Source organism: Panulirus ornatus, chromosome 31 (genome assembly GCF_036320965.1).
Source record: "Panulirus ornatus isolate Po-2019 chromosome 31, ASM3632096v1, whole genome shotgun sequence".
Lineage (NCBI taxonomy): Eukaryota > Metazoa > Arthropoda > Malacostraca > Decapoda > Palinuridae > Panulirus > Panulirus ornatus.
In genome coordinates, this window is record NC_092254.1 from 12,710,108 (window position 1) to 12,987,500 (window position 277,393).

Below are 277,393 nucleotides of genomic sequence, written 5' to 3' on the forward strand. Positions count from 1 at the left end.
CAAATCCTTTTTAGCTCTCAGTCACTCCTTTAAAGCCTGGTATACTTGGGGCACACCTTCCAAGATACTCATGAGGAGAATTCAGATTTATAAACTTGAGCTTCATAGGCATGCTCTCTAACCATTTGGCTACCACAATACTAAGTAATTATCTTTCAACAGAATGGTCCATAATAACACTTTACCAACAACAAATCTCCAAAGACTTGTACAGATATACTTTTCCATCTTTCCTATAACCTTTCTCATTCCTTTTTATTCCATCAAATTATCAATACTATCTGTCTAGCATGGGCTAACGTGGTTAAAAGCAGACCAATTTCTAAGTCCAAGATGTATGCAGGTCATGTGGCTAGCAATATCACTAAGTGCCTTTGGTTCCCGTCTCACATACAATGCACCGTTATACAGTTTTGTGAACTAAGAGTGCTACTGATCTAAGCACCTGCAAGGCTTGAACCCACAACCTTGAGTTTGGTCGTATATGTTCTGATCATTCAGCCATTGAAACGCCTTCCTGCCATTATAATTATCAGTGTTTTTAATTTGTGTTCCTACAGCCACTGAACATACTTCTTAAAGATCACTGAGAAAAAGTTTTTTTCCCATTGAGAAGGTTATCATAACACCTTATACATCTGTAAGGTGTTTTTGGGTCAAATATCCAATTTAATTTTCCACTATCATTGTCACTATTTCTCTAAGAAGCCTGTATATTACTCCTCCAGCTCCCTATTCTCCTATACACAGTTTCCATACACTGAAAAATACCCATATATCATCAAACACCCATTCAGATAATTGTTACCATATTTACGAGCACATTTCACTAAGTTACATCTTAAAAAAGAGTTGGGGCTACCATCTGAACATTACAAAATCTACTCAGGAGAAAAAGAAAAGCTGCATTAAAAAACATTTGTAACAAAGGTTATGAGGTGTTCAATCCATTTCAAACTATCTAATTCCTCTATAGTTAATAAGGTTGCCTCATTTTAGAACTGCAGGATTCTGTGTGCAACAACCTACCAAAGAGTACATGTGATAAGATTTAGCCTAAATGGCAGGGCTAGTGTGAAATGCTTACCACATCTTGCATGATGTACAAAACGAATCTTCTCATAATTATGCATTACATAATTATCGATTCCTAGTTCATTTGGAACTGATTTCCACCACGTTGTTTTCTTTTAAATGATTCTGTAGTTGTTCCATATATATTTCTTAACTTCTCCTGGCAGTACACTGAATAATGGGTCTAGCTTCTTGGTTGGGCTGTCAAATATTTTTATCTGACTTACCTTTGGATGTTCCATGGTTATCTTGAAAACTTGACAACTCCCAATTGACTTGACCCTCAACCCTACTGTACCTAATAACCTTGCTCTTATTCAGAGTAAATCTTAACTTTCTTCTTTCACACACTTTACCAAACTCAGTCACCAGCTTCTGCAGTTTCTCACATGAATCAGCCACCAGCGCTGTATCATCAGCGAACAACAACTGACTCACTTCCCAAGCTCTCTCATCCCCAACAGACTTCATACTTGCCCCTCTTTCCAAAACTCTTGCATTCACCTCCCTAACAACCCCATCCATAAACAAATTAAACAACCATGGAGACATCACACACCCCTGCCGCAAACCTATATTCACTGAGAACCAATCACTTTCCTCTCTTCCTACACGTACACATGCCTTACATCCTCGATAAAATCTTTTCACTGCTTCTAACACCTTGCCTCCCACACCATATATTCTTAATACCTTCCACAGAGCATCTCTATCAACTCTATCATATGCCTTCTCCAGATCCATAAATGCTACATACAAATCCATTTGCTTTTCTAAGTATTTCTCACATACATTCTTCAAAGCAAACACCTGATCCACACATCCTCTACCACTTCTGAAACCACACTGCTCTTCCCCAATCTGATGCTCTGTACATGCCTTCACCCTCTCAATCAATACCCTCCCATATAATTTACCAGGAATACTCAACAAACTTATACCTCTGTAATTTGAGCACTCACTCTTATCCCCTTTGCCTTTGTACAATGGCACTATGCACGCATTCCGCCAATTCTCAGGCACCTCACCGTGAGTCATACATACATTAAATAACCTTACCAACCAGTCAACAATACAGTCACCCCCTTTTTTAATAAATTCCACTGCAATACCATCCAAACCTGCTGCCTTGCCGGCTTTCATCTTCCGCAAAGCTTTTACTACCTCTTCTCTGTTTACCAAATCGTTTTCCCTAACCCTCTCACTTTGCACACCACCTCGACCAAAACACCCTATATCTGCCACTCTATCATCAAACACATTCAACAAACCTTCAAAATACTCACTTCATCTCCTTCTCACATCACCACTACTTGTTATCACCTCCCCATTTGCGCCCTTCACTGAAGTTCCCATTTGCTCCCTTGTCTTACGCACTTTATTTACCTCCTTCCAGAACATCTTTTTATTCTCCCTAAAATTTAATGATACTCTCTCACCCCAACTCTCATTTGCCCTTTTTTTCACCTCTTGCACCTTTCTCTTGACCTCCTGTCTCTTTCTTTTATACGTCTCCCACTCAACTGCATTTTTTCCCTGCAAAAATCGTCCAAATGCCTCTCTCTTCTCTTTCACTAATACTCTTACTTCTTCATCCCACCAATCACTACCCTTTCTAATCAACCCACCTCCCACTCTTCTCATGCCACAAGCATCTTTTGCGCAATCCATCACTGATTCCCTAAATACATCCCATTCCTCCCCCACTCCCCTTACTTCCATTGTTCTCACCTTTTTCCATTCTGTACTCAGTCTCTCCTGGTACTTCCTCACACAAGTCTCCATCCCAAGCTCACTTACTCTCACCACCCTCTTCACCCCAACATTCACTCTTTTTTTCTGAAAACCCATACAAATCTTCACCTTAGCCTCCACAAGATAATGATCAGACATCCCTCCAGTTGCACCTCTCAGCACATTAACATCCAAAAGTCTCTCTTTCGCGCGCCTGTCAATTAACACGTAATCCAATAACGCTCTCTGGCCATATATATATATATATCTTTCTTTCTTTCTTTTAAACTATTCGCCATTTCCCGCATTAGCGAGGTAGCGTTAAGAACAGAGGACTGGGCCTTTGTGGGATATCCTCACCTGGCCCCCCTCTGTTCCTCCTTTTGGAAAATTAGAAAAAAAAAATGAGAGGGGAGGATTTCCAGCCCCCCACTCCCTCCCCTTTTAGTCGCCTTCTACGACACGCAGGGAATACGTGGGAAGTATTCTTTCTCCCCTATCCCCAGGGGGCAAGTATGAAGTCTGTTGGGGATGAAAGAGCTTGGGAAGTGAGTCAGTTGTTGTTCGCTGATGATACAGCGCTGGTGGCTGATTCATGTGAGAAACTGCAGAAGCTGGTGACTGAGTTTGGTAAAGTGTGTGGAAGAAGAAAGTTAAGAGTAAATGTGAATAAGAGCAAGGTTATTAGGTACAGTAGGGTTGAGGGTCAAGTCAATTGGGAGGTGAGTTTGAATGGAGAAAAACTGGAGGAAGTGAAGTGTTTTAGATATCTGGGAGTGGATCTGTCAGCGGATGGAACCATGGAAGCGGAAGTGGATCATAGGGTGGGGGAGGGGGCGAAAATTTTGGGAGCCTTGAAAAATGTGTGGAAGTCGAGAACATTATCTCGGAAAGCAAAAATGGGTATGTTTGAAGGAGTAGTGGTTCCAACAATGTTGTATGGTTGCGAGGCGTGGGCTATGGATAGAGTTGTGCGCAGGAGGATGGATGTGCTGGAAATGAGATGTTTGAGGACAATGTGTGGTGTGAGGTGGTTTGATCGAGTAAGTAACGTAAGGGTAAGAGAGATGTGTGGAAATAAAAAGAGCGTGGTTGAGAGAGCAGAAGAGGGTGTTTTGAAATGGTTTGGGCACATGGAGAGAATGAGTGAGGAAAGATTGACCAAGAGGATATATGTGTCGGAGGTGGAGGGAACGAGGAGAAGAGGGAGACCAAATTGGAGGTGGAAAGATGGAGTGAAAAGGATTTTGTGTGATCGGGGCCTGAACATGCAGGAGGGTGAAAGGAGGGCAAAGAATAGAGTGAATTGGAGCGATGTGGTATACAGGGGTTGACGTGCTGTCAGTGGATTGAATCAAGGCATGTGAAGCGTCTGGGGTAAACCATGGAAAGCTGTGTAGGTATGTATATTTGCGTGTGTGGACGTGTGTATGTACATGTGTATGGGGGGGGGGGGTTGGGCCATTTCTTTCGTCTGTTTCCTTGCGCTACCTCGCAAACGCGGGAGACAGCGACAAAGTATAAAAAAAAAAAAAAAAAAATATATATATATATATATATATATATATATATATATATATATATCTCAAACATTCAAAAATGGGTTTCCATCTCTTGTAGACAAAGGACTCAGAATCATACCACCCATTACTTACCTGTATGGCACTAACTTACCAATTTCCTCTTTGAAATCACGTAAGAAATGTGAGAAGGACTTGGGAGTCAACATCAGCCCTAACCCATTAATAGAGTTCCATATTAGAATTGTTAGAGAGACAAACTGTATTCTGGATAATATCAGAATAGCCTTCAAGTATTGGGATAAGGAATATCTAACAAGTTACTCACATCCTACATAAGGCCAAAACTAGAATACACATCTTATGTTTGGTCACTGCACTTAAAGAAAAACAGAGCTGATAGAGAAGACATTAAGGAGCACAAGGATGATAACAGACTTAAAAGATCTAAGTGACAGGGATGGCTAGAGGCTTTAAATCCTTGTTTCTCTTCGTATTTCTCACACACACATTCTTCAAAGCAAACATATAATACATACATCCTCATCCATTACTGAAGTAGCACTGTTTCTCCTCAATCTGAAGATCTGCATTCTCAGTCACCACTCCTGTACAATTTACAAGGTACACTTACCAATATTACACCTTCGTAATCTAAGACAAAGGAAGACAGTAAAAGAAGGAATTGGACCATTATGAAATGAACATGATACACTGACTGCTGACAACAAGGAAATGGCTACCATACTAAATCATTCTTTTAACTCTGTATTCACAATTGAAGAAATATCTTGAATACTGCAACCAATGAAAATGTTTCAAGGACCTGACAAAGAAGATTTGAATGTCTGAGAAATAAAGAGCTGTGAAGTACTTAAATACCTGGGCCAATTCAATCCTAACAAATCCAACGGTCCAGATAACTTAGCTCCAAGATTTTTAGAGGAGGTCTGGAGACAGCTGATATACCCCATAACAAAAATATTTAACAAATCTCTGGAAACTAGCAAATGTTACTCTATATATAAAAGAGACAAAACGTTTGCCTTGAACTACTGCCCAATTAGCCTTACGTCATTGTTAGGCAGAATGATGGGAAAAAAATAATGAGATAAAATTGTCACATTTTTAAAACACATATATATCGGACAACCAACACAGTTACCGCTGAAGAAGATCCTGCCCGATGATTTTGCTGGAATTCTTTAATGTGATTTATGTGATTTATCAGAACTGGGTCATAAAATTACCTTCTGATGAAGTATATTTAGCTTTCTAAAAGTCTTTCGATAAAGTACCTCACAAGACTTTTACATAAACTCAAAGCATAAGGAATTGGTGAAGAACTCTGTACATGGGTCAAAGACTGGCTTACTGTAAGAAAGCAGTGTGTAGTGTCAAACAGCGAAGCCTCATACTGGCTAGGCGTAAGGAGTGGTGTGCCACTGGGGTCGGTCCTAGACCAAATTCTTTTCATAATATACATTAATGACCTAGAACTCATCTCATATCTAAGATCTCCAAATTTGCTGATGATACTAAACTAGGAGGTAGAGCTGTGAATAGGCGGGACTACAAAATGATTCAAAGAGATCTTAACTTTACTAGCAGAGTAGTCAGACTGATGGCAAATAAAGTTTAATGTTGACAAGTGTAAAGTTATGCACTTTGGAAACAAGATTATACATGACTACAAACTATTCATAAACTCTCTAACTAAAGTAAGTGAAGAAAAGGACCTTGGAGTTATTAGCAACAACCTGAAATACACTAAACAATGAAAATTAGAGCTAGTACAAAGATGCACAACAAAACTGATCCCATCCCTTAGAAATCTGGCATACGAAGGGAGGCTAAATCAAATGGATCTCTGCACATAAAAAATGTAAACTTTGTGGTGACTTAATCCAAGTGTTCAAAATTTTGAACAATTCGATAAAGTAAACCATGAGCATCTTTTTGAAACATAAGAAAATACAGTTACTAGGAAAAATGGAATAAAACTCAAAAGCTAAAAGATGTTGTACGGATATGGGAAAAAGCTTCTTTTCATATAGGTGTGTTGAGCACTGGAATAATATATGGTTAGGTGTAATGAATGCTGAAACTACATATACCTTCAAAAGTCATTTAAAAAAATATTTTATAAATTCAGGTATACTCTGAGAAGAATGCCAGAAATAACGTATAAATGACAGCAGTAACAGAGACACTAGAAAGATAATGTGCAGCAGCAGGGAGTCAGTGATAGATTAAAGAACTACAGAGCGGAATTTCTACTCTAATGCATGTTCAAGCCCTAATTACTCAATGTATGTTCAAGCCCTAATTTCCCAATGAATGTCAATCCATCCTTCTAACTTCTTGATTTTCCCATTTTCCTTGTTCCCTCTACTTCTGACGTGTATGCCCTCCTAGTCTTCCTTTCATCATACTCCCCTTATCATCACACCTCTCTCTTAACCTATTGTTTCGTATTTAATCAACCCTCTTCACACCACATGATGTCCTCAAATATTTCATTTTCAAAACATTCATTCTTTTCTGTACATTGTTTCTAGGGACCATGCTTCACACCCATGTAACACAATTAGGACTACTATGCCATCAAACACCCCCACCTTTACCCTTAAAGATAGTGAGGGACCTCCTTACACACACTCCTCAATGTGCCCAGGACCTTTAGCCCCTTCTCCTACATTATGGTTCATTTCAGCTTTCATCATCCTTTTTGCTGCCACATCACTCCTAAGCATCTAAAAAAGTCTACTTCCTCCACATTCTTTCCATACAAACCCATACTCCATCTAATAACTCGACTCTTTCTACTGCTAAACCTAATAAACCTTACTTTTATTCACAATTACTAAACTTTTTCCTTTCACTCTCCCTAACCTCATAACCCAGCTTCTCACTCAAATCTGTCATCAAGGTTGTGTCATCAGCATATAAGTGTATCACCTCCTAGGTCCCTAACCCCTGACAGATTGCCAATCTGCCCCTCTGTTCAAGACAATTGCACTCACCCCTTCCCTAAGTATATTAAACAGTCATGGTGATATTGCTCTTTCTGTGGACCCAACTTCACTTAGACACATGCTTTACTGTGTTGGTTTAAAACTCCCCACTGCTTCAAGAAGCTTTCCTCCCACAAAGCATCTCCATCATCCTTATATGCTTTCCAAGTATAAATCCTTCTGTTTCTCTGATAATTTCTCCCATCAAGTCTTCAAAGTAAACACCTGGTCCAAAAATCCTGTACACATCCTGAAACCATACATACACCATACCATGTACACTCAACAATCTTATACCTCTGTAATTTGAACATTCTCTTTTGTAACCCATACAATGGCATTATAAAAGCATTCCACCTATCTTGAGAAATTCAACTGCAATGCCATCTACCAAACCTGCCTTGCCACACTTCATTTAGGCCCAGCTCTCATCACCTTTCTCTTTTTTCACCAAACCACTTACCATAACTCTTTCACTTCACATCCCTTCCAAAACAAGCATCCCACATCTGCCATCCTATTGTCTAACAATTTCAAGAGAATAAACTGTGTGTCGTAGAGGTAGACTAAAAGGGGAGGGAGCGGGGGGCTGGAAATCCTCCCCTCTCGTTTTTTTTTTTTTTTAATATTCCAAAAGAAGGAACAGAGAAGGGGGCCAGGTGAGGATATTCCCTCAAAGGCCCAGTCCTCTGTTCTTAACGCTACCTCACTAACACAGGAAATGGCAAAAAGCATGAAAGAAAGAAAGAAAAGAATACTCCCAGTCAAAGAAAGCCTTACTTGGACTTCAGCCATGAAATATAATGACTAGTTTTGCAACTTCAAAAGATAAGCAACACCCTATTCAGTTCCAGCCCCTTGACAATAGCTATCAAATATCACGTAATGTGAGCCAATGTGGCCATCTCTTTCTGGTGATACCTCGCCAGCATGGGAAATGGTGAACGAGCATGAAAAAATTACCATGTAAATCTACTCTAATGCAAGAGAGTTTACTCTGTTTGGTTTCAGAAGCTGTATGATAATAGGGAATGTTAAAAGATGGGGCCCAAGAAGAATAGAACATCACATTGTAATGTTCAAACAGGTACTTGGACCCATGCACTTAATATACCATGCATCATTCCATGCTTTTTACTAGTAATGGTGCCATGGATTCAACCATAACAAACAGAAAGTTTGGACTACTTCCCACAAACAGACTAAAGGAAAAAACAGGCTAACTCATTTTGACATCTTGCAATGTGCCATTTACTCTTCTTGCATAAAAAAGTGTGATCAGACAATGCTAAGCTCCAATACTGAGTAACAATTCAAGATATGTAAATGCTCTGTCCAGTTGCTGTTAGACGATGAGAGGGATGACAGCTTTACAAATTAAGCCTGGTGTTCTTGTCTACAAAGGATAAGTAGCCTACAACAAAGGTAAGTCTAAAGCATGTGTCTCACTAGTTCATTGTCAAGATATGAAGAATACTGATGTGAGAAGCTTAAAGAAATATCTAAAACAAACTGATTTTATTGCATGAAATAATCGAAATCCACAAAAAATACAAAATCTTTACAATATTGTTTCAGTCTGTGGCAAGACGTACAAAAGATAACCGATTCTGCAACTATATTCACATTCAATATGCCTTGTTTGGCTATGAAAATTCAGAATAAGTGTATAATCTTGTTTTACAAATGTTTATATACTTACTTTAATTTTAAATATTCACTTCAGATTGCTTTCAATTTTACTGCATACTCTAATGAAATACAAACAGTGATAGAAATCCATATTTTCAATAATAACCTTCCTTTATAATACAAAAAGTAAGTGCTAAGCACACACTATTTTTTGTCAGGATTAGCCCCCATCTGAGTGGGATCTTGTGAAGGATAATGAATTATACCATGAGTGAGGGGAGGTGGAGGACCAACACCAGGAATTGGTGGTGGTTGTGGAAAGTAAGTTGGGGGACGAACACCCGGAGGAGGACGCAAAGGTGCACGTAAATGAGGGGGGAAAAAGGGGGGAGGCTGCAGAGGTGGTAAATGACCTGGAGGGGCTGGAGGGACACCAGGAGGAGGACGAGGACCTAGAGGTGTACCTAGAGGAGGCGGTCCTCCTGGGAGACTACCTGGAGGTGGTGCGGGGGGTCTGGGAGGGGCTTGACCTGGAGGCATAGGAGGACGTATAGTTGGAGCACCAGCAGCTGGGGGTGCCTGACCAGGTGGTAATGGTATGCTTGCAGCTGTTGAAGGCAAATTAAAGAAGTTGTTCTGTAGTTCTTCTGGAGGTGGAGGAAGTGCAGGGAGGCCAGGTACAGGTTCTAATGGCTGTGGGGCAGTGTCATCACCTTCCAACTCCTCAATACCTCCAACACCAATTCCTCCCTGTCTAGCTTGTGATCGACCCCACTTGATGTTAAGGCGTCTACCCTGTATAATGAGCTTATTAAAGGTACGCTCAGCTGCTAGCTCTGCAGCTGAACGAGCAGTAAACTGTACAAATGCATACTGCTGTTTGGCAACAACATTAACACTACGCAATTCACCATATTGGTAAAAATGATCTCGTAATTCTTTTTCACCAATCCTATCACCCAAATTGCCAACATATAGTGTGGTAATAGATTTATCTTCTGGGGGCTCCAACCTTGGCATTGCTGCTGCCCTTTTCAGAAGTTTGTCAGCAACAGGATCATTAACACCATAGTAACGATCTTTGATATTCTGATCAGCTAGGGGATCATCAGGATCAGTAGGCTTTTCATGACGATAGGGACATTCTTCTCCTCTCTTGCATTCACCCTTAACCCAAAATGAACAAATATGTGGTCTGTTACGCTTGTAATATGGAGTTGTACGAGCTAAACGGAGAAGCATTTCTGAGTGAGTTTTGGTTTTCCCTAGTATGCCTCCAGCAGTGCTACCATCTGTGGTGGCAGCCATCTGCCTTTCCATGTTTTGGATGTAATACTCTTTGTTGACATCACTCTTTGGCATATCATCTGTCAAGCTGAGGGCAGAGTCTCGCACCTGGAAAAAATAAATCTATTTATGCACCCATCACATACTGGTAATGGAAAAACTCAGCATGAACCATCAATCTGTATCAGTTCAATGGCTTGTAGAAAGAAATTAAATGAATTTAGTGTAAGTGGAAACTCAATGCATACAAACTGAGGAACTAAAAAATAAGATATTGTAAAACTGCATTAGAAATCAATGTTCTCGACTTCCACACATTCTTCAATGCTCCCAGAACTTTCGCCCCATCCCCCACCCTATGATTCACTTCTGCTTACATGGTTCCATCTGCTGCCAAATCCATTCCCAGATATCTAAAACACTTCACTTCCTCCAGTTTTTCACCATTCAAACTTACCTCCCAATTGACTTGTCCCTCAACCCTACTGTACCTAATAACCTTGCTCTTATTCACATTTACTCTCAGCTTTCTTCTTTCACACACTTTACCAAACTCAGTCACCAGCTTCCGCAGTTTCTCACCCGAATCAGCCACCAGCGCTGTACCATCAGCGAACAATAACTGACTCTCTTCCGAAGCTCTCTCATCCACAACAGTCAGCATACTTGCCCCTCTTTCCAAAACTCTTGCATTCACCTCCCTAACAAAACCATCCATAAACAAATTAAACAACCATGGAGACATCACGCACTCCTGCTGCAAACCAACATTCACTGAGAACCAATCACTTTCCTCTCTTCCTACATGTACATATGCCTCACATCCTCGATAAAAACTTTTCACTGCTTCTAAGAACTTGCCTCCCACACCATATATTCTTACTACCTTCCACAGAGCATCTCTATCAACTCTATCATATGCCTTCTCCAGATCCATAAATGCTACATACAAATCCATTTGCTTTTCTAAGTATTTCTCACATACATTCTTCAAAGCAAACACCTGATCCACACATCCTCTACCACTTCAGAAACCACATTGCTCTTCCCCAATCTGATGCTCTGTACATGCCTTCATCCTCTCAATCAGTACCCTCTCATATAATTTACCAGGAATACTCAACAAACTTATACCTCTGTAATTTGAGTACTCACTTTTATCCCCTTTGCCTTTGTGCAATGGCACTATGTAAGCATTCTGCCAATCCTCAGGCACCTCACCATGAGTCATACATAAACTGAATATCTTTACCAACCAGTCAACAATACAGTCACCCCTTTTTTAATGAATTCCACTGCAATACCATCCAAACCCGCTGCCTTGCTGGCTTTCATCTTCCGCAAAACTTTTAATACCTCTTCTCTGTTTACCAAATCATTCTCCCTAACCCTCTCACTTTGTACACCACCTCAACCAAAACATCCTATATCTGCCACTCTATCATCAAACACATTCAGCAAACCTTCAAAATACTCACTCCATCTCCTTCTCACATCACCACTACTTGTTATACTTTGACGCTGTCTCCCGCATTAGCAAGGTAGTGCAAGGAAAAACACAAAAGAATGGCCCAACCCACCCACATACACATGTATATACATGAATGCCCACACACGCACATATACATACCTATACATTTCAACATATACATACCTATACATTTCAACATATACATACACATACATACACAGACATATACATATATACACATGTACATATTCATACAAGCTGCCTTCATCCATTCCTGACGCCACCCCTTCACACATGAAATATACACACATGTACATATTCATACTTGCTTGCCTTTGATCCATTCCCAGCGCCACTCCACCCCACAGGAAATAGCATTGCTGCCCCCCACTTCAGATAGGTAGCGCTAGGAAAACAGACAAAAAGGCCACATTTGTTCACACCCAGTCTCTAACTGTCATGCATAATGCACCAATACCACAGCTCCTCTCCACATCCAGGCCCCGTTGACCTTTCCCCACCCTCCTCTGTACAACCCTATCTAGAGCTCAAGCCTTGCAACCACATAATATTGTTGGAACTACTTTACCCTCAAACATACCCATTTTTGCTCTCTCAGATAATGTTCTCTCCTTTCACACACTCTTCATCACTCCCAGAACCTTCATCTTCTCTCCCACCCTGTGACTCACTTCCACTTCCATGGTTATATTCGCTGTCAAGTCCACACCAAGACATCTAAAACACTTCACTTTCTCCAATTTTCTCCATTCAAACTAACATCCCAATGAACTTGTCCCTCAACCCTGCTGAATCTAATAACCTTGCTCTTATTCACATTTACACTCAACTTTATCCTTTCACACACTTTTCCAAACTCAGTCACCAACCTCTGCAGTTTCTCACCCAAATCAGCCACCAGTGCTGTAACATCAGTGAACAACAACTGACTCACTTCCCAGGCCCTCTCATCCACAACAGACTGCATATGCATCCCCCTCTCCAAACTTCTTGCATTTACCTTCCTAACCATCCCATCCATAAACAAATTGAACAACCAAGGAGACATCACACACCCATGCTGCAAACTAACCTTCACTGGAAACCAGTTACTCTCCTCTCTTCCTACTCTTACACATGCATTACATCTTTGATAAAAACTTTTCACTGCTTCTAACAGCTTACCTCCCACACCATATACTCCAAGACCTTCCACAAAGCACCTCTATCAACCCCATTATATGCCTTCTTAAGATCCATAAATGCTACATACAAATCCATCTGTTTTTCTAAATATTTCTCACACATTCTTCACAGCAAACACCTGATCCATACATCCTCTACCACTTCTGAAACCACACTGCTCTTCCACAATCTGATGTTCTGTACATGCCTTCACACTTCCAATCAATTCCTTCCCATACAATTTTCCAAGAATACTCAACAAACTTGTGCCTATGTTGTTTGAACACTCCACTTTATCCCCTTTGCCTTTGTACAATGGCACTATACATGCATTCCACCAATCCTCAGGCACTTCACCATGATCCATACATACTCTGAACATCCTTACCAAGCAATCAACAACACAGTCACCCCATTCTTAATAGATTCAACCGCAATACCATCCAAACCTGCCGCCTTGCCAGGTTTCATTTTCCGCAAGACTTTCATCATATCTTCTCTCTTAACCAAACCATTCTCCCTGACCCTCTCACTTCGTACACCTCCCTGACCAAAACACCCTACATCTGCCATTCTATCACCAAACACATTCAACAATCCTTCAAACTACTCACTCCATCTCCTTCTTACTCCATCACTACCTGTCATAACTTTCCCCCTTTACCAATGTTCCCATTTGTTCGCGTGTCTTTCATGCATTATTTACCTCTTTCCAAAACATCTTTATATTCTCCCTAAAGTTCAATGAGACTCTCTCACCCCAACTCTCATTTGCCCTCTTTTTCAACCCTTGCACCTTCCTCTTGACCTCCAGCTGCTTTCTCTTATACATCTCCCGGTCATTTGCACTCCTTCCTTGTAAGTATCGTCCAAATGCCTCTTTCTTCTTTCTCTAACAACTTTACTTCTTCATTCCATCACTCATTACCTTTTCTTATCTGCCCACCTCCCATCCCATTCCTCACCCACTCCCTTCATGTCGTTTGCTCTCAACTTTTGCCATTCTAACTCAATCTCCTTGGGTACTTCCTCACACAAGTCTCCTTTCCAAGGTCACTTACTCTCACAACTCTCTTCTCCCAACAATCTCTCTTCCTTTTTGAAAACCTCTACAAATCTTCACCTTCACCTGCACAAGATAGAGATCAGACATCCCTCTAGCTACCCTTTCAGCACATTAACATCCAAAAGTCTCTCTTTTCTTCTTATCGTTGTTACATCCACACACATTCAGACACCCAATCTGAGCCTTTGAGGTTAATGAGCACTCCTCACTTGACTCCTTCTTCAGTTTCTCCTTTTAGAAATTGAAATACAAGGAAGGGAGGGTTTCCTGCCCCCTTTAGTTGCTTTCTATGACATATACTATTCATTTACTTATCAATTCAAAAATAATTCCACAGGTACAATTTCTTTTTGTGTTTCTGCATGTTATTAGTTCCCTATCCATTCTCCACCATGTTGCCACATTTGTTTTCTTCACTTTTTTGCACTATTCCTACCTTCCAAGAAATTTTCTTATTTTTTGCAAAGTTTACTGACATTCTCTCACCCCTCACCACATGTGCCCTCTTTTTCAGCTCTCATAACTTTTTCTTCATTTCTTGCCACTTTCTCTTACACTATTTCTAAACACTCAATCTCCTTACCTGCAGATCCCACCCATCCAACTCTTTTTTCTCTTTCATTAGCAAATTTGCCTTTTCATTCCATAATTCATTTTCGTTTCTCATAAGTCCACACCTCACCTGCACATGTAAGCACTGCTTCCCTGAATACATTTCACTTCTATTATTTCATTTATGCACACTCTAAGTAATTCTTCACTCTATCTCTTGGTATCTCTAGATTTTCTATTTTACTAAAACCATTAAAAACTTTCACACCTGCTTCCACCATGAAATGATCAGACATTACACCTACTGCCCCTCTCAGCAAGTCTACATCCAACAAATACCTTCAATTCTGTAGAAGGTGTGGCAGCAATAAAAACCAAATTATAACAGGATATGTGGGGAAGATTACCATTTACTTTGGAGGGATAAAAAACAGCTGATTAACTTTTTGAAGCTTAGCACTTAAACCATATCTTAAAGTTCTTGTGTGCATATTGCTAGTAGGCTTTACTAAATCTAATGCTGTAAGTGATGTCATTTAACATATTCTTGCACAGCCAAAGCTTTACACTTTTGCTAACCAGGGATTAATACTATCAAGTTTTTTAGTAAAACTCCAAATCTACTTTAGTAGATGCAAAGATGAAAGCAAAGGCAACAAAATAATCAGGCCACACGTCTTGCTCCTCTGTAGTAAACTGTCTGCTTTGTTTCACAACTTTTAATGACAATTTGCCTTGGAGATGAAAACACTTTGCACAAGTCCCACTCACGTATGTATGGTCTAGTCTACAAAGAAATGATGCATTTAATTCCCCCATAATGTCTTGTTATACTCAGCAAAGATATAACTTCTGCTACAAACATCAGTCATATGCAAACTCAACAAGGTGTACAATACATCTAATAACTAGGCTTGCGAAGTAAGAAATGATAGCATATGCATCAACAGAAGCAAGGGCATCAGTGGCATCATAATTAGGGAGAAGGGATAAATGCTTACTCTAAATGAAATGGCAGTATTCTACAAAACAAAAAAGGTTCAAAAAGTCTCCTATTATGAAGGTGGTAGTCACTTCTGTTTAAAGTTTATAATTCTGTCCTCTTCAAGTGTATAAATGAAGCTTAGAATACAAAGTCCTTTCAAAAAGCCAAAGCTTTACAGGTTTGTTGAGCAGAAATTAAAATGAATTTTTTGTGAAAGTCCAAAACCACTGCAGTGGATGCTAAGATGAAAGCTTGCATCACTAATCCTTAGCAATATGTCCCTCTGTCTCAAATGTCTGATAAAAAATCAAACTCTAATAACCAAGCTAAGTGACTTACCTGTGTTGGGAGACCATATTCAAGATCTAACAAACAAGTCTGACAAACGTTTTTTATCTTGGCACATGTCTGGCATACCTCTGTTTTCTTGAATCTCATTCTTGCACCAGGGCACCTGTAAGCAGTGAGTATAAATATTATATAAAATGAGTAACATTTATCAATGTTCCATCATTCTGAAATATCAAGTACAAATAGTGGTGGTGGGGCTCAAGTAACAACACTGACATCCTAACAATGCCACACCAAAAGCACATCACACATAGCATTTGTAAGAATTAAAGTGTCTGCACTACACCAAAAAGTGCATACCAAATGGAACACTGGATGTCTTGTGACTACTCAAAATTTTCAATTCACTGAAGAATGGGAAAGAATAACTCAAAAGTTGTGAGAGGCTGATAATAGTGTTCATAGGACTGTATTGAATTTTGATCCCCATGATATTTTCACTTGATTTATGACAATGTGAAACGATAAACATACAGCACTACTACAAAAGAAGCCCATTTTTTCCTAAACAAATGACCTTAATTAACCAATATCTCAGCTATACCACAGGAATATAGGATTATCCTGACCAGTTAATCTTTATACTCTAAAATCAAGTAAATATCAGTAGCATAATACAGTTGTCTTAATACCATTATCTAATTGTACTGAAGGTTTCCTGTACTTTAACAATAATAAACTGAAGTGTTATATAGTAGAATATATTAGATGCTGATGACTACAATATAATAAGTGTACATCTGAATTATTCAGATGAATAGGATTCAAACAGACTCATGAGGTATGTAAATACATAAAAATAGAGTATAGCAGGATAAGAAAGGACGAACAAATAACTTTGAAAACAATATTGTAGACAAGCCATGTGAAAATCCAACACTTTTCCTTTGATTCAACACAAATCACTTGTCATTATGGAGCAGTAAATCAAGCTAAGGGATTCAGAAGGAAACTGTGCGAATGAGGTCACTATCCATTTGTTCCCAATAATCCCTTACTAACACAAAAGCATTTGTATACATGCTCTCCCCTACTTACGACCTATGCAACTTATGACCATCTGTACTTTCAACCAAGAGAAAAAAAGAAGATAAAATATGAACTAAAGAATCTTAAATAAAAGGTAAAAAGAAACTACAGAATCATACAATAAAGCTGGTTAATAAAAAAAAAAGAGATAATCATGACAGAAATTGAGCAGGATAAAAGAATGCTGTACATGTATACAAATTTTACATACCATGATGACATATGTTAGACTTATGTCCACTTTGAGATCCGACCAATTGGTCAGAATGGAACTCAGACGTATGTCGGGAGGGGGTGTATATAAAAAAATCTGAATACAAATGAATAAGAATTGTTTGTAAATAAACAATGCTTGTCTAAATCTGGAAGGCTAATGCAATATGTAGTTACCATGGCATACTGATGCTCTAGCTGAGAAGTGACCAAAAATTTATTTTTATTTTTTCCTCTTTACTTTTCACCTTATTTTGATATGCCTTCCTTCCCTTTATGGTTGAAAAAGATCTAGAGACTGGAAGAAATATATAGGTCTATCCTTTGACTTCTAATAACAGGAAAGGTAAAGAAAAAAAATCACTTTACTATGAGTCTCTCACTAAACTGTAAAACCTGTGCTGTACACTATATTGGAACCTTTATCAATATCTGACATAGTTCCATAAGAATACTAATACACACAGACAGCTAACTGTTACTTAAGAAGCCCACAAGAGGCATAAAGTAACTAATCAAAATCCCTATTTCCATACTTACCATCTAAAGACTGTGAAGGGTCTTGTGCAAATCTTACATTCCTTCCCATATCGATCGCGCATCATCCGGACATATGGGTTATCTCCGAGACAAGTCTGACACAAAATTGGGAAGTCCTGCAAGAAAGATCTTGAATTACTGATAATATGACAAAGAAGTGAAGTAGAGCATGTTATACTTTTTTCATACATAATCGTCATTTCCTGCATCAGAAAGGTAGCATTAAGAACAGAGGATTGAGCCTAAGATGGAAAATCCTCACTTGGCCCCCTTCTCTGTTAATTCTTTTGGAAAAATAAAAACTGGAGGAGAGGATTTTAAGCCTCCCGCTCCCTCCTTCTTTTAGTTGCCTCTTACGACATGCAAGGAATACATGGGAAGCATTCTTTCTCTCCTATCTCCAGGGATATGTTTAATCTATTCAAATCTATATCTAACCAGATAAGGAATCAGAAACCAAGGTACACAACCTCTTGCAGATTTCTAGTGAAGTCTAAAAAGTACCCCAAAACATCAAGTGGGTATGAAGCATGATGCACTTTTAATGAACATTTCCAAGGGTGGATAAAAAAAAAGACTATTTCTAAATCTCATCATTTCATTCTCAGCAAAAAAAAAGAAAAAAAACAAAAAAAACAGAGTTCATGAGTATCTAAACCATGATTATCTAAACCCTACAAGACTGTCATCAAAGGAAAGCAACAAAGATGGTATCACAATTAAGAAAACTGAGTTACAGGGAAAGAAGAGAGGCTATAAGTTTTCCTACCTCAGAAAGAAGTTTGAGGGGTGGCTAGCTCTCAGCCTTTAAGTTTTTCAAACAGACCTATGACACAGACAGTAAAGAGTTCTTTGAATGATATTGGCTTGAAGCAACCAGACGACTTAATCAGAAATCAAGTAAGAAACTTGTTATAAAAGATATATGGAACTATCTTTAAAGTAAACCATAGAAAGTTCTGTGGGGCCTGGGTGTGGAAAGGGAACTGTGGTTTCAGTGCATTATTACATGACAGCTAGAGACTGAGTGTGAACGAATGGGGCCTTTGTTGTCTTTTCCTAGCGCTACCTCGCACACATGAGGGGGGAGGGTGTTGTTATTCCATGTGTGGCGGGGTGGCGATGGGAATGAATAAAGGCAGGCAGTATGAATTATGTACATGGGTATATATGTATATGTTTGTGTGGGTATATATATATGTATGCATTGAGATGTATAGGTATGTATATTTGCAGGTGTGGACATGTATGTATATACATGTGTATGGGGGTGGGTTGGGCCATTCTTTCGTCTGTTTCCTTGTGCTACCTCGCTAATGCGGGAGACAGCGACAAAGCAAAATAATATAATATATCTTTAAAGTGTTAGAATAATGGATGAAAGGAATAAAATGACTGATGACATGGTTAATGCAAACAGCATACAGAAATCTAAAAGTTGTATGACAGAGATTGTTCAAAAGATGAAGCTTCTTGAGTGCAAAACTCCCTCCTTGTACAGTAGAAATAAATAATTACAATGGGTAATTACAAGAAAATTTTGTCTGAAATGTTAAGTTATTGACTAATCTCCTCCCAGAGTCCAAGGCAATGAGGACAAGAAACTAAACTATCAGAAAAGTATTACAATAGATTATTATAAAAGGTCTCACACTTATGAAAGTTTTGTGAGGGAGAGGAAACCAGTCTTTCCAAAAGACAGAAGTTTATCTCAAATAGGGCCAATTATTAATAACCAGACCCAGAAATAGGCATTTATGAAGGGCAATCTCAAAAGGCAATGTTGCTAGCCTTGTTCTTTTCACGATAAGGGTAAGAATAAAATTCTGTAACCAATGCTTAGGGCATTTCTGACACACAAGATTCTTCAAGGAAGACGTTTTTCAGACAGATTGGTACTGAACTGAGTAAAGAGAGTCCTATGCAAAAAGGTCAAAAGTTTGGCATACACCAAACCTCCACCTGTAGGTTTGGGAAAATCCTTACGTGTAAACTGGATCCAGGACTTGAGGTCAAAGTCCTACAATAAAAAAAAAAAAAAAAGGCTGAGGTCCAGAAATAGTTGAGGCATAAGGCACATGGCATAGATGGAGGAGTCTCCAGCTCACGGTGTTCGTCCCATTTGGAGGCTACCACCATTACTAAACCCCAAAAACTAGACAGAATGAGAACCTTTCCCAGAAGAATAATCAGGGGGAAAAAAATATATTCATTTCCAAAAATTCCAAACCAAGGAAATAGCATCTGTTTCAACAACTTCTACAACTGAAACTGGAAACTTGGTAGTCCATATCAATGCACTAATTCTGGCAGTAAAAAGATCCATTTGAGGTGCCATTCTAAAGTTAAGAAACCAACTGAAAACCTCCCTCTCTATTGATATCTCTTGAAATCATGCCAGACCTCAATAAGGTATCTCCCCATACAAAGCATAACCTTTGGAATAAAAGTAAAAAAACGCAAAGAAATGATGGTAATTAAAAAAAAAAAATAAGAGTAAATAACTATACCTGACTGTAATAATGTATCAAAATTGTATTCTGAAGTAAACACACTCAATCATGCCTCATATAAAGCAATATCTAGGGAAAACAGATGGACATTTAAGTAGTTATGCAGTTCATACTTATAAGTAACCACCTGTATGTCTGACTACAAACCAAACATGGTTTTTGGAGCTTCTTTATAAGTATGGGTGTTTGCAGTTCCAACATTTGTAAGTCGGGGACTCCCTGTATACTTTATTAAAAATGACAGTTGGGAAAAGGCATCAGAGATATAGAGAGATGGAAAATTTGCATCAAAATACAATTTGTGTTGAAATATGAGGACAAGGACTTCGTGAATATATTCATTCCACTTATCAGACCAAAACAGGATCATGCCTCATAATTCTGTTCAGTGCACCTAAAGAGCGCACAGATCTGATTTTGACGGTACAGAGAAGAGTAACTAAGATGATACATGAATTAAGAGAAATGAGTTACAACGATAAGTTGAGGGGTATAAAGCTGTCCACCACGGAGGAGAAGAGGGGATGGGGCCCCTGATAATTGTCTTCAAGTTTGAAGCTGAATGATATTGGCTGGGGACAATCATTCAAGAGATGCAGTACCAAAGTAACCATAGGACATAACAAAAAGATTGTTCAAAAGGATGTTAAATAGTACTGGTTTAGTGTTACGGTAGAGGATGGTTGGAATAACCTTAACAAAGAGGCAGCAAATGCTAGTGGTTTACGTAGGCTTCAAAGTCCACTAGATACCACAAGAAGTTCAGGAGTTGGGGCCCAAAAAGTGTAAAACTCTCTTCCAGTACTGTACAGACATAATTACAGCCAAAAGGTCTATGAATCAAAGAACAACAAGCAGCCTTTATGCCAGTCACAGAATAATAGCTCTGCCTAAAGGCTATGCTCAGGTGATAAATTAGCCACAATGTCAAATCCTAGATCTCTGAATGCAGTTTTCTAAAGTTTATCTTCCATTAGGTATTAAACACAGTGTTCCATCCTCAACATCTAGCACTTACTTGGCATGACATTCATCATCCACCTATCTACCTAAATTTTGGAGTTTGCCCATGTCTCCCTAAAAGCTGATGTAATCATCATCATTCTCTACTTCCCTTATGATCTCAGCATTGTCCACAAACATGTTTACATACAATTGCAATCCATCAGGCAAGTCACTTATATAAACCACGAATAGTAGCGGGCCCAAGGCCAAGCCTTGTGGCAAAATACTTGTAACTCGAGCCCACTTTGAGGATGCATCTCTTACCTGTGTTTTGCTCCATTGCAATATGAAATAGAGCTCTAAATTGCATATCATAAGTGACCTCTAAGGCAGCTACAGAGCACACTTTGATTTAATATAGGAGTTTCTGTGTTGAGTGAAATGCTAGCAATTAATGTGATGAATGATAACATGTTCAAAGGGTTAATCTTCACATTACTCGGTAGTAGATACTAACGGAAAAGCTTATGTACAATACCTACTAAACCATATCTTTTTCCCATTTCTTTCCAGGAAATGTAACTACTGTAGCTAGGCTGCAAGATATTTAGACTAGGAAATGGTATTCAAAATATTTTGAAAGTTAGTTTACTGAAGGTTTTATATATTACTCCTTTTATAAATCCATCTTAACAACAAACACCACTGTATATACTACACAGTAAATGTATATGCAAGTATGGGGCATCAGTAGTAGGTGGGGTATGAGATGATATAAGATGGTTAGAAATGTCAGTTCCTTGGTGCACTGAGGCTATATCATTTGCTCTTCATGTTTTATTATTCTCATGTGATGTTCAATCATTTCATGACACCTTTTTACTCAACTTGTAAAAAACCCATTTTTCAGAGACCAGACAGCATGGTGCTACATCAAGTTAGAGACTGCTATACGTATTCATGAAATACACACTGAAAAACAATGCGCTCTCGATAGAAACATAAATTTCATCAGTTGTGCGTTTACTACAGTATGACAGGTATATATCAATAACTACTGCAATTGTCTTGAATTTCTATAGTATTTGGAGGTAATTATCTTTTCTTATTCTTCCTACTAAATAACAGCTATACACATCAAGCAAAATGTGGGGTAGGTTACACTAAAATTAGGTGAAACCTTTCCAGAAATTGATGGAATATATGGCACCTGATCAAAGTTCCCCAAGCAACTGACATATGTGTTATTTTAAATGTTATGTGAAACATAAGTGAATATTTTGGTCTCTTTTACTACCAGTTGCTGGAAGGTTTGAGCAGACAAGTTCTAAAGAATATTCTTCATGTGATGAGGAGTTATACACAAAGTTACTGAAATATGAAGTATATTTTGCCTGCTTGTGGGGGGTCAGGTCAGGTTTTCTTATGTCCTGTTGAGTCATTAAAGTGTTCCACCTTACTTTACTGCTGTCAAACCTTACATTTTCCTGATCTCCATCACCCTCCCCACTAACAATACTTATATGTTGTTGTAGTATAAGAAATACGTAAAACTACCTCCTTCAAGTCATATTCTGCTCTTACTACAGTATAGTAACATGGCAAAACATGAAAAAAAATTAACATTTCACGGGCTAAATCCCAATCTCTTTCACAGTCAATAATCACTAAGCTTTTAAATAAGAAATAATTTAAGGAGTCACACGTTCCCCCCTGACGCTGTGTACGCTGCTTCTACCCGGTAATCTCAAAGAAATAATTCGAGAAACGTTTAATGGTTAACCTCTACCTACAGGATTAATGGCATACACATATATGTTCCTACACATTACATGGAATGATCAAAAATGAATAAAGTAACCAAGTTTTCCTTGAAAATTGCAGAATTACAAACAGGGTTAGGCCGAGGCCTCGAATGCCACCCTCCTCCCATTTACCATCTAACCCCTAAGGCTCAAAGCTACCGTGATACACACCCTCTCTACATTTATTCAAGTGATCTGAGGGTACTCCTGGGCCTTACCGAATCCTCCCAGTTCTGTCTGTTGTAGGTGTTGGTGGACTTGGACATAGCCATGTTTACTGGTTTGTGTACATACGATGTTCAGCTGTTCGTCCATGGCGCACGTGCAGCAGGCCACTCATCCTCATCTCAGCGGTAATTTCCCTCTTTGTACACCTCCCACCTCGACCATTTCACCCGCGAGACCCTCCCCCAGTGCTCTCTAAGGCTGGAGGAATGGAGGGGATGGCACACCGACGCCCGTGAATTAAGGGAGGAGTTTGAATTTGGCGCTGTTTGACGCTGGGGGGACGGCAGCCAATGAGGAGTGTGTGTTGGTGTGGTGTATCTTGCGGGCTTGTATTATGGCCGCCAAAACGAAGCTGCCGCCACCCGTTTGCTGAGCCAAGCTCACTGTCAACCTCAACCACCAGTTAAAAAGGTAGAATGGCGTGTGTTCCTAGGTTTCCTGTCGTATCCCAGGGCGGCGTGAGGGTGGGAAATAAGTTTCCCTCCCGGAGAACTGACCAGTGGCGGGAGTCCATTCAAGGTTGAGGTGCCAGGCGAACCTCGAGCTGGGCTTTTGTTTAAGTCTTGACCGTGGTGGACCCTGTGGGATTGGTGTCCCAGGGTGGGATTCACCCAGGGTAATGCCTCACATTCATTGTATGAAGTTGATGAGTCCCCTCCGGCCGGACACGGGGTATTACGGAGGATGACACCTGTGAAATAAACTTGGAGCATTTAAGTGCTGCCAGCAAAGATTTTAAATTGCTGCATTGTCCAGTTCCTATCATAGTGTGTGAGTCAATATTTTTTTACCCATTTTAGTGTTGTTTATTGTAGTCTATAAAGGTTGAGGGAACCCTGTCAGTGTGGCCAAGGGACACCAGTTAGTGTGACTAGTGACTTCACCTGGAATTCTGGGAAGTTTATTTTGAACTTAAAAAGTCTAAATATAATGTATGTGATGAATTACGGTTGATTACTGGGTCTTATTTGTAGATTACCTCTTGGTAGTTGGGAGGATCTTGAAAAATGGAAATTAGTTTCAGGTACAAGGAGAAGGAAGAGTAATTTAGGGGCATAACTCTTTGATAATTTAGATAGGAGACAATGGTGTGTGTGTTTGTGCAATGTGTTACCACAGTTGGGATATGATTTTACTGTTTTCTAATCATGTGACAGTTCTAAAGTGGGGAAGGGTGTGGGGACCAGGGAAAATGTGGGGCTAAGTAATGGAAAACAATGAAAAGTGGTATAAGAATGATAAGTGGTATACTTTCAAACTTGGAGCGCATGAAAACTAAAGGAATGTCACAAATTTTTCTCTGCGTTAATAGTATACTATGTGGAGAAAACAGGATATATCATAAGATTAGCAAAGAGTGATTTGGTTCATTTGGAGGCAAGGTTTCCAAAATGCCAAATAAAGAATGTATAGAATGTATAAAACTGATGATAATGACAATTAATGGAAGTAGTGTGAAAACAGCTGTGAGCTGCCTGAAAAAGGATTGAAGAAGACTAATGTTTTATTTAAATCTGCTTTATTTTTCGTTTATGATTACCAGTTATTTGTAGATGTGACTAGTATTCTCCCACCATACTGGAGAAAATATCACATGCCACTGTTGCCCACACATTGATATCACCGTAATTGATGCATATTAGTTTTAGATTGTGAAAGCTACTCAAGCATTGTTGCCTATATTTTTTGATACAATGAATATTTGTATCTTTAAGAATGTTAGGTATTAATGTGTTTGATTATACATGTAAAATAATGGTTTGTTTTGAAAGATTAGGTAGAATTGCATAGAAAACATGTGTGTATGTAATAAAATTAGTAAAGATAGCGTAGATAAACTCTTGAAATGGAATACAAGGTACAGAGTGTGCTCAGGTATAATGTGTAGCTTTATAAATATGTGAAATGACACACTGAAGAAAAGCAAATATTCAACAGTGGATGCCCACCAATTTCAGTGCTGTCCTTTCTGAACCTCTGCACTCAAATATAGAAGAAATTATATTGCTTTAAAGGATATTTCCTTACTTATGGATGATTTATGCATGTTTTCTGAAGAGAAAGCTGTTTCCCAGTTTTTTGTTCATATTGTGCACTCAGGGGAGAGTCCATTATGGATGAAAGGAGATGACAAAGGAATAAAGATAAAGTGAAAGAATAGGACACAGGAAAGTGGGTGGAAGACATGGAAGAGACAAATCTCAGTATGTATGTTTCATAGAAAAGAAAATTAGACGAGATGGTATATGACAATAGACCATCATTTACGATTTTATGGAAATGGAGGACATGTGAGTTACTGCTAAAGGATAAAAGCATTCAAAGGAGATATTGAACAACTTTTGGTGGTTTTGGAGCTGATTGGGAAGACTTTGACATAAAATGTTGTGGTGCCCAGGATACAAAGAGGGTTGAGCTCCAGAATGTAAGTTGCAACAACCATGTTTAAAAGACAAAGGCAGGATTATAGGGCAATTGTTATTTGACAGAGATAAAGCAGAAAGTACAAAGGAGCTACATTATAAAAAGAAAAGAAAGGAACGAGAAAGGATATTGTGAGAAAGGAAAGACATTGTTCTTATTGAGATTGATAGTAGTGTTAATATCATTAACTGGCAAAGCCATATGATATACACAGACACAAGGGTAGGTGCTGTTGAAAATGCCACTGTTCTTTATCAGCAAATGATATGAACATGACTGATTTGGATAGGGAGCTATAGTTTCGGTGCATTACACATGACAGCTAGAGACTGAATGTGTTTTTTTTTTTTTTTTTTTTTTTTTTTTTTTACTGGCACTACCTCGCTGAAGCAAGGGGTAGCGATGCTGTTTCCTTTGGGGTGGGGTAGCACCAGGGATGGATGAAGGCAAGCAAGTATGAAGATGTACATGTGTGTATGTATATATGTGTATATATGACAGCTAGAGACTGTGAACAAATGTGTTCTTTGTTGTCTTCTCCTAGCACTACCTAACGCATGCTTTTGGGAAGGGGATGCCATATCATGTGTGGCTGGGTGGCGACTGGAATGGATGAAAGCAGCAAGTGTGAATGTGTACATGTTTATATATGTACATGTCTGTGTATGTATATGTATGTATACATTGAAGTGTATATGTGCGTGTGTGGGCGTTTATGTATATACATGTGTATATGGGTGGGTTGGGCCATTCTTTCATCTGTTTCTTTACACTACCTCGCTAACGAGTGAGACCAACTAAGTATAGTAAATTGATAAATAGATATATTTATATATATATATATATATATATGTATGTATGTTGGAAAGGATAATGATTTTACCCGTGATCAAGTATATTCGTATGAGTCTACAGGGAAAATGAAACATGATAAATTCCCAAGTGCATTTTCATGTAATAATCACATCATCAGGGGAGATCCAAAAAGAAATATGTCAGTTGATATACAATGAAGAGACGTAGCTAGGACGCCATTTGGGAAACAGGTGATTGTCCAAGACCACTTGTTTACCAAATGGCGTCCTAGCTACATCTCTTCGTTGTATATCAACTGACATATATTTCTTTCTTGTATTTCCCCGATGATGTGATTATCACATGAAAGTGCACTTGGGAATTTATCGGGTTTCATTTTCCCCATGGACTCATAGGAATGTATGTATGTATGTACTTGTGCATATGTTGATATGTATATGTATGTAAAGGTGTGTGTATGCATGTCTTTTCCTAGCGCTACCTCATGGGGAGGGGGTTGCTATTTCATATGTGACAAGGTGGCAACGGGAATGGATTAGGGCATCAAGTATGAATATGTACATGTGTTTATGTCTGTGAATGTATATGTATGTATACGTTGAAATGTATAGGTATGTATGTTTGCTTGTGTGGGCGTGTATGTATATACATGTGTATGTGAGTAGGTTGGGCCATTCTTTCGTCTCTTTCCTTGCGCTGCCTTGCTAATGCAGGAAACAGTGACAAAGTATGATAGATGAATAAATATATATATATCCTTGGGGATAGGGGAGAAAGAATACTTCCCACGCATTCCCTGCGTGTTGTAGAAGGCAACTGAAGGGGATGGGAGTGGGGGCTAGAAACCCTCCCCTCCTTGTATTTTAACTTTCTAAAAGGGGAAACAGGAGTCATGTGGGGAGTGCTCATCCTCTTCGAAGGCTCAGATTGGGGTATCTAGATATGTGTGGATGTAACCAAGATAAGAAAAAAGGAGAGATAGGTAGTATATTTAAGGAAAAGAACGTGGATGTTTTGGCTTTGAGTGAAACGAAGCTCAGGGGTAAAGGGAAGAGTGGTTTGGGAATGTCTTGGGAGTAAAATTAGGGGTTGGTGAGAGGACAAGAGCAAAGGAAGGAGTAGCACTACTCTTGAAGCAGGAGTTGTGGGAGTATGTGATAGAGTGTAAGAAAGTAAACTCTAGATTGATATGAACAGGTGCATAGGCACCAATAACCACCCATCTCTCTCCGTCTATTTTCAGTTTTACCCATATCAATCTAGAGTTTACTTTCTTACGCTCTGTCACATACTCCCAAAACTCCTGCTTTAGGAGTAGTGCTACTCCTTCCTTTGCTCTTGTCCTCTCACCAATCCTGACTTTGCTCCCAAGACATTCCCAAACCACTCAGAGCCAAAACATCCAGGTTCCTTCCTCAAATTTACTCCCTATCTCTCCTTTTTTCTCATCTTTTTTTTTTCTGATCACACATGTAGAAACCCCAGTCTAAGCCTTCGAGGAGGATGAGCACTCCCGCATGACGTACACGTCCACACGTGCACATATACATACCTATACATTTCAACGTATACATATATATACATACACAGACATGTGCATATATATACGTGTACATAATTCATACTTGCTGCCTTTATTCAATCCCGTCGCCACCCCGCCACACATGAAATGACAACCCCGTATCCCCACACGTGCGTGAGGTAGCGCTAGGAAGAGACAACAAAGGCCACATTTGTTCACACAGTCTCTAGCTGTCATGTATAATGCACCAAAACCACAGCTCTTTTTCCACATCCAGGCCCCACGAAACTTTCCATGGTTTACCCCAGACACTTCACATGCCCTGGTTGAATCCATTGACAGCACATCGACCCCGGTATATCACATTGTTCCAATTCACTCTATTCCTTGCATGCCTTTCATGCTTCTAGTTACTTGTGGAATTTTTTGGGTGGGAAGGGATTTGTGCTGTTGCAAAGAATTGATTGTTGAGCATGTTGAAAGGAGACTTGTTTGGGAGGTTCTTTCTATCAATGTAGAGGTGTTTTGTTGGTTGCTGACAGCCAAAGATTGTTCTAAGAACTGTATTTTGCATGGTTTGCAGATTTGTTATATTTGCTTTTGAGAGGCTGGAAGATCAAACTGGTTAGGAGGTGCAGTGTAGTGTTTTCTGGATTTCACTCTCAAGTGTTGACATCAAGAGTATGAATTCACCCTCATTAATGTGGAATCACAATCACCTGAACAAAAAGGTGTTCAGCATCATCAAGAATCTTCCTGCTCTGGAGGACTACTTTACCCTGACATCATATTAAAGACAGCAACAAAGGTTTAACAGTACTGTGTAAGATGTTCTGGGGCAGCAAATAATGATACTGTTTGTATGTACGTATGTGGGTGTGTAGTCTTATCAGAAACCACCTGCATGAGATTACATTGAGAATGTAAAGTCACCTTTGGTAAGTTTGGATTATCATCACTGAACAAAAAGAGTACAATCTTGTCACAGAACTTGTCCAAAGTTCACCCTCCTAGTTACTTGTGGAATTTTTTGAGTGGGAAGGGATTTGTGCTGTTGCAAAGAATTGATTGTTGAGCATGTTGAAATGTAATTTGATTGAGAGGTTCTTTCTATCATTGTAGAGGTGTTTTGTTGGTTACTGACAGCCAAAGATTGTTCTAAGAACTCTGTTTTGCATGGTTTGCAGATTTGTTATATTTTCTTTTGAGAGGCTGGAAGATCAAACTGGTTAGGAGGTGCAGTATAGTGTTTTCTGGATTCCACTCTCAAGTGATGACGTCAAGAGTATGAATTCACCTTCATTAATGTGGAATCACGATCACCTGAACAGAAAGGTGTTCAGCATCATCAAGAATCTTCCTGCTCTGGAGGACTACTTTACCCTGACGTCATATTAAAGACAGCAACAAAGGTTTAACAGTACTGTGTAAGATGTTCTGGGGGGCAGCAAATAATGATACTGTTTGTATGTACGTATGTGGGTGTTTAGTCTTATCAGAATCCGCCTGCATGAGATTACATTGAGAATGTAAAGTCACCTTTGGCAAGTTTGGATTATCATCACTGAACAAAAAGAGTACAATCTTGTCACGGAACTTGTCCAAAGTAGTCCATCAATTTCCTGCTGTAAGTAGCACTGCCTTGAAGCTGCAGGAGCACCAGAAAAGTAGTCTTAGGGTTAAATTTCTCAAAATCAAAATTATATATGTGTGCAGAGATGTAGGCAAATGTCTATTATCATCACATCTTCATTTCAGACCCTGTGGAAAGTACAGTTTTGCTCATAGAAGATCACTAACAACCAGTACATATTTAGAAAATTACAAACTCTGTGTAATGTAGAGGAGCCTTTTTATGTTTTGGCTGTTTCCAAATTTATAGCATGTTTTGTTACATATATGTTTACAGTTTAGCTCTAGCTTTTAAACTCCAATACAGATTTGGCTAGATTTACAGTTACAGTTTACAGTTGTCCGTATTCCAGCTTACCTCGTCCAACCATGTTTACGCATATTTATTAACCAAGCCTCAGACCATCATTTTCTGTTAAGCCACATACCCAATCATTTAAGGCCACTGTGCCTGCCATTGCCCAACACCCCATACGTTGCTATGACTCATCCGTGGGGAAAGAAATGAAAAGTATTTTGATTCATGCATCTATTAAACATTACTCTGACCTTATTGATTAAATGATCGCAATATAGATTTAGTCTTTGTAGTTCCAAAATTTAGTTTTACATGTGCACTGTATTTATCGTGTAGCTCATTAAGCAATTATTTATAAATTGAGGCACCACACCCAAAAGCTCCAGAACAATACAATGTGTACATATTATCCTAAGGATACGAGGGTCTTGGCTGATGGGTGATGATTCCGCTGAGGTGGCAGACTACTGTGTCATGTACCTAGTGACCCATGTCACCTTCCCAAGTAATCCTAGGCCCGCCTGGCTTCTGCATGCAATCGTGCCTTGGATCCATGCAAGAAGCTAAAAATGTGTTGGAGAACTACACATCGTGTGACAGTTATTGAAACATTAAGATGTACAAGGTGAGTTCTCATTGGCTGTGATGCTCAATTGGTAGCATAGGAAATGAGTCTGGAAGGTTTTAACTTATAACTGGCTACTTACCAAGTTCTGTTGGTTAACTTGTTATGTGAGACCATAAACTCTGTAAAGTATCCTTGAATTGTCAGCAGATGCTATACTTTTTCAGCAACTAAAGTCTGGTTTGGTTACCAAAAGTATGCAGATAGTTGACCCACTATGGATAATAGAATTATGTATTTATTTATTTATAATTAACCAAGAACAGATTTTATGAGTCCTGGTGTTCCCAAGACCATTCTAAAGGCTTTACCATCCCAAGACTGTTGTACTTCTGGTAGCAGGGAAATTGAGACTACTTTGGAGTGTTAAGTTCTTTGACATGGCTATACTTCCAGTGATACAGTTCCAATGAAGATGACTTTTCTCTTGTGGTTTACCCCCTAGCAGGCAAAGCCCAGTTACACCATTTATTCATCGTATCGTTTTTTCGTATACGGTTCGCCATTTCCCGCTTTAGCGAGGTAGTGCCAAGAACAGAGGACTGAGCCTCTGAGGGAACATCCTCACTTGGCCTCCGTCTCCATTCCTTCTGTTGGAAAATTGAAAATGAGAGGGGAGCATTTCCAGCCCCCCACTCTCTCCCCTTTTAGTGGCCTTCAACAACACGCAGGCAATACGTGGGAAGTATTCTTACTCCCATATCCCAAGGGATATATATTTTTTTTTTCATTCACACTATTCGCCATTTCCCGTGTTAGCGAGGTAGCGTTAAGAACAGAGGACTGGACCTTTGAGGGAATGTTCTCACCTGGCCCCTTCTCTTTTCCTTCTTTTGGAAAATTTAAAAAGAGAGAGAAAAAAAAAAGAGAGGGAAGGATTTCCAGCTCCCCACTCCCTTCCCTTTTAGTTGCCTTCTACGACACGCAGGGAATACGTGGGAAGTATTCTTTCTCCCCTATCCCCAGGGATCTGGCAGCGGAAGGAACCATGGAAGCGGAAGTGAATCATAGGGTGGGGGAGGGGGCGAAAATTCTGGGAGCCTTGAAGAATGTATGGAAGTCGAGAACATTATCTCGGAAAGCAAAAATGGGTATGTTTGAAGGAATAGTGGTTCCAACAATGTTGTATGGTTGCGAGGCGTGGGCTATGGATAGAGTGGTGCACAGGAGGATGGATGTGCTGGAAATGAGATGTTTGAGGACAATGTGTGGTGTGAGGTGGTTTGATCGAGTAAGTAACGTAAGGGTAAGAGAGATGTGTAGAAATAAAAAGAGCGTGGTTGAGAGAGCAGAAGAGGGTGTTTTGAAATGGTTTGGGCACATGGAGAGAATGAGTGAGGAAAGATTGACCAAGAGGATATATGTGTCGGAGGTGGAGGGAACGAGGAGAAGAGGGAGACCAAATTGGAGGTGGAAAGATGGAGTGAAAAAGATTTTGTGTGATCGGGGCCTGAACATGCAGGAGGGTGAAAGGAGGGCAAGGAATAGAGTGAATTGGAGCGATGTGGTATACCGGGGTTGACGTGCTGTCAGTGGATTGAATCAGGGCATGTGAAGCGTCTGGGGTAAACCATGGAAAGCTGTGTAGGTATGTATATTTGCGTGTGTGGACGTATGTATATACATGTGTATGGGGGTGGGTTGGGCCATTTCTTTCGTCTGTTTCCTTGCGCTACCTCGCAAACGCGGGAGACAGCGACAAAGTATAAAAAAAAAAATATATATATATATATATATTATCCCTGGGGATAGGGGAGAAAGAATACTTCCCACGCATTCCTCACGTGTCGTAGAAGGCGACTATAGGGGACAGAAGTGGGTGGCTGGAAACCCTCCCCTCCTTGTATTTTAACTTTCTAAAAGGGGAAACAGAAGATAGAGTCAAGCTGGGAGTGCTCATCCTCCTTGAAGGCTCAGATTGGGGTGCCTGAATGTGTGTGGATGTAACCAAGATGAGAAAAAAGGAGAGATAGGTAGTATGTTTGAGGAAAGGAACCTGGATGTTGTGGCTCTGAGTGCAACGAAGCTCAAGGGTAAAGGGGAAGAGTGGCTTGGGAATGTCTTGTGAGTAAAGTCAGGGGTTAGTGAGAGGACAAGAGCAAGGGAAGGAGTAGCACTACTTTTGAAACAGGGGTGTTGGGAGTATGTGATAGTGTAAGAAAGTAAACTCTAGATTGATATGGGTAAAACTGAAAGTGGATGGAGAAAGATAGGTGATTATTGGTGCATATGCACCTGGGCATGAGAAGAAAGATCATGAGAGGCAAGTGTTTTGGGAGCAGCTGAGTGAGTGTGTTAATAGTTTTGATGCACGAGACCGGGTTATAGTGATGGGTGATGTGAATGCAAAGGCGAGTAATGTGGCAGTTGAGGGAATAATTGGTGTACCTGGGGTGTTCAGTGTTGTAAATGGAAATGGTGAAGAGCTTGTACATTTATGTGCTGAAAAAGGACTGGTGATTGGGAATACCTGGTTTAAAAAGAGATATATACATAAGTATACGTATGTAAGTAGGAGAGGTGGCCAGAGAGCGTTATTGGATTACGTGTTAATTGATAGGTGCGCGAAAGAGAGACTTTTGGTTGTTAATGTACTGAGAGGTGCAACTGGAGGGATGTCTGATCATTATCTTGTTGAGGCGAAGGAGAAGATTTGTAGAGGTTTTCCGAAAAGAAGGGAGAATGTTGGGGTGAAAAGAGTGGTGAGAGTAAGTGAGCTTGGGAAGGAGACTTGTGTGAGGATGTACCAGGAGAGACTGAGTACAGAATGGAGAAAGGTGGGGAACAAAGGAGGTAAGGGGAGTGGGGACAGAATGGGATGTATTTAGGGAAGCAGTGATGGCTTGCGCAAAAGATGCTTTTGGCATGAGAAGTGTGGAAGGTGGGCACATTAGAAAGGGTAGTGAATGGTGGGATGAAGAAGTAAGATTATTAGTGAAAGAGAAGAGAGAGACATTTGGATGATTTTTGATGGGAAATAATACAAGTGAGTGGGAGATGTATAAAAGAAAGAGGCAGGCAGTCAAGAGAAAGGTGCAAGAGGTGAAAAAGAGGGCAAATGAGAGTTGGGGTGAGAGAGTATCATTAAATTTTAGGGAGAATAAAAAGATGTTTTGGAAGGAGGTAAATAAAGTGTGTAAGACAAGGGAACAAATGGGAACTTCAGTGAAGGGGGCTAATGGGGAGGTGATAAAAAGTAGTGGTGATGTGAGAAGGAGATGGAGTGAGTATTTTGAAGGTTTGTTGAATGTGTTTGATGATAGAGTGGCAGATATAGGGTGTTTTGGTCAAGGTGGTGTGCAAAGTGAGAGGGTTAGGGAAAATGATTTGGTAAACAGAGAAGAGGTAGTAAAAGCTTTGCGGAAGATGAAAGCCGGCAAGGCAGCAGGTTTGGATGGTATTGCAGTGGAATTTATTAGAAAAGGGGGTGAGTGCATTGTTGAGTGGTTGGTAAGGTTATTTAATGTATGTATGATTCATGGTGAGGTGCCTGAGGATTGGCGAAATGCTTGCATAGTGCTATTGTACAAAGGCAAAGGGGATAAAAGTGAGTGCTCAAATTACAGAGGTATAAGTTTGTTGAGTATTCCTGGAAAATTATATGGAAGGGTATTGATTGAGAGGGTGAAGGCATGTACAGAGCCTCAGATTGGGGAAGAGCAGTGTGGTTTCAGAAGTGGTAAAGGATGTGTGGATCAGGTGTTTGCTTTGAAGAATGTATGTGAGGAATACTTAGAAAAGCAAATGATTTGTATGTAGCATTTATGGATCTGGAGAAGGCATATGATAGAGTTGATAGAGATGCTCTCTGGAGCATCACACACCCCTGCCGCAAACCTACATTCACTGAGAACCAATCACTTTCCTCTCTTCCTACACGTACACATGCCTTACATCCTCTATAAAAACTTTTCACTGCTTCTAACATCTTGCTTCCCACATCATATATTCTTAATACCTTCCACAGAGCATCTCTATCAACTCTATCATATGCCTTCTCCAGATCCGTGAATGCTACATACAAATCCATTTGCTTTTCTAGGTATTTCTCATACATTCTTCAAAGCAAACTCCTGATCCACACATCCTCTACCACTTCTGAAACCACACTGCTCTTCCCCAATCTGATGCTCTGTACATGCCTTCACCCTCTCAATCAATACCCTCCCATATAGTTTACCAGGAATGCCTAACAAATTTATATCTCTGTAATTTGAGCACTCACTTTTATCCCTTTTGCCTTTGTACAATGGCACTATGCAAGCATTCTGCCAATCCTCAAGCTCCTCACCATATATATATATATATATATATTTTATTTTTTTTATTATACTTTGTCGCTGTCTCCCGCGTTTGCGAGGTAGCGCAAGGAAACAGACGAAAGAAATGGCCCAACCCCCCCCCATACACATGTATATACATACGTCCACACACGCAAATATACATACCTACACAGCCTTCCACGGTTTACCCCAGACGCTTCACATGCCCTGCTTCAATCCTCTGACAGCACGTCAACCCCGGTATACCACATCGCTCCAACTCACTCTATTCCTTGCCCTCCTTTCACCCTCCTGCATGTTCAGGCCCCGATCACACAAAATCTTTTTCACTCCATCTTTCCACCTCCAATTTGGTCTCCCTCTTCTCCTTGTTCCCTCCACCTCCGACACATATTATCCTCTTGGTCAATCTTTCCTCACTCATTCTCTCCATGTGCCCAAACCACTTCAAAACACCCTCTTCTGCTCTCTCAACCACGCTCTTTTTATTTCCACACATCTCTCTTACCCTTACGTTACTCACTCGATCAAACCACCTCACACCACACATTGTCCTCAAACATCTCATTTCCAGCACATCCATCCTCCTGCGCACAACTCTATCCATAGCCCACGCCTCGCAACCATACAACATTGTTGGAACCACTATTCCTTCAAACATACCCATTTTTGCTTTCCGAGATAATGTTCTCGACTTCCACACATTCTTCAAGGCTCCCAGGATTTTCGCCCCCTCCCCCACCCTATGATTCACTTCCGCTTCCATGGTTCCATCTGCTGCCAGATCCACTCCCAGATATCTAAAACACTTCACTTCCTCCAGTTTTTCTCCATTCAAACTTACCTCCCAATTGACTTGACCCTCATCCCTACTGTACCTGATAACCTTGCTCTTATTCACATTTACTCTTAACTCTCTTCTTTCACACACTTTACCAAACTCAGTCACCAGCTTCTGCAGTTTCTCACATGAATCAGCCACCAGCGCTGTATCATCAGCGAACAACAACTGATTCACTTCCCATGCTCTCTCATCCACAACAGACTGCATACTTGCCCCTCTTTCCAAAACTCTTGCATTCACCTCCCTAACAACCCCATCCATAAACAAATTAAACAACCATGGAGACATCACACACCCCTGCTGCAAACCTACATTCACTGAGAACCAATCACTTTCCTCTCTTCCTACACGTACACATGCCTTACATCCTCAATAAAAACTTTTCACTGCTTCTAACAACTTGCCTCCCACACCATATTTTTTTTTTTTTTTTTGCCGCTGTGAGTTTGAATGGAGAAAAACTGGAGGAAGTGAAGTGTTTTAGATATCTGGGAGTGGATCTGGCAGCAGATGGAACCATGGAAGCGGAAGTGAATCATAGGGTGGGGGAGGGGGCGAAAATCCTGGGAGCCTTGAAGAATGTGTGGAAGTCGAGAACATTATCTCGGAAAGCAAAAATGGGTATGTTTGAAAGAATAGTGTTTCCAACAATGTTGTATGGTTGCGAGGCGTGGGCTATGGATAGAGTAGTGCGCAGGAGGGTGGATGTGCTGGAAATGAGATGTTTGAGGACAGTATGTGGTGTGAGGTGGTTTGATCGAGTAAGTAATGTAAGGGTAAGAGAGATGTGTGGAAATAAGAAGAGCATGGTTGAGAGAGCAGAAGAGGGTGTTTTGAAATGGTTTGGTCAAATGGAGAGAATGAGTGAGGAAAGATTGACCAAGAGGATATATGTGTCGGAGGTGGAGGGAATGAGGAGAAGTGGGAGACCAAATTGGAGCTGGAAAGATGGAGTGAAAAAGATTTTGAGAGATCGGGGCCTGAATATGCAGGAGGGTGAAAGGCGTGCAAGGAATAGAGTGAATTGGATCGATGTGGTATACCGGGGTCGACATGCTGTCAATTGATTGAATCAGGGCATTTGAAGCGTCTGGGGTAAACCATGGAAAGTTGTGTGGGGCCTGGATGTGGAAAGGGAGCCGTGGTTTCGGTGCATTATTGCATGACAGCTAGAGACTGAATGTGAACGAATGGGGCCTTTGTTGTCTTTTCCTAGCGCTACCTTGCACACACGAGGGGGAGGGGGATGTTATTCCATGTGTGGCGAGGTGGTGATGGGAATGAATAAAGGCAGACTGTGAATTGTGTACATGTGTATTTATGTATGTGTCTGTGTGTGTATATATATGTGTACATTGAGATGTATGGGTATGTATATTTGCGTGTGTGGACGTATGTATATACATGTGTATGGGGGGGGGTTGGGCCATTTCTTTCGTCTGTTTCCTTGCGCTACCTCGCAAACGCGGGAGACAGCGACAAAGTATAATAAAAAAAATAGAATAATATATAGCATGAGCTATAAATAGGGTTGTGCAGAGGAGGGTGGATATGTTGAAAATGAGATGTTTGAGGAAAATATGTAGTGTGAGGTGGTTTGATCGGGTAAGTAATGAAAGGGTAAGAGAGATGTTTGGTAATAAAAAGAGTGTGGTTGAGAGAGCAGAAGAGGGTGTATTGAAATAGTTTGGTCACATAGAGAGAATGAGTGAGGAAAGATTGTCAAAGAGGAGGCATGTGTCAGAGATGGGGGGAACTAGAAGTGGGAGACCAAATTGGAGGTGGAAGGGTGGAGTGAAAAAGATTTTGAGCAATCAGGGCCTGAACATGCAGGAGGGTGAAGGGCATGCAAGGAATAAAGTGAATTGGAACGATGTGATATACTGGGGTCGATGTGCTGTCATTGGACTGAACCAGGGCACGTGAAGCGTCTGGGGTAAACCATGGAAAGATTTTTGGGGCCTGGATGTGGAAAGGGAGATACGGTTTTGGTGCATTACACATGACAGCTAGAGACTGAGTGTGAATGAATGTGGCTTTTGTTGTCTTTTCGTAGCACTACCTCTTCATGCGCAGGTGAGGGGGGTGCCATTTTCATGAGTGGTGGGGTGGCAACAGGAGTGGATGAAGGCAACAAGTATGAATGTGTAAATGTGTATATATGTATATGTCTGTGTATGTATAAGTATGTATACGTTGAAATGTATAGGTATGTCTGTGTGTGTGTGTGTGGCCATTTATGTATATGCATGTGTATGTGGGTGGGTTGGCCATTCTTTTGTCTGTTTCCTTGCGCTACCACGCTGATGTGGGAGACAGTGACTAAGTATAGTGATGGTAATAATAATAGATATATGTATATGATAGCTAGAGACTGAGTGTGAACGAATATGGCCTTTTTTGTCTGTTTTCCTGGTGCTACCTCACTGAAGCATAGGGTAGCGTTGCTATTTCCTGTAGGGCGGGGTCGCACCAGGAATGGATGAAGGCAAGCAAGTATGAATATGTACATGTGTATGTGTATATATCTGTGTATTTTTATGTATATATATATATATGTATATGTGTGTAAGGGCATTTATGTATGTGTATATGAGTGAATGGACCATTCTTCTTCTGTTTCCTGGCGCTACCTCACTGGTGTAGGAAACGGTGATCAAGGACAAGAAAATAATGATATGTATATACGCACATGAATGTAGTGTGTATGAATGCACTTTTTCATAGAACACACACTACCCTTCAACAACCAGGACTCGAACCGAGGATCTCTGCCTGGTAGTCGGGAACACTAACCCCTCGGCTATGATTGCCCTTAATAGGGAAATGACATCGATAACTAGTAAGCGAATACCCTTCATCTCATCCATGAGCAACAGGGTCTAGAACAGTTAAATCCCATCAAGCTCACATCACCAGCAGCTAGCATTTTACCACGTAAAGGTCCTGGGTTCGAGTCCTGGCTGTTGAAGGGTATTATGTGTTCTATTATGGGGTCGATGTGCTGTCAGAGAATTAAACCAGGGCATGTGAAGCATCTGGGGTAAGCCATGGAAAGGTCTGTGGGGCCTGGAAGTGGAAAGGGAGCTGTGGTTTCAGTGCATTACACATAACAGATAGAGACCGAGTGTGAACGAATGTGGCCTTTTTTGTCTGTTCCTGTCGCTGGAGGGGGGATGCTATTTCATGTGTGGCGGGCTGGCAACGGGAATGGATGAAGGCAGCAAGTATGGATATGTACATGTGTATTTATACATTGAAATGTATATGTATGTATATGTGCATGTGTGGGTGTTTATGTATATACATGTGTATGTGGGTGGGTTGGGTCATTCCTCGTCTGTTTCCTTGCACTACCTCGCTAACGCGGGAGATGGCGGTTAAGTATAAAAGAAGATGAAAATGTAAGTATGGAGTGGAGGAGGCTTTGGGGTGTTTGGGCCTGAACATTTAGGAGGGTGAGAAATGTATACTTGATGGCAAGAATGGAAGACTTGTGGTACACAAGGGTAATGGGCTGAATCAGAGCATCTGAAGAAGTCAAAGTGAGCCTTTGAGTACTCTGTGGGACTTGGGGTTAGAAGGTAGCCTGGTTTTTGTATAGCACATAACAGCTAGAGGTTGGATTGTGCAAATGACACCCTTTTCCACCAGCTTCTGATTGAACAGTACAAATCATGATAGCAGGAAAGGCTAGTAGTTATGAAAACATGTCATATTTAGAAGTAGCATCCATAAGAGAATGATGTCGCAACTTTGACTTTAAAGTTAGATTTGAACTGGGATATTTTTTGAGGTCCATATGGTATGGCATGGGGCATGCAGTATAAAAGGTTGTATTTATTTTGTTTCTAGCTTAATTCCCTCTCTGGTCATCCATACGGGAAGCTGCTACATAGCAAGGTCCATATGAAATAAGATTTTCTTTTGTAATAAAGTGTGAAGGGGCTCAGATTATATGTGTAAGAGAATGATGTCACAACTTTGACTTTAAAGTTAGATTTGAACTGGGATATTTTTTGATGTCTATATGCTATGGCATGGTGCATGCAGTATTCAGAGTTTTATTTATTGTTTCAAGCTTAATCTCCACTCTGGTCATCTATACAGGAAGCTGCTACATAGCAAGGTCCATATGAAATGAGATTTTTTTGTAATAGAGTGTGAAGGGGTCCAGATTATATGATAGGTGTAGAATTATTGTTTACTAACGTGTTTGATTTCCACATGTTTAACCCAGTTAATTCAGTCAGATCAATTCTCAGGGATTTTTTTCTGCTATTCATTACAGCAGTGCATTAAAGGACCAGAAACTAATTGCATGATGTACCACAAGCTGAGTTTTGATGTCATGAGGTGTGATTAAGTTACTCATCATCCCTCGGAAGACTGTTGAGCAACATACTTGATTGTTAAGCTGATGAATCATTTGCATCTGAAGCAGGTCAGTTTATTAGGATTTATTTGATTTATGATGTTAAAGACCTAACTCTGACTGTGAATTAATTTAGGTTATTAGATGTGTTGTTTGATTGTAAGTTAGTCATTCCTTGTAATGTATAACTGCTAATGTTTGGGGTAAACCATAGAAATGCTTGTAGGGCCAAGTTGTGGATAGGGAGATGTGGTTTCAGTGCATTACACATTACAGCTAGAGAATGAATGTGAGTGCATGTGCCCTTTCTTCATCTGTTCCTGGAGCTACCTTGCTAATGTGGGAAATGGCAGAGATGAAATGATATGATGGTCTTTTTTAATTGATGAATGATGTTGATTATTAGATTTACCAGGATGGCTGATTAATGGCTCAAATAGCATTAATTTTCCTCATTTTTATTTTACAGGGGTTGTTGAACATAGTAGTGCATTTAGGGTGACTTGCTTACTGTGTGTTGCAGATATTTGTATGCAACTGTATTTTAAGTTAAAAATGTGAATTCTGGTACATGAGTCTTTTCTTTTCTTTGACACAGACTAACTGCAGAAATGGAAAATGCCATCCCGCTTTCCCTATTAATGGCTGTGTGATCTGGTTTGGACAATTAAGATGAGGAATAGACCTGTCCTACACTGATGAGGTAGATCCCAGGTGTCAGGGTACTGGGGCAAATGCTGCTTTGAAGTGTAACCCTGACACATGCTTTGTTGATGTTATTTATCATAAGAGTTTTGGGCTATACTTAATAAGGCACAATTTAGTGTCAGAAATTGCATAACCATTTTGTTGACTTATTTTGGTGTACAAGCCTAGCTTGGGTAAATCAGCCATGGCAAATTTCCCTGCAGTTAGTGTGTCTAGGTAATGAAATAGATATTCTGTTGCAGTACTCATTTTTGCTGCAATTTGACCATATATTTTGTTTTGATTAATGGGAATTTTAATACTACATTCACATCTGTGTATTTTTCCTTTGCAGACTTCATTCCTCAAAGAGTTTTATCATGGATGATAGCCTGACAGAGACCATGGATGCAGATCCTCCAAAAGTAACATCCGCTGAAAATTGTAACACAAAAGGGGATGAAGTGAGTAGCATGGAGGAGGACACCTCAAGAACAGATGCCCCACAGGACCATCATGCCATAAGTGACAAGGATAATAGATTAAAAGATTTTGAAGTGGAGGGTAAACAAGATTGTGAAAAAAATAACAGGATGGTGAATGAAAGTGATGTTGAAAGCGTAGAAGTCCCAAGTAGTTCTGAGACTGGTTTAGAAAGTGAAAAGTCAAGCAATACAGTGGTTTCTGTAATAGAAAATGAAGTACATAATGCTGTAACGAATGGAGAAGGTGATAAGAGTAATGTGAACATAGAAACATGTGATTTATCTGTTAGTCAAAGTGAGGATGAAAATCAGATTGATCCCTTGTTAAGTACAGAAAGTGTTTTAACACAGAATCAGGGAAGTAAAGAAAATGAAAATGAAGTTGAGAATTGGGTAAGTAAAGAAAAAGAAGTTGAAAATCAGAAAAATAAAGAGAACCAGGGAAATGAAAAATATCAGAGAAATAAAGGTGAAGCTAGTAAAGATCATGATAATGGTTCAGCAGGCTCTTCCAGAGACACTGATATTCAGTCACTTGAGCAGCATCCAGAAAATAATGATGGCACTGATATGCTAGAAAAAGAAACTGGTGATAATACTAAATCTACCTGTAGTGATTCTGGTAATGGTGTTGAAGATGCTAATGTGTCATCAGAGAACATGGACAATGAGGAATGTGATGTAATGGAAGTGGAAGTGGAGCAAGGAAATGGAAAGAAGAGCAGCTCACTAGAAAAAGATTCTGATGATCCTGAAAGTAAGGATGAGGAAGATATTGTCGAACTTCCAGTGTATAGAAAGCCAGCAGAAGTTGTGGATTTAGCCATTGAAGATGAAGGGGACAGCAGAGATACGAATAAGCCTTCCGATAAGAATAGTAGCAGTGAAGAATCTAACACAGAAGGAAATGGTAGAAGAATTAAGTTAAGATCTTTGGCTTCTTTAGTTGATACGCGAAGCGAAGAACCGTCAAATGTTTTGGGTCCTATGTCCCATCCTGAAACTCCAGCAATAGGAGAAATAGTTGAACATGGTGTAATTATTGGATCTGATGAGATGGGAGGTCTGCAGTTGCGAATCTCAAATGTAGTTGGAGGAGAGGACTGTATCACTGGACTCTCACTTGATGAAGATAGGGATTCTTTCTCCAATATCCAAATCTCATCAGTGACAACACTTATGGATCCCATGAGTCCAGAGGATCCAAATCTAGGTAAAGATGGTAGCACCTCAAAACCAGGGGAAAATGAGCATCTTGAAAAGGGAAGTTCTGACACACAGACAGCATCTGAGTCTGAAGTAATTGATGCTGATAAGACTTTTGGTTCCAGTGAGTCTCAGAAAGGCACATCAGAGATTGCAGATGGTGAAGTGAACACTGTGTCATCTGAAAATCTGTCGGTGCAAGATTCCGAGGCAAAAAATGCTGAAAAGTCTTCTGAGTCACGTGGCCCGAAAATTCGTCTTAGCAGTGCTGTCTCGGTAAGTTTCTCTTTCTTTGGTTTGTTACACTGAATGGCACTTAAATGGTTTCACTGTTTTAGAGGACTGTTAAATATGTATCATTACAGGGTAATGGATGCAGTGTTTTTAGGGTGAGTTCATGGATGGTATTGTTAAAAGAGAAGGTAGTGAATGCCATACATAACATGGAGAGTGACAAAGTGGCAGGAGTGGATGGTATTGCAGATGTTTCAAGAAAAGCAATGACTGTTGATGATTTGTTTGTCAGCCTATTCGGTGTTTGTAAGTGCCAAGATGAGGTTCCTGTATAGAGCATGTACACCTGATCCCCTCCTTACGACCTGTGTGACTAACAACCATCTGTACATACGACCAGAAAAAGAATATGAATTAGAGAATGAAGATGAAATATGAACTAAAGAATCTTAAATAAAAGGTAAAAAGAAACTACAGAATCATATAATAAAGCTGGTTGATAAAAAATGAGATAATCGTGATAGAAATTGAGTAGTACTAAAATTAATGCTGTACAGGTATACGAATTCTTCTTGCCATGCTGACATTTTGAGATCTGATTGGTCGGTTAGAACAGAACTCAGATGTATGGCAGGGAGGGGGTATATAGTGACCTTATATAAAGGCAAGGACAAAAGTGAGTGGAGGAATTACAGTTATAAGTCTTTTGAGTTTACTTGGTCAAGTATATGAGAGAGTGGTGATAAAGAGGTTGGTGGTATGGAGAGAACATTTGACTGGGGAACTTAGGGTGTATTGAGTGTATGGATCAGGGTGAATTTACATGAGAAATACCATAGTTGGGGAAAAGAATACATTGTATTTGGCTTCAGTAGATCTGGAGAAAGTGTATGATAAAGTTAACCGAAAGGCCTTGTGTTTGGTGCTATGAATGTATGTTATGGGTAAAAAGCTACTAAATGCCATAAAGATCTTACCAGGAGAATAAAGCACATTTGTGATTGAAAAGGAAGGAGGGTGAATGTTTTATGTTGTAGGTGGGTCTGCATTAGAGGTGTGTGATTTCATCATTGTTGTTTAGTTGTTTAAGGATGCGGTTTTGAGGATAATGAATGTAAAGTTCATTGAGTTAAGGTTGGGTTTGCACTAGTGATGAGCAGCTAGGCTTGTGAGAGGGCTACATAGTGGACCTCCTCCATCTCAGTAGGCTGTAAAATTGAGACATACATATGCATTAGGCTTAATGACTTCAATAAACTTAGATTTATTTGATACAAGCTGCATATTTTGTATTGAGTTACAGAAAATGATTAATCATTCGCATAGTAATTGAACTGTTGTCAACTTCATATCTTGCAAACCAAAGAAATATTTATTTACCCTTCTTGAACATGTTCGCAGGCCACACAGAGAACCCTGATGTGGTGCATGTGGCCCATAGCCTGCAGGGCTTACACTCTGCTGAGGGTAGTGCATCATGGGATATGGATCATTTGCTTTTTGTAGATGACTTTTGTGTAATGGCACACTCCACAGAGAAACTCCTGAAGCTGATGACAGAGTTTAGGAGAGCCCATGAAAGAAGAATTGTAAAAATATGACCAAAAGTAAAGTGATGAGGTACAGTAGGGAAGTGAGAGATGATGGTGCGAGTGTAAGTTTGAATAGGAGATTCTAGAGGAAGTGGAATGTTGAAAGCACACGGGAGTGGAAATGACAATGGATAAAACTACGGTGTGGGCTGAACTGAAAGATAGGGTGGAAGAGTGGGCTGAGGCTCTGGGTTAACCAAGGAGTGTCTGTTAAGGCAAAGATGGATGTGTTTGAAGGTAGCTGTAGTAGTCCAGACAGTTTTGTGTGGATGTTAGTCTTGGACCTTGAATGCCAGCAAAAAGAAAAAATGGAAGAGGTGTTCTCATTTGAACTTAAACCCCTGAGAAAGATATTTTTAATGTGGAATAGGTTGATCTTGTAAAAGAATGTAGGAAAGAAGTGTAGCGGTAAGCACACTTTGATCGAGAGCTGATCAAGTCATGCTGAACAAGTTCAAGCATATGGAGAAGATGAGCTAAGAAAGACTGATATATAGGATCTGCTTGATGGAAATAGATAGAGCAAGGGTAAGGGGACGACTGAGATGAAAGGATGGAGTGAAGGCTTCATGTTATTGAGCCCTCCTAATATTCAGGAGGATGTGATTAATATATGTGAGGTATGTCACTAATATGATATGTGAGGGTGACACTGTCTGTGGGCTAAACGAGGGCATATGAAGTGATCAAGATAAATCTACATCCTCTCCTTGTGATCACTTCATATGGTGAGTCATTGACTTTACTTATTTTTCTTCTACTTATGAAAAGAAATTCAGAAATCTTTTTTTAACATTTTGAAAATTTGTAATGTTATAAGTAAAAAGTTGCAGTTCTGTTTTTGCATATCTAGGATTGGCCAGCAGAGGATCTTTTTTCTGTAAACAAGGAGTTTAGGCGAAACACACAATTCATTAAGAAGAAAATATAAAGATTTTGATATTTTTTTGGCACTTATTTATCAAAAATATATCGTTTTTGAAGCTTGGGGGATGGGGATGGATTGTTGGCAGTTAAGAGTTATTGCACAGAGTACCAAAGCTTCTCCATGGGTCATGCCATCTCTCTCTTTTTTAAACAAACCTAGCATTTATTTCTCCCTTGTTCTGATTACATCCATGTTCATTCAGATGCCCCAGCCTAAGATCTTGAGAATAAATCCTTGCATGGTTCTCATGTTTTCTGTTTTTTGAGTGTTGATACAAGAGGGAATGTCTTCTTTCCCCTGCTTTACTGCTGGTAGCTGCCTCTTATGATGCACAAGAGATATGTTGATAAAATTCTTACTCCCTAATAATTTATCACACGAGCCCAGAATTTTTTGAGGGTTTGTAATAGATATCTAAATTACAAGAATTATGTTGATAGTCCAACCTATAGAATCATAAAGGCCTGATGGTATGATTTGCCTATTAAGTCAAGCAAACGCACCTTTGACTTGACCATATTTAGTTCAGGAAATATTTTCAATAAACAAAGGGAAACAAATTTTTTGCATGAATAGTCAAAATGAAAATTACTATTTGGTGTGCTTCTTATCCTTACATTGGTCATACATTTTGTACAAGAATAGATTTGCCCTTTGATAGTCCAACCTATAGCATCATAAAGGCCTGATGGTATGATTTGCTTATTATGTAAGGCAAACAAACACACCTTTGACTTGACCACATTTAGTTCAGGAAATATTTTCATTAAACAAAGGGAAACAAAATTTTTTCCATGAATTGTCAAAATGAAAATTACTATTTTGTGTGCTTCTTATCCCTACATTGGTCATACATACAGAGGTATAAGTTTGTTGAGTATTCCTGGTAAATTATATGGGAGGGTATTGATTGAGAGGGTGAAGGCATGTACAGAGCATCAGATTGGGGAAGAGCAGTGTGGTTTCAGAAGTGGTAGAGGATGTGTGGATCAGGTGTTTGCTTTGAAGAATGTATGTGAGAAATACTTAGAAAAGCAAATGGATTTGTATGTAGCATTTATGGATCTGGAGAAGGCATATGATAGAGTTGATAGAGATGCTCTGTGGAAGGTATTAAGAATATATGGTGTGGGAGGAAAGTTGTTAGAAGCAGTGAAAAGTTTTTATCGAGGATGTAAGGCATGTGTACATGTAGGAAGAGAGGAAAGTGATTGGTTCTCAGTGAATGTAGGTTTGTGGCAGGGGTGTGTGATGTCTCCATGGTTGTTTAATTTGTTTATGGATGGGGTTGTTAGGGAGGTAAATGCAAGAGTTTTGGAAAGAGGGGCAAGTATGAAGTCTGTTGGGGATGAGAGAGCTTGGGAAGTGAGTCAGTTGTTCGCTGATGATACAGCACTGGTGGCTGATTCATGTGAGAAACTGCAGAAGCTGGTGACTGAGTTTGGTAAAGTGTGTGGAAGAAGAAAGTTAAGAGTAAATGTGAATAAGAGCAAGGTTATTAGGTACAGTAGGGTTGAGGGTCAAGTCAATTGGGAGGTGAGTTTGAATGGAGAAAAACTGGAGGAAGTGAAGTGTTTTAGATATCTGGGAGTGGATCTGGCAGCGGATGGAACCATGGAAGCGGAAGTGGATCATAGGGTGGGGGAGGGGGCGAAAATTCTGGGGGCCTTGAAGAATGTGTGGAAGTCGAGAACATTATCTCGGAAAGCAAAAATGGGTATGTTTGAAGGAATAGTGGTTCCAACAATGTTGTATGGTTGCGAGGCGTGGGCTATGGATAGAGTTGTGCGCAGGAGGATGGATGTGCTGGAAATGAGATGTTTGAGGACAATGTGTGGTGTGAGGTGGTTTGATCGAGTGAGTAACGTAAGGGTAAGAGAGATGTGTGGAAATAAAAAGAGCGTGGTTGAGAGAGCAGAAGAGGGTGTTTTGAAGTGGTTTGGGCACATGGAGAGAATGAGTGAGGAAAGATTGACCAAGAGGATATATGTGTCGGAGGTGGAGGGAACGAGGAGAAGAGGGAGACCAAATTGGAGGTGGAAAGATGGAGTGAAAAAGATTTTGTGTGATCGGGGCCTGAACATGCAGGAGGGTGAAAGGAGGGCAAAGAATAGAGTGAATTGGAGCGATGTGGTATACCGGGGTTGACGTGCTGTCAGTGGATTGAATCAAGGCATGTGAAGCGTCTGGGGTAAACCATGGAAAGCTGTGTAGGTATGTATATTTGCGTGTGTGGACGTATGTATATACATGTGTATGGGGGGGGGGTTGGGCCATTTCTTTCGTCTGTTTCCTTGCGCTACCTCGCAAACGCGGGAGACAGCGACAAAGTATAATAAAAAAAATAATAAAAAAATTTTACAAGAATAGATTTACCCTTTCTTTGGTCAGACTGACTCCTGCTAACACTGCATTATATATGAAAAGTATATTTTTTTATTTGTTTTTATTATACTTTGTTGCTGTCTCTTGCGTTAGCGAGGAAGCGCAAGGAAACAGATGAAAGAATGGCCCAACCCACCCACATACACATGTATATACATACATGTCCACACACGCACATATACATACACAGACATACACATATATACACATGTATATAATTCATACTTGCTGCCTTTATTCATTCCCGTCGCCACCCCACCACACATGAAATGACTATGAAAACCCCATCCCTCTGCATGTGCGCTAAGTAGCACTAGGAAAAAACAACAAAGGCCACATTTGTTCACACTCAGTCTCTAGCTTTCATGTATAATGCACCAAAACCACAGCTCCCTTTCCACATCCAGGCCCCACTAAAACTTTTCATGGTTTACCTCAAACGCTTCACATGCTCTGGTTCAATCCATTGACAGCACGTCGACCCTATTCCTTGCACAACTTTCACTCTCCTGCATGTTCAGGCCCCGATCACTCAAAATCTTTTTCACTCCATCTTTCCACCTCCAATTTGGTCTCCCACTTCTCGTTCCCTCCACCTCTGACACATGTATCCTCTTTGTCAATCTTTCCTCTCATTCTCTCCATGTGACCAAACCATTTCAAAACACCCTCTGCTGCTCTCTCAACTACACTCTTTTATTTCCACACATCTCTCTTACCCTTTCATTACTTACTCAATCAAACCACCTCACACCACATATTGTCCTCAAACATCTCATTTGCAACACATCCACCCTCCACACAAATCTATCTATAGCCCACGCCTCGCAACCATATAACATTGTTGGAACAAGTATTCCTTCAAACATACCCATTCTTCAACGCTCCCATAACTTTTGCCCCCTGCCCCACCCTATGACTCACTTCTGCTTACATGGTTCCATCTGCTGCCAAATCCACTCCCAGATATCTAAAACACTTCACTTTCTCCAGTTTTTCTCTATTCAAGCTTACCTCCCAATTGACTTGTCCATCAACCCTATTGTACCTTGCATTTATTCATGTTTACTCTCAGCTTTCTTCTTTCGCACACTTTACCAAACTCAGTCCCAAGCTTCTGCAGTTTCTCACCCGAATCAGCCACCAGCGCTGTATCATCAGCGAACAACAACTGACTCACTTCTCAAGCTCTCATCCACAACAGACTGCATACTTGCCCCTTTCTCCAAAACTCTTGCATTCACCTCCCTAACAACCCCATCCATAAACAAATTAAGCAACCATGGAGACATCACGCACCCCTGCCGCAAACCGACATTCATTGGCAACCAATCACTTTTCTCTCTTCCTACTTGTACCCATGCCTTACATCCTCGATAAAAACTATTCACTGCTTCTAACAACTTACCCCCCACACCATATATTCTTGATACCTTCCACAGAGCATCTCTGTCAACTCTGTCATATGCCTTCTCCAGATCCATAAATGCTACATACAAATCCATTTGCTTTTCTTCTGGCTGTTTTCTCTATTTGCTGACCAAGAAAGAACTTGCCACATAGTCTACATAGTACTCCTTTGTACAGCTGTCCATCCAAGCCACTTCTTCTGGTATTTTTAGCTGCAGTGTTTTCTCATATCACTTGCCATTGTATGTGTGGTAGGTTTAAGTCTCCATGAAAAATTATTATTAAGTGGGGTTTTCTAAGAAGATGAAAGGTTTCTATATATATTTGGTTTGTAAATTCTTGATGGCTTGTATCTGTTGGTATATGATAAATGCAAATTACCAAGTTTTGGCTTTCAGTCTTGATAATTCAAACATCTGTTATATCTTTCAAAGCTTTGAGGAGCTCACTTGTACAAGAGAATCTTTTACTTACAATCCAACTCTTCCACATCTTCTTCCAGATCTGTTATGTTTATATATTTAGGATCCAGACCTCCATCTTCATATGATCTTTAGTGTGAGTTTCTCTGAAAGTTGCAAATATTGCATTTGACTCTCAGAATGTCTCCGTGTTGGGGATTTTGTTTGTATCCAGTTATGAATGCTGGCATATGGGAAGGATGGTACACTTCTTTTTTCAGAGTTGTTTTGAGGGTTAACCCATATCCTTTTCATTATGCCCAGCTTTAGTACATTATGCTGAGCAAAATTTGTTGCTCTACATTTTCACACCCTCATTTCAATTCCCAGCTGAAATTTGACTGCATGCCTTATCTACAGATATCTCTAGGAACCTGATAACACTGTCACTACTATCAACAACATTTTCTATTACTGTTTGGAAATATGTCATTGTTCAAACATTTCAAAACTGCATGCAAAGGAATAGTATTAATTCAATAATAAACACTCAGAAAAAACAAGAAATTAGCTCTTTCTTTGAAAGATGAATGTATGAGAGAATTGATTATGAAAATAAACCTTGAGTGTTAGTTGGAAGATTGATAGGTGATTTGGTTAATAAAAAAGTAAAAAAAATCTTGAGATTGTGATTCAAACTTAAGGCCTGATGCACACTATATCTCTGCTCCTGGTCCATTCATGGTTCACTCTTGCTCTGGTTGAATATTACATGTATTTCAATGGGGGCATGCACACTATTGCTTATGGTTAGCTTTCGCTCCAGTCATGCACGAGCAACGGTCATCCAAAAGATATTTTGAGTGGAGAAGGAGTGGACCATGACCAGAGCAAGAGTGACAGTGTGCATTACCCAACACTCTCGCTTCAGTCTTGGCCTGGTCATCATTGAGATGGAAGGCTGTCCCTCCATCCTTCTCCATGAGCCCCAAGAAACCAGCCATAAGGGATTATGAAAGAATTTGCTCTCAATATCAATCAGATTGGGATAGAGGTTGTGAAATTCCCCTTCAATTTTCCTCTCCTGCAATGTTGGCTGGAGGCAGCCAAGTTCTTTCTTTCCTATTTTGTTTGTTTGTTTCTTCCTCTCTATCCAGGGCTATGTTGATCATAGCCAACTTAGACGAAGAAAAATCCATCTTCGCCCAATGCCAGATGCACTGACACGAGACAGCTTGGGACAAAAGTGGACTGGGATGACAAGTTGCTTGAGCATGAGTGGAGTAGTAAGTGTGCATTACCCATGAATGTGAGTGGAGCAAGAGCATTCTGTGAGGGGAGGGGGACAGTAGATATAGTGTGTATCAGGCCTAAGAAGTAAAGATTTTTTTGTAATAGAAAACAATAAAGCAAACTGTGTCAGCATTAAAGAATGAATTTCATTTTGTATTAAAACTGTAAATAATTCAGAAAGAAGAATGGACGGTCTCTGCAGAATGGAGGTTCATAGAGTCACATTTTGCAGTAGCAACATCAGAGCACTGGGGTAAAAATGTGTAGAATAACGCTAAGTTTTTGCTATGTTGACAGATTTGAAGAAAATTCAGATTTTATATTCTTTTCGGTTAATAATAAAGTATTTAGGTTTATTGTAAGGATTTTCTGATATAATGTTTATATGATATCAAAGCAATACAGCATTAGATTCATACTGTATTGCAGCCACTGATAGTCACCTTATAAGGAGCACCAAGTTTTCACATTCTTAATGTCATGAAAAATATGATCGACTTGTTATAATTGTTAAGTAATGTAATGGTCAGATACATCAACAAACGTATATATATGACATCCTGAGGTGGATAAACTTTCTTTTGAAGGCTTGACAAACCATTCTTTTAAAGGAGATTCCTAACATTATCTCCTTAAGGCTGGAGAAGCATATATTTTAGAAAAATGAAAACCCTACAGATTGTGTTCACCAAGAAAGAGTTCACTAGAAAGATCATGAATGTTTGTAATGTGATTAGAAAAAAAATATGATCTTTTGGAAGGCAAAGCAGTGACAGACAGAAACCTAGAGCTTTTTAGCATCGCATGATGCCAGTGACTTGAGGCTATAAGTTTGTTAGACTCCTGTGTATTTAAAGGTTTATCTGTAATGAGAAACAAGAGTGGAAGGGAATTAATGTGAAGAAAAAAGTGAAAGACTAACAGAATAAATGTTTGATTGTAATAATTAGGAGATGGTAAGACTAACCTGTTGGCATTGTTTTAATGAGAATAAAAAAAAAAAAAAGTGATATTATACTAAGAAGTCATGACATTTTGGGTGTAAGATAGTCTGTGCTCTGCTGTAACACACAATTCAGGATGCTTCTGCTACCCAAGTTCTCAAACTCAGAAGTATTACTGGTAAATGTTAGGACTTAAGTCTTATTTATGATGTGGATAGTATTAGGCAGAGATAGATAGATATGTTATACATTTCTTGTTTGATGTTTTGATATTAATGAGGATAATTTTGTACTTATTGGCAGGAGGTAGCAAAGGATACTGGGACCAATGATGAGGCAACCTGCCCTCCTAAGTGTGTGTATCATGTTCTTCGGAGTATATTAACAGTGAATAGGGAGTGTGTCATGTGTGGCAAGGTATGTATATTATTATTATTATTATTATTATTATTATTATTATTATTATTATTATTATTATTATTATTAATACTATTATCATACAACCCCAGGACCCCATTTGTGGGGCTTCTGCAGCTTTGAGGTTGCACTTTATACAGCAACTGGGAAATGATGGACTCTTTGGAGTGAGAGGGTCCTTAACGAGACTTAAGTCTTGTACATTTTTGACGATGATACGGCCTTGTCATAGGGGACTTTTTGTTCATAACATAACCACTTCGAAGAGCAGTCTGGTAACACTTCATAAATGATTAGTAAGATTGGTAAATTGAAACATTTTCTGTACTCAGTATATTTTCTCACTTTCAGACTGAGCCCTGTGAGCATCTGAGAAAATACTTGCTCACAGGTGGGTGAAAACACTGTTGTACTGCCTAATTCTATCTGGATTTCGTTCTTTTTCACTCACCATAATATTATATATCTATTATTATTTTTATATACTTTGTCGCTGTCTCCGGTGTTGGTGAGGTAGTGCAAGGAAACAGACGAAAGAATGGCCCAACCCACCCACATACATATGTATATACATACACGTCCACTCACGCACATATACACACCTATACATTTCAACGTATACATACATATACATACACAGACATATACATATATACACATGTACGCAGTTCATACTCGCTGCCTTTATTCATTCCTGTCGCCACCCCACCACACATGAAATGACAACAACTCCCCCCACACGCATGTGAGGTAGCGCTAGGAAAAGACAACAAAGGCCACATTTGTTCACACTCAGTCTCTAGCTTTCATGTATAATGCACCGAAATCACAGCTCCTTTTCCACATCCAGGCCCCACAAAACTTTCCATGGTTTACCCCAGATGATTCACATGCCCTGGTTCAATCCACTGACAGCACGTCGACCCCAGTATACCACATCATTCCAGTTCACTCTATTCCTTGCACACCTTTCACCCTCCTGCATGCTCAGGCCCTGATTGCTCAAAATCTTTTTCACTCCATTCTTCCACCTCCAATTTGGTCTCCCACCTCTCCTAGTTCCCTCCACCTCTGACACATATATCCCCTTTGTCAATCTTTCCTTACTCATTCTCTCCATGTGACCAAACCATTTCAGTACACCCTCTTCTGCTCTCTCAACCACACTCTTTTTAATACCACACATCTCTCTTACCCTTTCATTACTTACTTGATTAAACCACCTCACACCACATATTGTCTTTAAACATCTCATTTCCAGCATATCCACCCTCCTCCACACAACCCTATCTATAGCCCACACTTCACAACCATATAGCATTGTTGGAACCACTATTCCTTCAAATATACTTATATTTGCTCATCTAGATGTTCTAACCATCCACACACTCTTCAACGCTCCCAGAACTTTCACCCCCTCCCCCACCCTGTGATTCACTTCCACTTCCATGGTTCCATCTGTTGCCAAATCCACTCGTAGATACCTAAAACACTTCACTTCCTCCAGTTTTTCTCCATTAAACTTACCTCCCAATTGACTTGTCTCTCAACCCTACTGTACCTAATAACCTTGCTCTTATTCGTATTTACTCTCGGCTTTCTTCTTTCACCCACTTTACCAAACTCAGTTACCAGCTTCTGCAGTTTCTCACCCGAATCATCCACCAGCGCTGTATCATCAGCTAACAACAAACTCCCTTCCCAAGCCCTCTCATCCACAATAGACTGTATACTTGCCACTCTCTCCAAAACTCTTGCATTCACCTCCGTAACAACCTTATCCATAAACAAATTAAACAACCTTGGAGACATCACGCAACCCTGCCGCAAACCGACATTCACTGAGAACCAATCACTTTCCTCTCTTCCTACTCGTACACATGCCTTACATCCTCGATAAAAACTTTTCACTGCTTCTAATAACTTGCCTCCCACACCATATACTCTTAATCCCTTCCACAGAGCATCTCTATCAACTCTATCATATGCCTTCCCCAAATCCATAAATGCTACATACAAATCCATTTGTTATCCATAAACAAATTAAACAACCTTGGAGTCATCACGCACCCCTGCCACAAACCGACATTCACTGAGAACCAATCACTTTCCTCTCTTCCTACTCATACACATGCCTTACATCCTCGATAAAAGCTTTTCACTGCTTCTAATAACTTGCCTCCCACACCATATACTCTTAATCCCTTCCACAGAGTATCTCTATCAACTCTATCATATGCCTTCCCCAAATCCATAAATGCTACATTCATATCCATTTGTCTTTCTCACATACATTCTTCAAAGCAAACACCTGATCCACACATCCTCTACCACTTCTGAAACCACACTGCTCTTCCCCAATCTGATGCTCTGTACATGCCTTCACCCTCTCAATCAATACTCTCCCATATAATTTCCCAGGATTACTCAACAAACTTATACCTCTGCAATTTGAACACTCACCTTTGTCCCCTTTCCCTTTGTACAGTGGCACTATGCATGCATTCTGCTAATCCTCAGTCACTTCACCATGAGTCATACATGCATTAAATAATCTTACCAACCAGTCAACAACACAGTCACCCCCTTTATTATTTGTTATACTTAATTGTTGTCTCATGTCAGCAAGATATCCCAAGGAAACAGACGAGGAATGGCCCAACCCACCCACATACACACTTATATACATAAATGCCCATACATGCACATATACATACATATACATTTCAACGTATACATACATTTACATAGACATATACGTATATACACATGTACATATACTGTGCTGCCTTCATCCATTCCTGTTGCCATCCCACCACACATGAAATAGCATTGGTACCCCCTACTTCAGCGAGGTAGCACCAGGAAAACAGACTAAAAAAAGGCCACATTCATTCACACTCAGTCTCTAGCTGTCATGTGTAATGCACCGAAACCACAGCTCCCTCTCCACTTCCAGGCCCCACAGACCTTTCCGTGGTGTATCTCAGACGTTTCATAGGCCCTGGTTTAGTACATTGACAGCACGTTAACCCCAGTATACCACATCATTCCAGTTCACTCTATTCCTTGCACACCTGTCACTCTCCTGTATGTTCAGGCCCCAATCGCTCAAATCTTTTTCACGCAGTCCATCCACCTCCAATTTGGTCTCCCACTTTTCCTTGTTCCCTCCACCTCTGACACATTTATCTTTGTCATTCTTACATCTTATTCTTTCCATATGTCCATACCCTTTCAACACACCCTCCTCTGTTCTCACAACTGTACTTTTTTTTTTTCCTCAATTCTCTGTTAACCTTTCATTGCCTACTTGATCAGACCACCTCACACCACATACTGTCCTCATACATTTAATTTCCAACACATCCACCCTATTCCGCACACCCCTATCTATAGCCCATGCCTTGCAACCATATAAAAGTGTTGGAACTACTATTCCTTTAAACCTACTCATTTTTGCTCTGAGATAAAGTTCTCACCCTCCACACATTCTTCATCGCTCTAAGAACCTTCGCTCCCTCCCCCACCCTGTGACTCACCTCTGCTTCCATGGTTCCGTTTGCTGCTACGTTCACTCCCAGATATCTAAAACACTTCACTTCCTCTAATGTTTCTCCATCCAAACTTACACCCCAATTAACTTGTCCCTCAACCCTATTGAACCTAATAACCTTGCTCTTATTTACATTTACTCTAAACTTTCTCCTTTCACATACTTTTCCATACTCAGTCACTAAATGATGCAGTTTTTCACTTGAATCAGCAAGCCCTGTCATCCCAACAGACTGCATTTATAATTTTTTTTTTACTATAATTGATTGCCGTTCCCCACGTCAGAGGTAGCGCCATGAAACAGATGAAGAATGGCTCATCCACTCGTATACCAAAGTGGAGGGGGAAGGATGGAGTGAAAAAGATTTTGAGTGATTGTGGCCTGAACATACAAGAGGGTGAAAGGCGTGCAAGGAATAGAGTGAATTGGAATGATGTGGTATACCGGGGCTGACATGCTGTCAATGGATTGAACCAGGGCAGGTGAAGCATCTGGGGTAAACCATGGAAAGTTTTGTGGGCCCTGGATGTGGAAAGGGAGCTGTGGTTTGGGTGCATTACACATGACAGCTAGAGACTGAGTGTGAACGAATGTGGCCTTGGTTGTTGTTTCCTGATGCTACCTCGCATGAACACGGGGGAGGGAGTTGTCATTTCATGTGTGGCTGGGTGGCGGCAGGAATGGATGAAGGCAGCATGTATGAATATGTACATGTGTATATATGTATATGTATGTATACATCGAAATGTATAAGTATGTATATGTGTGTGTGTGGGCATTATGTATATACATGAGTATGTGGGTGGGTTGGGTCATTCTTTCGTCTGTTTCCTTGCGCTACCTCACTAACGCAGGAGACAGCGTCAAAGTATAATGAATATATATATATATATATATATATATATATATATATATATATATATATATATATATATATATATATAGTTAGTGCATAGTGCCATTGTACAAAGGCAAAGGGGATAAGAGTGAGTGCTCAAATTACAGAGGTATAAGTTTGTTGAGTATTCCTGGTAAATTATATGGGAGGATATTGATTGAGAGGGTGAAGGCATGTACAGAGCATCAGATTGGGGAAGAGCAGTGTGGTTTCAGAAGTGGTAGAGGATGTGTGGATCAGGTGTGTGCTTTGAAGAATGTATGTGAGAAATACTTAGAAAAGCAAATGGATTTGTATGTAGTATTTATGGATCTGGAGAAGGCATATGATAGAGTTGATAGAGATGCTCTGTGGAAGGTATTAAGAATATATGGTGTGGGAGGCAAGTTGTTAGAAGCAGTGAAAAGTTTTTATCGAGGATGTAAGGCATGTGTACGTGTAGGAAGAGAGGAAAGTGATTGGTTCTCAGTGAATGTAGGTTTGCGGCAGGGGTGTGTGATGTCTCCATGGTTGTTTAATTTGTTTATGGATGGGGTTGTTAGAGAGGTGAATGCAAGAGTTTTGGAAAGAGGGGCAAGTATGAAGTCTTGGGGATGAGAGAGCTTGGGAAGTGAGTCAGTTGTTGTTCGCTGATGATACAGCGCTGGTGGCTGATTCATGTGAGAAACTGCAGAAGCTGGCGACTGAGTTTGGTAAAGTGTGTGAAAGAAGAAAGTTAAGAGTAAATGTGAATAAGAGCAAGGTTATTAGGTACAGTAGGGTTGAGGGTCAAGTCAATTGGGAGGTGAGTTTGAATGGAGAAAAACTGGAGGAAGTGAAGTGTTTTAGATATCTGGGAGTGGATCTGGCAGCGGATGGGAAACCCTGGAAGCGGAAATGGATCATAGGGGTAAAACCATGGAAAGTTTTGTGGGGCTTGAAATGGAAAGGGAGCTGTGTTTTCAGTGCATTACACATGACAGCTAGAGACTGAGTGTGATGTGAACAAATGTGGCCTTTTTTTGTCTTTTTCCCAGTGCTGCCTTGGGGGGGTGGGGGTGTGTTTGCTATTTTCATGTGGGCAGGGAGCGACAGGAATGGATGAAGGCAGCAAGCATGAATATGTGCATGTTATATATGTATATGTCTGTGTAGGTATATGTATGAAAAGGTTGAAATATAAGGTATTGTATACGACGTGTGTGGACATTTAGGGATATGCATGTTTATGTGGGTGGGGTTTTACCATTTTTTCGTCTGTTTCCTTGCGCTACATCCTAACATTGGAGATGGTGATTAAGTATAAAAAAAAAAAAAAAAAATATATATAAATATATAATATATATATATATATATTATATATATATATTATATAATTATATAAAATTATTATTATTTTGCTTTTTTCCTTTCCCCATTTTCAGGGACGCCAAAAATAGACGAAAGAAATCCCCCCCCCCTCACATGGTATATAAAGCCACAACCCAAATATTTTTTTACTACCAGCTTTCCAAGGGTTTTAATGCCAAACCTTTTTCTCCCTTTCCAAAATCAACCCCTAAACCCATGTTTTCCCAAATTACTTAACCTTTCCCTTTTCAACCCTCCCGCATGTTTTGGCCCCCCTTAACCAAAAACTTTTTTCCCCCAATCTTTCCCCTTTCTTTTTCCCCCTTCTCCTTTCCCCCCTCCCCCTTTCCATCCCCTTTAATCTTTTCAATCTTTTTCCTTTACTCATTCTCTCCCAAAGTGCCAAACCCTTTTAAAAACCCTCTTCTCTCTCTCAACCACCTCTTTTAATTCCAACATCCTCATACCCTTACTTAAATAAAAACGATCAAACCACCTCACACCCACATTGTCCTTAAACATCTCATTTCCAACACATCCATCCTCCTGCCGCACAACCCTATCATAGCCCACACCTGCAACAATATAACATTTTGGAACCACTATTCCTTCAAACAAAACCCATTTTTGCCCAGATAATTTCTCGCCCTTTTTACACATCTTCAACCCCCAGAATTTTGCCCCCTCCCCCACCCTATGATCCCCTTCCGCTTCCATGGCCTGCCAATTCCCCACCCAGATATCTAAAACACTTTATTCCTCCAGTTTTTCTCCATTCAAACTAAACCCCCAATTTTCCCTTGCCCTCAACCCTACTGAACCTAATAACCTTGCTCTATTTACATTTACTCTTACTTTTTCTTTCCCCACACTTTTCCAAACTCAGTCACCAGCTTCTGCAGTTTTCTCACCCGAATCACCACCAGCGCGTATCATCAGCAACATGACTCACTTTCCCCAAACCCTCTCATACCAAAAAGACTTCATACTTGCCCCCCTCTTCCAAAACTCTTGCATTTACCTCCCTAACAACCCCATCCATAAACAAATTAAGCAACCATGGAGACATCACGCACCCCTGCCGCAAACCGACATTCATTGGCAACCAATCACTTTTCTCTCTTCCTACTTGTACCCATGCCTTACATCCTCGATAAAAACTATTCACTGCTTCTAACAACTTACCCCCCACACCATATATTCTTGATACCTTCCACAGAGCATCTCTGTCAACTCTGTCATATGCCTTCTCCAGATCCATAAATGCTACATACAAATCCATTTGCTTTTCTTCTGGCTGTTTTCTCTATTTGCTGACCAAGAAAGAACTTGCCACATAGTCTACATAGTACTCCTTTGTACAGCTGTCCATCCAAGCCACTTCTTCTGGTATTTTTAGCTGCAGTGTTTTCTCATATCACTTGCCATTGTATGTGTGGGTAGGTTTAAGTCTCCATGAAAAATTATTATTAAGTGGGGTTTTCTAAGAAGATGAAAGGTTTCTATATATATTTGGTTTGTAAATTCTTGATGGCTTGTATCTGTTGGTATATGATAAATGCAAATTACCAAGTTTTGGCTTTCAGTCTTGATAATTCAAACATCTGTTATATCTTTCAAAGCTTTGAGGAGCTCACTTGTACAAGAGAATCTTTTACTTACAATCCAACTCTTCCACATCTTCTTCCAGATCTGTTATGTTTATATATTTAGGATCCAGACCTCCATCTTCATATGATCTTTAGTGTGAGTTTCTCTGAAAGTTGCAAATATTGCATTTGACTCTCAGAATGTCTCCCGTGTTGGGGATTTTGTTTGTATCCAGTTATGAATGCTGGCATATGGGAAGGATGGTACACTTCTTTTTTCAGAGTTGTTTTGAGGGTTAACCCATATCCTTTTCATTATGCCCAGCTTTAGTACATTATGCTGAGCAAAATTTGTTGCTCTACATTTTCACACCCTCATTTCAATTCCCAGCTGAAATTTGACTGCATGCCTTATCTACAGATATCTCTAGGAACCTGATAACACTGTCACTACTATCAACAACATTTTCTATTACTGTTTGGAAATATGTCATTGTTCAAACATTTCAAAACTGCATGCAAAGGAATAGTATTAATTCAATAATAAACACTCAGAAAAAACAAGAAATTAGCTCTTTCTTTGAAAGATGAATGTATGAGAGAATTGATTATGAAAATAAACCTTGAGTGTTAGTTGGAAGATTGATAGGTGATTTGGTTAATAAAAAAGTAAAAAAAATCTTGAGATTGTGATTCAAACTTAAGGCCTGATGCACACTATATCTCTGCTCCTGGTCCATTCATGGTTCACTCTTGCTCTGGTTGAATATTACATGTATTTCAATGGGGGCATGCACACTATTGCTTATGGTTAGCTTTCGCTCCAGTCATGCACGAGCAACGGTCATCCAAAAGATATTTTGAGTGGAGAAGGAGTGGACCATGACCAGAGCAAGAGTGACAGTGTGCATTACCCAACACTCTCGCTTCAGTCTTGGCCTGGTCATCATTGAGATGGAAGGCTGTCCCTCCATCCTTCTCCATGAGCCCCAAGAAACCAGCCATAAGGGATTATGAAAGAATTTGCTCTCAATATCAATCAGATTGGGATAGAGGTTGTGAAATTCCCCTTCAATTTTCCTCTCCTGCAATGTTGGCTGGAGGCAGCCAAGTTCTTTCTTTCCTATTTTGTTTGTTTGTTTCTTCCTCTCTATCCAGGGCTATGTTGATCATAGCCAACTTAGACGAAGAAAAATCCATCTTCGCCCAATGCCAGATGCACTGACACGAGACAGCTTGGGACAAAAGTGGACTGGGATGACAAGTTGCTTGAGCATGAGTGGAGTAGTAAGTGTGCATTACCCATGAATGTGAGTGGAGCAAGAGCATTCTGTGAGGGGAGGGGGACAGTAGATATAGTGTGTATCAGGCCTAAGAAGTAAAGATTTTTTTGTAATAGAAAACAATAAAGCAAACTGTGTCAGCATTAAAGAATGAATTTCATTTTGTATTAAAACTGTAAATAATTCAGAAAGAAGAATGGACGGTCTCTGCAGAATGGAGGTTCATAGAGTCACATTTTGCAGTAGCAACATCAGAGCACTGGGGTAAAAATGTGTAGAATAACGCTAAGTTTTTGCTATGTTGACAGATTTGAAGAAAATTCAGATTTTATATTCTTTTCGGTTAATAATAAAGTATTTAGGTTTATTGTAAGGATTTTCTGATATAATGTTTATATGATATCAAAGCAATACAGCATTAGATTCATACTGTATTGCAGCCACTGATAGTCACCTTATAAGGAGCACCAAGTTTTCACATTCTTAATGTCATGAAAAATATGATCGACTTGTTATAATTGTTAAGTAATGTAATGGTCAGATACATCAACAAACGTATATATATGACATCCTGAGGTGGATAAACTTTCTTTTGAAGGCTTGACAAACCATTCTTTTAAAGGAGATTCCTAACATTATCTCCTTAAGGCTGGAGAAGCATATATTTTAGAAAAATGAAAACCCTACAGATTGTGTTCACCAAGAAAGAGTTCACTAGAAAGATCATGAATGTTTGTAATGTGATTAGAAAAAAAATATGATCTTTTGGAAGGCAAAGCAGTGACAGACAGAAACCTAGAGCTTTTTAGCATCGCATGATGCCAGTGACTTGAGGCTATAAGTTTGTTAGACTCCTGTGTATTTAAAGGTTTATCTGTAATGAGAAACAAGAGTGGAAGGGAATTAATGTGAAGAAAAAAGTGAAAGACTAACAGAATAAATGTTTGATTGTAATAATTAGGAGATGGTAAGACTAACCTGTTGGCATTGTTTTAATGAGAATAAAAAAAAAAAAAAGTGATATTATACTAAGAAGTCATGACATTTTGGGTGTAAGATAGTCTGTGCTCTGCTGTAACACACAATTCAGGATGCTTCTGCTACCCAAGTTCTCAAACTCAGAAGTATTACTGGTAAATGTTAGGACTTAAGTCTTATTTATGATGTGGATAGTATTAGGCAGAGATAGATAGATATGTTATACATTTCTTGTTTGATGTTTTGATATTAATGAGGATAATTTTGTACTTATTGGCAGGAGGTAGCAAAGGATACTGGGACCAATGATGAGGCAACCTGCCCTCCTAAGTGTGTGTATCATGTTCTTCGGAGTATATTAACAGTGAATAGGGAGTGTGTCATGTGTGGCAAGGTATGTATATTATTATTATTATTATTATTATTATTATTATTATTATTATTATTATTATTATTATTATTAATACTATTATCATACAACCCCAGGACCCCATTTGTGGGGCTTCTGCAGCTTTGAGGTTGCACTTTATACAGCAACTGGGAAATGATGGACTCTTTGGAGTGAGAGGGTCCTTAACGAGACTTAAGTCTTGTACATTTTTGACGATGATACGGCCTTGTCATAGGGGACTTTTTGTTCATAACATAACCACTTCGAAGAGCAGTCTGGTAACACTTCATAAATGATTAGTAAGATTGGTAAATTGAAACATTTTCTGTACTCAGTATATTTTCTCACTTTCAGACTGAGCCCTGTGAGCATCTGAGAAAATACTTGCTCACAGGTGGGTGAAAACACTGTTGTACTGCCTAATTCTATCTGGATTTCGTTCTTTTTCACTCACCATAATATTATATATCTATTATTATTTTTATATACTTTGTCGCTGTCTCCGGTGTTGGTGAGGTAGTGCAAGGAAACAGACGAAAGAATGGCCCAACCCACCCACATACATATGTATATACATACACGTCCACTCACGCACATATACACACCTATACATTTCAACGTATACATACATATACATACACAGACATATACATATATACACATGTACGCAGTTCATACTCGCTGCCTTTATTCATTCCTGTCGCCACCCCACCACACATGAAATGACAACAACTCCCCCCACACGCATGTGAGGTAGCGCTAGGAAAAGACAACAAAGGCCACATTTGTTCACACTCAGTCTCTAGCTTTCATGTATAATGCACCGAAATCACAGCTCCTTTTCCACATCCAGGCCCCACAAAACTTTCCATGGTTTACCCCAGATGATTCACATGCCCTGGTTCAATCCACTGACAGCACGTCGACCCCAGTATACCACATCATTCCAGTTCACTCTATTCCTTGCACACCTTTCACCCTCCTGCATGCTCAGGCCCTGATTGCTCAAAATCTTTTTCACTCCATTCTTCCACCTCCAATTTGGTCTCCCACCTCTCCTAGTTCCCTCCACCTCTGACACATATATCCCCTTTGTCAATCTTTCCTTACTCATTCTCTCCATGTGACCAAACCATTTCAGTACACCCTCTTCTGCTCTCTCAACCACACTCTTTTTAATACCACACATCTCTCTTACCCTTTCATTACTTACTTGATTAAACCACCTCACACCACATATTGTCTTTAAACATCTCATTTCCAGCATATCCACCCTCCTCCACACAACCCTATCTATAGCCCACACTTCACAACCATATAGCATTGTTGGAACCACTATTCCTTCAAATATACTTATATTTGCTCATCTAGATGTTCTAACCATCCACACACTCTTCAACGCTCCCAGAACTTTCACCCCCTCCCCCACCCTGTGATTCACTTCCACTTCCATGGTTCCATCTGTTGCCAAATCCACTCGTAGATACCTAAAACACTTCACTTCCTCCAGTTTTTCTCCATTAAACTTACCTCCCAATTGACTTGTCTCTCAACCCTACTGTACCTAATAACCTTGCTCTTATTCGTATTTACTCTCGGCTTTCTTCTTTCACCCACTTTACCAAACTCAGTTACCAGCTTCTGCAGTTTCTCACCCGAATCATCCACCAGCGCTGTATCATCAGCTAACAACAAACTCCCTTCCCAAGCCCTCTCATCCACAATAGACTGTATACTTGCCACTCTCTCCAAAAACTCTTGCATTCACCTCCGTAACAACCTTATCCATAAACAAATTAAACAACCTTGGAGACATCACGCAACCCTGCCGCAAACCGACATTCACTGAGAACCAATCACTTTCCTCTCTTCCTACTCGTACACATGCCTTACATCCTCGATAAAAACTTTTCACTGCTTCTAATAACTTGCCTCCCACACCATATACTCTTAATCCCTTCCACAGAGCATCTCTATCAACTCTATCATATGCCTTCCCCAAATCCATAAATGCTACATACAAATCCATTTGTTATCCATAAACAAATTAAACAACCTTGGAGTCATCACGCACCCCTGCCACAAACCGACATTCACTGAGAACCAATCACTTTCCTCTCTTCCTACTCATACACATGCCTTACATCCTCGATAAAAGCTTTTCACTGCTTCTAATAACTTGCCTCCCACACCATATACTCTTAATCCCTTCCACAGAGTATCTCTATCAACTCTATCATATGCCTTCCCCAAATCCATAAATGCTACATTCATATCCATTTGTCTTTCTCACATACATTCTTCAAAGCAAACACCTGATCCACACATCCTCTACCACTTCTGAAACCACACTGCTCTTCCCCAATCTGATGCTCTGTACATGCCTTCACCCTCTCAATCAATACTCTCCCATATAATTTCCCAGGATTACTCAACAAACTTATACCTCTGCAATTTGAACACTCACCTTTGTCCCCTTTCCCTTTGTACAGTGGCACTATGCATGCATTCTGCTAATCCTCAGTCACTTCACCATGAGTCATACATGCATTAAATAATCTTACCAACCAGTCAACAACACAGTCACCCCCTTTATTATTTGTTATACTTAATTGTTGTCTCATGTCAGCAAGATATCCCAAGGAAACAGACGAGGAATGGCCCAACCCACCCACATACACACTTATATACATAAATGCCCATACATGCACATATACATACATATACATTTCAACGTATACATACATTTACATAGACATATACGTATATACACATGTACATATACTGTGCTGCCTTCATCCATTCCTGTTGCCATCCCACCACACATGAAATAGCATTGGTACCCCCTACTTCAGCGAGGTAGCACCAGGAAAACAGACTAAAAAAAGGCCACATTCATTCACACTCAGTCTCTAGCTGTCATGTGTAATGCACCGAAACCACAGCTCCCTCTCCACTTCCAGGCCCCACAGACCTTTCCGTGGTGTATCTCAGACGTTTCATAGGCCCTGGTTTAGTACATTGACAGCACGTTAACCCCAGTATACCACATCATTCCAGTTCACTCTATTCCTTGCACACCTGTCACTCTCCTGTATGTTCAGGCCCCAATCGCTCAAATCTTTTTCACGCAGTCCATCCACCTCCAATTTGGTCTCCCACTTTTCCTTGTTCCCTCCACCTCTGACACATTTATCTTTGTCATTCTTACATCTTATTCTTTCCATATGTCCATACCCTTTCAACACACCCTCCTCTGTTCTCACAACTGTACTTTTTTTTTTTCCTCAATTCTCTGTTAACCTTTCATTGCCTACTTGATCAGACCACCTCACACCACATACTGTCCTCATACATTTAATTTCCAACACATCCACCCTATTCCGCACACCCCTATCTATAGCCCATGCCTTGCAACCATATAAAAGTGTTGGAACTACTATTCCTTTAAACCTACTCATTTTTGCTCTGAGATAAAGTTCTCACCCTCCACACATTCTTCATCGCTCTAAGAACCTTCGCTCCCTCCCCCACCCTGTGACTCACCTCTGCTTCCATGGTTCCGTTTGCTGCTACGTTCACTCCCAGATATCTAAAACACTTCACTTCCTCTAATGTTTCTCCATCCAAACTTACACCCCAATTAACTTGTCCCTCAACCCTATTGAACCTAATAACCTTGCTCTTATTTACATTTACTCTAAACTTTCTCCTTTCACATACTTTTCCATACTCAGTCACTAAATGATGCAGTTTTTCACTTGAATCAGCAAGCCCTGTCATCCCAAAAGACTGCATTTATAATTTTTTTTTTACTATAATTGATTGCCGTTCCCCACGTCAGAGGTAGCGCCATGAAACAGATGAAGAATGGCTCATCCACTCGTATACCAAAGTGGAGGGGGAAGGATGGAGTGAAAAAGATTTTGAGTGATTGTGGCCTGAACATACAAGAGGGTGAAAGGCGTGCAAGGAATAGAGTGAATTGGAATGATGTGGTATACCGGGGCTGACATGCTGTCAATGGATTGAACCAGGGCAGGTGAAGCATCTGGGGTAAACCATGGAAAGTTTTGTGGGCCCTGGATGTGGAAAGGGAGCTGTGGTTTGGGTGCATTACACATGACAGCTAGAGACTGAGTGTGAACGAATGTGGCCTTGGTTGTTGTTTCCTGATGCTACCTCGCATGAACACGGGGGAGGGAGTTGTCATTTCATGTGTGGCTGGGTGGCGGCAGGAATGGATGAAGGCAGCATGTATGAATATGTACATGTGTATATATGTATATGTATGTATACATCGAAATGTATAAGTATGTATATGTGTGTGTGTGGGCATTATGTATATACATGAGTATGTGGGTGGGTTGGGTCATTCTTTCGTCTGTTTCCTTGCGCTACCTCACTAATGCAGGAGACAGCGTCAAAGTATGTTTGAAGGAATAGTGGTTCCAACAATGTTGTATGGTTGCGAGGCGTGGGCTATGGATAGAGTTGTGCGTAGGAGGATGGATGTGCTGGAAATGAGATGTTTGAGGACAATGTGTGGTGTGAGGTGGTTTGATCGAGTAAGTAACGTAAGGGTAAGAGAGATGTGTGGAAATAAAAAGAGCGTGGTTGAGAGAGCAGAAGAGGGTGTTTTGAAGTGGTTTGGGCACATGGAGAGAATGAGTGAGGAAAGATTGACCAAGAGGATATATGTGTCGGAGGTGGAGGGAACGAGGAGAAGAGGGAGACCAAATTGGAGGTGGAAAGATGGAGTGAAAAGGATTTTGTGTGATCGGGGCCTGAACATGCAGGAGGGTGAAAGGAGGGCAAGGAATAGAGTAAATTGGAGCGATGTGGTATACAGGGGTTGACGTGCTGTCAGTGGATTGAATCAAGGCATGTGAAGCGTCTGGGGTAAACCATGGAAAGCTGTGTAGGTATGTATATTTGCGTGTGTGGACGTGTGTATGTACATGTGTATGGGGGGGGTTGGGCCATTTCTTTCGTCTGTTTCCTTGCGCTACCTCGCAAACGCGGGAGACAGCGACAAAGTATAAAAAAAAAAAAAAAAAAAAAAATATATATATATATATATATATATATATATATATATATATAGTTAGTGCATAGTGCCATTGTACAAAGGCAAAGGGGATAAGAGTGAGTGCTCAAATTACAGAGGTATAAGTTTGTTGAGTATTCCTGGTAAATTATATGGGAGGATATTGATTGAGAGGGTGAAGGCATGTACAGAGCATCAGATTGGGGAAGAGCAGTGTGGTTTCAGAAGTGGTAGAGGATGTGTGGATCAGGTGTGTGCTTTGAAGAATGTATGTGAGAAATACTTAGAAAAGCAAATGGATTTGTATGTAGTATTTATGGATCTGGAGAAGGCATATGATAGAGTTGATAGAGATGCTCTGTGGAAGGTATTAAGAATATATGGTGTGGGAGGCAAGTTGTTAGAAGCAGTGAAAAGTTTTTATCGAGGATGTAAGGCATGTGTACGTGTAGGAAGAGAGGAAAGTGATTGGTTCTCAGTGAATGTAGGTTTGCGGCAGGGGTGTGTGATGTCTCCATGGTTGTTTAATTTGTTTATGGATGGGGTTGTTAGAGAGGTGAATGCAAGAGTTTTGGAAAGAGGGGCAAGTATGAAGTCTTGGGGATGAGAGAGCTTGGGAAGTGAGTCAGTTGTTGTTCGCTGATGATACAGCGCTGGTGGCTGATTCATGTGAGAAACTGCAGAAGCTGGTGACTGAGTTTGGTAAAGTGTGTGAAAGAAGAAAGTTAAGAGTAAATGTGAATAAGAGCAAGGTTATTAGGTACAGTAGGGTTGAGGGTCAAGTCAATTGGGAGGTGAGTTTGAATGGAGAAAAACTGGAGGAAGTGAAGTGTTTTAGATATCTGGGAGTGGATCTGGCAGCGGATGGAACCATGGAAGCGGAAGTGGATCATAGGGGTAAAACCATGGAAAGTTTTGTGGGGCTTGGAAATGGAAAGGGAGCTGTGTTTTCAGTGCATTACACATGACAGCTAGAGACTGAGTGTGAGTGTGAACAAATGTGGCCTTTTTTTTGTCTTTTCCTAGTGCTGCCTTGGGGGGGTGGGGGTGTGTAGCTATTTTCATGTGTGGCAGGGAGCGACAGGAATGGATGAAGGCAGCAAGCATGATTATGTGCATGTGTATATATGTATATGTCTGTGTAGGTATATGTATGTATAGGTTGAAATATATAGGTATGTATACGTACGTGTGTGGACATTTATGTATATGCATGTTTATGTGGGTGGGTTGTACCATTCTTTCGTCTGTTTCCTTGCGCTACATCACTAACATTGGAGATGGTGATTAAGTATAAAAAAAAAAAAAAAAAAAAATATATATATATATATATATATATATATATATATATATATATATATATATATATATATATATATATATATATATTTTTTTTTTGATTTGTCGCTGTCTCCCGCGATTGCGAGGTAGCGCAAGGAAACAGACGAAAGAAATGGCCCAACCCACCCCCATACACATGTATATACATACGTCCACACACGCAAATATACATACCTACACAGCTTTCCATGGTTTACCCCAGTCGCTTCACATGCCTTGATTCAATCCACTGACAGCACGTCAACCCCGGTATACCACATCGCTCCAATTCACTTTATTCCTTGCCCTCCTTTCACCCTCCTGCATGTTCAGGCCCCGATCACACAAAATCTTTTTCACTCCATCTTTCCACCTCCAATTTGGTCTCCCTCTTCTCCTCGTTCCCTCCACCTCCGACACATATATCCTCTTGGTCAATCTTTCCTCACTCATTCTCTCCATGTGCCCAAACCACTTCAAAACACCCTCTTCTGCTCTCTCAACCACGCTCTTATTATTTCCACACATCTCTCTTACCCTTACGTTACTCACTCGATCAAACCACCTCACACCACACATTGTCCTCAAACATCTCATTTCCAGCACATCCATCCTCCTGCGCACAACTCTATCCATAGCCCACGCCTCACAATCATACAACATTGTTGGAACCACTATTCCTTCAAACATACCCATTTTTGCTTTCCGAGATAATGTTCTCGACTTCCACACATTCTTCAAGGCCCCCAGAATTTTCGCCCCCTCCCCCACCCTATGATCCACTTCCGCTTCCATGGTTCCATCCGCTGCCAGATCCACTCCCAGATATCTAAAACACTTCACTTCCTCCAGTTTTTCTCCATTCAAACTCACCTCCCAATTGACTTGACCCTCAACCCTACTGTACCTAATAACCTTGCTCTTATTCACATTTACTCTTAACTTTCTTCTTCCACACACTTTACCAAACTCAGTCACCAGCTTCTGCAGTTTCTCACATGAATCAGCCACCAGCGCTGTATCATCAGTGAACAACAACTGACTCACTTCCCAAGCTCTCTCATCCCCAACAGACTTCATACTTGCCCCTCTTTCCAAAACTCTTGCATTTACCTCCCTAACAACCCCATCCATAAACAAATTAAACAACCATGGAGACATCACACACCCCTGCCGCAAACCTACATTCACTGAGAACCAATCACTTTCCTCTTTTCCTACACGTACACATGCCTTACATCCTCGATAAGGCATATATATATATATATATATATATATATATATATATATATATATATATATATATATATATATATATACATGTACTTAATTCATACTTGCTGCCTTTTATTCATTCCCTTTGCCACGGCGCCACACATGAAATGACACTCCCTTTCCCCCGCACGTGCACGAGGTAGCGCTATGAAAAGACAACAAAGGCCTCATTTGTTCACACTCAGTCTCTAGCTGTTATGTATAATGCACCAAAACCATGGCTCCCTTTCCACATCCAGGCCCCATAAATTTTTCCATGGTTTACCCAGATACTTCACATGCCCTGGTTCAATCCATTGACAGCATGTCGACCCCGTTATACCACATCGTTCCAATTCACTCTATTCCTTGCACACCTTTCACCCTCCTGCATGTTCAGTCCCTGATCTGTCAATCTTTCCTCACTCATTCTCTCCATGTGACCAAACCCTTTCAATACATCCTCTTCTACTCTCTCAACCACACTCTTTTTATTACCATACATCTCTCTTACCCTTTCATTACTTACTCGATCAAACCACCTCACACCACATGTTGTCCTTAAACATCTCATTTCCAACACATCCACCCTCCTCTGCACAACCCTATCTATAGCCCACACCTTGCAACCATATAACACTGGTGGAACCACTATTCCTTCAAACATACCCATTTTTGCCCATCTAGATAATATTCTCGCCTTTCACACACTCTTCAACACTCCCAGAACTTTTGCCCCCTCCCCCACCCTGTGACTCACTTCCGCTTCCATGCTGCCAAATTCACACCCAGATATCTAAAACACTTCATTTCCTCCAATTGTTCTCCATTCAAACTAACCTCCCAGTTGCCTTGCCCCTCAACCCTACTGAACCTAATAACCTTGCTCTCATTCACATTTACTCTCAGCTTTATTCTTTCACACACTTTACCAAACTCAGTCACCAGCTTCTGCAGTTTCTCACCCGAATCATCCACCAGCGCTGTATCATCAGCGAACGACTGACTCACTTTCCAAGCCCTCTCATTGACAACAGACTGCATACTTGCCCCTCTCTCCAAAACTCTTGCATTCACCTCCCTAACAACCCCATCCATAAACAAATTAAACAACCATGGAAACATCACGCACCCCTGCTGTAAACCGACATTCATTGGAAACCAGTCACTTTCCTCTCTTCCTACTCATACACATGCCTTACATCTTCAATAAAAACTTTTCACTGCTTCTGGCAACTTGCCTCCCACACCATGTACTCTTAATACCTTCCACAGAGCATCTCTATCAACTCTATCATATGCCTTCTCCAGATCCATAAATGCTACATACAAATCCATTTGTTTTTCTAAGTTTTTCTCATACTTTCTTCAAAGCAAACACCTGATCCTTCTGTCCTCTACCACTTCTGAAACCACACTGCTCTTCCCCAATCTGATGCTCTGTACATGCCTTCACCCTCTCAACAGTACCCCCCCATATAATTTCCTTGAAATACTCAACAAACTTATACCTCTGTAATTTGAACACTCACCTGTCCCTGGGGATAAGGGGGAAAGAATACTTCCCTCGCATTCCCCATGTGTTGTAGAAGGCGACTAAAGGGGACGGGAGGGGGGGGGTAAGAAACCCTCCCCTCCATGTATTTTAACTTTCTAAATGGGGAAACAGAAGGAGTCACGCGGGAAGTGCTCATCCTCCTCGAAGGCCCAGGTTAGGGTGTCTAAATGTGTGTGGATGCAACCAAGATGAGAAAAAAGGAGAGGTAAGTAGTATGTTTGAGGAAAGCAACTTTGATGTTTTGGCTCTGAATGAAATGAAGCTCAAGGGTAAAGGGGAAGAGTGGTTTGGGATTGTTTTGGAAGTAAAGTCAAGGGTTGGTGAGAGGAGAAGAGGAAGGGAAGGAGTAGCACTACTGAAACATGAGTGGTGGGAGTATGTGAGAGTGTAAGAAAGTAAACTATACTTGATATGGGTAAAACTGAAAGTGGATGGAGAAATGGGTGATTATTGATGCCTATGCACCTGGGCATGAGAAGAATGACCATGAGAGGCAAGTGTTTTGGGAGCAGCTGAGTGAGTGTGTTAGTAGTTTTGATGCACGAGACCAGGTTATAGTGATGGGTAATTTGAATGCAAAGTGAGTAATGTGGCAGTTGAGGGAATAATTGGTGTATATGGGGTGTTCGGTGTTGTAAATGGAAATGGTAAAGAGCTTGTAGATTTGTGTGCTGAAAAAGGACTGGTGATTAGGAATATCTTGTTTAAAAAGAGAGATATACATAAGTATATGTAAGTAGGAGAGATGGCCTGAGAGCATTACTGGATTACATGTTGATTGATAGGTGCATGAAAGAGAGACTTTTGAATGTTAATGTGCTGAGAGGTGCAACTGGAGGGATGTCTGATCATTATCTTGTTGAGGTGAAGGTGAAGATTTGTAGAGGTTTTCATTAAAGGAGAAAATGTTGGGGTGAAGAGAGTGGTGAGAGTAAGTGAGCTTGGGAAGGAGACTTGTGTAAGGGAGTACCAGGAGAGACTGAGTGCAGAATGGAAAAAGATGAGAACAAAGGAGGTAAGGGGAGTGGGGGAGGAATGGGATGTATTTAGGGAAGCAGTGATGGCTTGCGCAAAAGATGCTTTTGGCATGAGAAAAGTAGGAGGTGGGCAGATTAGAAAGGGCAGAGTGGTGGGATAAAGAAGTAAGATTATTAGTGAAAGAAAAGAGAGGCATTTGGACAATTTTTTTTCAGGGAAATTGTGCAAATGACAGGAAGATGTATAAAAGAAAGAGGCAGGAGGTAAAGAGAAAGGTGCAAGTGGTGAAAAAGAGGGCAAATGAGAGTTGGGGTGAGAGAATATCATTGAATTTTAGTGAGAATGAAAAGATGTTTTGGAAGGAGGTAAATAAAGTGCGTAAGACAAGAGAAGAAATGGGAACATCGGTGAAGGGGGCCAACGGGAAGGTAATAATAAGTAGTGGTGATGTGAGAAGGAGATGGAGTGAGTATTTTGAAGGTTTGTTGAATGTGTTAGATGATAGAGTGGGAGATATAGGGTGTTTTGGTCGAGGTTGTGTGCAGAGTGAGAGGGTTAGGGAGAACGATTTGGTAAACAGAGGAGTTAGTGAAAGCTTTGCGGAAGATGAAAGCTGGCAAGGTGGTGGGTTTGGATGGTATTGCAGTGGAATTTATTGAAAAAGGGGGTGACTGTGTTGTTGACTGGTTGGTGAGGATATTCAATGTATGTATGGCTCATGGTGAAGTGCCTGAGGATTGGTGGAATGCATGCATAGTGCCATTGTACTCAAGGCAAAGGGGTAAAGTTGAGTGGTCAAATAACAGAGGTATGAGTTTGTTGAGTATTCCTGGTAAATTATATGGGAGGGTATTGATCGAGAGGGGGAAGGCATGTACAGAGCATCAGATTGGGGAAGAGCAGTGTGATTTCAGAAGTGATAGATTATGTGAGGATCAGGTGTTTGCTTTGAAGAATGTATGTGAGAAATACATAGAAAAACAAATGGATTTGTTTTAGCATTTATGGATCTGGAGAAGGCATATGATAGAGTTGATAGAGATGCTCTGTGGAAGGGATGAAGAGTATATTGGTGTGGGAGGCAAGTAGTTAGGAGTGAAAAGTTTTTATCAAGAATATAAGGCATGTGTACGAGTAGGAAGAGAGAAAAGTGATTGGTTCCCAGTGAATGTCGGTTTGTGGCAGGGTGCGTGAAGTCTCCATGGTTGTTTAATTTGTTGATGGATGGGGTTGTTAGGGAGGTGAATGCAAGAGTTTTTTAGAGAGGGGCAAGTATGCAATCTGTTGTTGATGAGAGAGCTTGGGAAGTGGGTCAGTTGTTGTTCACTGATGATACAGCGCTGGTGGCTGATACGGGTGAGAAACTGCAGAAGCTGGTGACTGAGTTTGGTAAAGAGTGTGAAAGAAGAATGCTGAGAGTAAATGTGAATAAGAGCAAGGTATTAGGTACGGTAGGCTTGAGGGACAAGTCATTTGGGAGGTAAATTTGAATGAAGAAAAACTGGAGGAAGTGAAATGTATTAGATATCTGGGAGTGGATTTGGCAACGGGTGGAGCCATGGAAGCAGAAGTGAGTCACAGGGTGAGGGAAGGGGCGAAGGTTCTGGGAGCATTGAAGAGTGTGTGGAAGGCAAGAACATTATCTCAGAAAGCAAAAATGGGTATGTTTGAAGGAATAGTGGTTCCAACAATGTTAAATGGTTGCAAGGCATGGGCTCTAGATAGGGTTGTGCAGAGGAGGGTGGATGTGTTGGAAATGAGATGTTTAAGGACAATATGTGGTGTGAGGTGGTTTAATCGAGTAAGTAATGAAAGGGTAAGAGAGATGTGTGGTAATAAAAAGAGTGTGGTTGAGAGAGCAGAAGAGGGTGTATTGAAATGGGTTGGACGCATGGAGAGAATGAGTGAGGAAAGATTTGACAAAGAGGATATATGTGTCAGAGGCGAAGGGAACGAGGAGAAGTGGGAGACCAAATTGAAGGTGGAAGGATGGAGTGAAAAAGATTTCTAGCGATCGGGGCCTGAATATGCTGGAAGGTGAAAGGCGTGCAAGGAATAGAATGAATTGGAATGATGTGGTATACCAGGGTCAACTTGCTGTCAATGGATTGAACCAGGGCATGTGAAGTGTCTGGTGTAAACCATGGAAAGTTTTGTGGGGCCTGGATGTGGAAAGGGGGCTGTGGTTTCGATGCATTATACATTACAGCTAGAGACTGAGTGTGAACAAATGTGGCCTTTGTTGTCTTTTCGTAGCGCTACATGTGCACGTGTGGGTGGAGGGGAGGTGTCATTTCATGTGTGGTGGGGTGGTGACGGGAATGAATAAAGGCAACAAGTATGAATTGTGTACATATGTTTATATGTATATGTCTGTGTACATATATATGTATATGTTGAAATGCATAGTTATGTATATGTTCGTGTGTAGACATGTATGTATATACATGTGTATATGGGCAGGTTGGGCCATTCTTTCGTTTGTTTCCTTGTGCTACCTCGCTAACACAGGAGATAACGACAAAGTGTAATAAATAAAATAGATGAATAGATAAGATAGTGAGAACAAAGGACAAAGGATGTAAGGGGTGTGGGGGAGGAATGGGATGTATTTAGGGAAGCAGTGATGGCTTCAGCAAAAGATGCTTGTGGCATGAGAAGTGTGGGAGTTGGGCAGATTAGAAAGGGTAGTGAGTGGTGGGATGAAGAAGTAAGATTATTAGTGAAAGAGAAGAGAGAGGCATAAAGACGATTTTTGCTGGGAAAAATGCAAATGAGTGGGAGATGTATAAAAGAAAGAGGGAGGAGGTCAAGAGAAACGTGCAAGAGGTGAAAAAGAGGGCAAATGAAAGTTGGGGTAGAGAGTATCATTAAATTTTAGGGAGAATAAAAAGATGTTTTGGAAGGAGGTAAATAAAGTGTGTAAGACAAGGGAGCAAATGGGAACATCAGTGAAGGGGGCTAATGGGGAGGTGATAACAAGTAGTGGTGATGTGAGAAGGAGATGGAGTGAGTATTTTGAAGGTTTGTTGAATATGTTTGATGATAGAGTGGCAGATATAGGTTGTTTTGGTCAAGGTGGTGTGCAAAGTGAGAGGGGTAGGGAAAATGATTTGGTAAACAGTGAAGAGGTAGTCAAAGCTTTGCAGAAGATGAAAGCTGGCAAGGCAGCGGGTTTGGATGGTATTGCAGTGGAATTTATTGAAAAAGGGGTTGAGTGCATTGTTGACTGGTTGGTAAGGTTATTTAATGTATATATGACTCATGGTGAGGTGCCTGAGGATTGGCAGAATGCATGCATAGTGCCATTGTACAAAGGCAAAGGGGATAAAAGTGAGTGCTCAAATTACAGAGGTATGAGTTTGTTGAGTATTCCTGGTAAATTATATGGAAGGGTATTGATTGAGAGGGTGAAGGCATGTACAGAGCTTCAGATTGGGGAAGAGCAGTGTGGTTTCAGAAGTGGTAGAGGATGTGTGGATCAGGTGTTTGCTTTGAAGAATGTATGTGAGAAATACTTAAAAAAGCAAATGGATTTGTATGTAGCATTTATGGATCTGGAGAAGGCATATGATAGAGTTGATAGAGATGCTCTGTGGAAGGTATTAAGAATATATGGTGTGGGAGGCAAGTTGTTAGAAGCAGTGAAAAGTTTTTATCGAGGATGTAAGGCATGTGTACGTGTATGAAGAGGGGAAAGTGTGATTGGTTTTCAGTGAATGTAGGTTTGCGGCAGGGGTGTGTGATGTCTCCATGGTTGTTTAATTTGTTTATTGATGGGTTTGTTAGGGAGGTAAATGCAAGAGTGTTAGGAAGAGGGGCAAGTATGAAGTCTGTTGTGGATGAGAGAGTTTGGGAAGTGAGTCGGTTGTTGTTCACTGATGATTCAGCGCTGGTGGCTGATTTGGGTGAGAAACTGTAGAAGCTTGTGACTGAGTTTGTTAAAGTGTGTAAAAGAGGAAAGCTGAGAGTATATGTGAATAAAAGTAAGGTTATTAGGCACAGTCGGGTTGAGGGACAAGGCAGTCGGGAGGAAAGTTTGAATGGAGAAAAACTGGAGGAAGTGAAGTGTTTTAGATAGCTGGGAGTGGATTTGGCAGCGGATGGAACCATGGAAGCGGAAGTGAATCATAGGGTGGGGGAGGCGGCGAAAGTTCTGGGAGTGTTGAAAAATGTGTGGAAGTCGAGAATGTTATCTAGGAAAGCAAAAATGAGTGTGTTTGAAGGAATAGTGGCTCCAACAATGTTATATGGTTGTTAGGCATGGGCTATGGATAGAGTTGTGTGCAAGAGGGTGGATGTGCTGGAAATGAGATGTTTGAGGACAAGATGTGGTGTGAGTTGGTTTGATCAAGTAAGTAATGAAAGGGTAAGAGAGATGTATGTGTGGTAATAAAAAGAGTGTGGTTGAGAGAGCAGAAGAGGGTGTTTTGAAATGGTTTGGTCACATGGAGAGAATAAGTGAGGAATGATTGACAGAGAGGATGTATGTGTCAGAGGTGGAGGGAATGAGGAGAAGGGTGAGACCAAATTGGAGGTGGAAAGATGGAATGAAAAATATTTAGAGTGACCGAGGCCTGATCATGCAGGAGGATGAAAGGCATGCAAGGAATAGAGTGAATTGGAATGATGTGATATACCGGGGTCGACGTGCTGTCAGTGGATTGAACCAGGGCATGTGAATCGTCTGGGGTAAACCATGGAAAGTTTTGTGGGGCCTGAATGTGGAAAGGGAGCTGTGGTTTTGGTGCATTATACATGACAGCTAGAGACTGAGTGTAAACGAATGTGGCCTTTGTTGTCTTTTCCTAGTGCTCCCTTGCGCACATATGGTGGGAGGGGGTTGTCATTTCTTGTGTGGCGGTGTGGTGAAGGGAATGAATAAGGGTAGACAGTATGAATTATGTACATGTGTATATATGTATATGTCTGTGTGTGTATATATATGTATACGTTGAGATGTATAAGTATGCATATGTGTGTGTGTGGACGTGTATGTATATACATATGTATGTGGGTGGGTTGGGCCATTCTTTTGTCTGTTTCCTTGCGCTACCTCACTAATGCGGGAGACAGTGACAAAGTATAATGAAATAATATAAATAAATATAATCTGGGAGGTGGGCAGATTAGAAAGGGTAGTGAGTTGTGGGATGAAGAAGTAAGATTATTAGTGAAAGAGAGGAGAGAGGCATTTGGATGATTTTTGCAGGGAAATAATGCAAATCACTGGGAGATGTATAAAAGGAAGAGGCTGGAGGTTAAGAGAAAGGTGCAAGAGGCAAAAAAGAGGGCAAATGAGACTTAGGGTGAGAGTATCATTGAATTTTAGGGAGAATAAGAAGATTTTTTTGGAGGAGGTAAATATAGTGCATAAGACAAGGTTTGTTGAATGTGTTTTGGTCAAGGTGGTGTGCAAAGTGAGAGGGTTAGGGAAAATGATTTAGTAAACAGAGAAGAGGTATTAAAAGCTTTGTGGAAGATGAAAGCTGGCAAGGCAGCAGCTTTGGATGGTATTGCAGTGGAATTTGTTAAAAAAGGGGGTGACTGTATTGTTGACTGGTTGGTAAGGCTATTTAATGTATGTTAGACACATGGTGAGGTGCCAGAGGACTGGCGGAATGCTTGCATAGTGCCATTGTACGAAGGTAAAGGGGATAAGAGTGAGTGCACAAATTACAGAGGTATAACTTTGTTGAGTATTCCTGGGAAATTATAAGGGAGGTTATTGATTGAGAGGGTGAAGGCATATACTGAGCATCAGATTGGGGAAGAGCAGTGTGGTTTCAGAAGTGGTAGAGGATGTGTGGATCAGGTGTTTGCTTTAAAGAATGTATGTGAGAAATACTTAGAAAAGCAAATGGATTTGTATGTAGCATTTATTCCCTCAAAGGCCCAGTCCTCTGTTCTTAACGCTACCTCGATGATGCGGGAAATGGCGAATAGTATGAAAGAAAGAAAGAAATTTATGAATCTGGAGAAGGCACATGATGGAGTTGATAGAGATGCTCTGTGGAAGGTATTAAGAATATATGGTGTGGGAGGCAGGTTGTTAGAAGCAGTGAAAAGTTTTTATCGAGGATTTAAGGCATGTGTACGTGTTGGAAGAGAGGAAAGTGATTGGTTCTCAGTTAATGTTGGTTTGCGGCAGGGGTAAGTGATGTGTCCATGGTTGTTTGATTTGTTTATGGATGGGGTTGTTAGGGAGGTGAATGCAAGAGTTTTGGAAAGAGGGGCAGGTATGCAGTCCGTTGTGGATGAGAGAGCTTGGGAAGTGAGTCAGTTGTTGTTTGCTGATGATACAGTGCTGGTGGCTGATTGGTGTGAGAAACTGCAGAAGCTGGTGACTGAGTTTGGTAAAGTGTGTGAAAGAAGAAAGCTGAGAGTGAATGTGAATAAGAGCAAGGTTATTAGGTACAGTAGGGTTGAGGGATAAGTCTGTTGGGAGGTAAATTTGAATGGAGAAAAACTGGTGGAAGTGAAGTGTTTTAGATATCTGGGAGTGACTTTGGCAGCGGATGGAACCATGGAAGCGGAAGTGAATCATAGGGTGTGTTAGGGGAGGGGGCGAATGTTCTGGGAGCGTTGAGAAATGTATGGAAGTCGAGAACATTATCTTGGAAAGCAAAAATGGGTATGTTTGAAGGAATAGTAGTTCCAACAATGTTATATGGTTGTGAGGTGTGGGCTATAGATAGAGTTGTGCGGAAGAGGGTGGATGTGCTGGAAATGAGATGTTTGAGGACAAGATGTTGTGTGAGGTGGTTTGATCGAGTAAGTAATGAAAGGGTAAGAGAGATGTGTGGTAATGAAAAGAGTATGATTGAGATAGCAGAAGAGGGTGTTTTGAAATTGTTTGGTCACATGGAGAGAATGAGTTAGGAAAGATTAACAAAGAGGAAATACATGTCAGAGGTGGAGGGAACGAGGAGAAGTGGAAGACCAAATTGGAGGTGGAAAGATGGAGTGAAAAAGATTTCGAGTGATTGGTGCATGAACATGCAGGAGGGTGAAAGGCGTGCTAGGAATAGAGTGAATTGAAATGATGTGGTATACCGAGGTTGACATGCTGTCAATGGGGTGAACCAGGGCATGTGAATTGTCTGGGGTAAACCATGGAACATTCTGTAGGGCCTGGATGTGGAAAGGGATCTGTGGTTTCGGTGCATTATACATGACAACTAGAGACTGAGTGTGAATGAATGTGGTATTAGTTGTCTTTTCCTAGCATTACATCATGCACATGTGGGGGAGATGTGGTTTTCATTTCATATGTGGTGGGGTGGCGATGGGAATGAATAAGGGCAGACAGTATGAATGATAAGTGATAACAGGAAGTGGTGATGTGAGAAGGAGATGGAGTGAGTATTTTGAAGGTTTGTTGAATGTGGTTGATGATAGAGTGACAGATATAGGGTGTTTTAGTCGAGGTGGTGTGCAGAGTGAGAGGGTTAAGGGGAATGATTTGGTAAACAGAGAAGAGGTAGTAAAAGCTTTGCGGAAGATGAAAGCCGGCAAGGCAGCAGGTTTGGATGGTATTGAGTGGAATTTATCAAAAAAAGTGATAACAGGAAGTGGTGATGTGAGAAGGAGATGGAGTGAGTATTTTGAAGGTTTGTTGAATGTGGTTGATGATAGAGTGACAGATATAGGGTGTTTTGGTCGAGGTGGTGTGCAGAGTGAGAGGGTTAAGGGGAATGATTTGGTAAACAGAGAAGAGGTAGTCTAAGCTTTGCGGAAGATGAAAGCCGGCAAGGCAGCAGGTTTGGATGGTATTGCAGTGGAATTTATCAAAAAAAGGGGGTGACTGTATTGTTGACTGGTTGGTAAGGTTATTTAATGTATGTATGAATCATGGTGAGATGCCTGAGGATTGGCGGAATGCTTGGATAGTGCCATTGTACAAAGGCAAAGGGGATAAGAGTGGGATAAGAGTGAGTGCTCAGATTACAGAGGTATAAGTTTGTTGAGTATTCCTGGGAAATTATATGGGAGGGTATTGATTGAGAGTGTGAAGGCATGTACAGAGCATCAGGTTGGGGAAGAGCAGTGTGCTTTCGGAAGTGGTAGAGGATGTGTGGATCAGGTGTTTGCTTTGAAGAATGTATGTGAGAAATACTTAGAAAAGCAAATGGATTTGTATGTAGGAATTATGGATCTGGAGAAGGCACATGATAGAGTTGATAGAGATGCTCTTTGGCAGGTATTAAGAATATATGGTGTGGGAATTAGGTTGTTATAAGCAGTGAAAAGTTTTTATCGAGGATGTAAGGCATGTGTATGTGTAGGAAGAGAGGAAAGTGATTGGTTCTCAGTGAATGTAGGTTTGTGGCAGGGGTGTGTGATGTCTCCATGGTTGTTTAATTTGTTTATGGATGGGGTTGTTAGGGAGGTGAATGCAAGAGTTTTGGAAAGAGGGGCAAGTATGAAGTCTGTTGGGGATGAGAGAGCTTGGGAAGTGAGTCAGTTGTTGTTCGCTGATGGTACAGCGCTGGTGGCTGATTCATGTGAGAAACTGCAGAAGCTGGTGACTGAGTTTGGTAAATTGTGTGAAAGAAGAAAGTTAAGAGTAAATGTGAATAAGAGCAAGGTTATTAGGTACAGTAGGGTTGAGGGTCAAGTCAATTGGGAGGTAAGTTTGAATGGAGAAAAACTGGAGGAAGTAAAGTGTTTTAGATATCTGGGAGTGGATCTGGCAGCAGATGGAACCATGGAAGTGGAAGTGGATCATAGGGTGGGGGAGGGGGCGAAAATTCTGGGAGCCTTGAAGAATGTGTGGAAGTCGAGAACATTATCTCGGAAAGCAAAAATGGGTATGTTTGAAAGAATAGTGGTTCCAAGAATGTTGTATGGTTGCGAGGCGTGGGCTATGGATAGAGTTATGCGCAGGAGGATGGATGTGCTGGAAATGAGATGTTTGAGGACAATGTGTGGTGTGAAGTGGTTTGATCGAGTAAGTAACGTAAGGGTAAGAGAGATGTGTGGAAATAAAAAGAGCGTGGTTGAGAGAGCAGAAGAGGGTGTTTTGAAATGGTTTGGGCACATGGAGAGAATGAGTGAGGAAAGATTGACCAAGAGGATATATGTGTTGGACGTGGAGGGAACGAGGAGAAGTGGGAGAGCAAATTGGAGGTGGAAAGATGGAGTGAAAAAGATTTTGTGTGATCGGGGCCTGAACATGCAGGAGTGTGAAAGGAAGGCAAGGAATAGAGTGAATTGGATCGATGTGGTATACCGGGGTTGACGTGCTGTCAATGGATTGAATCAGGGCATGTGAAGCGTCTGGGGTAAACCATGGAAAGCTGTGTAGGTATGTATATTTGCATGTGTGGATGTATGTATATACATGTGTATGGGGGTGGGTTGGGCCATTTCTTTCGTCTGTTTCCTTGCGCTACCTCGCAAATGCTGGAGACAGCGGCAAAAAAAAAAAATAAAAGCAGTGAAAAGTTTTTATCGAGGATGTAAGGCATGTGTACCTGTAGGAAGAGAGGAAAGTGATTGGTTCTCAGTGAATGTTGGTTTGCGGCAGGGGTGCATGATGTCTTCATGGTTGTTTAATTTGTTTATGGATGGGGTTGTTAGGGAGGTGAATGCAAGAGTTTTGGAAAGAGGTGCAAGTATGCAGTCTGTTGTGGATGAGAGAGCTTGGAAAGTGAGCCAGTTGTTGTTTGCTGATGGTATAGCGCTTGTGGCTGATTCGTGTGAGAAACTGCAGAAGCTGGTGACTGAGTTTGGTAAAGTGTGTGAAAGAAGAAAGCTGAGAGTAAATGTGAATAAGAGCAAGGTTATTAGGTACAGTAGGGTTGAGGGACAAGTCAGTTGGGAGGTAAGTTTGAATGGAGAAAAACTGGAGGAAGTGAAGTGTTTTAGATATCTGGGTGTGGATTTGGCAGTGGATAGAACCATGGAAACGGAAGTGAATCATAAGGTGGGGGAGGGGGCAAAAGTCCTGGGATGCTTGAAGAATGTGTGGAAGCCAAGGACGTTATCTTGGAAAGCGAAAATGGGTATGTTTGAAGGAATAGTGGTTCCAACAATGTTATATGGTTGCGAGGCATGGGCTATGGATAGAGTTTTGCAGAGGAGGGTGGATGTGCTGGAAATAAGATGTTTGAGGACAGTGTGTGGTATGATGTGGTTTGATCGAGTAAGTAATGAAAGGGTAAGGGAGATGTGTGGCAACAAAAAGAGTGTGGTTGAGAGAGCAGAAGAGGGTGTTTTGAAATGGTTTGGTCACATGGAGAGAATAAGTGAGGAAAGATTGACATAGAGGATATATATATCAGAGGTGGAGGGAGCGAGGAGAAGTGGGAGACCGAATTGAGGTGGAAAGATGGAGTGAAAAAGATTTTGAGTGATTTTGGAGATGGAAGGATAGAGGATGATACTCTTAGAATGCTTGGGGTTTGAAGTTGCTGGAGTGTGGAAGGCGGCAGCATTGATGTGGGATTGTGGCAGTAAGTCACTGCCCTTCTTTAGTAGAAGGCTTGGTTCTGAATTAAAGAACTGTGTCCATATCCATGAATGTTGCTGGATTTAGTGGCTTAACAGCTAAAGAGCATCGAGTTACATGAAACATATGAAGTAAAAGATTGAGGTAAAGCACCTTGGCTGGTGATTTTATATTCATTTTTTAGGTCTTTGTTGCTAGGTTATACATCATTGATTAAGGTCTGTTGTCAGTTTCTTCATCATTTGTTGATATGCCCCTCCTTACATAATGCTTGGGGAATTAGTTAAAAGCATGACACACATGACATGTATATACTGGTATACATACAGAAAAGGTGGCTATGGTAATCTTTGGGTATGGCAGTATGCAGTGAATGGAAAAAATGGCCACAACTTTACAAAAAAACTCCCAAGTGTGGGCACCAAACCTGGAGCATTAAAGTAGGTAAAACAATTAAATTTGTGGCTGTTGGTAACCATTTAATGTGGTATCCATTCCATATAAATGGGAATGGACTTAAAGATATCAACCATAAATGTAACTCATCAGTTCAAGCAGGTTTTAGTTTGTGTGAATATGAGTTTTCTTTCAACCTTTGCTCTTTGCTGAAGTGATGATTTAGCCAACAAATTTTACTGGACTTGTTCCTCATTGCCAATAGATATGGCTTGGTTGTTTATGTAATTGCAAATGAAACATATGTTTTAGGTGTATTTGTAGCTTAGACAGATCTTGTTAGTTATGCTAATGAACATTATTTTCTCATTTTTCAGTTTTCTTAGGTAACAATAATTATGTACAGTTGAAGGATCTTGACATAGATTCACATTTCTCTGTTAAATAAAATCTCCTTTGGACTCTTTATTTTCTTTTGGTGAAGAAAATATCATATTGTGATATGTTTTTCTTAATGTGTTTACATTTTAAGTAGAATGTTTTTGATTTGCATTGTATTGCTGTGTTAGATTTATAGTTGCAGTCTTCACAGTGCATGATTTCATTCTTGTTCCATCTCATGTCTGGGTAGTTGAGATAAAACAGATAAGAAATGGGACTGCCCATTATTTTTTATGTTATGAAGGACTATTACAGATGAAATTCTTAAGAAGAATTACCAAGCAAGAAATTGAGGCCACACTTTTTCGTGTTTCATGTGGTGGGGCTTTTTCCTTGTCAGAATTTAGTATTACTGTGCTGATCTGCATCACCACTTTTTATGGAGGAATTAGATGACTGCTACCCAGTCAGACTATTTGTGCTGAATAGTTACTGCAAGGTCTTGAATTATTTCTGTGGCAGAAATGATAATATTGATTCTTTTTTTTCTACATCAGTTATCATTACTCTTATGTAGCATTTATGGATCTGGAGAAGGCATATGATAGAGTTGATAGAGATGCTCTGTGGAGGGGATTAAGGATATATGGTGTGGGAGGCAAGTTGTGAGAAGCAGTGAAAAGTTTTATTGAGGATGTCAGGCATGTGTACAAGTAGGAAGAGAGGAAAGTGATTGGTTCTCAGTGAATGTTGGTTTGTGGCAGGGGTGCGTGATGTCTCCATGGTTGTTTAATTTGTTTATGGATGGGGTTGTTAGGGAGGTGAATGCAAGAGTTTTGGAAAGAGGTGCAAGTATGCAGTCTGTTGTGGATGAGAGAGCTTGGCAAGTGAGTCAGTTATTGTTCGCTGATGATGCAGCGCTTGTGGCTGATTCGTGTGAGAAACTGCAGAAGCTGGAGACTGAGTTTGGTTAAGTGTGTAAAAGAAGAAAGCAGAGAGTAAATGTGAATAAGAGTAAGGTTATTAGGTACAGTAGGGTTGAGGGACAAGTCAATCGGGAGGTAAGTTTGAATGGAGAAAAACTGGAGGAAGTGAAGTGTTTTAGATATCTGGGTGTGGATTTGGCAGTGGATAGAACCATGGAAACGGAAGTGAATCATAGGGTGGGGGAGGGGCGAAAGTTCTGGGAGCGTTGAGAAATGTGTGGAAATCAAGAACATTATCTTGGAAAGCAAAAATGGGTATGTTTGAAGGAATAGTGGTTCCAACAGTGTTATATGGTTGCGAAGCGTGGGCTATAGATAGAGTTGTGCGGAGGAGGGTGGATGTGCTAGAAATGAGATGTTTGAGGACAATATGTGGTGTAAGGTGGTTTGATCGAGTAAGTAATGTAAGGGTAAGAGAGATGTGTGGAAATAAAAAGAGCGTGGTTGAGAGAGCAGAAGAGGGTGTTTTGAAATGGTTTGGGCACATGGAGAGAATGAGTGAGGAAAGATTGACCAAGAGGATATATGTGTTGGACGTGGAGGGAACGAGGAGAAGTGGGAGAGCAAATTGGAGGTGGAAAGATGGAGTGAAAAAGATTTTGTGTGATCGGGGCCTGAACATGCAGGAGGTGAAAGGCGTGCTAGGAATAGAGTGAATTGGATCGATGTGGTATACAGGGGTTGACGTGCTGTCAATGGATTGAATCAGGGCATGTGAAGCGTCTGGGGTAAACCATGGAAAGCTGTGTAGGTATGTATATTTGCATGTGTGGATGTATGTATATACATGTGTATGGGGTGGGTTGGGCCATTTCTTTCGTCTGTTTCCTTGCGCTACCTCGCAAATGCTGGAGACAGCGGCAAAAAAAAAAAATAAAAGAGTGAAAAGTTTTATCGAGGATGTAAGGCATGTGTATGTGTAGGAAGAGAGGAAAGTGATTGGTTCTCAGTGAATGTTGGTTTGCGGCAGGGGGCATGATGTCTTCATGGTTGTTTAATTTGTTTATGGATGGGGTTGTTAGGGAGGTGAATGCAAGAGTTTTGGAAAGAGGTGCAAGTATGCAGTCTGTGTGGATGAGAGAGCTTGAAAGTGAGCCAGTTGTTGTTTGCTGATGGTATAGCGCTTGTGGCTGATTCGTGTGAGAAACTGCAGAAGCTGTGTGACTGAGTTTGGTAAATTGTGTGAAAGAAGAAAGCAGAGAGTAAATGTGAATAAGAGCAAGGTTATTAGGTACAGTAGGGTTGAGGGACAAGTCAGTTGGGAGGTAAGTTTGAATGGAGAAAAACTGGAGAAGTGAAGTGTTTTAGATATCTGGGTGTGGATTTGGCAGTGGATAGAACCATGGAAACGGAAGTGAATCATAAGGTGGGGGAGGGGGCAAAAGTCCTGGATGCTTGAAGAATGTGTGGAAGTCGAGAACATTATCTTGGAAAGCAAAAATGGGTATGTTTGAAGGAATAGTGGTTCCAACAATGTTATATGGTGCGAGGCCATGGGCTATGGATAGAGTTTTGCAGAGGAGGGTGGATGTGCTGGAAATAAGATGTTTGAGGACAAGATGTTGTGTGAGGTGGTTTGATCGAGTAAGTAATGAAAGGGTAAGAGAGATGTGTGGAAATAAAAAGAGCGTGGTTGAGAGAGCAGAAGAGGGTGTTTTGAAATGGTTTGGTCACATGGAGAGAATGAGTGAGGAAAGATTGACATAGAGGATATATATATCAGAGGTGGAGGGAGCGAGGAGAAGTGGGAGAGCAAATTGGAGGTGGAAAGATGGAGTGAAAAAGATTTTGAGTGATTTTGAGATGGAAGGATAGAGGATGATACTCTTAGAATGCTTGGGGTTTGAAGTTGCTGGAGTGTGGAGGCGGCAGCATTGTGTGGGATTGTGGCAGTAAGTCACTGCCCTTCTTTAGTAGAAGGCTTGGTTCTGAATTAAAGAACTGTGTCCATATCATGAATGTTGCTGATTTGTGGCTTAACAGCTAAAGAGCATCGAGTTACATGAAACATATGAAGTAAAAGATTGAGGTACTAGCACCTTGGCTGGTGATTTTATATTCATTTTTTAGGTCTTTGTGCTAGGTTATACATCATTGATTAAGGTCTGTTGTAGTTTCTTCATCATTTGTTGATATGCCCCTCCTTACATAATGCTTGGGGAATTAGTTAAAAGCATGACACACATGACATGTATATACTGGTATACATACAGAAAAGGTGGCTATGGTAATCTTTGGGTATGGCAGTATGCAGTGAATGGAAAAAATGGCCACAACTTTACAAAAAAACTCCCAAGTGTGGGCACCAAACCTGGAGCATTAAAGTAGGTAAAACAATTAAATTTGTGCTGTTGCGGGGGGAGGGGGGGGGCGCGGCTTTTTATAAACTTTTTTTCATCTTTTTTTGGTTCCTAAACATCTTAATTGGTATCCATTCCATATAAATGGGAATGGACTTAAAGATATCAACCATAAATGTAACTCATCAGTTCAAGCAGGTTTTAGTTTGTGTGAATATGAGTTTTCTTTCAACCTTTGCTCTTTGCTGAAGTGATGATTTAGCCAACAAATTTTATGGACTTGTTCCTCATTGCCAATAGATATGGCTTGGTTGTTATGTAATTGCAAATGAAACATATGTTTTAGGTGTATTTGTAGCTTAGACAGATCTTGTTAGTTATGCTAATGAACATTATTTTCTCATTTTTCAGTTTTCTTAGGTAACAATAATTATGTACAGTTTGAAGGATCTTGACATAGATTCACAATTCTCTGTTAAATAAAATCTCCTTTGGCTCTTTATTTTTTTTGGTGAAGAAAATATCATATTGTGATATGTTTTTCTTAATGTGTTTACATTTTAAGTAGAATGTTTTTGATTTGCATTGTATTGCTGTGTTAGATTTATAGTTGCAGTCTTCACAGTGCATGATTTCATTCTTGTTCCATCTCATGTCTGGGTAGTTGAGATAAAACAGATAAAAATGGGACTGCCCATTATTTTTTTATGTTATGAAGGACTATAACAGATGAAATTCTTAAGAAGAATTACCAAGCAAGAAATTGAGGCCACACTTTTTCGTGTTTCATGTGGTGGGGCTTTTTCCTTGTCAGAATTTAGTATTACTGTGCTGATCTGCATCACCACTTTTTATGGAGGAATTAGATGACTGCTACCAAGTCAGACTTTTTGTCCCTGAATAGTTACGCAAGGTCTTGAATTATTTCTGTGGCAGAAATGATAATATTGATTCTTTTTTTTTTCTACATCAGTTATCATTACTCTTATGTAGCATTTATGGATCTGGAGAAGGCATATGATAGAGTTGATAGAGATGCACTGAGGAGGGGGATTATGAAGGTTATATGGTGTGGGAGGCAAGTTGTGAGAAGCAGGCGCCCCGTGAAAAGTTTTATTGAGGATGTCAGGCATGTGTACAATAGGAAGAGAGGAAAGTGATTGGTTCTCAGTGAATGTTGGTTTGTGGCAGGGGTGTGTGATGTCTCCATGGTTGTTTAATTTGTTTATGGATGGGGTTGTTAGGGAGGTGAATGCAAGAGTTTTGAAAGAGGTGCAAGTATGCAGTCTGTTTGTGGATGAGAGAGCTTGGCAAGTGAGTCAGTTATTGTTCGCTGATGATGCAGCGCTTGTGGCTGATTCGTGTGAGAAACTGCAGAAGCTGGAGACTGAGTTTGGTAAATTGTGTGAAAGAAGAAAGCAGAGAGTAAATGTGAATAAGAGTAAGGTTATTAGGTACAGTAGGGTTGAGGGACAAGTCAATCGGGAGGTAAGTTTGAATGGAGAAAAACTGGAGGAAGTGAAGTGTTTTAGATATCTGGGTGTGGATTTGGCAGTGGATAGAACCATGGAAACGGAAGTGAATCATAGGGTGGGGGAGGGGCGAAAGTTCTGGGAGCGTTGAGAAATGTGTGGAAATCAAGAACATTATCTTGGAAAGCAAAAATGGGTATGTTTGAAGGAATAGTGGTTCCAACAGTGTTATATGGTTGCGAAGCGTGGGCTATAGATAGAGTTGTGCGGAAGAGGGTGGATGTGCTGGAAATGAGTGATGGTTTGAGGACAAGATGTTGTGTGAGGTGGTTTGATCGAGTAAGTAATGAAAGGGTAAGAGAGATGTGTGGTAATGAAAAGAGTATGATTGAGATAGCAGAAGCAGAAGAGGGTGTTTGGAAATTGTTTGGTCACATGGAGAGAATGAGTTAGGAAAGATTAACAAAGAGGAAATACATGTCAGAGGTGGAGGGAACGAGGAGAAGTGGGAGAGCAAATTGGAGGTGGAAAGATGGAGTGAAAAAGATTTCGAGTGACTGGTGCATGATATGCAGGAGGTGAAAGGCGTGCTAGGAATAGAGTGAATTGAAATGATGTGGGTATACCGAGGTTGACAATGCTGACATGGGGTGAACCAGGGCATGTGAATTGTCTGGGGTAAACCATGGAAAGTTCTGTAGGGCTTGGATGTGGAAAGGGATCTGTGGTTTCGATGCATTATACATGACAACTAGAGGAACATGAGTGTGGAATGATGTGGTATTATGTTGTCTTTTCCTAGCATTACATCATGCACATGTGGGGAGATGTGGTTTTCATTTCATATGTGGTGGGGTGGCGATGGGAATGAATAAGGGCAGACAGTATGAATGATAAGTGATAACAGGAAGTGGTGATGTGAGAAGGAGATGGAGTGAGTATTTTGAAGGTTTGTTGAATGTTTTGATGATAGAGTGACAGATATAGGTGTTTTGGTCGAGGTGGTGTGCAGAGTGAGAGGGTTAAGGGGAATGATTTGGTAAACAGAGAAGAGGTAGTAAAAGCTTTGCGGAAGATGAAAGCCGGCAAGGCAGCAGGTTTGGATGGTATTGCAGTGGAATTTATCAAAAAAAGTGATAACAGGAAGTGGTGATGTGAGAAGGAGATGGAGTGAGTATTTTGAAGGTTTGTTGAATGTGGTTGATGATAGAGTGACAGATATAGGTGTTTTGGTCGAGGTGGTGTGCAGAGTGAGAGGGTTAAGGGGAATGATTTGGTAAACAGAGAAGAGGTAGTAAAAGCTTTGCGGAAGATGAAAGCCGGCAAGGCAGCAGGTTTGGATGGTATTGCAGTGGAATTTATCAAAAAAAGGGGGTGACTGTATTGTTGACTGGTTGGTAAGGTTATTTAATGTATGTATGAATCATGGTGAGATGCCTGAGGATTGGCGGAATGCTTGGATAGTGCCATTGTACAAAGGCAAAGGGGATAAGAGTGGGATAAGAGTAGAGTGCCTCAGATTACAGAGGTATAAGTTTGTTGAGTATTCTGGAACTTATTGGGAGGGTATTGATTGAGAGTGTGAAGGCATGTACAGAGCATCAGGTTGGGGAAGAGCAGTGTGCTTTCGGAAGTGGTAGAGGATGTGGTGGATCAGGTGTTTGCTTTGAAGAATGTATGTGAGAAATACTTAGAAAAGCAAATGGATTTGTATGTAGGAATTATGGATCTGGAGAAGGCATATGATAGAGTTGATAGAGATGCTCTTGGCAGGTATTAAGAATATATGGTGTGGGAATTAGTTGTTATAAAGCAGTGAAAAGTTTTTATCGAGGATGTAAGGCATGTGTATGTGTAGGAAGAGAGGAAAGTGATTGGTTCTCAGTGAATGTAGGTTTGTGGCAGGGGTGTGTGATGTCTCCATGGTTGTTTAATTTGTTTATGGATGGGGTTGTTAGGGAGGTGAATGCAAGAGTTTTGGAAAGAGGGGCAAGTATGAAGTCTGTTGGGGATGAGAGAGCTTGGGAAGTGAGTCAGTTGTTGTTCGCTGATGGTACAGCGCTGGTGGCTGATTCATGTGAGAAACTGCAGAAGCTGTGACTGAGTTTGGTAAATTGTGTGAAAGAAGAAAGTTAAGAGTAAATGTGAATAAGAGCAAGGTTATTAGGTACAGTAGGTTGAGGGACAAGTCAATCGGGAGGTAAGTTTGAATGGAGAAAAACTGGAGGAAGTGAAGTGTTTTAGATATCTGGGTGTGGATTTGGCAGTGGATAGAACCATGGAAACGGAAGTGAATCATAGGGTGGGGGAGGGGCGAAAGTTCTGGGAGCGTTGAGAAATGTGTGGAAGTCGAGAACATTATCTCGGAAAGCAAAAATGGGTATGTTTGAAAGAATAGTGGTTCCAAGAATGTTGTATGGTTGCGAGGCGTGGCATGGATAGGTTTATGGCGGAGGATGGATGTGCTGGAAATGAGATGTTTGAGGACAATGTGTGGTGTGAAGTGGTTTGATCGAGTAAGTAACGTAAGGGTAAGAGAGATGTGTGGAAATAAAAAGAGCGTGGTTGAGAGAGCAGAAGAGGGTGTTTTGAAATGGTTTGGGCACATGGAGAGAATGAGTGAGGAAAGATTGACCAAGAGGATATATGTGTTGGACGTGGAGGGAACGAGGAGAAGTGGGAGAGCAAATTGGAGGTGGAAGATGGAGTGAAAAAGATTTTGTGTGATCGGGGCCTGAACATGCAGGAGTGTGAAAGGAAGGCAAGGAATAGAGTGAATTGGATCGATGTGGTATACAGGGGTTGACGTGCTGTCAATGGATTGAATCAGGGCATGTGAAGCGTCTGGGGTAAACCATGGAAAGCTGTGTAGGTATGTATATTTGCATGTGTGGATGTATGTATATACATGTGTATGGGGGTGGGTTGGGCCATTTCTTTCGTCTGTTTCCTTGCGCTACCTCGCAAATGCTGGAGACAGCGGCAAAAAAAAAAAATAAAAAGCAGTGAAAAGTTTTTATCGAGGATGTAAGGCATGTGTATGTGTAGGAAGAGAGGAAAGTGATTGGTTCTCAGTGAATGTTGGTTTGCGGCAGGGGTGCATGATGTCTTCTGGTTGTTTAATTTGTTTATGGATGGGGTTGTTAGGGAGGTGAATGCAAGAGTTTTGGAAAGAGGGGCAGGTATGCAGTCCGTTGTGGATGAGAGAGCTTGGGAAGTGAGTCAGTTGTTGTTTGCTGATGATACAGTGCTGGTGGCTGATTGGTGTGAGAAACTGCAGAAGCTGGTGACTGAGTTTGGTAAAGTGTGTGAAAGAAGAAAGCTGAGAGTGAATGTGAATAAGAGCAAGGTTATTAGGTACAGTAGGGTTGAGGGATAAGTCTGTTGGGAGGTAAATTTGAATGGAGAAAAACTGGTGGAAGTGAAGTGTTTTAGATATCTGGGAGTGACTTTGGCAGCGGATGGAACCATGGAAGCGGAAGTGAATCATAGGGTGGGTTAGGGGAGGGGGCGAATGTTCTGGGAGCGTTGAGAAATGTGTGGAAGTCGAGAACATTATCTTGGAAAGCAAAAACGGGTATGTTTGAAGGAATAGTAGTTCCAACAATGTTATATGGTTGTGAGGTGTGGGCTATAGATAGAGTTGTGCGGAAGAGGGTGGATGTGCTGGAAATGAGATGTTTGAGGACAAGATGTTGTGTGAGGTGGTTTGATCGAGTAAGTAATGAAAGGGTAAGAGAGATGTGTGGTAATGAAAAGAGTATGATTGAGATAGCAGAAGAGGGTGTTTTGAAATTGTTTGGTCACATGGAGAGAATGAGTTAGGAAAGATTAACAAAGAGGAAATACATGTCAGAGGTGGAGGGAACGAGGAGAAGTGGAAGACCAAATTGGAAGTGGAAAGATGGAGTGAAAAAGATTTCGAGTGATTGGTGCATGAACATGCAGGAGGGTGAAAGGCGTGCTAGGAATAGAGTGAATTGAAATGATGTGGTATACCGAGGTTGACATGCTGTCAATGGGGTGAACCAGGGCATGTGAATTGTCTGGGGTAAACCATGGAACGTTCTGTAGGGCCTGGATGTGGAAAGGGATCTGTGGTTTCGGTGCATTATACATGACAACTAGAGACTGAGTGTGAATGAATGTGGTATTAGTTGTCTTTTCCTAGCATTACATCATGCACATGTGGGGGAGATGTGGTTTTCATTTCATATGTGGTGGGGTGGCGATGGGAATGAATAAGGGCAGACAGTATGAATGATAAGTGATAACAGGAAGTGGTGATGTGAGAAGGAGATGGAGTGAGTATTTTGAAGGTTTGTTGAATGTGGTTGATGATAGAGTGACAGATATAGGGTGTTTTAGTCGAGGTGGTGTGCAGAGTGAGAGGGTTAAGGGGAATGATTTGGTAAACAGAGAAGAGGTAGTAAAAGCTTTGCGGAAGATGAAAGCCGGCAAGGCAGCAGGTTTGGATGGTATTGAGTGGAATTTATCAAAAAAAGTGATAACAGGAAGTGGTGATGTGAGAAGGAGATGGAGTGAGTATTTTGAAGGTTTGTTGAATGTGGTTGATGATAGAGTGACAGATATAGGGTGTTTTGGTCGAGGTGGTGTGCAGAGTGAGAGGGTTAAGGGGAATGATTTGGTAAACAGAGAAGAGGTAGTCTAAGCTTTGCGGAAGATGAAAGCCGGCAAGGCAGCAGGTTTGGATGGTATTGCAGTGGAATTTATCAAAAAAAGGGGGTGACTGTATTGTTGACTGGTTGGTAAGGTTATTTAATGTATGTATGAATCATGGTGAGATGCCTGAGGATTGGCGGAATGCTTGGATAGTGCCATTGTACAAAGGCAAAGGGGATAAGAGTGGGATAAGAGTGAGTGCTCAGATTACAGAGGTATAAGTTTGTTGAGTATTCCTGGGAAATTATATGGGAGGGTATTGATTGAGAGTGTGAAGGCATGTACAGAGCATCAGGTTGGGGAAGAGCAGTGTGCTTTCGGAAGTGGTAGAGGATGTGTGGATCAGGTGTTTGCTTTGAAGAATGTATGTGAGAAATACTTAGAAAAGCAAATGGATTTGTATGTAGGAATTATGGATCTGGAGAAGGCACATGATAGAGTTGATAGAGATGCTCTTTGGCAGGTATTAAGAATATATGGTGTGGGAATTAGGTTGTTATAAGCAGTGAAAAGTTTTTATCGAGGATGTAAGGCATGTGTATGTGTAGGAAGAGAGGAAAGTGATTGGTTCTCAGTGAATGTAGGTTTGTGGCAGGGGTGTGTGATGTCTCCATGGTTGTTTAATTTGTTTATGGATGGGGTTGTTAGGGAGGTGAATGCAAGAGTTTTGGAAAGAGGGGCAAGTATGAAGTCTGTTGGGGATGAGAGAGCTTGGGAAGTGAGTCAGTTGTTGTTCGCTGATGGTACAGCGCTGGTGGCTGATTCATGTGAGAAACTGCAGAAGCTGGTGACTGAGTTTGGTAAATTGTGTGAAAGAAGAAAGTTAAGAGTAAATGTGAATAAGAGCAAGGTTATTAGGTACAGTAGGGTTGAGGGTCAAGTCAATTGGGAGGTAAGTTTGAATGGAGAAAAACTGGAGGAAGTAAAGTGTTTTAGATATCTGGGAGTGGATCTGGCAGCAGATGGAACCATGGAAGTGGAAGTGGATCATAGGGTGGGGGAGGGGGCGAAAATTCTGGGAGCCTTGAAGAATGTGTGGAAGTCGAGAACATTATCTCGGAAAGCAAAAATGGGTATGTTTGAAAGAATAGTGGTTCCAAGAATGTTGTATGGTTGCGAGGCGTGGGCTATGGATAGAGTTATGCGCAGGAGGATGGATGTGCTGGAAATGAGATGTTTGAGGACAATGTGTGGTGTGAAGTGGTTTGATCGAGTAAGTAACGTATGGGTAAGAGAGATGTGTGGAAATAAAAAGAGCGTGGTTGAGAGAGCAGAAGAGGGTGTTTTGAAATGGTTTGGGCACATGGAGAGAATGAGTGAGGAAAGATTGACCAAGAGGATATATGTGTTGGACGTGGAGGGAACGAGGAGAAGTGGGAGAGCAAATTGGAGGTGGAAAGATGGAGTGAAAAAGATTTTGTGTGATCGGGGCCTGAACATGCAGGAGTGTGAAAGGAAGGCAAGGAATAGAGTGAATTGGATCGATGTGGTATACCGGGGTTGACGTGCTGTCAGTGGATTGAATCAGGGCATGTGAAGCGTCTGGGGTAAACCATGGAAAGCTGTGTAGGTATGTATATTTGCGTGTGTGGATGTATGTATATACATGTGTATGGGGGTGGGTTGGGCCATTTCTTTCGTCTGTTTCCTTGCGCTACCTCGCAAATGCTGGAGACAGCGGCAAAAAAAAAAAAAAAAAGCAGTGAAAAGTTTTTATCGAGGATGTAAGGCATGTGTACCTGTAGGAAGAGAGGAAAGTGATTGGTTCTCAGTGAATGTTGGTTTGCGGCAGGGGTGCATGATGTCTTCATGGTTGTTTAATTTGTTTATGGATGGGGTTGTTAGGGAGGTGAATGCAAGAGTTTTGGAAAGAGGTGCAAGTATGCAGTCTGTTGTGGATGAGAGAGCTTGGAAAGTGAGCCAGTTGTTGTTTGCTGATGGTATAGCGCTTGTGGCTGATTCGTGTGAGAAACTGCAGAAGCTGGTGACTGAGTTTGGTAAAGTGTGTGAAAGAAGAAAGCTGAGAGTAAATGTGAATAAGAGCAAGGTTATTAGGTACAGTAGGGTTGAGGGACAAGTCAGTTGGGAGGTAAGTTTGAATGGAGAAAAACTGGAGGAAGTGAAGTGTTTTAGATATCTGGGTGTGGATTTGGCAGTGGATAGAACCATGGAAACGGAAGTGAATCATAAGGTGGGGGAGGGGGCAAAAGTCCTGGGATGCTTGAAGAATGTGTGGAAGCCAAGGACGTTATCTTGGAAAGCGAAAATGGGTATGTTTGAAGGAATAGTGGTTCCAACAATGTTATATGGTTGCGAGGCATGGGCTATGGATAGAGTTTTGCAGAGGAGGGTGGATGTGCTGGAAATAAGATGTTTGAGGACAGTGTGTGGTATGATGTGGTTTGATCGAGTAAGTAATGAAAGGGTAAGGGAGATGTGTGGCAACAAAAAGAGTGTGGTTGAGAGAGCAGAAGAGGGTGTTTTGAAATGGTTTGGTCACATGGAGAGAATAAGTGAGGAAAGATTGACATAGAGGATATATATATCAGAGGTGGAGGGAGCGAGGAGAAGTGGGAGACCGAATTGAGGTGGAAAGATGGAGTGAAAAAGATTTTGAGTGATTTTGGAGATGGAAGGATAGAGGATGATACTCTTAGAATGCTTGGGGTTTGAAGTTGCTGGAGTGTGGAAGGCGGCAGCATTGATGTGGGATTGTGGCAGTAAGTCACTGCCCTTCTTTAGTAGAAGGCTTGGTTCTGAATTAAAGAACTGTGTCCATATCCATGAATGTTGCTGGATTTAGTGGCTTAACAGCTAAAGAGCATCGAGTTACATGAAACATATGAAGTAAAAGATTGAGGTAAAGCACCTTGGCTGGTGATTTTATATTCATTTTTTAGGTCTTTGTTGCTAGGTTATACATCATTGATTAAGGTCTGTTGTCAGTTTCTTCATCATTTATTGATATGCCCCTCCTTACATAATGCTTGGGGAATTAGTTAAAAGCATGACACACATGACATGTATATACTGGTATACATACAGAAAAGGTGGCTATGGTAATCTTTGGGTATGGCAGTATGCAGTGAATGGAAAAAATGGCCACAACTTTACAAAAAAACTCCCAAGTGTGGGCACCAAACCTGGAGCATTAAAGTAGGTAAAACAATTAAATTTGTGGCTGTTGGTAACCATTTAATGTGGTATCCATTCCATATAAATGGGAATGGACTTAAAGATATCAACCATAAATGTAACTCATCAGTTCAAGCAGGTTTTAGTTTGTGTGAATATGAGTTTTCTTTCAACCTTTGCTCTTTGCTGAAGTGATGATTTAGCCAACAAATTTTACTGGACTTGTTCCTCATTGCCAATAGATATGGCTTGGTTGTTTATGTAATTGCAAATGAAACATATGTTTTAGGTGTATTTGTAGCTTAGACAGATCTTGTTAGTTATGCTAATGAACATTATTTTCTCATTTTTCAGTTTTCTTAGGTAACAATAATTATGTACAGTTGAAGGATCTTGACATAGATTCACATTTCTCTGTTAAATAAAATCTCCTTTGGACTCTTTATTTTCTTTTGGTGAAGAAAATATCATATTGTGATATGTTTTTCTTAATGTGTTTACATTTTAAGTAGAATGTTTTTGATTTGCATTGTATTGCTGTGTTAGATTTATAGTTGCAGTCTTCACAGTGCATGATTTCATTCTTGTTCCATCTCATGTCTGGGTAGTTGAGATAAAACAGATAAGAAATGGGACTGCCCATTATTTTTTATGTTATGAAGGACTATTACAGATGAAATTCTTAAGAAGAATTACCAAGCAAGAAATTGAGGCCACACTTTTTCGTGTTTCATGTGGTGGGGCTTTTTCCTTGTCAGAATTTAGTATTACTGTGCTGATCTGCATCACCACTTTTTATGGAGGAATTAGATGACTGCTACCCAGTCAGACTATTTGTGCTGAATAGTTACTGCAAGGTCTTGAATTATTTCTGTGGCAGAAATGATAATATTGATTCTTTTTTTTCTACATCAGTTATCATTACTCTTATGTAGCATTTATGGATCTGGAGAAGGCATATGATAGAGTTGATAGAGATGCTCTGTGGAGGGGATTAAGGATATATGGTGTGGGAGGCAAGTTGTGAGAAGCAGTGAAAAGTTTTATTGAGGATGTCAGGCATGTGTACAAGTAGGAAGAGAGGAAAGTGATTGGTTCTCAGTGAATGTTGGTTTGTGGCAGGGGTGCGTGATGTCTCCATGGTTGTTTAATTTGTTTATGGATGGGGTTGTTAGGGAGGTGAATGCAAGAGTTTTGGAAAGAGGTGCAAGTATGCAGTCTGTTGTGGATGAGAGAGCTTGGCAAGTGAGTCAGTTATTGTTCGCTGATGATGCAGCGCTTGTGGCTGATTCGTGTGAGAAACTGCAGAAGCTGGAGACTGAGTTTGGTTAAGTGTGTAAAAGAAGAAAGCAGAGAGTAAATGTGAATAAGAGTAAGGTTATTAGGTACAGTAGGGTTGAGGGACAAGTCAATCGGGAGGTAAGTTTGAATGGAGAAAAACTGGAGGAAGTGAAGTGTTTTAGATATCTGGGTGTGGATTTGGCAGTGGATAGAACCATGGAAACGGAAGTGAATCATAGGGTGGGGGAGGGGCGAAAGTTCTGGGAGCGTTGAGAAATGTGTGGAAATCAAGAACATTATCTTGGAAAGCAAAAATGGGTATGTTTGAAGGAATAGTGGTTCCAACAGTGTTATATGGTTGCGAAGCGTGGGCTATAGATAGAGTTGTGCGGAGGAGGGTGGATGTGCTAGAAATGAGATGTTTGAGGACAATATGTGGTGTAAGGTGGTTTGATCGAGTAAGTAATGAAAGGGTAAGAGAGATGTGTGGTAATAAAAAGAGTGTGGTTGAGATAGCAGAAGAGGATGTTTTGAAATGGATTGGTCACATGGAGAGAATGAGTGAGGAAAGATTAACAAAGAGGATATGTGTGTCATAGGTGGAGGGAACGAGAAGTGGGAGAGCAAATTGGAGGTGGAAAGATGGAGTGAAAAAGATTTTGAGTGATCGGGGCCTGAACATGCAGGAGGGTGAAAGGCGTGCTAGGAATAGCTTGAATTGGAACGATGTGGTATACCAGGGTCGGCGTGCTGTCAATGGATTGAACCAAGGGATGTAAAGCATCTAGGGTAAACCATGGAAAGTTCTGTAGGGCTTGGATGTGGAAAGGGAGCTGTGGTTTCGATGCATTATACATGACAGCTAGAGACTGAGTGTGAACGAATGTGGCCTTTGTTGTCTTTACCTAGTGCTACCTCGCGCACATGCAGGGGGAGGGTGTTGTCGTTTCATGTGTGGAGGTGTGGCGAGGGGAATGAATAAGGGCAGACAGTATGAATTATGTTATATTTTTTTTTTTTATTATACTTTGTCGCTGTCTCCCGCGTTTGCGAGGTAGCGCAAGGAAACAGACGAAAGAAATGCCCCCCCCCCCCCATACACATGTATATACATACGTCCACACACGCAAATATACATACCTACACAGCTTTCCATGGTTTACCCCAGACGCTTCACATGCCTTGATTCAATCCACTGACAGCACGTCAACCCCGGTATACCACATCGATCCAATTCACTCTATTCCTTGCCCTCCTTTCACCCTCCTGCATGTTCAGGCCCCGATCACACAAAATCTTTTTCACTCCATCTTTCCGCCTCCAGTTTGGTCTCCCTCTTCTCCTCGTTCCCTCCACCTCCGACACATGTATCCTCTTGGTCAATCTTTCCTCACTCATTCTCTCCATGTGCCCAAACCACTTCAAAACACCCTCTTCTGCTCTCTCAACCACGCTCTTTTTATTTCCACACATCTCTCTTACCCTTACGTTACTCACTCGATCAAACCACCTCACACCACACATTGTCCTCAAACATCTCATTTCCAGCACATCCATCCTCCTTCGCACAACTCTATCCATAGCCCACGCCTCGCAACCATACAACATTGTTGGAACCACTATTCCTTCAAGCATACCCATTTTTGCTTTCCGAGATAATGTTCTCGACTTCCACACATTCTTCAAGGCCCCCAGAATTTTCGCCCCCTCCCCCACCCTATGATCCAATTCCGCTTCCATGGTTCCATCCGCTGCCAGATCCACTCCCAGATATCTAAAACACTTCACTTCCTCCAGTTTTTCTCCATTCAAACTCACCTCCCAATTGACTTGACCCTCAACCCTACTGTACCTAATAACCTTGCTCTTATTCACATTTACTTTTAACTTTCTTCTTCCACACACTTTACCAAACTCAGTCACCAGCTTCTGCAGTTTCTCACATGAATCAGCCACCAGTGCTGTATCATCAGCGAACAACAACTGACTCACTTCCCAAGCTCTCTCATCCCCAACAGACTTCATACTTGCCCCTCTTTCCAAAACTCTTGCATTTACCTCCCTAACAACCCCATCCATAAACAAATTAAACAACCATGGAGACATCACACACCCCTGCCGCAAACCTACATTCACTGAGAACCAATCACTTTCCTCTCTTCCTACACGTACACATGCCTTACATCCTCGATAAAAACTTTTCACTGCTTCTAACAACTTTCCTCCCACACCATATATTCTTAATACCTTCCACAGAGCATCTCTATCAACTCTATCATATGCCTTCTCCAGATCCATAAATGCTACATACAAATCCATTTGCTTTTCTAAGTATTTCTCACATACATTCTTCAAAGCAAACACCTGATCCACACATCCTCTACCACTTCTGAAACCACACTGCTCTTCCCCAATCTGATGCTCTGTACATGACTTCACCCTCTCAATCAATACCCTCCCATATAATTTACCAGGAATACTCAACAAACTTATACCTCTGTAATTTGAGCACTCACTCTTATCCCCTTTGCCTTTGTACAATGGCACTATGCACGCATTCCGCCAATCCTCAGGCACCTCACCATGAGTCATACATACATGAAATAACCTTACCAACCAGTCAACAATACAGTCACCCCCTTTTTTAATAAATTCCACTGCAATACCATCCAAACCAAAATGAATTATGTACATGTGTATATATGTATATATCTGTGTGTGTATTTGTATATAAACGTTTAGATGTATAGGTATGTAAATGTGCGTGTGTACATGTATGTGTATACACGTGTATGTGGGTGGGTTGGGCCATTCTTTCTTCTGTTTCCTTGTGCTACCTCGCTAACGCGGGAGACAGCGACTAAGTATAATAAATAAATAATATAAATAAATCATTACTCTTAGTCTATCCCTTTGTCCAGCATAATTTTCTCTTTCATTTGTTTTTTTGGAAGAAAAAAGATACTATTCAAAACAAGGTTTGAGGTTAGTTGTCAGAGCAATCATTTGACTGAATATAGGGTATGCAGGTTTAATTTCTTAGCCACTATTACCGGACTCTACTTGCGTGTAGTTGCTCTGCAAGTGAAAAGTCACATTTGTTAAGGCCGTTACATTGTCTGTTGATGAAATGGAGTGAAGTTTTGTCAAAGAACTTCTTAACCTGAAAGAGTCCTTCATTTTCATACTATTTGAAGTAGGATAACCTTAGAGCTGCATGGCCATCTGGAAAAGGTATCCTAGATTAACATCAGGATCTTTTCAAGAAAGTGGTTCTGTTGCAATTATTGATAGATTTCTTAGTTTCATATTAGGACAACTTGATAAGTTCCTTTGTTTTTTTTAAAGTCTTCGTAAGTGCAGCAGCTCACTTTCTTCGTGCTCTCGTGAATTTGCTGTTACTCATCCAAAATGATTATTCTCCTTTCATATATATAAATGAAATTCTTATATTTGAATCCTCTCCATATTCCCACTCACTAGCACACTGCAAACCAAATTTTCTGTATGTGCTACCAAAGTTTTATACCTCATCTAGCAATGTTTTCCAAGTTTCCTGTTTATGTAATATTATTATTTTTTTTTTTTTTTATGCATGCTGTTTCCTGCATGATGATTAAAGTAGCATCAAGAGCATAAGGCCTGCTCCTTCCTCTCATCCTTCTTTTGGAAAGTAATACAAGAGGAGAGAATTCCCAGCTATCTGCTCCCATCCCTTTTAGTCACCTCTGATATACAGGAGATATACTGGCATTCTGCCAATCCTTAGGCATCTCATAGTGATATGTACGTTGAAAACTGTAACTAACATCAACAACACAGTAACTATCTATCGTAAGAAATTCATTTGCAGTGTTGTCCACTTGAGCCACTTTGTCACATTTCATCTTAAACTAAGCTTTCACTATCTCTCCTCTGTTTACCGAACCACTTGCCATACCTCCCAATGTAAATGCCCTACATCTGCTGCCCTGTCAGCATACTAATTCTTCAGTCCTTCAGAGTATTCTCTTCATCTCCTCTTCACCTCATATTTGCTTAATACCACACCCCCATTTGCCTTCTTCACAAATGTTCCCATTTTTTCTTGTTTTTCTCACACTATTAGCATACTTCCATAACATGAACCTCATTTTTCTTTCACTAGCAACTTGATTTACACTAGCAACTCACTAGTCCTTTCAGACATGCCTACATCCCACCTCCTGCATGCCACACATGTCTCTCAGCAGCTTAAATTCATCATCCCACCACTTGCTGTCCTTTCTCACATGCCTGGCACAGCTTCCTTAGACACCTTCTATTCCTCACCCACTTCCCTAGCTTCATTTACTTGCAGCTTTTATTACTAATCTTCATTCAGTCTCTCCTGGTATCTCTTCACACATGCCTCTTTTCCCAAGCTCACTGCATCTCCCCATCTTCTCACCCATCATATCCTCTCTTCCAAAAGCCTCAGCAAATATTCATCCACACCTCTATCTATTCAACCTTAGAATCCCTTTATATGGAACTCTTGTTATTTCTTGCTGGAGCAGAGATATAAATTCCTTGGAGTGAAAAAGGCTTCATTGAGACTGTACTCTTCCATTTATGTACATAGATATCTCAAGCTGTATTCTTCTCAGTGTCCCTTTTCAAAGTATTAAGACACTAAACCTCTGTAGTAATATAATTGCTCCTTTCCCCTTTGTTTTGACCTTAAGCCATTTGTCAACTATTTGTACCTACCATGATATACTTTGTACGTGAATGCTTATCAGTGATCATGGTTGTCTGTAGCTCCTCCCTTCTATATCTGAAAGTCATTAAACAACCTATCTTTGTATGGTACTTTTTTCAGGATAATGGTATGGGTCATCCATTTTTATTTCATATTCCAATCTTCGTTTTCTAGTAAAGATTTGATATAGAATGGGAGAAACTTACCATAAACCCCTTTTGCTGAAGTATTCGTAATATCTAAGTTATACTGTGCATGTGGGATATTTTTAGATATTTAAATGAAAAAATTTCCATGAATTTGTTATTACGATGAGCTATTCTGTAATTTCCTAAATAAAGTGAGACACAGCTCAGATGGATGAAAAATTTATGTTTGCTGTGCACCCTCTAACTTTTGATTCTCCTATCACTGGTGTATGAGGTGCTCCAGGAGTACTCTTGGGCATATATAGTGAGATGTTTCTTATTTTTTGAAATGTTTCTACAAAAAAGAAATTGTAGCTACAGATGTTTATCTCTAATATCTTATATTGTAAGAGTTATAACTTCAAAAATTATTACATAATGTGAGGATGAAGATCTTGTGTAGGCCTCAATGACATTTCTGTTAGTGTATGGTATGGAAAAAATTTAGGTTGTATCCTCTGGTGACAATGCATGGAATGCCTTTATAGACATTAATGGCAGTGAATCTTACCTCAAGATAGAGGTGGCTAATTCAAGAATTTTATCTGTATATGCACAAGCAGTAGTGAACAGAAAAAGAAAATGCCACGTTGCCTGTGAACTGACTCAGTAAAAGATAAGAATGATGGAAAATGGCAGTTTCACGATGAATAATCATCATGTTTCATAATTCTGTAACATCCAGCATGACCAGCGTACTAGAATTCTGTAATATGTATAACAACCAAAACTAGAAAACCCCATCTAATGTAGTTTATGAAGACTTTCATAAAGCCTGAGGCAAATTACTTCACAGAAAAATAATTAAAGATCAAGTCTATTGTTACCAAGTTAAGGAAATGGATTCATGAGTATGTTATAGGCAAAAAACCTCTGTTCAGGCATTCAAAAATTGACTAGATGTTTCCTTTGAAGAAATTGTAGTTAATTTTAGATATGAAATTTTTTTCTGTAAAAGACAGGTAGGTTTCATCATTACTTACCAGCTGATATCCAGTTTTCTGTTTTTCCCATGTATTCTTGCATACGTCTTTTACTTTGTACCTTCAGGTTGAGAATATTTTCCATTACCATTTCCTGAACCCAGGTGTGATTGTCTCATAGTGTATGCTTTTTATGATGTATTGAATTCAGATGTTCTTTTTAGTTTAATAATTTTTATCTTTCCACCCACAAGCTGTTCATTACATATTTCTGTATCAGTCCTTTTGTATCTTTGCAGAATGTGCAGTGTGAGTTTCGTATTACAAAGAAGAATGAGAGTGGATCATGGGCATTCCTCTGTTGTACTGAATGTCGAGGAAAGTGGATATCATCCCTTCGACCAGATCATGTGGTGGAAAAGCCTCGTCTTATTTTTGAGAAGATGTGTGGGATGTGTGGGAAGGACCTGGCAAATTTCTCACGAAGTGGACAGTACTCATGGGAGACCAGAGAATTTTGCACGAAAAAATGTTTAAGTAAGGCAAATTTTTATCCTGTACACTCCTGTATTTATATGATTAATAGAGAAGCATTAATGTAGGAGGCCTCCAATTGATCCTCTTTGCATATAAGAAATTTTCATGTAATTTTTCTTTGTTGCTGCTGTGTTGAATGTGGTTGTTGTCATCAGGATGAATGTCTGCCTACTTGGTTTGGGAATTAGCATTGCCGACTGTGATGCATTCATGAGCTGCACAGGACCAAGCTTGCATAGGTCCAAATCTTGGTTATGGTTTTGGATCCATAGTCAGCCCAGCCAAGCATCCTCTCACAGGGACTGGTTGATAATATAGGTACCTGGCTAAGGCTAGGATATGTTCATACATTTTTTTCGTACATATTCACCTTTTCCTGCATTTTCTTCAGTTGGCCTCCCTTCTAATCCTTCTTTTGGTAGTGTAAAAACTGGAGGGGAGGATTTCCAGTTCCCCTCTCCCACCCTTTTTAGTCGCCTTCTATGACATGCAGATTTTGAGCGATCAGGACCTGAACATACAGGACGGTGGGGATCATGCAGGGAATAGAGTGAATCAGAACATTATGGTATTATGGGGTCGATGTGCTGTCAGTGGACTGAACCAGGGTATGTGAAATGTCTGGGGTAGACCATGGAAAGGTCTGTGGGACCTGTATGTGGATAGGGAGCTGTGGTTTCGGTGCATTGGATAGGGAGCTGTGGTTTCGGTGCATTGGATAGGGAGCTGTGGTTAGTGTATTGCACATGACAGCTAGAGACTGAGTGTGAATGAATGTAGCTTTTCTTTGTCTGTTTTCCTGGCACTACCTTGCTGACGCAGGGGGTGGCGATGCTGTTTCCTGTGTGATGAGTTGGCTCCGAGAATGGATGAAGGAAAGCGAGTATGAATATGTACATATGTATATAAGTTTTTCGCTGATGATACAGTGCTGGTGGCTGATTCAGGTGAGAAACTGCAGAAGCTGGTGACTGAGTTTGGTAAAGTGTGTGAAAGAAGAAAGCTGAGAGTAAATGTGAATAAGAGCAAGGTTATTAGGTACAGTAGGGTTGAGGGACAAGTCAGTTGGGAGGTAAGTTTGAATGGAGAAAACTGGAGGAAGTGAAGTGTTTTAGATATCCGGGAGTGCATTTGGCAGTGGATGGAACCATGGAAGCGGAAGTGAGTCACAGGGTGGGGGAGGGGGCGAAAGTTCTGGGAGCGTTGAAGAATGTGTGGAAGTCGAGAACATTATCTTGGAAAGCAAAAATGGGTATGTTTGAAGAAATAGTGGTTCCAACGATGTTATACGGTTGCGATGCATGGGCTAAAGATAGGGTTGTGCGGAGGAGGTTGGATATGTTGGAAATGAGATGTTTGAGGACAATATGTGGTGTGAGGTGGTTTGATCGAGTAAGTAATGAAAGGGTAAGAGAGAGGTGTGGTAATAAAAAGAGTGTGGTTGAGAGAGCAGAAGAGGGTGTTTTGAAATGGTTTGGTCTCATGGAGAGATTGAGTGAGGATAGATTGACAAAGAGGATATATGTGTCAGAGGTGGAGAGAATGAGGAGAAGTGGGAGACCAAATTGGAGGTGGAAAGATGGAGTGAAAAAGATTTTGAACAATCTGGGCTTAAACATGCAGGAGGATGAAAGGCGTGCAAGGAATAGAGTGAATTGGAACGATGTGGTATACTGGGGGTCAGCATGCAGTCAATGGATTGAAGCAGGGCATGTGAATCGTATGGGGTAAACCATGGAAAGTTTTGTGGGGCCTGGATGTGGAAAGGAAGCTGTGGTTTCGGTGCATTACACATGACAGTTAGAGACTGAGTGTGAACGAATGTGACCTTTGTTGTCATTCCTGACGCTACCTTGTGCGCACGTGGGGTGAGGGGTATGCCATATCATGTGTGGCGGGAATTGATGAAGGCATCATATATGAATATGTACCTGTGTATATATTCCTGAGTCCAAGGGGAAAATGAAACACAGGATGAAGGCATCATGTATGAATATGTGCATGTGTATATATTCCTATGAGTCCACGGGGAAAATGAAACACGTGTTTCATGCGCAAAATTGTGATCCTTTCCAATGTGTATTTATGTATATGTCTGTGTATGTATATGTAAGTGTACGTTGAAATGTATAGGTATGTATATGTGCGTGTGTGGGCGTGTATGTATATACATGTGTATGTGTGTGGGTTGGGCCATTCTTTCTTCTGTTTCCTTGCACTACCTCACTAATGTGGGAGACAGTGACAAAGTATAATAAAAGAAATGAAAAAGATGTATATGTATATGAAAATGGATGGAGAGAGATGGGTGATTATTGGTGCTTATGTGCCTGGTCATGAGAAGAAAGATGGTGAAAGGCAAGTGCATTTCACCCTCCTTCATATTTAGGCCTTGAGCACTCAAAATCTTATTCACTTTATCCATCCTTCTCCAATTTGGTCCCTCGTATCATCTCGTCCCTCATTTTCTTATCCTTCTCTTACACAAATATCCTTTTTGTCAAAAACTCCTCACATATTTTCTTCATATGTCCAAAGCATTTCAGCACACTGTCTTCAGCTCTCTTATCTCTAGTTTTCTTAATGCCACACCCCTCTCTTACTGTATCATTACTTACTTGATCAACTCCCCCTGATACCATATTTTGTCCTCAAGACATTTTATTTTCTAATACATTCTTCCTCTTCCATACATTCTCAGGTTTAACCCTTGCCTTACATCCACACAACACCATTAGGATGAATTTATTCCTAAACAAACCCATTTTTGCCCTCCCAGATATTGATTTCTCTTTCCATGCATTTCTCTGCTCTCATAAAGATTGTAATGACTTTGAATATGATGATAATACTCTTATTATATTATTTAGTCTCTTAAATCATTAAAAGAGTTTAGTGGGTGCATGTGGGCATATGGAAAGCTTGCTCTCACTTCTTTTCTTTTTAATTGCCATACATACCTTGAGTGCTGTCAAGTGCAAAAATGAGTATTATCGGAGAGACTTTTCTCTCTCCTTTAACACAGTCTGCATGGACATTTAAATCTTCCTCTCATCCATTCAGGTATGTCATGAGGCTTGATGTGATATGATGTGGCTTGGACTTGTGTGATGGTTAGGCAGTCTTGGGCCATAAGCATAGTGGCTTCAGTGGCATAGTGGCAGGATGATAACAGATTATTTTATGAAGGAGTATGAGTGATTTGTTGGAGTGTTAATGCTTTTTGTAATATGCCATATACACTTCATCTAGAATGAATTGCTGAGCATGATTAGTCTGGAAAGTCTCGTTAAAATGGGTACTTCATTTAGAATGAATTGCTGAGTATGATTAGTGTGGAAAGTTTCGTGAAGATGGCAAAAATCAGTTAATCAAATAGAATAGATTTTGATAAAATAAAATAGATTTGTCATTGCTAATTGATAAATCACGTTAAAGAATAGTTTCATTTTTGCTTAGAATAAATTCTTTTTAAAGATTTGTTAGATATGTTACTGAAGTTATATTAGTTACTGAAAGCATATTATTATTTTTGTTATAGTCCAGTTTTGATTCATGTACTGAAATTATATTAGTTATCACATTAAAGAATAGTTTCATATTTGCTTAGAATGAATTCTTTTTAAAAATTTATTGAATATGTTATTGAAGTTATATTAGTTACTGAAAGCATATTATTTTTATTATAATCCAGTTTTGATTCATGTACTGAAATTATATTAGTTATTGAAAGCATTTTATTATTTTTATGTCATAATCCAATTTTGATTGATGTGAAAATTTTTCATCCAACAGCTTCACATCTTTACGAAGTAGCTGGAGAATGTCATACTTGCCATGAAAAAGTCCGATGCATTTTCATTGGGAAGTATTGTGTCCGATTTGGTTCTGATATTCACCAGTTCTGCTCCAATACATGCTTAGAGAGATACAAGACAAAAATCAAAGTTTGTTGCTACTGTCAAAAAAATCTTGAAAAAGTAGAAAAAGTAACCTCCTTAGCAAGTAAAGTAAGTATTGAAATGATGCTGAAGTGCATTGCTGTGTACATTGTTAGATTCTTTGACTTTATTCTCTTTAGAATTGTCATTTTCTGAGAAACATTATGCCTTGGTGAATGAGACAGTAAAAGAAGGTAGATGATGAAACCCTATTGCAAGATGAATTGTGTTAGAGTGTTCGATGAGGATGGAATTTTATTTGACTTGCACAAAGAATGGGGTAATGTTGTTGATTGGCTTGTCATGCTGTTTGATGCATATATTGCCCTAGAGGACTGTTGAAGTGCAGGTATAATACTGTCATATAAATGTGTGGTGGACTATTTTTTTCATGCTTGTTTGTTGTTTTCCACACTAGTGAGGTAGCACCAGGAACACACTTCTGGTGTGTAGTGGTTAATGTTACTGACCGAGTCAGCACAGACCTTTCTGGTCTCAGTTCTGCATGGGCTCGAATCTAGAGTGCAACAGTTGGCCTACATCCAACCTAGGTGCTCATCCTCCCCTTGGGAGTGGTCAGTGAAATAGTACGGTTTAACTCATGATACTTGATATCGATGAGGTATTTTTGTGTATAAATTAAAATTACTTACATTATAAAAAGTAATAAAAAATTTTGTATTTATTATAAATTTCAGGTATTAAGATACTATTTAGGAAAATTGTGTTGTACGGGTTGATTAGTAAGCTAATGAAAGGTAGAAGTTGTTAATAAAAAGAGTGTTGAGAGAGCAGAAGAGGTGTTTTAAAATGATGTACATTGGAGATTAATGATAAAGATTGACAATAGGGATGTAGTGTAAATGCTGAACGTATGAAGTGGTAAGACAAATTGAGGTGATAAAAAGATTGGTAATGAGAAAAAGTTTTGAATGATTGGGCACATGAAAATGAGTATGAGTGAAAGAGTGTAAAGGAATAGAGTAAAATGTGAACGAGAATGGTAACAATGGAGTGAACGATGAATGAAAAAGATTGAATGATCGGGCCAACATGCAGTAGAGTAAAGGTGTAAGGAATAAGTAATTACGTTAATTCACATCTTCACTGATTAAACAGGGGTAATAACCATGGAAAGTTCTGTGGGGCCTGGAATTGGAAAGGGAGCTGTGGTTTCGGTGCATTATACGTGACTGCTAGAGAGTGAGTGTGAACGAATGTGGCCTTTGTTGTCTTTTCCTAGTGCTACCTCGCGCACATGTGGGGGAAGGGGGTTGTTATTTCATGTGTGGCGAGGTGGCGATGGGAATGAATAAGGGCAGACAGTATGAATTATGTGTGTGTGTATATTTGTGTATACGTTGAGATGTATTTATTTATTTTTTTTATTATACTTTGTCGCTGTCTCCCGCGTTTGCGAGGTAGCGCAAGGAAACAGACGAAAGAAATGCCCCCCCCCCCCCCCCCCCCCCATACACATGTATATACATGTCCACACACGCAAATATACATACCTACACAGCTTTCCATGGTTTACCCCAGACGCTTCACATGCCTCGCTTCAATCCACTGACAGCACGTCAACCCTGGTATACCACATCGCTCCAATTCACTCTATTCCTTGCCCTCCTTTCACCCTCCTGCATGTTCAGGCCCCGATCACACAAAATCTTTTTCACTCCATCTTTCCACCTCCAATTTGGTCTCCCTCTTCTCCTTGTTCCCTCCACCTCCGACACATATATCCTCTTGGTCAATCTTTCCTCACTCATCCTCTCCATGTGCCCAAACCACTTCAAAACACCCTCTTCTGCTCTCTCAACCACGCTCTTTTTATTTCCACACATCTCTCTTACCCTTACGTTACTCACTCGATCAAACCACCTCACACCACACATTGTCCTCAAACATCTCATTTCCAGCACATCCATCCTCCTGCGCACAACTCTATCCATAGCCCACGCCTCGCAACCATACAACATTGTTGGAACCACTATTCCTTCAAACATACCCATTTTTGCTTTCCGAGATAATGTTCTCGACTTCCACACATTCTTCAAGGCCCCCAGGATTTTCGCCCCCTCCCCCACCCTATGATCCACTTCCGCTTCCATGGTTCCATCCGCTGCCAGATCCACTCCCAGATATCTAAAACACTTCACTTCCTCCAGTTTTTCTCCATTCAAACTCACCTCCCAATTGACTTGACCCTCAACCCTACTGTACCTAATAACCTTGCTCTTATTCACATTTACTCTTAACTTTCTTCTTCCACACACTTTTCCAAACTCAGTCACCAGCTTCTGCAGTTTCTCACATGAATCAGCCACCAGCGCTGTATCATCAGCGAACAACAACTGACTCACTTCCCAAGCTCTCTCATCCCCAACAGACTTCATACTTGCCCCTCTTTCCAAAACTCTTGCATTTACCTCCCTAACAACCCCATCCATAAACAAATTAAACAACCATGGAGACATCACACACCCCTGCCGCAAACCTACATTCACTGAGAACCAATCACTTTCCTCTCTTCCTACACGTACACATGCCTTACATCCTCGATAAAAACTTTTCACTGCTTCTAACAACTTGCCTCCCACACCATATATTCTTAATACCTTCCACAGAGCATCTCTATCAACTCTATCATATGCCTTCTCCAGATCCATAAATGCTACATACAAATCCATTTGCTTTTCTAAGTATTTCTCACATACATTATTCAAAGCAAACACTTGATCCACACATCCTCTACCACTTCTGAAACCACACTGCTCTTCCCCAATCTGATGCTCTGTACATGCCTTCACCCTCTCAATCAATACCCTCCCATATAATTTACCAGGAATACTCAACAAACTTATACCTCTGTAATTTGAGCACTCACTCTTATCCCCTTTGCCTTTGTACAATGGCACTATGCACGCATTCCGCCAATCCTCAGGCACCTCACAATGAGTCATACATACATTAAATAACCTTACCAACCAGTCAACAATACAGTCACCCCCTTTTTTAATAAATTCCACTGCAATACCATCCAAACCCGCTGCCTTGCCGGCTTTCATCTTCCGCAAAGCTTTCACTACCTCTTCTCTGTTTACCAAATCATTTTCCCTAACCCTCTCACTTTGCACACCACCTCGACCAAAACACCCTATATCTGCCACTCTATCATCAAACACATTCAGCAAACCTTCAAAATACTCACTCCATCTCCTTCTCACATCACCACTACTTGTTATCACCTCCCCACTTGCGCCCTTCACCGAAGTTCCCATTTGCTCCCTTGTCTTACGCACTTTATTTACCTCCTTCCAGAACATCTTTTTATTCTCCCTAAAATTTAATGATACTCTCTCACCCCAACTCTCATTTGCCCTTTTTTTCACCTCTTGCACCTTTCTCTTGACCTCCTGTCTCTTTCTTTTATACATCTCCCACTCAATTGCATTTTTTCCCATCAAAAATCGTCCAAATGCCTCTCTCTTCTCTTTCACTAATACTCTTACTTCTTCATCCCACCACTCACTACCCTTTCTAATCAACCCACCTCCCACTCTTCTCATGCCACAAGCATCTTTTGCGCAATCCCACACTGATTCCCTAAATACATCCCATTCCTCCCCCACTCCCCTTACTTCCATTGTTCTCACCTTTTTCCATTCTGTACTCAGTCTCTCCTGGTACTTCCTCACACAGGTCTCCTTCTCAAGCTCACTTACTCTCACCACCCTCTTCACCCCAACATTCACTCTTCTTTTCTGAAAACCCATACAAATCTTCACCTTAGCCTCCACAAGATAATGATCAGACATTCCTCCAGTTGCACCTCTCAGCACATTAACATCCAAAAGTCTCTCTTTCGCACGCCTGTCAATTAACACGTAATCCAATAACGCTCTCTGGCCATCTCTCCTACTTACATAAGTATACTTATGTATATCTCGCTTTTTAAACCAGGTATTCCCAATCATCAGTCCTTTTTCAGCACATAAATCTACAAGCTCTTCACCATTTCCATTTACAACACTGAACACCCCATGTATACCAATTATTCCCTCAACTGCCACATTACTCACCTTTGCATTCAAATCACCCATCACTATGACCCGGTCTCGTGCATCAAAACCACTAACACACTCATTCAGCTGCTCCCAAAACACTTGCCTCTCTTGATCTTTCTTCTCATGCCCAGGTGCATATGCACCAATAATCACCCACCTCTCTCCATCAACTTTCAGTTTTACCCATATTAATCGAGAATTTACTTTCTTACACTCTATCACATACTCCCACAACTCCTGTTTCAGGAGTATTGCTACTCCTTCCCTTGCTCTTGAGATGTATAGGTATGTATATATGCGTGTGTGGACGTGTATGTTTATACATGTGTATGTGTGTGGGTTGGGCCATTCTTTCGTCTGTTTCCTTGTGCTACCTTGCTAACGCAGGAGACAGACAAAGTATAATAAATAGATAGATATTAAGTTTAGTGTAGTTCCAAAGATGTTTAGAGCTCTTGGAAAGAATAGCATAGTCATTTAAAGTCATTTGAAATTTATTATTTAGAAGTATCAGATTTTTTATGAAGAAAAGTTGGTTAATTTTTCCTTTTTTTTTCTGTTCAGGATTATTGCAGTATGAAATGCCTCAAACGTGCACAACGGAGAGACATTGGTCAACAGAATTACAGTGAACATCATGTATGCACAGTCTGTCAGGCAACTGGATTAAACCGATATGAATTTCTAACAAATCAAGAATCATATCAGCTTTGCTCTGATCCCTGTCTTAATGTCTACAAATATGTTAACCAGGTGAAAGCTGGTGAGTGATAATTATGTTTTTCTAGTTGTATCACCTCACTGGAGTTCGTTAGTTATGGAGACTCTATTGCCATAGCCACCCCCTTGAGGGAGTTCCAGGTGGGAACAGGTGTCAGAGATATAGACATATATATACCTCCCAGCGGGCATCAGAGATTTAGATAGATATATACCTCCTGACCAGGGAGATATATTACTGATATTACCCACCTAGGTATAGGTAGGGTTAGTGATGGCTGCATAGAGAGCCAGCAATTTATTGATTGTCAAGTTGCAATCCTCTGACCTAGTTAAGTGACTTTTTCTTTCTGCCTGAGGCACACATGGACTGCTGATATTGTTCTCAAATGGTAGGAGCAGTAGTTAGAAATATTAGGTAGGAACATTAGACAGGAACATTAGGTAGAAGTAGTTGGTAGAAATATCAGGTGGGAGCTTTAGATAGGAGTAGTTGATTGAACCATTAGGCAGGAACTTTTCATAGACACATAATATGGAAATAGTCATTAGGAACATTAGGTAAAGGCCCATGAAAATATTGCACTAGAGTTGCCCTTTGCCAGGGACCTGTTATTGAAAAAAGCTCTGGAAAGACAAAGAAGACCTGGGGACACGAGGTGGAGGCGTTTGCCAGATACCGTATATTTTGTTCAAAACATTTGGCAGAATATGACATCACTACTTGGAGAAACTGTACATATTCACTCTTGGTTGCTCATTCATTCCCAACACCACCATACCCCACAGGAAACAGCACATATGCATGTAGAAAAGAAAAAAGATAATGTATACATTTTCTTCTCCATACGTCAGCGAGGTAGTGCCAGGAAACAGTTGAAGAAAGGCCACATCCATACACGAGCTGTAATGTGTAATGCACCAAAACCACAGCTCCCTTTGTACATCCAGGACTGATAGACCTTTCCATGGTTTACCATGGACACATTCTTTCTTTCATTCTTCTTTCTCCCTTTTTTCTTTATTAATTTTTCTTCTTTCTTTTTCTTCTACTTTCTTCTTCCTTTCTTTTTTTTCTTCTTTCTTTCTTTGAGGGTAACACCTGAAGGATTTTTCTGTTTCTGAAAAATTTCAAGAAATTGCCACTCAGGCTTTATATGCATGATATTGTAGTACATGGTTTACACTTAATGCTATTTCAACAATGCTTTAGACTCATGCAGAAATCTTTGTCCTGATAATTACTGATATCCTCTGATACTGGCTGCTTGAAGCATTTGCAGATGATTCCCCAGGGTGAGCTGTTAAATTACCTTTTTTTTCAATTGATATTGGAGAATCTTCCATATTCAGCTCATGAGGTCTTTAAAGAATGGCACGTAACAGTTGTTGCCTATGGTACAATGTGAAAACTATATATACTACATTGCTACTGTTTGAAAACCAGATGTTGACATTTTACAGCCCTTCTTATACCTGAACAGCAGGTTGATGATAAAGAAATATTTGCAAATGTTCAGAAGAACATCTGACTCATTTTTATGAAACATTTAAAGAATAGTTTCCAGTACATGAATTTGCAAGTTCATTTTTTCCCTTGTTGCCAGGTGAGGATATTCCCTCAAAGGCCCAGTCCTCTGTTCTTAAGGCTACCTCGCTATCGCGGGAAATGGCGAATAGTTTAAAAGAAAGAAAGAAAATGAAATATTTGTAGAATCTTGTATCCTCAGTTTTACATATGATAACATGCAGATGTACGCTTCCATAGTTTCATCATGCAGTGTCTATATTATGGCAAAGTGACCCAGTTAGGCCATATATACTATACAACAAACTAGGGAAAAATGAAGCTGTGTAATCTTGAAGCTATATACCCTTTAAGAAAAAGTGTAATTATATTGCTATTAGTATTTCTTCAATGACACTTTTTTTCCAGTAACCTGCTGCCTGTGTTTCCGGATATTAAATGCTGAGGATGTTGGTCAGTATCTGTATCATGGAGGACATCAACTAAGGGTCTTCTGCTCAGATTCCTGTGTTAATGTCTTCATCCTTTCTGCTCGCAAAATAGTGGTTTGTGATACATGTAAGGTAAGTTAAGGATTTTAAAGCAATGTATTATGTGTATGTTTATTTATGGATGTTATTTTAGTTTGGGGTGTACAGTTTTGGATATGTGTAGGTATACATAGATTTAATTTCATGGATATGTTTGTGATCTGGGCCAGAAATTGCAGGAGGGTGAAAGGCATACAGGGCATAGAGTGAATTGGAATGATGTGGTGTACAAGGGTCGATATGCTGTTAGTGGGCTGAACAAAGGCATGGGAAGCATTTCGGGTAAACCTTGGAAAAGTCTGTAGGCCTGGTTGTGGATAGATAGTTGTGGTTTCAGTGCATTGCACATTACAGCTAGAGCAGGTGTAGCCTTTCTTATCTGTTCTAGTTGTTACCTTGTGAGCATTTGTGCTTACCCTACCAGCATGACAAAATATCTTAAGCTGGCTCCTTATCTATCAAGGGATGATGATCTATGCACAGCCAAAAATCTAAGGTATGAGAGAAAACAAGTAAAACCTGAAAGCCTCTCAACAGGGAAGATAGAGTTATTAAGTCTTCAGGAATACCTTAGAGCATATATAGATAGACAGAAATATTTGACAGCCCATCTAGGAAACTACAATAATTGTTCAGTGTGCTACCAAGAGAAGTAAAAACTGTTCATGAAACAACTACAGAAACATTCATAAAAGTACTTGACATGTGATTGAAATCAGTCCCAGATGAACCAAGAATTGATGATTATATAATGCAGGTGGCAACTGAAAAGTCTTTCACTTTAAGCAAGGTGTGTTGAGCTCTTTCGGATGGCCCTGCTCTTTTGGCTAGATCTCATTGTAGGTCCTCATAGATAGGTAGGCACTGATGAAAAAAGAAGAGGATAGTGATGAGAAGCAAGAATAAGAGGAGTGCATAAGAAAATAAAGAATGTAGATGTAGAAATATCCCTGGGGATAGGGGAGAAAGAATACTTCCCACGTACTCCCTGCGTGTCGTAGAAGGCGACTAAAAGGGAAGGGAGCGGGGGGCTGGAAATCCTCCCCTCTCGTTTTTTTTTTTTATTCTCCAAAAGAAGGAACAGAGAGGGGGGGCCAAGTGAGGATATTTCCTCAAAGGCCCAGTCCTCTGTTCTTAACGCTGCCTCGCTAACGTGGGAAATGGCGAATAGTGTGAAAGAAAGAAGAAAGATGTAGAAATACTGAAATCCCATAGAAGAGAACAAAAAATGGATGCGGAAAAAGTTTTACATAACATGGAAGGGAATCCAAAGTTTTTATTCACATACATAGTAGTTGGTAGGCAGCCAATGACCAGTACTACCCACCTCGATATTAGGGGGGGTTAGTGGTATGTGCTTAGTGAGTCAGCACTTTAGTGGTTCTTAAGTTGCACTCCTCTGACCTAGGTGCCTGTCTTCTCTTTCTGCCTCACTAACATGTGGACTACTGGCACTCTGTCCACAAACATACAATCTCTCCTTGTCATATGAACACATGACAACATGACCCACACAGCTCATTCTTGGTAACTTTAGATTTTCCTGTGGTGAACACTAGGTGCTAGCCCTGCCTTTTGGCAAAATGATTGGAACAGTTGATAGAAGTAGTAGGTAGGAACATTTAGGCAGGAGTATTAAATTGAAACATTATTTAGAAGCAGTAGGTAGGAGCATTATATAGAATTAGTCATTAGGAGTATAGATAGGAGCCTCTGCAAACACTGTGCTTGACTTGCCCCTTGCCAATGGTCTGTTAAGGGTGAGGCACCAAAGGCTAAGAAGCAGTACTGGAGTTTTTTTGGTTTTATTATTATTTTTATTTTGCTTTGTCACTGTCTCCCGCGTTAGTGAGGTAGCGCAAGGAAACAGACGAAAGAATGGCCCAACCCACCCACATACACATGTATATACATACACGTCCACATATGCAAATATACATACCTATACATCTCAACGTATACATATATATACACACACAAACATATGCATATATACACATGTACATAATTCATACTGTCTGCCTTTATTCATTCCCATCGCCACCTCGCCACACATGAAATAACAACCCCCTCCCCCTCATGTGTGCGAGGTAGCGCTAGGAAAAGACATCAAAGGCCACATTCATTCACTCAGTCTCTAGTCTCATGTAATAATGCACCGAAACCACAGCTCCCTTTTCACATCCAGGCCCCACAGAACTTTCCATGGTTTACCCCAGACGCTTCACATGCCCTGGTTCAATCCATTGACAGCACGTCGACCTGGTGTACCACATCGTTCCAATTCACTCTATTCCTTGCATGCCTTTCACCCTCCTGCATGTTCAGACCCTGATCACTCAAAATCTTTTTCACTCCATCTTTCCACCTCCAGTTTGGTCTCCCACTTCTCCTCTTTCCTTCCACCTCTGACACATATATCCTCTTGGTCAATCTTTCCTCACTCATTCTCTCCATGTGACCAAACCATTTCAAAACACCCTCTTCTGCTCTCTCAACCACACTCTTTTTATTACCACACATCTCTCTTACCCTGTTATTACTTACTCGATCAAACCCCCTCACACCAAATATTGTCCTCAAACATCTCATTTCCAGCACATCCACCCTCCTACGCACAACTCTATCCATAGCCCATGCCTCGCAACCATATAACATTGTTGGAACCACTATTCCTTCAAACATACCCATTTTTGCTTTCCAAGATAATGTTCTCGACTTTCACACATTCTTCAATGTTCCCAGGATTTTCGCCCCCTCCCCCACCCTATGATTCACTTTTGCTTCTATGGTTCCATCCGCTGCCAAAGTCACTCCCAGATATCTAAAACACTTCACTTCCTCCAGTTTTTCTCCATTCAAACTTATCTCCCAATTGACTTGACCCTCAACCCTACTGTACGTAATAACCTTGCTCTTATTCACATTTACTCTCAGCTTTCTTCTTTCTCACACTTTACCAAACTCAGTCACCATCTTCTGCAGCTTGTCACATGAATCAGCCACCAGCGCTGTATCATCAGCGAACAACAACTGACTCACTTCCCAAGCTCTCTCATCCACAACAGACTGCATACCTGCTCCTCTTTCCAAAACTCTTGCATTCACCTCCCTAACAACCTCATCCATAAACAAATTAAACAACCATGGAGACATCACACACCCCTGCCGCAAACCAACATTCAGTGAGAACCTATCACTTTCCTATCTTCGTGCACGTACACATGCCTTACATCCTCGATAAAAACTTTTCACAGCTTCTGACAACTTGCCTCCCACACCATATAATCTTAATGCCTTCCACAGAGCATCTCAATCAACTCTTATCATATCCCTTCTCCAGATCCATAAATGCTACATGTGAATCCATTTGCTTTTCTAAGTATTTCTCACATACATTCCTCAAAGCAAACACCTGATCCACACGTCCTCTACCACTTCTGAAGCCACACTGCTCTTCCCCAATCTGATGCTCTGTACATGCCTTCACCCTCTCAATCAACACCATCCCATATAATTTCCCAGGAATAATCAACAAGCTTATGTCTCTGTAATTTGAGCACTCACTCTTATCCCCTTTGCCTTTGTACAATGGCACTATGCAAGCATTCTGCCAATCCTCAGGCACCTCACCATGAATCACACATACATTAGATAACCTTACCAACCAGTCAACAATAAAGTCACCCCCTTTTTTTAATAAATTCCACTGCAATACCATCCAAATCCGCTGCCATGCTGGCTTTCATCTTCCGCAAAGCTTTTGCTAGCTCTTCTCTGTTTACCAAATAATTTTCCCTAACCCTCTTACTTTGCACACCACCTTGACCAAAACACCCTATATCTGCCACTCTATCATCAAACACATTCAACAAACCTTCAAAATACTCACTCCATCTCCTTCTCACATCATCACTACTTGTTATCACCTCCCCATTATCCCCCTTCACTGAAGTTTCCATTTGTTCCCTTGTCTTACGGACTTTATTTACCTTCTTTCCAAAACATCTTTTTATTCTCCCTAAAATTTAATGGTACTCTCTCATTCCAACTCTCATTTGCCCTCTTTTTCACCACTTGCACTTTTCTCTTGGCCTCCTGCCTCATTCTTTTATATATCTTGCACTCATTTGCAATATTTCCCTGCAAAAATTGTCCAAATGCCTCTCTTCTCTTTCACTAATAATCTTACTTCTTCATCCCACCACTCACTACCCTTTCCAATCTGCCCACCTCCCACGCTTCTCATGCCACAAGTATCTTTTGTGCAAGCCATCACTGCTTCCCTAAATACATCCCATTCCTCCCCCACTCCCCTTATGTCCTTTGTTCTCACCCTTTTCCATTCTGTACTCAGTCTCTCCTGGTACTTTCTCACACAAGTCTCCTTCCCAAGCTCACTTACTCTCACAAACTCTCTTCACCCCAACTTTCTCTCTTCTTTTCTGAAAACCTCTACAAATCTTATCCTTCACCTCCACAAGATAATGATCAGACATCCTTCCAGTTGCATCTCTCAACACATTAACATCCAAAGTCTCTCTTTCGCACGCCTATTAATTAGCATGTAATCCAATAATGCTCTCTGGCCGTCTCTCCTACTTACATACGTATACTTATGTTATCTCTTTTAAACCAGGTATTCTCAATCGCTAGTCCTTTTTCAGCACATAAATCTACAAGCTCTTCACCCTTTCCATTTACTACACTGAACACCCCATGTACATCAGTTATTCCCTCAACTGCCACATTACTCACCTGTGTATTCAAATCACCGATCACTATAACCCGGTCTCGTGCATCAAAACTACTAACACGCTCACTCATTTGCTCCCAAAACACTTGGCTCTCATGATCTTTCTTCTCATGCCCAGGTGCATATGCACCAATAATCACCAATCTCTCTCCATCCACTTTCAGTTTTACCCATATCAATCTAGAGTTTACTTTCTTACACTCTATCACATACTCCCTCCACTCCTGTTTCAGGAGTAGTGCTACTCCTTCCCTTGCTCTTGTCCTCTCACTAACCCCTGACTTTACTCCCAAGACATTCCCAAACCACTCTTCCACTTTACCCTTGAGCTTCGTTTCACTCAGGACCAAAACATCCAGGCTCCTTTCCTCAAACATACTACCTGTCTCTCCTTTTTTCTCATCTTGGTTACATCCACACACATTTAGGCACCCCAATCTGAGCCTTTGAGGAGGATGAGCACTCCTTGCATGACTCCTTCTTCTGTTTCCCCATTTAGAAAGTTTGAATACAAGGAGGAGAGGGTTTCCAGCCCTCCTGCTTTCATCCCCTTTAGTCGCCTTCTATGACACATGAGGAATGCGTGGGAAGTATTCTTTCTCCCCATCCCCAGATTAGTAAAAACAGTAATTAGACCATTTACAGTACACACACTATTTTTTAATTTATTGTTGCCTCGTGGGACATCACACCTTCCAGTTTCCAATTTTTCTCCTGTGCATTCATCCTTTCTTTTAATCTCTCACAGTTGATTTGTCCTTTGCGTCAGCCCCATCTAAAATCTTATAACATTTAATTTATGGATTATTCCTATCTCAGTTTCTCATTCACTGCATAGCACATATGGTAACTACAGCAATAATTTTACATTTGTTTTTTCTTCAGTTTTTTTTAGAATAGTTTTCAGACAAATATTTGCCATTCCCTATTTTCTGAGTATAATTCTAGTGTGATATCTTGTATGTAGTGTTGAGTTGCTTGTACTTTATGTGAAGTTTTTTGCTCATGTTGTACTTCACGTTTATGAGATTAGAATTTTGTTGACAGATATTGAATATATGTGGTGACAAACATTTATGATTAAATTACTTGTACTTTCCAGGTGAAGAAATACAACTTTGACATGATTCACCGTCAAGTAGACGAAGATTTTAGAGATTATTTCTACTGCTCATTGAATTGCCTTAACACCAGAGAACAGAGTCTAGGGTAAGCTTTCACATATTGAATTTGATTTATTTTTGTTTCAAGGTAAATTCCTCTTCAAGGTAACATACCCATAATAGCCATTCCCTGGAAGTTATGTAGTTACATAACAGCTCTAATTCAGGACTTGGCATGCAACAGTAGCTAGGATTAGACATTCGCTCTATACTCACTCCAGGATATCAGTGCATAGATTGATGTAAATGATTATGTGATTGGTGTAGATGTAAAAGTTAGCAGGATATCTGGGTATAGTGTTGCTAAGATAATGGAATGTATTCAACCAGAGTTAAAGTATGATTTCTGTTGACCATTTGTTTAACAGTAACCCATGGGTTGTAGCAGTCATCCTTGTTACCATTTACAACTCTTCACATATTCATCTATTTCTTTGTTGTTTTCGAGACCAGCTTAGTTTATGGTTTAGATGAAAGCCACAGTTAAGGCCTCCATCCCACAGAGGAACATATAAGTGAAGAGTTAGTCAAGGTAGCAGAAATTCTTGCACATCTACATTAAAGAAATCTGAATTTTTCTTTAGCTGAGACAGCATGGGCAGCTGAGGTAAACCATGGAAAGGTTGGTAGGGCTGGGATGTGAATAGGGAGCTGTGGTTTCAGTGCTTTACACATGACAGCTAGGGACTGGGTATGAATGAATGAGTCCTTTTTTGTCTTGTTTTCCTTGGCAATGCCTCGCTGAAGCGAAGGGTAGCGATGCTGTTTCCTGTGGTGCAGGGTAGCGCCGGGAATCGATGAAGGCAAGCAAGTATGAATATGTACTTGTGTATATATGAATATGTCTGTGTATGTGTATGTATATTTGTATATGTTGATATTTATTTATTTATTATTTATTATACTAATCACTGTTTCCCTCATCAGTGAAGTAGTGCCAGGAAACAGATGAAGAATGGCCCATCTACTCATTTACACATATAATGCCCATTTATTTATATTTATTTATTGTACTTTGTTGCTGTCTCCTGTGTTAGCGAGGTAGCGCAAGGAAACAGACAAAAGAATGGTCCAACCCACCCACATATACATGTATGTACGTAAATGCCCAAACACGCACATATACATACCTATAAATTTCAACATATACATACATATACATACACAGACATATACATGTATACACATGTACATATTCATACATGCTACCTTCATCCATTCCCACCACCACCCTGCCACACATGAAATGGCACCCCCTCCCCCGTGTGCGTGCGATTTAGCGCTAGGAAAAGACAACAAAGGCCTCATTCGTTCACACTCAGTCTCTAGCTGTTATATGTAATGCAACGAAACCACAGCTCCCTCTCCACATCCAGGCCCCACAAAACTTTCCATGGTTTACCCCAGACGCTTCACATGCCCTGGTTCAATCCATTGACAGCATGTCGACCCCAGTATACCACATTGTTCCAATTCACTCTATTCCTTGCACCCCTTTCACCCTCCTGTATGTTCAGACCCCAATTGTTCAAAATCTTCACTCCTCCCTTCCACCTCCAATTTGGTCTCCCACTTCTCGTTTCCTCCACCTCTGACACATATATCCTCTGTCAATCTTTCCTCACTCATTCTCTCCATGTGACCAAACCATTTCAAAACACCCTCTTCTGCTTTCTCAACCACACTCTCTTACCTTTTCATTACTTACTCAATCAAACCACCTCACACCACATATTGTCCTCAAACATCTCATTTCCAACACATCCACCCTCCTCTGCACATCCCTATCTATTGCTCATGCCTCACAACCATATAACATTGTTGGAACCACTATTCCTTCAAGCATACCCATTTTTGCTCCCCGAGATAATGTTCTAGCCTTCCACACATTCTTCAACACCCATACACGCACATATACATATCAACATATACATATACATGTATATGTGCATGTATGGGCATTTATGTATATATATACATGTGTGTGTACATGAATGGATGGGCATTTCTCCATCTGTTTCCAGGCGCTATTTATTTATTATACTTGATCGCCATTTCCCGAGTTAGCGAGGTAGTGCCAGGAAACAGACGAAGAACGGCCCATCCACTCATGTGCACATGTTTGTACATAAATGTCCATACACACATATACATTATATGTACATACGTATGCATATACATATCAACATATATACACATACATATGTATGTATACACAGACATTTATTTATATTTTTTTATTATACTTTGTCGCTGTCTCCCGTGTTAGCAAGGTAGTGCAGGGAAACAGACGAAAGAATGGCCCAACCCACCCACATACACATGTATATATATACACGTCCATATACGCACATATACATACCTATACATTTCAGCATATACATACATATACGTACACAGATACATAAATATATACACATGTACATGATTCATACTTGCTGCCTTTAGTCATTTCTGTCGCCACCCTGCCACACATGAAATGACAACCCCCAACATTCGCGCGAAGTAGCGCTAGTAAAAGACAACAAAGGCCACATTTGTTCACCCTTAGTCTTTAGCTGTTATGTATAATGCACCAAAACCACAGCTCCGTTTTCACATTCAGGCCCCTCAAAACTTTCCATGGTTTACCCCAGACTCTTCACATGCCCTGGTTCAATCCATGGACTGCACGTCGACCCCGGTATACCACATCATTCCAATTTACTCTATTTCTTGCACACCTTTCACCCTCCTGCATGTTCAGGCCCCTATCATTCAAAATCTTTTTCACTCCATCCTTCCATCTTCAAAATGGTCTCCCACTTCTCCTCAATCCCTCCACCTCAGACACATATATCCTCTTTGTCAATCTTTCCTCACTCATTCTCTCCATGTGACCAAACCATTTCAAAACACCCTCTTCTGTTCTCTCAACCACACTTTTTTTTATTACCACACATCTCTATTACCCTTTCATTACTTACTCGATTAAACCACCTCACACCTCATATTGTCCTCAAACATCTCATTTCCAACACATCCACCTTCCTCCGCACATCCCTATCTATAGCCCATGCCTTGCAACCATATAACATTGTTTTTTTTTTTTTTTCTGTCTCCCGCGTTTGCGAGGTAGCGCAAGGAAACAGACAAAAGAAATGGCCCAACCCACCCCCATACACATGTATATACATACGTCCACACACACAAATATACATACCTACACAGCTTTCCATGGTTTACCCCAGATGCTTCACATGCCCTGATTCAATCCACTGACAGCACGTCAACCCCGGTATACCACATCATTCCAATTTACTCTATTTCTTGCACTCCTTTCACCCTCCTGCATGTTCAGGCCTCTATCACTCAAAATCTTTTTCACTCCATCCTTCCATCTTCAAAATGGTCTCCCACTTCTCCTCAATCCCTCCACCTCAGACACATATATCCTCTTTGTCAATCTTTCCTCACTCATTCTCTCCATGTGACCAAACCATTTCAAAACACCCTCTTCTGCTCTCTCAACCACACTCTTTTTATTACCACACATCTCTCTTACCCTGTTATTACTTACTCGATCAAACCCCCTCACACCAATATTGTCCTCAAACATCTCATTTCCAGCACATCCACCCTCCTACGCACAACTCTATCCATAGCCCATGCCTCGCAACCATATAACATTGTTGGAACCACTATTCCTTCAAACATACCCATTTTTGCTTTCCAAGATAATGTTCTCGACTTCCACACATTCTTCAATGTTCCCAGGATTTTCGCCCCCTCCCCCACCCTATGATTCACTTTTGCTTCTATGGTTCCATCCGCTGCCAAAATCACTCCCAGATATCTAAAACACTTCACTTCCTCCAGTTTTTCTCCATTCAAACTTATCTCCCAATTGACTTGACCCTCAACCCTACTGTACGTAATAACCTTGCTCTTATTCACATTTACTCTCAGCTTTCTTCTTTCTCACACTTTACCAAACTCAGTCACCATCTTCTGCAGCTTGTCACATGAATCAGCCACCAGCGCTGTATCATCAGCGAACAACAACTGACTCACTTCCCAAGCTCTCTCATCCACAACAGACTGCATACCTGCTCCTCTTTCCAAAACTCTTGCATTCACCTCCCTAACAACCTCATCCATAAACAAATTAAACAACCATGGAGACATCACACACCCCTGCCGCAAACCAACATTCAGTGAGAACCTATCACTTTCCTATCTTCGTGCACGTACACATGCCTTACATCCTCGATAAAAACTTTTCACAGCTTCTGACAACTTGCCTCCCACACCATATAATCTTAATGCCTTCCACAGAGCATCTCAATCAACTCTTATCATATCCCTTCTCCAGATCCATAAATGCTACATGCGAATCCATTTGCTTTTCTAAGTATTTCTCACATACATTCCTCAAAGCAAACACCTGATCCACACGTCCTCTACCACTTCTGAAGCCACACTGCTCTTCCCCAATCTGATGCTCTGTACATGCCTTCACCCTCTCAATCAACACCATCCCATATAATTTCCCAGGAATAATCAACAAGCTTATGTCTCTGTAATTTGAGCACTCACTCTTATCCCCTTTGCCTTTGTACAATGGCACTATGCAAGCATTCTGCCAATCCTCAGGCACCTCACCATGAATCACACATACATTAGATAACCTTACCAACCAGTCAACAATAAAGTCACCCCCTTTTTTAATAAATTCCACTGCAACACCATCCAAACCCGCTGCCATGCTGGCTTTCATCTTCCGCAAAGCTTTTGCTAGCTCTTCTCTGTTTACCAAATAATTTTCCCTAACCCTCTTACTTTGCACACCACCTCGACCAAAACACCCTATATCTGCCACTCTATCATCAAACACATTCAACAAACCTTCAAAATACTCACTCCATCTCCTTCTCACATCATCACTACTTGTTATCACCTCCCCATTATCCCCCTTCACTGAAGTTTCCATTTGTTCCCTTGTCTTACGGACTTTATTTACCTTCTTTCCAAAACATCTTTTTATTCTCCCTAAAATTTAATGGTACTCTCTCATTCCAACTCTCATTTGCCCTCTTTTTCACCACTTGCACTTTTCTCTTGGCCTCCTGCCTCATTCTTTTATATATCTTGCACTCATTTGCAATATTTCCCTGCAAAAATTGTCCAAATGCCTCTCTTCTCTTTCACTAATAATCTTACTTCTTCATCCCACCACTCACTACCCTTTCCAATCTGCCCACCTCCCACGCTTCTCATGCCACAAGTATCTTTTGTGCAAGCCATCACTGCTTCCCTAAATACATCCCATTCCTCCCCCACTCCCCTTATGTCCTTTGTTCTCACCCTTTTCCATTCTGTACTCAGTCTCTCCTGGTACTTTCTCACACAAGTCTCCTTCCCAAGCTCACTTACTCTCACAAACTCTCTTCACCCCAACTTTCTCTCTTCTTTTCTGAAAACCTCTACAAATCTTATCCTTCACCTCCACAAGATAATGATCAGACATCCTTCCAGTTGCATCTCTCAACACATTAACATCCAAAGTCTCTCTTTTGCACGCCTATTAATTAGCATGTAATCCAATAATGCTCTCTGGCCGTCTCTCCTACTTACATACGTATACTTATGTTTATCTCTTTTAAACCAGGTATTCTCAATCACTAGTCCTTTTTCAGCACATAAATCTACAAGCTCTTCACCCTTTCCATTTACTACACTGAACACCCCATGTACATCAGTTATTCCCTCAACTGCCACATTACTCACCTGTGTATTCAAATCACCGATCACTATAACTCGGTCTCGTGCATCAAAACTACTAACACGCTCACTCATTTGCTCCCAAAACACTTGGCTCTCATGATCTTTCTTCTCATGCCCAGGTGCATATGCACCAATAATCACCAATCTCTCTCCATCCACTTTCAGTTTTACCCATATCAATCCAGAGTTTACTTTCTTACACTCTATCACATACTCCCTCCACTCCTGTTTCAGGAGTAGTGCTACTCCTTCCCTTGCTCTTGTCCTCTCACTAACCCCTGACTTTACTCCCAAGACATTCCCAAACCACTCTTCCACTTTACCCTTGAGCTTCGTTTCACTCAGGACCAAAACATCCAGGCTCCTTTCCTCAAACATACTACCTGTCTCTCCTTTTTTCTCATCTTGGTTACATCCACACACATTTAGGCACCCCAATCTGAGCCTTTGAGGAGGATGAGCACTCCTTGCATGACTCCTTCTTCTGTTTCCCCATTTAGAAAGTTTGAATACAAGGAGGAGAGGGTTTCCAGCCCTCCTGCTTTCATCCCCTTTAGTCGCCTTCTATGACACATGAGGAATGCGTGGGAAGTATTCTTTCTCCCCATCCCCAGATTAGTAAAAACAGTAATTAGACCATTTACAGTACACACACTATTTTTTAATTTATTGTTGCCTCGTGGGACATCACACCTTCCAGTTTCCAATTTTTCTCCTGTGCATTCATCCTTTCTTTTAATCTCTCACAGTTGATTTGTCCTTTGCGTCAGCCCCATCTAAAATCTTATAACATTTAATTTATGGATTATCCCTATCTCAGTTTCTCATTCACTGCATAGCACATATGGTAACTACAGCAATAATTTTACATTTGTTTTTTCTTCAGTTTTTTTTAGAATAGTTTTCAGACAAATATTTGCCATTCCCTATTTTCTGAGTATAATTCTAGTGTGATATCTTGTATGTAGTGTTGAGTTGCTTGTACTTTATGTGAAGTTTTTTGCTCATGTTGTACTTCACGTTTATGAGATTAGAATTTTGTTGACAGATATTGAATATATGTGGTGACAAACATTTATGATTAAATTACTTGTACTTTCCAGGTGAAGAAATACAACTTTGACATGATTCACCGTCAAGTAGACGAAGATTTTAGAGATTATTTCTACTGCTCATTGAATTGCCTTAACACCAGAGAACAGAGTCTAGGGTAAGCTTTCACATATTGAATTTGATTTATTTTTGTTTCAAGGTAAATTCCTCTTCAAGGTAACATACTCATAATAGCCATTCCCTGGAAGTTATGTAGTTACATAACAGCTCTAATTCAGGACTTGGCATGCAACAGTAGCTAGGATTAGACATTCGCTCTATACTCACTCCAGGATATCAGTGGTAAACAGAGAAGAGGTAGTAAAAGCTTTGCGGAAGATGAAAGCCGGCAAGGCAGCAGGTTTGGATGGTATTGCAGTGGAATTTATTAAGAAAGGGGGTGACTGTATTGTTGACTGGTTGGTAAGGTTATTTAATGTATGTATGACTCATGGTGAGGTGCCTGAGGATTGGCGGAATGCGTGCATAGTGCCATTGTACAAAGGCAAAGGGGATAAGAGTGAGTGCTCAAATTACAGAGGTATAAGTTTGTTGAGTATTCCTGGTAAATTATATGGGAGGGTATTGATTGAGAGGGTGAAGGCATGTACAGAGCATCAGATTGGGGAAGAGCAGTGCGGTTTCAGAAGTGGTAGAGGATGTGTGGATCAGGTGTTTGCTTTGAAGAATGTATGTGAGAAATACTTAGAAAAGCAAATGGATTTGTATGTAGCATTTATGGATCTGGAGAAGGCATATGATAGAGTTGATAGAGATGCTCTGTGGAAGGTATTAAGAATATATGGTGTGGGAGGCAAGTTGTTAGAAGCAGTGAAAAGTTTTTATCGAGGATGTAAGGCATGTGTACGTGTAGGAAGAGAGGAAAGTGATTGGTTCTCAGTGAATGTAGGTTTGCGGCAGGGGTGTGTGATGTCTCCATGGTTGTTTAATTTGTTTATGGATGGGGTTGTAAGGGAGGTAAATGCAAGAGTCCTGGAAAGAGGGGCAAGTATGAAGTCTGTTGGGGATGAGAGAGCTTGGGAAGTGAGTCAGTTGTTGTTCGCTGATGATACAGCGCTGGTGGCTGATTCATGTGAGAAACTGCAGAAGCTGGTGACTGAGTTTGGTAAAGTGTGTGGAAGAAGAAAGTTGAGAGTAAATGTGAATAAGAGCAAGGTTATTAGGTACAGTAGGGGTGAGGGTCAAGTCAATTGGGAGGTGAGTTTGAATGGAGAAAAACTGGAGGAAGTGAAGTGTTTTAGATATCTGGGAGTGGATCTGGCAGCGGATGGAACCATGGAAGCGGAAGTGGATCATAGGGTGGGGGAGGGGGCGAAAATTTTGGGAGCCTTGAAAAATGTGTGGAAGTCGAGAACATTATCTCGGAAAGCAAAAATGGGTATGTTTGAAGGAATAGTGGTTCCAACAATGTTGTATGGTTGCGAGGCGTGGGCTATGGATAGAGATGTGCGCAGGAGGATGGATGTGCTGGAAATGAGATGTTTGAGGACAATGTGTGGTGTGAGGTGGTTTGATCGAGTAAGTAACGTAAGGGTAAGAGAGATGTGTGGAAATAAAAAGAGCGTGGTTGAGAGAGCAGAAGAGGGTGTTTTGAAATGGTTTGGGCACATGGAGAGAATGAGTGAGGAGAGATTGACCAAGAGGATATATGTGTCGGAGGTGGAGGGAACGAGGAGAAGAGGGAGACCAAATTGGAGGTGGAAAGATGGAGTGAAAAAGATTTTGTGTGATCGGGGCCTGAACATGCAGGAGGGTGAAAGGAGGGCAAGAAATAGAGTGAATTGGAGTCATGTGGTATACAGGGGTTGACGTGCTGTCAGTGGATTGAAGCAAGGCATGTGAAGCGTCTGGGGTAAACCATGGAAAGCTGTGTAGGTATGTATATTTGCGTGTGTGGACGTGTGTATGTACATGTGTATGGGGGGGGGGGGGGTTGGGCCATTTCTTTCGTCTGTTTCCTTGCGCTACCTCGCAAACGCGGGAGACAGCGACAAAGTATAAAAAAAAAAAAAAAAAAAAAAAAAAAAAAGATTGATGTAAATGATTATGTGATTGGTGTAGATGTAAAAGTTAGCAGGATATCTGGGTATAGTGTTGCTAAGATAATGGAATGTATTCAACCAGAGTTAAAGTATGATTTCTGTTGACCATTTGTTTAACAGTAACCCATGGGTTGTAGCAGTCATCCTTGTTACCATTTACAACTCTTCACATATTCATCTATTTCTTTGTTGTTTTCGAGACCAGCTTAGTTTATGGTTTAGATGAAAGCCACAGTTAAGGCCTCCATCCCACAGAGGAACATATAAGTGAAGAGTTAGTCAAGGTAGCAGAAATTCTTGCACATCTACATTAAAGAAATCTGAATTTTTCTTTAGCTGAGACAGCATGGGCAGCTGAGGTAAACCATGGAAAGGTTGGTAGGGCTGGGATGTGAATAGGGAGCTGTGGTTTCAGTGCTTTACACATGACAGCTAGGGACTGGGTATGAATGAATGAGTCCTTTTTTGTCTTGTTTTCCTTGGCAATGCCTCGCTGAAGCGAAGGGTAGCGATGCTGTTTCCTGTGGTGCAGGGTAGCGCCGGGAATCGATGAAGGCAAGCAAGTATGAATATGTACTTGTGTATATATGAATATGTCTGTGTATGTGTATGTATATTTGTATATGTTGATATTTATTTATTTATTATTTATTATACTAATCACTGTTTCCCTCATCAGTGAAGTAGTGCCAGGAAACAGATGAAGAATGGCCCATCTACTCATTTACACATATAATGCCCATTTATTTATATTTATTTATTGTACTTTGTTGCTGTCTCCTGTGTTAGCGAGGTAGCGCAAGGAAACAGACAAAAGAATGGTCCAACCCACCCACATATACATGTATGTACGTAAATGCCCAAACACGCACATATACATACCTATAAATTTCAACATATACATACATATACATACACAGACATATACATGTATACACATGTACATATTCATACATGCTACCTTCATCCATTCCCACCACCACCCTGCCACACATGAAATGGCACCCCCTCCCCCCGTGTGCGTGCGATTTAGCGCTAGGAAAAGACAACAAAGGCCTCATTCGTTCACACTCAGTCTCTAGCTGTTATATGTAATGCAACGAAACCACAGCTCCCTTTCCACATCCAGGCCCCACAAAACTTTCCATGGTTTACCCCAGACGCTTCACATGCCCTGGTTCAATCCATTGACAGCATGTCGACCCCAGTATACCACATTGTTCCAATTCACTCTATTCCTTGCACCCCTTTCACCCTCCTGTATGTTCAGACCCCAATTGTTCAAAATCTTCACTCCTCCCTTCCACCTCCAATTTGGTCTCCCACTTCTCGTTTCCTCCACCTCTGACACATATATCCTCTGTCAATCTTTCCTCACTCATTCTCTCCATGTGACCAAACCATTTCAAAACACCCTCTTCTGCTTTCTCAACCACACTCTCTTACCTTTTCATTACTTACTCAATCAAACCACCTCACACCACATATTGTCCTCAAACATCTCATTTCCAACACATCCACCCTCCTCTGCACATCCCTATCTATTGCTCATGCCTCACAACCATATAACATTGTTGGAACCACTATTCCTTCAAGCATACCCATTTTTGCTCCCCGAGATAATGTTCTAGCCTTCCACACATTCTTCAACACCCATACACGCACATATACATATCAACATATACATATACATGTATATGTGCATGTATGGGCATTTATGTATATATATACATGTGTGTGTACATGAATGGATGGGCATTTCTCCATCTGTTTCCAGGCGCTATTTATTTATTATACTTGATCGCCATTTCCCGAGTTAGCGAGGTAGTGCCAGGAAACAGACGAAGAACGGCCCATCCACTCATGTGCACATGTTTGTACATAAATGTCCATACACACATATACATTATATGTACATACGTATGCATATACATATCAACATATATACACATACATATGTATGTATACACAGACGTTTATTTATATTTTTTTATTATACTTTGTCGCTGTCTCCCGTGTTAGCAAGGTAGTGCAGGGAAACAGACGAAAGAATGGCCCAACCCACCCACATACACATGTATATATATACACGTCCATATATGCACATATACATACCTATACATTTCAGCATATACATACATATACGTACACAGATACATAAATATATACACATGTACATGATTCATACTTGCTGCCTTTAGTCATTTCTGTCACCACCCTGCCACACATGAAATGACAACCCCCAACATTCGCGCGAAGTAGCGCTAGGAAAAGACAACAAAGGCCACATTTGTTCACCCTTAGTCTTTAGCTGTTATGTATAATGCACCAAAACCACAGCTCCGTTTTCACATTCAGGCCCCTCAAAACTTTCCATGGTTTACCCCAGACTCTTCACATGCCCTGGTTCAATCCATGGACTGCACGTCGACCCCGGTATACCACATCATTCCAATTTACTCTATTTCTTGCACACCTTTCACCCTCCTGCATGTTCAGGCCCCTATCATTCAAAATCTTTTTCACTCCATCCTTCCATCTTCAAAATGGTCTCCCACTTCTCCTCAATCCCTCCACCTCAGACACATATATCCTCTTTGTCAATCTTTCCTCACTCATTCTCTCCATGTGACCAAACCATTTCAAAACACCCTCTTCTGTTCTCTCAACCACACTTTTTTTTATTACCACACATCTCTATTACCCTTTCATTACTTACTCGATTAAACCACCTCACACCTCATATTGTCCTCAAACATCTCATTTCCAACACATCCACCTTCCTCTGCACATCCCTATCTATAGCCCATGCCTTGCAACCATATAACATTGTTTTTTTTTTTTTTTCTGTCTCCCGCGTTTGCGAGGTAGCGCAAGGAAACAGACGAAAGAAATGGCCCAACCCACCCCCATACACATGTATATACATACGTCCACACACACAAATATACATACCTACACAGCTTTCCATGGTTTACCCCAGATGCTTCACATGCCCTGATTCAATCCACTGACAGCACGTCAACCCCGGTATACCACATCATTCCAATTTACTCTATTTCTTGCACACCTTTCACCCTCCTGCATGTTCAGGCCTCTATCATTCAAAATCTTTTTCACTCCATCCTTCCATCTTCAAAATGGTCTCCCACTTCTCCTCAATCCCTCCACCTCAGACACATATATCCTCTTTGTCAATCTTTCCTCACTCATTCTCTCCATGTGCCCAAACCATTTCAAAACACCCTCTTCTGCTCTCTCAACCATGCTCTTTTTATTTCCACACATCTCTCTTACCCTTACGTTACTTACTCGATCAAACCACCTCACACCACACATTGTCCTCAAACATCTCATTTCCAGCACATCCATCCTCCTGCGCACAACTCTATCCATAGCCCACACCTCGCAACCATACAACATTGTTGGAACCACTATTCCTTCAAACATACCCATTTTTGCTTTCCAAGATAATGTTCTTGACTTCCACACATTCTTCAAGGCTCCCAGGATTTCGCCCCCTCCCCCACCCTATGATCCACTTCCGCTTCCATGGTTCCATCCGCTGCCAGATCCACTCCCAGATATCTAAAACACTTTACTTCCTCCAGTTTTTCTCCATTCAAACTTACCTCCCAATTGACTTGACTCTCAACCCTACTGTACCTAATTACCTTGCTCTTATTCACATTTACTCTTAACTTTCTTCTTTCACACACTTTACCAAACTCAGTCACCAGCTTCTGCAGTTTCTCACATGAATCAGCCACCAGCGCTGTATCATCAGCGAACAACAACTGACTCACTTCCCAAGCTCTCTAATCCCCAACAGACTTCATACTTGCCCCTCTTTCCAAAACTCTTGCATTCACCTCCCTAACAACCCCATCCATAAACAAATTAAACAACCATAGAGACATCACACACCCCTGCCGCAAACCTACATTCACTGAGAACCAATCACTTTCCTCTCTTCCTACACGTACACATGCCTTACATCCTCGATAAAAACTTTTCACTGCTTCTAACAACTTGCCTCCCACACCATATATTCTTAATACCTTCCACAGAGCATCTCTATCAAGTCTATCATATGCCTTCTCCAGATCCATAAATGCTACATACAAATCCATTTGCTTTTCTAAGTATTTCTCACATACATTCTTCAAAGCAAACACCTGATCCACACATCCTCTACCACTTCTGAAACCACACTGCTCTTCCCCAATCTGATGCTCTGTACATGCCTTCACCCTCTCAATCACTACCCTCCCGTATAATTTGCCAGGAATACTCAACAAACTTATACCTCTGTAATTTGAGCACTCACTCTTATCCCCTTTGCCTTTGTACAGTGGCACTATGCACGCATTCCGCCAATCCTCAGGCACCTCACCATGAGTCATACATACATGAAATAACCTTACCAACCAGTCAATAATACAGTCACCCCCTTTTTCAATAAATTCCACTGCAATACCATCCAATCCTGCTGCCTTGCCAGCATTGTTGGAACCACAAATCTTTCAAATACCCATTTTTGCTTTCTGAGATAGTGTTCTCGCCTTCCACACATTTTTTAACGCCCCCAGACCTTTTGCACCCCCCCCCCTTCTGTGACTCACTTCCACTTCCATGGTTCCATTCGCTGCCAGATCCACTCCTAGATATCTAAAACACTTCACTTCCTCCACTTTTTCTCCATTCAAACTTACCTTCCAGTTGACTTGTCCCTCAACCCTACTGTACCTAATAACCTTGCTCTTATTCATATTTACTCTCAGCTTTCTTCTTTCACACACTTTATGAAATTCAGTCACCAGCTTCTGCAGTTACTCACCCGAATCAGCTACCAGTGCTGTATCATCGGTGAATAACAACTAACTCACTTCCCAGGCCCTTTCATCCCCAGCAGACTTCATACTCGTCCCTCTCTCCAAAACTCTTGCATTTGCCTCCCTAACCACCCCTGCCGCAGACTGACCTTCACTGGGAACCGATCAGTCTCCTTTTTATTCCTACTTGTACACATGCCTTACACCCTTGATAAAAACTTGCTGCTTATAGCAGCCTACCTCCACAGTGTATACTTTTAAGACTTGCCACAAAGCATCTCTGTCAACAGTATCATATGCCTTCTCCAGATCCATAGATGCTTCATACAAATCCATATGTTCTAAGTATTTCTTTCACACATTATTCAGGGCGAAAACCTGATCCACACATCCTCTCCTGCTTCTGAAACCACACTGCTCCTCCCCAGTCTGATGCTCTGTACATGCCTTCACCTTGTCAATCAATACCTTCCCATACAATTTTCCTGGAACATTCAAACAAACTTATGCCTCTGTACTTTGAACACTTACCTTTATCCCCTTTGCCTTTGTACAGTGGCACTATACATGCATTATGCCAATTCTCAGGCACTTCACCATGATCCATACTTACATTGAATGTTCTTAACAACCAATCAACAACACAGTCACCCCCTTTCTTAATAGATTCAAATGCAATACCATCCAAACCCACTGCCTTGCCAGATTTCATCTTTTTATTCTCCCAAAAGTTTAAGGATACTCTCTCACCCCAACTCTCATTTGCCCTCTTTTTCAACTCTTGCACCTTCCTCTTGACCTCCTGCTGCTTTCTCTTGTACATCTCCCAGTCATTTGCACTCCCTCCTTGCAAGTATCCTGCAAAAGCCTGTCTTTTCTATGTTACTAACAACTTCTTCATTCCTTCACTCACTACCCTCTCTTATCTGCCCACCTCCCACCTTTCTCATGCCACATGCATCTCTTGCACATGCCATCACTGCTTCCCTAAATACATCCCATTCCTCATCCATTCTCCTCACATCATTTGCTCTCATCTTTTGCCATTCTTCTCACACTCTCTCCTGGTACTTCCTCACACAAAGTGTCCTTTCTAACCTCACTTCCTTTCACCACTCTCTTCTCCCTGACATTCTCTCTTTTTTGAAAACCTACACTAGCAGTGTAAATGAATTTTATGTAAATTGGTGGATAGGATGAGTGTGAAATGATTAGTGGGTGGTGTGATAATGTTATTTGGAATGGTTGATGATGTAAAGATGGATTCTTGAAGATGGTTTGTGTATAGTGAGAGTCAATTTAGTGTGAGTTCTAAGAAAAGTGCAATTGGGTTGACAAGGAGTATCTACATATGAAGACTAGAAATGAGGTGGAATGGCTTGATAATTATGTGGAGAATAATGTTAGGTGGTGAAGAAACAGTGAATATTATCAAGGTCAAGTTAAGTGTTTTGCTCGAGATATCCCACAGTATGATATGGTCTTAAAGATTATGATTGATTTGGCCAAATGTTTGTATGGTTTCAGGTTTTTTGATGTTTCTATTTTATATTTTATGTTTGTAGTTAAGGAAGTTACTAGAGATTAGGAGAGAATATCTGAAGTGAATATTACTTTTACTCAGTAAAGAAGAAATTTCACTCGGAAAGTTTTACTGATTATGTGTTCAGAACTTCATATTTTTTGCAGAAAAAAGAACAACAGTTGTGATGTTTCCTCAACGACCACAACAACAAACAGCACAACAGTATCATCCAATAATGCTGATGCACCAGTTACCTCTTGCAACATGTGTAATGCAATAGCAAAAGCACAGTACCACATGGTTATGTCTGACAATACTCTGCGGAGCTTCTGTCGTTATGCTTGTGCTACAAAGTACAAAAATACCTTTGGATTCCAAGTGAATGGAATGCAAACAACTGACACATCAAAATCTTCTTATTCATTACCGGCTATTAGTGAGTGTTTGGCTATTGTATTAAAGTTTTTGTTTTTGACTGAATATTATGTACATAATTTTGTCAAACCACCTTAGTATCTGTATGTTTTCACATAATCTTCCATAGTAAGATACTGTCCTCTTATACTGGCTTGCTCTTCCCAAGGTAAGTTGTGTGGAAGAGAGGTGATCAAGATGATCATAGCATGCACAGAGCATCAAGTTGAAGTTTCAGGAGTAACAGAGGATGTGTGGACCAGGTGTTTGCTTTGAAGAATGTTTGTGAGAAATACATTGAAGAACAACGATTTGTATGAGTCATCTTTGGTGTGGAAAAAGCACCTCTTAGGGTTGATAGAGATGTTATGTGGAAGATGCATTGAATATATGGTATGGAAGGAAAGCTGTCGGAAACATGAGGAGTTTTTATCACAGAGAGTAAGGTTGAGTGCAGGTTTAGTAGTTCTTGGTGAAGGTGGGTTCTGCTGCAGGGTTGTGTGATGTGACCATGACTATGATATGTTTATGGATGAAGGTGTTGAAAGAGGTAAAAGCAAGATTCTTGGAGAGAGTAGCAGTTATTCAGGCTGTCTGGAGTTGAATCATTTGTTGTTTGCTGATTACACAATGCCGGTGGCAGATTTGGTGTCTGAGTTTGGGAGTATGTGTAAAAGGAGAAAGCTGAAAGTAAATATGAATAAAAGTAAGGTTTTTAAGTTAAGCATTGAAAGAGGCAGGTTATTTGGAGTTTGAGTTTGAATGGAGACAGCTTAGAAGTGGACTATTTTTGATACCTTAGAGTGGATATGGCAGCGAATGTAGCTGAAGCCATAGGATGAGTGAGAGGGCAAAGGTCTTTAGGAATGCGTGGAAAGAGAGATTTTGTCTTTATGGGCCAAGATAAATATGTTTGATGTATAGTCTTTAGGGGCAAAGATAAGTATGTTTGATGTTATTGTAAGTAAAGATACTGGATAAGATGAATATGTTGGAAATAAAATGTTTAAGGACAGTATGTGGTGTGCATAGGGCTGATTGATTAAGAAATGGTAGGGTAAGAGAGAGGGGTATGGTAGCAAGAGGTGTGTGTGTATGAGAGAGCTAAAGAGGACGTGCTGAAGTAATTTGGACACGTGGAGAGGATAAGCGAGGAAAGTTTAACTGATTGGGTATTTTTCTCATAAATGAAGGGAACAAGGAAAATGGGGAACTAAGGAGGTGAAAGGATGGAGTGAAAGATGCTTTGAAGATTCTGGGCCTAAACATGCAGGAGGGTGTGAGGCATGCTTTAAGGGATAGAGCATATTTGAGCGATGTGATTTACAGGGGATCAAATGCTGTCGCTGGACTGAACAAAGGCATATGAAGTGTTCAGGGAAAAGACATTGAAAGGTCTGTGGAGCCTGGTTATGGGTAGGGGGCTCTGTTTATGGTGCAATGTACATGATGGCTAGAGAATGGTTGCAAGTGAATGAAGCCATTATTTCGTGTGTTTGTGTGCAGCCTCATTAGCACAGGATATGGTGAACATAAACGAAAAAAAAAGATTAAAAAGAGTCAACTTTTTAATATTTAATTGTTTTACCAGATGTATTTTAAGTACTAGTCTCATAAGAAAGGTATAATGTACACGGATATGTCATACCATAAGTATTTTCAGTCTCAATAACTTTATTTGTACAAACATCTATTATTTCATTGCTTTTCTTTTCCTGTTGCTCTCACAATCACCTTTACTGCAGCATACTCTTGTCATCTCATTGTAGGTACTGATATGTAGGTAGGTACACTGCTTATTAGATGCTGAAGTTAATTTTTCACTCCCTCTAACATTTCTTTTGTTTATATTCATATTGCTTTCCTTTCATGGGCACCCTTTAATCTTGCATATTTTTTTTTTCTGCATTTTTGATGTCTGATTGTAGATATAGATAAGGATAGATTTATCCATAGCTTCTCCCTTTCTTTAGCCCTAAAGTTTCAGGACTTTTGGTCTAGTAAATTTTTAAAACTCTTAAACTATTCTCATATGTCAATGGATTATGTGATAACATTTAGAAACATGACAGTTGATCATCATGAATAAATGGGAATTAGGGTTAGTTGTATAGCTTATTGTAAGTGTTATATTTTATGCAAATTTTTCCATTTTTTACTTTTCCATACTTGTTCATCTTTTCTCACATTAGTGAGATAGCACAAGAAATAGATAAAGAAACAGCACTCATTTTCTCACATTTTCTCTGTATCATGCATCACACCACTTCTGTGCATTCTATGCATGCCTCATACCCTCTTACATGTTCAAGCCCCATTAACCAAAGCATCTCTCATGCCACCCATCCGTCTCATCCTTGGTCTCCCACTCGTTTATTCTCTCTATTACTGATGCATAAATTTTCATAGTTTCTTCTCACTCATCCTCTCCATGTGTCTAAACCAGTTCAGCTCATCTTGCTCATCTCTCTCAGACATAATCCACTTACTACCACACCTTTCCTTCATGCTGTCATTCAAGACTTGATCGGCCCTTGTATTCTTAGATTTTTAATTTCTGGCATATCCTCCCTCTTCCTCACATTTGTATTTAAGGCACAGACTTGTTTCCATACAATCTGTCAGAACTATTGAGCCATCAAATATAACCACACATTCCTCAGTGCACCTATGACTTTTGCTTCTCACCCAGCTTGTGATTCACTCAGGTCTTGTAGTTCCATCTGCTGCCATATTCACTTCTAGACATCTCTAAAAAACTCCACTTACCCCAGGTTCTCTCCATTCAGACCCACTTTTAAACCTCTTCCTTCACATTAAGTCTCAATTTCATCCCTTTACACACTGTCCCATACTCAGCAACTTGTGCATTTTCTTTCTCAAGCATGCCACCAGAGTTGTGTCATCTGTAAGTTACAAATGACTTGTTTTGTAGACCCTCCCACCCCCAAACAAAATGCAGACCTGCCCTTTCTCCAAAACCCTCACAGTTACTTACCTCACCACCCAGTCCATAAGCAGATTAAGCAGCTGTGCTAATATCACACACTTGAAGCATACCCACACTCACCTGGAACCACTCACTCTCTTTTCTTCCTATTCATGCACATACTGGAGGAAGTAAAGTGTTTTAGATATCTGGGAGTGGATCTGGCAGCGGATGGAACCATGGAAGCGGAAGTGGATCATAGGGTGGGGGAGGGGGTGAAAATCCTGGGAGCCTTGAAGAATGTGTGGAAGTTGAGAACATTATCTCGGAAAGCAAAAATGGCTATGTTTGAAGGAATAGTGGTTCCAACAATGTTGTATGGTTGCGAGGCGTGGGCTATGGATAGAGTTGTGCGCAGGAGGATGGATGTGCTGGAAATGAGATGTTTGAGGACAATGTGTGGTGTGAGGTGGTTTGATCAAGTAAGTAACGTAAGGGTAAGAGAGATGTGTGGAAATAAAAAGAGCGTGGTTGAGAGAGCAGAAGAGGGTGTTTTGAAATGGTTTGGGCATATGGAGAGAATGAGTGAGGAAAGATTGACCAAGAGGATATATATGTCGGAGGTGGAGGGAATGAGGAGAAGTGGGAGACCAAATTGGAGATGGAAAGATGGAGTGAAAAAGATTTTGTGTGATCGGGGCCTGAACATGCAGGAGGGTGAAAGGAGGGCAAGGAATAGAGTGAATTGGATCGATGTGGTATACCGGGGTTGACGTGCTGTCAGTGGATTGAATCAGGGCATGTGAAGCGTCTGGGGTAAACCATGGAAAGCTGTGTAGGTATGTATATTTGCGTGTGTGGACGTATGTATATACATGTGCATGGGGTGGGTTGGGCCATTTCTTTCGTCTGTTTCCTTGCGCTACCTCGCAAACATGGGAGACAGAAAAAAAAAAAAGACTTTGTTATTGGTAGCTTTCTTCCCACACCTGTATAATTTTAGCACCCCTCACAAAGCATGTTTATCAACTTTATCATATGCATTCTTCAGATCTATAAATGCTGCAAACAAACCTTTCTGTGCTATTAAGTATTTCTCGTACTGATTCTTCAAAGCAAACACTTGGTTCCCAAATCCTTTATCACTCCTGAAGCTACATTGCCTTACCTCTTGATGCTCTGTGCATGCTAACACCCTCTCATTTTCCACTCTCCACCATACAACTAGCTGGGTTTACTCAACAACTTGATTAATCAGTTAACAACACTTTCACCCCTTTTCTTGAGAAATTCAACTGCTTTCCTATCCATTTCATCTGCTTTGACTTAGTATGTTTCTGATGGGTCACCACCTCTTCTCTTTCGTAAAACCATTGCTGAGTCCCAAACACCACACATCTGCCACCCTTTCATCTAACATATTGAACAGTCTCCAAATACTCTTGTCATATTTAGTAGAATTGCATGTATTTTTTATACTGCATTCATTTAATATCTTAATTTCTACCTTTAGGACCAAAACCTACTTCACAGATGACTACGAATGTTACTCAGGAATCAGAAACTGCAACACAGTCAAAGAAAAATGCAGTTAATGATGCTGCCCAGGAGGCTTCCAGTGTAAGTATGCGTATGCCATGTTATAGCTTTATTATTGTGGCTCAACATAAAGTAATGAAACAGAAGCAGATGAAATTAATGTTTTCATGAAAGTGTGATAAAAAGGAGGAAAATAGTGGCACAGCAATAAGTAACATTTCAAGAAAACAATGCAAATAGGAAATTAATGTAAGAATAACAGAAGGATCTACTTAATCTGTTCTGTCTGGATTGAAGTGTTTAATTTTAGCAGCAAAGTACTTTATGTATGATACAATTAAAAGAATATTTTGTAAGTCCTCATTTGTGGACTTACCATAAAAATGCAGTCACTGCTTATTGCACACAAAGTTGATTCATCAAGTGAGACTGACTTCTTTTATATACCTGACATGACACATAAAATGTCTCCATTTCAGTGTTACCAGAAAGTATTTCCCTTAACATCCACATCTGAAATATGTCTGACTGAATATTACACTCATGAAATTTGACCATATATCTCTTAGTTTGGCTCTCCCACGTACCTTCAGGTATGGTATTGTATTACATTTCCACCATCCAGTCATGTCATTTGTACATGGTCATAACATCATGAAATGCTTTCATACATATAGCAATCAGGTGAATTCTTCTCAACTTACATCTTTCTTACTTTTATTTTTTATTGGTCGTCTTTTACTTCCACATGACGCACACTTTGGTGGCATACATGAGCATTGGCCTTACCCTCGTCCCTTTTTTCATTTACTCTCAACTTAAACCACTCTTCACTAAATCTCTTTTGTAATCTCTGCTCACAGACCTCTTTTTCCAGCATTTTCTTTCAACACCTTCCCACCCACATCAACCATACCCAGCTTTTTGGGGAGGGATCAAGTTGAAATTTTCCCTCTATGGTTCTGTCATCTGTTTATAATGCTACCTTGCTGATGTGGGAAATGGCGAGCATGGATGAAAAAAATCTAGGAATAAATTTATGAGTTTAGAATAGAAAATTCCATTTCAATGTGGTTTAGCTTTCCTGTAAGTTGATTGGTTCCCAAATGTATCTGTTATGACTTAGCAAAATTTTGGTTAATCAGCTGCTGTTATGCTGGGAACCTTATTATTAGGAACTTAAAGAATTTGCGATAAATGATAGAGATATTTGCATATGACATTCATGCATTAGCATTTGGTGTTAGAATTGTATTAACTCACATATTTTTTCATTCTTAAGAGATTAAGATGTTTGGAATTACTGAAACAACTAAGTTGTGAAGGCGTGTTTGAAACTTACAGGCACAATCATTTGAAAATGTTATGCTTATTTTAGGATCATTATGCTACATGGTGTAGCGAATGATTCCTAGGGCTGTGTAAGGCCCTTCGGATCATATTTTTTCATTTTTTATGTTATGATAGTTAAGTTAGAAGACTTTATTCTGTGATCACTTAATTAAATTTCTTCTTAATGTAAAGTAGTTCATTGTTCAGAGCACCTCAGCATGCCTGTTGTAGTTTTTCCATGTATGTCTTACACAGCTTTATAGTAAGAATGTTTGAAATGATGTTTGGATGAATGAATAATTACAGTTTTGTTTGTGTCTTGAAATTATAATTTGGGAATCGATAGGGGCTCAGAAACATTGAATCCATCTTTATATTCTCCAGGGAGATGAGCAAACTCTTCAAAATTCACAGCTACCCCCCGTATGTACATGTTTACTTCATTTTCTTTTTCATTTTCTGTGTTTTGCTTACTTTAAATTCCCATTTATAGGTATACATGAGACTTTTTTTATTTTTATTGTTGAAGATGTTTGTAGAATCAGTTTGTTCATTTAACTGCATGCTCTTAATGAAATTTGCAAAGATCTTGTACTGAACTCTTCGTAAATAGTCACTGTAATTTTAGTTCAGAATATCCTATATAGGGTCATTCTAATTTTTACTGACAGCTTAAAAGATCATTGCACTTCTTTTAGTGTGAGTATTGTTTAATTCATTGAAAGTAACTAATGCAAATTGACACTTAGATTAATATGTAGATATTATTGGATATTATGATTTATGGCACAAAGTACTTTATACTAATTCTCTCAGTTTTCATTTGAGTTGCAAAAGTATCTGTTCTCAGCTTTTTATTTAGCATAGTACTGTGTATTGTATTTTATTTAGTATTTTTTTTTTAGTAATTATGCAACATACTCTTTTGGTAGACCAGTAGACTTGAACTTAGATACTGTTAGATGATCATGAATAACATCTTCAGATGGTTATCCTCTAGATGATTAATTCGAGCCACTCTTCATCCAGTTGCTATTACTATGTATCTAGCAATTGTTTCCATATTAGAACACACACACACACAGTCCTAATAGACTGAACTCTAACATGAACACGTTTATGGATGATGCCAAGGTCTAGGGAGGAGTAAAGAATAACAGTTTGCATTGGCTTGCAGTTGAGTGAAATTTGATATATTCAAAGTATTGAGGATAGAGTACATTGTGAAATGCCCTTGGTATGGTTATTACTTAATGGGAAATAAGATACAGGGATCTTGGTATGAAAGAGATTTGGGGTGGACATTGTGTCTAACCTGCGACCAGAGCATCACATCAGGAGAATTATAAAGGAGCTAATTTGTTTGCTTATAAATCTTAGAATTGCATTAAAGTTATTGTTAAGGAAATGTGTGGCAAACTATTCACATCAGACAATCAACCATCACTGGATTATGTCTCTCAAGTTTGGTCTCTGCACCCAAAGCACAAAGATATAATTAAAAGATTTCAGAGAAGGACAACTCAGATGGTATTTAGAAAAAGAGAGTGAAGCTACAATGAGATGATGAGAGCTATAGATTTGTCCTCATGGTGGAGAGAAGAGAGAGAAGTGACAAAATCACAGCCCTCACAAGGTGTAGTACCAGAGTGACCAGAAGGCATGACAGGAAGCTTAGTCTTAAACTCCAGCCCTTCAGACATAAATTAATGTCACATTATTTCATATTCTCCAGACCACCCCTTTTGCTTTTGAAGTGTTTCTTTATTCCTTAAAAAAGAAAATCTATGTTTAACTGGTAGCCATACAACAAACCAGTATTCTGTTTTGCTGCTTTTATATTTGTTTAACAATTTCATCGTTAACATTCTGCCACTAACTGTTTGGCCAGAAAGCACTCACTTATCATTGTGCTTCATGAATTCAAGTTTTTCTTTCACATCATATTATGGGGTACATAGAGCAACTGTTGGATGGTGTAAAAACCATCAATAGAAGAGCAAATACATGTCTAAAAATGGATGGAGAGTTGATCAAAAGTTTTGATATAAATTTTGCTGTGAAACAGGATGGTTTGATGTCATCACAGCTTTTTAATATATGAAAGCCGGCAAGGCAGCAGGTTTGGATGGTATTGCAGTGGAATTTATTAAAAAAGGGGGTGACTGTATTGTTGACTGGTTGGTAAGGTTATTTAATGTATGTATGACTCATGGTGAGGTGCCTGAGGATTGGCGGAATGCGTGCATAGTGCCATTGTACAAAGGCAAAGGGGATAAGAGTGAGTGCTCAAATTACAGAGGTATAAGTTTGTTGAGTATTCCTGGCAAATTATATGGGAGGGTATTGATTGAGAGGGTGAAGGCATGTACAGAGCATCAGATTGGGGAAGAGCAGTGTGGTTTCAGAAGTGGTAGAGGATGTGTGGATCAGGTGTTTGCTTTGAAGAATGTATGTGAGAAATACTTAGAAAAGCAAATGGATTTGTATGTAGCATTTATGGATCTGGAGAAGGCATATGATAGAGTTGATAGAGATGCTCTGTGGAAGGTATCAAGAATATATGGTGTGGGAGGCAAGTTGTTAGAAGCAGTGAAAAGTTTTTATCGAGGATGTAAGGCATGTGTACGTGTAGGAAGAGAGGAAAGTGATTGGTTCTCAGTGAATGTAGGTTTGCGGCAGGGGTGTGTGATGTCTCCATGGTTGTTTAATTTGTTTATGGATGGGGTTGTTAGGGAGGTGAATGCAAGAGTTTTGGAAAGAGGGGCAAGTATGAAGTCTGTTGGGGATGAGAGAGCTTGGGAAGTGAGTCAGTTGTTGTTCGCTGATGATACAGCGCTGGTGGCTGATTCATGTGAGAAACTGCAGAAGCTGGTGACTGAGTTTGGTAAAGTGTGTGAAAGAAGAAAGTTAAGAGTAAATGTGAATAAGAGCAAGGTTATTAGGTACAGTAGGGTTGAGGGTCAAGTCAGTTGGGAGGTGAGTTTGAATGGAGAAAAACTGGAGGAAGTGAAGTGTTTTAGACATCTGGGAGTGGATCTGGCAGCGGATGGAAACATGGAAGCGGAAGTGGATCATAGGGTGGGGGAGGGGGCGAAAATTCTGGGAGCCTTGAAGAATGTGTGGAAGTCGAGAACATTATCTCGGAAAGCAAAAATGGGTATGGTTGAAGGAATAGTGGTTCCAACAATGTTGTATGGTTGCGAGGCGTGGACTATGGATAGAGTTGTGCGCAGGAGGATGGATGTGCTGGAAATGAGATGTTTGAGGACAATGTGTGGTGTGAGGTGGTTTGATCGAGTAAGTAACGTAAGGGTAAGAGAGATGTGTGGAAATAAAAAGAGCGTGGTTGAGAGAGCAGAAGAGGGTGTTTTGAAATGGTTTGGTCACATGGAGAGAATGAGTGAGGAAAGATTGACCAAGAGGATATAGGTGTCGGAGGTGGAGGGAACGAGGAGAAGAGGGAGACCAAATTGGAGGTGGAAAGATGGAGTGAAAAAGATTTTGTGTGATCGGGGCCTGAACATGCAGGAGTGTGAAAGGAGGGCAAGGAATAGAGTGAATTGGATCGATGTGGTATACCGGGGTTGACGTGCTGTCAGTGGATTGAATCAAGGCATGTGAAGCGTCTGGGGTAAACCATGGAAAGCTGTGTAGGTATGTATATTGCGTGTGTGGACGTATGTATATACATGTGTATGGGGGGTGGGTTGGGCCATTTCTTTCGTCTGTTTCCTTGCGCTACCTCGCAATCGCGGGAGACAGCGATAAAGCAAAAAAAAAAAATATATATATATATATATATGCCTTTTGGCATACATATATGGATGTATGTAGATAGGAGCATTAAGTAGAGGTAATAGGTTGGAACACTAGGTAGACAAATTAGGTAGAAATGATTTTTAGAAGCATTAGGTAGGACCCTCTGAAAACACTGTGCTAGTGTTGCCTTCTGCTAGTGGCCTGTTAAGGGTGAGGCACTAAAGACGAAGGAGTGGCAGTGGAGTTCACCTGTTATGGAGACTTGCTGTGGCCACCCCAATGAGAAGGTTCTTAAAGGAAATAGTCATCAGAGATATGGAAATAGATATGGATGGAAAGATGGAATGATAAGAGAGATGAAAGCAAAACTAGGGAAAAGGAATGTAGAGATTGAGTGCAATGGTGAGTTAAGGTGGCTGATGATAAGCTTGTTTGTAAATAATACTGTGTTGTTTACTGAGAGAGAAGAGAAGTTGCAGAGGGTTGTTTGTTTTATGAAGTGTGTAAGCATAAGTGATTGAAGATAAATGCAAGTAAAAGTAAAGTAATGGAAAAACAGTGAAAGTATGGATTTTGCAAACTTCTTTAGAGTGAGAGAAGAAATTGTACTAAACTGTGTTATAGATGTGTGGGGAGAAAGACTGGAAGAGGTGACAGAATTTAAGTGTGTAGGAGCTATCTGGAGTAAGTTTGGTGATATGGAAGGCAAGATAAAGCAGGGAGCAGTGCAGGATAGAATAATAATGAAGGGTAGAGGTGTAAATATGGAAGTGAAGAATGGGTTAAGGGACAGTATAGTCCTCCCAACCCTGACCTGTGCAACCAAAACATGGACATTATTGTACTGAGGGGTTGTATGAGAGATTTGGTATGGCATGGAATAGAAAGGGAATAAATTGTGGAGTAGAAGAGTGGGTGAAACGTAATACTTCTGGGTGGTTTAGGCATATAGAAAGAATGCAAGATGGTGAGAGTACAAGAAGTGTGTATAAATAGTACAAATAAAGGGTTGGTATGAAAGGAAGACCACCCATGACATGGGGAAGTAGAGGGAAGAGCACTGCAGGGTGAGAAATGGAGGAAGATTTCATGGAATGGTGTATTCAAGGGTGGCACATAAGGATAGGGGTAAGTGGAGACTCTTTTGTTGTGACCACCCCCTTTGATGGGAATTCCTGGAGAGAACAGGCATTAGGGATGTAGATAGATTGATAGTAACTCCCATAACTGTTGTGTAAAGGTAAAACCTTAAAGTAAGTCTGATGACTTATGTAAAGGTAAAACAGTGATAATACGGCATATAGCCAAGTAATCAACAGGATTGAGATTTGTTCATGTTATTTAGTGTTCATCATATTCACATATCATTAGGTCAGGTGCCTTATTTTATGAATTTTAAAGATGATTGTTGAACCTTATCAAAAGATGAAATCATACTTTACTCAGAAATGATAGCAATGAAATATTTTGAAGATTAATTTGAATGAATTTATGGATTCCATGTGAACTCTTTTGTGATTTATCCTTATATTTTTTTTATGTATATATTACAGGCAGCAGCTGAATTATTAAGATTACTATCTCCCCCTACAATGGTGAATAAAATGACATCATGTCGCCCCAGTACGCTTACAAAGGGCGTGTATTGTCGACCACATCCCTGGCATAGACAAACGCAGACTGGTAAGTCATTAAAGTTAACTGTAAGTAATCAAGCAAAAGTACTTATGCGTAGATATGTGATATCACCTTGAATGACTATTTGTGCATTGTTTTTATGGTAGGGTATAGAGATTGATGGAAATTTGGGAGGTAGTTATTAAAAATGTTGGTTAAGGAAGTAAATCTGAATATGTTGTACTTATTTATGTTATAGTTTTAGGTATTTGTGAGGTTCTGTGTACTGTTATTGCAGAATGTGTTATGGGTAAGACTATATTACTAGATATACTGTTTGTGGTGCAGGCTTAAAGTTGCACTATGAGCGTGAGAGGATGTAGTGTAAAACGACTGTTAGAAGTGCAGGCTTGAAGTTGCATTTCAAGATGGGGAATATAAAATACACAGCACAGTTAAATAATTTGAAGTTTCAGTGATTGTAGACAGTATTTCAAAGGATGAGAGAATTTCTGTTTTTTGGAGTGATGAGAAATCTGGTGGCTTAGTAATGGTTCCCAGTGTTAAAAAAGAAGGAAAATGAATTGTGGAATTGTTTAATAGAAGTTGGAAGAAAGATTGCTACAGGTACACCGCTGAATTTCCGGCAGCTGATGGTCTGGCACCTCCTTTAGTCTGGAGAACATTACGTGAAGGAACTTGAAATTACCACGGCCGCCATACTAGTTTACTGGGTAGCCACAGATGGCATTGTGTGTGGGGCGCACTTATTTACAATCTTTACACTGCACTTGGTGGTGATACCACAATTCTGGGAGATTCTTAGCTGATTTTGCATAAATTTAACCCTAGCTATGGCCTCTAAGATGTATGAGAGTGTCAGTCGTGGTGTCAAACGTAAACACCAGTCCATATTGATCCAAGATAAAGTAGAACTGTTGAAAAAAATGGACCATGGTATTTCGGTGCGTAAGCTGTGTGACATTTACAGTATTGGTTCATCTACCGTTTATGATATAAAGAAGCAAAGGGAGAAAATACTGAAATTCTATACAGACAGTGATTCCAGGAAGCAAATGACGATTAGAAAAACCACAAAAGATGGTAAGAGTACTGAGCACGATCGAGTGATGATGGAATGGTTTCGACAGTGTCGGAGTGGTCGGAGTGGACTTGTCAGGTAGCATGATAATGGACCAGGCTAAATTGTTCCTTAAAGAACTTAAATTACAACATGAACGTGACTATAGTGAAGGATGGCTTTAAAGATTCAAGAAGTGTCTTGGAATTTCCATGAATAAAGTGTGCAGAGAAAAGTGGTCTGCAAACCACGAAGGAGCTGCCGAGTATATGGACAAATTTGCGAAACTCGTAGCTGACGAACACCTCAGTCCTGAGCAGGTGTATAATGCAGACGAAACTGCATTATTCTGATGATGCACACCTAGGAGAACACTAACAACAGAAGATGAAGACCCCACAGGATTCAAACGGGCGTATCTAGGGGAAATAGCGCCTATGGCAAGCACTGAAATTGCGCCCCTGTCCAAACATAACTTTATTACCTCCATCAAGGAGATTATGTTTTTACCGGCATTTGTGTGTTTGTCTGTGAGCAACTTTCAACGAAACTTATGAACAAATTTTGATGAAATTTTCAGGGAAAGCCTGAAATGACACAAGGACCAGTAGATTAGATTTTAGGAGTGATTTGAATCATTGTCTGGATCCAGGATGCCATTACAGAAATATAGATTTTTGTGAATAACTATTGAAAGAAGAAAGCTGAGAGTAAATGTGAATAAGAGCAAGGTTATTAGGTACAGTGGTGTTGAGGGACAAGTCAGTTGGGAGGTAAGTTTGAATTGAGAGAAACTGGAGGAAGTGAAGTGTTTTAGATATCTAGGAGTGGATTTGGCAGCTGATGGAACCATGGAAGCGGAAGTGAATCATAGGGTGGGGGATCGTTGAAGAATGTGTGGAAGTCGAGAACATCATCTTGGAAAGCAAAAATGGGTATGTTTGAAGGAATAGTGGTTCCAACAATGTTATATGGTGGCGAGGCGTGGGCTATAGATACAGTTGTGCGGAGGAGGGTGGATGTGCTGGAAATGAGATGTTTGAGGACAATATGTGGTGTGAGATGGTTTGATCGAGTAAGTAATAATAGGGTAAGAGAGATGTGTGGTAATAAAAAGAGTGTGGTTGAGAGAGCAGAAGAGGGTGTTTTGAAATGGTTTGGCCTCATGGAGAGAATGAGTGAGGAAAGATTGACCAAGAGGATATATGTGTCAGAGGTGGAGGGAAAGAGGAGAAGTGGGAGACGAAATTGGAGGTGGAAAGATGGAGTGAAAAAGATTTTGAATGATCAGGGCCTGAACATGCAAGAGGGTGAAAGGCATGCAAGGAATAGATTGAATTAGAACGATGTGGTATACCGGGGTTGACATGCTGTCAGTGGATTGAACCAGGGCATGTGAAGCGTTTGGGGTAAACCATGGAAAGTTCTGTGGGGCCTGGATGTGGAAAGGGAGCTGTGGTTTTGGTGCATTATTACATGACAGCTAGAGACTGTGTGTGAATGAAAGTGGCCTATGTTGTCTTTTCCTAGCGCTACCTCGCACACATGAGGGGGGAGGGGGTTGTTATTTCATGTGTGACGGGATGGCGATGGGAATGAAAAAAGGCAGACAGTATGAATAATGTACATATATATGTATATATGTACATATCTTTGGCATTTGGAATCGCATTGATATCATTATTAGTTCAATAGTTTATTTATTTATCATATTTTGCTTTGTTGCTGTCTCCCGCGTTAGTGAGGCAGCGCAAGGAAACAGACGAAAGATGGCCCAACCCACACACATACACATGTATATACATACACGTCCACACATGCACATATACATACCTTTACATCTCAACATATACATATATATATATACACGCACAGACATGTACATATATACACATGAAGTGTGATATGTGGATATGGGGCTTTGATTTTGGTCCATTATTCAAGACAGCTAGTGTGTGGGTGTAAGCAAATGAGGCTCTTTTCTTTTTTTTTTTTTTATCTCTTCCTGCCTCTCCTTCACTGTGTGGGAAATAGAAATAAGGGTAGGCATTTGAAGTGAAATATTCATGACCTGTGGTTTAGTGAAGAAAGAAGAGGTAATGAAAACTTTGTGAAAGATGAAATGTGGTAAAGCTGGTGGAGTGGTGGGATAGCAGTTGAATTTCTGAAGAAAGGTTGTCAAAGAAAGATGGCGACTGTGTTTTTGGTTTGTTAGTTAGGGAATTCAAGGATTATCTACTTTTATTTTATTTTTCAGAGTCGTCAGGCATCAATTGCAACCTTTTTACATCAGAACCACCACCTGTTCTCCCAGTGCCTGTACCAGTATATGTCCCATCACCAATGATGATGTATCATGCACCATACCCAGTGCCATTATTTGTTCCCATACCTCTGCCAGTACCAATCTTCATACCCACTACAGCCAAAACCTCAGAAGAGATAAAAATTATGATGAAGGTATAGTAAACAATTGTATCAGCAAATAGGAATGTTTATTTATATTAGTCTTTCTTCCTTTGCTAATCCATGATGGACAAGATGTATACTGTTACCCCAGTCCTTCAACCTTCAAACTAAAGCCCCCCAAATTTAGGGATTTCTTTTTTTTTTTTCTTTTTTTTTTTGCCGCTGTCTCCCGCGTTTGCGAGGTAGCGCAAGGAAACAGACGAAAGAAATGGCCCAACCCACCCCCATACACATGTATATACATACGTCCACACACGCAGATATACATACCTACACAGCTTTCCATGGTTTACCCCAGACGCTTCACATGCCCTGATTCAATCCACTGACAGCACGTCAACCCCGGTATACCACATCGATCCAATTCACTCTATTCCTTGCCTTCCTTTCACCCTCCTGCATGTTCAGGCCCCGATCACACAAAATCTTTTTCACTCCATCTTTCCACCTCCAATTTGGTCTCCCACTTCTCCTCGTTCCCTCCACCTTCGACACATATATCCTCTTGGTCAATCTTTCCTCACTCATTCTCTCCATGTGCCCAAACCATTTCAAAACACCCTCTTCTGCTCTCTCAACCACGCTCTTTTTATTTCCACACATCTCTCTTACCCTTACGTTATTTACTCGATCAAACCACCTCACACCACACATTGTCCTCAAACATCTCATTTCCAGCACATCCATCCTCCTGCGCACAACTCCATCCATAGCCCACACCTCGCAACCATACAACATTGTTGGAACCACTATTCCTTCAAACATAGCCATTTTTGCTTTCCGAGATAATGTTCTCGACTTCCACACATTCTTCAAGGCTCCCAGGATTTTCACCCCCTCCCCCACCCTATGATCCACTTCCGCTTCCATTTAGGGATTTCTGAAAGATTTAAAATAATATTTTAGTCTTACCAGTTAATGTAAGTTATAAAGAAAAGTTGAATGGAAAAGCAAGCAAACTTACCTTATATGGTGTTGTACAGACATTTTAAGTTCGTATGCTCACTGATTACCAACTATGTCATTGCTGCTGAGATGTAAAAGTGTGTTTGCAAAAGTTGAAGAGTTAAAATGTTATGAAGTTTGCAGATTTAAATTGCTTTTCAATCATACCTCTTGAAATTAGCGAAAATCACTAATTTGATTGATGACCAACGTATTTTGGATGGGACCTTGTCGTTCTTCAGTGCCAGCATCTTTATATACATTCTGAACTTTATTGTATTTTGTACCTCTTTTAATTGATTTTATAGTGTAATCACATTTGTTGCTATTACTTTTTTCATTGTAGCAGTCATGAAATTCGATGTAACCAGTTAACATTAACAAAATAAAATCTTTTTCTCATGAGCAGCATCCACATATAATGATTATCACACCTAGAATTCCACCACAATTTCAAGGCTTTGTTCTGGTTTAGGGTAAATTGGGGGGACATGTATGGATGCTGAATGCTGCCACGGGAAAATCACTCTCCCTTAGCCTGCAGACGTCAGTGGGTAGATGTGCTTAGTTTATGTTGACACTGCTATTGTTGCCAATTTTTGTTGGTACGTTTACAGTATCTGTATTAGTATTGCTGATAAAGATACCAAGAAAGTACCACATCCAATAAATCAAACAGCTACAGTGGTATTATACATCCTTACCACAGACTCTCATTCCTCTGGAACCACTCACCCTCCTCTCTACCAACTCAAGTAGAGTTGCTTTGCTGCACTTCATCTTACCCAAGGTCTTGTTCGCCACCTCTTCTTAAACCAAACAAATTTTCATGACCTTCTCGCTTTGCATACCTTCATGTCCAAAACACCCCACATCAGCCATCCTGTAATTGAACTTATTCAACAATCCTTCAAAATATGCACCTCCTCATTTCTGTCCATAACCACTTTCCTTTTTGCCCTATTCACCAATTTTCCCATTTGTTCTCTTTTTTTCTGTAATCTCATTTCAAATAATTTTCTTACTCTCCCTAAAGTTTGCTGGTCCTTGTTCAGCCCCACTATCATTTACCCTCTTTTTAAATCGCTTTGCCTTCCTCTTGACCTCCTACCACTTTCTCGTTTATAGCTCCCAGTCATTTCCACTGCTCTTTCATATTTTGCCCATGAATCTTTCTTTTCTCTTTCACTAGCATCTTGACATTTTTATCCCACCACTCAGTAATGTTCTCACCAGTCCACTTTCCACCTTCTCCGTGTCACACATTTTGTTCATGTAAACAAGTGCTTCCCTAAATACCTCTCATTTTTCACACGCTTCCCTAGCTTAATTTACACTCACCTTTTCCCTCTCTGCACCCAGTCTCTGCCATTATCTCTTCTTACAAGCCTCTCTTCCAAGCTCACTAACTTTCACCACCCTCCTATTTGTATCATTTCATCTTTTCCTAAAGCATTTATAAATCTTCTCCCTTGCCTCCATCAGCTGCTCAATAAGTTTATAATGTAATGATGTCTGCTTTTCATCAGTCCTGCTCACCTACATGCACTTGTATATGTTTACTTTTTAAAACAGGTATTCCTTGTCACCAGGTCTTTTTCAGTACATACCTTATTCACAACACTGGGTTTCCTATTCCCCCCTAGTTATACCCTCAAATACCACATTAGCCACTTGTGCATTCAAATCACTGACCATTAATACTCAATCCCTTACATTAAAGTTACTGAAACACTGTCTTGGCTCTCCTACAAACACTTGCCTCTCTTCCTTAGTTTTCTCATTTCCACATCAACCACGTCGAGCAATCCACTTTCCTTTTTAACCATAACAGTCTGAGGCTCACGTCTTTACGTTCTTCAGCATGTTCTCACATCTTCCTCAGCAGTAGTCCTACCCCTTCCTGAACTCTTGTCTTGCCTTTACCATAAGACAGTTTGAAACTGTTCCTCGCCATTCTTCTTTAACTTTGTTTCATTTATAGCTTCATTTAGAGCTAGAACGTCCAGGTTCATCTCAAACACACTACTTATCTTTCCCCTCTTCTTGTCTTGGTTACATCCATGCACATTCAGACATACCAGCCGGAGTATTTGAGGAGGATGAGCAATCCTCGCTTGGCTCCGTTGGTTTCAGATTTAGAAATTAGAATAAGAGGAGCTCTGAAGAGAGTTTTCAGCCATGTGTTCACACCTCATTTAGTATCGTATATGGTGCGAAGGGAATATGTGGGAAGTTTTTCCCCCCTGCACCCAGGGATGAAGATTAATACATATGATATAGTTAGGGTAATTCTATTGATTTCCCCAAATGCAAAAAAATAGAAAGAATTTACAACGTAATGTGATGTTGGCTGTCATCATTGTAGTAAACTTCTTATGATGTAAGATGATGATTGATGATGGCCACCTTTTAAGGTTTAAAGGTAATCCTCTCTTATGTTTTTTAGTTTTTTCTTTAAGCTTTCCCTCCTGCTTGTGGGTATGCTATCAGATGCTAATACAAGAAATATTAGTTTTGAGATTGAAAAACTCTCTCTGCTGAAAGCAGATCCTTGTGAGCATTGATGTTGTTTTTCATCCCACCCATCTTTCTTTTCCTTCTCAAAATGTTTCTTAGCTCTGGAGATTAACAGGCCTGAGTAAGATACCAGTGGTCAATAAGTGACCAAGGGTGGGCTGGAGTGTGCATTTCCACATAGGTTAAAGTGTGATGTAGCTACTTATTTATGATTACTTTTTATACTGTATGGATAGGGAGTTTTACACTTTTTGGGCCCCATCTCTTAAAAATTCTCAAGAATGCTTTGTACATTAATCATATACTCCTTCATTCTGTATCCATTCATCCATCCTTATATACTATAGAGGTATTACTTTACATCTTTTTTAGCAACCATCTTTCTTATTTTCATGTTATGGTCTCTGGTTGCTGTATCCCTACATCACATAAAGAAGTGTTCACTGTCCATGTATATTGTTTTAAAACTTACTGATTGTGATCAGGTCACCCCTCACTCCTTTCTTTCATAGTGGGCAGATTTAAGGCTTTTCATCTTTTGTCATAGTGTCTATTTGCCAAGATTACTGTATCATTGTTAATCCTCTGAAAGAGCATCATTTGTCCTCATATGTTTTGTGAGGGTTGAAAAAGAGGAACTCTTTGATGTAGTGGGATTTAACCCATGAGCAAAAGCTTTCTTAGATGTTCAGGGCTTAGACTTCGGTGGAGAAATGGATATATTTTTTTTTGATCTGTTCCATTGTTCATCATAAGTAGGTTTATAAGCATAGAAAATATAGAATGCTTAATCTTTCAGATGATTTTTATTTATGTTTGATTTCAAAATACTTTACAGAAAATCGAGGAAGAAATGCCATCACACCCTTATGAAGCTGAGATGCTACTACTGGCCCGTGCATCCAGTGAGAGTGCTGAATCTGAAGCGAGGATTGAACAAACTGCCGAGAATACTCCTGTAACACCTGTGGATGAAACTGCTGATGAGCAAGGTGGAGAGGTATCATCTTTAGACAACTTTACCTCATGTAAGTTGTTAGAATGTGAAAATTCTCATTAGATTATAGTTATGATGAATAGAAAATATATCTACTTAACTTTAATGCCACTTGAGACTCACAAATACTAGTGTCCCTGCTGAAAATCTAGAGATTTTTAACCTTTAATATTTTTCTACCTTATTATGTAATATGATATATTTGATTCAGATATATAGAGAATTATAGAGAAATAGAATTAAAATCCTTAATGAGTCATTTCCCTGGGTTTGGGTAGAAAGAATACAATATGCACATAGCATATTGATGCTGTATGTTGTCAAGTAAGGCAAGAATTCCTTTGCAAGGTCATTATGAGCAATAATAATTCATTGAGTAATGGCAATTATATAGAATTATTAATTTACTTCAATAATGTCACTAATTTTATCCCTGGGGATAGGATCGAAAGAATACTTCCCACATATTCCCTGTGTGTCGTAGTAGGTGACTAAAAGGGAAGGGAGTGGGGGGGCTGGAAATCCTCCCCCTCTTTTTTAATTTTCCAAGAGAAGGAACAGAGAAAGGGGGCCAAGTGAAGATATTCCCTCAAAGGCTCAAGCCTCCGTTCTTAACGCTACCTCACTAATGTGGGAAATGGCGAATAGTAGTATGAAAACAATGTAACTTTCTTGGTAGATACTCATTTGAATATATCTTTTCTTCATTGGTAGTCATTGTTCTAGCAAGCATCCCTTTCTAAAATGATTTTAGTTTCACCAGCATTAAGTACTTGTTGAGGGGTGTAACTATCTTCCTCAGTAATTTCCTTTTTAATATATTGGCCATGGCAATGAGACTTAGATTTTTGTTTTTTATTTTTCAATAAATTCTGGTCTTGGGGACCACTTGAGTTTCTAGGGGTAAGACCTTTAGGGGTTAATCAGTGGCATAGCAATACAGTTTGGTCCTTGATTAAGCATTAGAGGTACACCTTCGCTTTTCACACCGTACTTCCATCTAAAAAAAACTTTTTATTTTCCATTAGATCATCATTCATTTTTTCTATATTCTCTCTTGCTTTCATTTTATTTTTATAGAGTAGTTTCTATGACATTTCTATTCCTTACTGTACTTCATATTTTACTTGTCCTTTAATCATTATTGTTTTGGTTTCAGCCTCTTTGAGTTTTCATTTTAATTGATTAATATTGTAGGCCTTAACCTCAATACTTTGTTGCTTTGTTTCCACAGCATATTATTTAAACCCCACACCTCATTGGAAACCTCTGTTGTTGCAGTTTTCAGTTTTATCCACATTATGTTTCTTTGCTATATCATATTTATTTTATTTATTATACTTTGTCACTGTCTCCCATGTTCGCGAGGTAGCGCAAGGAAACGGACGAAAGAATGGCCCAACCCACCCACATACACATGTATATACATACATGTCCCCACATACACATATACATACCTATACATCTCAACATATACATATATATACACACATAGGCATATACATATATACATATGTACATAATTCATACTGTCTGCCCTTATTCATTCCCATCGCCATCCTGCCACACATGAAATAACAACCCCCTCCCCCTGCATGTGCGCGAGGTAGCGCTAGGAAAAGACAACAAAGGCCACATTCGTTCACACTCAGTCTCTAGCTATCATGTAATGATGCACCGAAACCACAGCTCCCTTTCCACATCCAGGCCCCACAGAACTTTCCATGGTTTACCCCAGACGCTTCACATGCCCTGTTCAATCCATTGACAGCACATCGACCCCGGTATACCACATTGTTCCAATTCACTCTATTCCTTGCACGCCTTTCACCCTCCTGCATGTTCAGGCCCTGATCGCTCAAAATCTTTTTCACTCCATCTTTCCACCTCCAATTTGTTCCCCCACTTCTCATTCCCTCCACCTCTGACACATATATCCTCCTTGTCAATCTTTCCTCACTCATTCTCTCCATGTGCCCAAACCATTTCAAAACACCCTCTTCTTCTCTCTCAACCACACTCTTTTTATTACTACACATCTCTCTTACCCTTTCATTACTTATTTGATCAAACCACCTCACACCACATATTGTCCTCAAACATCTCATTTCCAAAACATCCACCCTCCTTCGCACTATATCTATAGCACACGCTTCGCAACCATATAACATTGTTGGAACCACTATTCCTTCAAACATACCCATTTTGCTTTCTGAGATAATGCTCTCGCCTTTCACGCATTTTTCAACTCTCCCAGAACTTTTGCCTCCTCCTCCACCCCGTGACTCACTTCCGCTTCCATGGTTTCATCCGCTGCCAAATCCACTCCCAGATACCTAAAACACTTCACTTCCTCCAGTTTTTCTCCATTCAAACTTACCTCCCAGTTGACTTGTCTCTCAACCCTACTGTACCTAATAACCTTGCTCGTATTCACATTTACTCTCAGCTTTCTTCTTTCACACACTTTACCAAACTTAGTTACCAGCTTCTGCAGTTTCTCACCTGGATCAGCCACCAGTGCTGTATCATCAGTGAACAACAACTGACTCACCTCACAAGACCTCTCATCCATAACAAACTGCATACTTGCCCCTCTCTCCAAAACTCTTGCATTCACCTCCCTAACAACCCCATCCATAAACAAATTAAACAGCTATGGAGACACCATGCACCCCTGCCGCAAACCGACATTCACTGAGAACCAATCACTTTCCTCTCTTCCAACTCGTACACATGTCCTTCATCCTCGTTAAAAACTTTTCACTGCTTCTTACAACTTGCCTCCCACACCATATACTCTTAATACCTTCCACCTCTATCAACTCTTATCATATGCTTTGTCCAGATCCATAAATGCTACATACAAATCCATTTGCTTTTCTAAGTATTTCTCACATACATTCTTCAAAGCAAACACCTGATCCACACATCCTCTACCACCTCTGAAACCACACTGCTCTTCCCCAATCTGATGCTCTGTACATGCTTTCACCCTCTCTGTCAATACCCTCCAATATAATTTCCCAGGAATACTCAACATATAAGTATCCTTTGTTTTTTATCTAACTTCTCATGGAAATTTACTGCTACACTTTCATTATTCACCTTTGGAACTTATATCCTCATTTGACCTTGTTTCTATTCCTAGACCACCTAAACAGGTAACCCTTTTATCATCATATTATTTGCTGAACCCGCATAACTCTCATAGAGACCTTATATTATACACACTTCTAATAACTCTCATATAGACCTTATATTATACACACTTCTAATTATATTTTTTGCTCCAAAAATGCACTCCATGTTATCATTACCCCCTCTGTATGTTTACACCTCGTGCATTTCTTAACATTCCTTTTGTTGAGAGCATGTATTCTCCACGCTTATCTCACTGATGCACGTATTCTATATATCTTTTCGTTGTTATCATTCATAACTTGAACCTCATACTCTCTTCTGCTGTAATCATTACCTGTTGTTTCGTGCCTTTTATCACAAGTTTCTGTGTAGGATCTATTTCCTTGACTGATATTTTGAGATCCATTCAAAATGTATCCCAACCCTTCTCTTCTGTGTCTGTGCAGTGCACAGATGTGATTATTACATAACTTGAATTAGTCACACTTGAATGTTGCTGCTGAAACCAAGAGCATACATGTAAAGTCTACAAGAAGTTCATTGTATTCCTTCTTATAGTTGTCTGTATTCTCTAACAAGCCTAACCTTTTTCTCATTCCATTTAAGTCATATGTTAAACTATCCAAGGCTTTTTGTCATTTTTTTTCATATGTGCTCGCCATTTCCTGCATGAGCAAGGTAGCATTAAGAACTAATGAAGAACCTTAGAGGGAAAATTCCTCTCTTGGCTCCTTGCTTCGTTTGTTCTTTTGGAAAGTAATATAGGAAGGGAAGATTTCCACCCACCTGCTCCCACCCTTCTTGTCACCTTGTATGACATGCAGGGAATACGTGGGCAGGATTCCTTCTCCACTATCCTCAGGGATAGTCACACATATGTAAACTATTTAAAAAAAATTTCATAAAATTTGTTCTTCCTAATTTTTCATTCATGCAACTCATAATCCAGTTCACCTTGCAGATTCATTCTTCTTATCATAGGTGGCTGCTGGCCACTTGTACCATTGAGCTGAGAACCACTCTACTAGAAGTAGTTTGTAGGAACATTAGGTAGGAGCCTCTGAAAACACTTGTGCTGGAGTTGCCTTCTGCCAGTAGCCTGTTAAGGCTTAGGCACTAAAGACTAAGAAGCCACACAGGAGTTCAACAGTTATAGTGACCATGTAGTCATGGCCACCCCCTGGAGGTAGTCCCCAAAGGGAACATGCATCAGAGATATAGAGAGCTAGGTAGAGAACCACTCAGTCATGCAGTTGAGAATCATAGGACATTAAGGATATTTTACTCTAATATTGCCACATTTATTTCTTGTTTGCAGATTCTGGTGAAGTTGAAAATGATTTCAGTTGTGTAGATGTGTCTTGTCTTAGCACAATAGAGGAAGACCTACCCAGATACCCACTGAGAGTGTTTGGTAAGTCAAGTCAAATAGTTATGACTTTTTGAGACACAAATATCCAATTAGATCAGAGAAGAAATTGTCAGAGATGGGAGTATAAATTCTAAGTCTGGTTTTGTCATATTTATTGGAGACTAAGAAGGTGGAAGGATGGAGTGAAAGAGGCTTTGAGTCTAGGACCTTATCATGTACGATGATGAAGGGCATGCATGTGATAGAGAAATTAGAGTGATGTGGTATTCATGGAGTGACATGCTGGCATTGAGCTGAACCAAGGCACATGAGGTGGTCAAAGGAAAAGATGTAATGGTCTGTTGCTCTTGGTCTTGAATAGGATCTCTGATTTCATTGCATTATACTTAACAGGAGGAGAGTGATTGTGAACTGTTGTGCTCATTTTTTTGTTCCGAGTACTGCCTCACTCACTAATGTAGGAAATCACAGACAAGTATGATAACAGAGATCATTTGAAACTGTTGTTATCTGTTGTTTGTATTAACTTGTTGCTTATTAAATTGCATCACGCATTGATCACTTATGTAGATATTGTATCTGTATAGGAATGTCTTCCCCAGTATTAGGGTACCTTTTTGTGTTAGGGGATTTCAAGGATTATGCATGAATAACAAATATTTGTCCTTTTGCAAAATGCTTGACCAAAATTTTAAACATTCAGAGTGAATGGCAAGATTTTCTTAATCATCAAAATTTTGACCCTGGAAGAATAGGAAATCATTAATCTAGATCTCTTATATCATTGAAGCTAGTTTTAAGTAAGGCAATGGTGATTTTTACACCACTAGAGAAGAATTAGATTATTTTTATGATGGAAGTATTACAGAAGGTTGCTTTAGGATCCATGAGTAGCAGCCACACATATACAACTGGCATTTTCTTTGGCTTTGGCTTCCCTCAACCGGTAATAACTGCAAGCTGTTTGCATTTATTGATGCTTTCAGTCTAAAGAGTCAGTTTTGCTCAGCCTTGCTCACTTGGTTCTCGGGGAGGCATTCCTCTGCATTTACATAGGATAAGCCTGTTATAAATCCTATTATTTCTACAAGTTCCAGACTTATTGTGCTAACTAGTTGTCTGTGCAAACTAATGTAAAACCTATTGATAATAGATTATTTTGATAACTTGGAAGAAATTGATATGATAATCCATTCCATCATGGTTTCGGGTTTTAATATACCACAAACCCCCTTGATATGAGTATCAGATAACATTCAGGAAAGAGTTGCTAATTATCATACATTATTAATGTCCTTTGATTTCGAGAAAGCTGGGGATACTGCATGGGGAAATGATAATGTATGGGAATTTCTCAAAGTATGCCTTTGAGGGAGACTATTATGATCTGTTCAACAGTTTTTGAGAGACAGAAACTTAAAGATAAGTGTTGATAATGGGTGTTCTAGAGAATTCCCTCTGGTAGGTGTGACACAGGGCAGTGTCTTGTTACTTGCTACATTGCTGCCATTGATAGTGTTGTATGCACTATCAGATTATCCCCTTTTGTTGAGGATTTGGCTGTCCATTGCACATATCATGAGACTGCTGTAAGACATTTGCAAGCTGAAGATAATAAGTTTACCAGTAAGGCAGATAACTATAGTTTTACTTTTTAAATTGCCTTAGTTTTCAACTGATGATGTACAGTTCATTACTGTTATTGTCAGTTGAAGATTTAGTGATTCTTTCCCTCATTTGAATTCCCAGTTAATGTTTGAATCCACCACATACCCATAAATGTCACCAGCATTCTCTAACCAGTTACCCCATATACATAATAGAAAATGTGTATATTACAAAAGCTGCCAATTTCTCTTTGAAAGTAAGACACCAATTAAGAAAAATGCAGTTTAGAATAAAGACACAGTTACAAATGAATTTTTGTGCTACTGTGTGCGTTATAACAATTATTCATTTTCTAAATGACTTTTGAGGAATTACATCTTGGTGATTACTTGATTATACTGTGTTTGGGGGGGGGGGCAAGTTTTACTCTCGTGAGGCCCCCATCTCTTGAATGTTGTACCATACAAGTTTTTAGATTTGTGTATGGTGTGTGCTTTAACCTTGTCCTCTTGTCATCTTATCGTCTTCATCCACCATTCTTGCTTAATTTCATGTTATGTCCTGCGGTTGTTTTTCTTTCCCTACATCTCTCAAAGAACTGTTCATTGTCTACATCATTAATATGTTCTTATAACTTTAAAACACCCCTCTCTTCTCTCTTCCAAGGTGGGCAAATATATAGCCCCTAGCCTTTCCTAGTAACTTAATAGGAAAATCATTCTGAGTTTATATGTTTCTTTATGTAGACTGAAACTAGAATGTGGTGGTCAGATATATTTGTTGGTAACTGATGCCATTAAAAAAATTTTGTCTTTAATCTTGGTATTAGTGTTTACACATGAGCATTCAGAACCTCTGAAATTGGAAGTCTGTATGCCTATCTGGCAAGCTTCCTATGAATTTATGGCTTGAAGAACTTTGCCTTAGGTATCTCTTTAGGCTTAATTTCACATCTTGTAACCATAACATTACATTGTTGCTGCAAAGATGACAGAGATATTTGATCAACCTCCAAAGATCTCCAAAACCTTTTTATGTAAGAATGAAAAATGCCATCAGTGATGTGATATTGGTTTAGGCAAAAACTCAATTGGATGAGTAGGTTTGGTGAGTTCCTTTCAGTAAAGCTCCTTAAGATCAAACTTAGCAATAACTGCATAAAATCAAGGAAAAGCAACATTGCTTCTAAGATAGATAGTTAATTTCTCTGGTATGTTACAGTTCATGCAAACAGAATGAAATTATTTGCTGATGGGCCAAAATGTCCTGAGGGTATAGGTTTTGCTGTAATCATTGAAAAAGAATATCAGAACTATCAAAAGAATGTTTCTTTAAAGTCCACCTTGATTCCTAAAGTTCACTACAAGCTGTATCACATTTATGTTCATTGCATCTCATAGTTCGAGACGACTAAGACTGGATTGTAAGAATTCACTCAAAGCATGAGCGTATAGAATTCTGCTCTTCTGAACATTGTGTTAGTGGTAATCAAATAGCTGATATTGAGGTTAAAGCAGGGTGTATGTACCAATCTATACATGTTATACTTAACAGGGATTTTATGGGCAGATTGATTAATTATGGTAGCTTACTAGTTATGGGAAGCCAGGTAGAACTGTGAAGCTCAAAGAAAAACAAACTACCAAAGAAAGGTGTTAAGTATGGAGTTCCTCTTTCTACAGGAATTGCAATGCAAGGACGGTTTCTTTGCTGAATGAGTATTGGTCATATGATATTGTCCATGGTCACTTAATGGATAAGAGACATGCTCCAATATATGACGCTCCAATATATGACAGCTGCATTTGCAATATTACCATAGAATGCCAGGAATATAGGAATCTTGGAATGAAATTAAACTATGTAATGATAGTGGAAGAAATTATAGTATTGGAGAAATTAAACATATTAATGTTGATATAAACTGGAGTCAGGTAGGGAGTGCTCATCCTCCTCAAAGGCTCAGACTGGGGTGTCTGAATGTATGTGGATGTAACCAAGATGAGAAGAGAGGAGAGATAGGTAGTATGTTTGAGGAAAGAAACCTGGATGTTCTGGCTTTGAGTGAAACAAAGCTCAAGGGTAAAGGGGAAGAGTGGTTTGGGAAAGTCTTTGGAGTAAAGTCAGGAGTTGTTGAGAGGACAAGAGCTAAAGAAGGGGTAGCACTACTGAAGCAAGCATTGTTGGAGTGTGTGACAGAGTGTAAGAAAGTAAATTCTAGAGTGATGTGGGTAAAACTGAAAGTGGATGAAGAGAGATGGGTGATTATTGGTGCTTATTCACCTGGTCATGAGAAGAAAAATCATGAGAGGCAAGTGTTTTAGGAGCAGTTGAGTGAGTGTGTCAGCAGCTTTGATGCATGAGACCGGGTTTTAGTGATGGTTGATTTAAATGCGAAGGTGAGTAATGTGGCAGTTAAGGGTATGATTGGTGAACATGGGGTATTCAGTGTTGTGAATGAAAATGAAGAGCTTGTGGATTTGTGTGCTGAAAAAATAATGGTGATTGGGAATGCTTTTTTTGAAAAGAGAGATATGTATAATATTAGGTATGTGAGTAGGAGTTGATGGTCAAAGGGCTTTATTGGATTATGTGTTAATTGATAGGCATGTTAAAAAGAGACTTTTGGGTGTTGATGTGCTGAGAGGGGCAGCTGGAGAGATGTCTTGTGGAGACAAGGGTGAAGATTTATAGAGGTTTTCAAAAAGAAGAGAAAATGTTGGGGAGAAGAGAGTGGTGAAAGTAAGTGAGCTTGGAAAGGAGAATTGTGTGAAGTACCAGGAGAGATTGAGTGTAGAATGATAAAATGTGAGAGCAAATGACGTGAGGGGAGTGGGTGAAGAATGGAGTGTATTTAGGGAAGCAGTGATGGTATGTGCAAAAGATGCTTGTGGCATGAGAAAGGTGGGAGGTGGGCAGAAGTAAAGTTGTTAGTGAAAGAAAAAAGAGAGGCATTTGGACAATATTTGCAAGGAAATAGTGCAAATGACTTGGAGATGTATAAAAGAAAGTGGCAGGAGGTCAAGAGAAAGCTGCAAGGGTTGAAAAAGAGGGCAAATGAGAGTTAGGGTAAGAGAGTATCATAAACTTTAGGGAAAATAAAAAGATGTTTTGGAAGGAGGTAAATAACGTGTGTGATGAGAACAAACGGGAATGTCGGTCAAGAGGGCAAGTGGGGAAGAAATAACAGGTTGTAATGAAGTGAGAAGGAGATGGAGTGAGTATTTTGAAAGTTTGTTGAATGTGTTTGATGATAAAGTGGCAGATATAGGGTCTTTTGGTCAGGATGGTTTGTGAAGTGAAAGGGTCAGGGAGAATGGTTGGATTAAGAGAGAAGAGGTATTGAAAGCTTTGTAGATGCTGAAAGGCAGTGGGTTTGGAAGGTATTACAGTAAAATTTATTAAGAATGGGGTTGACTTTGTTGTTGATTGGTTGGTAAGGTTATTCATTGTATGAATGGATCATGGTGAAGTGCCTGAGGATTGGCAAAATGCATGCATAGTGCCATTGTACAATGGCAAAGGGGATAAAGGTGAGTGTTCACACTACAGAGGCATAAGTTTGTTGGGTATTCCTGGGAAATTAAATGGGAGGGTATTGATTGAGAGGGTGAAGGCATGTACAGAGCATCAGATTGGGGAAGAGCAGTGTGGTTTCAGAGGATGTAGAGAATATGTGGATCAGTTGTTTAGTCTGAAGAATGTGTGAGAAATACTTAGAAAAACAGATGGATTTGTATGTAGCATTTATGGATCTGGAGAAGCCATATGATAGGGTAGATTGATATGCTTTGTGGAAGATCTTAAGAGTGTATGGTGAGGGAGGTAAGTTGCTAGAAGCAGTGAAAAGTTTTATCAAGGATATAAGGCATGTGTACGAGTAGGAAGAGAGGAGAGTGATTGGTTCCCAGTGAATGGCGGTCTGTGGCAGGGGTGTGTGATGTCTTTGTGTTGTTTAATTTGTTTATGGATGGGGTTGTTAGAGAGGTAAATGCAGGAGTTTTGGCTAGAGGGGTGATTATGCTGTCTATTGGAGATGAGAGGGCTTGAGAAGTGGGGCTTGAGAAGTGAGTCAGTTGTTCACTGATAGTACAGCTGTAGTGGCTGATTTGAGTGAGAATCTGCACAAGTTGGTGACTAAGTTTGGTAGTGTGAAAGGAGAAAGTTGAGAGTAAATGTGAATAAGATCAAGGTTATTAGGTTCAGTAGGATTAAGGGACAAGTTAACTGGGATGGAAGTTTGAGTGGAGAAAAATTGGATGAAGTGAAGTGTTTTAGATATCTGGGAGTGGACTTAGCAGCAAGTGGAACCATTTAAGTGGAAGTGAGTCACAGGGTGGGGGAGGGGGAGAAGGTTCTAGGAGTGATGAAGAATGTGTGGGTGGAGAAAATGTTATCGCAGAGAGGAAAAATGGGATGTTTAAAGAAATAGTAGTTCCAACAATGTTATATGGTTTTGAGGCTTGGGCTATAGATTGAGTTGTATGGAGGAGGGTGGATAATTTGGAAATGAAATGTTTGAGGACAACATGTGGTGTGAGGTAGTTTGATTGAGTAAGTAATGAAAGGGTAAGATAGATGTGTGGAAATAAAAAGAGTGTGGTTGAGAGAGCAGAAGAGGATGTGTTGAAATGGTTTGGTCACATGCAGAGAATGAGTGAGGAAAGATTGACAAAGAGGATATATGTATCAGAGGTGGAGGGAACAAGGAGAAGCAGGAGACCAGATTGAAGATGGAATGATGGAGTGAGAAAGATTTTGAGCGATTGGGGCCTGAACATACAGGAGGTGGTATACCAGAGTCGACGTGCTGTCAATGGACTGAACTAGGGCATGTGAAACGTCTGGGGTAAACCATGGAAAGGTCTGTAGGGCCTGGATGTGGATAGGGAGCTGTGGTTTTGGTGCATTACACATGACAGCTAGAGACTGAGTGTGAACGAATGTGGCCTTTTTTGTCTGTTTTCCTGGCGCTACCTCATTGAAGCAGGGGGTAGCGATGCTGTTTCCTGTAGGGCAGGGTAGCGCCACAAATGGATGAAGGCAAATATAAATATGTACACATGTGTATATTCCTATGAGTCCACAAGGAAAGTGAAACACGATAATTTCCCAAGTGCACTTTCGTGTAATAATCACATCATCGGGGTAGACACGAGTGAAATATAACAGTCAGTTGATTTATAATGAAGACGTAGCTAGGATGCCATTTGGTAAACATGTGATTGTCCAAGACAGACAACAAGCGTATCATAAACTTACTATGTGGACAAGAAGGTACAGTGTTTACAAATCTTTAAAACAATAAAGTTATCCAATTTGTATAGACCATCAGTAATATTAAGATTATAATTCTTTGTGTATTTCATAATAGAAGGTTCATTGATATTTCTCATGGATCTGGAGTTATAGTTAATAACAGATGGCATTACTCCAGTCAGTACAATGATCATAGTTTTTAACGTGATTAAACAAGGCATTTGATTTTTGTCCCGTTCTTATACTATATTTATGTTGCTTAAGTCTAACAAAGATCCTTACCAGTCTGCCAAACATAAAACTTATCACAATTTTTACATAGCACTTTATGGATGCACCTAGGAGAATTATCTGGTGAGTTCCTGATTAAGATATTTGTTATAGTATTATTGTTGCTGAAGGCAACATTTACATTATAGGATTTAAAAACAATATGGGAAGTAAAGTAAAATTATTATTAAAAGGGAGGACTAAAAGATTTTTGGTGTCAATGGGAGGTTTAGGAGGAGAATTTTTTTTTTTTTTTTTTTTTTTGTCGCTGTCTCCCGCGTTTGCGAGGTAGCGCAAGGAAACAGACGAAAGAAATGGCCCAACCCACCCCCATACACATGTATATACATACGTCCACACACGCAAATATACATACCTACACAGCTTTCCATGGTTTACCCCAGACGCTTCACATGCCCCGATTCAATCCACTGACAGCACGTCAACCCCGGTATACCACATCGCTCCAATTCACTCTATTCCTTGCCCTCCTTTCACCCTCCTGCATGTTTAGGCCCCGATCACACAAAATCTTTTTCACTCCATCTTTCCACGTCCAATTTGGTCTCCCTCTTCTCCTCGTTCCCTCCACCTCCGACACATATATCCTCTTGGTCAATCTTTCCTCACTCATTCTCTCCATGTGCCCAAACCACTTCAAAACACCCTCTTCTGCTCTCTCAACCACGGTCTTTTTATTTCCACACATCTCTCTTACCCTTACGTTACTTACTCGATCAAACCACCTCGCACCACACATTGTCCTCAAACATCTCATTTCCAGCACATCCATCCTCCTGCGCACAACTCTATCCATAGCCCACGCCTCGCAACCATACAACATTGTTGGAACCACTATTCCTTCAAACATACCCATTTTTGCTTTCCGAGATAATGTTCTCGACTTCCCCACATTCTTCAAGGCTCCCAAAATTTTCGCCCCCTCCCCCACCCTATGATCCACTTCCGCTTCCATGGTTCCATCCGCTGCCAGATCCACTCCCAGATATCTAAAACACTTCACTTCCTCCAGTTTTTCTCCATTCAAACTCACCTCCCAATTGACTTGACCCTCACCCCTACTGTACCTAATAACCTTGCTCTTATTCACATTTACTCTTAACTTTCTTCTTTGACACACTTTACCAAACTCAGTCACCAGCTTCTGCAGTTTCTCACATGAATCAGCCACCAGCGCTGTATCATCAGCGAACAACAACTGACTCACTTCCCAAGCTCTCTCATCCCCAACAGACTTCATACTTGCCCCTCTTTCCAAAACTCTTGCATTCACCTCCCTAACAACCCCATCCATAAACAAATTAAACAACCATGGAGACATCACACACCCCTGCCGCAAACCTACATTCACTGAGAACCAATCACTTTCCTCTCTTCCTACACGTACACATGCCTTACATCCTCGATAAAAACTTTTCACTGCTTCTAACAACTTGCCTCCCACACCATATATTCTTAATACCTTCCACAGAGCATCTCTATCAACTCTATCATATGCCTTCTCCAGATCCATAAATGCTACATACAAATCCATTTGCTTTTCTAAGTATTTCTCACATACATTCTTCAAAGCAAACACCTGATCCACACATCCTCTACCACTTCTGAAACCACACTGCTCTTCCCCAATCTGAGGAGAAATATTTGTAAATTTTCATTTGTTGGACAAACACAAAGAACATCATCTACATACCTAAACCAAATTGCATTAGAAGGTAAGATATCCTTTAGTAATTTTGTTTCAAAAAATTCCATATTGAGATTACATAGTACGGGTGAAAGGGGGTTACCCGTTACCATACCAAATTTTTGAGCTTGATAATCTCCATTGAATTGAAATACACAGTCTTTTATGCACAACTTTATCAGTTCACTGAAAACAGAGTTTGAAACAGGTAAATGAATATCATCCAAAACATCAAATAAATATTCTAAAAGGTCATCAACTGGAACTTTTGTGAAAAATGAGGAAACATCAAAGCTAACAAGTTTGAAATCAAAATTAAATTGATTTTGTTAAGCTTGTTAACTAAATCTACATTGTTCATGATATGAGAAAATGATATCATACCCACTAAAGGGTTTAATAAAGAAACTAACTATTTTGACAATTTATATGTGATGGAGCCTACTGAACTCACTATAGGTCTTGCTGGAAAATTTTGTTTATGTATTAGCTTTGATGTTTCCTCACTTATCACAAAAGTTCCAGTTGATGACATTTTAGAGCATTCATTTGATGTTTTGGATGATATTCATTTACCTGTTTCAAAGTTTGTTTTCATTGAACTGATAAAGTTGTGTATAAAAGACTGTGTATTTCAAGTCAGTGGAGATTATTTTATTTCTATTTATTTTGCTTTGTCGCTGTCTCCCGTGTTAGCGAGGTAGCGCAAGGAAACAGACGAAAGAATGGCCCAACCCACCCATATACACATTATACATACACGTCCACACATGCAAATATACATACCTATACATCTCAACGTGTACATATATATACACACCCAGACATATACATATATACACATGTACATGATTCATACTGTCTGCCTTTATTCATTCCCATCACCACCCTGCCACACATGAAATAACAACCCCCTCCGCCCTCATGTGCGCAAGGTAGTGCTAGGAAAAGACAACAAAGGCCACTTTCGTTCACACTCATTCTCCAGCTGTCATGCAATAATGCACCGAAACCACAGCTTCCTTTCTATATCCAGGCCTCACAGAACTTTCCATGGTTTACCCCAGATGCTTCACATGGCCTGGTTCAATCCATTGACAGCACGTTGACCCCATTATACCACATCGTTCCAATTCACTCTATTCCTTGCACGCTTTTCACCCTCCTGCATGTTCAGGCCCCGATCACTCAAAATCTTTTTCACTCCATCTTTCCACCTCCAGTTTGGTCTCCCACTTCTCCTCGTTCCCTCCACCTCTGACACATATATGCTCTTGGTCAATCTTTCCTCACACATTCTCTCCATGTGACCAAACCATTTCAAAACACATCTTCTGCTCTCTCAACCCTCTTATTACTTACCCTATTATTACTTAATCAAACCACCTCACACCACATATTGTCCTCAAACATCTCATTTCCAGCACATCCACCCTCCTCCGCGCAACTCTATCCATAGCCCATGCCTCGCAACCATATAACATTGTTGGAACCACTATTCCGTTAAACATACTCATTTTGCTTTCCGAGATAATGTTCTCGATTTCCACACATTCTTCAACGCTCCCAGAACTTTCGCCCCCTCCCCAATCCTCTGACTCACTTCCGCTTCCATGGTTCCATCCGCTGCCAAATCCACTCCCAGATATCTAAAACACTTTACTTCCTCCAGTTTTTCTCCATTCAAACTTACCTCCCAATTGACTTGTCTCTCAACCCTACTGTACCTAATAACCTTGCTCTTATTCACATTTACTCTCAGCTTTCTTCTTTCACACACTTTACCAAACTCAGTCACCAGCTTCTGCAGTTTCTCACCTGAATCAGCCACCAGCGCTGTATCATCAGCGAACAACAACTGACTCACTTCCCAAGCTCTCTCAACCACAACAGACTGCATACTTGCCCCTCTTTTCAAACCTCTTGCATTCACCTCCCTAACAACCCCATCCATAAACAAATTAAACAACCATGGAGACATCACTTACACCTGCCGCAAACCTACATTCACTGAGAACCAATCACTTTCCTCTCTTCATGCACGAACACATGCCTTACATCCTCGATAAAAACTTTTCACTGCTTCTAACAACTTTCCTCCCACACCATATGTTCTTAATACCTTCCACAGAGCATCTCTATCAACTCTTATCGTATGCCTTCTCCAGATCCATGAATGCTACATACAAATCCAAAAGTTTGGTATGTACTAAGTAATCTTTATATGGAATTTTTTGAAACAAAATTACTAAAGGATATCTTACCTTCTAATGCAATTTGGTTTAGGTATGTAGATGACATTCTTTGTGTTTGGCCAAGAAATGAAATTTTACAAATATTTCTCCTCTTACTTAACAATTTAGTACCTTACATCAAATTTACTGTAGAAAATGAAAATAATGGTATGTTACCATTTTTAGATTGCATGATCCATAGGCAAGGAAACAAGTTTAAGTTTAGCATATACAGAAAACCTACCAATATATGCTCCTATATCCATTGTTACTCAATTCAACATGACAGAGTTGAATTATCATCATTTCAATCTGTTTCTCAGGATATTATGAATTTGCAGTCCAGAGTATATTGATGATGAGTTTGAGAAATTATATTCCATTGGATTTAAGTTAAAGTACCCTAGATCTTTCATTGATAAATCCCTAAGTTAGCAAAGAGTCGAGTCCAAACCTCCCATTGACACCAAAAGTCTTTTAGTTCTCCCTTTTAATAATAATTTTACTTTACTTCCCATATTGCTTGAATCCTATAATGTAAATGTTGCCTTCAGCAACAGTAATAGAATAAAGAAGATCAGGAACTCACCAGAAAATCCTGGGTGCATCTATAAAGTGCCATGCAGAAATTGTGATAAGTTTTATGTTAGGCAGACTGGTAAGGACCTTTCTGTTAGACTTACGCAACATAAATGTAGTATAAGAATGGGACAAGAATCAAATGCCTTGTTTAATCACATTAAGAACTATGATCATTGTATTGAGTGGAGTAATGCCATCTCATTTATTAACTCTAACTCCAGTACCACGAGAAATATCATTAAATCATCTATTGTTAAGTACACAAAGAATTATAATCTTAACATTAGTGATGGTCTATACGAATTGGATAAACTTATTGTTTTAAAGATTTGTAATTAATTCACCTTCTTGTCCACATAGTAAGTTTATGATATGCTTGTTGTCTGGACTATCACATGTTTACCAATTGGGAACCGTGCTGCGTCTCTACATTTTATATCAACTGACTGTTATATTTCTCTCTTGTGTCTCTCCCAATGATGTGATTATTACACGAAAGTGCACTTGGGAACTTATTGTGTTTCATTTTTCCTGTGGACTCGTAGGAATACACTTATTCACGCAAAATTATGATCCTTTCCAATGTGTGTATATGTCTCAGTATGTATATTTCTTTTCTTTCTTTCAAACTATTCGCCATTTCCCGCATTAGCGAGGTTGCGTTAAGAACAGAGGACTGGGCCTTTGAGGGAATATCCTCACCTGGCCCCCTTCTCTGTTCCCCCTTGGTCTTGCCATTTTTGACATATATATATATATATCCTCTTAGCCTCAAGTCATTCAGCCTTTGCATATGTTAAAACTATTTCAGCACACTCCAGTCAGCTCTCTCAATCATAATCTGCTTACTACCACACCTTTCTCTTACACTTTCATTTCTTACTTGATCAAACCATCTCACACCACATAATGTCCCCAGGCATTTCGTTTCCAATATGTCCACCCTCTTCAGTTCTTTTGCATTGAGAGCCCAATCCTCATATTCCTACAAGTTTTTCTGGGACATTTTTAAGTCATAGCTATCAAAGAGGGAGCCAGCATCAAATTAGAGTTTTGGGATCCAATTGGACAGTACTGGGTAGCTTGGTAATGTTCTTGGCTATTCTGAGATACAATACATTACTAAGACCCTGTTGTTGTGGAATCGATATCCTTAGAGTTTCTGCTCTAGATTTTCTTATGACAAGAATAATGCCAGTAGCAACATTGCCTCTTAAATGTTCTACTGAGCCCTTTGATAAATTTTTTCAAGCTATATGTAGAGTAGATTGTGATAATGTTTTCTGAGGAAACATGTAGCTTCTTCGTACTAGGTTCATTTAAGACCAATCAGAGGTCCTGGATCTTTATCTTTGTCCTCTACTTTCAGGATCAAGATGATAAATTGTTAATACTCATAATCATGCAACATTTGGACAAAATTACCCTTGGTAAAGGGTAATCCAAACTAAGCATTTCTTTATTTATGAAACTTATAAAGTAGGAAAAATCCTGTATATTATGATCTTTGAAAAATTTCTCAGTCAAAACATCTTTCTTTCCAGTTAAAACTAAAAGCCTTTTCCAGCAAGGGTACCTTTAAATGGTTCTAGCAGTAGAATCTTGTTCCATTGAATGGCAACTGCCCTGACCTTTACAGAAAGCTTCTTGTTGAATAAGCTTAACAGAGGGAACTTTGACATTTAAAGATATATATATATATGGACCTGGTTGACTTCCATAATCTGGCTTCGAAAGTGCCACTATTAAAGGAGAGTGTGAACTGGGAGACAAGTCATCAATGAGAGTATAGCTTTCTCTGTTCTGTTTCTTGGGTTTTTCCGCATGTACCTCATCATAGGGGAGAAAGTATGTATATGTATGTATATATGTTGATATGTATGTATATATGTATATGTTGATATATATATATGTATTTATATGTGTGTGTATAGGGCATTTATGTATTTCTATGTGTATATGAGTGGATGGGCCATTCTTCATCCGTTTCCTGGAGCTACCTTGCTGATGTGGGAAATGGGAGTTAAGTATGATATTCACATAAATGAAATGTAAACAGATATATGTATGTATTACTGTATGAATAGTTTGATTTCTAAAAAAAAGACCTTGGTCAAAAGCAATGAATAACTACCAGGTTATAGTGCTTTACAAATTCCACAAAATCAAATAAGATGTTTTGGAAAAGTATGACAGACATTATTTGCTTGTATAGCTAAAGTAAATTGATATATGTTTTCCCTGAGACAGTATGTTCTTGTTGTCAGCAGATGATGTAGAAGCCTCATCAAACTGCAGCTCACTCCCAAATGACATTGATTCCCAGAATGAAAATAAAGGTAAACGACAAATATCCAGTGGTAATTCAGGAAGACCTAGGAAAAGACTCAGACGAGGTGACAGCAATGACTCTCAATCAGTGTCTGATCCTGATGATCCAGATCCAGATCCAGAACCTGAACCAGATCCTGACCCAGAACCTCTCCTGGGAGAAGAGTTTCAGGGCCCATATCTTAATGTAAGTACTAGTCAGATATGAGACCATCTATTGCATTTTTATCATGGATTGTATAACTGTTGCATAGCATTGAGTATGAGTTCATATTTGTATCTTTTTCTCCTTACTGCCTTAGCATTTTTCACTTCAGATGTGTTTTGCAGTACTTGATATGTTTGTTTATGACACTGAACCAGCATTAATGACTCATGCAAATTAGGTAAGTATGGGGGGGTCCTCGCTGAATGATAGGGTTACGTTCTTGTTGATCTGTCATTCTAGCAGAACGTTGTTGTATGAGTTATTAGAAACCATGTTATAAGGGTGGTTATGTTCTAGACCAAAAGTTTCTCCAATCCGATTCTCGTGTAGACTACACCTGAAACAGATTACCATTAGAATTTGTGATTCAGCAGCTGTTGCTATTGATTTTTACTGAGAATGCTAGTGATGTGGGCTTGATGCATATGGTGATGATGGAGTGAATGGTTTGCCAAGCCTTCTTAAGTAAGTTTATCCATTTTAGTATGTGACATGCTTGTTGATGCATTTGGTCATTATATTACCTTTTTGATTTTTACTAAGTTAGGTAGATCTCACTTATACTACACAGTAAGAATATGAAAACTTATTCCTTGTAAGATTCCAGTCAGTGGCTGGAGTACAATAGAAATCGAATGTTATTTTGCTTTGATATCACAATAAAAGGCATTATAACTGAAAAATTTACATCAAGCTTAAATATTTTGTTATCAGTTAACAAGAATGCTAAAAAAAGAATATATAATTTTCCTCAAATCCATTGCTATCTCAGAAACTTAATGTTGTTCTATGAAATTTTACCCTATTTCTTGGATTTTGCTATTGCAAAATGTTTCTCTGTGAACCATCATTCTACTGGGGTTGCTTGTATTCATTTTGTCATAAAAGGTGACATTTGACTTGATTATAGTATGCATGATTATTTTTAACCCTGGATCTGAATATTTCTTGTTTATGTTTTTTGTATAAGTACATGTGCTTATGCATTAATATTCAGGTTGTAGCTACAGTTGGTAAATGCAATTTTTAATGGGGATGTGATCTTTTGATCCATTACTGAATTTCTGTAATGTCTGTGAATAAATATAATGTTCTGATGTTTCAGTCTCACCCTGAAAATATCAGAAGCTATTTTCTCAGAGTTTCATCCGATCATCTAGATACCTTAATGAATGCATCACACTTCTTCCTAATTTCTTCCTTTGTTTTCCCATAATTATCCCTGGGAATAGGGTAAAAATAATACTTCCAATGTATTCCCTTCATGTCATTGATGGTGACTTAAGAGGGGCAGGAGTATGGGGTTGGAAACCCTCCCCTTCTTGTAAATCAGTTAAGTTGGAAGTAAGGAGTGCTCATCTGTCGCAATATGTTTGGATGTAACCAAGATGAAAAGAAAGTTAGTTAGTATACTTGAGGAAAGGGACCTGGAAGTTCTATCTGTGAGTGAAACAGAGCCTAAAGGTAAGGGGAAAAGAATTGTTTAAGAATGCTTAGGGGTAAAGTATGAGGTTAATGTGAGGACAAAAGCTAATTAAGGGGTTACACTTCTGCTAAAGCAGGAGTGGTAGGAATGTGTGAAAGAGTGTAAGGAAGTGATCTCTGGACTAATTTGGGTAAAAATTGAAGTGGATTAGGAGAAATGAGTGATTATTAGTGCTTTTGAGCCTGATCGTGAAAAGAATGATGAAGAGAGATGAGTATTTTGGTTGCAGTTGAGTGAGTGTATCAGCAGTTTGGATGTGAGAGATTGGGTATTAAGGATGGGTAATTTGAATGTGCAAATGGTTAATGTGGCAATTGAAGTTGTAATTTAGTGGCCTGAGTTATTCAATCAGGTGAATGGAAATGGTGAACAGTTTGTGGATTTGTACTGAAAAAAGGCTGATGATAAGGAATACATGGTTTAAGCCATTTACAGTGGGACTGTACACTGTAACATCATACTTTATTTAGGTTAACTGTGGGATTTAATGATAGCAGCATCTATTTAATGATGAAAGTGAGGGTATAATTTTGTATAGGTTTTCAGAAAAGAAGAAATTATATGGGTGAGGGTGGTAAGAGTGAGCTTAGAAAACAGACTTGTGTGAAGAAAACCAAGAGAGATTGAGTGAAGAACAGAAAAATGTGGAAGTAAACAAGGCTAGGGGAGTTGATAAGGAAAGGTTGATATTTAAGAAGTGCTGGAATGTGTGAAAGAAGAGTGTGTCATGTGGAAGGTGGGAGATGGGCAAATACAAAGAGGTTAACGAGTGGTTGGATGACAAAGTAAAGTTGCTAATGAAACAGGAAAGAGGTCTATGAATGGTACTTATGGGGAAGTAATGTGAATGACAGGGAGATGTACAAGAGAAAGAGAAAGGAGGTGAAGAGGAAGGTGCAGGAGCTGGAAATGAGAGCAATTGAGAGTTAGATTGAGTGAGCATCAGTAAACACCAGTAAGATTAGGAAAATGTTTTGGAAGAGGTTAATAGCATGAGAAAATCAAGGAAACAAATGGGAACATGGGTGAAGGGCAAATGGGGAAGTGATGAGGTGAAGTGGGGATGGAATGACCTCTTGAAGAATTGTTGAGGGTGCTTGATGAAAGGGAACAGATGCAGGGTATTTGGGTTGGTGAGGTATGTGGAGTGAGAGTCATGGTAAATTGTTTGGTGAGAAGAGGTGGTAAAAGCCTTGCATAAGATGAAATGTGGCAAGATGGCTTGAATGGATGGTATTGTTGGTGAATTTCTTTAGAAAAGGGATGGCTGTGTTGTAGAGTTGTTAGGATTTTCAGTGTATGGATCATGGTGATGTGCCTGAAGATTGCCAGAATGCATGTATAGTGCCATTGTATAAAGGTAAGGGGGACAAAGATGAGTGTTGGAATTACAGAAGTATAAGTTTGGTAAGTGTACTTGTTAAGTTGTGTGGAAGAGTGGTGATTGAGAGGATGCTAGCATGTGCAGACCATCAGATTAGGGAGGAATGGTGTGGTGTCAGGAATGGTAGTGTGGATCAATTGCTTGCTGTGAAAAATTTTCTTTTCTTATATATTTTTGCTGTTTCCTGTCTTCATGAGCTAGTTCTGGGAATGGTTGAAGAAAAAGCCTCATTTGCTCGCATCCATTCTGTAGCTGTTATGTGCAGTGCAGTGAAACGAAACCCCCCTATCCACAGCCATGCCAGACAGAGCCATTCACTGGTTCCCCCTGGTTGCCTCATATGTCCTGGTTCATTCCGTTAACATCATGCCACTTCCTGTATACCACATCACTCTAATTCACTTAATCCCTCGCATGTCTTTTATCCTCTAGCTTGTTCAGACCTGACACTCAAAATTTTTTCACTCCATCCTTTCATCTCCAGTTTGGTCTCACTCTTCTTGTCCCCTCCACTTTTGACATGTGCTATATTTTGTAGCATATAAGATGCTCTGGTGTTTAAGATGCACCCTTATGCAGCCGTAAATTGGAAAAAAACATGTATAAGGATTTATTGTTTCTTTGATTTACATATATAGAATCCAAAACATATTTCTATAGGATTGAAATATATTTCAATAAAGATAGGTATTGTACTGTTATTCTTGCAACATAAAACTCCTGAAACTTGAACAAAAGTATTCCTTCATTCCTAATGAAAAACAAAAATCCTTTGTTGTCAGGACACAAAAATTCTCCATTTATATTCATGACCATGATTTATTTATTCAGTGAATATTCAGTGTCTTGTATATCAGATGATAAGATAAGTAACAATAAAAAGGAAATTTCATTGGCTTTTATTCAGTTCCAAATGTAGGAAACTCATCACTCATCTTCATCTGCATGATGACTGCTTTGATTGGATGAATTGCCACTTTCCATATATACCTGATAATCCTCTTTTTCACCTATAGCATTGCATGGTCTGTTTCCTACCAGCAATCCAGTGATAACTCCATTGTATCAAAAAAGTTGTTTAAGATCATACACAAGGTACTCAGTGCTTCTGAAAACACTGCGCTGGAGTTGCCCTCTGCCAGTGGCCTGTCTAGGGTGAAGCACAACAGGCTAGGAAGCGGCACTAGAGTCTACCAGTTATGCCAAGGAGTTAAGAGATGAGCGATTGTGGTGATGGCACAATACTGATTTATTAAACACAGAGGTTGTGAGATCCTGTGTCATATATTGGCAGTTGAAATTCACGCTAATACTAATGCCACTATCATATCTGACTTTTGGTGTATTAGAAGCAGGGGACTTTTAGAACACATTTTTTAGAAAAATATGTATATGTTCTGTCAACCTCTCCTCACTTGGTCTCCACATTTCCAGACCATTTCTGCACGCTTTCCTCAGCTCTCTCAACCGTACTCTTTGTATTACCATGCCTCTGTCTAACCTTATCATTACTTACTCAATTAACCCTCCTTACACCACATATTGTCCTTAAACATTTCATATCCAGCACATTCACTCTTCTTACTAGATTCGCATTTGTAGACCATGCTTTGCATCCATACATCATTAGGACTACAGTTCCTTCAAGCATAGCTGTTTTTTCCCTCCCAGACATTGACCTCTTCCCACACATTCTGCGGTGTTCACTCCCCCCACCCACTCTGTGACCCACATCTGCTTCCATGGTACCATTTTCTGCCTTGTCCTCTCCCAGGTGTCTAAAGCACTTAATATCCTCCAAGTTTTTGTCATTCAAACTCGCACCCCAATTAATCTGTCTTTCTCCATAACGAATTCCAACAAACTTGCTTTTATTCAAATTTAATCTCAGCTCACTCCTTTTACACGCTCTTCTAAACTGAGACATCCACTTCTACCATTTTTCACTTGAATCTGCCACCAGACACCTTCACCCCCAACAGACTCCATATCTGCTTCTCTCTCCAAGACTCATCCATAAACAAATCAAACAGCCATGATGATCTTACACCCACCTTCACCTGGAATCACTCTCCCTCTCTTTTTACTCACACAAAGGCCTTCTCTTTATAAAAATTCCTCACTGCTTCTGATAGCTTTCCACTCATACCATATATTTGTAACACCACATACAGTTCATATGTTTTTCTCAAGTATTTCTCACACATTCTTCAAACCAGTGACCTGATTGACATATCCTCTACATTGATGTATCCTCTACCACTCTTGAAATCCACTCTTGAAATCACATTGTTCCTTCCCAATCTGATGCTTTCTACATACCACCACCCTTTCAATTACCACTTGCTAGGTGCACTCAACAAACTTATACCACTGTAATTCAAACACTCATCTTTGTTCCCCCTGCCTTTATAAAGTGGCACAAAACATGCATTCTGCCAACTTTTAGACCTCTCACCTTAATCCGTACATACTCTGAAAATCCTAACAAACCAATCAACAACATGGCCACCCCCTTTCTTAAGAAATTCAAGTGCAACACTGTCTGCTACAGTTGCCTTGCCACATTTTATCATATGCAAGGCTCTCACCACCTCTTTTCACCTGTCCACTTGCCTTCGCATACCTCCCATCCCAAACATCCAGCATCTGCCACCTTATCGTCATACACACTCAGAAGTCCACCCCCTCTTCAACTCATCTCTGCCCCTTTCCACTTCTCCATTTTCCCCCTTCAAAGATGTTTCCAATTGTTCTTTTGTTTTTCCCTCCAAAACTCTGTCTTCTTCTCCATGAAATTTGCTCATCCCAACTCTCATTTCCTCCTCTTTTTTTTTTTTTAGCCCCTACACCTTCCTCTCGACCTGCTGCTATTTTCTTTTGCACATCTCCCAATCTCTTGCACTCCATCCCAGCAAGTACTGCCTCTCTTTTCTCTTCCACTAGCAACTCTACTTTATCCTCTCACCACACAGTACCCTGTTTTACATGCCCAACTCCCACCTTCTACATGACACTCGCATCGCATGTACTTTCCAGCCCTGCTTCCCTAAATACCTCCCATTTTACACTCGATCTCCACTGGTATATCTTCACACAGGTCTTTTTTTCCATGTTCACTCACTTTCAACTCCACTTTCTCACCCTCATATATTCTTTTCCAGAAATCTCTACAAATCTTTACCCTTGCCTTTATCGGTAATGATCTGACATCCCACCAGCTGCCATTCTCAGCACGTTCACATCCAGGAGTCTCTCTTTCTTTTGATGCCTATCAATTAATACATAATCCAGTAATGCCCACTGACAATTTTATCTTTCCTACTCACCCATTAATATTTTTTTGTTTTACTAGGGTGCTCCAGTCATGGAGAAAGGTCCACCTTAAGACTGATGTAGAGGTTAATGAAAGGAAAAAGAAGAGACAAGGGAAAGTATTTAGAAATTTTGGAGGTGAAAAATCTGTCTTTTAAAATGTCCAGTGTCATCATTATAGAGAAAGACATGAGAGGTTAGAGAATTCTAAAGCTTTGTGTTGCAGAGAAAGAAACAGTTGTCAAAATGGCCCACCATTGAATAGCTAAATAGTCATGTGATGCAGCAACTTGCCAAGTATTGTGTGGTGTAGCTGGTGGTGGGGGCATGCAGGCAGCCAGCTCTCGGAAGCTAAAACTTATGTTCCTCTCTCTTATTAAACCAGGTATTTCCAATCACCAATCTTTTTTAGCACATAAATCCACGGGCTGTTTACTATTCATAACCTCATCTACCACATAACTCATTGTTGCATTCAAATCACCCATCGTTAATTCCCGATCTCTTGTATCAAAACTGCTCACACACTCACTTAATTGCTCCCAAAACACATGCACCTCTTCATCATTCATCTTTTGTCCAGGTGTATAAGCACTAATAATCACCTGTTTCTCGTAATCCACCTTTAGTTTTACCCATTTCATCTGGAGTTCGCTTTCTTACACTTTTTCACACATTCCCACACGTGCTTTAACAGAAGTGCTACCTCTTCCTAATCTTTTGCCTTTCACACTGACCCTTGACTTTCCCCCAAGACATTCTCAACCATTCTTCCCCCTTACCCTTAATTTTGGTTGTCTTAGAGCTAGAACATGCAGGTTCCTTTCCTCAAACATATGAAATATCTCTCCGTTATTTTCATCATGGTTACATCCAAACCTGAGCCTTCTAGGAGGAGGAGCACTCCTTTCTTGGCTCCTTTTTCTATCCCAACGTACTGAAATTGGAGGGGGTTTGCCCCTCTTTGCTGCCTTATGTGACACTTAGGGAATGTGTGGAAAGTATTCTTTCTCCCCTGTGAGTGAGAAATTCTTACAGAAACAAGAATTTGTGTTTGGCATTTATGGATATGAAGAAAGCATATGATAAGGTTGATACTGATGATTTGTTGATGTTCTAAATGTATGGTGTGGCACTAAAGCTATTAGAAGTAGTGAGTAGTTTTTATACATAGTAAGGCATGTGTGTGAGTAAGTAGAGAGGAGGGTGAATGGTTCCAGGTGAAGGTAGGTGTATGGCAAGGGTGTGTGCTGTCACCATGGCTATTTGATTTTCATATGGTTAGAGTGGTAAGGGAGGCAATTGCCAGGTTTTAGGAGAGGGGCATCTGAGGATGATGGGGTCTGGGAGGTAAGTTAGTTGTTGCATGCAGATGACATAGCACTGGTGGCAGGTTCGAGGGAGAAACTACTGATGATGATGTTTGGGAGAGGGTGTGAAAGGAGCAAATTGAGAATAAATGAAAATAAAAGCAAGGTTATAAGATTTAGCATTACAAAAATGCAGTTTATTTGCAGTTAGAGTGAATTACTCAAGATACCTGGGAGTGGAAATGGCTGCAATTGGAACCATGATAGTTTGAGGTGAGTCATTGGGTGAATAAGAGGCGAAGGTTTTGGAAGCTTTTTAGGAATGTGTGGAAAGACAGTTATAGTAGCCCCAGTGTTGTTTTATGGATGTGAGGCATGGGTTATTAATGATAATGCATGGAATAGAGTGGATGTGATGGAAATCAGATGTTTGAGGAGGGTTAAACAAGCAGATAATGATAGGATAAGAGCCTGGGGAAACCATGGAAAGGTCTGTAGGGCAAGGTTGTGGATAGGGGGCTGTGGTTTGGGTATATTACACATGACAGCTCGAGAATAGATGTACCCAAATATGGTCTTTTTCTTTGTCAGTTCGTGATGCTACTCTAATGATGTGTGAAACAGCAGACAAATGTGAAAAAATTATAAACATGGTGAACTTTTGTTCTTCCAGTATGAATGAATTGCTAGTGTACTCTCTCATACTGCTGGGACACCCTAAATGTGGAGCAGGCACAATTTTGCATAGTGTCAGGAGAACACATCCACTCTCTCCTGAGGGTTGACCATGACTGACAGTGTTTTTACATGTCTAACTTTCTCTTATACTTTTACATGATAGACATATACAGAGTTAGTGGAAAATAACATGAGGATGTTTAAAGATATTGCACATTTAGTGTTTAAATTTTATGTAAGGAAGATTGGTTGCATTAATGTGTAAGGATATTGAAGGATTTGTGTCTTTATACATAAAATAACCTTACTTTCATACTCACACTTTTTTTTCTTTCATACTCTTGTAGCATACACAGAAACAGCAGTGATTGTGCATAATATGAATATTCTTAAAAGATAATGCTCCATTCATGCTACATGTAAGTGTGAGGAGATTGAGTGGCTGGCATGTATGGGGAAGATAACTGGTGTTTTTCTTTGAAAATGTAACTTATTACCTTTCATCTGTTACACAAACCCTACATACTGTGGGACTACATAAAAAGAAAATCACAAGTGTTATGTAATTCCCACTAAAAACACTGAATTTAGTTATGTCTTCACATTTATTTTGCTCTATAAATGGTCTATCTAATAAATTAGCTCGTCCAATAAGCTGTGTATTTTTTGTGATGTCACCACGTATGCAAATCCTTCAGGTGGTTAGTTGTATACTTACAGTGGTGGTTTTAGCGGTAATGAAGAATGCAAAATTTTTGATAGGTTTAGTAGGGTTGAGGGACAAGTTAATTGAGATGTAAGTTTGAATGGAGAAAGACTGGAGGAAGTGAAGAGTTTTAGATATCTGAGAGTGGACTTAGCAGCGGATGGAACCATGGGAGTGAAAGTGAGTCACAGGATGAAGTGGGGAATAGTGGTTCCCACAATGTTATATGGTTGCAAGGCATGGGCGATTAATGGGGTAGTGCAGAGGAGGGTGGATGTGTTGGAAATGAAATGTCTGAGGACCAGATGTGGTGTGAGGTGGTTTGATCAAGTAAGTAATGAAAGGGTAAGAGAGATTTGTGGTAATAAAAAGAGTGTGGTTGAGAGAGCAGAAGAGGGTGTATTGAAATGGTTTGGTCACATGGAGAGAATGAGTGCGGAAAGATTGACAAAAAGGATATATATGTCAGAGGTGGAGGGAACGAGGAGAAGTTGGAGACCAAATTGGAGGTGGAAGGACGGAGTGAAAAAGATATTGAGCAATGGGGGCCTGAACATTAGAGTAGGGTGAAAGGCATGCGAGGAATAGAAGAAATTGGAACGATGTGGCATACCGGGGTGGACGTGCTGTCAATGGATTGAACCAGGGCATGTGAAGCGTCTGGGGTAAACCATGGAAAGTTTTGTGGGGCCTGGAATGTGGAAAGGGAGCTATGGTTTTGGTGCATTATATATGACAGCTAGAGACTGAGTGTGAATGAATGTGGCCTTTGTTGTCTTTTACTAGCGCTACCTCGCACGCATGCAGTGGAAGGGGGTTCTCATCATATGTGGCGGGATGGCGACGGGAATGAATAAAGGCAGCAAGTATGAAGATGTACTTGTGTATAAATGTATATGTCTTTGTACATATATATATATGTATATGTTGAAATGTATAGGTATGTATATGTGCATGTGTGGACATGTATGTATATACATGTTTATATGGGTGGCTTGGGACATTCTTTCGTCTGTTTCCTTGCGCTACCTCGCTAACGCAGCATCAAAGTATGATAAATAAATAAAAAAAATGTTTTGGAAGGAGGTAAATAAAGTGCGTAAGACAAGGGAGCAAATGGGAATTTCAGTGAAGGGGGTTAATGGGGAGGTGATAACAGTAGTGGTGATGTGGGAAGGAGATGGAGTGAGTATTTTGAAGGTTTGTTGAATGTGTTTGATGATAGAGTGGCAGATATAGGGTGTTTTGGTCGAGGTGGTGTGCAAAGTGAGAGGGTTAGGGAAAATGATTTGGTAAACAGAGAAGAGGTAGTAAAAGCTTTGTGGAAGATGAAAGCCGGCAAGGCAGCAGGTTTGGATGGTATTGCAGTGGACTTTATTAAAAAAGGGGGTGACTGTATTGTTGACTGGTTGGTAAGGTTATTTAATGTATGTATGATTCATGGTGAGGTGCCTGAGGATTGGCGGAATGCTTGCACAGTGCCATTGTACAAAGGCAAAGGGGATAAGAGTGAGTGCTCAAATTACAGAGGTATAAGTTATTTGAGTATTCCTGGTAAATTATATGGGAGGGTATTGATTGAAAGGGTGAAGGCATGTACAGAGCATCAGATTGGGGAAGAGCATTGTGGTTTCAGAAGTGGTAGAGGATGTGTGGATCAGGTGTTTGCTTTGAAGAATGCATGTGAGAAATACTTGGAAAAGCAAATGGATTTGTATGTAGCATTTATGGATCTGGAGAAGGTATATGATAGAGTTGATAGAGATGCTCTGTGGAAGGTATTAAGAATATATGGTGTGGGAGGCAAGCTGTTAGAAGCAGTGAAAAGTTTTTATCGAGGATGTAAGGCATGTGTATGTGTAGGAAGAGAGGAAAGTGATTGGTTCTCAGTGAATGTAGGTTTGTGGCAGGGGTGTGTGATGTCTCCATGGTTGTTTAATTTGTTTATGGATGGGGTTGTTAGGGAGGTGAATGCAAGAGTTTTGGAAAGAGGGGCAAGTATGCAGTCTGTTGTGGATGAGAGAGCTTGGGAAGTGAGTCAGTTGTTGTTCGCTGATGATACAGCGCTGGTGGCTGATTCATGTGAGAAACTGCAGAAGCTGGTGACTGAGTTTGGTAAAGTGTGTGAAAGAAGACAGTTAAGAGTAAATGTGAATAAGAGCAAGGTTATTAGGTACAGTAGGGTTGAGGGTTAAGTCAATTGGGAGGTTAGTTTGATTGGAGAAAAAGTGGAGAATTAAAGTGTTTTAGATATCTGAGAGTAGATCTGGCAGCGGAAGGAACCATGGAAGCGGAAGTGAATCATAGGGTGGGGGAGGGGGCAAAAATTCTGGGAGCCTTGAAGAATGTTTGGAAGTCGAGAACATTATCTCTGGAAAGCAAAAATGGGTATGTTTGAAGGAATAGTGGTTCCAACAGTGTTGGAATACATGGAATAACAACCACCTCCCCCCACATGTGTGCGAGGTAGCGCTAGGAAAAGACAACAAAGGCCACATTCGTTCACACTCAGTCTCTAGCTGTCATGTAATAATGCACCAAAACCACAACTCCCTTTCCACATCCAGGACCCACAGAACTTTCCATGGTTTACCCCAGACGCTTCACATGCCCTGGTTCAATCCATTGACAGCACGTCGACCCCGGTATACCACATCGATCCAATTCACTCTATTCCTTGCACGCCTTTCACCCTCCTGCATGTTCAGGCCCCGATCACTCAAAATCTTTTTCACTCCGTCCTTCCACCTCCAATTTGGTCTCCCACTTCTCCTCGTTCCCTCCACCTCTGACACATATATGCTCTTGGTCAATCTTTCCTCACTCATTCTCTCCATATGACCAAACCATTTCAAAACACCCTCTTCTGCTCTTTCAACAAAACATCCTCTTCTGCTCTCTCAACCACACTCTTTTTATTACCACACATCTCTCTTGCCCTTTCATAACTTACTCAATCAAACCACCTCACACCACATATTGTCCTCAAACATCTCATTTCCAGCACATCCATCCTCCTTCGCACAACTCAATCTATAGCCCATGCCTGGCAACCATATATCATTGTTGGAACCACTGTTCTTTCAAACATACCCATTTTTGCTTTCCGAGATAACGTTCTCGACTTCCACACATTCTTCAACGACCCCAGAACTTTCACCCCCTCCCCCACCGTATGATTCACTTCCGGTTCCATGGTTCCGTCCGCTGCCAAATCCACTCCCAGATATCTAAAACACTTTACTTCCTCCAGTTTTTCTCCATTCAAACTTGCCTCCCAATCGGGAGGTGGAGGGATGGAGTGAACAAAACTTTTAGTGGTCGGGGCCAGAACATGCAGGAGGGTGAAAGGCGTGCAAAGAATAGAGTTAATTAGGAACGATATGGTATACCGGGGTCAACGTGCTGTCAATGGATTGAACAAGGGCATGGGAAGCATCTGGGGTAAAGCATGGAAAGTTTTTAGGGGACTGGATGTGGAAAGGGAGCTGTTGTTTTGGTGCATTGTACATGACAGCTAGAGACTGAGTGTGAATGAATGTGGCCTTTGTTTTCCTTTCCTAGCGCTACCTCGCGCATATGTGGGGGGAGGGGGTTGTCCTTTCAAATGTGGCGGGATGGCGATAGGATTGAATAAAGGCAGCAAGTGTGAATTTTGTACATGTGTATATATGTATATGTCTGTGTACGTATATATATGTATACATTGAAATGTATAGGTATGTATATGTGTGTGTGTGGCCGTGTATGTATATACGGACATTCTCTCCAACACAAAATGTTGGGGTGAAGAGAGTGGTGAGAGTAAGTGAGCTTGGGAGGGTGACTTGTGTTGCTACCCTGCCACACATGAAATGGCACCCCACTCCCCCCCCTGCATGCTCAAGTTTGTGCTAGGAAAAGACAACAAAGGCCATATTCATTCACTCAATCTCTAGCAGTCTTGTGTAATGCACCAAAACCACAGCCCCCTTTCCACATCCAGGACCCACAAAACTTTCCGTGGTTTATCACAGACGCTTTACATGACCTGGTTGAATCCATTGACAGCACGTCGACCCCGGTATACCACATCGTTACAATTAAGTCTATTACTTGCATGCCCTTCACCCTCCTGTATGTTCAGGCCCACAATTGCTGAAAATCTTTTTCACTCCATCCTTCGACTTCCAATTTGGTCTCCCACTTCTCCTTATTCCCTCCTCCTCTGACACATATATCCTCTTTGTCAGTCTTTCCTCACTCATTCTCTTCATGTGACCAAACCATATTAATTTAACCTCTTCTGCTCTCTCAACCACACTCTTTTTAATGCTACACATCTCTCTTACCCTTTCATTGCTTACTTGATGAAACTACCTCACACATACTGTCCTCAAACATCACATTTCCAACAAATCCACCCTCCTCTGCGCAACCCTATCTATAGCATATTTATTGTACAAAGGCAAAGGGGATAAAGGTGAGTGTTCAAATTACAGAGGTATCAAGTTTGTTGATTATTCCTGGGAAATTATATGGGAGGGCATTGATTGAGAGGGTGTAGGCATGCACAGAGCATCATATTGGGGAAGAACAGTTTTGTTTCAGAAGTGGTAAAAGATGTGTGGATCAGGAGTTTGCTTTGAAGAGTGTATGTGAAAAATAAGTAGAAAAACAAATGGATTGGTATGTGGCATTAATGGATGTGGAGAAGGCATATGATAGAGCTGAGAAAAACAAATGGATTTGGATGTGGCATTTATGGATCTGGAAAAGTCATATGATAGAGTTGACAGAGATGCTCTGTGGAAGGTATTAAGAGTATATGGTGTGGGAAGGAAGTTCCTAGAAGCTGTGAAAAGTTTTTTGCTTTGAAGAGTGTATGTGAGAAATTCTTAGAAAAACATGGATTTGTATGTGGCATTTATGGATCTGGAAAAGGCATATGATGGAGCTGAGAAAAACAAATGGATTTGTGTGTGGCATTTATGGATCTGGAGAAGTCATATGATAGAGTTGACAGAGATGCTCTGTGGAAGGTATTAAAAAGTATATGATGTGGGAAGCAAGTTGCTAGAAGCAGTGAAAAGTTTTTATCGAGGATGTGAGGCATGTGTTTGAGTAGGAAGAGAGGAAAGTGATTAGCTCCCAGTGAATGTCAGTTTGTGGCAGGGGTGCATGATGTCTCTATGGTTGTTTAATTTGTGTATGGATGGGGTTGTTAGGGAGGTGAATGGAAGAATTTTGGAGAGAGGGGCAAGTATGCAGTCTGTTGTGGATGGGAGGGCTTGGGAAGTGAGTCAGTTGTTGTTCGCTTAGGATACAACACTGGTGGCTGATTCGAGTAAGAAACTGCAGAAGCTGGTGACTGAGTTTGGTTAAGTGTGTGAAAGAAGAAAGCTAAGAGTAAATGTGAATTAAGAGTAAGGTTATTAGGTACAGTAGGGCTGAGGGACAAGTCATTTGGGAGGTAAGTGTGAATGGAGAAAAACTGGAGGAAGTAAAGTGTTTTAGATATCTGGAAGTGGACTTGGCAGCGGATGGAACCATGGAAGTGGAAGTGACTCACAGGGTGGGGGAGGGGGCAAAAGTTCTGGGAGTGTTGAAGAATGTGTGGAAGGCGAGAATATTATTTCGGAAAGCAAAATTGGGTATGTTTGAAGGAATAGTGGTTTCGACAGTGTTATATGGTTGCGAGGCGTGGGCTATAGATAGGGTTGTGCAGAGGAGGGTGGATGTGTTAGAAATGAGATGTTGGAGGGCAATATGTGGTGTGAGGTGGTTTGATCGAGTAAGTAATAATAGGGTAAGAGAGATGTGTGGTAATAAAAAGTGGTTGAGGGAGCAGGAGAGAGTGTTTTGAAATGGTTTGGTCACATGGAGAGAATGAGTGAGGAAAGATTGACAAAGAGGATATATGTGTCAGAGATGGAGTAAACGAGAAGAAGTGGGAGACCAAATTGGAGGTGGAAAGATGGAGTGAAAAAGATTTTGAGCAATCTGGGCCTGAACATAGGGTGAAAGGCGTGCAAAGAATAGAGTGAATTGGAACGATGTGGTATACTGGGGTCGATTTGCTGTCAATGGATTGAACCAGGGCATGTGAAGTGTCTGGGTAAACCATGGAAAGTTCTGTGGGGCCTGGGTGTGGAAAGGGAGCTGTGGTTTCGTTGCATTATATATGACAGTTGGAGACTGAGTGTGAACAAATGAGGCCTTTGTTGTCTTTTCCTAGCGCTACCTCGCATGTGTACGGGGGGGGGGGGTGTCATTTCATGTGTGGTGGGGTGGTGATGGGAATGAATAAAGGCAACAAGTATGAATTATGTACATGTGTACATATGTATACATCTTTGTGTGTGTGTATATATATATATATATATATATATATATATATATATATATATATATATATATATATATATATATATATATAATCAAGGCATGTGAAGCGTCTGGGGTAAACCATGGAAAGCTGTGTAGGTATGTATATTTGCGTGTGTGGACGTATGTATATACATGTGTATGGGGGGGGTTGGGCCATTTCTTTCGTCTGTTTCCTTGCGCTACCTCGCAAACGCGGGAGACAGCGACAAAGTATAATAAAAAAAAAAAATATATATATATATATATATATATATATATATATATATATATATATATATATATATATATATATATATATATATATATATCCCTGGGGATAGGGGATGAAGAATACTTCCCACGTATTCCCTGCGTGTCGTAGAAGGCGACTAAAAGGGGAGGGAGCTGGAGGCTGGAAATCCTCTCCTCTCGTTTTTTTTTTTCTTTTTTTTTAATTTTCCAAAAGAAGGAACAGAGGGGGGCCAGGTGAGGATATTCCACAAAGGCCCAGTCCTCTGTTCTTAATGCTACCTCGCTAATGCGGGAAATGGCGGATAGTTTAAAAGAAAAGAAAGAAATATATATATATATATATATATATATATATATATATATATACTTTGAAATGTATAGGTATGTATATGTGTGTGCATGGACGTGTATGTATATACATGTGTATTTGGGTGGGTTGGGCCATTCTTTTGTCTGTTTCCTTGTGCTACCTCGCTAATGCGGGAGACAGCGACAAAGTATAATAAAAGATATAAAATATATTGCTTAATCACTGTTTCCCATGTCAGTGAGGTAGCGCCAGGAAACAGACGAAGAATGGCCCATCCACTCATATACACATAAATATACATAAATGCCCAAACATGCACATATACATACATGTACATATCAACATATACATATATATACATACACATGCAAAGACGTATACATATATACATTTATTTATTTATTATTTATTTTGCTTTGTCGCTGTCTCCCACACCTGTGAGGTAGCGCAAGGAAACAGACGAAAGAAATGGCCCAACCCACCCCCACATACATGCACACACACACACATCCACACACGCAAACATACACACCCATACATCCCAATGTACACACATATATACACCTACAGACACACACATACACACATGCACACAATTCACATTGTCTGCCCCTACTCACCCCCATCCCCACCCCGCCACACACGGAATAACATCCCCCTCCCCCTCATGTGTGCGAGGCAGTGCCAGGAAAAGACAACAAAGGCCCAATTCGCTCACACTCAGTCTCCAGCTGTCATGCAATAATGCCCGAAACCACAGCTTCCTTACCACATCCAGGCCCTACAGACTTTCCATGGTTTACCCCAGACGCTTCACATGCCCTGATTCAATCCATTGACAGCACGTCGACCCTGGTATACCACATCGTTCCAATTCACTGTATTCCTTGAATGCCTTTCACCTTCCTGCATGTGCAGGCCCTGATCGCCCAAAATCTTTTGCACTCCATCTTTCCACCTCCAATTTGTTCTCCCACTTCTCATTCCCTCCACCTCTGACACATATATCCTCTTTGTCAATCTTTCCTCACTCATTCTCTCCATGTGCCCAAACCATTTCAAAACACCCTCTTCTGCTCTCTCAACCACGCTCTTTTTATTTCCACACATCTCCCCTACCCTTATATTACTTAATCAAACCACCTCACACCACATATTGTCCTCAAACATCTCATTTCCAGCACATCCATCCTCCTGCGCACAACTCTATCCATAGCCCACGCCTCGCGACCATACAACATTGTTGGAACCATTATTCCTTCAAACATAGCCATTTTTGCTCTCGGAGATAATGTTCTCGACTTCCACACATTCTTCAAGGCTCCCAGGATTTTCGCCCCATCCCCCACCCTATGATTTACTTCCGCTTCCATGGTTCCATCCGCTGCCAGATCCACTCCCAGATATCTAAAACACTTTACTTCCTCCAGTTTTTCTCCATTCCAACTTACCTCCCAATTGACTTGACCCTCAACCCTACTGTACCTAATAACCTTGCTCTTATTCACATTTGCTCTTAACTTTCTTCTTTCACACACTTTACCAAACTCAGTCACCAGCTTCTGCATTTTCTCACATGAATCAGCCACCAGCGCTGTATCATCAGCAAACAACAACTGACTCACTTCCCAAACTCTCTCATCCCCAACAGACTTCATACTTGCCCCTCTTTCCAAAACTCTTGCATTCACCTCCCTAACAACCCCATCCATAAACAAATTAAACAACCATGGAGACATCACACACCCCTGCCACAAACCTACATTCACTGAGAACCAATCACTTTCCTCTCTACCTACACATACACATGCCTTACATCATTGATAAAAACTTTTCACTGCTTCTAACAACTTGCCTCCCACACCATATATTCTTAGTACCTTCCACAGAGCATCTCTATCAACTCTATCATATGCCTTCTCCAGATCCATAAATGCTACATACAAATCCATTTGCTTTTCTAAGTATTTCTCACATACATTCTTCTAAGCAAACACCTGATCCACACATCCTCTACCACTTCTGAAACCACACTGCTCTTCTCCAATCTGATGCTCTGTACCTGCCTTCACCCTCTCAATCAATACCATCCCATATAATTTACCAGGAATACTCAACAAACTTATACCTCTGTAATTTGAGCACTCACTCTTATCCCCCTTGCCTTTGTACAATGGCACGATGCAAGCATTCCGCCAATCCTCAGGCATCTCACCATGAATCATACGTACATATATACATATATACACATGTACATATTCATACTTGCTTGCCTTCATCCATTCCTGGCACTACCCCGCCCCACATGAAGCAGCATCGTTACCCCCCGCTTAAGCAAGGTAGCGTCAGGAAAACAGACAAAAAAAGGGCACATTTGTTTATACTCAGTCTGTAGCTGTCGTGTAATTTACCGAAACCACAGCTTGCTATCCATAGACCTTTCCATGGTTTATCCCAGATGCTTCACATGCCTTGATTCAGTCCATTGACAGCATGTTGACCCCAGTATACCACTTTGTTCCAATTCACTCTATTCCTTGCATGCTCAGACCCTGATCACTCAAAATCTTTTTCACTCCATCCTTCCAACTCCAATTTGGTCTCCTGCTTCTCCTTGTTCCCTCCACCTCTGACACATATATCCTCATCGTCAATATTTCTTCACTCCTTCTCTCCATATGCCCAAACCATTTCAACACACCCTGTTCTGCTCTCTCAACCACACTCTTTTTATTTCCTCACATCTCTCTTACCCTTTCATTACTTACTTGATCATACCACCTCACACCACATACTGTCCTCAGACATTTCATTTCCAACACATCCCCCCTCCTCCGTACAACTCTGTCTTATAGGACATGCCTCGCGACCATATATTATTTTTGACACTACTGTTCCTTCAAACATACCCATTTTTGCTTTCTGAGATAATGTTGTCTCCTTCCACACGTTCTTCATCGATTCCAGAACCTTTGCCCCCTCCCCCACCCTGTGACTCACTCCCGCTTCCATGGTGCCATTCGCTGCTAAGTTCAATCCCAGCCATCTAAAGCACTTCTCTTCCTCCAGTTTTTCTCTATTCAAACTTACATCTCAATTTACTTGTCCCCCAACCATGCTGAACCTAATAACCTTGCTCTTATTCATATTTTCTCTCAACTTTCTCCTCTTACACACTTCCAAACTGTCACCAACTTCTGCAGTTTCTTACTCGAATCAGCCACCAGAGCTGTAGCATCTGAATAACAACTGATGCTTCCCAGGCCCTCTCATCCCCAACAGACTGCATACTCGTCCTACTCTCCAAAACTCTTGCATTTACTTCCCTAACCACCCCAGCCATAAACAGATTAAACAACCATGGAGACATCACACACCCCTGCTGCAGACTGACCTTCAATGGGAATCAATCACTCTCCTCTCTTCCTACTTGTACACATGCCTTACATTCTTGGTAAAAACTTTACACTGTTTCAAGCAACTTATCTCCCACACCATATACTGTTAAGACCTTCCACAAAGCATCTTTATCAGTCCTGTCATATTCCTTCTCCAGATCCATAAATGCTACATACATATCCATGAGTTTTTGTATTTCTCTTAGACATTCTTCAGAGCGAACACCTGATCCACAAATCCTCTACCACTTCTGAAACCACACTGCTCATCCCACTCTGGTGCTCTGCACATTCCTTCTTCCTCTCAATCAATACCCTCTTATACAATTTTCCAATAATACTCATCAAACATTTGCCTCTGCAGTTTGAACTCTCACCTTTATTGCCTTTGCCTTTGTAAATGGCACTGTGCATGCATTCTGCCAATCCTCAGGCACTTCACTATGATCCATACATACATTGAATATCCTTACCAACCAGTTAACTACACAGTCACCCCTTTTTTTAATAAATTTTAATGCAGTAACATCCAAACCTGCTGCCTTGCCAGATTTCATCTTCTGCAAAGCTTTCACTACCTCTTCTCTCTTAACCAAACCATTCTCCCTGACCCTCTCGCTTTGCACACTGACCCGACCAAAACACCCTACATCTGCCACTCTATCATCAAGCACATTCAACAAATCTTCAAAATACTCACTAGAAATTATTTAGTTATGTGGAGAGGATAACTGAAATTGTGTTAATAAAGAATCTGGCTAGGAGTGAGATACAAAAGGAATGGAATGAAGGGAAGATATCTGGCATCCTGGGTGGGGAAGTAAAGAGAACAGTGCTTTCGGCAAAGGACTCAGGCATGTGTGAGGGGGATGAATCATGCTTAGATGTGTTTGTATAAGGCAACTTGGAGACTTCTGCAGCAGTCTTCATAGAAGGAAGTTTCCAGGGGGAACAAGTGATCAAGGTGTAGGAAGGTATGGTAATAAGTAAGTCTTATTCCTTTTGATTACTATATGTTTGTTTTATTTTTCATTCTATTTTTTCTATATTTATTCTAAGTTTCCCACATTTTTGAGGTAGCTGCAAGATGAGATGAAGATATGGCCACATTCTCTCACATCCACTTTCTAGCTGTCATTTGTAAACAAACCAAAAACACAACCCCGTATCCTCAACCAGCCCCAATATACCTTTCAGTAGTTTCTTCCTGCCCCTGTCACATTCCCTGGTTCAGTCCATTGGCAGTTTGACACCCCCTTGTGTCGCACAGTACTCCAAGTCACTCTCTATCCATTGCATGCCTTATACCCACCTGCATGTTTAGGCCCTTAAGCTCTCTAAAACTCTCCTCTCTGTTTTCCATCTCCAATTTGGTGTTCCCCTTCTTGTCCCCTCCACTTCTGATGCTTATACCCTCTTTGTCAACCTCTCCCCACTCAGTCTTTCCATGTGTCCATACCATTTCAGCACACCCTCTTCGTGTTTCTCAATCATGCTCTTCTTACCACACATCTCTTTTACCCAATCATTTCTTACCCAATCCACCTTCCTCACATAACACATTGTCCTCAAACATTTCATTTCCAACACTTTTTCCCTCTTTCTTATATTCTCATCTAGAGCCCAAGCCTTGCATCTTTACAACACTATTTGGACTACTATACCTTCAAACATGCCCATCTTTGCCTTTCCAAATATTGACCTCTTTTTTGCACACATTCCTCCGTGTGTCTCAAATATTTGCCCTCATCATCTGCCCAATGACTCACTTCAACTCCCATGGTTCTGTTCACAGCCATATTGACTGCTAGGTATCTAAAACATTTTGCTTCATACCCTAACTAACCTGTCTCTGCACTGTTGAACCTTATAATCTTGTTTTTATCCATATTTACTCTCAACTTTTTTTATCAAAATTTTATTTTTTATCATTTTTAAGGTGCTGTATTTGAAACACATTTGTTGTAAATTACTGTTTATTGTATCATATATTCAGAAAATGTATGGTCTGGCGGCATGGAAGAGCTGGGTTACAGGAAAAAATGCAGAGCTTGCTGGAGTCTCATCCTCTCGCAGTATGAAACTGTTCTCAGAGGACATACTAAGCATGAACTGTGGTGAACTTAACTATGCCCTCTGTCTCTTCCTCAAAGACGTGAGGAAACCCAGTGGGGAAGCCTACATGCCAGACACCATCTTTTATCTTCTACTTGGTAAGTCATCCTTTTACTTATATGTGACAAATTTGAAGTGCACTGTTGCGTAATATATCCATCATACCAGTGTGAGCTATTTTGTCTTGATGTAGATAATGAGTGTGACTTAATGACATTGATTTCTGTGTAGAATCATACGTTTATGCATATAAGTGTTTGAATCAGTTTTGCAAAAGATTGTATGAACATAAAACTTGGATCCATAACAAAATCACTTCAGAATAAACAGTTGCGAGGGATGTTTTGGAGTTTGAGATGAGTTTAGAAGAGTCTAATGTATAGGAATGTTGATAGTGTTATAATGGGAGTTGGATAATGTCAAGTTAAAATGGACAATCAGATTACTATGCTAGATGAAAAATTTAGAAAGTAATGTATAACCAGAAGATTAAAAGTTAGGTTAGATTATCTATTATAGTTTATTGAAGATTTACTTTACGATGGAAGAACAGGATACTGATGATAGCATAGCATGTGTTGAAGAAGTCTAAGAAGAGGAATCTGCAGAGATGTGCAGACATCTTAGTATGGTACAGCTGCTTTCCCACTTTTTCTTTCATTTCCTTTAATCTTTTTTTATGAGAGCTGGGGACATGATGCAAGAAAATGAAATCATTTACTCACCTGTTTCTAATGCTTCTTTGCAAAAGCAGGAAAGGCAGTTAGGTATAGAAAAAGATTAATGAATAAGTCCTATCCTTGTTGAAAACTTTTGTCCATAACTGAAACCTTTGACTTCAAATGAAAATAAAGAAGGAGAATTGTGCAACCCTCCTAATTGCTAGCCTGTAGGATTGTTGTTACCTTGATTTTGAGAAATTGGTTCCCACCTAAGTTATGCACTTATTTTTGTACCTGAATGGAGACAGTGTTTGTAAGATGGAAAAATTTATTGAAAATTGATATCTTAGTCAGGAATGAGAAATATTGTCATAAAGTTTTTCTCTCTCCTGTACAAGAATAGTTCATGTATACTTGGATTGCAAAAGATAGTAGGCTCGCAGAAATATCTAGAGTTTTGGTGCCTGGTGTGGAAGGCAAGAAACTTTTGCATGTTTCATTGAAGTTATGCTAACGTATTTTTGTTGTTATACTTCTCCGTTGATGAAATAATGTAGCTAGTCAGTTTAATTCAAGGACATAATTAACTATGGCATATCCATCTGTAAGAGTCTTTGATGCCTTCACCTTGGTGTCTCATAATCCTGTGATGATAGTGAAATGTGCAGTATTTCTTTTCTGATAAAGTGATTGTGAATCATGCAAGAAATATTTTACAGTGAAAGTAGATGAAGAGGTAGTAGACATTTTTACAAGCTTTTTCTTCATAACCTTACTGGAAGACTAATCATTAGAGTAATCAGAGATCAGTATTAGATCTTGTGACTTGCTTTACCCCTCTGGTCTCTCATACTGACCCAAATATTCTGGCTCCTTGTGATATTTTAATTTTTTTTTTTTTTTTTTTTTTTTTTATACTTTGTCGCTGTCTCCCGCGTTTGCGAGGTAGCGCAAGGAAACAGACGAAAGAAATGGCCCAACCCCCCCCCATACACATGCACATACACACGTCCACACACGCAAATATACATACCTACACAGCTTTCCATGGTTTACCCCAGACGCTTCACATGCCTTGATTCAATCCACTGACAGCACGTCAACCCCTGTATACCACATCGCTCCAATTCACTCTATTCCTTGCCCTCCTTTCACCCTCCTGCATGTTCAGGCCCCGATCACACAAAATCTTTTTCACTCCATCTTTCCACCTCCAATTTGGTCTCCCTCTTCTCCTCGTTCCCTCCACCTCCGACACATATATCCTCTTGGTCAATCTTTCCTCACTCATTCTCTCCATGTGCCCAAACCATTTCAAAACACCCTCTTCTGCTCTCTCAACCACGCTCTTTTTATTTCCACACATCTCTCTTACCCTTACGTTACTTACTCGATCAAACCACCTCACACCACACATTGTCCTCAAACATCTCATTTCCAGCACATCCATCCTCCTGCGCACAACTCTATCCATAGCCCACGCCTCGCAACCATACAACATTGTTGGAACCACTATTCCTTCAAACATACCCATTTTTGCTTTCCGAGATAATGTTCTCGACTTCCACACATTTTTCAATGTTCCCAGGATTTTCGCCCCCTCCCCCACCCTATGATCCACTTCCGCTTCCATGGTTCCATCCGCTGCCAGATCCACTCCCAGATATCTAAAACACTTCACTTCCTCCAGTTTTTCTCCATTCAAACTCACCTCCCAATTGACTTGACCCTCAACCCTACTGTACCTAATAACCTTGCTCTTATTCACATTTACTCTTAACTTTCTTCTTCCACACACTTTACCAAACTCAGTCACCAGCTTCTGCAGTTTCTCACATGAATCAGCCACCAGGGCTGTATCATCAGCGAACAACAACTGACTCACTTCCCAAGCTCTCTCATCCCCAACAGACTTCATACTTGCCCCTCTTTCCAGGACTCTTGCATTTACCTCCCTAACAACCCCATCCATAAACAAATTAAACAACCATGGAGACATCACACACCCCTGCCGCAAACCTACATTCACTGAGAACCAATCACTTTCCTCTCTTCCTACACGTACACATGCCTTACATCCTCGATAAAAACTTTTCACTGCTTCTAACAACTTGCCTCCCACACCATATATTCTTAATACCTTCCACAGAGCATCTCTATCAACTCTATCATATGCCTTCTCCAGATCCATAAATGCTACATACAAATCCATTTGCTTTTCTAAGTATTTCTCACATACATTCTTCAAAGCAAACACCTGATCCACACATCCTCTACCACTTCTGAAACCGCACTGCTCTTCCCCAATCTGATGCTCTGTACATGCCTTCACCCTCTCAATCAATACCCTCCCATATAATTTACCAGGAATACTCAACAAACTTATACCTCTGTAATTTGAGCACTCACTCTTATCCCCTTTGCCTTTGTACAATGGCACTATGCACGCATTCCGCCAATCCTCAGGCACCTCACCATGAGTCATACATACATTAAATAACCTTACCAACCAGTCAACAATACAGTCACCCCCTTTTTTAATAAATTCCACTGCAATACCATCCAAACCTGCTGCCTTGCCGGCTTTCATCTTCCGCAAAGCTTTTACTACCTCTTCTCTGTTTACCAAATCATTTTCCCTAACCCTCTCACTTTGCACACCACATTTATTATTAAACCAGATTAATGGCTTCTAGGGAAGTTATGTATTTTCTGCTTCATCATGTTAGTATTATGTGAGTAATATTGATTTTTACTTTTGTAGGGTATTTTAGATACAGAAATTGAGGATTATTATTATCTCACTGTGTGTCTCTTTGATAGAGATGTAATTTTATTCTTATGGAGATTTTGGAGGTTCTAATTTCTGAATTTTTCGAAGGTAAACCACCAGATCTTTGCTCTTTGCAACATTGAGTTTTGAAAATATATTAGAGAAAGTGTCACTGTCATGGATAAGTTGAAAGGCTTTCAAAACAGTTTGTTTACTAGAAATTGCATGGGGTTATATAGAATTAGGCTGCAGAAGAGAAAAATACTACAAGATAGGAAAGGGGAGGGAAGAGTAAAAGAAACTGCTTGGGGCTATAAAGACTCATATTGCCATGTTTTGAATAAAAGACACAAAGAGAATAGGCAGGTATAATAAAGATGTAAAAGGATGAGGTATGCTTACTTTCGTTGAGTTCGTGCACCCATACACATACGTTCTACTAGGAAAATATGAAGGACATATGTATGTTTTTTAATTTTCACTCACAATTTGAATAGGCCTGTACTTCCCAGCAGTTTTCCAAATGTCAAATATCACCCACTACTGGGAAAATTTTTGAAGTGCACAGTTACCCTAATATCACCAGGATGGAAGAGGTCACCCGCATGCAGAAAGAAAGTGCTGACACATACTATTTGTTATATTGTTTATTATACTTGATCGCTGTTTCCTGCGTTTGTGAGGTAGCACCAGGAAACTTATGAAGAAAAACCCATCCTCTCATATGCAAATATCTATTTTATATTTATTATACTTTGTTGCTGTCTCCACTTTGGCGAGGTAGTGCAAGGAAACAGACAAAAAGGATGGCCCAACCCACCCACTTACACATGTATATACATGCCCAGACACACACATATACATACCTATACATTTCAATGTATACATACATATACGTACACAGACAAATACATATATACACATGTACATATTCACACTTGCTACCCTCATCCATTTCCCTTGCCACCCTGCCACACATGAAAGGCACCCCCCTCCCCCCACACATGTGCGAGGTAGCCACATCCGTTCACACTCAGTCTCTAGCTGTCATGTGTAATGCACCGAAACCACAGCTCCCTTTCTACATCTAGGCCCCACAAAACTTTCTATGGTTTACCCCAGACACTTCCCATGCCCTGGTTCAATCCATTGACAGCATGTTGACCCCGGTATACCACATTGTTCCAGTTCACTCTATTCCTTGCACGCCTTTCATCCTCCTGCATGTTCAGGCCCCGATCGCTCAAAATGTTTTTCACTCCATATTTCCACCTCCAATTTGGTCTCCCACTTCTTATTCCCTCCACCTCTGACACATATATCCTCTTTGTCAATCTCTCCTCACTCATTCTCTCCGTGTGACCATACCATTTCAATACACCCTCTTCTGCTTTCTCACCCACACTTTTTATTACCACACATCTGTCTTACCCTTTCATTGCTTACTCGATAAAACTGCGTCCTACCACACATTGTCATCAAACATCTCATTTCCAACACATCCACCCTCCTCCGCACAACCCTATTTATTGCCCATGCATCACAACCATATAACATTGTTGGAACCAATATTCCTTCAAACCTACCCATTTTTGCTTTCCGAGATAACATTCTTGCCTTCCACACATTCTTCAATGCTCCCCCACCTTATGACTCACTTCCGCTTCCATGTTTCCATCCACTTCCAAATCCCCTCCCAGATATCTAAAACAGTTCACTTCCTCCAGTTTTTCTCCATTCAAACTTACCTCCCAGTTTAGTTGTCCCTCAACTCTACTGAACCTAATAACCTTGCTTGTATTCACATTTACTCTCAGCTTTCTTCTTTCACACACTTTACCAAACTCAGTCACCAACTTCTGCAGTTTCTCGCCCGAATCAGCCACCAGCGCTGTATCATCAGTGAACAACAACCAACTCATTTCCGAAGCCCTCTCATCCCCAACAAACTGCATACGTGCCCCTCTCTCCAAAACTCTTGCATTCACCTCCTTAACAACCCCATTCATAAACAAGTTAAACAACCATGGAGACATTGTGCACCCCAGCCACAAACCAACATTCACCGGGAACCAACCACTTTCCTCTCTTCCTTCTCGTACACATGCCTTACATCCTCGATAAAAGCTTTTCACTGCTTCTAGCAACTTACCTCCCAAACCATATACTCTTAATACCTTCCACAGAGCATCTCTATCAACTCTATCATATGTCTTCTCCAGATCCATAAATGTTACATACAAATCCATCTGTTTTTCTAAGTATTTCTCACATACATTCCTCAAAGCAAACACCTCACCACACATTCTCTACCACTTCTGAAACCACACTGCTCCTCCCCAATCTGATGCTGTTTATACGCTTTCACCCTCTCAATCAATACCTTCCCATATAATTTCCCAGGAATACTCAACAAATTTATACCTCTGTGATTTGAACACTCACCTTTATCCCCTTTGCCTTTGTACAGTTGCACTATGCATGCATTTTGTCGATCCTCAGGCACTTCACCATGAACCATACATATATTGAATATCCTCACCAACCAGTCAACAACACAGTCACCTGCTTTTTTTAATAAATTCCACTGCAATACCATCTAAACCCGCCGCCTTGCCAGCTTTCATCTTCCGCAAAGCTTTTACTACCTCTTCTCTGTTTACCAAATCATTTTCCCTAACCCTCTCACTTTGCACACCACATTTATTATTAAACCAGATTAATGGCTTCTAGGGAAGTTATGTATTTTCTGCTTCATCATGTTAGTATTATGTGAGTAATATTGATTTTTACTTTTGTAGGGTATTTTAGATACAGAAATTGAGGATTATTATTATCTCACTGTGTGTCTCTTTGATAGAGATGTAATTTTATTCTTATGGAGATTTTGGAGGTTCTAATTTCTGAATTTTTCGAAGGTAAACCACCAGATCTTTGCTCTTTGCAACATTGAGTTTTGAAAATATATTAGAGAAAGTGTCACTGTCATGGATAAGTTGAAAGGCTTTCAAAACAGTTTGTTTACTAGAAATTGCATGGGGTTATATAGAATTAGGCTGCAGAAGAGAAAAATACTACAAGATAGGAAAGGGGAGGGAAGAGTAAAAGAAACTGCTTGGGGCTATAAAGACTCATATTGCCATGTTTTGAATAAAAGACACAAAGAGAATAGGCAGGTATAATAAAGATGTAAAAGGATGAGGTATGCTTACTTTCGTTGAGTTCGTGCACCCATACACATACGTTCTACTGGGAAAATATGAAGGACATATGTATGTTTTTTAATTTTCACTCACAATTTGAATAGGCCTGTACTTCCCAGCAGTTTTCCAAATGTCAAATATCACCCACTACTGGGAAAATTTTTGAAGTGCACAGTTACCCTATCACCAGGATGGAAGAGGTCACCCGCATGCAGAAAGAAAGTGCTGACACATACTATTTGTTATATTGTTTATTATACTTGATCGCTGTTTCCTGCGTTTGTGAGGTAGCACCAGGAAACTTATGAAGAAAAACCCATCCTCTCATATGCAAATATCTATTTTATATTTATTATACTTTGTTGCTGTCTCCACTTTGGCGAGGTAGTGCAAGGAAACAGACAAAAAGGATGGCCCAACCCACCCACTTACACATGTATATACATGCCCAGACACACACATATACATACCTATACATTTCAGTGTATACATACATATACGTACACAGACAAATACATATATACACATGTACATATTCACACTTGCTACCCTCATCCATTTCCCTTGCCACCCTGCCACACATGAAAGGCACCCCCCTCCCCCCACACATGTGCGAGGTAGCCACATCCGTTCACACTCAGTCTCTAGCTGTCATGTGTAATGCACCGAAACCACAGCTCCCTTTCTACATCTAGGCCCCACAAAACTTTCTATGGTTTACCCCAGACACTTCCCATGCCCTGGTTCAATCCATTGACAGCATGTTGACCCCGGTATACCACATTGTTCCAGTTCTCTCTATTCCTTGCACGCCTTTCATCCTCCTGCATGTTCAGGCCCCGATCGCTCAAAATGTTTTTCACTCCATATTTCCACCTCCAATTTGGTCTCCCACTTCTTATTCCCTCCACCTCTGACACATATATCCTCTTTGTCAATCTCTCCTCACTCATTCTCTCCGTGTGACCATACCATTTCAATACACCCTCTTCTGCTTTCTCACCCACACTTTTTATTACCACACATCTGTCTTACCCTTTCATTGCTTACTCGATAAAACTGCGTCCTACCACACATTGTCATCAAACATCTCATTTCCAACACATCCACCCTCCTCCGCACAACCCTATTTATTGCCCATGCATCACAACCATATAACATTGTTGGAACCAATATTCCTTCAAACCTACCCATTTTTGCTTTCCGAGATAACATTCTTGCCTTCCACACATTCTTCAATGCTCCCCCACCTTATGACTCACTTCCGCTTCCATGTTTCCATCCACTTCCAAATCCCCTCCCAGATATCTAAAACAGTTCACTTCCTCCAGTTTTTCTCCATTCAAACTTACCTCCCAGTTTAGTTGTCCCTCAACTCTACTGAACCTAATAACCTTGCTTGTATTCACATTTACTCTCAGCTTTCTTCTTTCACACACTTTACCAAACTCAGTCACCAACTTCTGCAGTTTCTCGCCCGAATCAGCCACTAGCGCTGTATCATCAGTGAACAACAACCAACTCATTTCCGAAGCCCTCTCATCCCCAACAAACTGCATACGTGCCCCTCTCTCCAAAACTCTTGCATTCACCTCCTTAACAACCCCATTCATAAACAAGTTAAACAACCATGGAGACATTGTGCACCCCAGCTACAAACCAACATTCACCGGGAACCAACCACTTTCCTCTCTTCCTTCTCGTACACATGCCTTACATCCTCGATAAAAGCTTTTCACTGCTTCTAGCAACTTACCTCCCAAACCATATACTCTTAATACCTTCCACAGAGCATCTCTATCAACTCTATCATATGTCTTCTCCAGATCCATAAATGTTACATACAAATCCATCTGTTTTTCTAAGTATTTCTCACATACATTCCTCAAAGCAAACACCTCACCACACATTCTCTACCACTTCTGAAACCACACTGCTCCTCCCCAATCTGATTCTGTTTATACGCTTTCACCCTCTCAATCAATACCTTCCCATATAATTTCCCAGGAATACTCAACAAATTTATACCTCTGTGATTTGAACACTCACCTTTATCCCCTTTGCCTTTGTACAGTTGCACTATGCATGCATTTTGTCGATCCTCAGGCACTTCACCATGAACCATACATATATTGAATATCCTCACCAACCAGTCAACAACACAGTCACCTGCTTTTTTTAATAAATTCCACTGCAATACCATCTAAACCCGCCGCCTTGCCAGCTTTCATCTTCCGCAAAGCTTTCACTACCTCTTCTCTGTTTACCAAACCATTTTCCGTGACCCTCTCACTTTGCATGCCACCTCGACCAAAACACCCTATATCTGCCACTCTCTGTCATCAAACACATTCAACAAACCTTCAAAATACTCTCTCCATCTCCCTCTCACTTCTTCACTGCTTGTTATTGCCTCCCCATTTTCCCCCTTGACTGATGTTCCCTTTATTCTCATGTCTTACGCTCTTTATTTACCTCCTTCCAAAACATCTTTTTATTCTCCTAAAATTTGATGATACTCTCTCTTCCCAACTCTCATTTGCCCTCTTTTTCACCTCTTGCACCTTTCTCTTGACCTCTTGCCTCTTTCTTTTATTTTTTTTTTTTTTTTTTTTTTTATACTTTGTCGCTGTCTCCCGCGTTTGCGAGGTAGCGCAAGGAAACAGACGAAAGAAATGGCCCAACCCCCCCCCCATACACATGTACATACACACGTCCACACACGCAAATATACATACCTACACAGCTTTCCATGGTTTACCCCAGACGCTTCACATGCCTTGATTCAATCCACTGACAGCACGTCAACCCCTGTATACCACATCGCTCCAATTCACTCTATTCCTTGCCCTCCTTTCACCCTCCTGCATGTTCAGGCCCCGATCACACAAAATCTTTTTCACTCCATCTTTCCACCTCCAATTTGGTCTCCCTCTTCTCCTCGTTTCCTCCACCTCCGACACATATATCCTCTTGGTCAATCTTTCCTCACTCATTCTCTCCATGTGCCCAAACCATTTCAAAACACCCTCTTCTGCTCTCTCAACCACGCTCTTTTTATTTCCACACATCTCTCTTACCCTTACGTTACTTACTCGATCAAACCACCTCACACCACACATTTTCCTCAAACATCTCATTTCCAGCACATCCATCCTCCTGCGCACAACTCTATCCATAGCCCACGCCTCGCAACCATACAACATTGTTGGTACCACTATTCCTTCAAACATACCCATTTTTGCTTTCCGAGATAATGTTCTCGACTTCCACACATTTTTCAAGGCTCCCAAAATTTTCGCCCCCTCCCCCACCCTATGATCCACTTCCGCTTCCATGGTTCCATCCGCTGACAGATCCACTCCCAGATATCTAAAACACTTCACTTCCTCCAGTTTTTCTCCATTCAAACTCACCTCCCAATTGACTTGACCCTCACCCCTACTGTACCTAATAACCTTGCTCTTATTCACATTTACTCTTAACTTTCTTCTTCCACACACTTTACCAAACTCAGTCACCAGCTTCTGCAGTTTCTCACATGAATCAGCCACCAGCGCTTTCTTTTATACGTTTCCCAATAATTTTCACTATTTCCCTGCAAAAATTGTCCAAATGCCTCTCTCTTCTCTTTCACTAACAATCTTACTTCTTCATCCCTCCACTCACTACCCTTTCTCATCTGCCCACCTCCCACCTTTCTCATGCCACAGGCATCTTTTGTACAAGCCATCACTGCTTCCCTAAATACATCTCTTTCCTCCACCACTCCCCTTATGTTAGATAAAAAAAAAATATTTAATGCAAATGACTGGGAGATGTATAAAAGAAAGAGACAGGGGGTCAAGAGAAAGGTGCAAGAGGTGAAAAAGAGGGCAAATGAGAGTTGGGGTGAGAGAGTATCATTAAATTTTAGGGAATAAAAAGATGTTTTGGAAGGAAGAAAATAAAGTGCATAAGACAAGGGAACAAATGGGAACATCAGTGAAGGAGGCAAATGGGGAGGTGATAACAAGTAATGGTGATGTGAGAGGGAGATGGAGTGAGTATTTTGAAGGTTTGTTGAATGTGTTTGATGATAGAGCGATTGAGTGGCAGATATAGGGTGTTTTGATCGAGGTGGTGTGCAAAGTGAGAGGGTTAGGGAAAATGATTTTGTAAACAAGAGAAGAGGTAGTGAAAGCTTTGTGGAAAATGCAAGCCGGCAAGGCAGCAGGTTTGGATGGTATTGCAGTGGAATTTATTGAAAAAGGGGGTGACTGTATTGTTGACTGGTTGGTAAGGTTATTTAATGTATGTATGACTCATGGTGAGGTGCCTGAGGATTGGCGGAATGCGTGCATAGTGCCATTGTACAAAGGCAAAGGGGATAAGAGTGAGTGCTCAAATTACAGAGGTATAAGTTTGTTGAGTATTCCTGGTAAATTATATGGGAGGGTATTGATTGAGAGGGTGAAGGCATGTACAGAGCATCTGATTGGGGAAGAGCAGTGTGGTTTCAGAAGTGGTAGAGGATGTGTGGATCAGGTGTTTGCTTTGAAGAATGTATGTGAGAAATACTTAGAAAAGCAAATGGATTTGTATGTAGCATTTATGGATCTGGAGAAGGCATATGATAGAGTTGATAGAGATGCTCTGTGGAAGGTATTAAGAATATATGGTGTGGGAGGCAAGTTGTTAGAAGCAGTGAAAAGTTTTTATCGAGGATGTAAGGCATGTGTACGCGTAGGAAGAGAGGAAAGTGATTGGTTCTCAGTGAATGTAGGTTTGCGGCAGGGGTGTGTGATGTCTCCATGGTTGTTTAATTTGTTTATGGATGGGGTTGTTAGGGAGGTGAATGCAAGAGTTTTGGAAAGAGGGGCAAGTATGAAGTCTGTTGGGGATGAGAGAGCTTGGGAAGTGAGTCAGTTGTTGTTCGCTGATGATACAGCACTGGTGGCTGATTCATGTGAGAAACTGCAGAAGCTGGTGACTGAGTTTGGTAAAGTGTGTGAAAGAAGAAAGTTAAGAGTAAATGTGAATAAGAGCAAGGTTATTAGGTACAGTAGGGTTGAGGGTCAAGTCAATTGGGAGGTGAGTTTGAATGGAGAAAAACTGGAGGAAGTGAAGTGTTTTAGATATCTGGGAGTGGATCTGGCAGTGGATGGAACCATGGAAGCGGAAGTGGATCAAAGGGTGGGGGAGGGGGTGAAAATTCTGGGAGCCTTGAAGAATGTGTGGAAGTCGAGAACATTATCTCGGAAAGCAAAAATGGGTATGTTTGAAGGAATAGTGGTTCTCCCACTCAATTGCATTTTTTCCCTGCAAAAATCGTCCAAATGCCTCTCTCTTCTCTTTCACTAATACTCTTACTTCTTCATCCCACCACTCACTACCCTTTCTAATCAACCCACCTCCCACTCTTCTCATGCCACAAGCATCTTTTTTTTCTTTTCTTTCTTTCAAACTATTCGCCATTTCCCGCATTAGTGAGGTAGCGTTAAGAACAGAGGACTGGCCCAATTCTCTGTTCCTTCTTTTGAAAAAAAAGAAAGAAAAAAAAAAAAAACGAGAGGGGAGGATTTCCAGCCCCCCGCTCCCTCCCCTTTTAGTCGCCTTCTATGACACGCAGGGAATACATGGGAAGTATTCTTTCTCCCCTATCCCCAGGGATAAATATATATTATTATTTTTTTTTTTTATTATAGTTTGTCGCTGTCTCCCGCATTTGCGAGGCAGCGCAAGGAAACAGACGAAAGAAATGGCCCAACCCCCCCCCCATACACATGTATATACATACGTCCACACACGCAAATATACATACCTACACAGCTTTCCATGGTTTACCCCAGACGCTTCACATGCCTTGCTTCAATCCACTGACAGCACGTCAACCCCGGTATACCACATCGCTCCAATTCACTCTATTCCTTGCCCTCCTTTCACCCTCCTGCATGTTCAGGCCCCGATCACACAAAATCTTTTTCACTCCATCTTTCCACCTCCAATTTGGTCTCCCTCTTCTCCTTGTTCCCTCCACCTCCGACACATATATCCTCTTGGTCAGTCTTTCCTCACTCATCCTCTCCATGTGCCCAAACCACTTCAAAACACCCTCTTCTGCTCTCTCAACCACGCTCTTTTTATTTCCACACATCTCTCTTACCCTTACGTTACTCACTCGATCAAACCACCTCACACCACACATTGTCCTCAAACATCTCATTTCCAGCGCATCCATCCTCCTGCGCACAACTCTATCCATAGCCCACGCCTCGCAACCATACAACATTGTTGGAACCACTATTCCTTCAAACATACCCATTTTTGCTTTCCGAGATAATGTTCTCGACTTCCACACATTCTTCAAGGCCCCCAGGATTTTCGCCCCCTCCCCCACCCTATGATCCACTTCCGCTTCCATGGTTCCATCCGCTGCCAGAGCCACTCCCAGATATCTAAAACACTTCACTTCCTCCAGTTTTTCTCCATTCATATATATATATATATATATATATATATGTACATCAACTGTAACTCTAGCCTAATCTTTCTGAAAGGAAAGCAATGAGGGAAAGAGAAGGCAAAGAAGGGGAATTTTTGTTCTTAAGGGACAACTTAAAAGTTACAAGTAGTATTGATCAATGATCCATGTAAACAATACATAATAGGAAGAATCATTATTGGAGAGACTTGCCTAATAGTGGTGATTATTACAAGTTTTCCAAAGAATATTAGTGAACCAAAAGAACGTTTTAAGATAGACCATGAAGGTTTGTTCAAGATGATGCAGAAACTGGTGAGACAAAGCACATCTCATGGATTGTAAAGTTCTAATAATGTGGGATTTTGAGTATGTGGAAATATTTAATTTGATTTTTTATTTATTTATTGTTTTGAGACTCTTTCGTAGTGTGTGTACAGGAGAATTTCTTGCATCAGTATGTCATTGAGCTCACTGGATTCAGAGGGGATGGTGCATCTTCTTTATTAGATTTTATTTATGTATGCTATTGTATGAAAATTGAAAATATAGGACTTGATGCACGACTTGATGCACTACATGGGGAAGGTGATTATGTAGTAGTGTCTATGTTTTACTTTCTGGTTTGTTAGAACATTAAAAGATTAGCAAGGAAACCTGACTCAAAGAGGAGACACTACCAAGGAAAATGCACTGAGCTAACAATTACTTTGAGAACATTAATTGGAAAGTGCAGTTCATAGCCAGGATTTAGAGTATTATTTTGGAAGTTTCTGTGAAGTATCTATGAAGGGGTTAGAACATGGGTACTTTTAGAAGTAACTAGGTAGGAAACGTTAGAAAAGAGATAGAGGTTTGGTTAAGAAATAGGATGTTAAAAAACAAAAGAACATAGATATGCAGAATGTGGCTAGGTGACACAGCATCCATCCATATTTTAGAAGGTATAAGATAGTGAGGAAAAAGTATAGCATGATAGGGAAGGAGCAGAGAAACTTAGCATGGACTGTTCTATGGCAGTGCCTGGACAGTAGAGCTGGAAACTACAAAAATGAGCACTATATCCCTGAATGCAAATGCTGAACATGCAAATGCTGAAATATGAGTCTTGCTGGAGCTTGAAATGCTAGACTAAAGGTGTTAGTGTGTAGTTTCATTATTGCTCTTCTGCTTTTTTCATTGTTTCTTTGAATTTTTTGTCCACTTCTATGATATCTGTGTTCCCAGTTTGGCAGAGGATACCTATGAATTGTATTAATTTTTACAAAATCTGTTGGCAGTGCTGATGATTTTGTTGTCTTTCCCAGTGTTTGTATTATGTGTAACCTCATATAGTCATCCTGTGAATTCAAGGGTTTAATTTCAGCTAGACTTAGTTTCAAAGATTCATGCCAAAAATCTGATCATCCAGTAGCTGTGCAATGATATATATTTATGCATTTAGATGCTATTAGAAGGGTCATTTCTCATTCCCTTGCTTTTTTTTTTTTGCTGAATTTTGATTTTCTTCTTCCAGGCATTCAACAGCACCTTTTTGAAAGTTCAAGAACAGATTGCATCTTTATGGATTTTGGTTTTGAAAAGTTCACCAATAGCCTTGATGAAATTGCCAAAAGTTTTTTAGGTCAGTTAGCATTGCAAGGTATGTAATATGGTGTATTACATTTTATGTGATATTAGATAGTAATGGAAAGAACTGAATGCAATTTTTGCCTATTTTTGTAGAGTAGTATATTTGTCAAATAATTTCAGCCATTTTTCTCACATACAAAGCATGTACAAGCATTAGGGAAAGTATTCTTACACAGAGGTTAAAACAGTCTTGTGCATGGGGGCTCTACCCCAGGATTTCTCATCTAACCCCCATAGTACCCATTTGGTCAGATAATGCTTGTTCTATGAGGCCCAACAGCTCAATAGTATATTACCAAGGCATGTAATATCATTGGTTCTGATTATAAATGGAAACTCTTTCAATTCAACTCTCCTCACTCAGTTTACTCTCCTCACTCAGTTTTCCTCAATTCCTCTGTGCACATATGTTGCCTAATGCTCATGTCTTCTTCACTTTACAGTCTTCACTTTATAACCTTCAATTCTGGTCTTTAAGAGATATCGGATCTTCATCTCTTTCTTTTGTTTTTGTTTAGTGATATGAATTATAATTACTTTCATATTTTTCTTAGGCATGTTTAGTATACTAGGATTGTTGGGCTTAGGTTTTCTAATTTTGATCTCTCATTACTTTGTCTTCCATACTTGTATGCCATTACTTGCATTAGCAAGGTAGCTCCAGAAAGAGATGAAGATAGGTTGCCTTTGCACACATCCATTTGATGTGCATTGTACCAGAAATGCCCCATCCTCAACCAGGCCTCAAAGACCTTTCTGTGGTTTTCCCTGGCCACTTCACATGCCCCAGTTCAGTCACCAACAGCACATTGCCTCCCATATACCACATCATTCCTGTTCACTTTATCCCGTGCATACCTTTCACCCTCCTGCATGTTCAGGTCCCGACCCCTCAAAATGTTTTTCCCTCCATCCTTCCATACCCAGTTTGGTCTCTCGTTCTCCCTTCCACTTCAGACACATGTATCCTCTTTGTCAACCTCTTCTTCTTTTACTTATTCGTTCAAAGCACCTCACACTACATGTTCTCCTCAAACAATTTATTTCAAACACTTCCACTGTCACCTGCACATCCTTTTATATAACCCATGCTTCACATCTCTACATTACTGGGACTGCTATACCTATGCTTCACATCCATACAACATTACTGGGACTACTATACCTATGCTTCACATCCATACAACATTACTGGGACTACTATACTTATGCTTTACATCCATACAACGTTACTGGGACTACTATACCTATGCTTTATATCCATACAACATTACTGGGACTACTATACCTTTGCTTCACATCCATACAATATTACTGGGACTACTGTATCTTTAGACATAACCATTTTCACCCTCATAGATAACAACCTGTTTCCACACACTCTTCATTGCTCCAAGAACCTTTATCCTCTCAATCACTTCAGCTTTCATGGTTCCATTTGCTGTCTTGTCCACTCTTAGATACATAAAACACCTCATTTCTTCCAAATTTTCTCCATTCGGATTCACTCCCTGGCTAACATGTCCTTCTGCCCTACTAAATCTCATAACCTTGCTTTTATTCACATTTTCTCAACTTCCACCTTGTAGGGGCTTACACTATACCTGCTTATCCTCCCCTTATATATGGTGTGCCAAATGAACATATGTTGTGATGCACATGTTAGCTCAAAACTGATTTTAATGAATTTTCAAAGCAAATGATGCCCATCACATCATCAGAACATGAGTCATTTTATAAGATAATGCACATGTTGCATCACTGAAGCATGGGGGTGTTAGGAGCATGATAAAACTTTAAGTACAAGTCAGTGATGATTTTAGGTGAATAAACATTGCAGTGAAAAAGATTTTTCTCAGTTTAATCTGTAACAGTAAACTTCCTGACTGTCATTATTTTTGCATCAATAAGTCAGTACCCATTGTTCAGTCTTATGTATGTGGATATTCATCAGATAATCAAATAGAAAATGTATGTAAATTTCTGAAACCAATGCTTAATTGATCACAGATGATGACCCTGTTTCAGGCTTGTTGTCACCAGGTTCCTCTGGGGTAACAAGAATAACAGAAACAATGTTGTGGGAGTGTAGACAGCTTGGTGCACATACTCCACAAGTTCTCTTAAACACACTCTTCTATTTCAACACCAAAGTTTTTAAACTCAAGGTAGGTTCAGTGTAAAAGATTTTTTGATATATAAGCAACTTTAATTTCATTTTTCTTTATACTTATTCATTTTATTATATAGATTGTTTTAGTAGATTATATTCGTAATAGCCATAGGGAACCGGACTAATTACTCTTTAGAATAGTGATTCCAACATTGGGGGCCATGGCCCCCCGTAGGGCCATTTTGCCGTTTGAAGGGGGCTAGTGATTGCTGTATCTGATGATAATGATGCTGCTTAGACAGAACTTCTGAATCTAAAGGATGATGCAGGCACCAAGATTAAGCTTTGATATGAATTCTTCTCAATGTTTTAGTCATCGATGGCATCTTGCTACCCAAACTTGTGTGACCCTGTGTTCTGCCCTCATTTTACATTATATCACATTCCTGCAAGGCTGCTTTCTTTCACATTCTCCATGTCAAAGCAATATACTTTCTATTCCCCTATTTATGACCTGTGCAACTTATGACCATTTGTACATACAACTGAAAAAGTATGAATTAAAGAATATACATAGATATAAGAATTAAGTTTGGTCATATGTCTGCCATGCTGATGGCTGCGTGCATAAGATAGTAACTGTCTGACGATATCCCAACATTGTGTACATCATAGCATCTATCTCGGTTCTTATTGTCAATTACCATTCAGTAAGCACATGTTATTCAAGTGAATCTAATAAATTTTCAAGCTGGATTACACCATACTATATTAACCCCCAAGGAGAGTGAGAGGCATGCAAGGAATAGATTGAATTGGAATGATGTGGTATACCAGTGTCGACGTACTTTCAGTGGACTGAACCAGGGCATGTGAAATGTCTGGGGTAAACCATGGAAAGGTCTGTGGAGCCTGGATGTGGGTAGGGAGCTTTGGTTTCAGTGCATTGCACATGACAGCTAGAGACTGAGTGTGAACGAATGTGGCATTTTTTGTCTGTTTTCTTGGAGCCACTTCGCTGAAGTAGAGGGTAGCAATGCTGTTTCCTGTGGGGTAAGGTGGTGTGGGGAATGAATTGAAGGCAAATAAGTATGAATATTTACATTTGTATATATGTTTGTACCTGTGTATGTGTATATTATATATTTATTTATTTTTTATTTATTTTGCTTTGTCACTGTCTCCTGCGTAAGCGAGGTAGCACAAGGAAACAGACGAAAGAATGGCTCAACCCACCCACATACACATGTATATACATACACGTCCACACACGCAAATATACATACTTATACATCGCAACGTATACAGATATATACACACACAGACATATACATATATACACATGTACATAATTCATACTGTCTGCCTTTATTCATTCCCATCTCCACCCCGCCACACACGAAATAACAACCCCCTCCCCCTCATGTGTGCGAGGTAGTGTTAGGAAAAAAACAACAAAGGCCACATTCGTTCACACTCAGTCTCTAGCTGTCATGTAATAATGCACCGAAACCACAGCTCCCTTTCCACATCCAGGCCCCACAGAACTTTCCATGGTTTACCCCAGACGCTTCACATGCCCTGGTTCAATGCATTGACAGCACGTCGACTCCGGTATACCACATCGTTCCAATTCACTCTATTCCTTGCACGCCTTTCACCTTCCTGCATGTTCAGGCCCCGACCACTCAAAATCTTTTTCACTCCATCTTTTCACCTCCAATTTGGTCTCCCACTTCTCCTCTTTCCCTCCACCTCTGACACATATATTCTCTTGGTCAGTCTTTCCTCACTCATTCTCTCCATGTGACCAAACCATTTCAAAACACCCTCTTCTGCTCTCTCAACCACACTTTTTTTATTAACACACATCTCTCTTACCCTATTATTACTTACTTGATCAAACCACTTCACACCACATATTGTCCTCTAAACATCTCATTTTCAGCACATCCACCCTCCTCCGCACAACTCTATCCATAACCCACGCCTTGCAACCATATAACATTGTTGGAACCACTATTCCTTCAAGCATACCCATTTTTGCTTTTCGAGATAATGTGCTTGACTTCCACACATTCTTCAAGGCTCCCAGAACTTTCGCCCCCCACCCCCACCCAATGATTCACTTCCACTTCCATGGTTCCATCTGCTGCCAAATCCACTCCCAGATATCTAAAACACTTCACTTCCTCCAGTTTTTCTCCATTCAAAGTTACCTCCCAATTGACTTGTCCCTCAAATCTACTTTACCTAATAACCTTGCTCTTATTCACATTTACTCTTAACTTTCTTCTTTCACACACTTTAGCAAACTCAGTCACCAGCTTCTGTAGTTTCTCACTTGAATCAGCCACCAGCGCTGTATCATCAGCAAACAACAACTGACACGCTTCCCAAGCTCTCTCATCCCCAACAGACTTCATACTTGCCCCTCTTTCCAAAACTCTTGCATTCACCTCCCTAACAACCCCATCCATAAACAAATTAAACAACCATAGAGACATCACACACCCCTGCCGCAAACCTACGTTAACTGAGAACCAATCACTTTCCTTTCTTCTTACTTGTACACATGCCTTACACCCTTGATAAAAACTTTTCACTGCTTCTAACAACTTGCTTCCCACACCATATATTCTTAATACCTTACACAGAGCATCTCTATCAACTCATATCATATACCTTCTCCAGATCCATAAATGCTACATACAAATCCATTTTCTTTTCTAAGTATTTCTCACATACATTCTTCAAAGCAAACACCTGATCCACACATCCTCTACCACTTCTGAAACCACATTGCTCTTCCCCAATCTGATGCTCTGTACATACCTTCACCCTCTCAATCAATACCCTCCCATGTAATTTCCCAGGAATACTCAACAAACTTATACCTCTGTAATTTGAGCACTCACTTTTACCCCCTTTCCCTTTGTACAGTGGCACTATGCAAGCAATCTGCCAATCCTCAGGCACCTCACCATGAATCATACATACATTAAATAACCTTACCAACCAGTCAACAATACAGTCACCCCCTTTTTTAATAAATTCCACTGCAATACCATCCAAACCTGCTGCCTTGCCAGCTTTCATCTTCTGCAAAGCTTTTACTACCTCTTCTCTGTTTACCAAATCATTTTCCCTAACCCTCACACTTTGCACACTACCTCGACCAAAACACCCTATATCTGCCACTCTATCATCAAACACATTCAACAAACCTTCAAAATACTCACTCCATCTCCTTCTCACATCACCACTACTTGTTATCACCTCCCCATTAGCCCCTTCACTGAAGTTCCCATTTGCTCCCTTGTCTTAAGCACTTTATTTACCTCCTTCCAGAACATCTTTTCATTCTCCCCAAAATTTAATGATACTCTCTAACCCCAACTCTCATTTGCCCTCTTTTTCACCTCTTGCACCTTTCTCTTGACCTCCTGTCTCTTTCTTTTATACGTCTCCCAGTCATTTGCATTATTTCCCTGCAAAAATCGTCCAAATGCCTCTCTCTTCTCTTTCACTAATAATCTTACTTCTTCATCCCACCACTCACTACCCTTTCTAATCAACCCACCTCCCACGCTTCTCATGCCACAAGCATCTTTTGCGCAAGCCATCACTGCTTCCCTAAATACATCCCATTCCTCCCCCACTCCCCTTACCTCCTTTGTTCTCACCTTTTTCTATTCTGTACTCAGTCTCTCCTGGTACTTCCTCACACAAGTCTCCTTCCCAAGCTCACTTACTCTCACCACCCTCTTCCCCCCAACATTCTTTCTTCTTTTCTGAAAACCCATACAAATCTTCACCTTCGCCTCCACAAGATAATGATCAGACATCCCTCCAGTTGCACCTCTCAGCACATTAACATCCAAAAGTCTTGCTTTTGCGCGCCTGTCAATTAACACGTAATACAATAACGCTCTCTGGCCATCTCTCCTACTTACATACGTATACGTATTGCAGTGGAATTTATTAAAAATGGGGGTGACTGTGTTGTTGACTTGTTGGTAAGGATATTCATTGTATGTATGGTTCATGGTGAAGTGCCTGAGGATTGACAGAATGCATGCATAGTGCATAGGGGATATAGGTGTGTTCAAATTACATATGTATAAGTTTGTTGAGAAATTATATGGGAAATTATATTGAGAGGGTGAAGGGTTGTACAGAGCATCAGATTGGGGAAGAGCAGTGTGGTTTCAGAAATGTTAGAGGATGTGTGGATCAGGTGCTTGTTTTGAAGAATGTATGTGAGAAATACGTAGAAAACAAATGGGTTTGTATTTAGCATTTATGGATCTGGAGAAGGCATATGATAGAGTTGATAGAGATGCTCTGTGTAAGGTATTAATAGTGTATGGCATGGGAGGTAAGTTGCTAGAAGCGGTGAAAAGTTTTTATTGGGGATGTAAGGCATGTGTATAAGTAGGAAGAGAGAGTGATTGTTTCCCAATGAATGTCGGTTTACGGCAGGAGTGCGTGATGTCTCCATGGTTGTTTAATTTGTTTATGGATGGGGTAGTTAGGGAGGTGAATGCAAAGAGTTTTGGAGAGAGGGACAAGTGTGCAGTCTGTTGTTGGTGCCATTGAATCATACATACATTAAATTCTCTCTTCTTTTCTGAAAACCTCTACAGATCTTCACCTTCGCCTCCTCAAGATAATGATCAGACATCCCTCCAGTTGCACTTCTCAGTACATTAACATCCAAAAGTCTCTCTTCCGCGAACCTATCAATTAACACGTAATCCAATAATGCTCTCTGGCCATCTCTCCTACTTACATACATAAACTTATGTATATCTCTCTTTGTAAACCAGGTATTCCCAATCACCAGTCCTTTTTCAGCACATAAATGTATAAGCTCTTCACCATTTCCATATACAACACTGAACACCCCATGTACTCCAATTATTCCTTCAAAGCTACTAAAACACTCACTCAGCTTCTCCCAAAACACTTGCTTCTCATGATCTTTCTTCTCATGCCCAGGTGCATATGCACCAATGATCACCCATCTCTCTCCATCCATTTTCAGTTTTACCCATATCAGTCTAGAGTTTATTTTCTTACACTATTTCATACTCCCACTACTCCTTCCCTTGCTCTTGTCCTTTCACTAACCCCTGACTTTACTCCCAAGACATTCCCAAACCACTCTTCCCCTTTACCCTTGAGCTTCGTTTCACTCAGAGCCAAAATATCCATGCTCCTTTCCTCAAACATACTACCTATCTCTCCTTTTTTCTCATCTTGGTTACATCCACACACCTTTAGACACCCCAATCTGAGCCTTTGAGGAGGATGAGCACTCCCCGCATGGTTCCTTCTTCTGTTTCCCTTTTAGAAAGTTAAAATACAAGGAGGGGAGGGTTTCCAGGCCCCCGCTCCCGTCCCCTTTAGTCACCTTTTATGACACGTGAGGAATGTGTGGGAAGTATTCTTTCTCCCCTATCCCCAGGGATACTTAACAATATGTATATATTGTTAAGTATATGTATATATATGTGCGTATATGGGTGTATATGAGTGGATGGGCCATTCTTCGTGTGTTTTCTGGTGCTGACTCACTAATGTGGGAAACAGCGATTATGTATAATATTTAATATAATGATAAGGAGGAGTCATGGGAGTATGTGATAGAGTGTAGGAAAGTAAACTCTAGATTGATATGGATGAAATTGAAAGTGGATGGAGAGAGATGGGTAATTATTGGTGCCCATGCACCTGGTCATGAGAAGAAAGATGATGAGAAGCAAGTGTTTGGGGAGCAACTGAGTGAGTGTGTTAGCAGCTTTGATGCGCGAGACTGGGTTATAGTGACGTGTGATTTGAATGCAAAGGTGAGTAATGTGACAGTTGAGGGTATGAATAGTGTACATGGGGTGTTCAGTGTTTTAAATAGAAATGGTGAAGAGCTTGTAGGTTTGTGTGCTGAAAAAGGACTGGTGATTGGGAATACCTGGTTTAAAAAGAGAGATGTACATAAGTATACATATGTAAGTAGGAGAAATGGCCAGAGAGCATTATTGGATTATGTGTTGCTTGATAGGTGCATGTAAGAGAGACTTTTGGATGTTAATGTGCTGAGAGGGGCAACTGGAGGGATGTCTGATCATTATCATGGGGAGGCGAAGGTGAAGATTTGTAGAGGTTTTCAGAAAAGAAGAGAGAATGTTAGGGTGAAGAGAGTGGTGAGAGTAAATGAGCTTGGAAAGGAGACTTGTGTGAGGAAGTACCAGGAGAGATTGAATGCAGAATGGAAAAAGGTGAGAGCAAATGATGTAAGGGGAGTGGGGGAGGAATTGGATGTATTTAAGGAAGCATTGATGGCTTGCGCAAAAGATGCCTATGGCATGAGAAAGGTGGGAGATGGGCAGATAAGAAGGGTAGTGAGTGGAGGGATGAAGAAGTAAGATTGTTAGTGAAAGAGAAGAGAGAGACATTTGGATGATTTTTGCAGGGAAATAGTGCAAATGACTGGGAGATGTATAAAATGAAAGAGGCAGGAGGTCAAGAGAAAGGTGCAAGAGGTGAAAAAGAGGGGAAATGAGAGTTAGGGTGAGGGAGTATTGTTAAATTTCATGGAGAATAAAAAGATGTTTTGGAAGGAGGTAGATAAGGTACATAAGACAAGGGAACAAATGGGAATATCGGTGAAGGGGGCTAATGGGGAGGTAATAGCAAGTAGTGGGAAAGTGAGAAGATGGAGTGAGTATTTTGAAGGTTTGTTGAATGTGTTTGATGATGAGAGTGGCAGATATAGGGTGTTTTGGTCAAGGTGGTGTGCGAAATGAGAGGGTCAGGGAGAATGGTTTGGTAAACAGAGAAGAGGTAGTGAAAGCTTTGTGGAAGATAAAAGCCAGCAAGGCGGTGGGTTTGGATGGTATTGCAGTGGATTATTTTTTATTATTTTGCTTTGTCGCTGTCTCCCGCGTTTGTGAGGTAGTGCAAGGAAACAGACGAAAGAAATGGCCCAACCCACCCCCATACACAAGTATATACATACACGTCCCCACACGCAAATATACATACCCATACATCTCATTGTACACATGTATATACACACACAGACATATACATATATACACATGCACACAATTCACACTGTCTGCCTTTATTCATTCCCATTGCCACCTCGCCACACATGGAATAACATCCCCCTCCCCCCTCATGTGTGTGAGGTAGTGCTAGGAAAAGACAACAAAGGCCCCATTCGTTCACACTCAGTCTCTAGCTGTAATGCAATAATGCCCTAAACCACAGCTCCCTTTCCACATCCAGGCCCCATAGAACTTTCCATGGTTTACCCCAGACGCTTCACATGCCCTGATTCAATCCATTGACACACGTCGACCCCAGTATACCACACCGATCCAGTTCACTCTATTCCTTGCCCGCCTTTCACCCTCCTGCATGTTCAGGCCCCGATCACTCAAAATCTTTTTCACTCCATCTTTCCACCTCCAATTTGGTCTCCCACTTCTCCTCGTTCCCTCCACCTCCGACACATATATCCTCTTGGTCAATCTTTCCTCACTCATTCTCTCCATGTGCCCAAACCATTTCAAAACACCCTCTTCTGCTCTCTCAACCACGCTCTTCTTATTTCCACACATCTCTCTTACCCTTACATTACTTACTCGATCAAACCATCTCACACCACACATTGTCCTCATACGTCTCATTTCCAGCACATCCTCCCTCCTGCGCACAACTCTATCCATAGCCCATGCCTCGCAACCATACAACATTGTTGGAACCACTATTCCTTCAAACATACCCATTTTTGCTTTCGGAGATAATGTTCTCAACTTCCACACATTCTTCAAGGCTCCCAGGATTTTCTCCCTCTCCCCCAACCTATGATTCACTTCCGGTTCCATGGTTCCATCCGCTGCCAGATCCACTCCCAGATATCTAAAACACTTTACTTCCTCCAGTTTTTCTCCATTCCAACTTACCTCCCAATTGACTTGACCCTCAACTCTACTGTACCTAATAACCTTGCTCTTATTCACATTTACTCTTAACTTTCTTCTTTCACACACTTTAGCAAACTCAGTCACCAGCTTCTGCAGTTTCTCACATGAATCAGCCACCAGCGCTGTATCATCAGTGAACAACAACTGACTCACTTCCCAAGCTCTCTCATCCCCAACAGACTTCATACTTGCCCCTCTTTCCAAAACTCTTGCATTCACCTCCCTAACAACCCCATCCATAAACAAATTAAACAACCATGGAGACATCACACACTCCTGCCACAAACCTACATTCACTGAGAACCAGTCACTTTCCTATCTTCCTACACGTACACATGCCTTACATCCTCGATAAAAACTTTTCACTGCTTCTAACAACTTGCCTCCCACACCATATATTCTTAATACCTTCCACAGAGCATCTCTATCAACTCTATCAAATGCCTTCTCCAGATCCATAAGTGCTACATACAAATCCATTTGCTATAATGATAATAATAATAATAATTTTTTTTTATTTTTTTTTTTTTTTTTTATACTTTGTCGCTGTCTCCCGCGTTTGCGAGGTAGCGCAAGGAAACAGACGAAAGAAATGGCCCAACCCCCCCCCCCCATACACATATACATACACACGTCCACACACGCAAATATACATACCTACACAGCTTTCCATGGTTTACCCCGGACGCTTCACATGCCTTGATTCAATCCACTGACAGCACGTCAACCCCTGTATACCACATCACTCCAATTCGCTCTATTTCTTGCCCTCCTTTCACCCTCCTGCATGTTCAGGCCCCGATCACACAAAATCCTTTTCACTCCATCTTTCCACCTCCAATTTGGTCTCCCTCTTCTCCTCGTTCCCTCCACCTCCGACACATATATCCTCTTGGTCAATCTTTCCTCACTCATTCTCTCCATGTGCCCAAACCATTTCAAAACACCCTCTTCTGCTCTCTCAACCACGCTCTTTTTATTTCCACACATCTCTCTTACCCTTACGTTACTTACTTGATCAAACCACCTCACACCACACATTGTCCTCAAACATCTCATTTCCAGCACATCCATCCTCCTGCGCACAACTCTATCCATAGCCCACGCCTCGCAACCATACAACATTGTTGGATCCACTATTCCTTCAAACATACCCATTTTTGCTTTCCGAGATAATGTTCTCGACTTCCACACATTCTTCAAGGCTCCCAGAATTTTCGCCCCCTCCCCCACCCTATGATCCACTTCCACTTCCATGGTTCCATCCGCTGCCAGATCCACTCCCAGATATCTAAAACACTTCACTTCCTCCAGTTTTTCTCCATTCAAACTCACCTCCCAATTGACTTGACCCTCAACCCTACTGTACCTAATAACCTTGCTCTTATTCACATATACTCTTAACTTTCTTCTTTCACACACTTTACCAAACTCAGTCACCAGCTTCTGCAGTTTCTCACATGAATCAGCCACCAGCGCTGTATCATCAGCGAACAACAACTGACTCACTTCCCAAGCTCTCTCATCCCCAACAGACTTCATACTTGCCCCTCTTTCCAAAACTCTTGCATTCACCTCCCTAACAACCCCATCCATAAACAAATTAAACAACCATGGAGACATCACACACCCCTGCCGCAAACCTACATTCACTGAGAACCAATCACTTTCCTCTCTTCCTACACGTACACATGCCTTACATCCTCGATAAAAACTTTTCACTGCTTCTAACAACTTGCCTCCCACACCATATATTCTTAATACCTTCCACAGAGCATCTCTATCAACTCTATCATATGCCTTCTCCAGATCCATAAATGCTACATACAAATCCATTTTCTTTTCTAAGTATTTCTCACATACATTCTTCAAAGCAAACACCTGATCCACACATCCTCTACCACTTCTGAAATCACACTGCTCTTCCCCAATCTGATGCTCTGTACATGCCTTCACCCTCTCAATCAATACCCTCCCATATAATTTACCAGGAATACTCAACAAACTTATACCTCTGTAATTTGAGCACTCACTCTTATCCCCTTTGCCTTTGTACAATGGCACTATGCACGCATTCCGCCAATCCTCAGGCACCTCACCGTGAGTCATACATACATTAAATAACCTTACCAACCAGTCAACAATACAGTCACCCCCTTTTTTAATAAATTCCACTGCAATACCATCCAAACCTGCTGCCTTGCCGGCTTTCATCTTCCGCAAAGCTTTTACTACCTCTTCTCTGTTTACCAAATCATTTTCCCTAACCCTCTCACTTTGCACACCACCTCGACCAAAACACCCTATATCTGCCACTCTATCATCAAACACATTCAACAAACCTTCAAAATACTCACTCCATCTCCTTCTCACATCACCACTACTTGTTATCACCTCCCCATTTGCGCCCTTCACTGAAGTTCCCATTTGCTCCCTTGTCTTACGCACTTTATTTACCTCCTTCCAGAACATCTTTTCATTCTCCCTAAAATTTAATGATACTCTCTCACCCCAACTCTCATTTGCCCTAATAATGATAATAATAATAATGATAATGATGATAATGATAATGATGATATAATTTTATTGAATTTCTTTTTATTTTGAAGTGTTGCTCTTGGGGGAAGCTGATATTTTAGGCCCACCATAGTTGACAGGTTAGAAGTTTTTAAGTGAATGGAAAACAATGTAAATATAGACAGTGTAAGAATGTTGTAGCTTTTATGTGGATATGAAATGCAAGTTTATGTATGGTCAGAAAAGTAAAGAATAAGAGATGTTGAGATAGGTAGCTTGCACAGTATTTTTAAAACGAACAAGTTGGGTAGAGTGAAAAATGAAAATGTGAAAGATATATGATGTAAGGAAAAAGATAGGCATATAAAGGAAAGTTTTTTTTAGGATGACATGGGCTTGTAGGACATATGGCAGATAATAGGTTGGTTTTGAAGATGAACAGTAATACTTAGAAGGTCCCTCATTGACTCTCTACTCTTACTCTTATGGTCTATAGACAGTGATGTAGTCCCCTCAAAGGTGACTTTTCACTTGATGTGTTACCACTTGGAGGCAGAGTTGAGGGGGAGATAGACTGATGGAGAGATACTAACATAGAACTGATTAGGGCTAAGGATATTTCAGATGATGCCAGAGGAATGTTTAGAGATAATATGTAGTTAAAGCATTTTGTGTACAGAGATGCTATGAATGTTAATGTTGGTCCAACTTGAGAAATCGACATAGTAAGCAAATAGAAAAATCAAGTGAATTTTAAGTGTAGAAATTTTGTGTCAACTCATTGGGCATGTGTTGAGGGTGTGTATTAGTGATTTAAGATTGTGCCTGATGTGCCTCATGTAACTAGAGATAGAATTAGATTTAAGATTGTGCCTGATGTGCCTCATGTAACTAGGGATAGAATTAATGGGAGTGAATATAGGGAATGGGCTAACTTTCAAAGTAACCATATCAAAGAATTTTACTTATTTACTTTGCAGACAGTAGAGGAGCACTATGCCTTGTCATTTGTACAAATTGTGAAACAGTGGAGAAGATCAAATGTTGGTCAGGAAGGTTCTGTTACGAGGACTTCTCTACTTAAATATTACCCAAAAAAATCTTCAGAGGAAGGTTAGTAATTTGATCATTTACTGATTATTTTGTGTTTCATATTGGAATATTATATACTCGACAGTGATTTGAAGCGGTATTTCAGAAAGTGTCTATGCTGAATTTTTTTCCCCTAAAGAAAACACAAAGTTCCCTCATTTCATCCTAAAGAAGTCAATTTAAGAAGTGAGTTTTACTTGGCTATCTCCCTGGAAGGTTCTTAGGATAAAACTTTGAAGGGACAGGATGAAAACAAGTAAAAGCAACATTGCTTCTGTAATAACAAAAGGTAATTTTCTTCAGCGTGATGCTTTTCATGCATAACAGAACAAAGACATATACTGATGGCTCAAAATGTGATGAAGGTTTAGGCTTTGTTGTAGTTATTGAAGAAGAATGTTATATAGGAAAACAACTAGAAGAATCCTTCATATTTACTGCAAAACTATCTGTTATTCAAAATGCACTTAAAAAAAGTTGTCGTGACTATATTACACTCTGCTCCAGTGCATCCCATTGTTCAGAAAAGAATCCACTCTAACCATAATAACGAAGAATTTTGCTAATGTTCAGAGCATGTTGGTATCAGCAGCAAGAAATAGCAGATGCTGAGGAAAAAACAGCTATATCTAGGGGGCTATACACAGGAATTTTTCCTTACAGGGATTTTATAGGCAGAATAAATGACTATGTTATATATAAGTGTCTTACTAGGTAAGACTTATGACCCCAAAAAATAACAACATGAGGATAGAGAGAGGTACTAGTATGGATCTCTCTGGTCTGCTGAAGATTTATCATACTGTGCTGAACCTTGGGCATAACCTATGCCCCACCCACATGTAGACTGCTAGCTTTCTGTCCCACATAACACTTGACAATACTTCACAGCTCATTCTTTGTAACCCAAGATTTTCCTGTAGTGAGCACTGTACGTTAGCCTTGCCTTTGGGCAGATTGGTGGGAGCAATAGATATATGTAGTAGGTAGGAACATTTTTTTTTTTTTTTTTTTTTTTTTTAATTTTCCAAAAGAAGGAACAGAGAATTGGGCCAGGTGAGGGTATTCCCTCAAAGGCCCAGTCCTCTGTTCTTAATGCTACCTCGCTAATGCGGGAAATGGCGAATAGTTTGAAAGAAAAAAGGAACATTAGACATGAGCATTAGGTAGAGGTATTAGGTAGAAACATAAGTTAGGAGCATTTTAGGTAGAAGTAATAGGTTGGGACATTAGGTAGTACATTAGGTTTAAATAGTCTGTAAGAACTTTAGATATGAGCCTCAGATAGCACTGAGCTAGAATTGTCCCTTGCTGTTGGCTTGTTAAGGCTGAGGCACTAAAAGCTAAAAAGTAGCACTAGAGTTTGCTTTTATGGGGAGACTTTTGCCATGGCAATCCCCTTAAGGAAGTTCCCTTAGCGAACGGACAAGAGAGATATTATCAAATAGATATAGATAGAGACCTATCCCAACATGGGACTCTTCTGTTGCAATTTTAGAAAGAATACTTCCCACATATCCCCTGCATGTCATAGAAGGCAACTAAAAGGGGTGGGAAATCCTTCCCTTCAGTTTTTAATTTTTCAAAAGAAGTAACAGAAGTGGGCCAAGTGAGGATTTTCTCCTTTAAGGGGCTCATTTCTTTGTTCTTCATGCTACCTCACTGACAAGGGAAATGGCAAATATGTATGAACTTTTTTCTTTTTTCCTATAGATTGTTGAACTTCTTTGAGAAATCCAAAATATATATAATCATAAATTGATGGTTCTAAGTTTTTAGATTTACCAGGAATACTCAACAAACTTATACCTCAGTAATTTGAGCACTCACTCTTATCCCCTTTGCCTTTGCACAGTGGCACTATGCACGCATTCCGCCAATCCTCAGGCACCTCACCATGAGTCATACATACATTAAATAACCTTACCAACCAGTCAATAATACAGTCATCTTCTTTTTTAATAGATTCCACTGCAATACCATCCAAACCTGCTGCCTTGCCGGCTTTCATCTTCTGCAAAGCTTTTACTACTTCTCTGTTTACCAAATCATTTTCCCTAACCCTCTCACTTTGCACACCAACTCGACCAAAACACCCTATATCTGCCACTCTATCATCAAACACATTCAACAAACCTTCAAAATACTCACTCCATCTCCTTCTCACATCACCACTACTTGTTATCACCTCCCCATTTGCGCCCTTCACTGAAGTTCCCATTTGCTCCCTTGTCTTACGCATGTACAGAGCATCAGATTGGGGAAGAGCAGTGTGGTTTCAGAAGTGGTAGAGGATGTGTGGATCAGGTGTTTGCTTTGAAGAATGTATGTGAGAAATACTTAGAAAAGCAAATGGATTTGTATGTAGCATTTATGGATCTGGAGAAGGCATATGATAGAGTTGATAGAGATGCTCTGTGGAAGGTATTAAGAATATATGGTGTGGGAGGCAAGTTGTTAGAAGCAGTGAAAAGTTTTTATCGAGGATGTAAGGCATGTGTACGTGTAGGAAGAGAGGAAAGTGATTGGTTCTCAGTGAATGTAGGTTTGTGGCAGGGGTGTGTGACGTCTCTATGGTTGTTTAATTTGTTTATGGATGGGGTTGTTAGGGAGGTGAATGCAAGAGTTTTGGAAAGAGGGGCAAGTATGAAGTCTGTTGGGGATGAGAGAGCTTGGGAAGTGAGTCAGTTGTTGTTCGCTGATGATACAGCGCTGGTGGCTGATTCATGTGAGAAACTGCAGAAGCTAGTGACTGAGTTTGGTAAAGTGTGTGAAAGAAGAAAGTTAAGAGTAAATGTGAATAAGAGCAAGGTGATTAGGTACAGTAGGGGTGAGGGTCAAGTCAATTGGGAGGTAAGTTTGAATTGAGAAAAACTGGAGGAAGTAAAGTGTTTTAGATATCTGGGAGTGGATCTGGCAGCGGATAGAACCATGGAACCGGAAGTGGATTATAGGGAGGGGGAGGGGACGAAAATCCAGGGAGCCTTGAAGAATGTGTGGAAGTCGAGAACATTATCTCGGAAAGCAAAAATGGGTATGTTTGAAGGAATAGTGGTTCCAACAATGTTGTATGGTTGCGAGGCGTGGGCTATGGATAGAGTTGTGTGCAGGAGGATGGATGTGCTGGAAATGAGATGTTTGAGGACAATGTGTGGTGTGAGGTGGTTTGATCGAGTAAGCAACGTAAGGGTAAGAGAGATGTGTGGAAATAAAAAGAGCGTGGTTGAGAGAGCAGAAGAGGGTGTTTTGAAATGGTTTGGGTACATGGAGAGAATGAGTGAGGAAAGATTGACCAAGAGGATATATGTGTCGGAGGTGGAGGGAACGAGAAGAGGGAGACCAAATTGGAGGTGGAAAGATGGAGTGAAAAAGATTTTGTGTGATCGGGGCCTGAACATGCAGGAGGGTGAAAGGAGGGCAAGGAATAGAGTGAATTGGATTGATGTGGTATACCGAGGTTGACGTGCTGTCAGTGGATTGAATCAGGGCATGTGAAGCGCCTGGGGTAAACCATGGAAAGCTGTGTAGGTATGTATATTTGCGTGTGTGGACGTATGTATATACATGTGTATGGGGGTGGGTTGGGCCATTTCTTTCGTCTGTTTCCTTGCGCTACCTCGCAAACGCGGGAGACAGCGACAAAGCAAAAAAGAAAAAAAAAAAAAGTTTTTAGATATCTCTTTTGTGCTAAAATGCACTGAATAACTATTAGGTAACTTCAAACATTCCACAAAAGAAATTGGTTAAGCCTTTACCCCAAGAAACTATTATTGGGTGAATCAAGAAGGTAATACTATGTTTACACCTTGGTCTGTTATCTTAGAGCCCACGATGTAAGGAAAGTGACATTTACCATGGATTTTTCAAGGAATCTTTCATGGAATGAACTTAGCAAGAGAGGTCTCTGGCATTTGACAAAAACTTTTTTCATTGTCTTTCTTTAGATCTGACTGACCTCCCTCATTTGGCTTTGAGTAAGCTGACTTCAGAAGAGGGTGGTCTGAAAAGTGGCTAAGCTTTCCTTTAGTTTTGATGTTTTAGGTTTTCCCTTAATTTCATTCTAGCCAGTGTGAGTATGTTCTCAGATGCTCATAGGGTTCTATCTATAGTTAGTGAAGTTAGGTTTTTGAAAAATTCATTGTACAATAGGCAGGGCCTTATGAATATCCAAAAATTCTCTCTTCCCTTCCTTTCCATCTCTTTGAAAAAGCATTTTTTGATTTGTGACTGGAAGAGATTAATGGTGGTGGCTAGCTACTTCATGCTGTCTCAGCTCTGCCCGTGACTTCATAGGCCTTGTTTTTGAGGTCTTATGTACAAGCATTCACCAGTTTCTTATGATTTGTAATGATCAAAATCCTCAAGGATGTGCCTTTTGGGTTTTATTACCTCAGGTAGAGCTCTGCCAGTGGTAGAGAAGTTATTTTTGCTCCTTCAAAGCTTGTATTTTTGCTGTTGGGAAATCAGATTTTTTTAATGTTGACAGTAGCTTAGGCTTATGCTTTTTCTTTTTTTTTGAGGCTCCAGTCACAGACAAATGTCCACATCAAGGCCGGGCCTTGATTGAAATATAGAAAGGATTATGAAAGGGAAAATGAAGTGATGGGGAAAGTATTTACTAATTTTGGAGGATATGATAAACCTTTCTCTTAAAATGTACCAGGTCATAGTTATTGAGAAAGACATGAAAGGGTAGAGTTCCAAAGCTTTGAGGTGTTGGGAAAGAAACAGTTATCTTAACAGTCTACCCATGAGTTGCCAATGGCCACACAGTGATCACAGGACACAGCAGCCTGCTGAGTATTGTGTGATCTAGCTAGTGTTGGGGTACACAAGCAGCCAACTCTTAGGAGCAAAACCCAAAGTGATACCTATAAAAGAGGGAAAGTGAACCAACATTACAGTGTAGGGCAAGTGGGTCAAGTTTGGAAGATATCCTGGAACAGTTTATAAGTCAAGACCGTTTTCTACTCAACTCTGTCAAGTAAGGATGCAGAGCTAGAACCACCCAGATGTGAGAGCAGTCTGTCAAGTAAGGATGCAGAGCTAGAACCACCCAAATGTGAGAGCAGTACTCCATACAAGAATGAATCAGTCCTTTATAAATGGAGCAAGTGTTTGGAAGTAAAGAAGTATCTACATCTAAACAGGACACCCAATTTCTTATAGACAAACTTAGCTATTCCTTTAATGTGGGGTTTCCTAGTAATGAGTGTATGTTACAATAATACCAAGTATGTTCATTGAGTCAAGAGGTGGAATTACTGGACTGTCAGAGGAAAGGTGAGAGTTGTGAGGAATTGCTGATAGAGAGATGGATAGAAACTGGGTCCTGGAGGCATTAGATTTGATAAGATTTCGTCTACCCCCAATGAGATATCCTGTCCAAGCCTGAGTTTATTGAGGAAGCTGTGTCAAGACAAGATGTAGGTAGATAGAGTGAGATGAGGGAGCAGAATTGAAGAATGTGGATGAATGCAGTGTTGAGTCATCAGCATATTAGTGGACTTGATTATTTGTGGAAGAGAGGAAATTGTTGAAGAAAAGGAGAAAAAGTGTAGGAGATAGGACAAAATCTTGAGGGACACAGCTGTTGGAGGTGAGGCTGATCCATCAACAACTACAGAGATAGATCAGCTGAAGAGGAAGCTTGATATTAAGGAGCAAAGTGAGGTAGGGAAGACAAAAGATGGTAGCTTAGAGATGAGACCTTGATGCCAGGCATATTTTCATGTTCGTTATTATTTAACTGTATTGAAGATCAGTCTGTGCTCGCATGCACACATACACAGACACACAGACACACACACAGCCACACACACACACACACACACACATACACACACACACACACACACACACACACACACACACACACACACACACACACACACACACACACACACACACACAAATACATCCTTGTTATTGAATTAGGGATATCAACAGATCAGAGCTTGGAATCAACTCTCATATCCATCTTTGGGTCTGTATTGATTGATATGAAGTTGTAGGCTGTTTGTTTTCTGTTGATCTTATCAGAGTTTAAGGATATACTTAAATAGTCTTGTGCATGTTGGCATTTTGAACTGTTCCTCAAGTACTATTAGATACTGTTCTTAGAATCTTGATATAATTGATGTAGATACCTGTCTCTGAATTATTACAAGACTGGCAAAGAATTGATTGATGCTTTCTTTTTGTAATATATGTAAGAAATATTGAAATTATGAGAGATCTTAATATAAATGATTGATTTCAAACAGTTATTCTAAGATTTGTATTATCATTCTTTACCTTTGTATTGCAGATGGAAAACCAAAGAGAAATTTTGAGATGCATGAAAATAGAGATGATCCACTTAGATGCCCAGTCAAGCTTTATGAATTTTATGTTTCTAAATGGTGAGTATTGTTTTGTATTTTTGCAGAATATTGAAATTTGATTCTTTGAAAGATAAAAATATATTAATCTTATATTTATTATACTTAGTCGCTGTTTCCTGCATCAGCGAGTAGCACCAGGAAACAGAGGAAGAATGGCCCATTCACTTATATACACACTTGGCTTGTGGGTGAGGGGATGTCACAGTCTCATGACAGGAGTTTAGATAGTTGAAGAAAGATATAAAATTTGCAGAATTAAGAGAGCAATAGGTGAAACACAGGACAAGTGTGGTAGTAGGGAGATAGATTTTGAACCATGTAACATCCAAGTTTGGAAACTCAAGGTCCTTGAGGTGTGCAACAGGTGTGTTTATCTTGGAATATGCACAAACACCACCTGTGAACCAGAATCGTGAGTGGAGGTTATGATTAGATGTGAAAAAGGGAGTAGTGAGAACGTCGTTAGACAAATGTGTCTCACAGTTAAGTAACATATTAGGAGAGGCTCTGAACACATGGTGTTCAACGAAGGAGAGTTTGCTGGAGAGACCACGGTTGGTATAGTGCATAGAAAAAGAGGAAGGTCTCACAGGGAGGGAAAGGTTGTGGGAGGAATGAGTACTACTACTACTGCCGGAGACCTCCCCCTAATTGGCAGTAGATTCAGGCAGAAACCCAGAGATTCTTAGAACCCCATGATGCTGGGGACTAGGGGCCATAGATTTGACGACTCTGTCATGATGTTACTTATAAATGTTTGAGTGGACAGGAATTGGCAAGTGTACTTGTGTGAAAAGAAAGTAATGATAGTAAGCAAGGTTTGATTAGGTGTATGGTTCGTGTAAGAAGATGGTAGGACTAGCCTGGTAGTTCTGTTTTACTGAGACAGAAAGCAAGACCAGCAATCCTGACATGGAAAGTGTAAGATGGTTTCGGACACTGCTTTAACGCTCCTCACTTTGTTATCTTATATGTTCTTCATTAGAATATAACTGAATTATTTCACTGGTTTAAAATGCACTTTGATATATATTATTGTATTTATCAGTTGTGATTAAAAGATGCGTTTTAGTTTTAAGAACTGAAAAAAGTGTATGGTACAGAAATAGATGTTTTCACTCATATCACATGTAACTTCTGTTCAAATCCAAATCCAAATAGGATACTTCTTGCTTTGATGTTTATTGACCCTTAGTTATGTCATGTCTAGGCCTCATAGTCTTCTTTGAGAATGCTGTCTCACATGTAGGGAAATTGCTAGAAAAGTATGTGTGATTTTCTGTTTTATAATTTTTTTTTCTCTCTCAGCCCGGAAAGTGTACGCAATCAGCCTAACATGTTCTATGTTTATCCTGAGCGATCCTGTGTCCCTGATTCTCCAACGTGGTTTTCAACTCAAGCTGTGCAGCCTTCCAGTCTCTCAAAAATGCTGCATCGTGCACTAATGGTGAGGGAAGTACAGGAAGCTCTAATGGAATGAAGACATTTCAGTTTTATATACTAATAAATGTTGTTAACAACTGATATATGTGAAATCTGACCACATTCAAAATCAAGGGGTGCCTGAGGACACTGTTATTTCCTATGTGAGAAGTTATGATGAAATTGGAAAACAGAAATTATCAGCTGTGCTGTGGTGATAAGGTATTACAGATCAGCCACAGTTACATCTATTGCTTCGGTCTAAAAAAGACCTGAAATACATAACTGAAATGTGCACATAAACAAGAGCTGCCCCTGATGAATTGAAGTACAATGTACAGTTTTTATATAATTTGAGATGGTTTCTTCTAGAGTCAAAGCTGTATTAACTACAAGGACATTTTTTTTTCTAAGAGGCTTATGTATAGTGGCAGTATCTGAAAATGAATAAAATTTCTTTTGAGACAAACACTCTTGTTCACTAGCATCTTATCCTTTTCTTTCTTATTTTTCTCTCTCCATATTTTAAAAGAGCAGCATATTTCAAACATTATGGGAATTATATATACTCTTACTAAACTGTGATCAGTAACTTTTGAGATTGGTTATTATTTTTAACCAAATTTCAGGTTCTGTTGTATGTCTTCGATGTGGTATGCCTATGTGGTATGCACATAACCAAAAGTTACAGAAATTGAAGTGTAGTAATTTCAATAAATTTCTTGATAAATGACATTCCTGATTAAGAGGATTTTTTGTGATTTGTCCAGTAAATATACTAATATTCAATAGCATACAGGCTTTATGTACACAGGATTTTACTTGTTCATTCAGTAAAGTTTTAGTTGCTGGAATATATACAAGAACATCATCATTTGTAAGAATGAATATTAACCTTGTCAGCAGAAAATGTGGATACATTTTTCGTTTACAGCAGTCATGACAAGTGTGATAAATTATTGCATAGGATAATCTTTGATATTGCAAGTAAGATATGAAGCCACAGTTGCAAAATAATACAAGCAGTTATTATGCATGAAAATAAAAACTTCTTTTCAGTGTAAGATTTTCAATACAGTACACTTGAGTTGTAATCTTTGCCTATCTATTTGTATCCATTAATCAAATCTGCATCTAAACTGAGTGGCATGTGCTTGTACTGTAGTTTGTTTTGCTTAGTTTTTGTTGAGGATAGCTTTAATACAAGAAAAACCTGTAACCTGTACACAGCCTTTGAATACTAAGGTAAGTGTGATTACTCTCAGCTTCTTTGAATCATAGCCTCGGTCAGCCTTTTTTTTTCCCTTTTTGGTGGAGCTGTATTGTACAGTAAGGAGATGCAATAATTTTGTATTTTGATATTGCATAGAAGCTGTTTGTGGTAGTTAAAGCTAGATTGCTGAGTACCTTAAAATATAGATAGTTCTGAGTTTAAAAGGTAAGAAACTTGCAAGAGATGTGGTGAGATCACATAGTTACACAATTAAGGAACAGGTAAGAAATATGATAAAAGTCATTCATATGATGAATTTTTAAAGACATTCCACATAACTTTATATACATTGTATTTAATTGTTACTGTATTTCACATGGAAAGGACAGAACAAGCTAGTCATGGCATATTTTTGATAAGTGGATGCATTATGTATGCTGTAGTTATGCAAGTCATAAAAAGTCAGAAATGTTGTGAAGTATACGTGTATGTAAAATCTAATAAAAGTGGGAGGCATTGATCATAGGTAATCAGAAATAGTGAAGGAGTTGCTAGTCATATGGTAATAGATGAATACTATTTTTAATGATGATTTGGGACCATGATCACTGTTAGTCAAGTGAGAAAACTGAAGTGGTGTGAATGTAGGGAGTGGATAAATGTAGGATGAAATGAGCATCTGTAGAGGTTGGTGCTAATAGGTATTTAGATAAGACTCTAGGTAGATAAAGATCAGCACATGCATTGTTAATAACAATAAGTTTAAGAAAATGTGCCACTCCCTGTATGAGTGAATGATGTATTGTGAAAGTCATCAAGAATTAGGTAATTTGTATATTTGATCAAATAAGCTGCTAGGATGCTTGAGCCTGATTTGTCTGTGATGATACATTGAAGATGCAAACATCAGCAGGATCTGATTATTAAGTAAAAACGCAACAGACTTTAGATACACTAGTGACAAGTTGAAATCTTGTAACAAATTGCATTTATGTTATATCCCCATTGGGGATGACAGATAGATCAGTTGGTTCTTTACTCGTGTCCAGATTTGAGTTAATCAGCAGATGATACTACTTTTATCTCTGGAGAAAGTTGCATTTTTGAGAGTTGCTATATTTCTTGCCACAGTTCAATTTTTTCTTATTTGAATGTGGTAAGCTTAAAAAGATGTTTCATAAGTGGCTCTGAAGTGTGTAAGATTCACCTGGAGCTCTATTAGCTGAAAGTTGACTTATTACATAGTTACATAAGTTGTTACCATACCCTACCTGCTTGTGGTTGCATTTTGAGAGAAAGTCTCCTTCAGTAAGGTTGTATCATCACGGTACAATCTTGTTGAAGAACTAGTCACTCCAAAGGAATCTCACCTTTCTGTGGTACTGATGGTGATGCAGCTTTGAAGCTGCTGGATCTTTAAGAGAGGGGGGTCTTAGGGATACATAATGATGATAAGATATTTAGTTGTTTTCCTACTTTTAGGGGTGAGGCTCCCATATTACTTACTTTTCCCATTCCCATTGACTTTATGAACTTTCCTGGATATACTAACATTGACAAGGGATTGGTTAACTTTGTCAACAAATCATTCTTATTTATGTGTCGTAAGACCTTCAAAATTAGTGTCTCTGCTGGTTCTTTATGCTATAGGAAGATGTTATTGAATTTCCTAGGATTATGCCACATTGCTTTGCTTTTTGCACTTACATATCTAGAGAGGAGTTTGGTCTTCCTTCCAGAGCTGCCTACCATTACGTTTGTGCCATATTCATTTTTTGAGATAAATATGGCAGTACAATTTTTCTTTGTAAAATGCTTTTTTTTTTTTTTAAATTCTGGTCGTAGGTTCATGTACTGTACATGTATTTTGTATGTAATGTATGGGAAGTTCACAGGGTTGCACTGTTCAATATATAGTGTCTGTTCTCATCATGCACACAAGTACTAATGCAGTGTACAAAATAACAGTCAGACATTGGTCAATTTCCGACCTTATGCAGAAATGATTGCACAAATTGTTGCACGGTTGGTCCTACCATCTGATCATATTTTTAGCTTGTATAACCAGGCTAGTTCTCTTCTTAGGCCAGGGCCTCCTGAGGCTTCAAAAAGATGCACAAAATTATCATGTATAGAAGTGGATAAGAAATTACTAGTTCCCTTCCATCTGTTGCTGTTCTTCAAAGTAGTAAAATATATATTACTAAGATTTTCCAGCAATGACATGAAAAGTAACAATGAAAATTTTGCTAGAAAAATCTATTCGATTTTTCTAGCAAAATTTTTGTTGTTACTTTTCATTATTCCTCAGCGCGTAAGTTACATCATCACATCACTTTATTTGGACCTTGTCCATTAATTAACCAGGATAAATTGAACTACTATTGAATTTGATAATTTCCTGCAAAATTTAGTGCAGCTAATCTCTAACAAACCAGTGAAAATGTTCATATTACCATTACAAATGCCAAATCATGTTTATTTAAGACATTTAAAAAGTGATATAACAAGGAAAATCAATAAGACAATGACTAACTCATAATGGAAGAGTTTGAAGAGGTCAAAATGTTTCAGCCATCTCCCACGTGGGTAAACTTGGTCCTGATGTTTTAGCTTGCCGTTGTTTGTATCACATACCGTCCTATGTATCATTGAGCAAGTCAACGGTAAGCTGGAGAAGATTGAAGTCACTTTATCATGGCCTCGATTTCGGGTACAAAATCGAGGAGGAAGAAGCAGACTTTTCGGCTGGAATGCTCCAGGAAGTGGCCCTGCATTGTGCAATTAAGAAAGGAGGAATTTACTGCATGATGTCAAGTTTGTGCTTTGGATTTTTGCATTGCACACGGAAGGAATGAATGACATTCAGGCCCACCTGAGTAGGAAAAAACATACCATCATGGCAGAATGTTCATGGAGCAATCGTAACAATGGACGATTCTTCTATCATTGGACTGATTGCAAAATAATCAGAGCAGAGACTCGGATGACTGACTTTTTATTTTTAATTGAACACAGTATTACATTTGTTGCCTCAGAAAATGTGAGTGAAGCTATGTTTACTTCCATTTCTGCATTTGATGTTTTTATAATGAAAATCTAGATCTAGTCTAGATTTAAATATAGATCAATTCATTTCTTTCTTTCATACTATTCGCCATTTCCCGCATTAGCGAGGTAGCGTTAAGAACAAAGGACTGGGCCTTTTAGGGAATATCCTCACCAGGCCCCCTTCTCTGTTCCTTCTTTTGGAAAATAAAAAAGAAAAAAAAATTGAGAGGGGAGGATTTCCAGCCCCCCGCTCCCTTCCCTTTTAGTCGCCTTCTACGACACGCAGGGAATACGTGGGAAGTATTCTTTCTCCCCTATCCCCAGGGATAAAATATAAACAATAAAAAGCAGATCAGTTACCCTCATTCCAGATTTTCCAGATTTTGTTAGGGGTTCTGATATGTTTCAGTCAACACCCCTACCGATTTTGGTTGTGCTGCCCCATTGCAAATGATTTGCTAGAAATCATTGATAATCTAGTCAGGAAAGAAGATTATGGCCGTAAAATCAGTGTTTTGAAGACTAAAACTATGTGTGGTCATATCCAAATCTAAAACTCACCAACTCTACAGCAGACAAGGGATAGGTTGGTTAGATGATATGAAAGAAGTAAATTTAAGAAAGGTAGTATAGGAGCATTGGTCAGAGCTCCAGAAGATAGGGATAAAATGGCATTCCATAGTTGCTAACCCCCACCTTGTTAGGGAAAGCACATTGATTATTTGATTGCTCCATTGATTCATCCTGTATACAGTCAGCAGCATGTCAATTTCCATCTCAGTTAACGTGCGACTGTCTGGGATATACATTTGTGTTGCACATCAACGAACATGTTTAGATTATGATTTTTATTTTCATTTATACCATTCAATATGGGTTTATGCATGGGTTACATATTAATTAATCCTGAAGATCAGAGAAGAACCACTCTCTATGTCAGCAGATGGCTGCTCAGATCTTGGGGCACAAGAACAGCTATAGCCCGTTATTGTGTAATGCTTTGATTCTAAGGTGAACAGAGTTCTATGTGTCCTGCTGGAAATTGCTATCACAAAGGAATGATCTACTGGGAGGAACATCTTTCAGCTTTTTGACAATGTCATAACAGATTGTAAGATCCCATGGAAAAATGTCATTTCTTTTGCAGCAGATAATGCAGCTGTGATAATAGAGGGGCAGAATGGGGTAGGTGCATTTGTAAAGAAGAAAAATCCAGATGATTTCATCATGGGATGTCCTTGTCATCTTCTTCATCTCCCTGCTGAGAAAGGAGCTAGCCAGCTGCCATTTTCACCAGTGGACTTACTCGATCCTGCTTATTATTACTTGGAGAAATCTAGTACGTGCCACAAAGATTATGGTTCAGGGAGGTTCAGACCCTGTGCAATCTTGAACAGCATGCAACCTTGAAATGTGTGTACTCACTAGCTTTCTTGGAAAGGACACTGACTAGACTTATTGAACACTTGGAGCATTTGAAACAGTACTTCTCCAAAGAAGCAGAGTCCAAAGGAAAGAAATGGAATGTAGATGATGACACTCCAAAGTAGTTGAAGAAACAAAAAGTCTCTTCAAGTGGTAGTTGTGCCACACTTCAAGACAGGACAAGTAAGGTCACTCCATCTTTCCTAGGAAAGAGCAGTGCTGGTCAAACCTCATGAAAGAAGATGTCTCTGCCTTCGTCTTTTCACACAGCCAGCAGTGCAGGACAGGCTTCCTCACACAGCCAGCAGGGCAAAGTTGACACAGTGACAGCAACTACTGGGGTATTATTTGTAGGAATGAAGACAAATGTCAGTACACTCACTGAAAGGGATAAATCAGATACTTGTAGTGTAGACAATGGAAAGAAAGCTTCATCTGAAGCTACATTGATTGGAAGCAGGAAAAAGGCTGATTTGTCTTCCAGTGCAAACTGTGCAGCAAGTGTTTCTCTGGACAAAGCTGGTAAGATCCTTAAAACACTTAATGATTACATCAAGTTTTATTATATATTCCTCCTTAAAACCATGCCTCTATCCAACAAGCTCAATCTTGAGCTGCAAGAAGCAACAAAGATTCATGTTTTACATGAAAATTTACAGATCTTTGTACAAGTCACTGATCCACTTTGTGAAGCCCAGAGTGATTGCAAGTTCTCCATCACCTGAACAGTGCAGTTATAGGGAAAAATGCAATCAACAACCAGATGAGGATCTCATCTTGGGGAATGATGTTATGAACTTTCTCACGACAAAAGCAGTCTCATCAAATCAGAAGGAAGAATTCTTCACGTCAGGAAATACTTTATGTATGTGATTATGTGCTCAAGAAGTTCTCTATGAAGAATGAGCTGATTCAAAATGCAAGTGTTGCTACTCAAGAGAGAAAATGGATGCAAAGTTTGCATCAGTGTTCTATTTTGTGAAGAAATCCCACTTCATGGAAGAGCATATAGATGAGTTTGAACTTGAATTTGCTCACTACCAGGTAGATCAGCTTGAAGGTGTATATCTTGATCAAAGGGCTGAAGAGTTGTGGGATGCTATTTCACAACTAAGGGATAATTCTTGTTACGTCTTCCCAGAATCATGTTTGCTATCCTGTCAGTTGCTCACAGCAGTGCTGAAGATGAGAGAATTTTCAGTCTGGTAAGGAAAAAATCACTGAATTTTGCCTGTCTTGACACATAAACATTATCAGATTTCCTCACACAGAAAGTGTATAGCTTTGCTAAAAAGAAAAAAAACAGTTGTCATCAATTGAAGTTCAGTGAAAGGCTTCTGGAGAAGTACATACATGCAACCGCTGCTTATGAGAATAGCTATCTAGCTCGGACTGAATATGCATGGACAAACAAACATTAGATTCTCAGTTGACTTAGTTCAAGGACTGAAAATGAAACACTACTGGCTAGTTTACTTTATTGGTTGTAAAGTGAATAATTGTGGACTCTCCACATGTAGATAAATGAATGGAGATAACGGCTTGAGCACTGGACATCACAATTTCCTGTGTGGAAAGTGCAGCCTATATTGTGCATGGTTATAGGTTTTGCTTTGTAATTTTTTTTTTCACTCAAAGTTTCTTATTTTTGCCATCTTTGTTCTGTTTTTTGTTTGGCAAGGTTGGCATCTCTGTTCCTTTTTCTGGCATTTTATTTTTAGTCACTTTTTTGCTGATTTTATAAAATATTTATGCATTGACTCATTGTTTTTGTGGAAGGAGAAAACTTTATTTTTACTACTGATGTTTTGACTCCTGAATTGTGTTTGTTACCCACTTTATGAATTTTGGGTAATTTTATATAGTCGTGCTCAGTGCTAAGTATTCTAACCTAAATCACATGAAGTAGCCCTCATTAAGGACATGGACACTAACTCTGAACATGCCCTTTTGTTCTCTAGAATGCTTACAGTTGCTTCACATAGCTACAGGAACTTTATAAAGAGAAAAAAAGGCATGCCTCACAGCTCGTGTGTATCTTTTTAAAAAGGCTTAGGCAAACTTTTTTTTTACCTCTTCTTGAAATAGCTGTTGAATCAGATAATTTTGGGATTGATGTGGACAACCCTTTTCCTTCCCAGTAACGCCTACTCCACTGCCATCTCATATTATCATTACATTTTCTGATAAGTTTTAGTTAAGAATGTTAAAGCCAACTGTTGCAGTTCTGTGGGAAGTAGTTCATTGGTTACATTGTTGCACGTATATTCTATACTCAAGGTTCAGGTATGGAAAATTGGTGGTAAGGAAAGTAGCTCCCCTTATATATTGGGTTTGAATTGCTCGTGTAATATTTCATAGAATGACAGGTTTTTTGGGAATATGACTGATGATATCAGGGAACCAGTATCATAAAATTTACGACACATATTGTTTTACACAATTGCTTTTCCTGTCTTAAAAGAAAATTGCGTACATCCACTCTACCTGTTGTGTTAACCTTTTCTGTGCTATCATCTTCAGTTGCAGCTAGAGTAGTTGGGTGCAATAGTCCTCAATCTAGTCACTTAATAACTTTTATTCCACACGCATAGTAAAATCTATCAGCTGGCCTTAGATGGCACACCGGACTAAAAGATAGATTTACTGAAACATCCTGTAGGCCTTAGTAGCCCTCTAGTAAGCATGGGGGATAGTTGCGTGCCTTTTTTTTTTTTTCTGCATCTGAAGTAAGTCCACAGTGCCCATTGAGTCCCCACAGACCCCCATCTGCCCATTTTGGGTGCACAACACACCCACCATTTATATAAGAACTTATGCCCTTGAAAATATGGGGAGTCCTGGGTGAGTTAATTAAACAAAGAAGAATATCTCTCATTCTGATTAATCTGAAGAGGAGAGAAGTGGTAATGTACAAAGTTGGCAAGGATGAGGAGGATGCACTTGCAAGAGACAGTCCCATTGCAAGACCAACGGGATCATAGTCCAGTTTAGATATGTTTATGTCTTTAGAAGTCAATGATTATAGGCTCAATGCATAACCCTTCAAAAACATTGAATGCAACTTCTTGATTCATAAGAAAAATATAGAATAACCCTGATTGCATGATTTTAATGAATCAAAAAAAAAAATGTAGTTGCATGTTGAAATTTGAAAATCCATAATCTTAGGGACCAAGCAATGCTTGGATTTTAGAAATTTTAATGACATTAGAAACACAGACTCACAGATTGTGGCCTGAATACAATACCCATGGTTGTAAATTGGATGTTTATGCTCCTTCTGCCTCCAACTGCATGAGTTCCTAATTGGTAAGATGTTCAGAATTTCAGACACATTCTCTGGTTTCTTACTTTATCTTTATTTTCCTAATAACCTTGTGTTTTGTGATGTCACCAAACCTCCTAAGCACCTCTTCTTCATATCAAAATTGATAGCCTTACATTTTGTGTCCCCATACCCTTGATATTCGGCCTTACATTCTCTGTTCCTGTATCCTTAATATTCTTGGCAAAAATACAGAAATGGGTACATCTGTAAGGAGTCCTGGGGTTATGTGATTGAAATAGGAAATTTGGCCAGTTATTTACATGTCAAAAATTTATGCCTGATATGGAGAAAGTGTATGTGCTTGAGAATTGTATTTCAGCAACCCTTGTGTAGTTAAGGCAGAAAGGAAAGACACTAGCTAGGGCTGGAGAGGAGAACTTTGTAAGTGAAATAGGAAGTTTGTGATATTGAATAAAGTCCAGAGAGTTACATGCCAAAAATTTTTACGTGATGTGGAGGAAGTGTCTGTGCTTGAGAATTGTATTTCAGCAACCCATGTGTAGTTAAGGCAGAAAGGAAAGACACTAGCTAGGGCTGGAGATGGGGAATGTTGCAGCGCTGGCTCATGGTACCACTGCCACTTACTCTCTGAGTACTCAGGTGGTAGTACCTCTGTAGTCTATGATTGCCTGCTGCCAACTGTTTAATGGGACTGTTCTTTTATGGAGATAGGGCTTTTGTTGTCTTTAGTTCACAGAATCATGATGGTTGCTGGTCACTGTTTAACTGTTGAGATTAAATCTTGACTTTGTGCCCTTGATAGAGGAAGTGAATACTGACTCCGAGGCCTAATGTCCCATGTCCAAATTAATGTACCAGTGATCACTAACGGAGCCAAGACGAGATGTCATGGCAGTAACCTTATTGGATGGTTTTATTGCTGAGTCTCAACAAGGCTTTGTTTGTGTTCAGTGCACAGAATCCCAGTTGTTGCTGATGTACTGACAGTCTTGCTGAAGTCAAGATCACGTTATATTCCTTTGTCATCGGTAGAGCAGAAGACAGACCTCAAGGCCAAAAGTCCCATATCCTGACTAGCTCAAAGAGGGTACACTAGGGGTATCAAGTCAGAGGGCATCTACCCACGGGTGGTTAGTTCTGTATATCATGGGATCATTCCCCTGTGGAACAAAGTGTGACTTTGATATCATTTGGACACAGAACCTTATTTATTGTTGCTGTATTGTGCTACAAAGTAAGTTAGGTTCATTCTATAAACCTGTCTTAATCCTTACACAGTGGCTAATATCAAATGACGTTTTCTTAGGAAACAGCCGTCACCATCAGTTGATGTTCTAACTTTTCCCGTCCATATATGTCTCTAGCATTTGTAAAGCACGGCTTAAAGAAAATATTATTCATTATACAGAGTACAATAGCATCTTCCGGGTAGGATGCCAGATTTATACACCCCCTATCATAGTTAGTTTTATGATAAAAGAAACCATTTCTGTTGTTGCAGTGTGTATATTTTTGATGAAGACAGTTTTTATTTATTTATTCATGTAGATAATGTTCTGTGTGTGTACGTATATGATATGTGAGTACATATATAATGCATATGATATATGAAAATACTTAAATGTAAATGATAAGTATAAGATGTGTAAAATCACATAGAAAAAATGTAGTGTGTAATGTGTTTAGGTGTATGTAGAATGAAATCACGCCTAGGAAAACCCATAGTTGTGGTGTACATATATAAAGAAGAAGCATCTGTGACACCAGCCGGGGCCCTTCCCTGTCAAGTCAGCACTCTACTACACCAGTATAGGGGAAAGTGTACTACTTTTTTAAATATTTTTCAATGACATATGATATATATATTCTTTTTCTTTCTTCCAAACTATTCGCCATTTCCTTCATTAGCGAGGTAGCGTGAAGAACAGAGGACTGGGCCTTTGAGGGAATACCCTCACCTGGCCCCCTTCTCTGTTCCTTCTTTTGGAAAATTAAAAAAAACGAGAGGGGAGGATTTCCAGCTCCCCGCTCCCTCCCCTTTTAGTCGCCTTCTACGACACGCAGGGAATACGTGGGAAGTATTCTTTCTCCCCTATCCCCAGGGATAATATATATATATATTTTTTTTTTTTTTGCTTTGTCACTGTCTCCCGCGTTTGCGAGGTAGCGCAAGGAAACAGACGAAAGAAATGGCCCAACCCACCCCCATACACATGTATATACATACGTCCACACACGCAAATATACATACCTACACAGCTTTCCATGGTTTACCCCAGACGCTTCACATGCCCTGATTCAATCCACTGACAGCACATCAACCCCGGTAAAGCACGTCAACCCCTATATATATAGTTTTTTTTTTTTTTTTTTTTTTTTTTTTTTTTCCAAAAGAAGGAACAGAGAATTGGGCCCGGTGAGGGTATTCCCTCAAAGGCCCAGTCCTCTGTTCTTAACGCTACCTCGCTAATGCGGGAAATGGCGAATAGTTTGAAAGAAAAAGAAAAATATATATATATTCTTTTCTTTTTTCTTTTAAACTATTCGCCATTTCCCGCGTTAGCGAGGTAGCGTTAAGAACAGAGGACTGGGCCTCTTTTGGAATATCCTCACCTGGCCCCCTCTGTTCCTTCTTTTGGAAAATTAAAAAGAAAACGAGAGGGGAGGATTTCCAGCCCCCCGCTCCCTCCCTCCCCTTTTAGTTGCCTTCTACGACACGCAGGGAATACGTCGGAAGTATTCTTAATCCCCTATCCCCAGGGAGCAGCTGAATGAGTGTGTTAGTGGTTTTGATGCACGAGACCGGGTTATAGTGATGGGTGATTTGAATGCAAAGGTGAGTAATGTGGCAGTTGAGGGAATAATTGGTATACATGGAGTGATCAGTGTTGTAAATGGAAATGGTGAAGAGCTTGTAGATTTATGTGCTGAAAAAGGACTGGTGATTGGGAATACCTGGTTTAAAAAGCGAGATATACATAAGTATCCATATGTAAGTAGGAGAGATGGCCAGAGAGCGTTATTGGATTACGTGTTAATAAACAGGCGCGCGAATGAGAGACTTTTGGATGTTAATGTGCTGAGAGGTGCAACTGGAGGGATGTCTGATCATTATCTTGTGGAGGCTAAGGTGAAGATTTGTATGGGTTTTCAGAAAAGAAGAGTGAATGTTGGGGTGAAGAGGGTGGTGAGAGTAAGTGAGCTTGGGAAGGAGACTTGTGTGAGGAAGTACCAGGAGAGACTGAGTATAGAATGGAAAAAGGTGAGAACAATGGAAGTAAGGGGAGTGGGGGAGGAATGGGATGTATTTAGGGAATCAGTGATGGATTGTGCAAAAGATGCTTGTGGCATGAGAAGAGTGGGAGGTGGTTTGATTAGAAAGGGTAGTGAGTGGTGGGATGAAGAGGTAAGATTATTAGTGAAAGAGAAGAGAGAGGCATTTGGACGATTTTTGCAGGGAAAAAATGCAATTGAGTGGGAGATGTATAAAAGAAAGAGACAGGAGAAAGGGGCAAGAGGTGAAAAAGAGGGCAAATGAGAGTTGGGGTGAGGGATTATCATTAAATTTTAGGGAGAATAAAAAGATGTTCTGGAAGGAGGTAAATAAAGTGCGTAAGACAAGGGAGCAAATGGGAACTTCAGTGAAGGGCGCAAATGGGGAGGTGATAACAAGTAGTGGTGATGTGAGAAGGAGATGGAGTGAGTATTTTGAAGGTTTGTTGAATGTGTTTGATGATAGAGTGGCAGATATAGGGTGTTTTGGTCGAGGTGGTGTGCAAAGTGAGAGGGTTAGGGAAAATGATTTGGTAAAGAGAGAAGAGGTAGTAAAAGCTTTGCGGAAGATGAAAGCCGGCAAGGCAGCAGGTCTGGATGGTATTGCAGTGGAATTTATTAAAAAAGGGGGTGACTGTATTATTGACTGGTTGGTAAGGTTATTTAATGTATGTATGACTCATGGTGAGGTGCCTGAGGATTGGCGAATGCGTGCATAGTGCCATTGTACAAAGGCAAAGGGGATAAGAGTGAGTGCTCAAATTACAGAGGTATAAGTTTGTTGAGTATTCCTGGTAAATTATATGGGAGGGTATTGATTGAGAGGGTGAAGGCATGTACAGAGCATCAGATTGGGGAAGAGCAGTGTGGTTTCAGGAGTGGTAGAGGATGTGTGGATCAGGTGTTTGCTTTGAAGAATGTATGTGAGAAATACTTAGAAAAGCAAATGGATTTGTATGTAGAATTTATGGATCTGGAGAAGGCATATAATAGAGTTGATAGAGATGCTCTGTGGAAGGTATTAAGAATATATGGTGTGGGTGGCAAGTTGTTAGAAGCAGTGAAAAGTTTTTATCGAGGATGTAAGGCATGTGTACGTGTAGGAAGAGAGGAAAGTGATTGGTTCTCAGTGAATGTAGGTTTGCGGCAGGGGTGTGTGATGTCTCCATGGTTGTTTAATTTGTTTATTGATGGGGTTGTTAGGGAGGTGAATGCAGAGTTTTGGAAAGAGGGGCAAGTATGAAGTCTGTTGGGGATGAGAGAGCTTGGGAAGTGAGTCAGTTGTTGTTCGCTGATGATACAGTGCTGGTGGCTGATTCATGTGAGAAACTGCAGAAGCTGGTGACTGAGTTTGGTAAAGTGTGTGAAAGAAGAAATTTAAGAGTAAATGTGAATAAGAGCAAGGTAATTAGGTACAGTAGGGTTGAGGGTCAAGTCAAATGGGAGGTAAGTTTGAATGGAGAAAAACTGGAGGAAGTAAAGTGTTTTAGATATCTGGGAGTGGATCTGGCAGTGGATGGAACCATGGAAGCGGAAGTGGATCATAGGGTGGGGGAGGGGCGAAAATCCTGGGGGCCTTGAAGAATGTGTGGAAGTCGAGAACATTATCTCGGAAAGCAAAAATGGGTATGTTTGAAGGAATAGTGGTTCCAACAATGTTGTATGGTTGCGAGGCGTGGGCTATGGATAGAGTTGTGTGCAGGAGGATGGATGTGCTGGAAATGAGATGTTTGAGGACAATGTGTGGTGTGACGTGGTTTGATCTAGTAAGTAACGTAAGGGTAAGAGAGATGTGTGGAAATAAAAAGAGCGTGGTTGAGAGAGCAGAAGAGGGTGTTTTGAAATGGTTTGGGCACATGGAGTGAATGAGTGAGGAAAGATTGACCAAGAGGATATATGTGTCGGAGGTGGAGGGAACGAGGAGAAGTGGGAGACCAAATTGGAGGTGGAAAGATGGAGTGAAAAAGATTTTGTGTGATCGGGGCCTGAACATGCAGGAGGGTGAAAGGAGGGCAAGGAATAGAGTGAATTGGATCGATGTGGTATACTGGGGTTGACGTGCTGTCAGTGGATTGAATCAGGGCATGTGAAGCGTCTGGGGTAAACCATGGAAAGCTGTGTAGGTATGTATATTTGTGTGTGTGGACGTATGTATATCCATGTGTATGGGGGTGGGTTGGGCCATTTCTTTTGTCTGTTTCCATGCGCTACCTTGGAAACGTGGGGGACAGCGGCAAAAAAAAAAAAGAAATAAGAATATATATATATATATATATATATATATATATATATATATATATATATATATATATATATATATATATATATATCTTCTGTGGGGTCTGGATGTGGAAAGGGAGCTGTGGTTTTGGGCATTATTACATGACAGCTAGAGACTGAGTGTGAACGAATGGGGCCTTTGTTGTCTTTTCCTAGCTCTACCTCGCACACATGAGGGGGGAGGGGGATGTTATTCCATGTGTGGCGAGGTGGCGATGGGAATAAATAAAGGCAGACAGTATGAATTATGTACATGTGTATATATGTATATGTCTGTGTGTGTTTATATATATGTGTACATTGAGGTGTATAGGTATGTATATTTGCATGTGTGGAGTGGACGTGTATGTATATACATGTGTATGGGGGTGGGTTGGGCCATTTCTTTCATCTGTTTCCTTGCGCTACCTCGCAAACGCGGGAGACCGACAAAGAAAAAAAAAATCCTTCTAAGGGAATTTTGTTAAATATTTTTTCGCATCGGGTGAACGTCATTTTATACAATAGCCACCATCTGAGGGTTAAGCAAGGAAGGCCAAATCATACCGTATGGCTTAAGCTCCCCGTGCCCTTTCTAGTGTACTGGATGTTAATTTAACCAATGTAACTGATGTCTGCCGGGGGAATTTTTGAGATTGTTCCTGTTTTGGAACCTTTGGTTACTGCTAGAACAAGAAACTTAGGTCTTGCTCTCACAAAGCTTGGTTTATTAACAGAAAAGGCCTTGTCTTTGGCCAAGTTTTTCAGATGTGTAAATATGGCATAAAAGTAGCTATCAGATTTTTTATTTTCACATGCAAAACCCTACTTCATAATATGCCAGTTGCCACTGATACATTTATGATATTGGGGATCCGTCTGGGGACTTATGGTTTTTCCTGTCAAGTCGGCTTCCTGATATGAACATCAGATTGTCTTTTATCACCATTGGAGGATGATGGGATTGCTATAGGTCAAGCTATTTCCTTGATGAAGCTCAAAGTTAATGTGTGGCTGGTTGCACAGAGACTGATGAGACTGACAACTTTCCTTTGAATGTACTTCTCATGGCAGTTGCAAATTTACTAAATATCTCTTCATCCATGAGAGATGTTCAGTTTTTTGGAATTGGTTTTTATCCATGAAATCTGCTGGGACACTCTTTCATTGCATATTTTGATACAGTTTGCACTTTTGAAGATGAGCTTTAGAAGCTAGCATACATCACACACAAAATGAGGAAGGAAAGAATCTTGTCTTTTCATGAACTGTTAAGAAGTTGATGCAGGAATTTGTTTTCAGAGTTTCTGGGTTGGCCCAAAGAATGTATTGAAGTGCAGCAGAGGATGTCGTAGTGCAATAAGATTTTAAAGTAGGAATTCCCTCTCATTCTGTTATAATGAATTCTATGCAGGCTTCTTTAACCAATGTATGGTCTTTCTTCCATCCTTTTTCTGCCCTCTTTTGTTGCAAAAGGGGGGTGGAAGACGGGAAGAGAGCTGCCTTTTTATTCTGTGCGTACTTCCTGCACTTAGCATTAGAGTAGATAGATTTAGATTGAAAAACAGATGACCTAGTTATGAGCCAATAAACAGGCCCTCTGTTGTCTGTCTTTCTCATGCATTCCTGTGTCTTTCACATTAAGCCATTCTCCTGCATTAAAGCCTGTTGAAGCTTCAGATTCAGGAAGAATTGTGTTGGAGTCTCCTGTTCTTGTTCATGCTGTAGCTAATCTTCAGGTAGTCTCTTCTAACTTTGCAAAGAATAAAAGGGGTCATTTTGAATTAGGAAAAAGGTACTTCCTATGGACCTGTCTCTGGAGTGCTTAAAAGGATATTGGTAAATGATTACACAGGCAGTGTATACGAGATGGTCCTCTTAGTAAGTTTCATTTTATGGAACAAGGTCTTGAGGTCTCAGAATTGTATCAAAAAGTTTTCTGATTGACTAAGGTTTGAGTCCAGTTGATCCTGAAAAGAGAACGTGCTCTTAAGTGGTGAAAAGTTAGCCTACATTTACCATTGTATATTAGATTGGTTCTTGAACCCTGCAATGTGATGAGCAGTGACTAAAACATTTTATCTTTTATACAAGCAATATTTGTCCAGTTCATTCTGTTGTGATGTGTCATAGCCAATAACAATTTTTGCTAGAAAGATTCAGTTTCCAAGGATTTGCAGTATTGTGACAGATTTACAAGCCAAAAGCAAGATTTTTTGGGTGAATAGGTTCTTTCCTGTGAAAGAAAGAGATAGCTTGAGAAAGGTCCCACGAAAGTGGTCCATAATGTAAAATCTGAACTCATGTTCCTCTTTTATTTTTAGGATTGTCTTAGGAAATGAGAGGAGCTGTTCCAAATTGATGCATTATTTCCCTTTTTTGACAAAGATTATGTGATGTATTTACCTTTCATGCATACATTAATAACGGTTATGGCAAAGTACGGTAATTGTTGAATTAACATGGAGATGAGTGGTCTGTCCTCACAAGTACATTCTGCTGTTTTCTATATGAGGAGAGGCTGACATCAAGCAAGTGTGGAATACTACAGATTTGTGTAATCATAGGATAATGTAGGTGCTGGACTTAATGTTGTGCGCTTGACCAAATGTTGTGCCTCCTTTACCATTCTCTAGTTTTTTCATTAATTTTGATTTTATTTTCACAGTTTTGATTTGTTTGTAGAACATGTATACCATTTGGGGTTGCCATATCACTGTTAGAGAGAGCAGGTGAAATCCATAAGTACTGATTGGCTTCACACACTAAGCACCACATAGCACCTGGCATCAAAAGGCCCTGTTTCTTATGATACAACGCAATACCTACACCTAGATTTGTTTCTAACATTTCTTGGTGTCTCGCTATTCACCATATTCTATTTTTTATGCTAGGCTCTTGACATGTCATGAGAATTATATGAAAGATCAAACTATATGCACTATATAGTAATGGCTTTAGCACGTCACATGTCTCATTTATCCACTGGTGGATTTTTTTCTATGCATTGTAGTATTTCTTTGTTTATTGTGTTTTGTCCATGATTCTACTAATTGTATTTGAAATTTTTTTTTATGTTCAAAAGAGACTTCTTTTCAAACGTATGTTAATGTCTCATTGGTTATCAAGTTTTATTATTACAGTATTCTCTTTGGTTAGTAATCAAACAAGGTTTGAATTTTTTTATGTTTGGACAATACAGATGCCTAAATCAAATTGTGTATAATTAGGCTATGTAAATAAGCACCACGTGCCTCTAATGTTTCCATGTGATACCCACAGTTGATATTTTTTAATGTATCTTAGCATCTAATTGTTGGCATGTTTTATAGTGTTCTCATATTATTTGTAATTTGACTTTTTTAATTTTTTTTTCCTCAAGACATAGATTACATTTTCATTTATTTTCAAGCACATTTTAATATTGTTGTATATCAGGTTTTCTTTGACCCTATAGTCAGATGTCTTGTAGATCTATGTTGCTTGGTATAGGGGACCTTGTGGATTATCGATCCATGTTTATGTGCCATCATTCAAATTTCAGCTGATATCTTCCTATGACATTTGTGTACGAGTTCTTCTGTTCTTTTACCATGGCACTTGGAAGATATTACAGTAAATACCACATTGCATATGAAATCAAGCAGTATTTGCTTCATAGTGATGAATACTTTATTGATTCATATGTGTATTTCACGATAACATACACAGATCTGATAAAGGCTGTGGTTGTAAAGGACAGGATGCTAGTGGCAGCTTCAATTGATGATACCATACATGAATCTTATAACGGCTCTGATGTTGAAGGACTGGGTGCTAGTAGCAGTAGAGAAGTGAGAGAATTTTTTTTTAACATTAGGATATGTTGAGGTTATTTCAGGAAACACTGTATGCTCCTGCCACAAGATTGTATTTTTGCAATTTTAAGATGAAGCCTATTTCACTTAGTTTTATTGTTTTTGTATTATGTTCTTTTATTTCATAATAATATTTTTCATATTTAATTGTTAAAACACTCATTTCCATAAGCACCAGGAAATTTGTATGGCTGCCTAAGATGTTAATATTTTATTTTATCAGTATTTATGAAAGGTTTGAAGGTTTTTACTTTTCATTTTTGATTACTATTGTGTTATTCAGACTATGTAAATAAGAACCATACGGTGTTTGGCATTAATAGGCTACACCTGTGAGTCATTATGATACTCATATGGAGATTCATTTTGTAATGTATAGATATCCCATGATCATTGGAGAGGCTTTCATGAAAACACAACAAACAAAATACTATGTACTGGAAACGGTTTTACCATAGGATACACTGAGGTAAAGGGAGGTTACATTCCTGGGGGAGATTTTCTTATTCTTCTTGTGGCAATATGAATGAAATGTCAAGAAACATCAAAATGTACAGGTACAATATTCATCTAGGTAATTAGATAGAAATTAAGCATACAGGACTATGCTTGACCTTGAAGGGAACCCTATACTTACTTGTATGGGTTGCCTTTCTTACCACACTTGAATGTGAAGGCACACTTTATCAGTATGTAGAACTGCCTTATAACACAAACAACTGTAAATAGCGTTGAAGAAAGAATCCTAGTAATTGTTACCCATGTAGTAAACTGTCTTACTGTATAGGGACCATAGGTGTACTTGTATGGATCAGTTTCATGACATCATTTATATTGGAAGGTGCACTTTATTGGTATGTAGAAATGCCTTGTGTCACAAGCAAGTACACGTAGCACTGGGAAAGAATCTTAGTGTTTCAGTTACCCATAAAACACGGCAGAAGAAGACACAGCCCTGGCCTACACACTATTGGTTGATCAGCAATAATCTTAATGGCACTAATTATCACTGCTCAACAAAATTTTAAATATTTTTCCCATAAAATAGGTGGACCTTATAGAATTTTTTTATGCTGAATTCGAATCTGTTTTTAGAATTTTTCTATCAGACAAGGTTTTTAAGTGACAGAACAATTAAATTGTACAATGAGTGTATATTACTCATTCATAAATAAGGCTTGTATTACACTTAAAAAACTTACCAATAAAATGTTGAAATGTACAATTTTCAGCAATATTTGGCCTCAGAAACATCCCTCCTTAGTGTCCCACAGTAATCTGCCTACATAGAGGGGCTCCACGTTGGTACTGCTTTTCCTTGTCCAAAATTCCAAATTGTCCTAGTGAAATCTTTCACTGTGTTCATCACTGAACTACTGCCCCAAAATTTTCTGGGAAAAATTCTTAAGGGCGAGTCCAAAAAGCGAGTTTTTAAGCTTATATTGCACCTCAGAGCTGTATATGAATTCAGTAGTTCTTTTACATCACAGTAGTTTTCTGATCTGTGATAGACCTAAAAATCTTTGCAAACTCTCTTAAATGACAACCATGCAGTTGTTTCAACCTCACTTTGCTTTTCATTGAACTTTTCATCTCGAAGCAGTTCCCTGATCTGTGGTTCTACAGAAATACTCTCCTTGATTTTGGCATCACTGATTTTAGGGAATTTATCTTAAAGTGAATCCATGGCCAGTTTTATCCATACCTTTGACAAAGTTCTTCATCAACCTAAGCTTAATGTGCAGAGGCAGATGAATTTTCTCAGGATCAACAAGAGGAGGATTGATGACATTCTTCTTATATGGGGTCGGTGAAGTTTGTTGTGGCCTCACTTTACATGATTTTTCTTTTCCCAGCTGTCCAACTCAGAGGAAATAACAGAACTTCATGTAACCAAGTTGCATTCCAAGTAAAAGTGCCACAACCTTTAGGGCTTCACATACATTCCACTTAAAGTCCCCATAATTGATTTTTTCCAAAAGAAGCATGTTATCATATGATTTTTTAATGTTAGCTCCGTGAGCCAGAAGAATGGAGGGGAACGTATTTCCGTTGTAGATTAGAACAGCTTTCGAGCTTACTTTTGATGAGTCAATAAACAAGTGCCACTCATCTTTCTTATATTTGTGGCCAAGTTCCTCCATAACAGAATGAACATCATTGCAAAACAAAAGGGAGAAAAAGTCTTTGAAAATGAAATGGTGATCACGATAAAAACAAACTTTAGTTTCAATCTGGAGAAGATTCCAGCCCTTTAACCTGGAACCCAAAAGTTAGCTTGCTTCTTAGGCAAATTTAAATTGCAGATAAGATCATTAAGACTCCTTGACTCAGCAAGTGTGGCTCACTTGAAAAACAGTTTGCTTCAAATGTTGGATCCTTATTGTCCTCTACCTTGTCTACTTTCTCATCACCAGATTCATCGTCACTCAGTGTCGTGTTTCTTGCTGGCTCTGGCACAGTTAATTTCTGACTGTGAGGTACTGGCCTCATAGCAGAACTCCTTTCATTCCACTCGGTAATGAGGATCATGGCATTACATCAAAAAGCTTATCAATATATTTATGAAAATTATGTTCCTCTTTTTGTGTTGAGGTCTTTGACTTTGGATTCTTCTTCAGGTTCTTCCATCTGTGAAAAATATCTGAAGCCTTTTGATGGCATATTTGTTCAGTAGTTGTGGGAATACAAGCCATATCCCATAACCTGTACTAATGATGCTGCTGTGAAAAGGTGGGGTGGTACTTGGTTACTCATTAATTGACTGGTAACCCTTTCTGCTGTTCCCTGTTTGCTCTATTTACTTAGTGCATGTGGTTTTGGCACTGTGACTTTGAGTCATCTCCCTCATTTGCTGCAACATCTTAATGCACTTCATTTTGAAGTAAGCAAGCAAGGCCTCAGGGCAGGATTCATCAGATTTATTTCTTTTACTGCAGATATCCGAAAAACTACTTTCAATGTGTCCTTAATAGGGTTGCAGGGGTGCCTTGTTTCTCTGCCTCCATTATGGCAACAATTTTTAGTGCAGTACACCACATGCTTGTTCATACCCACCAACCTTCCTGAGGAGAGTGTACAACTAAAGGTGTGGTGTGAGTGGAAGACTCCCTGTGACAAGGGCAGGTAGGGTGGAGGAATACTGGAAGGAGAGAAACAGAAGAATGCATGGAATGGTGAATGTGAGAGAGGCATGTATGAACAGGGATAAGTGGAGACTTTTGTTGTGGCCACCCCTTGATGGGAGTTCCTGGAGGGAATGGGTGTCAGAGATATAGATAGAGAAACTTTGAATCTTACCTCGTTGTTTATACTGCTGCCACAGTGTAAAGCTGCATTATCATTTGTATATCTGTTATGACTTACTAATTTTTCATCTAAACACCTAAACATGGTACCTGACCATGGGATCATCTGCCATAGGGTTGCTGTAAAGAATTGACATAAGGGAATTTTTCATCATGGGTGAATTATGAGATACAAGACTATGGAAGTAATATTGTAATATACAATGTTTTTATTTTATTTTATTTGCACATTGCTCTACATGTCATTTCTTTTGATGGAAACAGTACTGCTCTACAAACACTTCTCATTGTTTAGTACTCAAAACTGCATGCACCGTAATTGCAAATGTTTTAAGCACTGTTATTAGGTTGCTGATTCTTTTAATTTTTGAGATAATTGTTTAGTAAGAGGTTAAGTTCTGCATGTATCATTTTGCTCAATGTGGAAGTGGCACATTTGGTAGATATAGATGAGTGTGATTTGATAATATTATTGTTGAGGAAGATGAAGATAGTCTAAATTAAAGTTCATCCAGCACTTGATTGTGGTTGGTCTTGGTAGCTTTGATGAGAAAGAGCAAATCATAGAGAATTTAACGGGAGGACTAGGTATACATCGTGATAGAAAGACAGTATTTTGAATTGCATTAAGGGTTATCTCTATATGTGTATATGCACATTACTTTGAAGTTACACTTACTGTAGACATTTTGCTTTGCTGTGGTAGGTAACATATCCTCTTACAGAGAAAAGTTAAAGCTTAGTTAATCTGCATGACATAGAGAATGGAGTGGGGTCTTTTTTCTTTAAGATTATTATGAAATGCTGAATGGGTAAGAAATCTGTTTGACTATTAACTTTTATTTGTACTGCAAACATCAGATGTCTGCAGTGACTGGTTGTGAAAAGGAGGGTTTGATTTATAAGACACTGGTTTGTATATTAACAATTGAGTATAGTCTGCATAAAGATTTTTTTTTTCCCCTTATTCACTTCTTAATTTTCAGAGCTGCACTGTAAATAGTTGACAGATTAAGGTTCTTATGAGTGGGAAGAGGAAGAAATTTTGATGCTGAAGCAGATAAACTTTTATGTGAGTTTTGCATTATTTATGGAGAAATATTTGAAGATACCAACATTACAAGTTGTAGCACAAGACAGCTGTTGTAAATGTAAATAGTGTGATATGAATTTCTTACCTTTACTGTCCATTTATGGTAGTATTTAGGCAATTAAGGATTAAGCTTCTTCAGGTCTTGGGTTTCTAAGTACAATGGCACTATGTTGAGCATAGTATGGAGAGTTCAGATAGACGCATGTTTTAATGTCAAGTCTCTTGAATTCTTAGTCATGGTACTACTAAAATATGACATTCAGTTAGTCATTTACACATGGATTCTCTGAATAGTCTTTGGTAGTGAGCAATTTTTTTTATATATATATATTTTTACTGTTATACAGTATAGAAAATGTTACAGGATATAGCTGAACATCACATGAACGGAATTTTTCAGTTGTCTGATAATAGAAGTTATTGGATCATGGTGTCCAGGGTGATACCGGGTCATTATTATGGGAAGGCAAAATTTCGATTTTGGAATTGATATTGCCACTCAGTTAATGAAATATCACTAATGATGAAGGGAGGTGTATTGTATATGATACAAGATTTCTGCTTACCCAAGGCACCACATTTTATATGCACTTTACTTTTGTAATTATTCATTGTATATATTTCTGACCATTCCCTGTATGTCTGGATGCAGAAATTTGTAATAAAAGTTGGTAATGCAAGTTGTATTTGTATTCATTTTAGATGTCTTACTACTGTTTTGAGCTTTCTAATATTAGTGATCACATTGTGGCATGTGCATAGAAAATTTTCTGAAAGAACTGGTCCTGTGAGAAGTAGAACTACTTAGAAATACTTGAAATTGGAAAAGAAATCCAATTTCTTGATAATTTGTTAGAGGTCTCAGTATAAAGTTTAACATGTCAACCATGAAAATGTTAAAACTCGAGACAAATTGTATACAGTTAACATAATGATAAACGTATCAAAGGTAATATAGTATGGAACTAAAGGAATTTTTTATGTTCAGCCAAATTGTTTAAAGGAAAGGTCACATGACAAGATAGTAATAACTTTTTATTGTTATGTTATAAAACCATAGGACACCTTTAATAGGGGCTTTTGAAATTTTGAGTCCGTAATGCAATCAAAACCTGTGTAATGATGATGGGCTCTTTTGGAAGGTCTTCTGCGGGTGTAATACATTCAACAAACGATGACTAGTCTCGCATACAGTAGTTGACATTTTACTTATGGTAAACCCGCACGCAGGCAGAGTCTACTGACACCAAAATTGCCATGTGATTATTATATAACCGTAGAATTCCCATAGGGACTACTACAGTCTTAAGGCTGCTATGAAATCAGTAAGGAGGAAAAGCAGGACAATGCTTTTATAATAGTATAGATTAGCAAGGGGAAACTTCCCCGTCGCCACCATTCTTGTTCCCCTTACCTGAGAACGATCAAATTAATGCCCTAGACTCGCCTAGGCCCATGTGGTCAGACGGGAGGCTGGCAATTTAAACCCGCTGGTCATGGTATTATTGATGGCTGACCCCCCCTCCCAGAGACATTGAAAATATTTGTCTTCCAGTCTGCATGGTGAGGCATCATTTGGTTATTCTACTGATCGACAGTGATGGCAGACCTATAATTTAGTGAAAGGTGTCATTTTTCAGAATCGTCGCTTCTTGCTCTGAAGCGTTCGGCATTTTAGTTGTTTAGGTCGAGATGTTGTTTACCAGTACTAGTAACAGGATTATAACTTAAAAAATCGCCTAAACGAATTTTCATGGTTTGTTTTCTTTGGTTTATGTTGAACGCGCCGCAAAGTTGAACATCAAGCGCCTATTGCGATTCATTTACTTTTTCCAGTTATGAAATTATAAATTGCTCTATAATTAAGTGTTATCGCTTTGACGGTGTTTCTAGTCAGCCAGTGAAAAGCACAGTAAGATACTCTGGAATAATCCCCTCCCTCTCCACCCCCACTTTTTTTTTTTTCCAATCGCATTCTTTTCAGACGCATGAACAAGGTCGACAAATGGCGAAAAAGTTGACCTCCAACGTCTGTAACTATGATGGTGAGAAAGTGTGTCGTCCATCGTGTTACTACAGACCCAGACAGTGGACGAGGAAACACTACCTACGGATAGAATGAAATTGCCATGGAAAAATAGCAGCAACCATTTCTTGTCCGGTAAGCAAGCTGTTTTGTAGTCTCGAATTCAGTTGAAGTTAAAAACTTAAAACTGCAGTGAGAATTAATGTATAGTATAGTTGTTGGAATGTGAACGTGAATTTTCTTTCAAGCTTAAGTATACCACTTATTCACATATTGTAGTTCAAATCAGTCGAAAGTACTTTGACGTATTACGATTTCAATACCAGACTATAAAGTAGGATATGAAGACCAGGGAAAACGTTGGGGGAAAGATTAGAATATGAAAGGGAAACAATACATTGATGCAACTTGAGATGTTCCTTGGAAGGGAAAGGAAGATTGCATGTATCATGGACTCTCAGTCGTCGTCTTGCGTGTTTGTTTTGTTTTTCAGACTGACAAGAGCTACCCCAAACCCCTAATCTGTATTAAGTAAGGTTAGATTAGTGTGGACCTAACTAGCTAGTGCTGACCTTACGTGAGAGATCGTGCCGGTAGTTTGGGTCCGGCCGACAGTGGCTGTCCATTTCACTCCTTGCTCCCTGCAGTGGCCTTTCTTAGTGGATCATCAATTTTGTTTCATCGTCGTCCTTGAGGGTTCGTCGATAAGTGGGGGCAAATGGCGTGTATATATATATATATATATATATATATATATATATATATATATATATATATATATATATATATATATACATGTGTATGTGGGTGGGTTGGGCCATTCTTTCGTCTGTTTCCTTGCGCTACCTCGCTAACGCGGGAGACAGCGACAAAGCAAAAATAAAATAAATAAATATATATATATATATATATATATATATATATATATATATATATATATATAGATTTAGATATACTGAAACATGGTATATATACTTTATATACACTCGTAACACCGTGAGTGTCGAGACAGCCTTTGTTTCGTGAAGTACCCTGCGATGGGAGAGGAAAAAAAAAGTTTGTATTTCATTAAACGTTTATTCCAGGATGGAGACAGAAGTAATGCTAACAATAAACATCAAACAATATTATAAAAATTTACAGATCGAAGACAAAGTTATATCACTCATGAATACAAGAAAATCATTAGAATATTGAGACAGTGTTGTAGAAACTACACTATGGTATTTTTAAAGGGATGAGTGAGTGTGTGTGTGTGTGTGTGAGTGTGTGTGTGTGTGTTTATATATGTACAAATTATACAGAGTTATGAATGACCAACGAGTCTATTATAGCTAAGAGGTCTTGAGACGCAGAGGCTTTAGTGGATTTGAACAACACTGGTGACCTGCACCCCACACAGGAGTGTGGCCGTACTATCTACACCTCCAGGGGCGTCCCAAGACCCAGCAGGATGTATCGCCTGCTGCACACATGGCCATTCATATAAACCGAGCTTTGATATTAGGCAAAAGTCGACGCAGACAGACCCACGGAAGCGTCATTCAGAATCCCGTTTTCATTGCGCGCGTTTTCTACTTGGCATTGTGTCAAGTATTTACTCTCACTTGAGACATGTTTACAGGGGGGGGGGGTTTGGGACGCGCCACAATGCACATCGCTTAATGTAAATATTTTCATTTACAGTGGAAATTTCGATTGCAACCATTTGATACATCTCGCCTCTCAACCTAACCTAACCTAACCTCTCTATATAGAAACTTGCTACCTATGATATTTGATTTGAGGTTACCTAGTGTATGGATTATATGTGTTCAAATAGTATATTGATTTGTCAAGACTTTACCGGTAATTATGATGCTAGATGGTCAGTTGTTGAGGAGGGAGACGACACGTCAGAATTACGTGCGGATCGTAGATGATAGAAATACAAGTGATGCGTTTGGTAAGGGCATAGGACCAGATCCTTCTTGATCACAACTCTAGCTACGACTCCGTTGAGCGCGACGTCGTGCTCAACGGGATGGTAGCCGGGCCGCGCTCAAGGCGGCTCAAGCTTTTGTATACTCGCTCCACGGCTCCTGACGTGGACGCCGTGGCTGCTGCTGGAGGAAGGGATGGACCACTTCCACAGTGCCAGTCTTGGCCTGGTATTCAGCACTTTCACTCAGTTTGTGTTGTCTTCTCTCCCTCCCCTAGGAAAGGGATTCATACGAAACCACGTAAAATTATCGTTTCCAGTTCTTCTCTCTAGACTTACCGTATAATTCTGATATGGTTAAGAATAAAAATGACAGACCATTGTAAATTATACATCGCCTTCGTAGACCCAGTATGCAAATGAGGGGAGATTATATTCTAAGGTTTATCAAAAACATTTCAAAGGGACAATAGAGACTCCTTCCTGTATTTGAAGATCTCAGAGGTGCCTGGATGACTGTTGTCTTACAAATATTTAACTTAGAACTTTTCCACTGTGTTAATGACCGTACAAAACCACACTTGAACAACGCATCCCTTCGTATGGGAAACCTCAATGTATTTATTTCGTGTATTTCTCAAGTGATCTGTTTCATGACATACATTACAGTGATATTAAACAAATTCTTAACAGTAAAGTCTTCATACTTTGTAATTGGAACACCATTATATATATATATATATATATATATATATATATATATATATATATATATATATATATATATATATATATATATGAAGGTCTGTAATTCCTTTAAGCACGACGGGACTGCCTCATGAACTGAACGGTACGACCTTGAGTACGACGGTACGACCCTTTAGTACGATAGACCGCAGTACGATAGACTATACCCGTAAGGGTTAGGTCAAAGGCCAAGGCCCATCATACACACGGGGCGTTCCGTCGTGCTGAAGGGTCGTACCGTCGTGCTTAAAGGGTCGTACCGTCGTGCTTAAAGGGTCGTACCGTCGTGCTTAAAGGGCCGTACCGTCGTGCTAAAGGATCGTGATAAATAGCCATTGGTATGGAATCAAGGCCTCAAGGTCTGGATGAGACGTTTCAACCAGATGAGCCAATGATCATCTTGGAGCTACACCGAATGACGTCGCTACATTGATTGACGTCACCACGTCGCGTGACATCACTCCTCGTAGGCCACGCCTCGCCTCACAATGCAGGGAACAAACGAAGGTGTGCGAGAATTAAGATAGAAAAAAAAAAAATGAATATCGCTGCAGCTGTACGCGAATCAATTTTGGCTCTAAGTAATATTATTATTTTTCTATTTATTCCCACACTGTTAGTCGTTGTTATCAACCCAGAGACTTAGGTCGAAAATGATAAGAAACGTCTTAGTAATTTTTCTTTCATTATTTTTTTCATTTTTTTTTTACTGGCATCATTGGATGCAGTACATCTATTTTAATTTAGTTCATGTCGTATTCTTATAGTTAAGCATGCAACTCTTAAGCGGTATTTTAATTTATCTTTGGACAGTGGTACATGGTTAACACTTAAGCGAGAGGGGAGAGATATAAATAATCAGGTATACTGTCTTTAAATACATAGGTATATGTGTGTTCATATGTATTTTCCAGAGGAAAGAGTGTGGGGGAGTGACATAGTCACCTCCACCTCAACTCCCGTATGTGTTGTTCTGTGTCACACAAGTGGAACAGTCGCATCGGCGACACAGTCACGTTTGAGCCGCCACTTCTGTGATCCGTTCCATTCTGGGCTGCGGGATGGGCTTGTCCGGCGAGTCCTTGGTAGCGGGACTTCGGTCCGTCTCGAGGTGGCGTAGGCGCGACAGGTCCTCGGACGGAGCGGGTGGTCGTCTGCGTCTCCTCCGTGGCGTCGCCGAGTCGGTCAGTAGAGGACTCGAGGCTCGCCACCGCCAGGTCTGTCGGGACGAGGGCATCCGGCGCCCCGGTGGGTGGCGGAGGCGTGGGCCGGGCCAGGTCGGACAGGGCGACGGAGGGGCTCGGGAGCCTGAGAGAGGGCCTCTCCCACCCCTCGGGGTGGTAGTCCTCGCCGAAGGCCAGGTCGGGGACACCGAACTCGTCGTGATCGTGGTAGTCATGCTCGTCGGTGGCTTCTCTGGGTACGTGACCGTAGTCCGTGACTGGTGCGGTGCTGGGGATGGTGGTGGTCGGGATTGCATCCGTGTTGGGGATGGTGCCAGGGTCGTCTACTGCTGGAAAGGGTGTCGTGGGAGGAGGGGTGGTGGTTGAGCGTGTGACAGAGAGGGTGGTAGACGTTCTCTTGGAGGAAGTAGTGGTGCTCGTGGAGGAAAGGGTGGTTTTGATAGCGGTAGAAGAGTTGGAACGACTGGTGGCTGTGGAAGTGGAAACGGGGGCTGTCGTGAGGGGAGCGGTACCCGCGGGTACATTTGTGGTAGCAGTTGCAGGCTCAGTCGGGGGGAAAACGTAGATATCGGTGAAGCCAGAGTCCTCGAGGCCTTTCTCTTCGGCTGAATTGATCCCAAAGACCTTGACCTTGGAGTGTCCCTGGTGGATGATGTATAACGGCCAAGACGCCGCCGTGGTCCCCTTTGGAGGAGGTCCTGGGTAGATGATCTCCAATTCCTCAAAAGTATCGGGTGTCACCGAGCTGCCCCTGAAGATACTGCTAGAGCTGACGCTCACCCTCGAGCTCTGTTTCACGACGCCCTTAGAGACGTCTGCGTCCTTACTCCGCACCACGACCACGTTCGGCCGGACCTGAGGGTGGGCGTACTCTGGATTGGCCTCGGAGTCGGAGAACAGGTACCCGTCCAGTGAGTTCGTGTCCGCCACGGCATCGAAGTGCCTCTTCCCGGGCTTCTTGGTCACTCCAGCTTCTGTCGTCGAGTCACCGGGAGGCGATGGAGTGTATCTGTAGCTAGTAGATAGAGCGGTCCTGTTGGCTCCAGGCTCTGTGGGCGGGGGGAAGGTGGTAGGTGGTACCTCTGTGGGCCGAGTGTAGCGAAACTCACGGATGAGGGTGACTGGCTCGTCCGTCGCGTCCTTCTCGCCCGGTTTATCCGTCACGTGGGTGAATCGGAAGATCTGAAGGAGTTCGGAGAGACTGTTGGCCGTCAGGGTGGGTTTGTAGGAGTTCATGTGGTCGTCCAGGTGTGGGTTGTGTATGTGGGAGCCGGACGTCTTACTCCCCGCCTTAGATATGTATGAGACGGGGCCGAAAGGCCGGTAGTGTATCTTCTCATCCCCGGAGTGAGTCTCGGGCTGGATGTATGAGGCGATGGAAGGTTCCCGTTTTCTGTCTGACGATCGCGTGTCAATAAGGAACCAGGGACGTTTTCCAGGTGGCCTTTCCAGCGCTTCCCTCTCTGGGGTGAGCGTGGATCTTCGGACGGTTGACCTATGTTAGTACGTCGAAATGTGTGACGGAAATTTGGTGGAGGAATCTCCCGCACGAACGATGCCCCAGCGGAATCCGTTGCCGACCCTAGGAATGGCGCCTCCTCGATCTGAGATTCCTGGGGGAAGTTCCCCAGCAGTTCGTGGAGGGCGGGTCTGTCGGGTTTGTCCTCCTGTTCCCTCACGGGTGGGATGTCGCTCCGCCTGCTGGGCGGGTCAGGCCTGTGGCGAGGGCCGTGAATATGAGGCCGTTTGCTAGAGCCAGGATTGCGATCCCCGCGGCTGAAGGGGAAGACGTGACTGGGTCTCGCCACAGTGGTTGAATGGATTTCAGAAAACGCACCTTCCATGTCGTACTCGTCAGTTACGTCGTAGTAGGAGGCCTGGTCGGGGAACCTCCCGTTGCCTCCTGCAGGTCTGCCGGGAAAAGTGTCCGACTTATCCGCAAAGCCGGGTTCCTTTGCTGGAATGTCTAGGTAATCGAACCCTCTTAACAGGTGGGCATACGCCTCCAAGCTTTTGGAAGTGTTCTCTAAAGCTTCCGTGTGCGGTTTGGAGCTGGGGCTCGACTGCTGGCTATCAAACTGTGGTGCGGGGACGAAGCGGAAGGCGCCGACGCTCTGCGACGGGGCGCGGAAGGCCCTGACTGTGTTGGTCTGCGGATGGATGTGGAAGTACTCGACGTTCTCCGTGCCGTACACCGAGTGGTACTCCGGCTGCCTGGGCTCGCTCCGCACCACGAACACTGGCGGGTTCTCGGGCCTGACCGGATACATGGGCTTTTTGGGCATGGGGTCGTTGCTGAAGTGGACCCTCTCCAGTGGAGGGGGCTGATACCCGACCGTGGGGTCATCTGCCATGGGATTGCTGACGTCCATGGGATACCACCCGTCGTACTGCAGACTTCTCTTATTCCTTAGCCTCAAGGTGTTGATCGAGGGAGGGACACCTCGGTTGCCTGGAAGAGTAATGTCAATATAATACACAGGGGAGACCTCTTCCTTAGGCTTACTGCGCTGCCTTTGACTGGCCACCGATGATGACCCAGTCTGACCTGTTGAGAAACGTCTTGGTCGTAAGGAGGAAAGCCTAATAGGAACATAGTAAACACTATTTGAAATCTTCTTTGGGACGAAATCAGCTGGAACATATGGTATGGGACTGTTTCTCAAAAATGACTTTGAAAACGGAACTGACCTATGTTCATTATTGGGTACATTGGCTTTGAGACTAGTGAGTAAATTCCAATCGTATGGCATTCTGTGCCCAAATGCATGGTTAGTATCGCCCACAGACTGCATGCGAAGAATGTCTTGTATGGAGTCGAAGGTGAAGGGAGTAGATGGGAGGAAGTCCTGAAAGTCAGGATTCACTCTGATGAATCCCTCCGGGTTAGTAGTGTAGAAGTCTGGCTCGTGAGGGTTAGTCTCAGAGTCGAAGCTGTGTAGCCGCTGGTCCTCGGCGAAGATGTCGCCCACACCGGGGGGCAAGGAAGGGTATAGGGAGGCGAAGGCATCCTCTGTGTTTACAGAGGGAGAGGAGGTAGGAGAAGGAGGAGGAGGAGGAGGATGACCCGAGGATTCGTGGGAGAAGTTCTTGTGGGATTCTTTACTGCCAATGGTGACGTCGCCGTTGGCCTTCATACTAATTTCGACAATGGTCAAGTTCTGCATCTCATCGGGCACCTGAATGTTGATGACTCGCGTGTGCTTTTCCTCGGGTTCAGGCGAGTCGTTGGAGCCAGAGAAAGTCCCAGCGGACAGCGAGGGAAGAGAGTTAGTGTTGCCGATGCTGGCGTGAGTGCCTGGTTTCCCCTCACCGATGATGGTGTTAGGTTTATGAGTGTTGAAGTTAGCGAAGAACCCGTCAGGAGAGGGTCGCCTTATCTGAGGTCCACCCCGGAGGGCATTGAAAGAGGAGGAGGAGGCACCTGATCCCCCCTGGAAGTCAGGGTGGATCGGTCTCTCTCTTCCTTGGACAGGACCAGCGTTCCCACCTGCCTCACTACCACCGCTAAAGCCACCACCAGCAGCCCATGCATTACCACCACCACCACCACCACCACCTGAGGGATGCTTCCCACCACTGTGGTGCGCAAACCTCATCCCTCCCCTGAACCTCGGCGGCCTTGGAGGGTTCCTCATGGGCATGCCTTGGTTGGGGTAGAACCGGTGCTGCATCACCTGCCGGAAGCCATTCAACCCTCCCAGCAGGTATGGCACCGGGTTCAAAGCATTGAGCGTCTTAGAGAACATGTTAGCCCCACCACCACCCGGAACCCCCTGTCTGGTCGACACCAGCCGAGGCGTTCTACCCTCCCCTGACGTGGCGTCCACACCTCTGGCTTCTTCCGCCTGTGTTGCGACGCCTTCAGCAGCCTCGCCAGACAACGCTGGTCTCTCCACGACGTCCTCCGCCGCCGGTTTCCCCGCCTGCGCCGCCCACACCAGGAGCGTCACCATCAACACCCGCGCGAACTGCATCTGTGGGAGGGAGGAACGATGAATTGATTACACTTTCATGTGAAGATGACGCTACGAAAACATGTGAAAGTTTTTAGGGCAATATATATATATATATATATATATATATATATATATATATATATATATATATATATATATATATATATATATATATATATATATATATATATGTATATATATATATATATATATATATATATATATATATATATATATATATATATATATATATATATAGAGAGAGAGAGAGAGAGAGAGAGAGAGAGAGATAAATATCCAGTGCGGAATATTTTACTCCAGTACTGCATATGTCAAATGAAGGTTTATGTACAAGATATAATTAAATTTCGTGTTTTTGTTGTTGTTGTTGTTGTTGTTGCTGTTCCGGGGTGAACTGTTTAGTTGTAGATCAGGTGTTGAGTGTGCAGAAAGACTGCTGTAGTCTGCGGCGGCGCGCGCGACACGCACATGTGGGTCAGCTGGCCATCCGGGACGTGATGGCCGCCTAGGGCCATAATATTCTTTCATACTCTCTCCTCTCACTCTCTCTGAGAGAGAGAGAGAGAGAGAGAGAGAGAGAGAGAGAGAGAGAGAGAGAGAGAGAGAGAGAGAGGAGTTCCGTATCATATTATTATTATTTATTATCATCTCGAGACCAGTTTTTTTTTTTTAAGAAAGAGTCCTGGTGTTACCCAGGATCTCTTTCCACAGGTTTCTGCGGCCTAAGGCCGTGCTACTTCCAGTAGCAGGGGAATGTGGAGTCCTTTAGAGTGAAAATTCGTTTGACGAGACTTTGCTCCCAATGATACAGCCTTGCCAAAGGTGACTTGTTCACTCGCGGTGCAACCTCGAGCAGGCGCAGTAATACCTATGCTAATCCTTATGTATACATGTTGTCTTTGGACTGAACGAGGGCATGTGAAGCGGCCAGGGGAAACCATGGGAAGTCGTCTGTGATGCACGGGTTGTGGATAGGGAGCTGTGGTTTCGGTGCATTGCACAAGACAGCTTGAGAGCATGGATGTGCGCGAACGCGGCCTTTCTTCGTCCGTTCCTGACGCTACCTCGCTAAAGCGGGAAACGGTGATTTAAGTACATATATACATATATGGGAAATACTTATGGGAATGGAATAAGAAATTCTTACTAGGGCAGTAAGGCATGTTTGTCAGTACGACGAGAGCAAGTTGAGTGGACCTCGGTGAGGATGGGTTTGCGTCAAGGATGTGTGATGTCATCGTGGCTGTTTAATCTGTTAGTGGATGGGGCGTTGTGGGGTGGTGAATACAAGGGTCTTAAAGCGAGGAGCAGATCTATAGCCCACTGGAGGTAGGGTGGAAGGCGACGGCTGTGTGGATGGGGCGTTGTGGGGTGGTGAATGCATGGGTCTCAGAGCAAGGAGTTGATCTACAGCCCACTGGAGGGAGGTAGGGTGGAAGGCGGCGGCTGTGCGGTGAATCAGTTGCTGTGTGCAGATGGCACGGCTCCAGCGGCCTGGAGCTGCAGCTAGGAGAGCGCCATGGAAATCTTATGCGAGGGAAATAAAGTAAAGATCATAGGTTTCGTAGGAGGCGGTGATGGGGAAGGAATAGACGTGGAATCATAAAAAAAAGAAACAGCGTTAGAGGAAAATAAGGTGCCAAACAGAGTGACTTTGTCTTTTGAGTAGGTCGGGCAAAAGGAGGAAAAGGTTGCACTGCAGGAGTTTTTGGAGATGCTTTTGGTCAAGGACCAGAGAGATAACATCAAATCAGCACTCTTGCTGTTTAGGACGGGATGCTGGATTCAGCAGTGATTCTAAGTAGAGATTAAGGTGGAACAAGGTTCAGGAGAGGGGAAGAACTCTGTGGCCCAATACACTCTGTCTCTTATATGATAGGCATCAGTGAAGAAGCCATGAACTCATCACTATGGGAGTAAAGGTTTAGAAGGAAAACGGACGTAGGACTCCATCCCAACCTGAAATACCTCTGCTATACAGTCAGCACAGCTGGAGGCATCCCAGCCCGCGGAGTAGGGCTGATTCCAAAGAAAGTCAACGTAGAAGAGGTACAAAGAAGATCACTAATGGCGTCCCAGAGCGCCAATGTTGGCATTTCAAGGGGAATAGGTGGGTGTACCTGCCCGGGTGGAAGATAAGAGGCTAATCAAGATTAGTGCAAATGTTGAAGGAGAGATGTGGGAAGAGCGGTGTATAAAGCGCCTCTTCAGAGGTGGTGTTAGAGGGACCGAGGATGGCCCAACACTTCTCACTCTGCACCTTTTAGTAGGAGCTCCAGTCGTGTGGTGGATTGACTGAAGATCCAGGAAGGAAGAAGAGTCTGGGAAGAATGAAAGTTGTGTTGTATGTTTTTCGGTTCAGGCACTGGGGAGTCCAAGTATCGTGAGCCTACGAGTATTATGAAGGATATATGGAGGATTAGATGACAGTACTGCCGTGTTCCTGGTTGGTTTTATCGTCCAGGGCGACACGGAAAATCCTGGTGGATAGGACAGTCTGGAGGGGGAGCTTATGCGTATGGAGACCGAAGGGGATAGGACATGATTGGAGGCGGGACTGATGCACAGTCGCCACGGTCTTGGTTTGCTTGATGGGGTTGGGAATGGCGGCGGTGCAGTTGTGGCCGTTGGTATGGGTGTCCCGGAGGATGATGTGGTCGGGAGAGCTGTTGTCAACGTTGACACCAGTGGGAATAAGTTAAGGAGTCCAGGTAGGAGGGGGTGTGGGGGGATTTCTAAGGGCCATGGTTTCCCTCAAGCCCCCGTAAGCCGGACGGGACAGCCCTTAGACCTCAAGGGCCAAGCTCTTATTCCGAAGGGCATCCTGATGAATAACCTCGACCTCGTAACATCCAGCAGTCGCTTCATATAGGACAGAATCTCGACGACCAGAACTAACGGCGTGAAATTAAGAGGAAAGACACGTCCCACCGTCACAGGCAGAGGTTTCTTAAGGTGTAGAGTATGTCGTAGAACGCCGATGTGACCAGCCAACTGAAGTACTATCAAGGTAGTTAAATCACGACCAGGCAGATTCTCTTAACGATATGCAGCCATCGGTGAGTGAGGCTTCATTAAGGAAAGAACACTTGATTTAAGTTTACAGTCACATGATAAATTCCTCCTTTTCCGTTTTCATGTTTCAGTCCCCCACCTCGGAGTCCGCTGCTGTAGCACTAGGTATGACTTTCCAAGCTCCACCTCCCTATAGAATACCCTTGGTAGTAGACCTTTCATGTCCTTTCTGGCGCTCTTCTCTCAACTTGCTTCTCCCGGCTGTTGTAGGAGTGGTGGGTTCTCGGAGAGCTGCCCCACAGATCAACTATTCTGTTTCTATGTGTAATATCACTGGGACGTCTAGAATAACATTACTGCTCTTCTGTACGATCACTTCCGTCATGGACCGTCACGCCGCCTCCTGTTCTCTGTCCTCATGAACTCCCGTGTGAGGGCCGTACCGTCTTGCCCCAAGGGGCTTAGGACCTCCACTGGCAAAACATGAGGCAGCGCCCATAAGTAACCTACTGAGAGAAGTGGCCGTGGATGACCCATGTAGGTAGGGTGCCACGTTACGGACCCTGTAGGGGAGGGGCGACCGTATGTACGTGTTGCCGGCTGCCCCAGACGGTGATGGCGGTTGTAGAGACACTTGCGATATACAGGTTGTCTCTGAAAAGTGGCGACTTTCTCCTTAACCCCGGCTCAGCCTGTCTCTCGCACACTGCCCAACGGGACTACCTTATAAAACGTACGCTCACACACACAAACACACACACGTAACGTACGCTCTCACACACACACACACTGGTACGCTCTCATACACACACACACACACTGGTACGCTCTCTCTCTCACACACACACACACACACACACACACACACACACACACACACGTAACGTGCGCTCTCACACACACACACACTGGTACGCTCTCACACACACACACACACACACACACACACACACACACACACACACACACACACACACACACACACACACGTAACGTACGCTCTCTCACACACACACACTGGTACGCTCACACACACACACACACACACACACACACGTAACGTACGCTCTCACACACACACACACACACACACACACACACACACACACACACACACTGGTACTCTCTCATACACACACACACACACACACACACACACACACACACACACACACACACACACACACACACACACTGGTACACAAACACACAACTCAAGCGTACTTTCTTCAGAATAAATTCTGGGTCGAGGCTTTTTCTTTTCTCTGTCGTCCATATCCTAGAGTGCAGGTGGACACTTACTCTGCACTCATCAGTCCGAGAGCCACTCCGTTTTCGTAGGAGTACGTCGCGTCCCTCCGTTTTCTGTCGTTGGACATCATCGCCGCAGAGCCTCGAGAGCTGCTTTCATGTCATATATTTTCTCCTTTTCATTCTTTTGTGTGTGTGTGTGTGTGTGTGTGTGTGTGTGTGTGTGTGTGTGTGTGTTGGGGTGGAGGGGTTGAGAAAGTGGTCTGGCTACCAGACAGTGTCGGACAGTAAGTAAGCGCTGGTCACCACCTCAACCACCCCTTGCCGGCCGTAATTCCGCCACGAATGTCAGTCATTTCGTCAGCAGACGCTTCGCCTCTGGGAGAAATTTGGTCATTTGTCTCCTCCTCCTCCTTCTCCTCCTCCTCCTCCTCCTCCTCCTCCTCACTTCGATCTCAGCTGTGCCCCCATCCTTCATATCTCGCTTGTAACTGAAATAGTCGTAGATCAGTTCACGCGATCATAGTGTGGTTCCACACGGGATACGACTATTGCTAAGAACGGGAATGCATGCAGTCAGGAGTAGACTGAAGGCCCAGTGGTCAGTAACAACAGCATTGTGTCCTACAAAGAAAAATGGCTAAAAAGACTGGAGGAGAGTAAGTGGTTTATGTTAGTCCATCTTCAATAGAAAACGGGGTTGCACCCCTATAGATTGCTCTCCATTGAGAGAGGGTTTAAACATCGGAACACATCTGGTGGTGACCTTGGCTGCTGGACAGCAGCAGTGCTAGAAATCAGATAATCTTTATATCAGTCGTTGCACGAAACCTTTTTAGAAGTCCTCCGATTTTTTTCTCTTTCTTTTTTTTTGCTAACATATATATTTCAGGATATTTACAGCGAATTCGCTTATCAGTACGTCACTCAATATGACATAGAAAATGTAAGATCTTTGAAGATATATATATGTACACACAGACAGAGAGACAGGATTCGAACCCAGAACATTTTTGCGTGGTAGACGGTCCTGGCTTCGAATCCTGGCTGTTGCAGGGTATTATGTGTTCTACGAAAGTGCGCGTTCATGTGCACCATGTTCATGTGTGTGTGTGTGTGTGTGTGTGTGTGTGTGTGTGTACCTTGATCTTGGTGTTGGTGGCGGGCAAGGCCAGGGTCATGCAAATGGTGGAGGGGGTGATAGGAGGGGAGGGCGGGGGGGGGAGCTCCTGACAGGCGGCACTCTCTCTCTCTCTCTCTCTCTCTCTCTCTCTCTCTCTCTCTCTCTCTCTCCCCATGGGTGGGGTGTCATGCCCTCCCCTCTCAGGCTGTGTTGGATAGCACCCCGCTCTCCCCTCCCCTCCCCTCTGGGGGGATGCATTACTGTGACTAATGAATGGGGAGAAAGTGAGGGGAGGAGAAGGAAGAACTCCTGGGCTGGGCCGGGACTTTGAACTTGACACTGGCCGCCCGCCATGAGCCACGAGCGGCCGATAAGAGAAAGTAAGGGAGGACGGCGGGCGGGTAGCCTACTGCCCCCGGCGCCTGCGCAGGTGGGCGGGGCAAAGGCGGCAGGGGAGAGTACCACACCGTGCCACGGTGGAGAGACGATGGCCTCCCGAAGGAAAAGGGGTGGAGGGGGGGAGAAGTGGTTCGGGAGTGGAGCCACCACGCTGTGGCCAGGTGGATGTGGCTCGGTGGTTGAAGAAGAAGAAGGAGGGAAGCAAAAAGATTGTGGCACTCTATTTCTTCCACCACTAACACGAGAGAGAGAGAGAGAGAGAGAGAGAGAGAGAGAGAGAGAGAGAGAGAGAGAGAGAGAGAGAGAGAGATGTGAGAGGGTGTACCCACTTGCACGCTCCGTGTGATTGCCTCCACCTACCCTCTGTTATTGTTTACCTCCACCTACCCCAGGTATTGTTTACCTCCACCTACCCCCAGCTGTTGTTTACCTCCACCTACCCTCTGTTATTGTTTACCTCCACCTTACCCCTCCAGCTATTGTTTACCTCCACCTTACCCCGCCAGCTATTGTTTACCTCCACCTATTGCACCCACTGTCCTTTCTATGTTTCCCACCACCTTCCCCCACCTGATGTACCCACTGTACGCTCTGTGTCTCCCCACCACCTACACCCGCAACCACCTGTTGTCCCCCAGTGGACACCAGTCTCCCATAACGCACACTGGACGCGTGTAATGTCGATGTCGCCCCCCACTGAGGCAAGGCTTTGCAAGTTGTGGCATTGAATTCGTCGCGGTTGTGCTTGGTGAACGCCAACAAACACATCAGGTCAATGGCTTGTGAAATTGTATCATGATATTCCCTCCTTCACCCATCCAACTCCTCCTGATCCCACCCTTCCCCACCTCCAACTCCTCCTGATTCCCCACACCCTCTCTCCCTACCTCCAACTCCTCCTGATTCCCCCACCCTCCCTACCTCCAACTCCTCCTGATACCTCCTCCCCACCTCCAACTTCTGATTCCCCGCACTCCACCTCCAACTCCTCCTGATTCCCACCTCCCTCCCTACCTCCAACTCCTCCTGATACCTCCTCCCCACTCTCCCCACCTCCAATTCCTCCTGATCCCCCCCCCTCTCCACCTCCAACTCCTCCTGATACCTCCTCCCCACCTCCAACTCCTCCTGATCCCCCCCCCCTCTCCACCTCCAACTCCTCCTGATCCCCCCCTCTCCACCTCCAACTCCTCCTGATACCTCCTCTCCACCTCCAACTCCTCCTGATACCTCCTCCCCACATCCAATTCCTCCTGATTCCCCCATCCCCTCCAACTCCTCCTGATTCTCCCCACCCTCCCCACCTCCAACTCCCCCTGATTCCCCTCACGCTCCCCACCTCCAACTCCTCCAGATAAGATTAGTCAAAACGCGACCGCCAAATTGCGGCGGGAATTTGGAAGCTGAGGTTAGCTGGCGCGCCGTTGTGACCGTTGGGGAGGGAACCCGGATGATGCCAGCGATTCTGACCGAATACATTCGCCATTTCCTCCATTAGCGAGCTAGCGTCAAGAACAGATAGCTGAGCTTTAGAAGAAGAAGAAGAAGAAGAAGAAGAAGAAGAAGAAGAAGAAGAAAAAAAAAATATCCTGACATCCCCCCCCTTCTTTGTTACTTTTTTTTTTCTTTTTTTGGAAAAGTAAAACAGGAGGGGAGGATTTTCAGACCCTCCGCTCCCACCCCTTTCCAGTCGCCTTCTACGACACGCAGGGGATACAGGGGAAGTGGGTTTTTTTTTATCCTCTCTCTCTCTCTCTCTCTCTCTCTCTCTCTCTCTCTCTCTCTCTCTCTCTCTCTCTCTCTCTCTCTCTCTCTCTGGTGTTCTTATTTCCAGTGTTGAGAGATTTATTGCTCGTTTTGAAGCTGTTTCTTCAAGTTTCTGTAGGGTTTAGTTTGTGCAACAAAACGCTGATTATTATTATTATTATTATTGTTATTATTATTATTATTATTATTATCAGGTAGCGCAAGGAAACAGACGAAAGAAATGGCCCAACCCACCCCCATACACATGTATATACATACGTCCACACACGCAAATATACATACCTACACAGCTTTCCATGGTTTACCCCAGACGCTTCACATGCCTTGATTCAATCCACTGACAGCACGTCAACCCCGGTATACCACATCGCTCCAATTCACTCTATTCCTTGCCCTCCTTTCACCCTCCTGCATGTTCAGGCCCCGATCACACAAAATCTTTTTCACTCCATCTTTCCACCTCCAATTTGGTCTCCCTCTTCTCATTCCCTCCACCTCCGACACATATATTCTCTTGGTCAATCTTTCCTCACTCATTCTCTCCATGTGCCCGAACCATTTCAAAACAGCCTCTTCTGCTCTCTCAACCACGCTCTTTTTATTTCCACACATCTCTCTTACCCTTACGTTACTTACTCGATCAAACCACCTCACACCACACATTGTCCTCAAACATCTCATTTCCAGCACATCCATCCTCCTGCGCACAACTCTATCCATAGTCCACGCCTCGCAACCATACAACATTGTTGGAACCACTATTCCTTCAAACATACCCATTTTTGCTTTCCGAGATAATGTTCTCGACTTCCACACATTCTTCAAGGCTCCCAGAATTTTCGCTCCCTCCCCCACCCTATGATCCACTTCCGCTTCCATGTTTCCATCCGCTGCCAGATCCACTCCCAGATATCTAAAACACTTCACTTCCTCCAGTTTTTCTCCATTCAAACTCACCTCCCAATTGACTTGACCCTCAACCCTACTGTACCTAATAACCTTGCTCTTATTCACATTTACTCTTAACTTTCTTCTTTCACACACTTTACCAAACTCAGTCACCAGCTTCTGCAGTTTCTCACATGAATCAGCCACCAGCGCTGTATTTCCTATGAGTCCCCGGGGAAATGAAACACGATAAGTTCTCAAGTGCACTTTCGTGTAATAATCACATCATCAGGGGAGACGCAAGAAAGAAATACAACAGTCTGCTGATATACAACGAAGAGACGTAGCCAGCTACGTCTCTTCGTTGTATAATTAACACGTCACCCGCTCCTGCATTCAGGTCCGCCGTGGTTCGATCTCCTGCATCAGAACTGCTAAATCACCTGCTGGGATCCGCCCTGAAGACGCTCCCTCGTCCGTCCCTCCTCTCGCTAGCAGGAGAGGCTTAATCGCCCCTGACGGTCACCATCCCCCACCTCTCGAAGTCCATTTTGCATTATAATTGTTATTATCATTATTATTATTATTATTATTATTATTATTATTATTATTATTATTATTATTATTATTATTATTAGTAATTTTGTTGTTGTTGTTGTTGTTATTATGAATTACTACAAGATGTTATCTCCAAGAGAGAGAGAGAGAGAGAGAGAGAGAGAGAGAGAGAGAGAGAGAGAGAGAGAGTAGCGCAGCATACCAAACTGAAGAGAAACTTGTCGCGGTAGTTGGGTTAAGACAGGTGTGTGTGTGTGTGTGTGTGTGTGTGTCGGAAGTCATGCGTGATCGCACCTACCTCTTCCGTCCCCCCCCCCCCTCCCCCCTTAACATAAGACCTGCAGTAACCATCGTTAACATCGTCTGCCACAACCATCGTAACGCCGTATACAAATCCAGTGTACCGGTACTTACGATCCCTGAGCACGACCGGTACGTAAGCTCCCTGAGCACGACCGGTATGCACGTTTTTTTTAGTCACTTTAGATTCTGTGTTTTGGATCATTCCACTGTCTAGATTCACTCCTTCTGAGTCATCACTGTTCAGAGTCACTGTTCATATTCACTATTTTGAGTCATTTCAGTGAGCAATGTCTCTGATTTCAACAGTCACTTCACTGTCCAGTGTCACTGTCTAGTCTTGTGAATCATGTGTCAGTGACTTGAGTCACTTCACTGTCTTCAGTCTTCATTATTAATGGCTATAGTCACCACTGTCCATTGTCACCAGCTTGAGTCACTTCACTGACCGGTGGCACTATAGAGTCACTTCACTGTCTAGTGTCAGTGTCTTGAGTCATTTCAATGTCTTGTGTCACCACTCCATTGTCACTGTCTTCAGTCACTTCACTGTCCAGTGACACTGTCCAAAGTCAGTACGCTGTCCAGTTTCACTGTCTTGAATCACTTTACTGTCCAGTGTCACTGTCTCGTATCACTTCATTATCTCCGGTGTCACTGTCTGGAGTGTGCCGCTGTTCCGTATCACTATCGAGAATGATTCCATTGTTTTCTGAGTCACTTCACTGTCTAGTATCACTGTCTTGAAGCACTTCACTATTGTCACTGCCTTGAATCACTTCACTTATGTCACTGGTGAGAGACATATATCACTGTCCATGAGTGCTACACCTTCCCCTCCACCTGTTCGGAGGGGTTCGCTGAGCGAAACATATATGGTAAAAAAGCACAGAGACCAGATGGCGTTTTTATGATTTTGTATATTTTGTGTGTGTGTGTGTGTGTGTGTGTGTGTGTGTGTGTGTGTGTGTGTGTGTGTGTGTGTTGAAGGAAACCCTTAAGAAATGTTGGAGAAGAGGTCGATTATGTTTGATGATGAAATATGAGAACACTTAAGTTTTCCCGATTTCTCTTTGCTCACTCGAGGAAATTGACATTTAAAAGTCCATTCATTATTAAGCCAGATGTAATATTACTGATGATAGACTTCGTATTAAAGATTTCTCGGTCAGGTTTCCACATCAAGCGCCGAGCCCTATATGGTGGGCAGGGGGGAAACCCTAAGGCATATACCATCGAGGTATTTGTACACAAAGTATTTTCAACTAGAGGGAAAATTAATAAGAAAAAAGAAAGAAGAGCTACGTGTGATATTTGGGAGTCAGTGAAAGTTGGGTAGTTTTTGAGAGGCGTGTGATAATTTGTCACTTTCTGACTATTAGTGAGCTCTCAGTGGATTTGACCTTTGGAAGGGGAAGCGGACGTACTCCATTAGGCTCCATTGAAGACCAATCAGTCATTCGGAAATGATTATGATTAACTTTACGTTAGCTTTCCCAACACCGCTAATCTTTAGAAGTCTCTACATTATGATGATAATAATAATAATAATAATAATAACGATAATAATAATAATAATAATGATAATAATAATGATAATAATAATGATTATGATGATGATAATAATAATAATAATAATAATGATAATAATAATAATAATAATAATAATAATAATAATTATTATTATTATTATTATTATTATTATTATTATTATTATTATTATTATTATCATTATTAATATTATTATTAATGTCTTCTCAAGTAGCTACAATCCAAATGTTTGCTATGAGAGACATGTGTTTCCCATTTCCAGAACTCTTAAACTGATTTCCTTCTTGTGTACTTCTTGAACTCTTGGCTCTTTTTTTTTTTTTTTTTCATATGTAAGACATGGCTTCCCTGTGGAGCTAGATATCTCCGTGACTGGGGCCTTTTATATACATATATATTGCGGGTGTTGTAAGTTCCTGTGGTTCCCTCTCGCCCCATCTGTGGCCCTCTTAAGGACGGAAACTCTCCCTTATTTTCTCCAGAAGTTTATTATCATTATTATTGTGCTCACTCGGGTGCTGAGTAGACGTGTGTGTGTGTGTGTGTGTGTGTGTGTGTGTGTGTCGATCATGGGAAAGTAGGGAAGGAGGCGTTTGCACCCACGACCAGTTATAATAAGGTAAGGCGTGGAATCTACTGAATATAATTCGCTTGGTGGTGTCTAGCAGCTTAATGAAGGAGTCGTGTGGTCGCGCTCGCAAGTCCACAGTTTGTGTGTGTGCGTGTGTGGCTTGAGGTGATTATCGTGTTTCACACATATCGGCGAATATCACACAAGCGCTGGACGATACATGGAACATTGGAGATGACGGAAATGTAGGATTAGGTAGTGTGAAAAGAAAGCGTAAACAAGGGTAAAAAATCAAGAGCACTCTGGCAACTTTCATTTAGGTCTCTTGTAAAAGCCGACGTAAACTTTTATCTTGTGTTTCATAAAGGTCATGTTTGGCGACGTCTGTTTTCGCCCGCGTGCGCGCAGGCCCCGGGCTATCACACAGAAAGAAAGCTGTTTGGTGACAACTGAAAGTGAATGATTACATGGTTTTGTATAAAGTCCCTAGAGGACTTGGTAAGATGTTGAGAGCCTAATTTTGCGAACTTTCAGACGAGAGAGAGAGAGAGAGAGAGAGAGAGAGAGAGAGAGAGAGAGAGAGAGAGAGAGAGAGTTTTGAACTCACAGTGTTTATTTTGTTCATCCTTTGGCGGAAGTCCACGACAATTATAATATTATTTAAGATTAAGGTATATTTCGGCATCAAGGGAAAGTTAGGTGAGATTTTGTACAGAGTCCGCCTATTCCTGCTTGTTTTGGTTTGTGCTGCGTTGTTAACGCTCACATTTTCCCTCATCTTCGAAGTCCTTCCCTTGCAAAATGAATTGCAGGACTTACTTTAGAGTCAACTCCCTTTCAAACTCCTAGTCACACTGCTTGAGCTATACCTAGTTCTCTATCTTACATATATTTTTGTGCATTTTGTCTATAATTTCATTTTTTTTTTCCTTTATGTCATCTCACTTCCATCCTAACATGAGAGTTTATCTCTGTAGGCTTGGCTTTATTTTTTGTCTCCCGCGTTAGCGAGGTAGCGCAAGGAAACACTAAAGAATGGCCCAACCGCCCCATATACACATGTATACACATAAACGTCCACACACGCACATATACAAACCTATACATTTCAACGTATACATGCATATACATACACAGACATATACATATATACACATGTACATATTCATACTTGCTGTCTTCATCCATTCTCGTCGCCACCCCACCACACATGAAGTAGCATTCCTTCCCCCCCCCACCCCCCACGCGAGGTAGCGCTAAGAAAAGACAACAAAGGCCACATTCGTTCACACTCAGTCTCTAGCTGTCATGTGTAATGCACCGAAACCACAGCTCCCTTTCCACATCCAGGTCCCACAAAACTTTGTATGGTTTACCCCAAACGCTTCACATGTCGTGGTTGAATCCATTGACAGCACGTCGACCCCGGTATACCTCATCGTTCCAACTCACTCTATTCCTTGCGCGCCTTTCACCCTTCTGTATGTTCAGGCCCCGATCACTCAAAATCTTTTTCACTCCATCCTTCTACCTCCAATTTGGTCTCCCACTTCTCCTCGCTCCCTCCACCTCTGACACATATATCCTCTTGGTCAATCTTTCCTCACTCATTCTCTCCATGTGACCAAACCATTTCAATAATACACCCTCTTCTGCTCTCTCAGCCACACTCTTTTTTATTACCATACATCTCTCTTACCCTTTCATTACTTACTCGACCAAATCACCTCACACCACATATTGTCCTCAAACATCTCATTTCCAACACATCCACCCTCCTCCGCACAACCCTATCTATAGCTCATGCCTCGCAACCATATAACATTTGTTCTAACATGACTATAGCAATGTTTAAGTAATTGGTTAGGCTATACTT

General features: G+C 40.6%; 5 protein-coding genes across 14 annotated transcripts in view; 3 read left to right on the forward strand and 2 right to left on the reverse strand.

Annotated features, from left to right (window-relative positions):
* Positions 1 to 8,848: 8,848 nt before the first annotated feature.
* LOC139758829 (pre-mRNA-splicing factor RBM22) lies at positions 8,849 to 23,333 on the reverse strand. 2 transcript variants are annotated; one of them, XM_071680672.1, is made up of 4 exons: positions 23,138 to 23,333; positions 17,657 to 17,772; positions 15,863 to 15,977; positions 8,849 to 10,372 (listed from the first exon to the last, which is right to left on the reverse strand). In XM_071680672.1, exons 1-4 carry the CDS (start codon positions 23,189 to 23,191, stop codon positions 9,182 to 9,184), a joined length of 1,476 nt encoding a protein of 491 aa, XP_071536773.1. In that variant the 5' UTR covers positions 23,192 to 23,333; the 3' UTR covers positions 8,849 to 9,181. The 2 variants fall into 2 exon arrangements, with proteins under 2 accessions (XP_071536773.1, XP_071536774.1); XM_071680673.1 differs by lacking the exon at positions 23,138 to 23,333 and adding an exon at positions 23,091 to 23,110.
* LOC139758828 (uncharacterized) lies at positions 23,228 to 52,086 on the forward strand. Of its 6 annotated transcripts, none has more exons than XM_071680667.1 (6): positions 23,228 to 23,272; positions 30,256 to 30,464; positions 39,883 to 40,035; positions 40,565 to 40,669; positions 41,009 to 42,620; positions 51,835 to 52,086. In XM_071680667.1, the coding sequence occupies exons 4-6, from the start codon at positions 40,665 to 40,667 to the stop codon at positions 52,069 to 52,071; spliced, it is 1,854 nt and encodes a 617-aa protein (XP_071536768.1). In that variant the 5' UTR covers positions 23,228 to 23,272; positions 30,256 to 30,464; positions 39,883 to 40,035; positions 40,565 to 40,664; the 3' UTR covers positions 52,072 to 52,086. The 6 variants fall into 6 exon arrangements, with proteins under 6 accessions (XP_071536768.1, XP_071536767.1, XP_071536769.1 ...); XM_071680666.1 differs by lacking the exon at positions 23,228 to 23,272 and adding an exon at positions 23,415 to 23,558; XM_071680668.1 differs by lacking the exon at positions 23,228 to 23,272 and adding an exon at positions 23,415 to 23,558 and having other exon boundaries at positions 39,886 to 40,035.
* Positions 52,087 to 61,841: 9,755 nt separating this feature from the next.
* Positions 61,842 to 120,371, forward strand: LOC139758830 (zinc finger MYM-type protein 4-like). The gene is made up of 6 exons (XM_071680674.1): positions 61,842 to 61,975; positions 103,356 to 103,593; positions 107,389 to 107,603; positions 112,169 to 112,367; positions 114,261 to 114,415; positions 120,241 to 120,371. Exons 1-6 carry the CDS (start codon positions 61,964 to 61,966, stop codon positions 120,349 to 120,351), a joined length of 930 nt encoding a protein of 309 aa, XP_071536775.1. The 5' UTR covers positions 61,842 to 61,963; the 3' UTR covers positions 120,352 to 120,371.
* A 6,766-nt stretch (positions 120,372 to 127,137) lies between these two features.
* On the forward strand, positions 127,138 to 231,977 carry LOC139758827 (zinc finger MYM-type protein 3-like). Of its 4 annotated transcripts, none has more exons than XM_071680661.1 (15): positions 127,138 to 127,277; positions 135,747 to 136,018; positions 140,439 to 140,545; positions 142,181 to 142,219; positions 147,112 to 147,241; positions 150,514 to 150,716; positions 155,029 to 155,218; positions 159,650 to 159,745; positions 173,632 to 173,882; positions 195,087 to 195,303; positions 209,823 to 209,948; positions 211,967 to 212,106; positions 223,546 to 223,678; positions 229,968 to 230,061; positions 231,352 to 231,977. In XM_071680661.1, the coding sequence occupies exons 1-15, from the start codon at positions 127,192 to 127,194 to the stop codon at positions 231,521 to 231,523; spliced, it is 2,256 nt and encodes a 751-aa protein (XP_071536762.1). In that variant the 5' UTR covers positions 127,138 to 127,191; the 3' UTR covers positions 231,524 to 231,977. The 4 variants fall into 4 exon arrangements, with proteins under 4 accessions (XP_071536762.1, XP_071536764.1, XP_071536763.1 ...); XM_071680663.1 differs by having other exon boundaries at positions 209,823 to 209,930; XM_071680662.1 differs by having other exon boundaries at positions 173,635 to 173,882.
* Positions 231,978 to 257,331: 25,354 nt separating this feature from the next.
* The window catches only part of LOC139758831 (uncharacterized), a 134,991-nt gene continuing 114,929 nt past the window's right edge, over positions 257,332 to 277,393 (reverse strand). Inside the window, 3 exon segments of the mRNA XM_071680676.1 lie at positions 257,332 to 260,134; positions 260,136 to 261,586; positions 261,589 to 264,091. Of these exon segments, the coding sequence (XP_071536777.1) occupies positions 259,943 to 260,134; positions 260,136 to 261,586; positions 261,589 to 264,091 (4,146 nt within the window). The 3' untranslated portion in view covers positions 257,332 to 259,942.

Bases quoted from the DNA above. Each gene is read 5' to 3' on its own strand.
- LOC139758829 (XM_071680672.1), bottom strand. From the start codon at position 23,191: ATGGCTATGTCCAAGTCCACCAACACCTACAACAGACAGAACTGGGAG. The intron at 15,978-17,656 runs GTAAGTATGGAA...CACTGCTTACAG, and splicing joins CCCTTCACAGTCTTTAGATG to GTGCCCTGGTGCAAGAATGA. The intron at 10,373-15,862 runs GTAAGTCACTTA...TATTTTTTCCAG, and splicing joins AATATGGTCTCCCAACACAG to GTGCGAGACTCTGCCCTCAG.
- LOC139758828 (XM_071680667.1), top strand. The intron at 42,621-51,834 runs GTAAGTTTCTCT...ACTTATTGGCAG, and splicing joins GTCTTAGCAGTGCTGTCTCG to GAGGTAGCAAAGGATACTGG.
- LOC139758830 (XM_071680674.1), top strand. The intron at 103,594-107,388 runs GTAAGGCAAATT...TTCATCCAACAG, and splicing joins TTGCACGAAAAAATGTTTAA to CTTCACATCTTTACGAAGTA. The intron at 107,604-112,168 runs GTAAGTATTGAA...TTTTCTGTTCAG, and splicing joins TAACCTCCTTAGCAAGTAAA to GATTATTGCAGTATGAAATG.
- LOC139758827 (XM_071680661.1), top strand. From the start codon at position 127,192: ATGATTCACCGTCAAGTAGACGAAGATTTTAGAGATTATTTCTACTGC. The intron at 159,746-173,631 runs GTAAGTCAAGTC...TCTTGTTGTCAG, and splicing joins ATACCCACTGAGAGTGTTTG to CAGATGATGTAGAAGCCTCA. The intron at 209,949-211,966 runs GTATGTAATATG...ACCCTGTTTCAG, and splicing joins AGGTCAGTTAGCATTGCAAG to GCTTGTTGTCACCAGGTTCC.